The sequence below is a fragment of the Peromyscus leucopus genome, chromosome 10 (genome assembly GCF_004664715.2).
Source record: "Peromyscus leucopus breed LL Stock chromosome 10, UCI_PerLeu_2.1, whole genome shotgun sequence".
In the NCBI taxonomy this organism is placed as follows: domain Eukaryota; kingdom Metazoa; phylum Chordata; class Mammalia; order Rodentia; family Cricetidae; genus Peromyscus; species Peromyscus leucopus.
In genome coordinates, this window is record NC_051071.1 from 92,786,732 (window position 1) to 93,033,793 (window position 247,062).

Below are 247,062 nucleotides of genomic sequence, written 5' to 3' on the forward strand. Positions count from 1 at the left end.
GGCCTGAGCTTAATCTCTGGGATCTATGAGGTAGAGGGAGAGGACCAACTCCTGAAAGCTGTACACACACACACACACACACACACACACACACACACACACACACACAGGTGTATGTATGTGTGTATATATATATATATATATATATATATATATATAGAGAGAGAGAGAGAGAGAGAGAGAGAGAGAGAGAGAGAGAGAGAGAGAGAGAATAAATGTTTTTGCTTGATTTTTTTTTCCTTTTATGAAGAAACTGATTTTAATTTTGTACATTTGGAGAAACACAAGATCAAGTCATAGAATTTTTAATTTTTTTTAAAAACCAGCCATTTCATGTCTCTGCTCAGTGGCATTTGTTGTGACAGTTGGAACTCTGGTGTTTCTGTTGTACCAGAATCTTGTCCTTCCTACACTGTAAATTGTTTTCCCAATCTTATAGGTACAATTATAGGGACACAAAACATGGAAGCTCAGACAAGAGAAAGTCAGGATGAGGCTCACAGGGAAGGTGATATTTGGGATGGATCTTGATGGCTGCATAGTAATGTGCCGACTTGAGAAAGCATTGAAGGATGAAAAACAGCTCACCATACTGAATGAGAGAGCAAGGTGCATTTGATTTATGAGGACTGCTGCATAATTCCATTATCAAGCATAGGTTGAAAGAAATTAATGATAATAGATAGAACCAGAAAGCTAAGGTACACCAAAATATAAGGACCTTGTACAGTATTTGAAGTAAGCAGTTGGGGTGATGTAAATCTATTGACAGCTTTAAACAAAGATACCTCACTTTGGTAGAAAGGACTGGAATTGGAATATATCAATTCAATACCTAAATTTATATTTCTTTTTTTCTGGATTTTTGTTGTTTTGTTTTTGTTTGGTTTTGGTTTTTCAAGATAGGGTTTCTCTGTGTAGCCTTGGTTGTCCTGGGACTCTCTGTGTAGATCAGGCTGGCCTCAAACTCAGAGGTCTGCCTGCTTCTGTCTCCTAAATACTGGGATTAAAGGCATGCACCACCACTGTGGGAGGCCAGCTCCTCCATTTATTTACTCCAGGGACCTTGAGGAGTGAGGGATAAGAGATTTAGACAGAAATATAGAGGAGAGAAAAAGTTAGAGACACAGGATAACCTTGGGAGGGCCTGGGTCGAAGCCCACCAGCCCCTTCTGTCTCTTCTAAAGGGCTTTTAAAAGAATGCCAAAGGGTGGAACAAAAGACCTCCCCCAGCACAGCCAAGTGCAGACCATCCCAGACACCTGGTGACCATGCACTTGATCAAGCCATCCGCTAATGCAGCCCTGCTGTGTAAAGCAAGCTCAGATCTCAGTAGGAAGCTTTTGTGGGCTCCTACACACCACTGCCTGGCTAAATTTTTATTTCCTAAGACACGGTCTTATTATATAGTTCTGTCTGGCCTAGAATTCTCTATGTAGACCAGGCTGGCCTTGAACTCCCAGAGACCTGCCAACCTCTGTCTCTCAGTGCTGGAATTGAAGGTGTGCACCACCGAGCCTGGCTTCAAGACCTATTTTTGTTGTTTGCTATGTGATTGGGTGATCTTAGGGATTCTCATGTCCTTAGTTTTCTACATGAAAATGGTACATATTGACATGCAAAACATACAACATGAACAGAAACAAACAAACAAACAACAACAAAAAAAAAACCCAAAAAACCACAACTAAAATCAAACCACAGTTCTTATCTTAAAGGGAATAATAGATAATTTATACTGGGCATAGTGGCAATGCCTTTAATCCTAGGACTTTGGAGGCCCAGGCAGGCAGGTCTCTATGAGTTCAAGGCTATCCTGGTCTATAGAGTCATACCCTGTCTAAAAAGTCAAGAGCTAGAGAAGCAGAGAGACAAAGGCAGAAGAGAGATGCAGAGAGACCATGACCCATGAACACAATTCAATTGCTACAAATGCTATGTTCCAATATAACAACAGTTTTATGAAGTTTTTCATAATAACAGAACAAAGCATAAATCCAGACACTTTTCAGATAACTGGTGGAAATATTAGGTAAGGAGGTTGCAGCAAAGAGAGATGGAGCCTCAGATACTATCTGATGACCTTCTTAGCTTTTGGGTTGGTGGAAACAGGAGTCTGTTTGTACATTCCAGAATGCCGGGTAAAACAGAGACAGGCAATAAATCGATGTTAAGGAGGCTGAAATAGAACAAGATAATTTGTCTCTGGTCTTGTGACATTCCAACTCTGCACAGTCATTGTTTTTCATCACAATAGGTGTAGCTTTTTCCTGAAAATTTCAGTTCATGCATCCTGTCAAATCACTTCAGAGAATTGTGAGATAAGAGGTTTGTATGATTCAAATACCAGCAAACTGTATCACTGAAAGTGCATTTGGAGTATAACGCTAACCATGAATGCCAGTTACTATTAAGCTAGCATATGTATTAGTCTGCTAGGACTTTCCTCACAGACACCACTGCCCAGGTGGCTTAAGCAACAGAAATGTATTTTCTCAAAGTTCTTAGTCTGGAAGTCTGAGATTGAGATGTTAACCAGCAGATTTCATTCTTGTGGATATTCATTGTGGTGATATATTGTGTACCCTAAGAAATTTGCCTGAAGACAGAGAACAGAACAAGCCACTAGATTAAACACAGAAGCCAAGCAGTGGTGACACACACCTTTAATTTTAGCACTAGGGAAGCAGAGATATGTCTGGATCTCTGTGAGTTCAAAGACACCCTGGAATACATGAGATTGACTCAGCCTAGGAGAGAAACAGAGCCAGGCAGTGTAATCTCAGTTCTTGGGTGTCAAACACCTTTAATCCCAGCACTAGGGAAGTTGAGACAGGAAATGATATGAGTGGGTAGAGAAAGGTATATAAGGCGTGAGGAGACAGGAGCTAAAGTCTTTCCGCTGAGGAAATCTTTTCAGGCTGAGTAGTCCTAGAGGTAAGAGGTGGCTTGTTCCTTTGTCTCTCTGATCTTTCAGCATTCTCCCCAACATCAAGCTCAGAGTTTTTTATTAAAGGATCATTTAGCAGTTGGTGTTACAGTTCATCTTCTCCATCAATCTGCAAACAGTCTCTCCTATGTGCCTGTGTCTTAACCCTGTGCTTCTTAGAAAGACGGCTAGGCCATTGAGATGGCTCAGTGGGTAAGGGCACTCATCAGCAAGCCTGATGCCTGTGTCTCATATGGAGACAGGAAAGAGCCCAACTCCCAAAAGTTGTTCTCTGAGCCCCCTCCTCCAAATAAATAAATACATGTAATTTAAGAAAAGACCAAGCCCAGTGCCACTTTGAGATCTTTGGCAGCTCACACACGATTGAGCCTGTATGATAATGAGTATTCAGAGACGGGCAATTCCTGGGGGGCACTCACCAACCTAAGACAGAGCACCTGTGTGGCCTGGGCAGGCATCTCCATGACGGGTAAGGTGACCTGCTGACGACCCACGCAACCCAAGTCAGAAGCTCATTTTTTAATAAAAGGGGGACCTGCAGGGCCCTGGCCCCTGTTTTGAGTAACTGTTGCCTTGCTTGCAGACCTTGACCTTGATATCCTCCCTATGCTAATTCTCTGACAGGTTCCACCCTCCTGAATGCTTAAGGGAAGTTCCTTGTCTGTGTATCCTGAATAATGGGCATTAACAGCTTAGATGCAAGATTGTAAAACATCAGTAGCAAACTTCTGCCCTCCAGGGTCCTCCCATTGTGCTGTAAGCCTGTATTTAAGACCTCCTACCCCTTCAAGAAATGACATTCAACATTTAAAATTAATATATATATATATATATGTATATATATATTTGAATGAATACTGCGAATGTAATCTATGAATACCACAAATATAATTAATATCATGAATGTAATTAATGAATATCATGAGTGTAATTTAAAAAATAAAGAAAGAAAGAAAGAAAGAAAAGACACCTTAAGGCTGGAGAGATGGCTCAGTGGTTAAGAGCACTGACTGCTCTTCCAAAGGATCAGGGTTCAATTCCCAGCACCCACATGGCAGCTCACAACTATCTGTAACTCCAGTTCCAGAGGACCACACACCCATGGCAAAAACACCAATGCACATTACAAAAAGAAAGAAAGAAAAAACAGCTTCTATTGGATTGGAGCCTACCCACATGACTTTATTTTACCTTTATTAAGCCTTTCAAGCCCACTCTTGAAGCATAGGGGTTCTGAGGAAGTAGAAAGAAGAATTCAACATATGGATTTTGAGGAATGCAGCTTTAATAGTATATGATGTCCACATAAAACACAGCTGTCAGCTGGCGGAGAACTTCTCTAGGCGGTGGTGGCTCATGCTTTTAATCCCAGCACTCGGAAGGCAGAAGCAGCGGATCTCTGTGAGTTCGAGGCCAGCCTGGTCTACAGAGTAAGTTCCAGGACAGCCAGGACTACACAGAGAAACCCTGTTTTGAAAAAAGCAAACCAAAACAAAAGAAAACATAGCTGTCATCTCAAAGACAATATGAGAGAGTTAATTTTTGAGCCAAATATGAATACCATGGCCAAGAAACATGGATTCAGGTTGTCCCAAGCAACATGTTCCAACATAGTGATGGCTTAAGTTTTTAGTTACATAACAAGGAAGTCATAAATTTTTCAAATACTCTGGAGGGCATATCAGGTTGGAAGGTCAAACTACAATGTGGAGAGGAATCTCTATTATAGGTCTCAGATGCCATCTGTATCTGGCATTTTTAACTTTTGATTGGTGGAAGCTAGGATCTGTTACATTTAATACATTCCAGGTTTTGCGTGGTAGTCACAAGGATATTAGGTCAGACAGATGTGGGGATTGAGGGGGTTAAAGATAGTCCAAGATGGCCTGGCGGTGGTGGCGCATGCCTTTAATCCCAGCACTCAGGAGGCAGAGGCAGGTGGATCTCTGTGAGTTCGAGGCCAGCCTGGACTACCAAGTGAGTTCCAGGACAGCTAAGGCTGTTACACAGAGAAACCCTGTCTCAAAAAACAAAAATAAAAAACAAAGGTAGTCCAAGATAATGTGGCTCTGGATCTGCAGTGTTCCAATTCTCCACAATCATAAATCATGAAGCTCTAATCAATCAATTGGCTTTGTGAAATCTTTATCAAATGTGTGCCTTTTTTCTGAGAACTTTAATTTACAAGAAGAAAAACAACATGTAGAAACTCCACAATGTCTAGTTTGGCAACAGAAAATGAAAATATTCATGTTATTTTCTGACCATCCATCCAAACAGGGACAAAGTCACAGGCCATTTTCCAACCTCTGCCCTTAAGCACTGAATTGCCTGGCCAGAGGCTTGTTGGATGAGATTCAGGTTTAAGGTCAGGAAAGGCAAACCCAGTTCTGAAATGAGCATCTCTCTGTAAGGATACCTCATTAACCCTTGCAGAACAGAAGAGACCTGGCCTCCATAAAGCTCCTTATGAGACCTCAGTTTGGTCTATGTGACTGAAAATGTAACTGGCCCTGGGGATAAGGAGTCCATGCCTTGGTCCATACTTCGTCCATCTGGGCCAGGCTGTATTTGTTTTTGTTTGTTTGTTTTGTTTTTCAAGACAGCGTTTCTCTGTGTAGCTTCAGGCCTTTCCTGGAACTCACTCTGTAACCAAGCTGGCTTCGAACTCACAGAGATCCGCCTGGCTCTGCCTCCCTAGTGCTAGGATTAAAGGCGTACGCCACCACCGCCTGGCTCCAGGCTGTATTTGTATCTGTCAGGCCTCTCTTGGCACTAACATAGGCTAAGGCAGGCTAACATCAACCAGTTTAGAAATTTTGTCTACCTTGCTCAGCATTTTTATGCTTCTAGTAGCTATTAACGCATGACAAGAAAATCACCACACTTGGTGCTCACTCTCTGTGCCCCTCCATATGCTCCTGCTCTGGTGTCTCCAACTTCCCAGTCATTTCCCCTCAAGTTCCTGACAGATGCTGCTTCCAGGCATCTGCATAGGTTCTCACCTCATATCCTGTTCCTTCTACCCCCTTCTCTAGAGGAGACAAAACTACCTGATTGGCAATTAATAGATAATTGATAATAAATAAAATTATCATGATTAGTTCTCTTTACAGAGAGGGTACACATCCTGAGCTGCTCCTGGGTGGTGTGAGTCTTGAAGTTTACCCAGTAACCCCAGGATTGCCTAGGGCTGCCTGTGAGTGGCTGTATCAGTCTGTACAGCTGTCTGCTAAACTGCAACCTTCAATTAGCCTCTGCCATAAGTAAGGTGACATTTGGCTTTCTTCCTGCCATACTCTTCCATCTTTCTCCTCACTAGCTCCAAGCTGGAAATGCTATTGTTATACAACCTGACACCCTAATGAAAGGCAAAGCAAGAGGGCTGCCAAAGGCAAATGGAAACACCAGGGCCATCTGAGGCCGGCTGGGATATGTTATGTCAGGCACTATCTCAAAACAAAACAAAAAAAAAAAATGGGGGCTGGAGAGGTGGCTCAGTGGTAAAGAGTACTTGCTATTCTTCCAGAGGATCCAGGTTCGATTCTCAGCACCTACATGTCTACTCACAACTGTCTGTAACTCCAGTTCCAGAGCCATCTGGCATCCTCAGGCACTGCATGAGTGTGGTACACAGATGTGCAGACACATGCAGGCAAAACACAGATGAACAGGCACACGCAGGCAAAATACCCATATACATAAAATAAAAATAAAGGGAAAAATTAAACAAAAAACAATAACACCTGTACACATACAATCAAATAGTTTAAAATATGGCATTGTAGTTTTAGCTTACCTGGTAGAACACTTGCTTAGCATGCTAACAAGCACAAAGCCCTGGGTTCAACCTAGCACCACATTGTTGTTGGGAGTTTTTCCTCTTTTGAGGGGGCTTTTTTGGGGATCCTGCCACCCAGCTCCCACATAAATACACTGAGGCTTTTTCTTACTTATGAATGCCCGGCCTTAGCTTGGCTTAGTTTCTAGCCAGCTTTACTTAACTTAACTTATCCCATCTACCTTTTGTCCCTGAGCTTCTCCCATTTTCTTACATTTGTAAATCTTTTGTGTATGGGTTTTTCTTTTTTTCTTCTTCTTTTTTTTTTTGGTTGGTTTTTCAAGACAGGGTTTCTCTGTGTAACAGCCCTGGCACTCACTCTGTAGACCAGGCTGGCCTTGAACTCACAGAGATCCGTCTGCCTCTGCCTCTTGAGTGCTGGGATTAAAGGTGTCGCCACCACCATCCTGCCCTTGTAAATCTTACTTTTATTCCATGGCTGGCTGTGTGGCTGTGTGGCTGTGTGGCTGTGTGGCTGTGTGGCTGGGTGGCTGGCCCCTGGAGTCCTCCTCCTTCCCTGGCTAGTTCTCTCTCTTCACTCCTCCATCTTTCTTTTTCTTCATCCTCCCAGATCTCTCCTATTTATTCTCTCTGCCTGCCAGCCCCGCCTATCTCTCTCTCCTGCCTTGCTATTGGACAGTTCAGTTCTTTATTAGACCAGTCGGGTGTTTTAGACAGGCAAAGTAACACAGGTTCACAGAGTTAAACAAATGCAACATAAACAAAAATAACATACTTTAAAATAATATTCTACAACATCACATGAAAACAGGAATGGTGGCATATGCCTGTAATTCTCTCATTTGGGAGGTAGAAACAGGAAGATCAGGAGTTCAAGGGCAGCCTCAGCTACATAGTGAGTTCAAGGTAGTCTGGGCTACTGTAAGACTCTGTCAAGAAGAAGGAGGAAGAAGAAGGAGAGGAGGAAGAGGATGAGAAGAATAAGAATACATTTGATGCTCACTTTTAATTTTGTAGTACCAACTGTTGTCCGACACCTGGCATTCTGTGGCTATACACCTGGGACATCACCAAACTGAAAGAAAAAAAAATGAGTGAGAAGTAAAAGTATCTAATTCCATCAGAGAGGTGCTGGGAACATCACGGAGTAAAACTTGTGTTTTAACCACAAGGCGTCAAGTTTGATCAAAGGGCTTACTGTGAGAAGAAGCCACAGATGAGTGACTGGGAAAGGGGAGAGGTGAGTGGGAGGAAACAAGAGATGGAGACGTGTGGGGGTTGTGTAGGCTGTAGGGGTCGGTGGGTAGAGAGCAGCCCAGAGCACTTTGTCTAGGTGGGACGTCTGGGAGTCAGGCTGCTTTGCCCACCCCACTGCCCACTCCTGAATTCTCAGAGTCAGGAAACCTTAGTACTCAGGCTACCTTATTTACTGTGGCGTGATCATGAACTTTAGTTTATCTACAAAATTATGGTAATAAGGACTTCCTTCTCTCAGAAAGATGAAAGGTGTCCACCTGAGACAGGTGGCTACCTGCAGCACAGTGACCGGAGATAGTGGATGCTGAGGAAAGTCAGCCAGGCAGCAAGAACTCACTCGGCAGGTGAGGGCAGCTGCCACCCAGACTGATGACCTGAGTTACAGCCCTGAAACTCCCTCAAGTTGTCCCCGGCCCTACATATGCACTGTAGCGTGTGTGAGCCTCTCCCCACATAGACTATGCTAATAAATGTTTTTAAAAAAATCCAGTTAGCCAAAGTTATTAGCCTTGGTTGGGAGTTTCCTAATCTAGCTCTGGGAAGTCCTAGAGGCATGTACAAATCACAATCCACCACCACGCTTTTTTTTTTCACCAGAGCCCTATCCATTTTTGTTCTGTTATTTTCTTTCTTCTAAAGATTTTTAGTTACTTATTTGTGTGTGTGTGTGTGTGTGTGTGTGTGTGTGGTGTGCATTTTCTTTTCTTTTTTCTTTCTTTTTTTTTTTTTTTCTGATACAGGCTCTCATGTATCCTAGGTTGGCCTGAAACTCATAATGTGGCTGAGAATGACCTTGTACTTCTGATCTTTCCGCCTCTGTCTCTCAAATGTTAGGATTACAGTAGTGACTAGACGCCCAGCTAGGCTTAATTTTTACCAGTAAAGAATCTTAGGCACCTTCTACCTTGCTGAGGCCCAGTACTCTAGTCTTAGAAATAAGTGTCTCATGGGGGCCGGAGAGAGAGCGCAGTGGGTAACGGTGCTTGCCAGCACCGCCAGCAACTTGAGTTTAATTTCTGAACACCTATTCCCACCCACCTCAGTACACATACATGGACTCACAAATAAATACGTACATGGAATTTTTAAAATATTTAGAAGGAATCTTATGAGTAGGTTCGAATTAATAACATCTGTTACTATCATATTAATGATTACTATTACTATTAAATTAATAATAAATACTAATAATTAATAATAGTCCCTGAACACATGCTCTAATACCATGAGAATTCATACAAATCAAATAAAGGAAATAGGAAAGTAGGTGTAGGAAAACCTACAGTGTGATCCCTAGGAAGTTTATTTGAGAGGTAGATTTTAAAAAAAAATCTTAATTTTTGACATTAATCATTAAAAAATAAAAAAATCAACCATGCTGAATGCACCATCAGTTTTAAAGGCTAAGTCAATCTCATCTCTATAGTGAATGATCCTGGTGCAGAAGATCCCAGATGGGCTGATTGTTCTGTGCCTAAAGTAGTAAAAGTTGATCTGAGATCGTATTTCCCTTGCATCCACCCCTTTTGTAATCAGTAGTGTATCAACCATCTGCACAGGGATAAAATTTACACTTGTACCCTGTGGTTATCAAAAGATTAGGCTGTTCTTAGAGAGGGCTTATGACACAGGAAGACAATAAAAGTTTACTTTATAAACACAAAAGAGAAAAGGTCTAAAAAGTAAAAGTATCAGGACTCAGGATGTCTCAGCAGGTAAGGGTGCTTGCTGCCAAATGTAATGACCTGCAAGTGTTCTGTGACCTCTGTGCCACAAACATAAGTATCCAACCAGCCAACAGCAAAAACCGATACTTCTATTTATTACCTTTGTTATTGCTGTAATGATACACTTGGTAAGAAATTTAAGCGTGGAGAGGTTTATTTTGGCTGGGAGAACATGGTGGTAGGAAGGAAAGGGAATGGTTACATTGTGTCTACAGTTAGGATACAGAGAGTAGACAGGAACTGGGGCCCTGATATGAACCCTGGAGTCCTTTCTATGAACCCTGGAGTCCTTTGCATAGTGATGCACTTTGGTCAGTAAAGCTCTACCTGTAGCTGGAGTTTTCCTGCCTGGCCCACAGTCAGGACAAATCTCTGTCACCCGCCAGTCCCACAGCCGCTCAGACCCAACCAAGTAAACACAGAGACTTATATTGCTTACAAACTGTATGGCCGTGGCAGGCTTCTTGCTAACTGTTCTTATAGCTTAAATTAATCCATTTCCACAAATCTATACCTTTCCATGTGGCTCATGGCTTCACATGCTGCTTGTCATGGCAACAGCTGGCAGTGACTCCCTCCACCTTCCTGTTCTCTCAATTCTCCTCTCTGTTAGTCCCACCTATACTTCCTGCCTGGCCACTGGCCAATCAGTGTTTTATTTATTGACCAATCAGAGCAATTAGACATACAGACCATCCCATAGCACTCTACCTCCTAAAGGTTCTACAGCCTTCCAAAATTAGCAGTACCAGCTGGAGACCAAGTGTTCAGACACAGGGAACCTTTGGGAGCATTTCACATTCAAATCACAACAGTACTAGTTCTAAAACCAGTAAATATTGCATTAAACTATATCAGTTCTTTATTTAAATTATGAGGGGGAAATACACTCACACCAAGGCACACATGTGGTGGTCAGAGGGCACCTCTTAGGAGCTGATTCTCACCTCCCACCTTGTTGAGGTTTTTCTGTGCTGAGGATTCCAAGCAGGCTGGCCCACCAACTTACAGGCAACTCTCCTGTCCCAGCTCACAGTCGAAGTGACTGGATTACAGATGCAAGTCCTCATGGCCTGCTTCTGGTGGGTTTGGGGTGTTGAGTGGCAAGTGTCTCTATGCACTGAGCCGCCTCCCAAGCCTCGCAAACGCTTTTGACCTCTCTGACAGTTACAGAACGCTTGTTCTCTGCTTTATTAAATGAACCTAATGGAAGTATTTTCTAGTTAGGTAGCATTATAATGAACTTAGTACTGAGCTGGAAATGACGGCATATGTCTGTGGTCCCAGGACTTAAGAAACAGACAGCAAGTTTAAGGCAAGCCTGGTCTATGGGAGACTTTCCGGCTGGCTAGGACAAGATCCCACTAACAAAATAAAATACTATTTAAATACTTCTCTTAGATAATTGTGGAGATGATCTCTATTTATGAAGGCCATTCAATTAGATATGAGTTAAAAACACTAGCTACTTTTTAGAGACTCTGGGAATCCTGAGAGCTGCGGGAAGGGAATTCCCACATGGAGACACTAGTCTGAGACCAACCTGCCTTCAACAGCCTCATTTGGGAACGACAATGTAGGATGGTGGTGGGTCATTAAACTGCTCTGTGTTAAAACAACAACAACAAAAACAAGAACAAAAACAAACAAACAAAAAAGCCAAGCTAAAATATTTATTAAGCGCTGTGCTGTGAATCTGTCTTAAAGTTTTATTTTTATTTTTGTGTACATGTGTGGGTCTGTGTGAGTGAACGGCACATGTGTGCAGATGCCCCCTGAGATTAGAAGAGGATGTTAAATCTAGTCCTTGAATATGTGGCAATGCCATGTAAAGGAAAACTAATTCTTGGTTTCATTTACCCAAGGGTGGGTCTGAGTTATTCAGAAGAGTTTTGGTCTCTCATGTTCTAATCTAAGGGAGTCCTGATCTAAAAAGAAGTGCTGAACAAAGGCATCCTCTCTCTGTTTGAGCAGGACTGAAAATATGGTAATGAGGAGGAATGAGGAAACTTTTTCTTAATCTTTCACAGGAGTCTCGTAAGGGAGAATAATGTCTTTCTGGCCCTCCTAACTCAGAGCAGCACACAAAGCCACAATTGGATACGTGATCACTTTGTGTCTATCTACATGGGTCTTAGGCCTGGCCTCCACATTTCACACTGAGAGAAAGAGTCCCAAAGGAAAAAGAGGGGACATGGTGCAGTCAAAGCTGTGCATTTGTCTGAGCTTGTAGGGATGAACTACATGGGAAGTCCAAAAAATAGTAAGATTGATTACAATACTTCTCTTAGAACTCAATTAGTTTTTATTGTATAAGTTGAATACACAGTATGTGAGCAGAACGAGTACATAGTCATAAATGATCTCGAAGCACATTAGTAAATTGGTTACACATTGAAAGTCTGATTTGTAAAGACAAGCTTCAAACAGCATTTCTCAGAAAAACCATTCCCACAGAAACTGGTGTTGCAGGTGGTTGTGAACAGCCTGAGGCGGGTGATAGGAACTGAATTTAGGTCCTCGGCAGAACAGGTGCCCTCTTAACTGCTGTTCCATCTTAGTTTAGAAACACCCATTCTAGTCTTTAATTTTGATGTTTGCTCTGCTCTGAGGGGCTGGAAAGTGGAAATGACTTCCCATCAGATCTTTCCTTGTTCACCTGATTCAGATACCATCAAGGCAGCCACTCCGACATCGAACTGCTCAGCACCTTCCCTGTTCCCTCAGTCATCCACAATCAATCTTGGGGGTTAAGGCCTTTTCAAAAGGGCCAGCTGTCTCCAAACTAAACGAATAGAGTTAAACTACTCAGGAATTCACCGTTAAGAGAACATTCTGTTGAAATTTGTTTATTTGCTTGCTTGCTTTTCTTTTCTTTCTTTCTTTCTTTTTTTCTTTCTTCTTTGAGAAAAGATCCCATAGCAGGCAATCCTCTTGGCTTAAACTCCCTAGTGCTGGGATTACAGAACTACCCCACCACACTCTGTCACCTCATGTCTTTTTTCTTCTTTTTAAGATGTATATATGTGTGTGCCTATGTGTGGGTCTGTGCACATTAGTGCAGGTGATCAAGTCCAGGAGAGAACGTTGGGCCCCTTGGAGCTGAAGTTGCAGGTGGTCAGTGACTCCCCCTGACTCCCACATGGGTACTGGGAACCAAATTCAAGTTCTCTGCAAGAGCAGTAATTGCTTTTAAACACTAAACCATCTCTCTGGCCCCCTTCCTCACTTTTTATGTGTGTATGTATGTATGTATGTGTGTGTGCATGTATGTATGTATGTGTGTGTATGTATGTGTGTGTATGTATGTGTGTATGTATGTATGTATGTGTTTATATATGTATGTATGTGTGTATGTATGTGTGTATGTGTGTATGTGTGTATGTATTTATTGGCTTTTTGGAGATAGGTGTTTTTTTTTTCTTTTTTTGGTTTTTTGAGACAGGGTTTCTCTGTGTAGCTTTGCGGCTTTTCTGGGACTCACTTGGTGGCCCAGGCTGGCCTCTAACTCACAGAGATCCGCCTGCCTCTGCCTCCCGAGTGCTGGGATTAAAGGCGTGCGCCACCACCGCCCGGCAAGATAGGGTTTTATTATGTAGTCCTGGCTGGCCTCCAACTCACATAGATCTGCCTGCCTTTGCCTCTAGAGTGCTGGGATTAAAATTTGGACATCTCAAATCTGCTGAACTGGTAGTTGATCTCAGGAGCAGTGGTTCTGAGCCCTAAAAACTCCCCTCAATCACTTTTATCTCCTTGTTTCTCTCTTTACTGAGTCCAGTTTGATTTTATTCCAACTTCCATCACAAGGAAAGAGTGTGATTTTCCCTTAAGCGTGCTACACAGTGCCTGCCTTTCCACTTTGCTTTCACTGTGGGAATTCTTTGTCTCCTATATCTAATAGAACTTTACTTAAACTGGGCAGTGATGGCACACGCTTTTAATCTCAGCACTTGGGAGGCAGAGGCAGATAGATCTCTGAGTTTGAGGCCAGCCTGGTCTACAGAGTGAGTTCCAGGATAGCCGGAGAAACCCTGTCTCAAAAAACAAAACAAAACAAAACCATTCATCTTTGGCACACCAAGCCTGCACAATTCCCGTGGGGCCACTTTGTCACCTGCCTTATCTTCATCAAACAAATTAGCAGTCCTGCCACCTGCTGCAGCAAACAGGCCTCGAGGAGCTCCTCCCAGGAGGCTGCCTGGTCAGTTCATCCATACCTAAAAACCCCAATTCTACATTTAAAACATTCTGACTTTACAATTGCTTTAGATACAAAGGATGAAATGCTGCTTGCTGATGCTACAAATTTAAGAGCTTTAAAATGGAAGTTTAATTATCAAATTCTCTTGAAAGAAAGAGAGAAAGAAAGAAAGAAAGAAAGAAAGAAAGAAAGAAAGAAAGAAAGAAAGAAAAAGAAAGAGAGAAAAGGAAAAGAAAACTTTGAAACTGAAGCTCGCCAGGCAGTGGCGCACACCTTTAATCCCAGCACTCAGGAGGCAGAGCCAGGCGCATCTTTGTGAGTTCGAGGCCAGCCTGGGCTAGAGAGTGAGTTCTAGGACAGGCTCTAAAGCTACACAGAGAAACCCTGTCTTGAAAAACTAAAAGAAAAAAAAAAGAAGAAAAGAAAAAAGAAACTGAGGCTCAATTACAGGCCAGCCCTGATTTGGTTAATAAACACATCAAAGAAACCTCCCAACAGGCTCACAAATTCTGCCACAAGACTTAAGTAAGTAAGTAAATAAATAAAGTCCCTGATCTTGACATTCTCCAGGTGTCTGTTCCGTAACAAAACCTATGAAGAGCTTTTATGGACTTCGTTAATCTTCTACAAGCTATAAAAGACAGGCAGCAAGGAGATGGCTGCCGCCTTATTTCTTTCTCCATGACTTATGGAAACACAGATACTGACTAGGCCTCTAAACGTTTCAAATGTAAAAGTCAGGCTTTTCCTTTTCCAAGAACTAACGGCTTCCTACTGTGACAGGCAAACTCACAGTCAGGTTTCAACAGAAAAACAAACTGTCGTACCTTTGCCAACGTTTCCCAAGGACTACCTGAAGTGAGGTGATGCTGACTAGGGCTGTCCTACAGTACACCATGCCTTGACCAACTCTACCTTCATGGACATGCTTCTTTAATAAAACAAAAGAGGAGATGTTGGTTGACTGAGCCTTGCTATGTGGCTCAGACTGGCTTCAAACCCAAAGTGCCTCAACTTCCTGAGCGCTAGAATTATAGGCCCTTATTAGCACACCCATTTCTTAAAATCTTCTTTGTTTTGTTTGGGTTTTTGTTTTGTTTGTTTGTGTTCAAGATTCATTGTGCTTTGTAGCCCTGGCTGTCCTGAAACTCACTCTGTAGATCAGGCTGGCCTTGAACTCAGATATCTGCCTGCCTCTGTCTCCTGAATACTGGGATTAAAGGAATTGCCACCTCTGCCCAGCTCATCTGCATTTTCTGCTGAGAAAACTTCAGATACCACCAAGAAAGCCCAACCTGCCAATGGAGACAATGTATGCTTTCTCAAAGACATCTTGCCAAGGACAGTGAAGAAGTTGTGTGTACTTAGGGCCACAACTCTGGATGTGTAACCCTGAGTCCTGATACACCCCCTCATTCCTAAATCTAAACAACACACACCCCTGCAGTCAATCTGCTTTACAGCTTTGCTTAGGGAAGGAAAATTTTTAACTTCTAACTCTATTTTAAGTCACTCTCTGCAAAAGTACTAAATATTCTGAATATCTAGAAGCCTCTGGCTGTGAGCTGATGGACTTTGTGACCTAAAAGCAGTGGAGGATTCTACCCTTAAAAAACATTTCTCCTGTTACAGCCATTGGGGTGGGAAAATGTATAGAACTGATTGTATTTCACTCCCTTTATTTCCATGCTTGCTGAAGGCAGGTTAATACTGTGGGAAACTATTCTGTTCTGGTATTTACACATCTAGAGTTTAAGTTCATCCCTGTACATGAATAGATTTATTCAAGGAACAGTTGGCTCCAATGTATTGTTTTTGACTATATCCTTTGAAGTATAGTTGGTTCTGATAGAAGTAAACATCACAGCAGTTTGCAAACATCACAGCAGTTTGTACTCTGAAACAAAATTAGACCAATGATTTTAACATTATTGTAAAATTTAATAGTCATCACTCAGAGTTCCCTATAAAACCAAAGTGAGAATTTAGGGAAGTAAGGATGTGCTCTATGAAGAAATGTTCATTACTCATGACAAAAAGTCCTCAGTGAGGGCTGTGTCTGCATCCTGGGAGGCCCAGAGTAAAAGAGACTTCAGAATCAATACCCTCACTCCACCTTTATGGAGTCACTGCCAGCCTTTCCCCACATAAGTGCCTGTTTTTCAATGGGAGTGTCTGTCCTGTGCTGTTTTGAAATAGAGTTTGATCTGTAGAGATCAGGTTCAACTCTTTTTTTGTCTTTGTTGCCTAAAAAAAAATCTAATAGGAACTACAATGATTTTGGCAATTACAACAATGAACTTTTGGACCCATAAAGGAAAGAAACTTTGGAGGCAGAAGTTCCTCCCAATATTTGTTGTTGTTGTTGTTGTTGTTATTCAAGACAGGGTTTCTCTTGTGTGCTCCTGGATGTCCTGGAATTCACTCTGTAGACCAGGCTGGCCTCAAACCCGGAGATCCACCTGCCTCTGCCTCCCAACTGCTGGGATTAAAGGCATGGGCCACCACCTCCAGCAAAGCCAATATCTTGCCAAGCCGTGAATTCAAGGTGGCTAGGATGGTTTCAGGAGCAGAATTGGCTATGGCAATGACAGGCTTTAATTGTTTCCAGGACTAAAGCTTAGTGTGTCAGGAGAGCCAGAGAAGTTTATAACAGACTGTGAACACAGCCAGGCAGAGTAGAGCCAAGGACTAGGGCTACAAAGACAGACATGCTTTAGACAGTACTTAGGTGTGTAGGCAAAAGAAAATGTGTGTGCTAAGTAGGTTTGCTTGGCTGGAGCTTCCTGCTCACCCTTGCATGGACTGGGAAGCCCCATGGCTCCTCTCTCTCTCTTACTCTGCCAGCTCAGAGAGTCTCCAAACAAAAGGCACCAAAAGTTCCGTGTTCTTGGCAACGACTGCAGCTTCCTCCCCTGATGCCGCCAGCCACCCAAGTCCCCACCTAAGCGCTCAGCTTTTGACCATATTGGGCACAAACCCAGCTTGTGGTGGACATGTCCTCACCCCTCACCTACAATCTATAAAGTCTTCCTGCCTTAGATCAGGCAGGACTTCTCTGGCCTTGATCTCTGAGACCAGTGAACCTGCCTGGGAGTTGCTTTGCCCTCAATAAACCTGTTGTTATGCTTTTTCTGTTAAGCTTGATCTGGCTTACTACTTCAATGAAGAAACATTACTAGGACAGAAAACCTATTAAAGTACTCTCCCAACCAAGCTACACCCCCAGCCTTATTTATTTGTCTTGGTTTTCCTTGATAGGTCTTGAATAGCTTAGGTTAACTTTGAACATGCTATATAGCAGAGAATGACTTCATATTCACAATCCTCCTGCCTCTACCTCCTAAGTGTTGTGATTACAGGTGTGTGTCACCATGCCTGGCATATTTTGGTTTCTGTTCTGTTGGAAATGTAAAAGGGGATTACTTATTTTTACATGCACATTATTGTTAATTGGTCTATTTATGACAATGAACACACATATCAGAGAGATAGAGAGAGAGATTTGACATATTTCAGGTCTCTGTTTCTAGGCATCCACAAGGCAAGGTTGCTGGCTTCTACTTGTTCAGACTGCTGTTGTGATTCCTGCAATCAAAATGCTCATCAGTATGGGGTTGGAGAGATGGCTCAGTACAATTCCTGGTGGTGTGGAGCTGGTGCTTCTTTTGTGGAGCAACAGAGGAAATGACAATGATCATTTATGAGTCATGATTTGCCCATGGAAGGAGACTGAGATAGGAACTGGGACAGGATGAGTCAGCAGGTGATTGGTGACAAGCCTGAATACCTGAGTTCAATTCCTGGGATCCACATGGTGGAAAGGAGAGAAGAGACTCCTGGATATTGTCTTCTGATCTCCATTTGAGTGTGTGCCATGGCCTGTAAACATGCACACAAAACAAATAAACAATTATAATAAGAAACTGAGGAGCTGAAGAGATAATGAGGAGGTTAAGAGCACTGGATGCTATTCAAAAGGACTCAGGTTCATTTCCAGAACCCACATGAAGGCTAACAACAATCTGTAATTCCAATTCCAGGGTTGCTGATGCTCTCTTTGGGCTTCTGTGGGCACTGAATTCATGTGGTATACACACATACATGCTGACAAAACAGCCATATACATGAAAATAATTTTTTTTTCTTGGAGTGTAGGACCGAACCAAGGGCCTTGTGCTTGCTAGGCAAGCACTCTATGACTGAGCTAAATCCCCAACCCCGAAAATGAATTTTTAAAAAATATTTAAAAAAAGAAACTGAAAGTAGTGGGACAAGATGGTTCTTTGGTGCTTGTGGGGGTCCACAGAGGCTCCCTAATAAGGCCTTACTCAAGGTCAGAGAATCTGAGCTTGCTTTACCCAGCAGGGCTGCATAAAGGGATGATTTAGCTACAGGCATGGTTACCAGTTGTTTGGAAGGGTCTACACTTGGCTGTACATTGTGCTTTGATTTTGAAAGGGGGAGGTCTTTTGACTCTCCCCTTGGCACTGTATAAAAAGTCCATTAGAATAAATCTCTAGGTGGCTGGGTATTGATCCAGGGCCCTCCTGAAGCTATCCTGTGTCTCTGTCTTTCTTGACATCTCTGCCTATATTTCTATCTAATACCTCCTCATTCCTCTCTGCTCCCACCAAGAACCCTTTGACAGGTTGGAGCTGGACTCCTACAGGTGTTGTTTAAGATTAAGGAGCACACCCCATTCAATAACCTAGTGAAAGCTTATTGTGAATGACAAGGCTTGCCAAGCAGGCGGTTATAGATTTCAATCTGATGGACAGTCAGTAGATGGAACAGACTCACATGCAGAGTTGGCAATGGAGAATGAAGACACACTGATGTGTTCTGGCAGCAGACGGGAGACGTCAGTGAGAACACCCTTCGCTCACTGTTACTTCAGTCCAGAGTTCCCTGCCTACAGATCACAGATTTTTCTCAGTTGTAAAACTGTGATTTGGAGCAGGATGTGATGCCAGAGTTAGCAAAGCTGAGGCAGGAGGATAGCAATAAATTTGAGGCCACTCTCATCCACATAACCATCTCTCAAAAAAACAGGAATGAAAGTTCTTAAGCAGTTGTGGTGGATAGTTTTATGTCAACTTGACATAAGCTAAAGTCATCTGAGAAGAGGGAACCTTAATCAGGAAAATGCCTCCATAATATCAGGTCGTAGGAAAGCCTATAAAGGCATTTTCTTAATTAGTAATTGATAGAGGAAGGCCAGCCCATTGTGTATGGTGCCATCCCTGGGTTGGTGTTCCTGGGTTCCAGGCTGAGTTGGGCAATAGTGATGCATGTCTTTAATCTCAGCATGCAGGGAGGCAGAAGCAGGTGGATCTCTGTGAGTTCAAGACCAGCATGGTTTACAGAGTGAGTTCCAGGCCAACCAAGCCAACACAAAGAAATCCTGTCTCGAAAACAAAAACAAAAACAAAAACAAAAACAAAAACAAAAACAAAAACAAAAACAAACAACAATAAAAAAAGGAAGCAGTTGCCGGGCGTGGTGGCGCACGCCTTTAATCCCAGCACTCGGGAGGCAGAGGCAGGCGGATCTCTGTGAGTTCCAGGCCAGCCTGGGCTACCAAGTGAGTTCCAGGAAAGGCGCAAAGCTATACAGAGAAACCCTGTCTCGAAAAACCAAAAACCAAAAACAAAACAAAACAAAACAAAAACAACAACAACAAAAAAAAGGAAGCAGGCTGAGCAAGTCATGGAGAACAAGCCAGTAAGCAGCACCCTCCATGGCCTCTGCATCAGCTCCTGCTTCCTGTTTCCTATTTCCTGCTCTGCTTTAGTTCTTGTCCCGACTTCCTCCAATGATGAATATCAATATGGAATTGCAAGCCAAATAACCCTTTTCCTCCCCAATTTATTTTATTTTATTTATTTATTTATTTTGGTTTTTTGAGACAGGGTTTCTCTGTGTAGCTTTCCTGGAACTCACTTGGTAGCCCAGGCTGGCCTTGAACTCATAGAGATCCGCCTGCCTTTGCTGGGATTAAAGGCGTGCGCCACCACTGCCCGGCCCCCAATTTCTTTAAGTATTGGTGTTTTATCACAGCAATAGTAAACCTAACTAAGACACCAATCAACCAAAATCACACAAACAAAAACCCTAGAAACCACTACCCCCCCCCAAAAAAAAAACAAAAACCCACAGATGGGCATGGTGGTATTGCAAGTTTGAGCTTTGCCTGGCTTATATAGCAAGACCCAGGCTAGCTAGGACCTCATACTGAGACCCTTATCTTAAACAAATAAACAAACAAACCCTAAATCTCCAAAACAAAACTACAATGAAACTCTTACAAATTTGTTCCCCTGCATTTGATCACTACTTATGGTACTCTAAATGAGTAATGGCCCTATAAGTTCATATATTTTAATGCTTGGTTCTCATTTGACGGAACTGTTTGGGAAGGATTAGGAGGTATGGCTTGTGGTGGTATTGTGTTCCCCAAAATATTGTGCACCCTAATAAACTTATCTGGGGTCAGAGACAGAACAGCCACTAGATACAAAGGCTAGAAAATGGTGGCACTCACACCTTTAATCCTAGCACTCCAGAGGTAGAAATCCCTCTGGATCTCTGTGAGTTCAAGGCCACATTGGAAACAGCCAGGCATGGTGACACAGGCCTTTAATCCCCAGAAAGCGAGCCTTTAATCCCAGGGAGTGGTGGTAGAAAGCAGAAAGTTATATAAGGCGTGAGGACCAGAAACTAGCAGCATTTGGCTGGTTAAGCATGTGACTGGTTAAGCTTGAGGCTTTCAATCAGCACAGTTCAGCTGAGAGCCATTGGGATGAGGACACAGAAGCTTCCAGTCTGAGGAAACAAGACCAGCTGAGAAGTTGGCCAGGTGAGGTTAGCTGTGGCTTGTTCTGTCTCTCTGATATTTCAGTTCACCCCAATACCTGGCTCAGGTTTGATTTTATTAATAAGAACTTTTAAGATTCATGCCACAATGGCTTATTTTTTTTGGGGGGGGAGGTGTATCACTGGAGGTGGGCTTTAAGGTTTCAAAAGCCCTTGCCATTCATAGTTAGCTTTCTTTCTGCCTCCTGCCTGTTGACTGGGATGTACATTCTCAGCTACTATTCCAGCACCATGACTGCCTGCCTGTTGCCACGCTACTACCTACCAGGATGGTTATGGATTCACCCTCTGAAGCTATAAGCACCCATTAAATGTTTTCCTCTGTAAGTTACCTTGGTCATGGTGTCTTATCTCAGCCCACAGGCTCTGGGCTGGAGAGTTTGTTGTAGGGAGCCAGTATGCCAGCCACGCCCTGTATCAGGTAGGGACTGGGGAATTCTGGGAGAGCCTGCAGGCCAGGTCCAGCTTTGATGTGTTAAACCTCAACAGGTTGTCCCAGGCTTGAAACAGTAGTAACCATTGCACAATTTTAGTCTGCTTACTGTCATCATTTAGGGACCTAAAGTGACAACAATCTTCTTTTTTTTTTTTTCCAGACAGGGTTTCTCTTTGTAGCTTTGGCTGTTCTGGAAGTGACAACATTCTATGGCAACACAAATTTCCATGATTTCCACAGCAGAGATGGGAAGATGTGTTTAAGATTCTAGGTCGTTATAGATATTACCTCTCCTTCCATTTTCTAGGTCAAAGTTACAGGGCCAACTACAGGGATGCAAGAGCAGAGTTTCACTGTGTGTCTAGAAGAAAGAAGAAACAATGCTTGAGAAACAAGTAACAACATAAAGAGTACAGTTTATTCTGACTAGAGTTACTTTGTTTTATCCTTTGAGGGATTTGAAACCTATTTCTATTTCTAAGTCTGACTCTACTACGTCTTGCGTAATTAGTACAGATTTTGAAGCTCATGTTTATAGGTTTCATTACATTTTATCATGACTCCTTTAGTTCTTTGAGTACCAGTTTTCTTAAGTTAAATGTTGGTTCTAACTTTATACTCAGATGTGTACATAGGAAAAACCCCTTTCTAAGAAATGGAAACATTGGGGGCTGGAGAGATGGCTCAGTAGTTAAGAGCACTGGCTGCTCTTCCAGAGGATCTGGATTCAATTCCCAGCACCTACATGGCAGTTTCACAACTGTCTGTAACTCCAGTTCCAGGCGATCTGGCACCATCACACAAACACACATGCAGGTAAAACACCAATGCACATAAAAATAAATATATATATATTTTTAAAAAGTAGAGGTGTCATAGAGCTCTTTAATTTACAAGGTATTAGAATACTTTTCATGACCAAAGGTACCAAAAGTTAGATCAGTAAGTGAAAAGCAGATTGTGTTTCTATATAATAAATTTTAAATTATGGCACCCCACCCTGATCTGCATTTTGTCTTTCAGAGTTTTTTTTTTTTTTTAATTATTACTGTATGGTCCAGGCATGGTGGCACACGCCTTTAATCCCAGCACTTGGGAGGCAGAGGCAGGCAGATCTTTGTGTGTTCGAGGCTAGCCTGGTCTACAAAGGGAGTTCCAGGTCAGCCCCTGTTACACAGAGAAATCCTGTATCGAAAAACAAAAACAAAACAAAACAAAATTATTACTCTGTGGGGCGGGGGGGGGGGGAGGGAAAGAGAGAGAGAGACAGACAGAGACAGAAACATATCTATATAGAGAGAGACAGAGACAGAGAGTGGGTGGATACGTGCTCTTTAGACGTCAGAATACAATTTTGGGAGTTAGTTCTCTCCTTTCACCATGGTATCCAGGGATCAAACTCAGGTCATTAGTTGCAACAAGCATTTTTGGCCACTGACTCACCTTGCTGGGCTTTTATTTATTGTTATTATTATTAATACTGAGACAGGGTCTTATGAAGCCCACTGTGGCTGTGAATTCACTCTGTCACAGAAGATAATTGCAAACTTCTTATCACTTGCCTCCACTTTCTCAGTGCTGAGATTATGGGTGAGTACTACCGTGCGCCCTATATATGGTACTGAGGTTGGAACCTAGACATGCTACACAAGCATCCAGTTGAACTTCATCCCAGCCACCTAGATTTCAATTGTCTAAAGTCAACTGTGACCTGAAAATATTAAATGAAAAAATTCCAGAAATAAAAATAACTTTTGTTTTATTTTTTAATTTTCTTTTTCAAGACAGGGTTTCTTTGTATAGCCTTGTCTGTCCTAGAACTTGATCTATAGGCCAGGCTGGCCTCAAACTCATAGATCTGCCTGCCTCTGCCTCCTGAGTTCTGGGATTAAAGGTGTACACCACCACCACCTGGCTTATTTTTAAGATATTTATGGGGACACGTATCTGTGTTGGGGCATGTGCAGTGGAGAGTGTGGTTCTGGAGGTGGCCAGAGGTGTCAGATTCCCTTGGAGTTGGAGTTGCAAGTTGTTGTGAACCAACAGGATCCTCTGTAATAGTAGTATGCGTCCTTAGTTGCTGAGCCATCTCTCCAGCATCCACAGTAAGTTTTAAATTGTACACTATTCTGAGTAGCTTCACCAAGTCTCACAGTGTCCCCCTCTGCTCTGCATGCACGTCCATGCTGTTTACACTACTGCTATGCTCTAGAGTTTCAGTCATCCAGCTGTCCTGAACTGTGCTGTTAGTGTTCAAGTAACTTTAATTTACTTAGTAATGGCTCCAAAGTGCAAGTTTAATAAGGAAAAACAAAAAGGCTGAGATTGCTCAAGTCTCTAAGAAATTTTAGGAGGAGAGGAAAGATGGAGAGACTACCTTCACTTTTTTAATATCTATCTATCTATCTATCTATCTATCTATCTATCTATCTATTCTTTTGTTTTTATACTTTTATTTGTGTTTATTTATGTATGTATGTTACATCTGGTGGCCAGAGAGGACGTTGGAATTCATGGAGGTTGAATTACAGGCAGTTGTGAATGCCCTTGAAGTGGGTGCTGGGCACTGAACTCAGGTCCTCTGGAAGAGGAGCAAGTGAGTGCTTTTAACCACTGAGTCATCTGTCCAGACTTGAAACATATTTTCTTTCTTTTTTTTGATTTATTTATTTATTATGTACACAGAAGAGGGCACCAGATCTCATTACAGATGGTTGTTAGCCACCATGTGGGTGCTGGGAATTGAACTCAGGACCTCTGGAAGAGCAATTGGTGCTCTTAACCTCTGAGCCATCTCTCTAGCCTCTGAAAAAAATATTTTCTAAAAGCAAATTCAAATAGTAAAGCTGATCAACTCAGGATGCTGTATTGGTTAGCATTCTCTGGAGGAAGAGAACTGGCAGGTGTATGATTTATTAGAATGGCTTACGGCTTGTGGTCTGACCACTTCAACAATGCCTGTCCCTGGATGGAAAAGCCAAGAATCTGGTAGCTGTTCCCAGATGTTCTTCCATCTACTTTTATTTATTTTTTGACCCAGGGTTTCACTCTGGCCCAGGCTAACCTTAAGTTCATAATGTATCCCAGCCTGACAAAGAACTCCCTGTTCCTCTAATTTCAGCCAAGTGCAGGGATTATGGGTAAGAGCCACCACATCTAGCTGATTTTTTTTATTACAACATATTATAGTTTTATAATTATTGCCAATCTTTTCCTGAATTTAATATATAAATTACACTTTTTCATTATTGTGTTTGTGTAAGAAAAAGCACATGAGAGTTCATTGCTATATGAAGTCTATATGAAGTTCAGGCATGCAATGGGGTCTACCCTCTGAGGATAAGAGGGACCACAGTGTTAAAGTTTTTGAGATTGAAATGGCTGCTCAGAGGCACTGAATTACAGGAAACGATGAAGATGAGATTTAATGACTACTTAACAGGAATCTTGAGAACAATTAGACTAAATTCTATCCAAGACTGATGTTCTACAAATTAGATGTGGTTGCAAAGCAAATACATTTCTTTATGTATAATAATTTTTAACCAATTTTGAAGTGCATCTGCTTTGTTTCATTTAAAACCTTCAATCAATACAGGAAACACATTGAAGATAAATTTATAAGGAACAATGTTATAATGAGCCAAGTGTGGTAGTACATGTCTGAAATACCAGCACTTAAGAGGTGAAGGCAGAAGGATTGAGGAATTCAAGATTAACCTGGGATACATGAGAACCCTGTCCCCAAACATCAACAACAACCAAACTATGAAGTAATGGAATTGTAGTAGTGAGACTGGAAAGTTACATACAGTGAGGCTGCAATAAGAAGAAAAACCAAGCCAGGTGGTGGTGGCGTACGTCTTTAATCCCAGCACTCAAGAGGCAGAAGCAGAAGGATCTCTTCGAGTTTAAGGCCATCTTGGTCTATAGAGCGAGTTCCAGGACAGGCTCCAAAGCTACACAGAGAAATCTTGCCTCAGAAAAAACAGAAGAGTGGAAAGGAATGGTCAGCACATTTAAAAATATTTAAGCTAGGTGTGATGGTTCACACTTACAATAACAGTAATCAAGAGGCAGAAGCAGGAGGATCAGGAGCTCAGGGACAGCATTAGTTACATAGCTAATAGGAGACCAACTTGGCCTACATAAGGCCCTGTGTTGAGAGAGAGAGAGAGAGAGAGAGAGAGAGAGAGAGAGAGAGAGAGAGAGAGAGAGAGAGAGACAGAGACACAGAGAGACAAAGAGAGAGACACACAGAGAGATAAAGACTGAAATGTACTGAATAAAATATTGTATAATACAAAGCGAGGCATGGTGGCGCACACCTTTAATCCCAGCACTGAGGAGGCAGAGGCAGGCAGATCTCTGTGAGTTTGAGGTCATCCTGGTCTACAAAGTGAGAGACAGCCAGAGCTACATAATAGAGATTATGTATTGAAAAAAAAAGAAAAATATTTATAGTATAATATGAATATGCTTATTTGCCAGATTTTTCAGAATATAAGTAAAGGGGACTTTTTTTTCCTTTTGTTTTTCAAGACAGAGTTTCTCTGTGTAGCTCTGACTGTCTTGGAACTAAGTCTGTAGACCAGGTTAGTCTCGAACTCAGATCCCGAGTGCCTCCCATGTGCTGGGATTAAAGGCATGAGCCACCACTGCCCTTCAAGGGAACTCTTGAAATATGTATGAGTGAAAGGGATGTAGGTCACAAGAGGTACTTGCAGTGGTATTGTGTTCCCCAAAATACTGTGCACCCTAATAAACTTATCTGGGGTCAGAGAACAGAACAGCCACTAGATACAGAGGCCAGAAAGTGGTGGCACTCACACCTTTAATCTCTTCTGAAGGCAGAGATCCATCTGGATCTCTGAGTTCAAAGCCACACTGGAAACAGCCAGGCATGGTGACTCATGCCTTTAATCCCAGAAAGAGATGGCAAGAAGCAGAAAGCTATATAAGGTGTGAAAACCAGGAACTAGAGCTGGTTAAGCTTTTAGGCTTTTAGCAGCAGTTCAGCTGAGACCCATTCGGATAAGGACTCAGAGGCTTCCAGTCTGAGGAAACAGGATCAGCTGAGGAATTGTCAAGGTGAGGTAGCTGTGGCTTGTTCTGCTTCTCTGATCTTCCAGCATTCACCCCAATACCTGGCTCCAGGTTTGTTTTTATTAATAAGACCTTTTAAGATTTGTGCTACAGGTACTTTTTCAGAGAGAGAAAATACAGTATTGACTGTCTCTGTGACATAATCTGATTAAAAATATGACTCTGAAAATATAAAGGTATTACAGGTGTTTCTACAGGTGTCGGGTTACATCTACATATAAGTCAAAGAGATAAGCGTGTCCCCCGTTTATCAGTTGGAACTCTGGTCCACAGCTAACAATATTATGAAAGTTCTGTGTTCCTACAATCAACTGCTTTGCAGGAGAGTATGCTCAGGTCTTGTTACAATTAGGAAGGGTCATGAAGCAGGAAAACAGAAAAAAGAAGTCCCTTTCGTTGTCAGAGGAAAAAAAGAGTGAGAATCTCCTATATAGATTCCAAATAAATTTGGATTCGGAGAGTAATCATTGAACGAAATTTGACATCCAAGGTTTCCTCCCCACTTACGGGAATTCTAATAGCAGGCCTCCCGGGTGAAGGTAAAAGTACTTTTTCAGTTAATATCTCCACAGAAAGGAAATCAGCCTAGCGAGATGTACTGAGCAATATCCCATTTCTGAGGACGTAAAAAAATATGCACAGGATAGGTTGGACACGACCTCTCCTTTAAAGAAGAGGGCACAGCGAGCACCAGCGTCCAGAAGCGCTGCGCTCACTATTGTGTCTGCACTGGCAGCAGGAGAACTTAGTCCCACCGCGACATTAAAGAGTCCCTCTTTGTTCAGCGCTGGTCCGGGACGTAGGGCGCGGTGTTCTTCCGCGCTCGCCGCGCAGTCCCCGCCCCTCTGCGGCCCTGGAGAGCTGCCATTCGGCCCTGGAGTGGCTCCGCGCTCCCAGAATGCACCGGTAGTCCGCGGGAAACCAAAATGGCGAAGGGCTGTAACGAAGTGGTCTGTGTTTGAGGCCGGTGTGAGAGCGCACACTCTCCTCCCCAGCCCTCGTCCCCAAGGCGTTCGGTGTGTGTGCGTGCGTGTGCGCAGGGTTCCCGCTGGGGCGGGTGCCCAGGGAGTGCCCGGACTCGCGGGGAAGCGCCCTCGGGGACGTGATTGCTTCTATTTTCCTGTATGAAGCGGTTGGCACCACTTAAGTGACCGAATGAGGTGAGAGACCTTGGCCTGGGAACCGACTCTTTCAGAGGAGGTAGAGATGGGGGAGAGACGAAAGAAAGGAAGCGAAGGACAGGGGGAAGATGGAGGATCCGGCTCTGGGCAAGGGACTCCGGTGTGGGGGTGTTTTTGCCTAGGTGCATGTGTTGAAAGAATGGATGGATGGAGTACTCAGTGGAATGTTGGTAAAAATAGGGACCGGAGGAACGGGCAGGCGTTCGGGGAGTCGGCTGATGGAACTAGAGACGTTGAGACAGGGAAGCTGTGTTTGGAGGGCAGGAAGGAACCCGGGGGCGGGAGACGGTTGGAGGGGCAGGATGAACCTGGTGATGAGGGGGTGGGGAACTGAGGGGTGGAACCGTCAAAATGTGGGGAGTCCAGTAGAGGGGCTGCCTGGCGTTTTAGGGGGCGCTAAGGGAAGTAGCAATATGGAACCCGGCAGTGCTAGGATTGTGTTGAATTGAGGTATATAGGACTCTAGTGGACGGGCCTGATACAGTCAGTGTAAGGATGAGGGAAATAGTCTGGAAAGCAAACCTTGGAAGCTTAAAGGGAAGACGTGGGAGGTGAACTGATATAGGGGAAGAGATTTTCTTATTAGGAGGCATTTCTTCTGATCAATTTAATTTTCCTGCTCAGATATTTTTATTCATCGTCACAACCTAGGTAATTACTAAACCAGGCTGTTTTTACATATTTCCATAGTGCCAGGCAGAACTCTGTGATTTACAATCTGATATCCTTGGTTGTTAGAATTTTTCTTTGGAAGAAATTAGAACTGACGGGTTTATTGAATGATTCGATTGTTTGTGTGTGTGTGTGTGTGTTTTTTTAAAGATTTATTTATTATGTATACCAAGAGGGCACCAGATCTCATTACAGGTGGTTGTGAGCCACCATGTGGTTGCTGGGAATTGAACTCAGGACCTCTGGAAGAGCAGCTGGTGCTCCTAACCTCTGAGCCATCTCTCCAGCCTGATTTGATTGTTTGTGAACAATAGCAAGAGGTATATGGGATGCTATTGTATTTTTTAAGTAAAACATTTAACTTTGGTTGAAGATATTACCATGTAGTAATTCGAAAACCCAGACAAGCCTGTGAATAACCTAGAAAAGTACCTAATGAGATCAAAGCAGAACTAGGAAACTCTGTAAATAGTGGTTGATTTGACTCCATTTGCTCTAGCAGTGACTTTCTCCTTCAAATAGATTCTATATCACCATCTCTGCAGACTGTTTTCATTTTTCTCTTGGGAATTTCTTTTTTGGGAAGTAAACTTAAAAGTAATTGTGGGTAAAATAAGGTAAAGTTACATTATTTTTTTATGTGAGGGTGTTGGATCCCCTGGAACAGGAGTTACAGGTGTGAGCTGCCATGTGGGTGCTGGGAATTGAACCTCAGTCCTCTGGAAGAGCAGACAGTTCTCCTAACTGCTGAGCCATATCTCCAGCTCTGTATCTTAAATTCTTTTTTTTTTCTCCTTCCTTTTTTAATCTTAAATTCTTAAGTCATCTTTTAGGATGCTGGATAATGCTTTTAAATTGAACCTTTTTTTTTTTCTTTAGTTTTGAAGCAGGGTCTTATTATGCAGCTCTGGCTTTGGCTGTCCTGAACCACTTAGTGTTGAAATCAAAGGTGTGATATTCTTGATCTTGAGTTAATGTCAGCAGCTATCATTGAGTATCCAACTTAAAGTACTTTACTTACGTGTATATTATGGAGAATTATTTTCCTTATTTGTTCAAAAAGTGTATACTGGGGACTTTCTGGGTTAAATGTAGTCTTAAGTGTTAAGACATGTTCAGTGCCCATGTAGAGTATGAAATTTGATTTTGAGCAGTGAGGAATGATAGGACGGACGGACACACACACACACACACACACACACACACACACACACACACTACAGCACCTCCAAGCTGTACAATTGCTAAAACTAATGAACCTTGACCTTAGTCATGATGGAAGTGCAAATAGATTCATAATGGAGCATGGTATCAAGATAGCTGAGGGCAAAACTATCAAGTGTCAGGAAAACAAGCAACAAGACATAGCTGAGACAAAAGCATGCTGGTCCAATGAAATACACAAGTGTGATTGCATCCCGAGTTTGGGGGGAAAGTATAGAGGGCATTTAAAAATATTTTTATATGTGCTTGCGTGCAGTGTGTGTGTGTGTGTGTGTGTGTGTGTGTGTGTAAGGATATATGTGCCAGTGTGCAGAGAGGCCAGAGCCATGACATCCCCTTGAGCTGGAGTCACAGGTGGTTGTGAGCTGTCTAACATAGGTGCAGTATGTGTTCCTAATAGCTGAGCCATCTCTCCAGTCCCTATAAAGGATATTTTTCACCTGTTATAGTGGTCTAAAATTTAATCTGTGGTAATGAGTGCATTTCGCTCTTTTCTTTTTCTTTTCTTTTTTATTTTATGTGCATTGGTGTTTTTGCCATGGGTGTCAGGTCCCTTGGAACTGGAATTACAGACAGTTGTGAGCTGCCATGTGGGTTCTCTGGAAGAGCATTCAGTGCTTTTAACTGATAAACTGTGTCTCCACTCCACCCCCACCCAGTCTGTATGTCCTCTGTCTGTCTTTCTTTCTTAGATTTCTCCATGTAGCCTTGGCTGTCCTGGATCTCACTCTGTAGACCAGGCTGACCTCAAACTGTTTCTGCCTCCCATGTGTGCTGGGATTAAAGGTGTGTGCCACCACTTCCCTGCCCTTTTTCTTTTATGTGTATGGTTTTGCCTGCATGTATGTATGTGCATCACATGGGTGCAGTGCCCACGGAGGCCAGAAGAGGGTGACATATCCCTTTGGAACTGGAGTTACAGACAGTTATAAGTTGCCATGTTAATTCTGGGTATCAGAGGTGCTGGGAATGGCACCTCGTCCTCTGGAAGAACAGCCACTGCTCTTAATTACTGAGCCATCTCTCCAGCCCATGAATATATTCTTCACTGTTAGCAGGGAGGGGCAGGAGGATCAAAAAGTCAAGGCTGTTCTCTGCCAGATAGGAGTTCAAAGCTAGCTGGGACACATGAGACCCTGTTGCAAAAAAAGTGAACTTGATTTACCAAGGTCTAAATAATATGATTAAAAGTAGGCCTTATACTTAGACATATAGTGCTGGTTGATCTTCATTGTCAGTTGGATACAGTTCAGAATCACCATGGAAACACACCTCTAGATGTGCCTATGATTGTTCTCAGAAAGGTTTAACTGAGGAGGGAAGACCTACCCTGACTATGTGGGGCACCACACCCATGGGCTGGGGTCCTGGGTGGACTCAATGGAGGAAGCAAGCTGAGCATGAACATTGATCTTCCTGACTGCAGATCAGTGTGATAGCTGCACCCGGCTCCTTCTGCCATGCTTCCCCCTTCCATGATGGACTGTACTCGGAAACTGTGAGCCAAAATATACACTTTCTTATATTGCTTTTGTCATTTTTTTTTTTTTAAATTCAGCAATGAGAAAAATACTGAATGCATATATCCTTAATAAAATTTCAAGCCATGAAGGATAAAGGAAGGAGGACTGGCACTCAATAGAGTCAAATTTTTTTGCATCATAATACTGGGTATAGTAGATGAGCAGCACCAAACTTCTTGGGGAAATTATTTACAACATAAATTCTATATGTAGGAATTTAATGAGTCTGTTGTTATGTATTGCCCAGCCTGACCTGGCACTCCTGTGTTGAAGTTGTCTTCCTGCCTTTCCTAACTAGGACTGCCACCCTACCAGTGAATTGTGATGAGGACTGAGGTATTTTTAGGTATGGAAGAAGACCTTAGAAGTTTTATGCACATACATTTTATTGTATATCACTTCTGTGGCCATAGAATATGTGATCTGAAACTGTCATGATGTGAACTTCTAAGATGACAAGAATAAAGCCTAGCCATCCCAGATGGTTCAGGAACACTATCTAGAAGCAGGGGTTACTCGTGGAAAGGGAGAATTCGAAATTGTCTTTGACAATTTAAAATGAGATGGTAATAGGATATATTAAGAATTCTGGACAAAGAGCTTGTTTTGTCCTATTCTGGTTTGTTTTTATTTTATCTTTATTTTTTCCTTAGATGTGATGCCTGTATTCTAATGAGAGTGAGAAAGGGTGTGGATTTCAGTGGATGGGGAAGTGGGGAGGATCTGGGACCAGTTGTGGTGATATATTGTGTATGCTAATAAAATTTGCCAGAAGATCAGAGAACAGAACAAGTCACTATATTAAACATAGAAGCCATGCAGTGGTGGTACACACCTTTAATTCTAGCACTGGGGAGGCAGAGATCCGTCTGAATCTCTGTGAGTTCAAAGCCACCTTGCAATGAGATTGACTCAGTCTAGGAGAGAAAAGCTAGGCAGTGGAGGCACACACCTTTAATCCAGTATTTGGGAATCACATGCCATTAATCTCAGCACTAGGAAGGAAGTGATGCCTGGGTGGAGAAAGGTATATAAGGTGTGAAGCTTTTTCAGGCTGAGGAGTTCTGGAGGTGAGATGTGGCAGTGGTATGTTCCTTTTGTCTCTCTGATTTTAGGTAAATTTTATTAGGGCACAAGTATATTACCACAACCGGTTGGGGAAGGGAAACCATAATCAGATATTAAATATACTTTGCGGATGTTGTTTTTAAGACAGTCTCGCCGGGCGGTGGTGGCGCACGCCTTTAATCCCAGCACTCGGGAGGCAGAGGCAGGAGGATCTCTGTGAGTTCAAGGCCAGCTTGGTCTCCAAAGCGAGCTCCAGGAAAGGCACAAAGCTACCCAGAGAAACCCTGCCTTGAAAAACCAAAAAAAAAAAAAAAAAAAAGACAGTCTCATGTAGCCCAGGCTGGCCATGAACTCCTGACTCTTCTATCTTTACTTGCGTGCTGGGATTTGTAGAAGTAACCGTCTTATTAAATAAGAAACACAGAGACCATGTAAAAATAAAGCCCAAGAGGTCAGAGCTAAGAGCCTTACCCTTCCTGCTTCAGCGATCCTCTTCAGCCAAGAGAGACCTACTTCCTGTGTGTTTGTCTTTATATAGACTTTCTGTTCTGCCTTCTCATTGGTTGTAAACCCACCCACATGACTGCCTTGTCACTGCCTGTCTGTACAGACCTCCAGGTCTTCTATGGTTGGTATTGAGACTAAAGGCATGTGTCTCCAATGCTGGCTGTATCCTTGACCACACAGAGATCTACCTAGCTCTGCCTCCCAAGTGCTGGGACTAAAGGCGTGCACCATGAACGCCCAGCTCCAGCTATGGCTCTGACCCCCAGGCAACTTTATTTATTAACATACAAATAAAATCACATTTCAGTACAAATAAAATATCACCATAGGGATTGCTGGTCGTGTGCCAGTTAATACTACTTAATTTTCAGTGACTAATATTTATGGAGTTAAAATATATTTCCTTCATTTATTTAGATTATAATATAATTACATCATCTCCTTTTTCCTCCCTCCAAACCCTCCCATATACCTCTCCTTGCTCTCTTTCAAATTTGTGACTTATTTTTTTCATTAATTGTTGTTTTATATATATATATGTATATATATATACATAATACACATATACATATTTATTCCTAAATACATAAATATTCTCAGTCTGAATAATGTTATTGTATATGTTTTAAGGGACGATCATTGGGTATTGAATAACCAACTGGTGTGCTCTTCCCTGGGTAAGGCTATTTTTCCCACTGTTAGCATTCATTAATTGCCTGTCTTTCTTTGTGTAGGGTTGAGGTCTCTTGGGCTTTCCCCTGCCTGCCCATGCTGACATGTCTCTCCGGTTTGTTTTTTGTTTTTTTGAAACATGGTCTTACTTGGTAGTGAACTCACTGTGCAGATCAGGGTGGCCTTGAACTCATTGAGATCTGCCTGTGTCTACCTCTTTTTTAATTTTAATTTTTTTATTTATTGGTGTGTTTGCCTGCATATATGTTTGTAGGAGCATCCCCTGGAACAGGAGTTACAGACAGTTGTAAGCTGCCATGTGGGTGCTGGGAATTGAACCTGGGTTCTCAGGAAGAGCAGCCAGTGCTCTTAACCACTGAGCCGTCTCTCCAGCCCCGCATCTACCTCTTAAGAGCTACAATTAGGAGCTGGAGAGATGGCTCAGAGGTTAAGAGCACTGACTGTTCTTCCAGAGGTCCTGAGTTCAATTCCCAGCAACTACATAGTGGCTCACAACCATCTGTAATGAGATCTGGCGCCCTCTTCTGGTGTGCAGTCATACATGCTGTATACATAATAAATAAATAAATCTTTTAAAAAAAAAGCTACAACTAAAGGAGTGCATCACCTTGTTCAGTTCATGTGTAGGCAGTCATGTTGGTAAGACTTTATGGATGTGTCTTCTGACATTCTTTGCAGACACAATCTCACAGCAAACCCCCTGTTCCTCTGGCTCTTGCATCTTTCTGTCCTCCTTTTCCTCGATGTTCCCTGAGCCTTAGTCACAGGGGTGGTGTTGTAGATGTGTCTGTTGGTACTGGACTCCACATCAGTTGCAAAGGGAAGTTTCCTGGATGAGGGATGAGGACTACACTTAACCGTGGGCATAAGAAAAAGTATTTAGAATGTAGTTAGGGATTATGCTTGTTTAGACTTTACTAGTCCTGGGTAGTTGGCTAGATTTCCAGTACTAGGCAAGAGTTCCCTCTCTGTTATGAAGGTTCTAAGTACAATTAGAGAGTTGTTGGTTACTGCCTAGTTATGCATGCCACGACCGCACCCTAAAACTCACTGTGCCATGCTGACCATTGTTGTTTCATAGATGTCACAGCTTCATAGGACTGCTGCTTCCTTCCTTTGGCAGCTTGTGTGGCACCTTCTGGTACCTAACAGGCCTAGGGAGGCTTTCAGGTTATTTCTAGCTGTGGTGTCTCTGGGCCTAGCGTCTGAAGTTCATGGTGTCTTCGGCAATAGGGGCTTGCTTTCTACCCCTTGGGTGTGGGTACCCAAGGGCATTAGCAGGAGCCTGTCATGTTTTAGGGTTGTCTTGGACAACCCTGACCAACAACTCCACTGGGTTTCTCGTGTGGTATTGGCGATCTTGTTAGATGTTTTTGGCTCTTGGAGGGAGCATTGTCAGCCCAGATGAAAAATTTTTCATTTAAACTATATGTTTATATGAAGACTTATGTATATTTATGGAATTTAAAGCTATTTATTGTGTATGTGTGGTTGCCGCTGTTATGCCCAGATTGTGGGAACCCCCCAAAAGACCACTAGGGAGATGGAATCCCATATGAGGTTTGGTCTCTCTGTCTGTCTGTCTGAAGCAGTGGAGAGAGCTGAGAGCCCTGAGTTCAGGCGGGGTAGAATTCTTATCATAGCAGAGGTTGGGGCGAGGGGATTTCCAGGGTTCAGGACCTTGTTTCGTTGACATTTGTCCAGGGGTATCTATAAAACAAAAATAGATGTGTGCTAGACTCAAGGACATCTGGCCACCTTGTCTAATGGTTGGATGTCAAGTACTTCCCCTTAGATGTAGACCTTCCCTGGGTGGGGTCAGCTTATGACTTTTCCTGGGTCTGGGTGTTGCCTCAGTAAATCTGTCACAGAAGCCGTGTCTGGGCCTCAAAGCCTGTCATGGCAGCTGTGTGGTCAAGCTGTTTTGGGGCCCCTCTACAGCTACAGCACACATGTGGAAATCAGAGGGATAGAGTCTGGGGATAGAACTTAGGTCAGCAGGCTTGGTGGCAAACCTCTTTACCTGTTCAGTCACCTCACTGGCTCTTAAAATTTCATTTGTTTGGATGGACTTACTTTTGTGTGTCCGAGTGTTATGCCTGCATGTATGCATTTGCTTGGTATATCCACGGAGGTCAGAACAAGACACTGGGTCCCCTGGATCTGGAGTTAGAGAGTTGTTAGCTACCACGCGGTGATGGGGAACAGCACTGCAAGAGCAGTAAGTACCCTGAGCTGCTAAGTCGTTTCTAGTTCTTCTGTGAGATGGGGTTTCTCTGTAGCTTTGGAGCCTTTCCTAGAACTCACAGAGATCCACCTGTCTCTGCCTCCCTAGTGCTGAGATTAGAGGCTCTGCCACCACTGCCCTGCCTCCTCTATGGAGTTTTAATGAAAATTCTGACTTAAAAGACAAACACCGCCTGCTTTTGAAAACAAGACTGGGATAGGGAGGGGAACAATTGCTTTTCAGTTTATTCCTTTCTTTCTAAAAATATTTGTGGAGCTGGAGAGATTGCTCAGCAGTTAAGATCCCTGGCTGCTTTTCCAGAGGACCCTGGTCTATTCCCAGTTCCCACATGGTAGCTCACAACCATCTATAATTTCAGTTCCAGGAAAATCTAACACCTTATTCTGGTCTCCCTGGACACTGCATTAAAGTCATATACAGATATACATGCAGGCAAAACACTGAAACACATAAAACAAAATTTAAAGACGACTTATTTTTGATGCAGTGCCCAAAGAGGAGCTCCCCTGGAGCTGGAGTTACAGGTTGTTATGAGTCTCCTAACGTAGGTTCTGGGAACTGAACTCTGGTTCTCTGAAAAAGCAATGCATTTGTTTTTATTCTTTTCCTTTCTTCCTTCCTCTCCTCCCCTCTGCTCCCCTCTCCCCCAGAGAGAGTTTCTCTGTGTGGCTTTGGAGCCTGACCTGGAACTGTAGATCAGGCTGGCCTCAAACTCAGAGATCCTCCTGCCTCTGCCTCCCTAGTGCTGGGATTAAAGACGTGCCCCACCACTGCCTGGCCAGTGCATGTTCTTAACTGATAAACCATATCTCTAGCCCTCTTTTTTTTTTTTTTTATTCTTTTCAAGGCTGACCTTGAACTCACAGAGATCCTCCTGTGTCTTCTGGAGTGCTGGGATTAAACACATGAGTCATTTTGCCTGGCAATTTCTTGCTATTTAAAAAAATTTTTTTTGAGTCAGTTTCTCTGTGTAGCCCTGGATGTCCTGGAATTAGCTTTGTAGACCAGGATGGCCTCCAACTCAGAGATGTTCATAAGTTTAAGAAAGTTGTGTGCCATCACCACCTAGCTAATTTAAATTTTTTATGTATGATAATGTTAATTTTTTAAAACTAAAGCAGAAGCCATGTGGTGGTGTCACACGCCTCTAATCCCAGCACTTGGGAGGCATAGGCAGCCAAATCTTTGTGAGTTTGAGGCCGGCCTGATCTATAGAGCGAGTTCCAGGTCAGGCTCCAAAGTTATACAGAGGCTAGCCTGCAGCCTGGTCTACAGAGTGAGTTCCTGCGCTACACAGAGAAACTCTTGTCACAAACAAACAAACAAACAAAAGAAATAGAGCAGAGCTAGCTTAAAAAAATTTTTTTTTAAGAAAATATATTTTGCCTGTGTATCTTTGTATCACACATGTGCCTGATGCCCATGAAGGGTTGATGCCGATCCTCTGAGGCTAGGGTTATAAACAGTTATGACCTGTTGTGTGGTAATTGGGAATCTGGAAGAGCAGTCAGTGCTCTTAACTACTGAGCTGTCTCTCCAGTCTTAGAGTTAGTCTCAAATCTGCTTGCCTTATGCTTTCTGATCTTGGTAGAACTTTGGTTTCTTTGATGTTAGGTGTTCATATATTCCTCAGTTAAACAGAAAGCATCCAGGCTCAGATTTTATTTTACTTTATCTGCTTCAAAAGGTAAGAGAATTGCCGGGCGGTGGTGGCGCACGCCTTTAATCCCAGCACTCGGGAGGCAGAGCCAGGTGGATCTCTGTGAGTTCAAGGCCAGCCTGGTCTACAGAGCGAGATCCAGGAAAGGCGCAAAGCTACACAGAGAAACCCTGTCTCGAAAAACAAAAAAAAAAAAAAAAAAAAAAAGAAAAAAAGAAAAAAAAGGTAAGAGAATTACTTCCTCATAGGTTTGGTGCAGGATCAACCTAAGTAGATTGCTGCTTCCTTTGCATCTGGGTCCTGTTTTGGCTCATTGAGCTTTGTGAATTTGACCATATCTGAGTGAAATAGTCCACCAAAAGTGTCTTCCTCATTTGTTACGTTATATCCTTCACATCACAGGGAGTGGAAGAAATTCTGGGAAAGAATGTAGCAACCATAGCAGTTTTGTGCAGTTTAGAAGGGACTTAAGCCCTGTGTGGTGGCAAACTCCTGTAATCCCAACACTGAACAAGCAGAGGCCAGTTTGAGCTACAATGTGACATCCTGTTTCAAAACCTTAAAACTGTAAACCAAATCAAACCAAAAAACCCAAAAAGATGAGACTTCTTGTTCCTGGGTTTGGGGTAAGGATAGACTAGGTGGGTTTTGATTTGTTTGCTTTGTTGTTTTGTCCCGTAGTTCTGTTCCCCCTACTATTGCAAGACCATTTTGCTTTATAGGTTGATGAATCAAGGAGAAGTGCCTTTTTGCAAGGTGGCAGTGTGAAGTAGGATTAGATTTTCCTTCCTTTTTTCCTTAGCTGCCGAGTGGTTCACCATGGACTAGAGTAGTGGCAAGGGCACTGGAAACGTGATTGTGGTGGAGTGGAGGTGTCATGGCTGATCTGTTCCCAGAGAAGAGGAGGGAATTGGAGCAGCACAATAGAGGGATGAAAGTTCCCACTAGGGAGGTGAGTCCTGTGTTGGGGTGGTAGCGTTCAGCCTTAGATTCAACTAGATTTTAATCTAGCCTAAATTAAACAGCCAGTTTTTGCTAGTAGTTTACTGACTGCTTATTGTTTATCTGTGTGTTGTGCTAAGTACTCAGGAGGATATGGTAAGCAAGCTTGAACAGTTTTCCTACCCTTTAGAACATAGGCTGTATACAGGGTGGAGAGTAAAGACCCATTTTCTTTTTTATTGAAGAAAAAATAATTGAAATGTCAGATTTCTTTGAGAAATTATACTAGGTCCTTAAGTTGTATTTTTCACTTTCTGTTAATTCTTTGAGAACTTGATAAAATGTATTTTGTTTTTGTTTCTTCTAGACAGGTTTTCTCTGTAACCCTGACTATCTTGGAACTTGCTTTGTACTGAGTTTGAGGCTGACCTTGAACTCAGAGATCCACCTTAGTGTTAGGACTAAAGGCTGCACCACCACTGTCCAGCTGATAAAATGTATTTTGATCATCTTCATCCTCTACTCTCAGACTTCCTCACCCCTAACTACTCTCCTCCTACCCCCACTGCTAAACTATCCCACTGAGTCCAGATGGCCCCTGGGTGTGAGGGCCATATACTAAAACTTGATATTATAGCCTCAGAAAGTATTTTAAATGCAACCCCAACCTCCCCCCCACCCCCACCCACAGGGTTTCTATAACTCTGGCTGCCCTGGAACTCAATATGTAGACCAAACTGGTCTTAAACTCACAGAACTCTGCCTGCCTCCTGAGTGCTGGGATTAAAGATGTGCACCACCGCCGCCCAGTTACATTTTAAAATATGTATTGTTGGTATGTGTGCATATACCTGTGTACCATAGCATTCATGTGGAGATCAGAGAACATCTTGCTGCAATTATTTTTTTCCAGTCTGTGGGTTCTGGGGATCAAACTCAGGTTGTCAGACTTAGCAACAAGTACCCTTACTCTCTGAGCCATCTTACTGGTCCAAAGATTATTTAGATTATCTATCTAGGCTCTAACAATTAATTCAGATGATTTCCTAGTTAACTAGGGGAACAAAATAGGAAGATAGGATGAGGAAAATTATTTCTTTTTCTTTAATCTACATTATTTAAATTATTCAGCCAATTACCAAGTTGTTGAGTTGGGGCCTTATTTAATGTATGTATAGTAAACCAAAAAGGGAAGACTATTTTTTTTAGCCCTTTGTTAACCATTTTCTCTGTTGAGTGGCATTCTCTATCAAGTTAGGTATCCCAGGGGCTGGAGAGGTGGCTCACTGGTTAAAAGTGCATACTGTGTTTGTAGAGTTTGGTTCCCAACACCCATGTTGGGTGGCTTAACACTGCCTGTAACTCCAGTTATGGGAGTATCTTACACCGCTGACTTCACAGGGCACTGCACTTAATGTGCACACATCTCTATACAGATAGACACACATAAACTCAATTAAAAAGAAAGACAACAATTTAAAAAAAAACTTGAAAAACAATTTTATTACATTTATCCATTCATTTATCCATTTATTTATTTATTTATTTATTTATTTATTTATTTATTTATTTATTTATTTATTGAGACAGGGTTTCCCTGCAGCCTTGGCTGTCCTGGAACTTGCTCTGTACCCAAGGCTGGCCTTGAATTCACAGAGATCCTTTTGCCTCTGCCTCCTAGGTGGCTGGAACTAAAGGTGTGCACCACCACTCTGGCTCTACACATAAATCTTTATTGTTAACCATTGTAGATTTAACCAACCGTCTTATTAAATAAGAAACACAGAACCAATGCAAAGAAGAAAGTCAAGAGGTCAGAGATAAGAGCCTTACCCGCCTGCTGCAGCTAGCCTCTTAAGGCAAGAGACCTCTCCGAAAGAGAGCTACTTCCTGTCTGTTTGTCTTTATATAGACTTTCTGTTCTGCCTTCTCATTGGTTATGAAACCAACCACATGACTGCCTCTGTAGCTCTGCCTACCAAGTGCTGGGATTAAAGGTGTGCACCACCAACGCCCAGCTTTTGCTATGGCTCTAATAGCTCTGACCCCCAGGCAACTTTATTAACACACAGTTAAAATCACATTTCAGTACAAATAAAATATCACCATAAACCATGTGTTGGCAACCTTACTGGGTTCTTTCTTTTTTTTTTTAATCTTTATTTTTATTTGTTAATTGTGTGTATGTATGTAATGTATGTACATATATATGTGGGCATGTGTATATATACCATGTGCATGTGGAGGTCAGGAAATTGGTAGGAGTTTTTTCCTTCTACCCTATGGATCCTGAGGATTGAGCACAGGTCATCGCTTGGCAGTAGGCATCCATTCCTGCTGAGCCATCTTGCTGTGCCCTCATTTTCAGTACTTATTGAGTATGGAGGTGCATAACATCATGCATGTGGAGGTCCGAGGACAACTTGTCAGATTATGGGAGTCAGTTCTTTTCTTTTACCATGTGGGTTTGGGGGTGGGGAGCACTTCCCAGATGAGCCATCTTTTGTCCCCAGCCGCACTTTCTGAGACAGGGTCTCACTAGCTGACCTGGAACACGCTATGTAGACTGGGCCTTGAACTCAGAAACATCTGCCTGCCTTTGCTTCTTAAGTGTTGGGCTTCTTAATAGCTTTTTAGAGATTTTGCTGTGGACAGGAAGGAAAAAGTAAGGTCAAAGGGTAAGTGTAACCTATTCCTAGATTGGGTTCTTGTTACCAAACACAGCACATCAGCAATTTCAGGAGCAGGGAAGAAACACTAGGAAATGAAAAGTTACCAAGTTTGATGTTTAATCAAAGAATGTGTGCTGCATAAGAGAAGTAATAGAGTGGAGAGTAAGACAGGTGCATCGCCACCACAAAGGGGGAGGGTGTGTTGAAATCGTAGCAAAGCATATGAAGGTATCTAGGATGTTTGCCACTTTGATTGTGTAGTTTCCATTCCAGAATTAGGGGGCATTCTGCTGACTTATTTTCATACTTAATTATGCTGTTCAAGTTTGGTTAGTTAGATAAGGGGTGTTTGCTTATTTATATAGGTTAGACATAGCCCAGGCTAATCTTGCACTTCTCAAACTTCCTGTGTAGTTGAGGATGACCTTGAACTTCTGATCTTCCTGCTTGCCCAGTCCTGGGATTTTAGGTGTACCACTACACCTGCACCTGGTTTTCTTTTGTTTATTTTGTTTTACCGTGTTCGGGACATGCTAGGCCAGCACTCTGCTGACTGAACTGCATCTCCAGCTCTCTTTTGTTGGTTTGAAGATTATCATTCCATTTTTCAGTGACTGTTGGCATTTACCACACTTGTAGGTTTTGAGTTTGTTGAATACATAGATTTAACATTTTTCAGCAATTTAGAGGGAAAGTATCAGTTAATTCTTTTTGGACAACTTTAAAATGTATTTCTTTCATACCAAAACTCTGTAACTATAAACATTTAATCCTTCCTTCTACCTCCAGCTACCTCCATTCTACTTCTTTCTTGTCTATGAATTTGACTGTTTTATGTATCTCATATAACCAGAATTAAACAGTACTTGTCTGTTTTATCTGAATTGTTTTACTTAGTGTAATGTCTTCAAGATCCCATGCTGTAGCATGGGCATGAATTCCAGAATTTGTGTTATTTTTAGGCATTGAAAACAGGTTTCCTTTGTTCTTAGCTACTGAGATTTTTTCTCACTTTTACTTATTTTCTTTCCTTTTTATTTTTCTGAACTTTTATGCTCTCTTACTGTCTGTATAGTTTTACATGTCCTTGTATGTACACTGTTTTGTCCTTTAAGAAAATTGATGTTGGGGCCAGGCGGTGGTGGTGCACGCCTTTAATCCCAGCACTCGGGAGGCAGAGCCAGGTGGATCTCTGTGAGTTCGAGGCCAGCCTGGACTACCAAGTGAGTTCTAGGAAAGGCGCAAAGCTACACAGAGAAACCCTGTCTCGAAAAACAAAAACAAAAAAAAAAAAAAAGAAAAGAAAAAAAAGAAAAGAAAAAAAAAAAAAGAAAATTGATGTTGGGGCTGGAGACATGACTCAGCAGTTAAAAGAGCACTGACACTCTTCCAGAGGACTGTTTGAGTCCTGTCACCTACAAAGTGGCTCACAACCATCTTGAAACTCCAGTCCTAGGAGCTCCAACATCCTCTCCTGGTCTTCTCTGTCACCAGCCACTCACATGGTGCACAGACATAAATTCAGACAAATAAAAAATATATAAAAAATTTTTGAAAAATTGATGATGTGCTAGGCTGTTCACAGAATTACTAAAATGTAAGTTAAAATGAGTTTAGAGTGTCACTTGGAACCATTGCTTGAAAAGTAAGATCTTATACTTTTTACTTGATTATGATTTTGTGAAATCTAAAGTTTTCTATTTTAATTACATTCATTTTGTGTATGTGTGTGCCATTACATGCATGTGTAAGTCAGGACATCTTGCAAGAGTCTATTCATTTCCTTCCACGTGAGTCCTAGGGATCAAATTCAGGTGGTCAGGCTTGGTGGCTTGTGCCTTTATCTGCTGAGCTTGTCAGTGGTTCAGTTGTCAATTTTTTTTTAAGATTGATTTATTATGTATACAGTGTTCTGCCTGCACATTTGCCTATAGGCCAGAAGAGGGTACCAGATCTCATAGATGGTTGTGAGCCACCATGTGGTTGTTGGAATTGAACTCAGGACCTCTGGAAGAGCAGCCAGTGCTCTTAACCTCTGAGCCATCTCTCTAACCCACCTCAGTTGTCAATTTTTAAAAAGAATTCTTTTGGTTTTTTTGAGACAAGGTTGCTCTGTAGACCAGGCTGGCTTTGAATTCACAGAGATCTGCCTGTCTTTGCCTCCTAAGTGCTGGTATTAAAGGTGTGTGCCACCACTGCCCGATTAAAAAAGAAAAAAAGAAAAAAAAAACCCAACTTTTAAGTGTGCAAATTTAGATTGATATATTCTCCCCTCTTCCAACAAGAAAATTTCTGTAGTGAGTCTCTGTACTACTGCCTTCCCCGTGAATGTGAACATGGTCATCTATTCCAGAACTCATATATCTTACTTACATGTGGCCTAGCTAAGAGGTTAAAGCTTCAATCTTTAAACTTTATTTAAAGGCAGGGTTCTAACTGTGTAGCTCAAGTGGGGCTGGACAGCCTCAGCAGCCTGTGCTGGCCTGGACTCTCCCTGTGCTCAGCCTCCCAAATGCTGACATTGCAGACTTTGCCACCATACCAGCTGTTTTCAGCTGTTGTGCTAATATGTTTTGGTGAAATGACTGCTGAATCTTTCACTTAGGGTAGGCAATGAGAAAATATTATGAATTGTTTCTGTTTTGTTTTAAATCTATTTCGAAAGCATTTGTCATTTATTTGTTGCTTTTCTCACAAATTAAGGTTTTGTACCAAAAGTTTTGGTTAACATATGAAATATATCATTGGTGTAAAACTCTTGTAAGTCTTACATTTGGTCTTTTTGTTTCCTGAATAGAGACTCTACAGGAGCAGGTAACTCACTGGTCCACAAGCGGTCTCCTTTACGTCGAAACCAAAAGACGCCAGCATCCTTGAACAAGCTGTCTTTACAGGATGGACATAAAGCCAAAAAGCCAGCGTGTAAATTTGAAGAGGGTCAGGATGTCCTAGCTAGATGGTCAGATGGCTTGTTTTATCTTGGAACTATCAAAAAGGCAAGTTACCTTAATAGATCTCCATCTTTATAATAAACTTTGTAATAATTTAAAATTTAATCTTGTGCTTATAGTTTTAAGAGATTAGTGAATTCTCTCTGTCTTGCAGATAAACATATTGAAACAGAGCTGCTTCATCATATTTGAAGACAGTTCCAAATCCTGGGTTCTCTGGAAGGACATCCAAACAGGCAGGTGCTACTGTTTCTCTTGAACACAATGTAGACTGAAGTGAGCTTTCTTCAACATGGCATTTTCTGGTGCTAAATAAATTGAATATACTGTCTTTCTATGACTCAGTAGCATGTATGAGGAGAGGTTTAAAAATGTATTCAATATACAGAATTATCCCCTTTTCCTTGTTTTATAAACAAAGCTCTCTATAGTTTAATTGAATCTTTTTTTTGGGGTGGGGAGGACGGATGGTTCGAGACAGGGTTTCTTTGTGTAGCTTTGGAACCTGTCCTGAAACTCTTCTCTGTAGAACAGACTGGTCTTGAACTCACAGAGATTTGTCTGCCTCTGCCTCCCGAGTGCTGGGATTAAAGGTGTGCGCCACCACTGCCCTGGCTTAGAAGGGTTTTAATACCTAGTATTAATTTTTTTCTGTGAAATAATATATTCTTGCATTACTGTAGACAATGCAAATTTCTGTTTTGGCTATTTTTTCAGCAGTTGCATTGAATGAATAAAAATAAACTATATTCAGTAAACTTCTCTCTAGAAGTTTATTAATAAAATATAATTGAAAAATATTGAAAAAGAAGCTAGAGTGGCTGGAAAGATGGCTCAGGGGTTAAGAGCACTGACTACTCTTCCAGAGGATCCAGGTTCAATTCCCAGCATCTACATGGCAACTCAAAACTGTCTGTAACTCCAAGATTCAGCACTTTACGCAGATATACATGCAAGAAAACACCAATAAAATAATAAATAAAAAAATTTTTTTTTAAAAAGAAGCTAGGTAGAAATGTTTACTATAGCTTTATTCTTATGTTTTTTTAATTAAAAAATTGAATTTGGAAATAGAAAATAAAAAAAATAGAGTGTGGGGCTGGAGAAATGGCTCAGAGGTTAAGAGCATTGGCTGCTCTTCCAGAGGTCCTGAAATTCTCAGCAACCACATGGTGGCTCACAACCATCTATAATGAGATCTGGTGCCATCTTCTGGCATTCATGCATACATGCAGGCAGAACACTGTATACATAATAATAAAATAAATCTTTAAAAATAAAATAAAGTGTACAACATGTGTATGAGTGTAGATGACTGAAGAGGCCTGATGTATCAGATAGGTAGAGATGGAACTACAGGGGTTATGAGCCCATAGGTGCTGAGAACTGGTCTCTGGCCTCCTATAAGAGCAACACCTGGTTTTAGCCACTGGGCCATCCTTCTAGCCCTATTGTAGCTATTTTATTTTATTTTGGTTTTTTGAGACAGGGTTTCTCTGTGTAGCTCTGGACTAGGCTGGTATGGAACCCAGAGATTCACCTGTCCCTGCCTTCCAAGTGGGATTAAGGGTGTGCTCCACCACTGCCTAGCACTTTTTTTTTTTTTTTTTTGAGACAGAGTCTCTGTGTACCTTTGGCTGGCATGAAACTTGCTCTGTTGAACAGGTAGGTTTCGAACTCCACAAAAAGTTGAGCTGGCTCTGCTGGGATTAAAGCTATTTGCCACCATGCCCACGTTTATAGCTCTATTTGAAGCAAATATTTGATAGGTATTTTTAAGATTTATTATTTATTCATATGTGTATGTAGGGAGTTATTTATGGAGGTCAGAAGAATGTGTTGGATATTGTACTCTTATCACTTTCTACCTATTCATTTGAGGCAGGGTCTCTCCCTGAACCTGAGTCTAGTGTCTCACTGATGCTAATAGCCAGCAAACCCCAGTGATTATTCTGTCTCTGCACATACCACCCTGTGGTTGTATTGTGTTCCCCAAAATATTGTGCACCCTAATAAACTTATCTGGGGTCAGAAGCAGAACAGCCACAATATTAAACATAGAGGATAGGTAGTGGTAGCACATGCCTTTAATCCTAGCATTCCAGAGGCAGAAATCCATCTGGATCTATGTGAGTTCAAGGCCATATTGGAAACAGCCAGGCATGGTGACACACGCCTTTAATCCCACAAAGTGAGCCTTTAATCCCAGGGAGTGATGGCAGAAAGCAAAAAGATATATAAGGCGTGAGGATTAGAAACTAGAAGCATGTGACTGGTTAAGCTTTTAGGCTTTTGAGCAGCAGTTCAGCTGAGATCCATTTGGATGAGGACTCAGGCTTCCAGTCTGAAGGAAACAGGATCAGCTGAGGAATTGGCTGTGGCTTGTTCTGTTCCTCTGATCTTCTAGCATTCACCCCAATAACTAGCTTCAGGTTTGATTTTATTAGTAAGAACTTTTAACATTCCTGCTACACCACCCCCATCTGAGCTGGGTTTACAAATATTTGTAGGAATGCCTATGATTGTTGGGATCTGAACTCATACTTGTGGTTGAAGAGCAAGTGTTCTTAATCACTGAACTATCTCTTCTGCCCAGCATTTTGGTATAACTAAGACGAAAAAGCTAGGACTTTATAGATGGCTTAATCTGTTGTAAGGAAGACCATGTGCAATTAAGCTAGGCCAGTAATCTTGTAAATTTGATATTAAAAAGGTATACTTGGATTTCACAAGTAAAGCTAATTCCCAAGTTTCTTATGTTTGTTTCTTGAGGTGAATACATAGTTTATTGGATTAATAACTCCTTTTCTGCAGAATTGCCTTCTTCTTCACCAGTCCACATGGATGTAGTGGGAGTCATCTTAGGCACTTCCTCCTGGCTGGAGCTATATAGCCCTGTCTTGTGAAACAACACACTTAGCACAATGAGGCTATGCTCAGATTGACTACTCTCTAACTATGGCTATAAGCCTAGGAATTATGGAACAGGTCCCACTAAGTATATCAGGAAACAAAATTTGGAAGGGACAGAAGACCTAAATAAATAGTCAATGCTACAAGCAAAATAATAATTGGCACCTTCTACGTTACCTATATGTTATAGATAAAGATATAGTAAAGCAAATTTGTTTTCTTTCACTAGATGGAATGTTATGCAGCTATTAGGAGTTATGATTTTGAAAACTGGCTGTGTGAAAATGCTCTGGTAGAAGAAATATATTACCATGTATTGGGAGACCGAGGCTGAACTAATGTGACAAGCGTTCAAGGCAAACCCTGGGCTACATAGTGAGTTCCAGGCCAGTTTGGGATATATAGTAGGACCTTGTCTCGAGAAAGTCACCAAACAAAGTTAAGGGTTTTGTTGATGTAACCAACCGTCTTATTAAATAAGAAACACAGAAACAATGTAAAAGAGAAAGCTGAGAGGTCAGAGCTCAGAGCTAAAATCTCACCCTTCCTCCTGCGGTGTCCCAGCTTCCCGAAAGAGAGCTACTTCCTGTCTGTACGTCTTTTTTATAGTATTATTGTTCTGCCTTCTCATTGGTTGTAAACCCAAACACATGACTGCCTCGTCACTGTCTGAATGTACAGCCCCCTAGGTCTTAAAGGCATATGTCTCCAATGCTGGCTGTATCCCTGAACACACAGAGAACTATGGGATTAAAGGCGTGTGCCACCACCGCCACACTCTGTCTATGGCTCTAATAGCTCTGACCCCCAGGCAACTTTATTTATTAACATACAATCAAAATCACATTTCAGTTCAATTAGATTACCACCACAGGGTTTTCTTTTGTTTTTTGTTTTTCCCTTTTCTTTCTTTCTGTTTTTTTGAGACAGGGTTTCTCTGTGTAGCCTTGGCTATCCTGGAACTAGCTCTGTAGACCAGGCTGGCCTTGAACTCACAGAGAGCAGCCTGCCCCTGGTCTTTTGAGTGCTGAGATTAAAAGTGTGTGCCATACACCTGGCCTTGAAGTGTCCAGTTCATTCCTGCAGACAGTTTTTTCTGTGTGGCCCTGATTGTCCTGGAATTCAGTCTGTAGACCAGGCTGGCCATGAACTCTGAGATTGACCTGCCTCTGCCTCTCAAGTGCTGAGACTCAAGGCATGCACCACCACTGCCCAGAGAAGGGTTTGTTTTGTTTTGTTTTGTTTTGAGACAGGGTTTCTCTTTGTAGCCTTGGCTATTCTAGAACTACAGTCTGGTTGTAGACCAGACTGGCCTGGAACTCACAGAACTCCACCTGTCTCAGCCTCTCTGAGTGCTGGGATCAAAGGTGTGTGCCACTACCACCCACCTGAGGTTTTTTTTTGTTTTGTTTTTTTTGTTTTGTTTTGTTTTTCAAGATAGGGTTTCTCTGTGAAGCAGTCCTGTCTGTCCTGGAACTCACTCTGTAGACCAGGTAGGCTTTTTTTTTTTAAGGGTGGTAGTGGTACTTGATTCCCAGCACTGTGAAGGTACAGGCAAACAGATCTTTGAGTTTGAGGCCAGTTTGGTCTATAGATCAATTTGCAGGATAGTCAGGGATACACAGACAAAACATGTCTCAAAAAAAAAAAAAAAAAAAAAAAAGTTAAGGAAACAGTAATGTCTTACTTAGGTAATTAGCACTTCCAATTTTTGTTGCAGTAGAATTCTCTTCAGGTATATTATTAAACACTATATTTCTAGACTTCAGCCACGAAATTCTTGGTATCCAGCCTCTTTCATAATTAGTAAAAAGAACTGTTCTTAAGACCAGAAAGGGAGCACATAACTTCCTTGCCTATTTCCTGTGGTCTCGTGATACTAATGTATAAGATGAGTGAATACACAAACCTGAGTAGATGTGTATTCTACAGAGTAGTTCTAGTGTTAATAAATCTTTTCCAGTGTCTTAGTTTGGGTTTTATTGCTGTGAAGAGACACCATGACCACAACTCTTATAAAAGAATACAATAAACAGTTCTGAAGTTTATTGTCATGGTGAGAAGGCCATATGGCTACACTGAGTAATAAAAGTTCTGTGAAATTCTTCATGACTGTTTAATGTTGCTTTTCATATTTCAGGAGCCACTGGGAGTGGGGAAATGGTCTGTACAATATGTCAAGAAGAGTATTCAGAAGCTCCCAATGAAATGGTTATATGTGATAAGTGTGGTCAAGGTAAACATTCATTCTTCTTAGTTTTATAAATACCGAATGAGCCTATTGAAGATTAATGACTGTAAATACTTGTCTTGCTAATTTGAAACTTTATCGCAAGATCTATTTATCATTTATAATGTAGGGAACAACAAAACTAAAACTAAAATACCTTCTAGAAAATTTTATGTTCTGCAGTATTTGTTAATAAAATAGAATTTGCTTTATGCTTTTTTTGATATTAAGGGTATCATCAGTTGTGTCACACACCTCATATTGATTCGAGTGTGATTGATTCAGATGAAAAATGGCTCTGTCGACAGTGTGTTTTTGCAACAACAACAAAGGTATCTTTTAAAATGTTTTGGGCTAAAGCCCTAGATAGAATTTGTAAGGCATTATCATTGAAATGACTGTGTACATTGGAAGTTTGTTCTGAATGAAATTAGCAGCTAGTGCTGGTTAGAAAGAATTATTGTTTTAATAATGATCCTTAAATGGCTTGCAGTTATTTGTACTTTCTGATAGTGGTGTGGGGATTGGGACAATAAATTGAAAGAAGACAACAAAATAAATATATTACTAATAACAGATCAGACAATATGATATCAGAAATTTAGAATGGAAATTATTTCAGAAGTGTCAGGCATTTTTAAATTATAGAGTTATTAATTAGAAAATTTGGTAAAAAAATTTGACCTTCACTTTTTCAAATATTTTCCCTCTGATATATAGAGGGGTGGTGCGCTTAAGAAAGGACCAAATGCCAAAGCATTGCAAGTCATGAAGCAGACCTTGCCCTATAGTGTGGCAGACCTTGAGTGGGATGCGGGTCATAAAACCAACGTCCAGCAGTGTTACTGCTACTGTGGAGGCCCTGGCGAGTAAGTAAACACGCTTGTCTAAATGTCCTTTGAAGTGACGTTTGATAATGCACACTATCTTTTTTCTTTTTTAAAAAACGTTATGAAGACCTCTTTTTCTTGTTTGAGACATGGTCTATTGTATATACTTCCAAATTGACCTCAAATTCGGCAGGCTTTTCAAGAGCACTAGGATTGCAGGTGCTTACTACCATGCTTGGTATGACTTATTATGACTGACTGAGGTGTAAGAATGATAGTGAATTGCAAATGTATGAAAGAATCAGTTAAAATAAAAATTCTGAGGAAATACCGTCCTGTTTTTCTTCTTTCCCCCTCCTTCCCATCCTCTCTTTCCTCTTCCCTCCTCCCTCTTCTTTTTTGCTTACATCAGACATGACATTAAAATAAATTATAGAGGAAAATGTGTGATGTAGAGGCCCAGTTTGCCACTTTGGAGTGTGAAGTTTACTCGGTTCATTAGATGTTATATTTAATGTGATTATACATTTAAAAATTGGTATGCTTAAAATTAAAAATTTAAATATGCTTAATATTATTTGAATGAGTAATTAAGAGAGATTTTAGTTAAATGATAGAGTCCAGATGAGGCTTTTACTAAAGAAATATTCTATCCAGGTACTAGAGAGCCATACTTGGGATTCTTATGTTTATTTTAAAAGATTTTAAAATTTGTATATGTGGATTTGTTTGTATATGGATCATATGCATATGAGTGCAGTGCTTTCAGAGGTCAGAGAGGACATTAGATCCCATAGAGGATCTGAGTTGAGTTCTCAGCAACCACACTGGGTGACTCACAACCAGCCACCTTTAACTCTACTTCCAGAGGATCCAACACCCTTTTCTGGGCTTTGTGGGCAACTGTACTCAACATGCATATAGCCACATACAGGTACATCAATAAAAAATATAGGGACTGGAGGGGTGATGTGGCACACCTTTAATCCCGGCACTTGGGAGGCAGAGGCAGGCAGATCTCTGTGAGTTCAAGGCCAGCCTGGGCTACAGAGTGAGTTCTAGAACAGCCAAGGCTACCCAGAGAAATCCTGTCTCAACAAACAAACAAACAAACAGGGACTGCAGAGATGGCTTGGTGATTAAGAGAATTTACTGCTCTTGCAGAGGACCTGGGTTCATTCCTAGCACCCACCGGCAGCTCACAACTACTAACTCTAGTTCCCGGGGTGGGGGAATCTGGTACCTTCTCTGGCCTCTGCAAAACATTGCATGCACATGATGCATATACAGAGAAGCAGGCAACCACACATACACAAAAATTTAAAAAAAAGCCACCTAAGAGCCAGGCCCGGTGGCACATGTCTGTGGTTGTATTTACTCAGGAGGCTGAAGAAGGCTGGCTGCTTCCACATAGGACAGTGGCTCTCAACCTTCCTAATGCTGTGACCCTTTAATATAGTTTCTTATGGTGTGGTGACCCCCAACCATAAAATTAATTTGTTGCCACTTCATAACTAATTTTGTTACTCTTATGAATCATAATGTAAATGTCTGTGGTTTTTGATGGTCTTTGGTGACCTCTGTGAAAGCATCCTTTAACAACCCCTAAGGAATTGGAACCCACAGGTTGAGAATCCCTGGCCTAGAAGTTTGAAACTAGCTGTGCAGCAGTTAGAACCCAATTTTAAAAAAATATTTTAAACAACTGGGTGTGGTTGTGATCAGGAGTTCAAGGTCAACCTCAAAATGATACTCAAAGAAAAGAAAAGAGGGCCGAGGATATAGCTCAACTCTAATTGTGCCTGGTCTAGCAGGCTTGAAGTCCTGGATTTGATTCCTAGCACCTCATGAATTGGGTGAAGTGGTAATTCATCCTAGTACTAGAGAGGTGTGACGGACCCAGTTTTGAGGTCATCTTCAATTTTGAGGCTAGCCTGGGATGTGTCTCCAAAAAACAAAAAACAAAGAAAAACAACAATCAAAATAAAAAGTGCTATCTGGGTGTGCAGCTCATTGGTATAGTGTGTAACGACCTGAATTAGACCTCACTACAAAAAGCAAAAACCCCTGAATCTTGTGATTTGAGAGAGATCAAAGGCATTATTGACTTGAAATATTATTTATGCTTAAAGAGCATATACATCCCCATATAGAAGAGGAAGGATGAAATAATTGATATTACAAACCTTTTTTGGGGAAAAAGTTAATACTAAGTATATCAGAAATTATTAACTACTTTAAAAAAAGTATTATGTATGCAATATTCCATCTATGTGTATGACTGAAAGCCAGAAGAGGGCGCTAGATCTCATCGCCAGATGGTTGTGAGCCACCATGTGGCTGCTGGGAATTGAACTTAGGAACTCTGAAAGAGCAGGTAGGTGCTCTTAACCTCTGAGCCATCTCTCCAGCCGAAATGTAATACTTTTATCAGAACTCTTTTGGTTATTATATAATGCAGTATTTTTTTTTTTAAAGGAACCCTTACCTCATCAATAAGTAGTAATTTAGCCTGACAGTGGTAGTGCACGCCTGTAATCTCAGCTCTGGAGAGGTCAGGAGGGTTGTGAGTTGGAGGCCAGTCTTGAATTATATAGCGGGATATTGTTTTAAAAAGTATTAATTTGGTTGGGCGGTGGTGGCGCACACCTTTAATCCCAGCACTCAGGAGGCAGAGCCAGGTGGATCTCTGTGAGTACGAGGCAAGCCTGGTCTACAGAGTGAGATCCAGGATAGACTCCAAAACTGTTACACAGAGAAACCCTTTCTCAAAAAACAAACAAACAAACAAAAGGTATTAATTTGCGCTTTTGTTTTGGCAGCTGGTATTTAAAGATGTTGCAGTGTTGCAGATGTAAGCAGTGGTTTCATGAGGCTTGTGTACAATGCCTTCAAAAGCCAATGCTGTTTGGAGATAGGTAAGAAGAACGTTTGAATTTCAGTGATTGGTTTGTCATGGCTGCTTTGTAGTTTTGGTTAGTTCGAAGTTTCAGATTTCCAAAAATAATTTTGACAGTGATGTGTAAAGGGATCAACTCAGGGAAAATACTGAACAGTAAACATGCTTCATATATATATACTTTCCATGCTTTTGAATATTATTCAGGAAAGCTTTTAAGCATTGTCTCAGTGTGTACATTTGTCTTTATTACTCTACAGTTCTCTAAACTATTCTCATCCTTCCTTCAGGAATCTCAAAGGACATAGAAATTAAATATGAAGTTTAAAGACTCGTGAAAGCAGATAGCGTGTTCTTTTATGTCAGGATGTTAGGGTAGGACAAGTGAGCTCTAGGAGGAAAAAGACTGATCAGTAAAGCTGACTTACTGATCCCTCGTATCAATTTTTGTTTTAAATCTTAGTGTATGTAAAAATTACTGTCTTTTTGACCTTGGTGTGCTTTTGAATTTATTTTACAGGTAATTTTGAACATTGAGTGAAATAATGCTTATAGAAATAGCCATCATAGATTTTGGCACATACAAGCTATTCGTGTGAATACTGGTGAATCTGTCAACTTCAGAATTCTCTAATGGTTAAAGAAATTGTCCCTTGCCCCCAGACAGGAGTTTCAATCATTATTGTTGTTACTGTCACAACTGAAATTACATTTTGATTTGTGTATCAGTCTTTTCATTATGAAGCCTTATATCATTTGCTGAATATTGGCTGTAATTGTTAACTAGTTTATATTTACCTTTGAATACTCAAAACTTTGAGCTTTTTCCACCATCTTTCTGCGCCGTCACTATGGTGTGCATGAATGTCCTAGCTGATGCCCTCAAGAGCATCAACAATGCTGAGAACAATGCAAATGCCAGGTCCTCATCAGGCCCTGCTCCACAGTCATTGTTAGGTTCCTAACTGTGATGATGAAGCATGGTTACATTGCTGAGTTTGAAATCATTGACGACCACAGAGCTGGGAAAATCGTCGTGAACCTCACAGGCAGGTTGAACAAGTGTGGGGTGATAAGCCCTAGATTTGATGTGCAACTCAAAGACCTAGAAAAAGGGCAGAACAATCTGCTCCCATCCCGTCAGTTTGGCTTCACTGTACTGACAACCTCAGCTGGCATCATGGGCCATGAAGAAGAAAGATGAAAACACACAGGAGGGGGCTGGAGAGATGGCTCAGAGGTTAAGAGCACTGGCTGTTCTTCCATAGGTCCTGAGTTCAATTCCCAACAACCACATGGTGGCTCACAACCATCTGTAATGAGATCTGGTGCCCTCTTCTGGCCTGCAGTCATACATGCTGTATACATAATAAATAAATCTAAAAAAAAAAAAGAAAGAAAACACAGGAGGAAAAATCCTGGGATTCTTTCTATAGCAGTGTTAAACACATTAATGAAAAGCCTCCATGGACTGTGAAAAACAAAACAAAAAACAACTTTGATTTTTTTTTTTTTTTCTTTTTCTTTCTTTAGGTTTTATACATTTATTTGCTCTGTCTGCAGTTCTGGACCAGAATACCTCAAACGTCTACCATTACAGTGGTAAGCATGAACTTTTCTATTTTTTTAAGAAGTACCATATCATATGAAAAGTGTATAAAATTTTGTTCTCTGTACCTAGCTCTTATTTCTTTTTCTTTTTGTTTTCGAGACAGAGTTTCTCTGTGTAGCTTTGTGCCTTTCCTGGGTCTTGCTCTGTAGACCAGGCTGGCCTCGAACTCACAGAGATCTACCTGCCTCTGCCTCCTGAGTGCTGGGATTAAAGGTGTGTGCCACCATCCGCCTGGCAGATTTTACAAATGATTATGGAGCTTTACGTACTTAAGAACAGATGATGCCTTAAGTCATGCAGATGGCACCAGGCCCAGTAATGAACAGTCTGCTTTGTAGTGAAACACAGTGATCTTAATTATCGGTCATTTTCCCTCATAGCCAGGTTTTTTTTTTTCCTTTTTCGAGACTGGGTTTCTCTGGGTAGTCCTGGCTGTCCTGAAACTTCCTCTGTAGACCACACTATCCTTGAACTCAAAGATCTGCTTGCCTCTGCCTCTGCCTCTTGAGTGCTGGGATTAAAAGCATGCACCACTACAGCCTGGTGCTAGATATTTTTTAAATTCATTTAAGAAGTAATTTGGGTATGTTTTAGTTTATAATTATTTCAGATAAGCTAATGCTTTCCAGTTTCTTCATATGTAACAGTTTATTGTTTTGCAACTATGATTTAGGTTATTGACTGCCTATTCACCTAAGTATGTCACTTTGGTTTTATTACACTACTTTTATATACTGGTTTTATTAAAAACTGATTTCTTAACAATAATCAAAAACACTGTTTTCGTATATTTTGATTATTTTTGGATTTCAGGGTAGATATAGCACACCTATGCCTTTACAACCTAAGTGTTATTCACAAGAAGAAATACTTTGACTCTGAACTTGAGCTTATGACATACATTAATGAAAACTGGGATAGATTGCACCCTGGAGAGGTATGTGATCTTAAAGCTGCTTGATGTCTTTTTTTATTTTTTTTTAAAGACAGTGAAGATACATGAACAAGTCAGACAACTAAAGTTAACATTTTTTTTTACGTTTTCTGAAATAACTTTGGAATATCACAACTAGCTCTTTTACTGTGTTATGTTCCTTGTCTTGGGAAACTTACACATGGTGGAAATAAATTATTTAATTCTTCCGTATTCCAAAGTAAGAATCATTGTAGTTAAAGATAGAACTGTTAGGAAAATTCTTTGTATTAGGTGTCTTATGTATAATTTCTCTTCCTTTTTCAGTTTCCTATAGAAAATCTTAAACAATATATCCAATATTCTTTCTCTCTTACATATCTCTAATGTCTAGGAATGCTGGGATCCAGTCAGTAGTAGAATATTCAGTTGCAGAGTGACTTCTTCTGATGTCTCCTTTGCAAAGGGTTAGCTACCTGTGCTGGTACTACAAACAGCTTGTGGAAAAGTAATATAGAGCTGGATGTGGTGTAACAGACCTGTAGTCCTAGCTAAGGGAGACCGAAGCTAGAGGACTGCTACAAACTGACGACCGATTGACGGCCAGTCTGCTAAGAAGGGAGATCGTGTCTCAAAAAGAAAAACACAGGCTGTGCAGTGGTGGTCCCAATGAGAGCAGCACACATTCACAGCACACAGAAAGACATCCCCAGCAACTGTGCCTACTTTAAAACTTTTTGTAACTATGTCAGAAGCTTTTGAAATTTTTATTTCTTTTGGATATAGCTGCATTGTATAGCCCTAGCTTGTCCGGAACTTTCTGTGCAGACCAGCTTGGCCTGAAACTTAGACAGTGATCTCTTAGCTTCCCAAGCGCTAGCTTTCAGGTCATCATACCTGCTTAATAATTGATAGTTTTATGTTTTTTTTCCCCCCATCTTTGTGACTATCATATGTAGGTAGTATAGTTTAAATTAGTTCTATGTTTTGAAGTATTTTCTTTGGGACAATTAAAACATTTAATATAACAATATTAAATTTGACATAATAGGAAAAGTTACTTTTAATGTTTTTTAGTTGAAGTGTTTATATTAGATTACTTCGGGGTTTAACATAAGATACTAATAGATTCTGAACTCTGCCTGATATCAGTTGTTTTTTGATTCCTACTATGATTTTTAAATCTTTGAATTTTGAATAATTTAATTTCTGTGAATTGTAGTCTTTCTGTGAATTGTAGTCTTAAAACCTTAAACTACCAAGAATGACAGCAGGCTATAGGTAGCGTGGCCTTACTTTTGAGTAGAGAGAAAGGTGGAGGGAACTCAAGATACTGTGGGAGAAAGATGGCTGGTGATAATGGAGTGTAATAGATATATATTTTTAAGTAAAAAAAGTCTCTCCGGGCAGTGGTGGCTCATGCCTTTAATCCCAGCACTCGGGAGGCAGAGCCAGGTGGATTTCTGTGAGTTCGAGGCCAGCCTGGTCTACAGAGTGAGATCTACGACAGGCACCAAAACTACATAGAGAAAACCCTGTCTCGAAAAGTCTCACTAACAGCAATATTTAGGACCTTAATTGCTATATATTAATATTGTATTGGTGTCAAAAACATAAGTTGTTGTCAAAGAGTATGTTTTATTGAAGGAAGTGTTATATTTTAAATAGTAGCATTTACATTTGTATAGAAATAACACAAGCCTGCTGGGCAGTGGTGGTGCATGCCTTTAATCTTGGCACTTCGGAGGCAGAGGCAGGCAGATCTCTGAGTTCAAGGCCAGTCTGGTGTACAGAGTGAGTTCTAGCACAGTCAAGGCTACACAGAGAAACCTTGCATGGAAAATAATTAATAGTAAATAAACAAACAACAGAGAAGCCCTGCATGGAAAATAAATAAATAAATAAACAATCAAAGAAACAAATAAATAAATGCCAGAAGTGTTATCTGGGCATGTGATCACAAACCTATAATCTAAGTGCTCAGGTTGCTGATACAGGAGTATCATAATTTCACTAGGTCATCTTGGGCTTATATAAATATGGTAATATGGTATCACAGAAACCAGCCCAACAGATTTCTGAGTTCCAGGCCAGTTTGGTCTACAGAGCAAGTTCTAGGACATCCAGACCCTGTGTCCAAAAAACTAAAATTGAAAAAGAAAAAGAGAGGGGGGAAAAAAGCCGCTGATGACATAAGTAGTCCAATTCATACCACCATAGTTGTACTTTTAGTTCATAAAACACAGATCGAGGGCCTTTTACTCTCTTACATGAGTTAAAAGATATGGCCCTGTACAAAACAGAGTGTTCTATAGCAACTTACAGATAAAATTTGAGAGAAACCATGGGGAACTGAAAGAATTAACTGAAATTTTCAAAAAGTTAAAAGAAATAGGTTTCAGAAATAGGAAGTCAATTTTCTTGGTAATTCTCAGCAAAATAGGAAGTTGATATTTCTTCTTTTTCCTCTCTATATAACAGTTCTGGCTGTCTTGGAACTTGCGCTGTAGATCAGACTGGCCATGAGTCCACAGAGATCTGCCTGCCTCTGCCTCTCGAGTGATGGGATTAGAGGTGTGCACCACCACTGCCTGGCTTGTTCTGGTGGTTTTTGAGACATGGTTTCTCTGTATGGCCCTGGCTTTCCTGAAACTTGCTCTGTAGACCAGGTTGGCCTTGAACTCAGAGATCTGCTTGTTTCTGCCTCAGGAGTGCTGGGATTAAAGGCGTGCGCCACCACTGCCCACCAGAAGTTGATATTTCCTATAAGTTAATTTTGAAGTTTTATAAAGCAGTAAAAAAAAAAAAAAAACCTTAAGGGAATAAATATTCTAAATACTGTCCTTTCATATATACAACATTGCTTTATCAAATGCTATAGACATAGTATAGACAAATTATAATTGATTTCAGATAAGATACTGAAATTCGAATTAATTAAAGTAAAAGTTAAGTGGATTTGTAAGTGACTTGAAAAACAATAAGAGAATTATTTATGGAAATCCTGATGGAGCTTGTAAAAGAGGGCCAAAGTTCTGTCTTAGTCTTTGGAAAGGATGTCGGAATCAAGATAAAATATCTGGAAGTTTGAGCTGAAAAAAAAAAATTGGCACACAACTTTGATCACAGCATTTGGGAGGCAGAGGCAGGCAGAATACTTGCCTATGTGTATGGAGTTCTCACTTTAATCTTTAGTACTGTACTGCTAAGGAGGGGTAGGTATGGGGAGCATTTATAAAGATCTGCTTTTATTTTTATTTTATTTTATTTTTTTTTGAGATAGGATCTCACTATGTATCTCTGGCTGCCCTGGACCTCACTATGTAGACCACACTGGCCTCCAACTCACAGAGATCCACCTGCCTCTGCCTCTTGAGTGCTGGGATTAAAAGCATGTGCCACTATACCTTGCTTTTTGCCTTTAAATTTAAGCACAATAATATATATATATATATATATATATATATATATATATATATATATATATATACACATATAAAATGAAGATTTTTTTTTATTAGCTAAAAGGTCATCTGGTATGATTTCAGATTTGGGTGAGAAGGGGGGAAACAGGAAGGAGGTAGATGGAATTAGCCAGATGGTTTATATGAAATAATCACATGATGAGACTATTAGAAATTTGAACCTGATCTTAAACATATATGAAAACTACTTTGAGATATTTGCAGAGCTGTCTTGTAAAACAGGGCAGAAGAGTTGTAGGGAGCTTTTGCCTAACTATAATGCTTATGACATATGAGGTTCAGTAATGATTTAGCTTCTACCACTAGTAATAGTGAGTGCATACTGGGTCTCTTGTGGTCCTGATAAAAAGTTGAATTAGATCTAGGGCTTACTTATTTTCTTGAAGACTTCAAAGTCTGTTTACTTCATTCTTCCTTAAATAGAAATTCTGTGCCTGAGAGTGAACGTCAGAGGGTTGAGCTTGTGCTGTGTTTTTGTTTTGTTTTGTTATTTTGAGACAAGGTCTCTCTCTATAGACCAGACTGGCCTTGAACTTACAGACATCTACCAGCCCTTACCTCCTGATTGGCTGAGATTAAAGGTGTGCACCACCAAACCCTGTGAACATGTGTTTTTGATAATGTGAGGCCCTATGTTCAATCCTCAAAACCTTCCCAAACTGTTGTGGGTATCTCAGATGGAGAGGACAGTCTGACAGTGAAGGAGCATGTAATTTACCTATGACAGCCAGCATTGACACCAAAAGCATTGAAAGAATAACCATTTGAAGGTCAGGTTCTGGTGCTTTTTCTAGCCAGGAGAATTTGAGTCGTTCATCTTCCTATGGCCTATGAACTGTGAGATGCTTGGCAGTTAGGATGTCCACACAAGATTTATCTTGTGAATATGATTGGTTTATTCACCCAAGTATTCCTTATAATACCATACTAATATAAAAGTTAAACAGACATCTCACCTAGTGGGAAACATTCAGGCAGGCAGAAAATGCTGTGCAGAGATCCACTGGGGAATTTCCTCCGGTGAGGAGACTTTGTCCCTATGAAGTCTTTCAGGCTGTGGCTGGCCAGGAGGATGTTACTGGTGGAGGTCCAGATGGTCCATGAGAGAATTACCCAGCATCTAGTGCTGACTGGTGGGCATGTGTGAGGTCAACAACAATGCAGGAAGTTCAGTGAGCCACATCTCAGGAGCACTGCAGTGCAGTCCTCGTGGGCACTATTTAAAAGTGTTTTATCTAATGTGTGTCATGTGGGCCCCCGCCCCTGTTTCTCTCTGTAACAGTTCTGGCTGTCCTGGTGCTTGCTCTGCAGACCAGGCTGGCCTTGAACTCAGAGATTGCCTGCCTCTGCTTTCCAAGTGTTGTCATGTTTTGTTTTGTTTTTCTTTTCTTTCTTTCTTTTGGTTTTTTGAGACAAGGTTTCTCTGTGTAGTTTTGGTGCCTGTCCTGTATTTTGCTCTGTAGACCAGGCTGGCCTCAAACTCACAGAGCTCCACCTGGCTTTGCCTCTGCTTTCAGTGTGTACAGTGTGGGGTTGGTTCACTACTCTGTCAGTGCCACCTTCAAGTTAGTTTGTCAGTATATCAAGGCATGTCTTGGGCTGACTTCCTTTTGAGTTGTCTTGTGGCTGGTTCATTAATATAACAGAGATTAGGGTAGGGTGACTATCTCCAGTCTGAGGTGCCTAGTGGCAGGCTCCTATCTTAAAGGCATTACATTATTTGGAGTCACACAAAATGGTTTTACTTATGTTCCTAACAACTTTTATGTTAACTTGTCTATAACACAGAGTTGGAATAATGACTTGTGTCTTTCTAGCTCCCATATTCTTTTTGGCAGATTGAGTTTCTCTATTACTTGATGTGTCTTTGGGCTTGGAAACTTCAACTGATAAAGAACATGTTACTGTAAACTTACAAGCCAACTATGGTATTTTAAATGCTTGTGGATTTAATTTAAATTGGTTTTCTCTGTATTTCTCTGACACACACACACACGCACGCACGCACGCACGCACGCACGCACGCACGCACGCTATAAGTGGGGCCAACCTTTAGATTTTGAAGAGAGGTACAATGATGGGGAGGTGCTACTAAAACAAAATAGAACATCAGATATATAGATTTTTAAAAAGTGATTTGTGAAGTTGAAAAAGTGCTGAGATATTTGGGACCGACTAAAGTGTACAGTTGTGAAAATAACCCAGTTTCACAATGATTTTGTTGTTACTGTAGAGATTATTTAGAGATTATGTATAACATTAGAGGTATATTTCCCTAGGTCATAGAGTTATAAGAAATTGAATATAACTACTAATATATCAGTTTTGTAGTGTTTATAATGTGTAATTGCTTCACAAAAATGTTATATTTCATGTAACAAACTGTCAAAATTAGTATAAAGTTTAAACTTTTCTCTTGTAACTTAAAAAGTAAGTCTTGAGGTTAAATGGAATTAGGTAGGTCACATAGTATCAGTGAGGACACAGAATAGATGTTAGGTCTTCTGAACACAAGTCAGTATACTTTTCTTTGCATCCTTTAGCTCTGTCTAGCACTTGTATATTACTAATGAATGAAATTATAGTATATTATTTCTTAATACTTCACAGCTGGCAGACACACCCAAATCTGAAAGATATGAGCATGTTCTGGAGGCATTAAATGATTACAAGACCATGTAAGTGGATTTATTTTACATATCCCTATGAGGGAGATAGTGAGTGTAAAGAAAAAGGGCATTAAGAATTTTGGGATTGGTGTATGTAAAAAGCACGTACCATTCTAAATGTTTAATATCCTAGTCTCTTTTGGTTAAAGTAAAGCAGGGATTCTAGGAGGCTGGGAAGAAAAGAGTAATACTTCTGAGAAGGGGTGGTGGGAAGCATGTCAGTATTCGGAGGGGCTGGATTTAGTCTGTTCTCCTGAAGAAGTCATTTTTCAGTAATAACTTTGTAATGCAAAATAGTGAATATAAAGTGAAATCTTGTTAGCTGGTGGGAATACACAAAGAAATGGAGGGTCTCTTTAAGATCGGTTATTGCTATTTGTCAGTTCCTGAGGAGTAGTAGTGTTGATGAGTGATGATCCACTGATAAGATCTTATGTTCTTGTACAGACCACCCTCCTTCCTCCTTTAAAATCAGCATGTCTGCATTTCTTGAAAATATTTTCCAAATGCCAAAGAAATTTTTATAAATGTATGTATGCAACTCCCAGACAGTTTCAGTGTATTATAAAAGTTTTGTTTTTGCCAAATTGCTGTCTTGAACTTGACAGTTATTTTCTTATTAGATATGTTTTAATTATTTATAACTAGATGTTTAAATTAGCTTGAAAAAGTATAAGGTAATTGAGTAGTTAATTGTACTGATAAAATATTGTTTGAATCAATCCTTAATTCCACCTTAAAGTATCAGAAATACATCTGTTACTGGTAGAAATGAGAGCTGCACATTCTTAAATGTGCATAAAAGTGAAGAACATTTCAAACAACTGACTGATAGAGGTTTTTTGGCCAGTAAGGCTCTGGTAGAGTTAAGGTACATGGAACTGTTTGGTTACAAAAATCTTAAAGACTAAAGGTAGGCCAGGGGAGAGTGTGTTTTTTAGAGGCCTAAGCCTATACTAACACTTACAGGGTCTAAATTGCTTTCAACTTGATGTCTGGCCTTCTATATACTCATTTGATTTTCTGGGTCTTTAGAGATGGCCTCTTTTAAAAAGTTATTTCTGGTCAGATTTTGTGTGCTACAAATATACTCTGAAATAGAATTTATTGGGACTAAATACTTGCTTTATGCAGTTAGTTATTTAATTATTAATTTAGATACAGGGTATTGATGTATGATCAGGCTGGCCCAAGGTCCTGGGTTCAGAGCCAGAAGCAGGATTATAAAGTCAAGCACTGAGCAGGTTGAGTCAGGAGAATCATGCATTCAAAGCCAGTTCACCTTCATAATGAGACCCTGTTTCATAACAGGAGTAACCACAAAAACCTGAATTCAGATAGTCCTCCCAGCTTGGTTTCCCTTGTACTGGGACTGTAGGTGTCTGTTATCACACCTAATCCAGGAGCCATATTTGGAAGAAGATGACCATGAAACTTTTCTCTATTCTTGCCCTCTCCCTTCCACCTATGATAGCCTGTAGCCTGTAGATCAGAATCTGTAGCCTGCTCTGGGGTAGATAAGAATCAAGGAAATCAAGGGGAAAATACTTTTGTGGTATGGGTAGCTTTTTATTCATAAGGGCCTGTATCTGAAAGTTGTAAGTTAGGTCTTCCACGTATATGTGCAGTTTTTAAAATTTTAGTAAATTTTTTCAAATATTTAGGTTTATGTCTGGGAAAGAAATAAAGAAGAAGAAGCATTTGTTTGGGTTGCGAATTCGTGTTCCTCCTGTGCCACCAAACGTGGCTTTCAAAGCAGAGAAAGAACCTGAAGGAACATCCCATGAATTTAAAATTAAAGGCAGAAAGGCATCCAAACCTATATCTGATTCAAGGTAAAAGTTGATCTGTGGTGTAGTGTTCTCTGTGACTGCATATGTGTGTTATATGGTCTCATTAGAGCATGTGAAAGTGGCCCAGTGACCTGGACTAGTTCCCCAACTCCAAATCCACTTCATGATTTCCTTCCTAGACAAGGTAAGAAAATGTGATGTTAGATGTTTGTTTATTTTAGGCTTTTGGCATTCAAAGAATAGACAGTTGATTTAAAGAAATAAAATATTTACATTTGTTGATTTACTTTTTATTCATTCAGCACTTTCATCAGATGCCTTACTTTCTAGTGCTGAAGATATAATGACAAGACATACTTTTCCCTTTTCCTTGATGGGGTTACACTATAGTGAGGAAAATATGTAATAAACAAGTAAAATAATTGTTGATTATTCTGATGCCATTTAGAGTTCACACACTGTTTTAGACCCCACTGGGTCAGTAGAGATGGGAACAATGTACTGAAAGAGGAGGCGTAAGGAAGGACTATATAAGGTAATATTGGAGACTTAATGTAGAGTAATCTAACAGTATGAAGAATAAAGGGGCAAAATACTCCAGGGTGCAGTACAGGTGTGGAGGCCATGAGACATAGTTCAGAAATCCATAGAAAACTAGTTTGATGTGAGTGGGAACTAGAGAGTAAGGATTGGATATTTAAAAGATTGGGTTGGTCTTGATCATACAGCAACTTGTAGATGGGCATCCCCTGTTCCCACCAAACAGTGGTTGCTCTTTAAATGTAAGCAGACTTAATTGTCCTTAAAACAATTATTTGGAAGGTAGTTCAGAGGTTAGAATAGAAGTAGGAAAAGATAAAGACTTGTTTTGTCTGGATGAGATGCCTGCTTGGGCAGTGAAGTGGAGTGAATAGGTTTTGGGAGATTTGATGAGATTTGCTACTGAACTAAATTTATGAGAAAAAAGGAGGAAGGATAAGCTAACAGATTCCAAATTTCCGGCTCGATCAACTCATGGATGCTGGTTTGTTACCAGGATAAGAAAGAACATGATAGTGAGGTGGTTGGAACATTTCCTGTTTCTGTTCATTGAGTCGAGATTCTTGTGACATATATAAAATGATATGTAGGTGACTTCTGTTTCTAAGGTTAGGATAGATGATAGAAACTTAAAAGCTGATTTCTAAAGTCAGAATGAATAAAATGATCTAGGGAACAACTAGAGAAGAGAATGGGATTGCAGATGGTGTCTGGATTTAGAAATTTATAAAATTGGAAAGTATAAAATAAACAAAGGAGATGAGAACATCATGACCAGCATGGTACAAGGAAACCAGGAGCTTTGATGTGACGAAAACCAAAAGAAGCTAATTGTTTCAATAATGATGGATAAATTAAATGATACTGGAAACTAGTAAAATGCAAGAGGAAAATGTTTACTGGATATTGTAACATCATGTTATTGGTGACCTTGACAAAAGTAGTATATTTAGAGTAGTAAAGATTGGACTGAGGTGAATGAAGTGTGACTGTATCTGCACTTCCTGCTTTATGTATAAAAATATGCTTCTCCTGCATGTCAGGGACACTAACATAGGCAGAATAATAATGAAGATAATAAAGAGAAGAGGAATAGAAGGGAATTGAGAATCCTGAATTAGCCAGAAAAGAATGGAGAGGAAGCTGTCGTCAAAGCTGAGAAGCTCTACTGTAAAGTGAAGCAGACAAATGGATTGGCAGCTGAAGATGGGAATGATAGTAGAACATGACGGCTGTTTTAGTAGTTAGGAAATAATTTGAATCTATTTTTGTGTACCAAGAATGACCCAGTGGATAAGAAAAGATGAGTGTAGCACAGAGTGAACCTAGCCTCTTTGAGAAACCAAAGGGAAGGGTTCTATTGCCTCAGTCTGAGAATAGCTTTTTTTTTTTTTTTTTTTTTTTTGGTTTTTTGAGACAGGGTTTCTCTGTGTAGCTTTGCGCCTTTCCTGGAGCTCACTTGGTAGCCCAGGCTGGCCTCGAACTCACAGAGATCCGCCTGGCTCTGCCTCCCGAGTGCTGGGATTAAAGGCGTGCGCCACCAACGCCCGGCTGAGAATAGCTTTTGATAGCAGAGGAAACATCATTCTGATGAAATGGCTTGAAAAAAGCCAAAATATGGGTATAGATAGGATTGTAGAAATTAGAGAATAAAGTTATTGGCTGGGAGTCTGTTTTGTCAAGGAAATGTGAGATGTAAGGTTGCTTGAAAGTGCAATATGCAGAGGGAAGTGTGGAACAGTCATGCTGGAGAGTGAGACAATGTCTTCATAAAGCATTGGCCATGCCTTATAGCTATTTTAAGGTCTTAATAGAGTACATACTACTGTATGGTTTCATTAAAAAAGGAAATGCTTATTCCTACCATTTTCCAATTTTATCTAATCCTTTACTATCATTTGCCATTATAGATTAGAAAAAAAGAATCCCACAAATGCCACACTGCTGTGATGATGTTAGTAGGATGCTTCATCTGTGGCAGTTCTCAGGTTACCTCATGCTACTAAGAAGGGCTCAGCTTCCTTCAAAGCATCCTGCCTTCCTTCTGGGCCCTATGTGTACTCTGGTCCTCTTCAGGCTGAGTGCATTATACTTTGAGTTCAGTGGTCCTCTTCACATTGTCTTTAGATTATCTTGTAAAGGTGTGTCCCCCATCCCTCCTTGTCCTTAAGACCTTGGACTTCTGGACCTACCTGGCTTGTCTTCTTTCCAGCCTACTATAGTAGTGTTGCTTTTGTTTCACTATTGGCTTTCTTGTATTTATTTGTGAGTGTCTGTTGTGAGCCCAGGAAACGTTCTGTATCCCTCTTACGTCCCCTCTGGAGCAGCTGCTGTTGATGGAGTCTGTGTTCTGCTGGTTGTACCTTTTGTTCCCCTCTTCTTCCAGAGACACCCTTGGCTTTTGGACTCCCCCTTGGTGTTGCTTGGTACTTAGCTTTATGCTTTGAGATTGATTTTCTCGTTGCTGTTTCACCTGTCAGTGGCCCTGTCCCCAGTATGGAAGATTTTATTTCTTGTTTATGTTCTGCTACTTTTGGCTTGATCTGTTTCTGATGGTGTCACTCAAGAGTTTATATGTTTGTATATCATATGAGATATTATGTATGTGGCTATATATTTACAGATGAACTGAACTTTTGATGGATGCTGAAATTTTAATACTGGTATTTTCACAAGACTAACTAATTTTGTAGTCATTTTTAGTAGTAAAATTTTTTAAAATCTAGCCAATTATGGCTATCTGGTGATTGATTATTTTTAAAATCTTGAAGTGATAGGCATATATTAGAGTTACAGTAAAGAGAACACTTTTATGTAATTAAAGTTACTTCATTAGCTGTGTGAAGCCACTGACCTTTTTGTTTTAGCAAAGATTACATTCAAACTCTCCTTCTGTTTCAGGGACATAAGCAATGGGATAGAAAAGAAAGGAAAGAAGAAATCTGTAGGTCGTCCTCCTGGCCCATATACAAGAAAAATGATTCAGAAAACTGCTGAGCCACATTTGGTAAGAGGGTTTGTAAAAGTTCTCAGTAAAGGCCTGTGCAATTATTGAGTGTTTTATTCCAGTTACAGGAGAACTGTCCTTTTAGTATGTTTTTTTCCTTTCTTTAATTTTTTTTTTTTTTTTTTTTTTTGGTAATTTTCCAGGATAAGGAATCAGTTTCAGAGAATTCTGCGTTGGATTTACCTTGTTCTATAGGGTAAATAGTTAATTTTTTTCTTTCCTAGGAATTTTCTTTGTGAGGGAATTAGTATTTCTATTGTTATGTAATATAGTTGTTATACCGTTTAAATTCTTTTGTCTCAGGAGAACTGAGGGAATCGCACATTCGTCCAGTACCTCAGATGTGGACCTCACGGGTGCGTCCAGTGCGAAAGAAACTACCTCATCTAGCATTCCCAGGCATTACGGGTAGGCGTTTTATGGTCCTACTCTGGTTTTTTTCCTCTTTCTTTTTCTTTCTTTCTTTCTTTCTTTCTTCCTTCCTTCCTTCCTTCCTTCCTTTCTTTCTTTCCCTCCCTCCCTCCCTCCCTCCCTCCCTCCCTCCCTCCCTCTCTCTCCCTCCTCTCTCTCTCTCTTTTTTTTTTTTGGTTTTTTTGAGACAGGGTTTCTCTGTGTAGTTTTGGTGCCTGTCCTGGATCACATTTTGTAGACCAGGCTGGCCTCGAACTCACAGAGATCTACCTGGCTCTGCCTCCCGAGTGCTGGGTTTAAAGGTGTGCACCACCACCGCCAGGCCTACTCTGGTTTTTTAAATTTATTTTATTTATTTTTTTCGAGGCAGGTATAGAACTTCCTCTGTAGACCAGGCTGGCCTTAAACTCAGAGATTGGAACTGCCTGCCTCTGCCTTGAGTGCTGGGGTTAAAATTGTGTACCACCACTGCCTGGCTTAGGTTTTTGTTTTTTTTTTAATTTTTAATAAAATTATTATTTTATTATTATTATTATTTTAAGCATAGTGAGGAATTTTTCGGGGGGAGTTAGGGGGTGACTTACAGGACCATAGGTGACTTAAAGTGAAGCATAGCTGACAACTCATGAAAGCTACGTCGCCCCGAAAGTCCCTGCATAACTTGTAGATAGCTCCAAAAAGAGTTCCTTGTAGCTAGAGTTTTCCTGCCTTGCCCACACTCAGGACAAATCTCTGTCACCCGCCAGTCCCACAGCCACTCAGACCCAACCAGGTAAACACAGAGACTTATATTGCTTACAAACTGTATGGCCGTGGCAGGCTTCTTGCTAACTGTTCTTATAGATTAAATTAATCCATTTCCATAAATCTGTACCTTGCCACGTGGCTGGTGGCTTACCGGCATCTTCACATGTGGCTTGTCATGGTGGCAGTTGGCAGTCTCTCTGACTCAGCCTTCCACTTCCCAGAATTCTTCTCCTCCTTGTCCCGCCTATACTTCCTCCTGCCTGACTACTGGCCAATCAATGCTTTATTTACTAACCAATCAGAGCAACACATTTGCCGTACAGAACATCCCACAGCAGTCCCTCCCCGGTGAGTTTTCACTGTTCTTATAACTGTAGGGAGGAGGCTTATGAGTCTTGTAACTTTCCTTTTTTTCTTTTCCTTTTTTTTTTTTTTGAGAGAAGGGTTCCTCTGTAACAGTTCCTCTGGAACTTGCTTAGTAGACCAGACTGGCTTTGAACTCACAGATATCTGTCCCACTCTGCCTCCTGAGTGAGTCTTATAAACTTTATGTTTTCTCAGTCTTGTAAGTTACCTAAGAGTTTCCCTGTTTACTTTTTTTAAAAACAGTTTACTCGTTCTTTCAAAATAAAAATTACCGATGTTCCAGGCAGTGTTGGCACATGCCTTTTATCCCAGCACTCAGGAGGCAGAGGCAGGTGGATCTCTGTGAGTTTGAGGCCAGCCTGGGCTACAGAGTGAGTTCCAGGACAGACAAGGCTACACAAAGAAACCCTGTCTTGATCCCCCCCCCCAATACAAATACACACACATACACACACACCCCTCTTATTTTACTTTTCAACAAGTCCTACATTTTATCTATTTATTTATTCCCATTGCATTTAATTAGGATTGCCTGCATGAGTGGGTAGGTAATGCATTGCCTTGAGCAAGGGCGTAAGTTCTTTTTTTGTTGTTGTTGTTGTTTTTTTTGAGAATGGATTTCTGTTTGTAGCCCTGATTTCCTTTCAGATTCTTTCTTTGTATAATGATGAATGAATAACTTAGCAGTTGATATTGATTTAAGTGAACCTTGAGGTTTTTGAGGAGTAGTGTTGTTAATCATTTGAATATCTTTGCTTTTAGAATACAAGCACTACATTTTTTATTGAATTTTTCCCTCCTTTGGCCTGGAGAGATGGCTCAGTGGTTTAAAAGTGCTTAGAGCGGACCCCATTGGTTTCCAGCACCCACGTCTGCCAGCTTACAATGCCTCTTCTGGCCTTTCTGGGCATCTTTGTATATGTGGCATTCATGACAGACAGACAGACACAGACAGATACACACACACACACACACACACACACACACACACACATTAAAATTATTCTTAAAACATTTTTTTTCTTGCATGAGGTCCTAGATTCAGTCCCTAGTAATGGACAGACACACACATGAACACACATACACCCCCCCCCATTTATTTTGGATGTGGATATGCACAAGCATGTGTGGGTAGAGGTCATAAAATAGTTGGTGCTGTCCTTTCATCTTGTTGGTTCTGGGGTCAAATTCAGGTTGTCAGTTTGGTAGCAGGTGCCTTTATTTACTCAGCGATCTTGAGGACCCCTACATTAAATGCTTTGCTTTTCAACCCAGAACTTGAAACTCGTGGCAATCCTCTTGCCTCAATCTACTGTATACCAAGATTATAGGTGTGTACCAAATTTGTTAGAGAATATGTGGACTGGCCATTATGCAAAAGCTGTACACTTTTCTGTTAAAGCTAACCCCAACCCCCTACCCCTCCCTTTTTTGGAGACAGGCCTCCATGTAGCTCTGACTGTCCTGGAACTCACTGTGTAGAGCAGGCTGGCCTCACAGAGATCTGCCTGCCTCTGCCTCCAGAGTTCTGGGTCTAAAAGTGCGTGCCTTGCTTTAGGAATGTTTTTTGTATTTTAAATGTCTGAATCAATCACAGCCTTTTGCCAATGCAAAGATTTTAAACTCCAGCTAGAAAAACAGCTTAGGAGATGTGTTCTTTTCCCCACCCTAGATTATCTGACTCTAGAAAAAGAACTCGCACAGGAAGAGCTTGGCCTGCTGCAATACCACATCTGCGGAGAAGAAGAGGTCGCCTTCCAAGAAGAGCACTCCAGATTCAGAACTCAGAAGTTGTAAAAGATGATGAAGGCAAAGAAGAATACCAGTTTGAAGAACTTAACACAGAAGTCCTGAATAACTTAGCCGATCAGGAGCTGCAGCTCAACCACCTGAAAAACTCCATCACTAGTTATTTTGGTGCTGCGGGCAGAATAGCGTGTGGTGAAAAATACCGAGTTTTGGCTCGCCGGGTGACACTTGATGGGAAGGTGCAGTACCTTGTGGAGTGGGAAGGAGCGACTGCGTCCTGACTGTAGGACTGAACATTATGTTCACTGCACTCATTTTCTGTTGGTACAGTTTAAAGCCCTAAAAGAGTGTGGGTTTTATTATCTTTCTTAAAAAAACAAACAAACAGAAAACAAACAAAAAAAATCACCAAGGAGATGATACTAGCCTTAACATGTACGTGTCAATGTTGCGGATGTTGTCATAAAAAGATATCTTTTAAAAATCAGAGGAGAGACTTAATTTTTTTAAATCTTAAGATTTGTAGAATGTTTCTAGGATAGGATATTAAACCTGATTCAAACCCATGCATGGTGTTAGATACTTTTTCTAATTATTCCATTGAGTCCATTTTTGTGATTAGTGATTACCAGAGCAAACAGATCATGTAGATAGCACAAGTATTTGGAGAGACATTGTGTGTTTTGTTACCAAAATGTTGGAAAAATTTATTTCATACCCTTTAGATTTCATAAAGTGCAGTGTATATAATGTCTACTGAAAGACTGTAAAATATGAAATTTCTTTCAAGCAAAATGTAAAAAATATATTGAGCCTGTAAATTGCTCTGTGACTAGACTTCATTGTCGTTTAATATATTCTTTGCATGTACATGTATACACACATGTGTATATATGTGTGTGTGATTATGTGACCTATGCAATACAAATTATGGGAATGGGCAGCTTTGGAGTATATATCCCATAATTATTTCTTCAGGAATAGTTGCAGTATTTACACAGCAGCATTTCTTCTCAGGCTTTTATTGGGTGCTGTTGCTTGCTATGTATGAAGAGAAATGTGTCACACAAGTTTAGTGTGTGCTGAAGAAGGGTGTGAACAACAGTGTTCATGGGCTTTAGAATGCTTCTCAGTCCTTGTAACTCAGCTGTTAAATACCTAAAACAAATTCAAGTGATATCTACACTATCCTATTAGAAGTGACATTTTCAATTTATCGTGGCACATTATGATTGTAAATGTCTCAGTTTTAACAGTAAGTCTGTAGGAGCCCGGTGAAGACTCCTGAAATGTCTGTAGTAATTGTTAGTCATGTTTGAATAAGCGTAGTATGAACAAAGTATTTTATTGCACAGGGTTAACAAACAGTATGTTGCTAGCTGAGGCTAACTGCTGTTTTATTACAACATTACCTCTTGTTTTTATAAAATGTACCAAGATTTAAATTGATATTTTTATTTTACATGTTAAAAAAAGTTTCTTTTATCACATGTTAGAGTTGTCTTCTGTTTCTTTTTGTTTTGTTTTGTTTGTTTTCTTTCTTTCTTAGCCAAAGAGTAAACTGAAAAATATTATTTAGGTAGCTCTTCATTTTACTTTTTAAACCATTGGTGGATTTTAGACAAAACATGGGGAATTTCTGCCAAAATGAAAAATCTGTGAAGTGTATTGATGACAGAATGGTAAAACTGTGGGTTAGTGCTTATTTATTCCATTAATTGATTATTTGACTGTTTTTAAAGAAACATGCTTTACTTCTTTAAGCATCTTCAAAAGATGACTTTTCTTGTCACATTATAGCCAAAAGAAGCAGAGAACTTCATTGTCCTGCATTTGGTTCCTGGTTGACCCAGGTATAAATGAGCTTTACAAAGTGCAAATTACAAACTGTCACTTATGTTCACCTCCACCAAAACTTGATTTCCCCTAGCTATTAATTTAAAGTTGCCTTTCCTGCAGCTGCAATATTTTGAATAACACACAGCGATTGTGTTGATTTTTGAATGTTTGTTTATATCTAGGGGTAATGCAAAATGTAATTCCCGTGTATCCTTATTCACTCTAGCTGTATCATATTTCATTTCCCCAAAATCCTTTAATTCTAACTGAACACCAGCAGTATTTTTAGTAGTTCTTTGAGATACTCAGAAGACAATTTATCAAGCTGAACTGTCTTTAGACGTAATTATTGTGAATGTCTGTTTTCTTTTATCATGGTGGTTCACATGGCTCTGATGTTCAGTTTGTATTTTTGAAATTGCTTTACTTAGAATTAAAACAGACCAACATTAAATGTGTGTATTTTTTAAAGAGCTAATGAGTTTTTCTTCTGTATTTGCTTAAAAATACACACCGGTTCAGTAGTAAACTGCTTTTATTTATTTAGGGAGAGAAGGATTTTCTAATTCTACTTTTACTTACTTGAGCTAATCTTTAAAGACCTTTGCTTTCATTTCCTTTGCCCCTATTATAACATTAATAAATACTGTGTTTTCATCTTAAATGATCTTTTTAAAAAAGGCTATTTAGGCAGCTTGCATTGAGCTTTGTATTTGAAAGACAGTATGTCTCTGTCCTACCCTGTTCCAAATTTAAGAGAATTTCAGACCTCACAGCTGTTTCTTCCACATAGGTGTTGTGGCACATGTAAAAATATTTACCATTTTTGCTAAAATGTTTTGTCCCTAAACTACAGATTGAAATGTTGTAAAAATAATATACCTTCCTTTCTTTTTCTTTTTAAGCATTTAAGTGAAAAACAAAAGAACAAGCAAGCTGTAGATCTTGGCAGCTGGTGGAATAGGCAGACATGAAGATCGGACAAGCCATCCTTTTGAGTTAGGCTCCAGCATGTTCAGCAAGCAGCTACAAAGCAGAAGTGGAGATTTTAGAAAAAGCGTCATGAAAGTATGCCCAGATTTTTGAAGAAAGTAGAAGAAAAAGAAAAGACTGATTCAGAAGAGCAGGCAGACTTAAGCGAGACTTGGTAGCAGCTCCGGAAGAGACTGTAGTAGGCCTTATTTTTAATCTCTCTCCTTTTTAATTTAAGACATTTTGTAAGATCCTGGTACTATATGATAAACAAATTTTTATCAGAACTATAAATTCTCAATGCTTGTCTCAAACTTTTGAGCTCAGGCAGTCTTCTGTTCTCTGAAGGTGCTGAGGTTACGAGTTTGTATAACACCAAGCCAGTATGTAAGTTCTAATATAATGAAAGTCAGAACTTGCCAGGAAGATGGTATAGTGGAAGTTTAGTGTGTGTGTGTGTGTGTGTGTGTGTGTGTGTGTGTGTGTGTGTGAGTTGAGGTTGTCCCATCTTCATTTTTTGTTGACAGGCTAATGTCCACGTATTTGTATTTAGTTTGTTTTCATGGATATATTTAGATTCCTGTCTATCAGTGTTGGGGATAAAATTATGTTTTTGGTTACTTTATTGTGTTCCTGTTAGGTACTATTAAATTTTGATTGGAATATGTTCTGGCTTAAAACAGTTACTAGAGTTTGAAAGAGGTTGTTTTATGGCTAAGGAAGATACCCATGCAATAGTGGCAGTCAGCCACTCTCCCAGGCCCTCTCTATGGAGAAATTTTCTTTCTTAATTATATTTGAATACAAAACTCCAAAAGTCCCATTCAGTTTCTCTTAAGGCATTTGATGTGTTATAGTCTTTGCTCAGGAAAATAAAAACTTGACAGTTAAATGTAAAGAAGAACTTGATCTAATCATGGGTGTTTTTCTAATTGGTGTTAATTAGGGATTTGAGATGTGTGATACATTCTGACATGGGAGAAACTTTGTAAGCAAACGGTTTGAATGTCTTAAGGTAAATAGATGGGATTACATAAAAATGTTTGTCAGTTATATACCAGTGTCTCAGATTAATAGCTACATGAAATGTTAATTTTCTTTATATTTAAAATTAGAATAAGCTCAGTGTGCTGGTGAATGCCAGTATCTCTCACTATTTGAGAGGCTGAGATAGGAAGATTAAGATTTGGTACACCTTTAATCCCAGCACTTAGGAAGCAGAGGCAGGTGGATCTCTGTGAGTTCTAGGCCAGCCTGAACTACAGAGTAAGTTACAGGATAGCCAGGGCTACACAGAGAAACCCTATCTTGAAAACATAAAAAACCAAAAAAAAAAACAACAACAACAACAACAAACAAAAAAATTGGAGGCCAGCCTGGGCTACACACATAGTGAGAGTCTGTTGAAATTAATTAAAAATTTAAAATGAATAAGGATAAGATTACAAATAAACAAGATCACTGCCCGTTTGTCCCTGGCGGAATCTTCTTTGTTAGCCCACTCCCCTTGTTACATTTTCTGTTTCTGGAGATGTGTATAAAAATTGGATTCTTAGTAATTTGTTTTTGTCTTTTGTTTTTTTTTTTCTAGGAATGTAATTTGTCATTTAAATGATTTCCCATTGGAAACAACAGGCCTGTAATATTTTACTAGCACTTGAGAGACGGATGTGGAGTTTGGAGCCTGTTTGTGATCCAGAGTGGCCTTGAACTCACAGAGATCCACCTGCCTCTGCTTCCTGAGTGCTGGGATTAAAGGCTTGAACCTCTACCACCTGGCCTTGTTGTCTGAAACTGGAAAATATTTCTCTGTAGAAAATAGTAAAATGATAACATTTCCCAATAAGCCCTTTTAAGCCAAATAGTAGCTGAATTATGCATATAAATATTGATTAGATTCTGGGATACAGAAGAAACCTATCTTCATCTATTCAGAGAGCTGTGTTTTACTTAAGTTGTATAAGTGAGATTCCTTCACTATTTGATTTATGGCAGACATTTGAAAAACATTTTTTTATTCTGTAGTGTTTAGTTAGATTTTTCTCAGGCCTCATGTGAATGGCATTTTTATGGAGTTTGTAGAATGTACTCAATGTATGTAAGATCAGTGATGTGAAGCTAGCACGTTAATGTCTCTTCTGAAGGACTGAGTGCTCAGTCTTTAAAACATTTGGAAGATGTTCTTTCTGTACATGCCTGTGGCCTCCTGTGTAATGGTTTTTTAAAAAATATTTATTTATTCATTATGTGTACAGTACTTTGTCCGCATATATGCCTAGAGGGCAGAAGAGGGCAACAGATCAAACTGGATGGTTGAGAACCACCATATGGGTGCTGAGAACTGAACCCAGGACCTCTGGAAAAGAAGACAGTGCTCCTAACCACTGAGCCATCTCTCCAGCCCCCCCCCCCCCCCCAGACAAAGTTTTTCTGTGTAACTGTCCTGGCTGTCCTGGAACTCACTCACTTTGTAGACCAGGCTGGCCTGGAACTCAGAGAGACCCACCTGCCTCTGCCTCCCAGTGCTAAGCCACCACTGCCCGGCTTAGTTTGAAAATTTGTTAAACTACTTTATTACTTTTTGTCTTCAAGATTTACGTGTATGTGTGAGTGCCTGCATGTATACATGTGTACCACTTGAAAGAGGTGATCTGATTCTCTGAAAATGGTTACATGCAGTCATGAGATGTGTGTGGTGGTGAGAACTAACTGAACCCGGGTCCTGAGAGAGCAGCAAGTGCTCTTAACTTCTGAGCCATCTCTGCAACCCCAAACCTAAAATATCACTGTAGGTAAGTTCTTTGAGGAGTCTTTTGGGTCATTAAGACTCAAGTTTGATTTCTATATTTCCTTCTTGGTTACTTCCAGAGTTCAAGGTGATGTAAAAGTCTGTAGTGGGATAATGTCTGGTTTATTCCTTTATAAACTCACTGTCTCGGCCTCTCCCTGCTTCCTCTCATTAGGGTCTTAGTGTAGTTCATGTCTGCCATGAAGTTGCTTTGTAGTTGAAGATGGTCATGAACTTCTGATCCTCTTGCTTCTACCCCTTGGCTGCTAGGATTACACTGTGCTTGCCTCCCTTCCTTCCTTCCTTCCTTCCTTCCTTCCTTCCTTCCTTCCTTCCTTCCTTCCTTCCTTCCTTCCTTCCTTCCTTCTCCCTCCCTCCCTCCCTCCCTCCCTCCCTCCCTCCCTCCCTCCCTCCCTTTTTTCTTCTTTCTTTTTTTGGTCTTTTGAGACAGAGTTTCTCTGTGTAACAGTCCTAGCTGTCATGGAACCAACTCACTCTGTAAACCAGGCTGGCCTCGAACTCACAGAGATTCGACTGCCTCTTTTGTCTCCCAAATGCTGGGATCAAAGGCGTGTGCCACCATCGCCTCCCCCCCCTTTTTTTTAAAGAATAGTTTTTATTTTAAATTATATATATATGTGTGGGGGTATGTACTTATGAGTTCAAGATGCATGTGGACGCAGCCTTGCATGGGTTTTGGGAACTAAACTGGGAGCTTTAGCAAGGGCAGTGCCTACTCTTGACCTCTGAGCCACTCTTCCGTCCCACTAGTCAGTTTGGATAGTTCTTGTAATCGTAGTTTTTGTTGGTTTAGACAGTCTTTATTGTAGTCATGCTGGTCTGAGTTCCTGATCCTCCTCCTTGCTTGGATTTCTCAAGGGCTGGGATTATGTACATGCACTACTGTGCCTAGCTCATGGTTGGTTCTTAAGCAACTTCTAAACCAGCTAAAAAAAATTAAGAATGCCTTCTTATTTGATGGTTTTCTAGAATGTATTAAGCATTTCATGCTTTTTATGAAAGCATTTTTACTGGGCTTGGTGTCTTTAATCCAAGTTTAAGGAGGCAGATGCAGGCAAGGTCTCTTTGAGTTAGTTGAGTTCCAGAGTAGTCAGGCCTACACAGTGAGACACTTGTCTCAATAAATAAATAATAAAATTAAAAGTAAAAACACCTTTTGGAAGCTGTAGAGATGACTCAGTGGGCACAGTGCTTGGTGTATAAGCATTTGGACCCAAATTTGGATCTCTAACACCTACATAGAGCTAGGAAGGTTAGTGCATACCCATAATCCCAGCTCTGAGGGGTGGAGACAGATGTATTCTGTGGGTTTACTAGCCAGTCTTGCCAAAATGATGAGCTGCACGGTCAGTGAAAAAAAAAAAGTGAAATCAGTAAAGAAAGGTACCTAATGTTGATCTCTGGCCTCCACACTCCATTTTTGGCTTATTAAGTTTTCCCATCTGCTGTGAAGTTATGAACATTATTGTATTGCTGTATATAATGATCCTTACAGAGTTCTGGTTGTGGGTAGGGATTCATATACTCATAACCTAGTCTAGGTGATTGCTGCTCTTTAAAAATTATTTATTTTTCCTTTATTTACTTTTGGGTTTCAAGACAAGGTTTCTCTGTGTGGCCCGGCCTGTCCTGGAACTCACTCTGTAGACCAGTGTGACTTCAAAGTTAGCGCCTCTGACTCCCAAGTGCTGGGATTAAAGCCTGGGCCTCCTCCACCCGCCTGTGATTGCTGTTGTGTGTGCCATCTTTCCTGTCCACTGAACCTCATTTTAACAACAGTTCTGCATTAGGCTCCCAAAACTTAAGGAAGGAGATGACGTTTTCTTACTTGTTCACTAAAGATTGCTTTCACTTTGCTTTTCTTTATGAAATAGAGGTTTTTGGAAGTCTGACTAATGTAGGGGAGAGCAACTTGATTTGTTTTGTAACTCGAATCTTTCTTGAACTTTTTTCCTTTTTTTGTTTTTTGAGACAGGGTTTCTCTGTGAAGCAGTCCTAGCTGTCCTGAAATTCACTCTGTAGACCAGGTTGCCTCAAACTTAAAGGGATCCACCTTCCCCTGCCTGCTGAGTGCTGGGATTAAAGGTGTGCGCCACCGCCGCCTGGCCCCCCCCCCTTTTTTTTTTTTTTAATGTGGCAAAAGTTGCCCGGTGAACAGATTGCAGCAGCATGACTTTCTGTAACTGTCGGGTGGACTGAGACCATTGCTGGAGGTGTTTCTGCCTAATGTGGGGCTAAAGGGTTGATAGGACTTTGTAGCCCAGTGGACTAGAACACCATAATGCTTTCACAGTGATTTAGTATTAATTTTTGCTACTTTATAGTTAAAACTCCCTAATGCTGGGATGAAACTCATGTATCATCACGTACATGAAAATAATTTATAATTTTTAAATTTAAGGGCTAATATTTGAATTTCAACTTAAAACATTACATTTTAGAGAACTGTAATTAATTTAAGATAGTAGTTTATAAAAGTCATGTAATGTTTGTCAAGTAAATTCTGTTTAATGAATTTGACTAAATCAGTAAGAACACCGTATATTTAAGTTACCCATACAAACTGTCACCTTTATATATGGAAGTTATTTAATTTGACTTGCTTGGGCCAAAGTCTTGAATTTCTTGGCAGCTAGTTTTTATTTTATTTATTTTTTGTTTGTTTGTTTTTAAAGATAGTGTTAAATCATAGGATTTTAGATGAGGTGTTTGTAGTACTAAAGCTTAATATCAAAAAATTGGTTTTTATGGATAGAGTTGTTGCTGTGGAATTGGTTTGAAGGAGGAGTTTGGAAAAGCTTAGAGAACAAGCTAAAATAAAAAGGCCTAGTATGCTACAAACAAAGCTTAATGGAAACTTTTTTGGGGGACTCAAAAGATAATACTGTAAGAGTGAGGACAGAAGATGTGGCAGGAATCTTAGAAGGTCTTATTAATTAAATCAAACCTAAGGCCAGGTATTGGGGTGAACGCTGGAAGATCAGAGGAGAACAAGCCACAGCCACCTCACCTCGCCAGTTCCTCAGCTGATCCTGTTTCCTCAGACTGGAAGCCTCTGAGTCCTCATCCAAATGGATCTCAGCTAAACTGCTGCTAGAAGCCTGAAAGCTTAACCAGCCAAATGCTTAACCAGCCAAATGTTTCTAGTTCCTGGTCTTCACACCTTACGTGTCTTTCTGCTGTCTGCCATCATTCCCTGGGATTAAAGGCGTGAGTCACCATGCCTGGCTGTTTCCAATGTGGCCTTGAACTCACAGAGATCCAGAGGGATTTCAGCCTCTGGAATGCTAGGATTAAAGGTGTGTGCTACCACTGCCTATCCTCTGTGTTTAATATTGTGGCTGTTCTCTTCTCTGACCCCAGATAAGTTTATTAGCATGTATGATATTTTGGGGAACACAATACCACCACAAGAAAACCCAGTTTTGAAGTTTCAGTTGAATACAAGTGTTCTACTGGTTACTCTTGTTATACCATAGTAGAGAATTTGCTGGTGTTCTTTGTGTGTGTCCAAGTGTGTTCACTTAGAGACATTGTGGGTATGGAGGCCATAGATTGACTTTGGGTTGTTTTCTACCTTTATTGGAGTAGGGTTTACTGCTATTCTAGAGCTTACCAATTCAGCTTGTCCAGCAAGTTTTTTCTGGGACTCTTGTCTTTGTCTCCCGGGTGCTGGGATTACATGTGCGTTACCACACCTAGCCTGGCTTCTCATGTCAATCCTAGGGATCCAGACTCTGGTCCTCCTGCATTTGCAGTGAATTATGTACCCACTGGGACATTTCCTCAGACCCAAATTTGCATGCATTTTATCCATGACCTGTGACTTTGTGGAAGGCTGAGAACAAAAGTGACAAAGGGGAATTTTTTCTTCTTCTTCTCCTCCTCCTCCTCCCCCCCTCCCCCCTCCCCCTCCTCCTCTTCTTCTTCTTTTGGTTTTTTGAGACAGGGTTTCCCTGTGTAGTTTTGGTGCCTGTCCTGGATCTCCCTCTATAGACCAGGTTGGCCTTGAACTCACAGAGATCCACCTGCCTCTGCCTCCCGAGTGCTGGGATTAAAGGCGTGTGCCACCACTGCCCGGGTGAATTTCTTATTTCTTATTGGCTCCTGTTAGCCATAATTTCAAGGAAAATTGGATTAAAAGGCAAAAGAACTAGAAACTTGGAAGCCTGGAAGAAATCAAAGGAGCAGTAATAGGACCTGCTCTAGATTGTTTTGAAATCCTTTACTTAGATCATGTCAGTTGGATGAATGTCAAGGTATCCTTACGCCTCTAGCCAGTCAAGAAGCATCAAGTATGTAGACTTGTTGCATATCCACTCTTCTTAACAGATGTTCCTGTAGCAGGAATCTTAAAAGTTCTTATTAATAAAATCAAACCTCAGGCCAGTTATTGGGGTCCATGCTGGTTGATCAGAGAGACAGAACAAGCCACAACTATCTCACCTCGCCAGATCCTCAGCTGGTCTTGTCTCCTCAGACTGGATGCTTCTTAGTCCTCATCCCAATGGCTCTCAGCTGAACTGCTGCTGGAAAGCCTGAAGCTTAACCAGCCACATGCTTAACCAGCCAAAAGCTGCTAGTTTCTGGTCCTCACACCTTATATATCGTTTTGCTTTCTACCACCACTCCCTGGGATTAAAGGCTGGCTTTCTGGGATTAAAGGCGTGTGTCACCATGCTTGGCTATTTCCAATGTGGCCTTGAACTCACAGAGATCCAGAGGGATTTCTATCTCTGGAATGCTAGGATTAAAGGTGTGAGTGCCACCATTTTCTAGCCTTTGTATTTAGTGGCTGTTCTGTCTCTGACCCCAGATAAATTTATTAAGGTACACAATATTTTGGGGAACACAATACCACCACACGTTCCTACAGTGGAGGTGTTTTGTTTTGTTTTGGTGCTTTTTTGAGGTATCATGTCATTAGCAGGCTGGTCTTGAACTCTTAAAGATACATTTGCCTCTGTCTCCTGAGATTAAAGGTGTGCACCACTACACTGGCCTCTTGAATACATTTAATATAAATAATTTATGCTTTATTGTATTCAGATCTTCATAGATACTTGGATTTTAGGTATTGCAGATGCCCTTTTTTTGGTTTTTCTATTTTTGGCCCAGGGAATTTTCTCTAGGAGTGATCTGTTTTCTGAGGCTAGTTCTTATTTTATTTTAGAGGTTGCTTGGACTCAAGAATTTGACTCAACAATGGCACGATTGAGGTGAGGAATGATCTAGATTCTGGTGCACATGGCTTCTGCTAGATTAGGTATATTTTAAGGTATTAAACATCTGTAGAATGAATTAAAGAGGGAAAAGATTCTAGCTTCAAAGCCAGTTACTAGGGCAAGGCAGAAGCAGTATGATTGACAGCATGGAGTTTGAGGACTTGGTAATCTAATGTCATTAAGTAGAAGAAACAGAAAAGAAGTAGTCATTAAATCAAGGAAATGAGTAGTAATAAGAGAATGTTGAAGCATGAAGGTAGGCTTGGCTGAGGGGGAGAGGGTAGTAAGTAGTGCTTGATGGTTGTGGAAGAAATGGAGGCACACTGAATCATGAGGAGTCCTGCATACTCTACTCCATGCCTGTAGCTTCTGCCACTTTCCTCAGATGCTTACATTCTTTTATTTATTTTAAAGACCATGTTTGGAGTGTGTTTGAATGTATGCCACTTGCTTTCTGTTTGCCAAGGCTAGAAGTGGGCACTGGATCTCCTGGCGCTGTAGTTACAGGCAGCCGTGAGCAGCCCCATGATGTGGGTGCTGGGAACTGACCTCACATCCTCCAAAGAATAGCAAGCTATTTTTCCAGCTTGAATTTTATAGTTTTTATTTTTTATTTTTTTATTATTTTTTGAGACAGTTTCATGTATCCCAGGTTACTCTGGAGTTTGCTATTTAGGATGATCTTGTGCTTCTGATCCTCCTGCTTCCATCTTCTGAGTGCTGGGATTACAGGCTTGCAACTACCATGCTGCATTTTATGAGGTGTTGGGGCAAACCCAGGGCTTCACTTGTGCTAGAGAACAATGCAACAGATTAAGCTGTATTCCCCCAGCCCATATCCTTTATTTTAAAAGCATGCTCTTGGATATCTTTGTGATGGATACATGACAGGTATGTAGAAAATTTAAATGAAAGTGAGTTGTGTTTTTCCTTCATGTTTGTATGTGCACCACATATGTGTCTGGTGTCTGTGGAAGTCAAAGGGAGTGCCCCAGATTCCCTGGAACTGAAGTTAGAGATGTGTGTGAATCATCTTGTGAGTGCTGGGAACTGAACCTAGGTCCTTGTAAGAGCAACACGTGCTTTTAAGTACCAAGCCATTCTCAGCCCTGTAGATGTGTGTCTGTCTTGTTATTACAGTACACAGAAACAATTTTTAGAATAAAAATTTTGCAGAAAAAAATTTTAAAGCAATACTAATATAATTGGGAAGTCCTTATTTATTTTGTACCGGGCCCAGGACTTGACTATGAGCATGGAATAATAGTGAAAGTGGTGGTTCATGCTTCCAATTCTGACCCTGGAGAGGGAAACAGGAAGATGAGTAGTTTAGGCTTATCAGCTCTACACCTCAAGGCCAGCCTGGGCTACATGAGACCCTATCTCAAAAATCAACAATTTGGGGGCTGGAGAGATGGCTTAGTGCTTTAGAGTACCTGCTACTCTAGCAGAGGTCCAGGTTTGGTTCCCAACATTCCCATATGGTGGGTGGCTCACAACCGTCTGTAACTAGTTCAGGGGTTCTGATTTTTATGACTTCTGGAGGCATTAGGTAGACACATGGTGCACTTATAAACATCCAGGGAAAACACATAATTCTTACAAAACCTATAGCCTGGGAATGGTGGGTCAGGGAGGCAGAGGTAGGTGGATCTCAGAATTCCAGAACTGCAGTGAGACCCTGTCTCACAAAACCCAATAGTTACTTAGACAAATGCTGAGGAAAATTTATAAATAGTTTTTTTTTTTTCCCCAAAAGATTTTATTTTGCTGGGCATGGTGGCACATGCCTTCATTCCCAGGACTGGTAAGGCAGAGGCTGGTAGATCTCAATTCCAGGCCAACTTAGGATACATAGTGAAACTCTGTCTTAAGTTTACATGGCATGTATATATGTATGTATAGGTACATGCTGCAGTGCATGTGTGGAAAGTCAGAAGGCAGCTTTGTGGAGACAGTTCTGTCTGTCCACTGTTACGTGGTTCCAGGGATTGTATTTAGGCATTTAGATTACATTGCAAACATTTTATTACTGAGCCATTTCACCAGCCTGCACATACTGTTTTTGGCTGTTTGATCACGGTGCACTAAGTCTGTACTGTACTGATGAATAACTCAGTCACCAAGCTTGTTAAAGATAAGTGAGGAAAAGAATATTGGAGAGAAAAAATTAATAATGCACTTAGAAAAAATTTAAGACATTTGATTTAGGCCAGCACACTCAGGGGGTAGAGGCAGGCAGATCTCTGAGTTTAAGGCTAGCCTGGGCTACAGTGAGTTCCAGGACAGGCTCCAAAGCTACACAGAGAAACCCTGTCTTGAAAAACCAAAAAAAGAATTTGGGCTTTTGAGATGGCAAAGTGGTTAAAAGCTCTGGTTCTTGCAGAGGGTCTGGGTTCAGTTCCCACACGGTTGTTCACAATTACTCTCTCTTCTGGCCTCATGGACACTGGTACATAGAGTACAGTAATAAAAAAAAAGGAATTTACAGGGCTGCCACCCTATATTAATCATTGTTCCTTTATATAAATTTTGTGGTGGTTTTTAAATGAGGGTGTCATGTAACCCAGGCTGGTATACAATTTGAATATCCTCATTCTCTGGTGTACTCGGGTTAAAGCACTACCACATCTGTAATCAACAGTTTTTTTTTTTTTTGGTTTTTCGAGACAGGGTTTCTCTGTGTAGCTTTGCGCCTTTCCTGGGACTCACTTGGTAGCCCAGGCTGGCCTCGAACTCACAGAGATCCGCCTGGCTCTGCCTCCCGAGTGCTGGGATTAAAGGCGTGCGCCGCACCCGCCCGGCTTCAACAGTTTTAATATGTACTTAAAATTATTTTTACAAATGAAGGGGTAGGCTCAAAGGAGGTTTGACTTCCCAAGACTATCTAGATGGTAAATATTTAAGGTTAACTTCCGCATTGTTTTTAATAGATATTGTTTCCTGAGCCTAATTATAGGCCTAAAGAATGGTAACATTAAAAAATATATTTGACTATTATCTTTTGTATGTTTCATGTGGATGTATGTGCCATGATGTACACAGGAGGTCAGAAAACTCTGGAGCCCATTCTCTCTCTCAACCTTCATGTGGGTCCTGGAGATCAAACTCAGGTTGCCAGGCTTACATAGCAAGTGCTTTGTTCCTGGTACAAAAACCAGTCTCTTCTTGGGGTAGAGGGATTAACAGATCCTCTGAATGCTTGCATAGCATCACAGACTTTGGGCAGTGGCTGGTCTTTGCTTCTCTTAATCATAGAGACTTTAGGTAAAATGTGTTTGGGTGTAGATATAATTAAGTACACTGGCAGTTCCAAAACAAAGTGAAATGATAACAAAAACTCAGAACTATTGGTGTTCAAAATGGGAAAGGATAGCAAATTTAGTTAAATTTGAAAATTTAAAAGCAGGGCACCTTTAATCCCAGCACTTGGGAGGCAGAGGCAGGCGGATCTCTGAGTTTTCACCAGCCTGGTCTACAGAATGGGTTCCAGGACAGCCCGGGCTTTACACAGAGAAACCCTGTCTCAAAAAACCAAAATAAAAGAAAAAAAATAAGAAGAAGAAGAAGAAGAAGAAGAAAGAAAGTTTTAAAAAAGCTTTAAGGGCTGGAGAGATGGTTCAGAGGTTAAGAGCACTGGCTGCTCTTCCAGAAGTCCTGAGTTCAATTCCCAGCAACTACATGGTGGGAACCATCTATTGTGGGATCTGATGCCCTCTTCTGGCATAAAGTTGTACATGCAGATAGAACATTTAAACACTCATAACATTAAAAAAAAAAAAAAGCTTTGAGGAGTAGGACAATAATAATGATAGGTTGGTAAAATTTCTCTGACAGTAACTTTTATTAGCTGTAAAGAACCCCGGATACATAGTCTCTTGCTCATTTAAGATGACACAAATATAGCATAATTTAAACAACACTGCATTATTATACTCCATCAGAAAAAAAATTACATGCCAATTTAATTTGTTTTAAAAATTTGATAAAGAACTTTCACTGGAGGTACAAAGTTACAGGGACATGGTTTTTGTTAATTTTAAGATGTAAATATACCTAAGTATATTTTGATTTATAATTTATTTCAACAATGTTTCCAAACACTTACCTTTTGTTAATTGACCTTCTTGTAAAAGAGCACATAATCCAAATGCAACTCAGAATGATTATCTCTACATTTCTGTTAAACTACTGTAGTAATTTATACAATTAAGAACAAGATAAAAATCAGATCAAGTGAAGGCTTACTTGATTTTAGCAGAATTGAGAAAGTAACATCAAAAGACTCATATGAAGCAGATAATACACATTTAAAAAATAGACACTTTGTTTTTTGTTTACAGTTTTACTTTTTTATGATTAATACAGGCAACATGGTTCTTAATATCTCTTTTTACTTTTGTCTATAAAAATAAAATCTTTAACATTCCTAAGTTTTTTTTTCCAATAAAGATACTGCTACCATTTTAAATGGCAGGGGAAGTAACTGAATTATATATTTAAAAATCAGTGGCACAAATTACATACATACAAGATGATGTAACAAATACAGTGTTAGGTAAGGAATTAGGAGTACAGTACAGTATTGGCTGTATCTAAGAGGTAGAATTCTTAATCACAGTCTTACAGAAAAGATGCAGTAGACTCTTAAGTGACCTCTGCTTATCAGTTATGGTACCTATAGCTTGCTTCCCTTGTACTTAAAAGAAAGTGGAAAAGGGAGGCTTTTTTAGGTAATGATCTCAATGACCTTTGTTCTTTACGTGCTATAGGAGTTTTTCTTAGAATACTGGAGCACTTTCTTGGCCAGTTACTGATCATATATGGCATTTATCTCAAGTTTTGAAAAGCCTCTGAATAGGGAAAAATAAATTTCTAGTCTTCTCCCAAGGCCCCAAGAAGGAGAAAAATATAGTAGTAAGTGAATTTTTTCTCTGGTACCATATTTTTTTTGTGTGTATGTGAGATAGCAGGGTAGTACAAGATCATTATTGCTCAGTAAGAATTGCAGCTATAGATATATTATGTGTGTGTGTGTGTGTGTGTGTATTTATACACACACACACACACACACACACAAGGGTTCAATACCCAGGTATGACTGTTATTTCTCATTGACAATACATTTATCATAACACTATAATGGGATATAATTTAAATTCTGTTTCATGATGAAGTTAAATTACTAGTACTTGAATAAGATTGTATTACAGACTAATAAACTAGAAAGGCAGAGCGTTTTATATCCATATTAGGTGTTTATAATTGGGGATTGTTTTAATCCTTCAAAGTCAGTAGGTGATCATAGGCAATTCTGTGAAAATTATAATAAAACTATAATAAATATGTATACCCAGTGCTAAATCTCATGGTAGGATGTACATTTTATAAAATCTACCTGACCATTTGTAATTCAAAATAGTAATTAGAAAATGGAAACTATGACAAATACAATTTCTTCCAGTGAACTTAAAATTACCCTTCATTTTCTATTCGAATTGTGATTGTACGATGAACCTATCTGGTTCCAGATATTATGGTTCTATTTAGGTGAACTTTTTGTACTTGGTATTCTCAAGTTTATCTCATTTTCCTCATGTTTCTGATGATTTTTGAGAACTTAGAAAGGAGCTATTTATTTACAATAAGGTCAGATCTCTTCAGAAGTATGTCCCTCACACCTGCTGGTGACAATGTATTATCAAAACCAATAGCTATTGGCCAGCTGTGGTGGCACACGCCTTTAATCCCAGCACTTGGGAGGCAGAGGTAGGTGGATCTCTGTGAATTTGAGGCCAGCCTGGTCTACAAAGTAAGTTCCAGGACAGTCAGAGCTGTTACACAGAGAAATCCTGCTTGGAAAAAAATAAACAAAAAACAACAAACAAAATCAATAGTTGTGTAGAAACCAATACAACACTTTTGATGGGCAATATTAAAATACATTCATTTTATCTTGAATTTAATCTTAGCTAATGTCTAGACAGAATGCATTCTATTCATAAACATCAACTACCCTTTATATATCTTCACATAAGAAGACCTTTGTAATGTCATTTCAAAGAGAAAAAAAGACATCGCCTAATTTCTATGAGGAAAGAATGCCTTTCCAGTTTTAATTATCAAAATGCCAGCTTTTGGAACTGTAGACTAAGTATATTAAAAACTAATACTTCTGGATAATGTTTCACATTATATTTGGTTATAAAAATCTTAAAAAAATAGCCAGGCAGTGGTGGTGCACGCCTTTAATCCCAGCACTTGGGAGGCAGAGGCAGGTGGATCTCTGTGAATTGAAGACCCAGTCTTGTCTACAGAGCAAGTTCCAGGACAGCCAGGACTATTACATAGAGAATCCCTGTCTTGAAAAACAAAAATCAAAACAAAACAACAAAACAAAAAGAAAAATCTTAAAAATATTATTTCCATGATATACTTCTATTTACTTTTTTTGAGAGATGTAATTGAGAAAAATGATTATTCAGTCCATAATTATATAATTCTCAAGTGATTTGTAACCTAATATCAGAACGCCACATTTACAGAGAAAGTTGTGGGTAAAAGCAAACAGGTGGTGTGTTTATGAACACTGTCCATTTATTTAATTCATATATGATATTTGGGAAAGATTTTTAAACTTAGAAAAATAGTTAATATGGCTTAATTTAACTGAATTCAAATTTTGTATGATATCCTGTTGTATACATAAGTGTATAATGGGTCAATGTTATCTGGACATAAAATGAGGACTTTTCTACTAAAGTAGAAATTTTACTTATCTTACACTTAATTTCTGAAAATGTTATGGTAAAGACTACTAATGATCTTGACTGTAACAGTGTATTAGAATTTTCTACCTCTTATTTTTTCAATGTTAAGTGACACTTGTTGGAGTTTTAAGTTCTACTTTTTCTCTTATCTTCAAATAGACTTTTCAGCATATAAACCTGAACTGCTGACACCACCACCATGACCATCAAATTAACCACAGACCAAAAGTTGACTCTATCGAAGTTGCTTTCTTGTATGTTTCGATCACGAGCTTCAAATGCTCTAAGCAGAGTTTGTATGTGGCCACTTTTGCTTAGTCTGGACTTGATGCTGTTGATGGATTCCTGGAGATAAATACAGTAATTTTACTATTAAAAATACTAAGGACATGTTCCTTTAGTAATATGCTTCATGCTATTTTTAAAATCAAAACAATTTTTTAAAATATATGGGGATACAATTCAATTAAAGGGCAGGTATGACTTGTATCACCTAGAGATCCTCCATGAGGCTTTTAAAATAGTAATGATAAATTTATTTAACAGAGAGATAAAAAGATACCATGAATTGAAAAGACAAGATCAAAATATTTGAGTAGCATAGCACCAGGACTTATATATGTATTATCTCTCTTGTTCTGACAACCATAAAACAATTTTTTTAAAAAAAAATCAAAGTTCTTCAAAGACCAACTGGTTATATTTTTAGTTATCTGGCAGTTTTTACCTAATCCTTTGTGTGTCTATATTATTTTACTTTTGAATGTTTTGTCATCCAGGGAGGTCCAACACACATTATAACAGATGCAGGAGTTTGGAGTGATCTAAGAGGCATAAGCCATGGAATGCCAGCAAACCTTGCAGTGAAAAGAGTCCCAGAGCCTTCAAAAGGCTCAGCCCTGTCAACACCTGTAAGACCTTATGCCTGAGAAATTCACTTCAGATTTGTGACTTCTAGAACTATGAGAAAATAAGTTTATTTTGTTTTTCATTTTTTAAATTGAATTTTCTGCAAAGAAGTACTTTTAGGATGGGATTCATTTGAGATAAATGATTTGAAAAACTCTAATAAAAAGGTAAACATAAGCTAAAATTGAGATTTGAAATGATGTAAAAATATGGCAGAGACAATAGATTTTGAAAAATATAGCTAAGAATGCTCAGTTCAACCCGTCATGTAATAAAATCTCTGGCTGCTGAATTGTCATTACTTTCAAAAGGTCCTACTAACCAGGATGTCCTCCAGTTTCATCTCCAGCACATCTGTGTCAGTAATATATTTTTTCCAGTCTTCTTGTTCTTGAGCCTCTTCTCCCATGTTATCCAGGATCAATTCAAAAAAGATGACCTTCTCAGAAATGGTGCTGAATGTATTATCAAAGCAGAACATGTAGTCACCAACTTCAGTCTCTACACTACATTAAAAAAAAGGGCACATTTTTATTGTTCTGTACTTCCAACTGGACAATATACTCAAATACTTGCAAGTTACACATACTTGGAATTTACTTGGTCAATTATGTTAAATTATTTTATCTTTTTTTTTTTTTTTTTTGGAGACAGGATTTCTCTGTGTAGCCCTGTTTGTCCTGGAACTCACTCTGTAGACCAGACTGGTCTCAAACTCACAGAGATCTACCTGCTTCTGCCTCCAGAGTGCTGGGATTAAAGGTGTGTGCCACCAATGCCTGGCTTGTTCTAATTTTCTTTTTGGTGGGGGAAAGAATAGGATTCAAAGTTGAAATACATGATAAATCATAATATGCTTTAATATTTATAATTTAAAGAAATTCTATACTGAGACCTATTTATATACAAATATAACAACTTACCCTTTAAGATTAATCTTTAAACTGAGTTTTGTTTAGTTTTCAAAAGCAGTGACAGTTGGAACTGGGGAGACGGCTCAGTGGTTAAGAGCACTTGCTGCTCTTACAGAGGACTGGAGTTGGCCGGGGTGGTGGTTGCCTTTAATCCTAGCACTCAAGAGGCAGAGGCATTTGGATCTCTGTGAGTTTGAGGCCAGCTTGGTCTACAGAGTGAGTTCCAGGACGGCTCCAAAGCTACACAGACAAACCCTGTCTCGAAAAACAAACAAAACAAACAAAAAACAGGCCTGGAGTTAGGCTCCCATTACCCACACAGGTGACTTACACCCAACTCTAACTAGTTTCAAGGGATCTGACATCTTTTTTGACCTTCACAGGTCACATACACACAAATATAACATTTTTTTTTTTAAATCAGTAATTGTACAAAGGGTTTTCCTTCAGGTTTCTGACACACTAAATGTATTCTAAAATGTAATTTACAAAGATAAGAGATGAGGTCTATAGCCAATAGCTGGTACTCTATTCTGTGCATTTGCCTGTGTGGAATAAATGCCATTCATAGCTAAGCTGAACTTAAGTTTCTTGCTTGCTGGCCATTGTAGCTCTTGTCTATAACCCCAGAATTCAGGAGGCTGAGGTAGGAGGATTGCTGTGACTTTGAGGCCAGTCTATGATACAGTGTGAGACCCTTTCTTAAAAAATTTAGCTTTTCTGAAACAGTATTACTATGTAGCCCTGGCTGGCTTGGAATTTCTATGTAGCCCAGGCTGGCCTTGAACTCAGAGAGAACCACCTGCTTCTGCCTTCTGAGTGCTGGGATTAAAGTCTTGTGGCTATGAAGTGGTTTTCTAACAAGTTCTGTGTCCCCTTCCTTTTGGTGGATAAAAACCCTACAAAGGAAACCTCTACATGATAATGACATTTACTACAGTTGCCCCTAATTAAAACAAACACCATTTTCTTGAAAGAATGGCAAAACTACACTTTTATAATCTATCCATACAGAAACTACTCTTCAGTTAATTATTCCACAAGAGACTGTGGATAACACTTTGACAACTCTAAAACCGACTCAGACACTGGTAGGCCTATTGAGTTAAAAAATCTGTTCTGTGAGAATTCTAGATTCAGGTAAAATATCCCTCCATAGTCCTTTTTATTGAGCCAGAGAGAAATTATAAAGAGTAACGAACCTAATATGTATATTACTCAAATGGACCTTGCTCCATACAAAAGATAATTTTCTTTATTGAGAATTCTAACAAGGGCTTAGATATGTAAGAAAGTTTCTCACTTATGAACCTTTCTAGATACATTTATACTGGCTGCCACTCAACTTTCACTTTCTCAAGAGGTTTCGATTGGTATTGGAGGTATTGGTCTTTTGTTATCCAGCATTAGATTTATTTTTACATCCCTCTGATATCTTTAATTAATCTTTATTAAACTGGACATTAACTTGTACTTCCTTATATTTCAGCATATCTTGCCTATATTTTGGTTGACATTCAGTATTATATAATTATGCTTGACAAAGTCAGGATCTTCAGGATCTCAGATCTACTTAGCACCTGTTAATTTTGGGGCAAGAGTCATATATCAAAGAATGTTGAGTACTTATTATAATTTAAAAAGGCCTGAAATAGCTGGTTATGGTGGTGCATGTAGGGGAAAAAGAGTCAGCCAAAGAAATCCACTCTGGCACTGAGACCAGAGCCAGGGAAAGAAACACTTTTGCCCTGACCTCGAAACCAGAGTCAAAGAAACATACTTTGTCCCTAGAATCAGAGCCAGTGAAAGAAATATACCCTGAGCTGAAAACTGAGCCAAAAAGCTAAAATGGGCCATGAAACAGTTTGGCCCTGAAATCAGAGCCAACTTGGCCCCGACCAGAAAAACTGAGCAATCTCTGGAGAAACCCCGCCCCTAAGAAGCCTTCTATAAGTCCCTCTACCTGTTCAGTTGTGGGCTGTGCTTTCCCACTCTGGCAGAGGCAGCCACTCTCCTGGACTCCTTCCCAAATAAATTTTCTTTTTCTTTTTTTCTTTTTTTTTGGTTTTTCGAGACAGGATTTCTCTGTGTAGCTCTGTGCCTTTCCTGGGACTCACTCGGTAGCCCAGGCTGGCCTTGAACTCACAGAGATCCACCTGGCTCTGCCTCCCGAGTGCTGGGATTAAAGGCGTGCGCCACCATCGCCCGGCATAAATTTTCTTAAAAGCGTCTTGGATGAAGATCTTCATTCACTGGCACAGAATAGAAGAACCTTGCTGAGACGTCCCTTTGGGGGACTGGGCAGAAAAAAACCTTGCTGAGATGTTCTCTTGGGCTGAGCAAGTTGAGCAGAAAAAAAACAACTTTTTGCCAGAACTGGAGGAGATTGCTACATTTCTGCAAGAGTTTCCCCTTTAGCAGAGTGAAGTAGAAGAAGCAACATCTTGGGCCAGAAAGAAGCAGCAGAGTTCTGCTGGGAAGCCCACTTAAGGGGGGGGGGGGACGGCGGGCGGAGCAAAGCTCAGCTGTCATGGCTCTGTCTAGGAGAGGAGTAGGATTGCTATATTCCGTGGGGAGACCATCCCCCACCACACCCCAGCTTCAGGTATCGCCTGGCTTCCCAACAAGTCAGGATACCTCTCCCTTCAGAGCTGAGCTGTCCTATTAAGGCTCCACCCTCCAGAGCTGCCCTATTGCAGCTCTAGGTATAGCCTGACTTCTGGACAAGTCACAATACCTTTCCCTCTAGAGCCATAACACTTGAAGTACACACCTTTAAACCCAGCACTTGGGAGGCATTGACGGGCAAGTTTGATGCCAGCATGGTCTCCACAGCGAGCTCCAGGACAGCCAAGGATACACAGACCCTGTCTCAAACAAAGCCTAAAACTGCTGAGGGGATACAGCTTAGTGCTAGAGCCTTGGACCAGCAAGATTCGTGTATAATGTTCAGGTTTTACCGCTGTGCCTCTTTCTAGTCATTATTGTAAGTGAGGGTGCAGTGGAACCACTGGCCACTCAGGGGTTGGAAAGTAAGTGTACTCAGACTGTCATGGCTTTCCTGTGTTTGTGTGCAGACAGAGATGAAGTGGTAGGAGTCCTGCCAGTTACAATGGGTGTGCTGTAGTGGGACATAGTAGGTGAGTTAGCTGGAACAGCCTAGGAACTAGTGTGGGGCTTTGATCTGGTGGAAGCTTGCTTGAGTTAAAAGTGAAGTAGGTGCCCTTTCAGAGGGTAATAACATAAACCAAAATGGAACTACAACCAACAAGAACAATATCAAGCAAGAAACATGCTAAATGTCCAGACCATAGTTAAATGGCAAATTACAGAGATTACACCAATAGCCGTATTATCCTGAAGGATCTAAATCTAGTACCTGATATGCTATTAGCTAGATACAAGAGATTGTAACTATCTAGTCTTCAACCCCATCAAAGACCCGAGAAGGAAAACAATATTACCCGAGTAAACAGAAGTACAAGCAAGCAACTTCTGAAAAAAATGCAAGAAAAGACGGAGACAGCTGGCTGTTTGGACAGTCACCCAATGTTTTTCTGCAACGTTGGGGCATCCACTTTTGGCTATAGGCCTAGAATATCCAACAGACCATTTTCAGAAACAGGGTATTTGAAAGACTGTTTTACCCTGTCTTGGCAAGGTTCAGCAGTCACTTTTCCTTGTGTCCTGCTTGTCGGCAATGAACAGTGTGCTTACTGTCAGCAGCGGAGATAAGGGCAGTTCTTTGCCCAACAGGCCATTTTTTGCTAAGAAGATAAACTCCATACATAGTGTCTTTTATGCCCAACATCCTCTTGGGAGTAGCTCGGTGCTGCCAGGAGCAATGTGTCTCATGCCAACAGAATTCTAAGTTATTAAAACATTTAGCCAGGTGATGGTGGTGCACACCTTTAATCCCAGCACTCGGGAGGAAGAGCCAGGTGGATCTCTGTGAGTTCGAGGCCAGCCTGGTCTATACAGAGCGAGATCCAGGAAAGGCGCAAAGCTATACAGAGAAACCCTGTCTCAAAAAAAAAAAAACAAAAACAAAAACAAAAAACAAACAAAAATCTGTAAACAGATGTACAGTATAGGGACAATGACCTCGAGGTTGTGACCATATACAAAAATATCTTAATCAGAGGTAGAAAGGTATAGTGTAATTCTGTTGCTGGAGGGCTTCTCTCCAGGTTCCACCAAGCCCGCAGTCCCACAATCCAAGTATAAAATAATCACTCAGACACTTATATTACTTATAAACTGTATGGCTGTGGCAGGCTTCTTGCTGTTCTTATATCTTAAATTAACCCATTTCTATAAATCTTGCCACGTGGCTTGTGGCTTACTGGCGTCTTTACATGTTGCTTGTCCTGGTGGTGGCTGCAGTGTCTCCCCCTCCTTCTTCCTGTTTCCCCAATTCTCCTCTCTCCTTGTCCCGCCTATACTTCCTGTCTGGTCACTGGCCATCAGTGTTTTATTTATATAGAGTGATATCCACAGCATAATTCTATAAATAGTAAAGTTAATTCTGTTTTATCAGGAATAAATTCAGCAGTTTCAATATGTAAAACAACTCTTTCTGCATATTGAGAGTCAATAACTGTATTGAGAGGCTCTGTAAAGTCCATTAATACCATAAAAATGGCATACAATTCTGACCTTTGTACAGAGTCGTAAGTGCTTTGAACCACTTTACTTAAGCTTCCTGATTTATATCCTGCCTTTCCTTATTTATTTGCATCAGCATAGAAGGTAAGGACTCCAGAGATTGGTATTCTCTGTACAATGTGAGGAAGGACCCATCTAGTTTTTTTTTTTTTTTTTAAATGAATTTGATTCTCTCTCTTTTTGGATAACTATTGTTAATCTCTCCCCCCAAAAAATTACTGCAAGCCCTTTGCCAATATTCATTTTCTGCCTATAAAGAAGAAATTTTCTCATTAGTTAAAGGTACTACAATTTCTGCTGGGTCCTTTCCTGTCAATTGATGAAGTCTTAATTTTCCTTTGAAAATCAAATTAGAAATCTTTTCCACATATGCCTTTAATTTCTTATTCTGTTTATGTGATAGAAATATCCATTCCAATATAATATAATATAATATAATATAATATAATATAATATAATATAATATAATATAATATAATATAATATAATATAATATAATATAATATGGTGCTTCTTCATAGCAATAGAAACCCTAACTAAGACAGTTACCATCACCTGGAATCACAAAATAAACCTTTTTTTTTTTTAAGTTGGCTTTCTCAGATATTTTTGTCATAGCCTGAGCAAATACTGGTAAACAGAATGAGGAACAATTTTAAAAAGAAACAGTACCAGGCAGTGGCACATGTCTTCAATCCCAGCACTTGGGAGGCTGAGGCAGGTGGATCTCTGTGAGTTCAAGGCCTAGACTACAGAACAAGTTCCAGGATAACCGGAGCTGTTACACAAAGAAATCCTGTTTCAAAAAACCCAAAAAAGAAATAAGAAGGAGGAGAAGAAAGAAAGAAAAAAGACAGAAATGATTATTTCCCAAGAAAAACTTTCTGTCATACTCAGTGTATATCACCACATGTATCTGCTGTTATAGTAACCGTAACCAGTTGATGCTCTTCTGAAGGACACAGCACTCATTCAGGAGTGTCTAACCTGTGGCTCACAGGCTGCATGTGTCAGTGTGTCAGAGGATGGCTGTGCATGCAGCTCAACACAAAACAGTCAACTTTCTAAAACATGGGGTTTTTTTCTTCGTTTTTCAAGACATGGTTTCTCTGTGTAGCTTTGTCTGTCCTGGAACTCACTCTGTAGACCAGGCTGGCCTCACAGAGATGTCTGCCTCTGCCTTCCTGAGAAGTTTTTTTTTTTTTTTTTTTTTAAATATCTTTTTTATAACTTGATTTTGTAGTTCTTCAGTGTAAACTCTAGAGATTGTATTGTAGAGTCAAAAGGTTGGACACACCTGAATGTATTCCAAAGGGTTATGTATGATACTGTTCCAAAAAGGGCAAAACATGTCTGCCTGCCTATCTATCTATCGATCGATCGATTGATCGATCCTTCAAAGTTCAATCTTACTTGAGTTTTTATTTTATTACTGTCATTATGTTTTCCTAGTATCCCAAAAGCAGCAAGAATTCACAGGCAATATAGAAGTAGTATGTAAGAATGATGCTAAAATAAGTGGCCAATAGATACCTTTTTTTGGAGACCCGATTGCCTGATCTTTTTTCTTTTTTGGGGGGGGGCCGGGGGCCGGGGCGGTGGTATTGTTGAGACAGGGTTTCTCTGTGTAGCCCTGGCTGTCCTGGAACTCACAGTCTCAAATTCAAAGAGCTCTGCCTGCTTCTGTCTCCTGAGTGTTGGGACTAAAGGCGTGCGCCACCATGTCCAGCATTATACATATTTATGTTTAATCCTTAATGTTTTCTTAATTAAATTACATAAATTAAAAGAATTAAATAAAACTAGATTATATTTTATTAATTAACTTTAGAGAGGTTATTCAACCTGTTTAGCTGGAAGCTCCATCTCAATCCCTTCCTCCCTCTCCAGATCCTGCCCTTGGAAAGCTAGCCAAGCTGCTGCTCTTCCCAACTCCTCAAGACCGAGCCTACAGGGTGTTTATAAGGTACGGTCCATAGACCTGCCATGCGATTCCTAATCATTAATTCATTAATCATGCTACATGCTGAAAAAAATTCAATACTATCTGATTAACTAAGTAGTTAATATGACTTTATGTTTTACCCTTGTGTACACATGTACACCCCGTGTGTTTGGTGCCTGTGGAGGTCAGAAGAGAGTGCTGGACACCTTGGAAATGGAGTTACAAAGACAGCTGTGAGGCACCATGTGGGTGCCTGGAGCTACTTCTGGGGATCTGATACTGAGTTCTGGCCTCTGCAGGCAGGTACCAATTACACATGTGGACCACATACTTGTATGCAAGCAAAACACTCATACAAAATTAAAAAAAAAATGTGTGGGCGGTGGTGGCTCATGACTTTAATCTCAGACCTGGGGTGGGGGGGCAGAGGCAGGCTGATCTCTCAGTTTGAGGCTAGTCTGGTCTACAGATGGAGTTCCAGGATAGCCAAGGCTACACAGAAATCCTGTCTCAAAACCGAAGGGGGAAAAAAAAGCCAGATACAGTGTTGAATGCCTTTACTCTTAGCATTCAGGAGACAGAGATAAGCAGCAGTCTGAGTTCCAGTCCAGTCAGTTACCTGATTGAACTACTGTCTTGAAAACAAAAACAATAACAAAATAACAACAATTTTTTTTAACCCAAAAAGGCACATATAAATGTCTCAATAGATTAACCAAAGCAAAAAGTTAGCTGAGTGTGGTGCCCTTGGTGGTAGACACTTATGATCACAGCCACTGGGGAGAGTAAGGCAGGAGGATCCCCTGATTCCATGAAATTGAGGTCGGCTTGGGTAATAGAGAACCTAGTTTCAAAAGAAACAAAAAATGAGGAGTAGGATAAGTGGAAGACATTTTCATTGAAATGTCCCACTATCAACGACTGTTTAAAAAAATCATTGTTATATAATATTGATAAATAGTAATAAATGTACCAATGTACTGACCTTCTCCACCATTTACTAGATTCAACCAAAAGAACTCAAGAGACATTTCCTGGGCATGGTGGCATGCATCTGTAATTCCAGCACTCAAGAGGCTAAGGTAAAAGGATTGTTCCAAGTTCTAAGCCAGCCAGAGATTTATGTAAATATATTGTGTCTCAAACAAACAGTCAACTTACGTGTGAACACCATCTGATTTTCTTTGCTCAAAAACTAAGGTTCTGCCCTCTGGAGAGGCAAGATGGAAATCAATATCTAATCCTGCTCCATCTAAAACCTATAGAAGAGAAAAAAAATACATATTACAAACTGAAAATAGAAACTTCTATAAAGTAAACCATGTGATGTAAAGGCTTTTAAAAGATTTTATCTATTTATTTACTTATTTATTAGACATAGTCTCTTTATGTGGCCCTGGCTGTCTTGGAACTCACTATGTAAACCACGTGTTTGGCCAGGTCTGCCTCTGCCTCCCTTGGAGTTCTAGGATTAAAGGCATATGCCACCATGTCCTGTCTTTAAAAAATGTGCAAGTGGAGGCCAGCGGTTGACATCCTCCATTGTGCTCCAACTTGTTTTGAGACAGGATCTCATTACATAGCCCAGGCTGGCTTTGAACTTGTCATCCTTCTCCCTCAGCTTCCTGAGTGTTTAGAATTACCAGCATATTGCACCATTCTTGGCTTTCAAGAAAACTTTTGGTTAATAAAAATTATTTTCCCATCCAGACTTTTTCACTAACTTCATAGTTGTTTTCCCTGTGTTTCATTTTGCTTCCTTTAAATCTGCTCTTCACACTCCACCCAGCAATCTGCTTAAATCTTATGTGTCTGTCTTACATGTGGTGGCGTGTTGTAGGATATCTGTACACTGTGAAGATGTGTTGCTGTGATTGGTGTAATAAAAAGTTGATTGGCCAATAGTGAGGCAGGAGAGATAGGTGGGACTTCCAGGTAGAGAGAGAACTCTGGGAAGAAGAATGGTGGTCACTGGCCAGATTCGGAGGAAGCAGGATGGGCAGTAAGGAGATGAGGTGACGCCACGTAGATTAGTATAAATGGGTTAATTTAAGTTATAAGAGCTAGTGGGACAAGCCTATGCTAAGTAAGGCCCAGCTTTTATAATTAATAAGTCTCTGTGTCGCTATTTGTGACCTTGTTTGGCTACAGTAGCTCACGCCTTTAATTCCAGCACTCAGGAGGCAGAGGCAGGTGTAGCTCTGTGTGTCTGAGGCCAGGCTAGCTTACACATCTAGTTCCATGACAGCCACGGGTGTTACACAGTGAAACACTGTCTCTGAAAACCAAAAAGAAAAAAAAATCTTATGTGTCATTGTAAAAAATAAGGGACAAGCTATTTCTCCTGAAGCACATTCATGACCCCCTCTCTGTTCCCTAGCTGTGTGGTCTGTTTCCTATTTTCCTACTTCTACCCTCAGACTTGACAGTTTTCAAACCTAATAAAGACTCAGTGCTTACAGTGTACTTCTGAACACTCAAGCCATATTTCCCAGAGTCAGTCTATTCAGTTTTTCACTTTTCTGAAACTGGCCTCATTTCTTGCACTCTTATCTCATTTTCAGATTTAGTTTTACTTTTTCCAACAACCCTATTCTCTGAAAACCAAGAAAGGACTATGACAGTTTGTAATCCTTCCTTATTCACATGACCTGTGTCAGTAGGGTGTGGTGGCTCATGCTGTAGTACCAGTACTTGGGAGACTGAGGAGGAAGAGGACTACTGTGAAGTTCTGAGGCTAGCCTGGGCTACATACTGAATTCAATGCCATGGGGTACACAGTGAAACCCTGTTACAAAATACAGACCAACCAACCAACCAGCAAAACACAACCAATCAAAACCAAACCAAAACAAAAAAAAAACTAAAAAAACCAAACCAAAACAAAAATCCTAGGACTTGAACAAAGCTTGCCTATGAACCCTAGAACTCCTGAGAACAAGGGTTCTCATTCCTCCTCCCTGCACAGTTTCTTGCACACATTAACTTTAGAAAATGCTGAACTTATGCTCACATGTAGAAATTGAGCAATATTAAGCTGTAATCTCAGTTTTAGATTTCCAGATACTTCCTATAAACTATAGATAATCCTAATGTTTCTTTATATAAAAATTCTACATTAAGATTTTAAAAAGCGGATGTGTCCGCCTGTGTGCGACACATGCATGCAGCAATTTCGAGTTTCTACTCTTGCCTACCACAAAAATTTCTTCTGCTCTAACACCTAATAGCATTCAGAACTTAATTTGAAAAAAAAAAAAAAAAGCCTCAAAGACAAAACACATGCATTGCTATCTGGATACACAGAAATTTGCCGGAACGACTACATAAATTAAGACACTTCTTTCTACTGCCATGTTCTGCAGATACTAAAAAGAACAAAAGACATGAGGAGAATGCTGACAAATTCAATGAAAAAAAAAAAACGGTCATAAAGTTGTTATACACTATTACCTTCTTTGATTTGAAAGTAATGGATACACAACAGGGACGGAAATGTACCAGTAAACATGGCAACAGCTCCTTTCAACATATTTCAAAATTTGACTTGGAGATATTCACGTGGTCACAATTCAAAATTCCTTAACTGAAGTAAACACCGTGACAATTTTATAATTTTGGAATTTGGTGAAAGTGGTGAGGGCGATTCAAACAAGTGTCATCATTTCGTCCAATAATTAAAAAACAACAAAACCACAAAAAACGTGTATCACAGCCCCATACTGTGAAACTCAGAATTGTAGTGTATACTAGCTAGGAAAGCTATGGGTGAATTAAACAAAGACTGACGCCACCGACGTCACCAGTGCTGGCCTCTTTCCGACCAGAGGAAAGGGAAGAGAGAGGGTGTCAATTTTCGCACTGGACAAACTTGTGAGTTCCAGGTACCCAAGAGCCTTGCCTAGTGCGCCTGCGCTGAGCAGGCCAGCTTCCCAGGCGACCCTCCAGATTTCACCTCGCCCGCGGTCCTAAGTTTTCCAAGCGAAGATGCAGCGCAGCCGGGCCCGGGGAAGGCCAGCTCGCCCCCGCACTTACTTGGTACTCGATCTCCAACGAGGCCTTCAGGGGCATGGGCTGGTAGAAGCACTCCTTCTGGCCCGCCGGGAGCGTGAAGGTGAAGTCGCTGTCCAAAGAGGGCTTGAAGCCGGCCGCCCCCCGCAGCAGCGCTGGCGGCACAACGACCAGGAAGAGCACTGGGAATGGCAGCCAGATCCTGCCGCCCATCCCGGTCGGAGCGATCTCGGACTGGAAGAGTTTAGGGAGGTGTGGGATGCTGGCGTCTCCGCTCTGAGATCCCGAGTTGGAGCGAACTTCAGGCGGCTGCGGCTCACCCTGCCTTCGAAGGGGAAGCGCTGTCCTCCACTGGGCTGGGTGAGGGCGGGGCGACTCTTCCCGTTCTGCACCCCCCTGGGTTTCGGAGCCTTGCTTCACGCTGGACTTGGAGGTTTTGGCTTCCCGCACACACACCAATGAGCATGGCGGCCGTCATGATGGGAAATGTAGTCCAAGATGAACTCGGCGCGTAGTCCGTCCACGCGTCCAGCCTCATTTTCCCGGCATGCTCTGCGCGCCGGCGTCGCATTTGCGGAGCCTGCGTGGGGGCGGGGCTTGTGGCCCGGGAGGCGCGTCCCAACGGCTCCCGCGGCGGTTCGAACTCGGAGCCTCCGAGGTTCGCTGGTTCTCCTCTTCGTGTGTTAGAGGCTTCCATGTCGTGGCCTGCGCGAGTGTCCTAAGCTTCCGAGCGCAGGGGAGCAGCGCGGTGCGCCGTGGTCTGGGGTCGCTAACTCCAGCTGCGACCTGGGTGGTGAGCGGACGCCTGCTGCTTGGAAACGGGAGGGACTGGTTTCTCCGGGGAAACTCGGCTTGCGCTCGGCCTGGTCCTGGCGCCGAGTCTGCTCCTCTGAGGTGGTGTGTTTGGTTTGAGGCAGAATCGGAGAGGAGGATGCCAAATGCTCTGCTCCCTCCAGGCAGATGGAGCTCCTCCTATAGCAGACTGAGCGTTCTTGAGATAAAGCACAGTATAAAACCTTGTCGTCTTTCCCAAGACGACTCATTCTGTCACATTCGGGGAGTGTAGAGTGCTTGTCCTTCGTTTGATGAGTGTCCGGGTGTACAGCTGGAACGCATCTTTTAAAAATTTATTTTTTATTTTTCAGTAGGCTTGAAGATACCGTTGTCAGGGCCCTAGGTAAGATGCTGAGCCTTTCTACGTACGTAAGACGGGTAAATGGCCCTCAGGAAAATGAGAATGTGTCAATACTAGACGTATTCATTGCTGCTTCAGAACGGTTAGAAAATTCTTACACGAAAATGCAGAAATTGTTGAACATAAAAGCTTGACTTAGATGGTGTTATATAGTATTAAGCAGCATTTTTTGGTCTAAATTTTCTTTTTTTTTTCTCCATGATTATCTTATAGGAAGTTCGTGATGTTGTTGAATAGATGTGAGGCAGAATGGGGACCTGAGTTACTCGCTGACTGGGGAAGTCTTCGAACTTAAGCAGAAGCAAATTTGTGAAAACAAAACCAGAAAGAGGGTAGAAACATTTTATTTACAAAACATCTCATTTAATTTTAATCATCAACTTTTTCGAATAAGGTGAGAGGTTTTATTAATCCACCCTACTTCTGCGAAATTTTGAGTAGGGAATAAATGTACTAAACTATTTTACCTGAATAGGGGAGGGAGAAGGCAATTTATCCATTCAAAATATTGAGCTTTCCTAAATATATTATCATTATTATTATTTTCTTTTTTTGTAATTTATTTGTTTTTATTTTATGTGCATTGGTGTCTGTCCCGCCTGTGTGTCTGTGTGAGGGTGTCAGATCCCCTGAAACAGGAGTTACAGATAGTTGATTAGCTGCCATGAGGCTACTGGGAATTGAACCTGCTTCCTCTTGAAGAGCAGCCAGTGCTCTTAACCGCTGAATCATCTCTCCAGCCCCTATTATTATTATTTTTTACATTATACTTTTGAACGTAATACATGGGAATTAACATTTGTAGTCCAAATTTTAAGAAGGGCAGTGAAAGAGGAACTACCATGAAAACATTGAATGAAATATGAGAGAGGTGAAACTGTAAGACTATGCAGGTAGAGCTGTAGCAGGAATAGAAAGCCTGCAGCTTTGAGTTTAATTTAATAATTAGAAAATATCCCTTGCTGTGATTTTAAAAATATTAATTTTACTTTATGTGTGTGTGTTTTTGGGATCCTGTGGAACTGGAGTTACAGACTGATGTGAGTCACCCATGTGGGTGCTGAGGACAGCCATAGCAAGCCTTTGAAAGAGCAATCAATAGCCTTAAATTCTGAGCTGTAGCTAGAGTTTTCCTTCCTTGCCCACAGTCAGGACAAATCTCTGTCACCCACCAGTCCCATAGCCGCTCAGACTTAACCAAGTAAACACAGAGACTTAAATTGCTTACAAACTGTATGGCCGTGGCAGGCTTCTTGCTAATTGTTCTTATAGCTTAAGTTAATCCATTTTCACAAATCTATACCCTGCCACGTGGCTTTTGGCTTACCGGCATCTATTCATGCTGCTTGTCAGGGTGGTGGCTGGCAGTGACTCCTTCTGCCTTCCTGTTCTTTTATTTCTCCTCTCTGTTAGTCCCGCCTATACTTCCTGCCTAGCCACAGGCCAATCAGTGTTTTATTTATTGACCAATCAGAGCAACTTGAAATACAGACCATTCCACAGCACAGCCAAGTGCAGACCATCTCAGACACCTGCACTCAGGCCCGTGGTCCTAATCATCCTCTCTGTGGACCTGCTGGATAAAGCCACGAGGAACCCGAGAACGGGCTCCCACAGGACATACAGACCATCCCACAGCACTGAGCCATCTCTTCAGCTGCATCATGATTTTTCTCTTTTAGTTAACCGTAGAGCTGCTTGCTCACCAGTTGATGCAACAAAAGGTTCACCCCACGTAGTACCATGAGTTGAATTGCTAAATGTCTTTTTTGTTTTCTATTTTTTTGAGAGAATGTCTTACTATGTAGACCAGGCTGGCCTTGAGCTCATCTGCCTCTACTTCCCAAGTGCTAGGATTAAAGGAATAGTAACCATATTCAGCCTCTAAATGTCACTTTGAGCTGTGATTATGACTTGTGAATGTGAGTATATTTAAATTTTATAACCACTGTGAATGGGAGGAAGATAACTTATCTGATAATACTACCTTATAAGAAAACATGGAAGATTTTAGTGGTAATATCTTATCAGATGCCCAGTGCTTGTAAGGTGATTATTAAATTCTAACACTTCATACTGATATTAATTAGACAAGTATACTTTGATTCATATCTTGGTTTGACCCTCTAAAATTTGCATGACTTTGAACAAATTTTTAAAAAATTACATCAATTCATTTGTGTGTGCACATTAATGTGGCGGCCAAAGGACGAATCATGGGAGTCTGTTCTCTCCTTTAATCTGTGGGTCCTGAGGAACAAACTCAGGCTGTCTGTCTTGGTGCCAACCACTTTTACAGTTTCTTCTTAAATTTTATTGCTCTGGGAATATTTTGACTGACCATAAAATCTTCAGGCAAAATATAAGAAGTTTCTTTCTTTTTTTGTTAAGGAAATGGAATCCAGTTCATCAGACAACTATAATAAAGACAACGACAATGAGGAAGAAAGCTTGCTTGCAAATGTTGCTTCGTTAAGACATGAACTGAAAATAACAGAATGGAGTTTGCAGAATTTAGGGGAAGAGTTATCCAGGCAAGGAAATAAAATCACATGTATAAATTAAAGTATTAGTTTATAAACGTAAATGACTAGATTTCATTATATGTTATGTTTAATATGCCTCTGGACTAAGGTATAATTTTCTATACTTTTTAATACAATTCAGTTTGTGAAAATGGAATTTTTTTTTTTTTGGTTTTTCAAGACCGAGTTTCTCTGTGTAGCTTTGTGCCTTTCCTGGAACTCACTGTGTATGTACCTGTCTGCTTCCCGAGTGCTGGGATTAAAGGTGTGTGCCACCACCGCCTGGCAAAAATGGAAATATTAATGATCATTTACATATTTAAAAAAAATCTTGCTGGGCAGTGGTTGTGAATGCCTTTACTCCCAGCACTTGGGAGGCAGAAGCAAGTGGATCTCTGCATTCGAGACCAGCCTGGTCCACAGAGTGAGTTCCTGGACAGCCAAAGATACGCAGAGAAACCCTGTCTCGAAAAATAAACCAAAAAAAAAAAATCAAGCATCTTTAATATATCAGGAATCAGTATAAAATGTGTATTCAGAATTTTATTAATCTTTCATTATTGTAGCTGCTTTTTTTTTCTTTTACTCCTGAAGTAAAGATATTCAGGAAATACATAGATTGCTAATATAAACTAATTGTGATTTATGAAAAATGTATTGGAAACACCATCTTATGTTCATAGCTATGGATCTAATTTCTAATTGTTATATGTGGAAATTTGTGGTAAAAACTTTGTCAGACTGAGCCTGGCGGTGGTGGCGCATGCCTTTAATCCCAGCACTCGGGAGGCAGAGCCAGGCGGATCTCTGTGAGTTCGAGGCCAGCCTGGGCTACCAAGTGAGTCCCAGGAAAGGCGCAAAGCTACACAGAGAAACCCTGTCTCAAAAAAACAAAAACAAAAACAAAAACAAAAAAAAAAAACTTTGTCAGACTGAAATGTAATTTTTCTTTGTTCTATAGTGTTAGTCCAAGTGAAAATTCTGATTGTGTCTGCAATTCTTCAAGATCTGAAAGGCTTATTTTGGAAGAGCTTACTCAACCTAGCCGCCTGGGACATTTAAACTACCCACTTTATAAGAAAGTTTGTAAAACATCTGGTAGTAATGATTTTCAAAAGAAACCAAGAGATAAGGTTATTATTTTTATACCTGATTATTTAAAATAGTTTTTCTTTACATGCCGTATTCATGTTTTCTGTAGTCTTTTACTACAGTGTTTGAGATTGGAATATAATTGTTCTTGTTAAATATGGTTATATGTGTATGAGTGCTTGACCTGCAATTACGTTGTAGAGGTAAGAAGTAGGTGTTGGATTCTTTGAAACCAGAATTATAGATGGTAACTTCCAGTTGTGAGCTTCTATATGGATGCTAGGATTGAACCCAGGTCCTTGAGAAGAGCAACCAGTGTTTTTAATTGCTGAGCCATTTCCCTGCTCCATAATTGTTCCTTCTATATCCTAACTTTTCATGCAATGAAAACTCCACAGTTAAGAGGAAAACTTATGAATTTTTCATTGTATTTATTATGGAGAAATTGCCAGTTTATATTATTTAAATAAAAAAAATAAAATGTTAGCTTTGTATAAAGAGAAAAGGCAAGTGAGTAATTATATACATCTGGAATCACTAGAAAACTAAATTATAAATTTGCTGTAAAAAGCCAGGCATGGTTGTGTGTAGTGATATTTTGTTGTACTCTAATAAAGCTTGCCTGAAGATCAGAGGACAGAACTAGCCACAGATTTAGCCACAGGTCAGGCAGTGGTGGCACACACCTTTAATCCTAGTCCTTAGGAGGCAGAGGCAAAGATCCCTCTGGATCTCTGTGAGTTCAAGGCCACCCTAGACTGCACAAGAAACAGCCAGGCAGTGGTGGCACACACCTTTACTCCAGCACTAGGAAAGTTGAGATGGGGGGTGAAATGTCTGTGTGAGAAAAGCACATAAGGCATGAAGGGACAGGAACTCAAGAGGCCCTTTCAGCTGAGGACTCAGGGGCATCCAGTCAGAGGATTCGTGGAGTTGGCGAGGTGAGAAGTGGCTGTGGCTTGTTCTTTTGTCTCTCTGATCTTTCAGCATTTACCCTAATATCTGGCTCCGGGTTTTTATTAAAAGACCATTTAGGTTTCCGCAACAGTCATGGCTCATGACTGTCATCCTAGCACTTGGAAGACCAAGGTAGGAGAATTGCTGTGAGTTTCAGGACAGCGTTGCCTGAAACCTTATTCCAAATAAAGAAACCAACAAAAAGGCTGAAGATAAGCGCTGTTGGTAGAATGTTGCTTAGTTAGCATGGGCCTTGTGTTTGATTTTGAGCACCTCATAAATTGGGCATGGTGAGTTTGTCCAATAACCCTAGCACTCAAGAGGTAGAGGCAGGGGGATTAGAAGTTCAGTCATCCTTGTATATGTAGGGAATTTAAGATCAACCTGGGTAAGCAAACCTATCTAAAAAAAAAATTAATGTGTAAAACAATTGGCTACTAAAGATGGCAGGGTGTGTTTTTGTATGCCTTTTCTTTTATGTAGCTTGACTTTATAATCTGTACATATGTTTCTCAAAATTTTGAAAATAATAAAATGTATTATAAGATATTTAACAGCATAGTAAAAATACACACATAAGTTAAAGAATGTTTTGTTTCATTGTTGGTTGTCATATGTATTCCTTCCATATCCTCTTTTATACACAGGGTGGCTGTGAATATCTTCAGGTGCAGAAGTCGGAAGATTACTGTCATATTTACACTCAGGAGTGATATTGTTGACTTACCAAATAATACCCCAGTTTAATAAAGTGTACCAGTCATTCACAGTTTACACTTAATTGGGATACACAAGTGGGTTAGAATGTTGTCTCACCTTTGTTTTATCAGTACCCCCAAATCTTATTGTCCTGAGTTGTTTAATAATTTTAATGGCAATTATTGCCATTTTCTACTAATTATGTATAAGCATCAAAAAATTTCATGAACATTTTTCTTTTCTTTATTTTCAGGTGTCTTTTTCATCTACTTCTGTGGATCAAGAGATTAAAAGCCTTCGAGAGAAACTTAATAGACTTAGGCAACAGAATGCTTGTTTGGTCACACAGAATCATTCTTTAATGTCTAAAATAGAATCTGTCCACTTTGAATTGACACAGTCAAAAGCAAAAGTATGTCTCTTGACGTGTTAAGAGAATATTTATAATATTTTATGATTTATAATTGGAAAATTTTATATTGCTTATCTAGCAGGTAGAAAATTTTACATGCTACTTGAATATTGACAAGGGATGAAATGATTATTATATCTGAAGATAATTTAGGAGAACTTTTAATTATTTTTTCATTTAGGTAAATCACGTTTTTTAAAAATTTAAGTTATGAGTGTTCTGTCTTCACATATGCCTACACCCCAGAAAAGGGCATTAGATCCTATTATAAATGGTTGTGAGCCACCATGTGTTTGCTCTTAACACCTGAGCCATTTCTTCAGCCAGAATCAACTTCTTAAAATTGTTAGAAACTTAGAAAGTAGAAAAAAAAGGGACTGGAGAGATGACTTAGTGGTTAAAAAGCATCTGTTCAGTTCCCAGCACTCACATAATGGCTCACAACCATCTGCAACTACAGTTCAGAGGATCTCATGCTCTCTCTGCCCTCCGAGGACACTAGGCATACACATGGTGGACAGACAGGCAAGTCACCTACACACATAAAATAAAAATAAATCTTAAAAAAATGAAAAGTCATCTTGAAATTCTGTCATTTAGAAACCCCCTTATTGTTTTATTACATAGTTGTATTCATACTATTTTGAATAGTTTTTTTTTATTTAAAATTTTATTTTATTTTGTGTGGGGATATTTTTCCTGCATGTATGTTTCTATATATGTGCAGGCAGTACCTGTGGAGGCCAGAAAAGGGTGCTGGATTTCTGGGACTGGAGTGGTGGTCATGAGCAACCATATGGGTGCTGGGAATTGAATGTGGCTCCTCTGGAAGAGCAGCCAGTGCTCTTAGCTGCTGAGCCAATTTCCAGCCTGTAGTTTTTACTTCATATATACTCTTAGGCATTTTTTGGTTCTTTTACATGGCTTTTCCATGTTATTTCTTGTTAGCAGTATATTCCATTATGTGATACCATTACTCAATTTTCTTATCTAAATTATTTTATTGCATCTTTTACTGTATTATTGGTATCATAAAATATGAATAACCAGCTGATTGTGGTGACACATACAAATAGCACCTCTCCTTTTAGTAAAATACCCCAAATGGAAGAACTCAAGATGTCCAGTCACAGAGAGATGATAATGTAAACTGATATGCCCATAAAAATATATTGCAACAAAGCCTTTCTTTTTTTAAAGAATAAAGTATTGGGACTGGAGAGATGGCTTAGTGGTTAAGAATACTTGTTGCTCTTATAGAGAATCTATGCTTAGTTCTCAGCATCTTCATGGTATCTAACAACAATCTGTAATTCCACTTCCAGAGAACCTGATGCCCTCTTCTGGCCTTCATGGGCACTCTACACATGTGCACAGACATATATATGCAAGCAAAACACTCATACACATAAATTTTTTTTTTTTTTTTGAAGAAAAGGTAAGCAGCGTAGTGGTGGTGCATGCCTTTAATCCCAGCACTCAGGAGGCAGAGGCAGGTGGATCTCAGAGTTTGAGGCCAGCCTGGTTTACATAATGAGTTCCAGGACAGCCAGGGCTACACAGAGAAACCCTGTTTCAAGAAAAAAAAACAAAACAAAAACAGAAAACAAAAACCCAAAAAAGAAGAAAAGGTAAATATATCAGGACTAAGACTAAGGTACAGAGTTGCTTGATTTACATGAAAGACTATGAGGTTAAATGATACATTATGTTTATAGTACATGTGAGTTGAAGGAAAAGAAATCAGATGTTCAAGGTCATTCTTGGTACTTGTCAATCTCAAACATGCTGTCTGATATTTCTAGTGATAGAAAAGAACTGTATATCTGGTTATGAAAGCTCACATCTGTGTTGCCAGCACTGAGACACGAGGATCCACCATTAGTCTCAAGGTCATTTGGTCTATTGAGGATGTTCCAGATCAGCCATGGCCAGTTTCAAAAACCCAAAACAACCAACAAAAATCATGAAGCTATACACATGTAAAGGTCTCACTTGAAAAAAAAAAAAAAAAAAAAAAAAGCAAAAAAAAACCCAAACAAAAAAACTGGTTTTTGTTTTGTTTTCTGTATGTTTGTTTTTCGAGAAAGGGTTTCTCTGCAGCTTTTGGAGCCTGTCCTGGAACTTGCTTTGTAGACCAGGCTAGCCTCGAACTCACAGAGATTTGTCTGTCTCTGCCTCCCCAGTGCTGGGATTAAGGGCATGTACCACCACTGCTCTGCTAAACTTTGGTTTTTGTGGGAGGGTCTTATATATCCCAGTCTGTTCTTAACTCACTATAGTTAAAATGAACCTCCTTCCTTCTTTTCCCAAGGGCTAGGATTATAGACAAGTAATACTATATCCTGTTTTCAATGTGCTCAAGATAGAATTCAGAGTCTCCAGCATACTAGACAAGAACTCTCCAAACTTAACTAAATCCTTTGCCATTGTTTTTTGTTTGTTTTTGTCTTGTTTTTTTGATCTTGAACTCATCATAGCTGAGAATGACCTTGAACTCCTGATTCTCCTGCCTTTATTTCTCAAGTAGTAGGATTACAGGGATATGCCATTATGCCAGCCCCTCAGTTTTCCTGTTTGTAAAATCTACTCCTGTGTGTGCCTCTGTGTGTGCCCGTGTGTGTGGTGTGTTAACATATCTTTAAATAGCCCTTTATTACTTACGTTGAGTACATGAAGGGTACCTTACACCAGCAGCGTGGTGTCCTGCTAGTTTTTCTTACACCTTTTGTATGATAGAGTAACTATCTTCCCTTTTTGTCTCTTATTTTGCCTATGAAATGTGAAGTCACTTACGTTTGTCTTCCAGATCTTCAGGATTTGTTGTTCTGTGTAAGTCAAAGTGATTTTTTCATGTTACTTGATTTTTTTCCAGGATATGTTTTCAGTATTATTTTTTATTGAGTCTTTTGGCTGTCACTTTATTTCTTCCTTTGGTGAAGCTCTTGGTTCTGCTTGTTTTGTGTTTTATAATATCCAGATGCAGTATAAAATGTAATTTTTTTTTTGTATTGCACAGAAATTGGAAATTGTCCATGTGGTAGCAAAGTCTGTTCATTTGTGAGTGATGATTTATAGAAGTAGTCATTTTCTAGGAAAGTATTCACAGACCCCAGAGGAGGACTAGTTGTAATGGTCTTTATTTGGAGCCAATTTCTTCAGTAAACAATATTTGGATCTGGGTGTAGTGGTGCATGCATCACTTGGGAGGCAGAGGCAGGAGCTGGGCAGTGGTGGCACAAGGCTTTAATCACAGCACTTCTGGAGGCAGAGGCAGGTGGATCTTTGTGAGTTTGAGGCCAGCCTGGTCTACAGAGAGAGCAGCCAGAGCTATGTAGAGAGGCCCTATCTCAAAATCAAACAAAACAAGACCAACAAAAAACTCCCCAACAACAATAAAAATTTTTGGCTTTTGCTTGTGGGATAGCCCCAAATGAGATGGGAGTAGAAACTTGGGCGTGATGATTTTATATTTATCCCATTATTTGTATCTCTAATTCATCTCAGAGGCCTTTCCTGCTCAATATCTTACATATTTTCTACTTTTAGCTGCTGTTGATGTTCTGGGAGTGGGAGAAGGGTTGGTGATGACTTTGTAGAGACTCTGGACTATCTTTTTGTATTCAGGATGTCTTCCCTGTCCCCAACTTCACGTTCTAAACTTACTTCATAAGTATAAGCAGTTCTCATTGATATTTTGATTATTGACTAATTCAAGAAAAATCAAATGTCCACCATATATTGTGTATTTCTCTCCTGCTTTAGTAGTTTTACTATATCTTTCTGACTGTAGGGTTACTGTACTTTTCTGAATTATCTAGGTTTTCTCTATTACACGTCCTACTTAAAATCAGTTTTGTTTTATTTATTTATTTATTTGTTTGTTTATTTATTTATTTATTTATTTATTTATTTATTTATTTATTTTTTGAGACAGGGTTTCTCTGTGTAGTCCTGGAAGTCCTGGAACTCATTTGTAAATAGGTTGCCCTTGAACTCACCAAAATCTGCCTGCCCTTGCCTCCTGAGTGCTGGGATTAAAGACATGAGCTCCCAAAATTAGTTTTTTTTTTTTTTTTTTTTTTTTTTTTTTTTTTTTTTTTTTTTTTTTTTTGTTTTTCGAGACAGGGTTTCTCTGTGTAGCTTTGCGCCTTTCCTGGAATTCACTTGGTAGCCCAGGCTGGCCTCGAACTCACAGAGATCCGCCTGGCTCTGCCTCCCGAGTGCTGGGATTAAAGGCGTGCACCACCACCGCCCGGCCCAAAATTAGTTTTTAAGTTATAAAAATTCAATATATATTTCTTACCTAATTTTTCACTTTGATCAGATAAATATAGTCTTTTAACTTATGTAAAATTAATCTTCCTAGATTGTGTCAGGAGTTATTGTATGTAGTTTCCCCCAAGTATACTAATATACTTGAGGATAGTGGCAGGTCCTATGCTGAGTCTGTTTTAGGATCATTGTGTACATATGAAAGGTGAGGAAAGGAACAGGAAAGACTGGCTTTGTGTTTAGCCAGTGATTGAAGAGTCTTATTGAACCTTCTCATCTGACAAAGAAAGACTAAAATCTAAATAAATTGGTTTATTTCCTGAAACATAGTACCGAAAAAAATTGTTTTTATGTTTTAGATGTCTATGTTTGAGTCTGTGCAAGAGCAGGCAGCCAACATCCCAATCTTAGAAGAACAGATTATAAATTTGGAAGCAGAAGTTTCAGCTCAAGACAAAGTTTTAAGGTAAATGCACTGTGTAGCTTGGAAATTTTTATTTTTTATTTCTATTTGTTTTATCTTATTAAGTACCATCTCTTACCTCCATTCCATTAGATCTTTAGTAATTTAATAAGATCTTAGCACATGATTAAATTCATTTCAGTTAGTTATAGCTTCTCACAGCTGTAACTTACCTTCAGGGTATGAGAACTAAAGATGGATTATTTTAAGCTGAGGTGCTTATTTGCAGAATTTTATTTAATATGAATTACTTCATTTCTTGCCCTATAATGCAACACAAACTCTTTGCTTCAATATAGTGTAAGGACAAGAAATAGGGTATTTTATAATTTATTCTTATCTTTTGCTTTGAATATAATGTATAATGAGCATCATGCTATATTTGAGTTATTCTTGTAGCGGGAGATCCCACAGAGCATTGTATCTGGCTTGAATTCCAGAGTGTTAGCACCAAGGCCTTGAAATACCTTTTGTGATTCTACCTTTTGTTACTGTTACCTTTTGTTTGAAGTGTTTGATTCTTAACTGAGTTCTTCCTGAAGGTTCAAAGCCTTTGCAAAACTTGGTTATGAGATTACTTTGAAAACCAGGAGGTCTGGTGCTTGAGAATTATGTGGGCATTTGGTTCCTTCAAACAAATTGTCGAAATTGACTTGCTAAGAGGTATGAATTGAATAATATTTAAAAAGACCTTTTGAGAAGCAAAGGCAGTCAGTTCACCAGAAGGTGATTTCCCTGCTGCTCCTAAGCTAAAATTCATCCTGTGGTGACCCTAATTCTTCCACGGACCGTTGAAAGACAGAACACTGACAATTCTAACTTCAGTTCTGGGACTAGCAGTATTAGCATTATCTGGGAACTTGGTTGAGTCCTATCTCAAGCTTACTCAACCACAAACCTTGAAATGTGAAGCTCAGGTGCACACAGGCACACACACACACACACACACACACACACGCACGCACGCACGCATGCACGCACACACATACGCGCACATGCATATGCACACACGCACATGCACACGCATATTTTGTAAGATGAAGCTCAGGGGTGTGTGTGTATTTAATATATTTGTTTTGTTTTGTTTTTTGTTTTTCGAGACAGCGTTTAACTGTGTAGTCCTGGCTGTCCTGGAACTAGCTTTGTAGACCAGGCTGGCCTCTAACTCACCAAGATCCACCTGCCTCTGAGTGCTGGGATTAAAGGAATGTGTGCCACCACCACCTGGTTATATATGTATATTTTTTGATACAAGCATTTTTTTCTCTTTAGCTCTGGCTGTCCTGGAACTCTCTCTGTAAACCAGGCTGGCCTTGAAATCAGAGATCCTCCTACCTGCTTCCAGAGTTCTAGGATTAAAGGCATGTACCACAATGCCCAGCTATGTTTTAATAAGTATCATAGGTGATTCTGATGTATATTAAAAATGTCTTTTACCAGTTTTAGAACTTTCCTTATGCTACATTAAATTTAATGTATTTTTGGTTTTGTGAATTTTTTTCTGATCAATTTTTTTAATTCTTTGGGAATTTCATACAGTATAGTTTGATCATATCCTCCCACTCTACCAACTCTCCTCAGATTCACCCTTATCTCACTATGCATGCGACTTTGTGTGTGTGTGCAGGAGCTCTCTCACTCACTTGCTCACCCTCTCCCCCAACTTTGGGTCTTTTTTGTGTTGGAGTGTGATTGATATACCAGAGTTTACACCATTAAAGAAAAATGGCTCTCCTTTCAGAATCTATCAAATGCTAATGGCTTCTCAGTTATGGGTAGGATTTTCCTACCTTCCTTTTTCCATTCTGGAATTTCATCTGGCTTGATCTTATAGAGGTCTTGTGCATGCTCTCATAATTGTGATATATGTATCTTCCCTGTTTTTTCTATACACTTGTTTTCCCTAAAATCACACATTCTTTTTTCTTTTTCTTTTTGGTTTTTTGAGACAGGGTTTCTCTGTGTAGTTTTGGTGCCTGTCCTGGATCTTGCTCTGTAGACCAGGCTGGCCTCGAACTCACAGAGATCTGCCAGGCTCTGCCTCCTGAGTGCTGGGATTAAAGGCGTGTGCCAATACTGCCCAGCAAGTCACACACTCTTAAAATCTTAAAATCTTTCTGTTCTCTCTTCCATGAAGATATCTGAGCCTAGATGTCCCATTTAAGGCTGAACACTCCACAGCCTTTTATTCTCTACATATTGACCAGTTGTGGATCTCTGTGTTAATTACCATCTACTATCAGAAGAAGCTTCTCTGATAAGGGTTGATCCATGCACTGTTGAGTATAATAACTAATTAGGAATTGTTTTCATGCTAATAGCAGAATAATATTAGTAGATTGTCCCCTAGGGCTTATGACCAGTTTAGCCACAAGTTCTTAGTCTTGTTGACAGTGCCAGGTATGGGTTCTGTCTCATGGAGCAGGTCTTAAATCCAAGGACATGGGAGATGGAAGGGCAGGGTAGAAAGAATATGGGGAGGGAGGGATAACTAACACTAGAGACCTTTTGAAAAAACATATGAAACCTACTACTATAGAAGCTTCCTAAAATATATACATATACAAAAGTTTAAACGGAGTTATCCACACTCTACTAAAAAGGAAAAAAGTGGTTGGTCACTTCCATAACATTTGTGCCACTGTTGCCTCAGTGGGCATATCTTGATAGGCAGGTCATTATTGTAGCTGGAAGTGTTCAGCTTGATGAGATTCATGATAACTTCTTTTCCAGTAGCTTGCATAGAACCTTGGAGCCCTGTGAAAGCTATCCAGTAGGGATAAACCTCCAGTTGAGTACTAGCTAGATTTCTCCATGTTCTATGACTCAAGTATATAGTGTCTTCAGCAGTAGGATCTTACCATCAAATTCTGGAAGGTAACTAAGAGCAGTGGCAGTAGTCTGTAATGTTGGGGTTCCATGGGCCCATTGGTCAATAATTCAAAAAGGGGTAACCTGTTACGGGTATGGGGAGCTGGTACCTTTTTTTTTTTTTCATTTTTAGTAGAGTGTGGATAACTCCGTTTAAACTTTTGTATATGTATATATTTTAGGAAGCTTCTATAGTAGTAGGTTTCATATGTTTTTTCAAAAGGTCTCTAGTGTTAGTTATCCCTCCCTCCCCATATTCTTTCTACCCTGCCCTTCCATCTCCCATACCATTTACTCCTCCTTGTCTCATTTTTCCAACTTTCCCTATCATTGTATTTCCCTTTTCTTTTCTGTGTACCCTTTCTACTTAACCTAGCCTCTGTGGGTTTAGGAGACAAGGTCTTGCTGTGTTGTCCAGGTTGGACCTGAATCTCTGGGCTCAAGTTGTCATGCCTTAATGTCCTAGGTGATTGGACTAAAGGCATAACTCATTGTATCTGGTGTGATTTTTATATCACACGTAATAGTTATTTGTAATTGGGTATTTCTTTTTAAAAAATGTTTTTATTACATTTATTTCTTCAATGGGTGTGGGTGGTGGTGTGAGCATGCCATGGAACACATGTGAAGGTTAGGAAAACCTGTTGTAGTTACTTTACTTATACCATGTGGGTTCCAGGGCTTGAACTCAAGTCATCAACCTTAATGGCAATCATCTTTGCCTTACCAATCTTGCTGGCATTTGTTTGCATGTTAAGGTAGAGTTTTATTGTGTAGACCAGGCTTGCCTCTAATTTACAGAGATCTGCCTGCCTCTGCCTCCTAGGTGCTGGTATTAAAGGTGTTCCTGGACTATTTCTTGTACTCTTATTTCTTCTAATTATTTTATGTGTATGTGTATTTTGTCTGTATGTAAATCTATGCACCATGTACATGCCTGCTGCTCATGGAGGCCAGAAGAGGGTGTCAGATTCTTTGGACCTGGAGTTATAGGTGCTGGGATTCGAACCTTGGTCCCATTGAAAAGCAGCAAGTATTCTTAACCACTAAGCCATCTCTCTATCCCTTGTTATTGTAGTAATTTTTCATTTTTACTGTTTTCAATATTTTGGGTAACTAAATGATAATTATCAATAAATAACAAAAAATTTCCAGCACAGAATTTGTACTTCATGCTACTTAACCATTTTTGTGTTTTTTTATTGGGTAGAACAGTTTTTCAAAGATATCTTTGGTTACAGAATGATAACAATTATATTTGCTTTGTTTCTGAAGTATATAGAGGTGCTTCTAGTTAGTAGGAAATATGTTTGTTTTTGTAGAGACTAACTAAGGATGACTTTGAACTCCTGATCCTTTTCCTCTTGAATGTTGTGAATATAAGTGTGTGCCACCATGCTCAGTTGTTGAATGTGAAATATGATGTGAGCTTTTACTGTAGATGGGCTTTTCATTTGATGAAAGTTATCTTTTATGCCATATAAATAGTCTCCCATTAATAACTTATGAATATGCCTTTCTCATTGTATATTTGTCTTTTTAACTCAATGATTTAAAGTAATTGAATTTCTATTGTTGCATTATTCTTATATTTCTCCAGTAATCATTTTTATAGTTCTCAAAATTTATTCTCTATTTATAGGGAAGCAGAAGATAAATTAGAGCAGAGTCAGAAAATGGTGATTGAGAAGGAACACAGTTTACAAGAGGCCAAAGAGGAATGTATAAAGTTGAAGGTGGACTTACTGGAACAAAGTAAACAAGGAAAAAGGTCTGTGAGACTTCCTTCTTTGTCTTATAGCACTGAGAGTTGAACCTGTGCATGCTATACAACAACTATATCACTGAGCCATGTCTCTTTTAAAGTAAATAACTTATTTTTGAGATGGGCCGTTGCCATGTAATCTTGCCTGGCCTAGAACTTATAGGGCAGCCCAGGCTGATATCCAATTTGCTGTCGTCTTTCTGCCTCATTTTCTTTCTTTCTTCTTTTTTTTTTTTTTTTTTTTTTGTTTTTTTTTTTTTGGTTTTTTTGAGACAGAGTTTCTCTGTGTAGCTTTGCGCCTTTCCTGAAGCACACTCTGTAGCCTAGGCTGGCCTCGAACTCACAGAGATCCGCCTGCCTTTGCCTCCCAAGTGCTGGGATTAAAGGTGTGCACCACAACTGCCTGGTGTCTGCTATTTTCTTAATTGACACACACATTATTTTTCTTATTTGCCTATGCCCTCCACTATTGATGTAACTAACCGTCTTATTAAATAAGAAACACAGAAACAATGTAAAAGAGAAAGCCGAGAGGTCAGAGCTCAGAGCTAAAATCTCACCCTTCCGCCTGCGGTGTCCCAGCTTCCCGAAAGAGGGCTACTTCCTGTCTGTACGTCTTTTTTATAGTATTATTGTTCTGCCTTCTCATTGGTTGTAAACCCAAACACATGACTGCCTCGTCACTGTCTGAATGTACAGCCCCCTAGGTCTTAAAGGCATGTGTCTCCAATGCTGGCTGTATCCCTGAACACACAGAGATCTATGGGATTAAAGGCGTGTGCCACCACCGCCACACTCTGTCTATGGCTCTAATAGCTCTGACCCCCGGGCAACTTTATTTATTAACATACAATCAAAATCACATTTCAGTACAATTAGAATACCACCACACTCCACCTCTTCCATTACTCACAGATCATGTTGTTTTATTTATTTATTTTTGGTTTTGTTTTATTTTCAAAAATACATTCCCAGGATTCCATTTGCCATTATTTTTAGAATCATGTCTTCTAACAATTGCATTACATGTCATCATGTGGCTTGATCATGTTTCATTAATTTCTCTCGTATTGAACATTTTCTGTTTTCCTGATATTAAGACATGATGTCACATGACTGTATTTGCATGTAATTCATTCTGTATGTCTATCATTTCCTTTAGGTTAACTTCTAAGAAATAGAATCTCTGAATCAAAGGCTAATGTTTTAAGACTTTTATGAAAATAAATTTACCAAATTGCCCTTCAGAAAATTGTATTTTTTGTCTTTTACTTTTTTTTTTTTTTTTGGTTTTTCGAGACAGGGTTTCTCCGTGTAGCTTTGCGCCTTTCCTGGAACTCACTTGGTAGCCCAGGCTGGCTTCGAACTCACAGAGATCCGCCTGGCTCTGCCTCCCGAGTGCTGGTATTAAAGGCGTGCGCCACCACCGCCTGGCTTTGTCTTTTACTTTTTTTAATTGATTAATTTATTTATTTTGCATCCCAGCTGCAGCCTCCCCTTCCTCCTCTTCATCCACTCCCTCTTTCCACCTCCCTTCTGCTCTCCACTCAACCCACCTGTCCTCCATATTTGCTCAGAATGGGGCACACCTCTCATGGGCATTAGCAAAGCATAGCATATCAAGCTGCCAACACTAAGACCTTCTCCTGTATTCAGCTGGACGAGGCAATCCAGCATGAGGGATAGGTTCCCAAGAGCCAGCCAAAGCACCAGGGACAGCCCTGCTCCCCTTGCATAAACAGACCAAGCTACGCAACTGTCACATATATCTAGAGAGTCTAGGTCGGTCCCATGCAGGTTCCTTGGTTGTTGGTTCAGAATCTGTGAGTCCCCATGAGCCAGGATAGCCATTTCTGTGAGTTTTCTTCCAGTGTCTCTGACTCCACTCTTGGCTCCTATAATCCCTCCTCCTTCTCCTCAGCAGGATTTCCCAAGCTTGGCCCAATGTCTGGCTGTGGGTCTCTGAACCTGCCTCCATCAGTCACTTTATGAAGGCTCTCTACTGTAGTCACCAATTCAATCACAGGGGATGGCCATTCAGGCTGTGCATCCACTGCCGCCAGGAGTCTTAGCTGGGGTCATCCTTGTAAACTTGTGGAAGTTTCCCTTACATCAGGCTTCTAACCATCTCTGTAAAGCCCCCCTTTACAGTCATCTCTCTCAGCACTCTCCCCCTCTTGCCACCCTCCCAACCCTATCCTTCAAGTTCTCATGTCCACCCACTCCCAGTCCAACCAGATCTCCTCTTTTTTTTTTTTTCCCCAGGGAGATGCATGCATTGCCCACCCCTCTTGAGCCTGCTTTGTTACTTAGCTTCTTTGGGTCTGTGGATTGTAGCATGAATCCTTTACTTTACAGTTAATATCCACTTAAGACTGAGTACATACCATGTTTGTCTTTCTGAATTTGAGTTACCTCACTCAGGATGATTTTTTTCCTATCCTTTTGTCTTCCATCCTTTTGTGTTCAAATTTCTTGATGGGATTATGGGTCTATGGTACTAGGCCTTGCTGGAATGATCAACTTTAAGTACTAATAAATTGTTACATTAATAAATATTTGATACTTTTGAGTTTAAATTAATGAAATTTTATAGCAAATATTATTAGGGAGTTTTTGTTTGATTTTGTTTTCTCTTTTGGGTTCAGACTCAGTGCTTTGTGCATATTAAGCAAGCACTGTACCAACTGAGTTGCATCTGTAGCCTACTGCAACTTTTATATAGGATTAAATCATAATCTAAATATAAAAATGTTTTAAAAGGTTTGTTTATTTAATGTGTATGAGCATTATGCCTGCCTATGTGTCTGTGCACTACATGTGTGCCTGGTGCCTATGGAAGTCAAAATAGGACATCAGATCTCCTGGAACTGGAGTTATAGATGGTTGTGAGCTGCCACGTGGGTGCTGGTTACTGAAACTGTGACCTCTGAAGAGCAGAAAGTGCTCTTAACTGCTGATCTATTGCTCTAGCCTCGTAATCTACATTTTTGTGTTTTACAATAAAACAAGTTTTATAGATTTATATTATGATATTATATTAGATTATAAAGAAAGTAATCTTAGCTCTTAAGGAGCTTGAGGAAGTCCACGAGTTTAAGGCTTAGCTAAGCTACAGAGTGAATTCACCTTCAGCCATTGCAGCTTAGACCATATTTTAAAATAAAGTAATTTAAAGAGTGCTGGTGATATACCTCAGAACATCACCACCATGTACAGCTAGGTTCAATCCTCAGTGCCACAAACAGAGAAACAAACAAATAAATAAATAGGAAACATTGTCTTCAATAGCTAAATATTTGTTTCCATATGCACTTACACTCCTAAAGACTACTACAAACATATATAGAAGTCATTTTTTCATGTAAATAGGTTTGGAGGAACATTTTTACAGCAATATTTGTTATTTGTGAGGCAGTATTTTGTAGTGAAAAATGTTTAGATTTGGGAGTCAGTTAATCTTATCTCTTATTGTCTTTGTTATTTTGGAAAATCATTTAATTTTTAAAACTTCAACTTTTTATATATGTAGTTGGACTTTGACTTTCTTTGGATTGCCAGCCCCCAAATAATGACATGGGGACATTATCAAGTATGAAAAATTGGCCTTTAGCTTAGGCTTTGTCTCATTAACTCTTACAACTTAAACTAACCTGTTTCTATTAATCTATATTCTGCCATGTGGCTCTTTACCTCTCTTCCATTCTGTACATCTGACTCCCTCTGTATCATGCTGGCTTCTCCTGCTGCACCATATTCTAACCCTGAGTTCCTCAGCCCTACCCATTCTTTCCTGCCTAGCTATTGACAATTTAGCACTTTATTAAACCAATCAGGTGCCTTAGGCAGGCAAGGTAAAACAGTGACACATCTTTACACAGTTTTCTCAAATATCCCACCACACATCTATTAAGTTGATACTTCCTTGGTATACATGAGAAAAAAAAACATGTAAAATACCTATTATATAATTAAGTACTAACAAATATTACTAGGTGGCTTAATATCTGTCTTAGTTAGGGTTTCTATTGCTGTGAAGAGACATATGACCACAGCTACTCTTATAAAGTAAAACATTTAATTCAGTGGCTTATAGTTCAGAGGTTTAGTCCATTACCATCATGGTGGGACATGGTGATGTGCAGGCAGAAATGGAGAGTTTTACATCTTGTACGGACAACAGGAAGCGAACTGTCTCACTGGGCATGGCTTTGAGCATGTATGAGACCTCAAAGCCTACCTCCACAGTGACACACTTCCTCTAACAAGACCACACCTACTCCAACAAGGCCATACCTCCTAATAGTGCCACTTTCTTTGGGGGCCATTTTCTTTCCAGCAACCACAGGTATGATTTTAAGTATAAAAAAAAACTTTGTTATACAGGGATGATATTAATTAATGAACTTAGTGCGCTCAGCTAACTGTGAGAAGTGAGAAAAAAGTCAGGCTCACCCAGGAGGTAAGGAGTAAGGTCTGGCTTAAATATTGCATGGTTTTGGTTGTGTTTTTTGTTGTTCAGTTTTATGTTAGTAAAAATTGCTGGTTTTGTTTTTGTTTTTAGACAGGGTCTCACTATGTAACTCTGGATGACCTAGAATTTATTATGTAGACTAGACTGGCTTCAAACTGAAAGAAATCTGCCTGCTTCTGTCTCCTGAGAGTTAGTGGTTTTTGTTGTTGTTGTTGTTTGTTTTTGTTTTTTAAGTACCTTTAAAAAATTAACTTAATTTTTTCATGGGTTATAGAACTGAATATCTAACATTCTATGCTGTAGATTGATTATATAAGACAACTTTAAGAAATGTATTTTTCAGTGCCATGGTGCTCCTCTAGTCTGTTTTCTAGATTAGGTGATAGAATTGCCTATGCATAGGAATTTATATATGTTTCTGAGTTGATAACCATTTCATGGTATATTTCATTTATTTTGCTCTAGTGAAAAAGTTATTGTAGTAAAACTATCATTTCACAGTAAAGCCTACTACTCTGTTTTAGTTTTAGTTTTAAAAAAAATCTACTTCTGGGTCTGGAAAGATGATTCAGTTGGTAAAACCTGCAATGTAAACATGAGGACCTGAGTTTGGATCTCCAGTACCTACTAGGCATCTATAATACAGATACATCTGTAATCTCAGCACTGGGGAGATGGAGACAGGTAGAGTCTTGGAACTCATTGGCTAGCCAGTCTAGTCAAAACAATGATCCCCAGGTTCAATGAAGGGACCTTGTCTCAAAAAATGAAGTGGAAAACCATTGAGGAAGAAACTTGATGTTGACATTTGTCCTCCAACTTCATGTTCAAACATATTGATATGTAGCCACATACACATGTGTACACATACACAATAACACATACACCACATATGTCCATACACATATACAACACCCACATGGTATGCACATACATACATGCACACAAATTTGCTTAAAGATTAACTTCTCAAGCAGAGAATTCCTTACTTTTATTATTTCTTTTTAAACTTTAGAGCTGAACAACAAAGGAATGAAGCACTATACAATGCTGAAGAGCTGAGTAAAGCCTTCCAGCAATATAAACAAAAAGTGGCTGAAAAACTGGAAAAGGTGAGAGAAGTTTGTTCAAACTCTGTGTCTTGTGTTATATAATACGTAGATTGTTTTTACCTATGGAATAATAATTTTTTTTAAATGTTCATTTTAACTCATATGTATGGGTTTTTGTCTGCATACCACATGCGTGCTTTCCAGAAGAGGGTGTCAAAGCCTCTGGCACTGGAGTTACAGATGGTTGTGAGCCATCTTGTGGGAGATTGCAAGAACAGCAAGTGTTCTTAACCCCTGAACCATCTCTCCAGCCCTGGTATAATAATTTTAAAGATTTTATTTATAATAAAATAATTGAAGCAAAACTTTATTTCAAATATATTTTAATTTTGTGTTTTTTAAATCATTATAATTTTTAATGATTACATATATATTTGGAAGGGAAGCTATATGCACATGAGTGTAGGTGCCCATGGAGGCCGGAAGAAAGTGTCGGATCACCTGGTGCTCAAGTTACAGGAAGCTGTAAGCCTGTTGTTGATGCTGGGAACTGAACTTGGATCCTCTACAGTATATGTTTTTAATCACTGAGCCGTCTTTCCAGTCCTACTTATTTTTTGAGATTGGTTTTATGATGTTGTCCAGGATTGTCCCAAATTCAAATTCAAGGTCCTTCTGTCTTAGCCTCCAAAGTAGCTGGGATAAACTAATATTTAAATATTAGTTAAGGAAGATGTTCACCAGTATTTTTATTACCAGGAGAAACCTTTATTGAAGAAATAGAAGAATAGGTATAACAAATTAAAAAAAAATAGAGAAAGGAGTAAATGAGTAGAAGTTGGAACTAGAGAAGCAGAAGCAGGAAATTTATTTCTATTTTCACTGAAAATGAAGACAGAGATCATTGTACAACCTTTCACTGCCCACTTGACCTACTGTCCTCTCAGAAGGAACATCTTCTCATCTGATCCGATACAGAAATGCAATGATTTTATTACCAATTTAATATTTTTGTAATAAAACCTATATCAAAGAAGACCACAAGTTGGACATTCAGATATTGAGCTCAAAACAGAGGTCTGATCAAGTGTATTGATAGGAGAGACTTCCATTTTGAGATTATAATTTAAGAAAAGGAATTTAATGGCTTTGTTAAAAGAAAGAAGGTCAGAGAACAAATTCTTTAAGGAAAGTGTTATAATAAGAAGTTAGTAGTAGTGGCACAAACCTTTAATCCCAGTATTTTGGAGGTAGAGACAGGCAAATCTCTGAGTGAGGCCAGCCTGGTCTACACAGAGTTTCAAGAAGACAAAGAGAAAGAGGAGGAGGAGGAGGAGGAGGAAGAAGAAGAAAAGTTATTACTGATTATGGTTAAATAAATGTATTCACATATTGAACTTTTATTAGTTGTTGAATTGTAATTACAATTAACACTTATTTTATATATGGAGCTAAAGCTGGCGTTCAGTGGTAGAAGAACACTTGCCTATTATGCATCAGAGTCTAAGTTCAATCACTAGTAATTCAGAAAAGAAAAAAGACAGTTATTTGGAGTTGGAGAGATGGTTCAATGGTTAAGAGCACTGACTGCTCTTCAAGAGAACCAGGGTTCAATTTCCAGCACTCACATGGCAGCTCCAGTTCCAGTACCCTAACACAGACATACATGCAGGCAAAACACCGATGCATATAAAGTAAAAGTAAATAAATTTTTAAAAAAATGGTCATTTTACATACCAGGCTAAGTGCTAGTCTTTGGAAGATTTAGTGATGTATAATACATAATGCTTACTATGAAAAGCTCACAGTCTAGTAAGACTGGCAATATTGTAGAAAAATGATGTCAGTATTTTGGAATAACATAATGTAAAATTTAGGTGTAGTTGGAGTCATGAAAAGGAGTCTCTGGGGGGACTCAGGAAGCTTTATGAAGTGGGCAATGCCAGTATGTTTGAGCTGCTACTGTATCTCAAAGATAATTGTGTATCGTGCACTAGTGTAAAGCTGAGGAGAAAGTAAAATACATGTTCTGAATGCACATTTATATCTGAAACTGTATGGAAGTGGAGAGATTCAAGTCAAACATACTGTGAGAGACCAAGCAAGAGGCATTGAAGATCATAGATCTGGGTTGGTGGGATGGCTCAGTGGATAAAGGCACTTGGCGTACAAGCCTGATAGCCCGAGTTTGATCTCAGGGGCCCGCATAAAGATGAAAGGAGAGAACCCAGTCCACAAAGTTGTCCTCTGGCTAAACATGAACATGCCTACATGCATTCATCGTGTGTACACATTTAATAATGTTATTTTAAAAAACTAGAAAGATGATTCGTCTGAGTAGAAAGTAATGAGACGTGAAAGCTGGAGAATAGATGGGGCCTAGTGAAGAACAGTAAAGGTGTCAACGAGAGAGAAGTACAGTGTTTCTGCGATGTTGGTGTAAGTGACTTGTGGGTGATTTTATCTTGAATCAAAATAGATAATTTGTGGGGAAATGAGTTATATTTTGGAAATCACTGCAGGATATTCAGTTGTGGATTTCTAATGAGGATTCATACTCCCAGGTATAGTCTACAGTATTTAAATGGTAGAAATCTTGGGCATTAAAAATTGTACAGAGTAAGAGGAGGATGAAAGGTATAACTATGAAAGATATTAAATTAAACAGCTTTTAAAATATATTGACAAATAAATCAGGGAACTAGGTAATATAGAAAAGCTGAGATAATTAAGCATAAAACCCCCAGTTATCCAAAATATATGGATATATGACATTATTATAATGGAACAGATTATTCTATATAATATGTGCTTTTTTTTTTTTTTTTTTTTTTTTTTTTGGCTTTTCAAAACAGGGTTTCTCTGTGTAGTTTTGGTGCCTATCCTGGATCTCGCTCTGTAGACTAGGCTGGCCTCACAGAGATCCGCCTGGCTCTCCCTCTGGAGTGCTGGGATTAAAGGTGTGTGCCACCATCCACCATTTTTAAAAGCCTTTGAGAGGGTTCTCATGGGAATATATATCTTAGAAGGGACTTTCAGTAAGGTGACATGTGAGAGGAAAAAAACCTTTTAGGAAGAATGTCTTCAGGGAAAAAGGAAAATGTAATAATTTTTAAAATTTTCTTAGGGTTAATAGTTTCTAATTTTGCTCAGCAAAACCCTGTAGTTGATTAATATAACAAAGGATAACACAGGAAATGGAATAGGTTAATTCAGTCCTCCACTCTTCTTGCTACAACCTGAGTGCTATTATAATTTGTTATTATCATTGTGTGTGTGTGTGTGTGTGTATGTGTGCACACAACAGCAGACAACTGTGGAATTGTTTTCCTCTTTCCACCTTTACATGGTGTCTTAGTACTTTTTCAGTTGCTGTGACAGAACACTATGACCAAGGTACTTTATAACAGAAAGCTTTTAATTTGGGGCTCATGACTCCAGATAGTTTAGAGTCCATGACTCTAGGTACAACAGCTGAGAGCTCACATATGGATGCTCAAGCAGGAGAACACGTTGGAAATGGCGACAGTTTTTTGAAACTCCAAAGCCTGCCCCTAGTGACACACCTCTTCTAATAAGGCCATACCTTCCCATCCTTCCCAAACAGTTCCACCAACTGGGGGCCAGCTATTCAAAATGAGCCTATGGGGGCCATTCAAATTTAAACCAGTGCACATGGGTTCCAGGAAACAAACTTAGGTCGTCAGGCTTGCATTGTTAAACAGCAAGTACCCTTACCCACTGAACTTTCTTTTTGGCCCCTTGGGTTGTTATTTCATTAAATATTACATTTCATTAAACATAAACATTATTTCATTTGGGTTAAAATTTCAAATATTAGATTTCTGAAACACTTGTTCCCTCACCCCCACCCCATCCCCACCTGCGACACGGTTTCTCTGTGTAGCCCTGCTGCCCTGCAATTAGCTCTGCACATCAGGCTGTCCTCAAACTCACAGAGATCTGCCTGCCTGGCGTGTGCACCACCACCTGGCCTTAAGGGCAGTTGTTAATGTATAGTTGGATGTATACTGCCTGTTTTAAATTGCTTGCTTTGGTCATGCCTACAGGTGACATTGTTCTTGCCAGTGTTACCGGCCCATAAGGATTTCTGAATAGGTAGTGACGTCCTCCTCCTTTTGTGTTACGGTGTTTCTTTTCACTACAGTACCAGGGACTTCAGTAGATGAAATGTTTATCTTATTCCTATTTCTTTCCAAAATCTCATAGTTTTAATTTGAAACAATATAAAACTTGTGATTATATTAGTATATTCACTTAAAACAAATTTTTGTTTTAGGTTCAAGCTGAAGAAGAATTATTAGAGAAAAATCTTAATAACTGTGAAAAAGAAAACAAAAGGCTTCAGGAAAAGTGTAATCTGTATAAAAGTGAACTTGAAATTTTGAAAGAGAAATTCAGGTACCTTATTATGTAAAAAAAGAATTTTTTTAAATATGCAAATGGGAAAAGGGAAACATTTAAAACCCCTTTTTAATATATATATATATATATATATATATATATATATATATATATAGTTTTTAATGTGATTTAGAAGGCTAAGATTCATGACTAAAACTTCTCTAGGTATAGAGCCAGCATTTTAAATATAGTAAGACATCTTTTTTTTTTGTTTGTTTGTTTTTTGTTTTTGAGACAGGGTTTCTCTGTAGCTTTGGAGCCTGTCCTGGACTAGCTCTGTAGACCAGGCTGGCCTCGAACTCACAGAGATCCACCTGCCTCTGCCTCCTGAGTGCTGGGATCAAAGGCGTACGCCACCACTGCCCGGCAAGACATCTTAATTCTAACACATTTGTAAATATAGAATAATGCAAATCAACACAGACAAAATGTTCTTAGAATGTAATCACATTAGCTAGCTAGTAAACAAATAGGAAGAAAATCATCTAGTGCAATTTTCTTTCTTCTTTTCTTTCTTCTCTCTCTCTCTCTCTTTCTTTTTTAAATAAAAGAAGAAACAAAGACTCAGAAAGTAGCCATTTTTTTCCCACAGTCCAGAAGACTATGGACTGGCAATTTGCCTTAAAGGGTAAAGGCTCTTTCTGTGTAAGTCTGGTGATCTGAGTTTGACTGCTGGCACCCATATAAAGGTGGAAGGAGAGAACCAACTCCACATAGTTGTCTTCCCACCTTTACATGAGTGCTGTGGTGTAGCTAGAGTTTTCCTGCCTTGCCCACAGTCAGGACAAATCTCTGTCACCCGCCAGTCCCACAGCTGCTCAGACCCAACCAGGTAAACACATAGAGGCTTATATTGCTTACTAACGGTATGGCCATGTCAGATTTTAGGCTATCTAGTTCTTATATATTAAATTAACCCATTTCTATTAATCTATAAGTTGTCACATGGCTTGTGGCTTACCGGTATCTTTACATGTTCCTTGTCATGGCGACGGCTGGCAGTGTCTTTCTGCCTCAGCCTTCCACTTCCCAGGATTCTCATCTCTCCTTGTCCTGCCTATACTTACTGCCTGGCTACTGGGCAATCAGTGTTTTATTTATTAACCAATCAGAGCAACACATTTAACATACAGAACATCCCACAGCACTGTGGCACATGCTGCCCTCCTAATCTCTCCTTCTTTCTCACACACACACTAATAATAATGATGAACAAATTTAAAAAATTAGGTTAAACATATTAACTGGATTGTCTGACTCTGATACTCTATACAATACAATTATTAGGATAATAACTAATAATCCTGGTCAACTTTCAGAAGTTAATATTAAACCATTTCCATAACCTTAGGCTATTAAGGTGGAAAGAGCATTAAAATAATTTTTTTTGCCTAATTGTATAATTGTAGCACATTTTCCTTAAGGTTGGTACATTTACTATTTTTGCTTTGGAAGATGAGATAAAATTACTTGAGTAAGTCGTAGAATCGGATGTTATCAATTATAATGTAAACTTCCAGAAGTGAAATGTGGCTAATTATATTCTGATAAAATGTTTGATCACTAAAATTTTCGTTTTATATTTTATAAAGTAACTTTTAAAACAAGACTTTGTTTTTGTTTTAAATTATATATATATATGTGTATGTGTCCAGGTTGGGGAGGTGTTGTGCTTATAAGTACAGTGTCCTTGGAGGTTAGAAGAGGGCATTGAATTTCTATAGCTAGAGTTACAGATAGTTGTGAGCCACCTAATATTAGTACTGCGAACTGAACTTGGGTCCTTTGTAAGAACAACACTCTGAACCATTGAGCCTTTTCTCCAGGACCTGTAAAATAATTTTTATACTTATTTTTCTTTTATGACACTTACCCCACCTACCAATATTGGAGATCAAATCCATGACCTTGCAGATGTCATGCAAATAATGTACTACTAATCTATGTCCCTCATCTAGTAATTAGATTTACATGTTTACATTTCTATTAAATTAATTATTCTTTGACAATTTCATATTCGTGTGTGTGTATATCTACACAATATAGTCTGATAACTCTCTTCCTCCAATCTCCCTCCTACTTCTTTTAGCATCACCCCCCAAGTCCCATTCTCACGTTCATGTCTTCTTGTTTTGTGTACAACTGAGTTTAACCAGGGCTGTCTCTGTGTCCATGTGTTTGGACTAAGAGAACTTGGTGGGCTCACCACTGAGTATACAGCTGAAGACAGTGACTCCCTTCTTTCCAAATCCATCACTAGCTTATAGTTCATCAGGGAAGGGTAGGGTCCCAAGTGTCCCCCCTATTCCTGTCTTTTTTTTTTTTTTTTTAAATTTATTTTTTTGGTTTTTTCAAGACAGGGTTTCTCTGTGTAGCTTTGTGCCTTTCCTGGATCTCACTCTGTAGGCCAGGCTGGCCTCGAACTCACAGAGATCCACCTGCCTCTGCCTCCCAGTGCTGGGATTAAAGGCTGCGCCACGGCCGCCCGGCCCTATCCCTGTCTTTAACAGATCCAGTCTTACACAGGTGTAGTGAGGCAGTGGCAAGTGCCATGAGCTCATGATTGCAGTGGATGTTTCATGTCCAGAAGATGACATGTTAAAGCCCTTCTTTTCTATTTCAAATAATGGTGGCTATGAGTTTGTCATGGATAGCCTTTACTGTGTTGAGGTATGTTTCCTCCATCCCTGTTCTCTCCTGGGATTTCAGTGTGAAGAGATGTTGGATTTTGTTAAAGGTGTTTTCTGTATCTGTTGAGATGATCAAGTGATTTCTGTTTCTTTATCCATTTGTATGATTTATTACATCTGTATATATTAAACCCCCTCTGCATGTCTGGAATAAAGCCAACCTGATCATTTCTAATTTTATTCATTTGGGTCTTTTCTTTCTTTTGGTTGATTTGTCTTACAGTTTTCCAATCTTTTTGTCTTGTTCTTTTTAAAAAATTTTATTTTTATTATTTGTGTGTCTTTTAAGTGTGTGTGCAGGTGCATGTAGTGGCCCTCAGAAACCAGAAGATGGCGTTGGATCCCCTGGAGCTGGAGTTATAGGCAGTTGTGAGCCACTTGACATGGGTGCTGGGCTCTGAACTTCAGTTCCCTTGTTAGGAGCAGCAAGTACTTTAATTGCTAAGCTATCTCCCCAGCCTTTATCCTTTCAAAGAACCAGCTCTTTGATTCTTTGTATTTGTTTTCATTTCATTAATTTCTACCTCTTTTTTATTTGTTTTGTTTTTTCAAGATTAGGTTCCTTTGTATAACAGCCTTGGCTCTCTGTCCTAGAACTCACTCTGTAGCCCAGGCTGGACTCAACCTCATAGAAATCCCCCTGCCTCTGCCTCTTGAGTGCTGGGATTAAAGGCATGCATCACCTTTCCCAGCAGTTTCTGCCTGATTTTAATTATTTCTTCCTATCTTTTTTGAGTTTGGTTTGTTTTTTTCAGATTCTCTTTGTTGTTTTTGTTTTGTTTTTTGTTTTTCAAGACAGGGTTTCTCGTGTAGCCCTGGCTATACTGGAACTCATTTTGTAGATCAGGCTGGTCTTAGATCCACCTGCTTCTGCTTCCTGGGATTAAGGCATGTGCCACCATGCCCAGCAACATACCTTTTTTTGTAATCTATTCTCAGAGGAAATTCAGCCAAAGACATACAGTTTAACCAGAAGTTTACTTAGCAAAGCAAATTAAAACACACCAGAGATTGGAGTGGGTTGTGCTGAGGGAGCAGAATAAGAGCCATTGGTTCTATGTTTGGATACTTAAAAATATTTATGAAGTAGATGGCGTATTCATTGGGGTATGGTAATGTTTTTTCCCCACCTCACAGATCATAGTGAACCAGATCTTCCCACAATCCTCTTGAAAGTCCATAAAGATGAGAAGGGCGGGTGTCAAAACAATAATGTAAATAGTATAATGGTATCAGATCCTTTTAGTGCATAGCGTTTTGTTAGTGTGCATGTGTGGCAGTTAGGAAAGTGCCCTGGTACCTCAGTTTCTCCTCTTGTGGGGAGAATATACTGCACTTTAAGCAATTTTAGCCATAACAAGGCATTCTTACAATCAGGACACAGCTCCCAACATTTCCTGCTTACCTCAGAGCTCACTCTCGACTACCAGTTCTGTAACCATCCCTTTCTTGTTTCCTTTCTTCAAAAGATAGATTCACACACTGTAACTCAGGCTGGTCTGGAGGCACTGTCACTCAGGCTGGTCTGGAGGCACTGTCACTCAGGCTGGTCTGGAGGCACTGTCACCCAGGCTGGTCTGGAGGCACTGTCACTCAGGCTGGTCTGGAGGCACTGTCACCCAGGCTGGTCTGGAGGCACTGTCACCCAGGCTGGTCTGGAGGCACTGTCACCCAGGCTGGTCTGGAGGCACTGTCACCCAGGCTGGTCTGGAGGCACTGTCACTCAGGCTGGCCCCAAACTTCAGCAGTTCTTTTGCCTTCACCTTTTAATTGCTTGTAATACTTGTGAGCACCATGCCTGGCTTACATTCCTTGTCACTAAGACAGATGTGACTAATTCCCAGTAAAGTCTTGTATTCAGTGTACTGGCATTTTGTTGAGGATTTTTGCTATTTTCATATAGAATATTGGCTTCTACTTTTCCCTTTATTTTGTTGTTGTTGTGTCCTCGGTGAGAGAATGTAAATGTGATTATTAAAAATGTATGCTCATTTTATTTTCATTTTAATGCTGTTTTTCTTATAGGCAGTTAAAAGAAGAGCATAACAGTGGAAAAGAAAAATTAAGAATTATGGCAATGAAAAATTCAGAAGTCATGTCACAGTTAACTGAATCTAGACAAAGTGTCCTGAAGCTAGAGAGTGAGTTAGAGGACAAAGATGAAATATTGCGAGAAAAATTTTCTTTAATAAATGAAAACCGAGAATTGAAGGTTCGTGTTGCAACACAGAATGAACGACTGGATTTGTGTCAGCAGGAAATTGATAGTTCAAGGTTGGAACTGAGGAGCTTAGAAAAACTGATGTCCCAGATGTCAGTAAGTATGTGTGAAAAGAAGTGTAGTGCACTTGCCTGTGCAGTGGAAAAGGACACTTGCTGTTTTATAGAGCATCATTTTGTGGATGGTTTACTAGCTTATGTTCTTCTACTTGTTTGTTCAGCCAGTTCTTGAGTACCTAGTTTCTCCTCATACTTACCTTCTACTCTTTCACTTTTCTTAGTCTCTGAGATGCCATATATAAGAACTGCACAGAAAGCCGGGCGGCGATAGCACACGCCTTTAATCCCAGCACTGGGAGGCAGAGCCAGGAGGATCTCTGTGAGTTCAGGGCCAGCCTGGTCTACAGAGTGAGTTCCAGGACAGGCTCCAAAGCTATACAGAGAAACCCTGTCATGAGAAACAAAACAACAACAAAAAAAGCACAGATTTTTATTGAAGTATTATTTATGTATTGAAAATTCATTTCTTTATGGTATACTATTAAGCGAGTTTTAGTAAAGTTACAATTTTTTTTCTTTTTTCTTTTCTTTCTTTCTTTTTTTTTTTTTTGGTTTTTCGAGACAGGGTTTCTCTGTGTTCCTTTGCACCTTTTCTAGAACTCACTCTGTAGACCAGTCTGGCCTCGAACTCACAGAGATCCGCTTACCTCAGCCTCCTGAGTGCTGGGATTAAAGGCATGTGCCACCACTGCCCCGCTAAAGTTACAAATTTGTAACGGTCACAATCCAGTTTTACACATTTCTATCATCCCTAAATGATCCCTTGTGCCTCTTTATAATTAGTGTACCCCATTTTGGGAAACCAGTAATAGTTCAATTTTATAGATTTGTTTTTTCTGGACATTTCATATGAATACAGTCAAAACATCATGTTGGGTTTTTTGCGTGTCATTTTGCATTTTTCATATTTTGAGAGTCATTCATGTTGAGATATCAGTATTTTGTTGCACGAATCCTAAATGGTCTTATAACAAAAACCCAGAGCCAGATATTGGGGTAAATACTGAAAGATCATAGAAACAAAGGAACAAGCCACAGCCACTTTTCACCTCACCAACTCCACAAATCCTCTGAATGCTTTTGAGTCCTCAGCCGAAAATGCCTAATTCCTGTCTCCTCCTGCCTTATATTCCTTTCTCTGCCCAGCCATATCACTTCCTGTCTCAATCTTCCTAGTGCTGGGATTAAAAGTGTGTGACTCCCAAGTACTGGGATTAAAGGTGTGTGATCCCAAGTGTTGGAATTAAAGGTGTGTGCCACCACTGCCTGGCTGTTTCTCTTTTAAACTGGATTAATGTATAGTCCAGGGTGGCTTTGAACTCACAGAGATCCAGACAGATCTCTGCCTCAGGAGTGCTAGGATTAAAGATGTGTGCCCCCTCTACTTGACCCCTGTGGCTAACTCTGTGGCTGGCTCTGTCCTCTGATCTTCAGGCAAGTTTTATTAGAGTACAACAAAATATCACCACAGTATTTCATTTATTTTTAGCGTTGAATAGTGTCTTAGTTAAGGTTCCTATTGCTATGAAAAGACACCATGACCACGAAACCCTTATGAAGGAAAATATTTAATTGAGGTGGGGGCTTACAAGTTTAGTCCATTATTGTGGCAGGAAGCATGGTGGCCTGCAGAAAGACATGGTGCTGGAGAAGGAGCTGCTACATGTTGATATGCAGGCAACAGGAAGTAGACTGAGACACTAGGTGGTATCTTTAGCATGAATGAGACCTTAAATCCACCTCCACAGTGACATACTTCCTCCAACAAAGCCACACCTCTTAATAGTGCCACTCCCTTTGGGTACCATTTTCTTTCAACCACCAGAAATAGTATTCAGTTGTGTGCATATATCTTATTTAAGCACCAATTGAACATTTGGGCTATTTCTGCTTTTAGTCTATATGAATAGTGCTTCTGTGAATATTGGCATAGAAGTCTTTTTGTTGACATGTTTCATTTTTTTCTTGGATAGATACCTTAGAGTAAAATTTCTGGGAAATATAGTAAATTTATGTCAAAATATTTTCTAAGACTCCTCCACATTTGGAACTCTCCTACCACTGTTTCTTGTTTCTCTGCATCCTTGTTGACATTTGTCCTGTCTCTCCATATCCACCTTAGTCTGTGAGAACTAGTGTTTCACTATAGTTTTAATTTTAATTTTTCTGATGGCTAATGTTGAGCAACATTACATAGTCTGTGGTGATATTATGTTCCCCAAAATATTGTACACCCTAATAAACTTATCTGGGGTCAGAGAACAGAACAGCCACTAGATATAGAGGCCAGAAAATGGTGGCACACACGCCTTTAATCCTAGCACTCCAGAGGTAGAGATCCACTTGGATCTCTGTGAGTTCAAAGCCACACTGGAAACAGCCAGGTGTGGTAACAAGAGCCTTTAATCCCAGGAAGTGATGACAGAAAGCAGAAAGCTATATAAGGTGTGAAAACCAGGAACTAGCCTGGTTAAGCTTTCAGGCTTTGAGCAGCACAGTTCAGCTGAGATCCATTTGGATGAGGACTCAGAGGCTTCCAGTCTGAGGAAACAGGATCAGCTGAGGAACTGGCAAGGTGAAGTGGCTGTGGCTTGTTCTGCTTCTCAGATCTTCCAGCATTCACCCCAATACCCGGCTTCAGGTTTGTTTTTATTAATAAGACTCTTTAAGATTCATGCTGCAATAGTCTATCATGGAATTAAAAATATTCATGTGCCAGGCAGTGGTGGGGCACACCTTTAATCCCAGTCATTATTACAACTCTGTGTTATAGACGAGTTAACATAAAAATTGTTAGGAACATAAGTAACACCATTTCATGTGACTCCAAATAATGTAATGCCTTTAAGATAGGAGCTTGCCACTAGGCACCTCAGACTGGAGATAGTCACCCTACCCCTGAGCTGTTATATTAATGAACCAGCCACAAGACAACTCAAAAGGGAGTCAGTCCAAGACATGCCTTGATATACTTAACTTGAATGTGGCACTGATAGAGTAGTGAACCAACCCTACACTGTGCACACTGAAAGCACAAAGCTAAGTCCAATGAACAATAAAAAACATGACAGCGCGCTGGGCGGTGGTGGCACATGCCTTTAATCCCAGCACTTGGGAGGCAGAGCCAGGCGGATCTCTGTGAGTTCGAGGCCAGCCTGGGCTACAGAGTGAGTTCCAGGAAAGGCTCCAAAACTACACAGAGAAACCCTGCCTCAAAAAAAAAAAAAAAAAAAAAAGAGAAATAAATTCATGTGTTTCAATGAGATTAGAAAGGTAAATATGCATGTACCAGAAATTTGACATTGACAGGTGTGAAATAAAGGTAAGCATGAGAAAATTACATATGTCATGGTTTGTTTCACTTAAGAATGGATGGTAGACTGCATGGCAGATTCTTAACAGTTTTAAAATACTGTCAGTCATGAAACTGTGAAGCTGAAAGTAACTTGGAAATCATCCGATTTGATATTTCACTGTTAAGAATATGTGTTTGCAGAGAAATACTAGCCTAATGATCAGTTAACAGGAACAGGTTCCAAGCTCCTTGCCTGTGCTTTATCTGCTTTTCTTAGAAGTTATTTACCAAGATTTTAGTATACAACTTGTTGCCTTTTAAGATTGAAACATAATATACAGGTATGTATTCATTTTAATATACTCATTTTAAATTGAAATCCGTATCTGTGCTTAGTGTGATTTCACATATGATTCTAAAGGTGACTATAATACATGTTTAATCCTTTGTTTCACAAAGTGCTAAGTTTGACTTGAAAAAATGAATTTTTTTTTTAGAAAGCATGACTTGGTTATAGTTTGAAATTTTTAGTCATTGAGTGCTTTGCTCTTTGTCATAGCTACTTTTTAACGTCCTGTGTTATTTTGAAATTCATGTATATCCTTCCTATCCATATTTCAAATATTGCTACATATAAATGCCTCCAGAAAGACTTTGCTTAGTTTTTGAAAACACTAGATGTAAGTACTATAATTTGTTTTAATTAAGTGTTATGTTTTGAAATTATTCATATTGATTTACATAAGTCAAACAAGCTTAGATATTCTATTGATAGATACCAGATTGTTTCCATGAAATTCATAGTTTTTAACCTGAGTGTTCTAAAAAAAGTAGTATCTTATATATATTATAAGTTTATAAATGTTTGTTTTTACACTTGCAGTTAAAAAGAGAAATAGTTGGCTTTAAGTCATCTCTTTCTAAGCACCAGATGAATAGTTTTTCTAACAAGGAGGACAATTGCATTGGCTGCTGTGAGGCAAATAAATTGATGATTTCAGAATTGAGGTATATTTTTGAGTTTTTAAAGTTACACTAAATAAAATGTTTTGTTGGTCTTTAAATTAAGATGTTTAGTTGAGTAGTTTAAAAATATAGGAAATTCCAGAGAATCTTATAAAAGTACTTACTTCCCAAGTTATAATTAATTCTTAACACTTTTTTGTGTTTGTTTCAAATCTGTTCTTCTAAATAAAAAAATTAAACATTACAAGATGGACATCTTTGACCCTTTGCCAGTCCCATTGTCCTTTCCCACCCCTAGATAACTATCATTATCAATTAGAATGTTTGTATTCTCACACAGACATAAATATGTATGCTAATGTTTACATTTGCTTCTTTTCTGTAACACTCAACATCATTTAAAAAATCTATTCCTCAGGGTTAGAGACAGATGGCTCAGTGAGTAAAAGCTTGTACTGCTGTTCAGAGGACGGCAGAGTCCCAGGAAGCGCAACTCCAACTCTAGGATAGCCAACACTTCTGACCTCTGCCAGCACCTGCAACTCATGTTCACATACCTCATCCTACAATACATACATATACACATAATTAAAAATCAATTAAATCTTTAAAAAAAATCCATCCTTGTGGAGGTAATCTATTGGTCAAAGGATAAGTGTGTTGATATTTTTTGTGTGCTCCAACAAAAAATAAATAAAGCTTTCCTGAAGATCAGAAGAGCAAAGCCAGCCACTTGTTAGCCATACAGGCCAGGCAATGGTGGCACACACCTTTAATCCCAGCACTAGGGAGGTTGAAACAGGAAGTGATATGGCTGGGCAGAGAGGAGGAATATAAAGTGGAAGGAGACAGGAGTTTAGTTTCCTTTTGGCTGAGGACTTGGTGAGGTGAGAGGTGGCTGTGGCTTGTTCCTTTGTCTCTCTGATCTTTCAGAATGTACTCCTGATATCTGGCTTTGAGTTTTTATTAAGACTAATTAGGATTCATGCTACAGATAAGTTTGTTTGTTTGGTTACTTTAATAGTTGTATGAATTCCAAAGAATTAATAAAGAATTTGTTTAAAAAAATTGTTGTAGGACTCTTTTAGAACTGTGTCACAATTAATTTATCCATTCTCTCTGATAGTTACCTATAGGTTGTAGAGTATTTATATTTTCAATTTTTTTTTTAATCATGTTTGAAAAGTGGCTGAAGCAGTTTGCATTTCCTAGCTAGGTGTGTGCATGTCTTTGAATCCAATACATAGGAGGCAGAGGCTGGTGGATCTCAAAGTTTGAGGCCAGTGTGGTCTACATAGTGAGTTTCAGGACAGGCAGAACTATGTAGAGAAGCCTTGTTTAAAAAAACAAAACCAAAAATACCAAACAAAGAATTTCTGTGTCCTGCATAAGAATTAACTGTTACAAGATTTTAAAAGTTTTTACTCATTTTATTATTTTATTACACACATACACACACACACTCTCTCTCTCTCTCTCTCTCTCTCTCTCTCTCTCTCTCTCTCTCTCTCCCCATGGCAGTTATATAGAAACCAGAGCCCAACTTTCAGGAGTCATTTCATTTCTCTCCTACTGTAGGGTCCAGGGACCAAACTCAGGTTCTCAAGCTAGTGAGGCAGGCACTTTTTCTCACTAATCATCTTATTGACCCAGTATTTACAACTTTAAAGGTGAAAAATACTAATTTAAAAATAATATCAGAGTAATAATTTCTGACTTTTCTTTTGTGCTAGGATTAAGCTTGCAATCAAAGAGGCTGAAATTCAGAAGCTACATGCGAACCTGACTGTCAACCAGTTGTCTCAGAAAACTGCTCCTTGTGATGATGTTCAAGAATGTGGCAAAGTAAACACTTTAGAAACAGAACCTGTAAAGCTAGGTGGTAGTCAAGGTGGTGAGTATATTACATTGAATTACTTTAATAATGATAATCAGTTTTTGCTGATAGTATTCTAAAAAACAGATTATTGATAATATTAAAAAACATTTAGTCTCCTATTAATCCTATGGTTTGAAAAGATAGCAAGAATTATTATGTAATTGTTAGACTTTGCATCATTTAAAAAATACATTGCTGAAACAAAATTTCATCCAATAACATCTACCTATTTCATATATGAAATCAAGGTGCCAATCAGGAAGGCATACACCTTTAATCCCAGTATTTGGGAGGTAGAGGCAGGTGTGTTATTTTAACTTTGACACAGTGGCTATGCCTTAATCTACTGCTATCTCAGTCAGCATTTGCAACTCCGCAGTTACTGGCCTGCTTCTCTAACAGCAGTGAATTGAAAACCTGTAGGGAAACAGACTCATGGGTATAGGACAATAAGACTTGAGATTCATAGGCTAGGGTGAAAATCTGAGAACTCAGAGAGGCTGAGCAGCAAGTACCTAACCCTCCCTCCCTCCTGCCAGTGCCTACAGGAGCAGAATTCTTCCCAGGCTGCGGCCTGAGCAGCAACACCTCTGCTAGAGAAGCAGGCCAGTAACTATGGAGTTGCAGTTGCTAGCTGAGGTTGTAGCTAGAGTTTTCCTGCCTTGCCCAAAGTCAGGAGAAATCTCTCTCACCCGGCTCCGCTCAGACCCAACCAAGTAAACACAGAGACTTATATTGCTTACAAACTGTATGGCCTTGGCAGGCTTCTCGTTAACTGTTCTTATAGCTTAAATTAACCCATTTCCATAAATCTATACCTTGCCACATGGCTTACCGGCATCTTTACATGCTGCTTTTTCTGGCGGTGGTTGGCAGTGTCTCCTTCCGCCTTCCTGTTCTGTGCCTCATGCACTTGTGCACACACATTTTTAAAGAAAATGTCTATATATTGATGTCCATAATGACTGAATGTTGTCATTTGTTTTTCTTGATATTAGCTATTCTTACTGGTGTGGAATGGAATGTAGTGCGATTCTAATTAGTCTTAATAATAAAAACCTAGGGGTAGGGGTATATAGGGGTAAATGTTTAAAGATTAGAGAAATAAAGGAGCAGTCAAAGTCACATCTTACATCCGCGACTCCTCAGACTAAAAAGGGGGTATGCTCCTGTCTCCACTCACCTTATATTTTTCCCTCCACCCAGCCATATCACTTCCTGTCTCCTGTCTGTACAGACCTCCAGATCTCTATGGTTAACTAATGGTTAACTCTACCCTCTGATCTTCAGGCAAGCTTTATTTGTTAGAGCATGAACAAAATATCACCACATTTCCCCCTTTTTGTCTAAAATAAAAAAAAAAGATTATAACTAATATAAGAAAAAATATATACAATAAGTACAATAACTATATAATGTATATAATATAATACATGCAGGCAGTAAATACATCAACAGTGTCTAGTGCATAAACATTTGAAAAATTCAGAGAAAACGCTCCATTATCTATCCTTTCTTGGTTAGTCCAAAAGGTTGTACCTAAGTCACTCTCTGTTTCAACTTGCATTACCAAAACTATCTTTTATTGTCTCTCAACCCTAAACACATTACAGCTCTTTAGTGAATTTCTTTTCTGAATCTGGTAACAAGGAAAACTATAACTATAAAGTCTTCAACTCCATCATAGACCCCAGAAGTAAATAATATTACCTGAGTAAGCAAGAAGTGCAGCAATCGACTGCCAAAAAATGTGAGAAATGACAGAGACAGCTGGCTGCCTGGGCAGTCACCCTAGGCATCCATCTTTGGCTACAGGCCTGGAATATCTGATAGACTTTTCTGTGAAGCAGGATGTTCTGAGGGCTGTCCTACCTTGTCTTGGCAAAGTTTGGTCATCAGTCCTGCTTGCCCAATTTGGACAGCATACTGTCAGCAGTTGAGGCAAGGGCACTTTCTTACCCAGGGGCTAACTTTTGTCACAAAGAAAGTAAACTCCATATGAAGTTTCTTTGATACCCATCATTTCCGAAGTAGATTGGTGCGGACAGGAGCAGACATGTCTCATTTTCTTTTTTCTTTTTTTTAAATTATTATTATTTTTTCTTTTAATTTATTTTTTAAATTACACTCATGATATTCATTAATTACACTCATGATATTAATCACATTTGTGGTATCCATAGATTACATTCGCAGTATTCATTCAATTTTATATATATATATATATATATATATATATATATATATATATATAATTGAGTTTTTTTTTTAAATTTAAATGCGAATGTCATTTTTTGAAGCGGGGAGGAGGTCTTAAATACAGGCTTACAGCACAATGGGAGGGCAGAAGTTTGCTACTGATGTTTTAAAATCTTGCATCTAACCTGTTAACGCCTATTATTCAGGATACACAGACAAGGAACTTCCCTTAAGCATTCAGGAGGGTGGAACCTGTCAGGGAATTAGCATAGAGTGGATATCAAGGTCAAGGTCCACAAGCAAGGCAACAGTTACCCAAAACAGGGGCCAGGGCCCTACAGGTCCCCCTTTTATTAAAAAATGAACTTCTGACTTGGTTTGCATGGGATGTCAGCAGGTCACCTTACCCGTCCTGGAGACGCCTGCCCAGGCCACAGGTGCTCTGTCTTAGGTTGGTGAGTGCCCCCCAGGCATTACCAGTCTCTGAATACTCATTATCATACAGGCTCCATCATGTGTGAGCTGCATAGTTAATTCTTGCCAAGGATCTCAAAGTGGCACTGGGCTTGCAATCTGTGTGTTTGATACAGAAAAGACCAACAGAGGTCCTATCTTACTCATAGCCAGTAGGCTAAAGGCAACTGAGCCATTCCCTTCCTTAACGAGCCATACTGTATGTTGGAGTCCTTGTAAGATAGTATCCCAAAAGCAAAACTTTCTTTTGTCACAAAGAAAAACTTTCTTTTGTCACAAAGAAAGTAAACTCCATATGAAGTTTCTTTGATACCTATCATTTCCGAAGTAGATTTGGTGCGGCCAGGAGCAGACATGTCTCATTTTCATTTAAAAAAAAATGAACCTGTGTTATTACAATATCTTAAATGCCATATTCTGTAGATCTTTGAAGTGTTTGAAGACCACCTGTTTACCTAAAATATATATCTCTGTTAAATTTTGAAAACATACCTAACATGACTACAAGTTCAATCATAATAGGTGACTCACTACTAACCTGTATTTCCTTATTATCCTAAATAGTTGGTAATAATAACTTTCAAGGACTACAAATTTGCATTATAGTGTTAAATGAGTTGTATAGGTATAATACCTTGAACAAGAGTAGAAATGTATGTACAAGTATGTTCTAACAAAAATAATCTTAACTTTGTATTATTATACAAAGATCCATATCAATGTAAAATATTTAAAACAAGTAGTTGCTTTTTAAAGTAGATTTGGTAATCTATTCTTTTATCCTATCATATCTATATTCCTGTTTTTTTCTTTTCAGAGTAGATTCATATATCTACCCATTTATCTTATCACTTCTGTATCCCCTTTTTTTTCTTGTCAGAGTAAATTCAATAATCTACCCTAATATCCAATCATATCTATATCCTCTTTTTTTCTTTTTCTATTTTTTTAACCATTACCAATAACAACTTATAACCAACCATCCTAAACAATGACAAATATCCATAACCCATTGAACAACCAAAACTACCCACTCCACCTCTTGGGAATGTGGGCATCATTTTTTAAAAATTATTTCCTGCTGTCTGGGTGTGTCAGCATCTTTAGGAGAATCTGAAAAGAAAAATTTGGGTTAATTGTCAGGTTCTGGGAGAGGTAGCTGTATGATTTGTTATCCAGTCTCTATGTAATGGGAAAGTGCAGGGCTTGTCTCAAGTCCTGGATAGAGTAGTCTGTGAGGCTGGATCATCTCAGCTAGCCATCTCAAAATTGTCCTGATTTGTTTGTAGTTCAAAGCCAATTTTTAGGTGGTGTTTTTCAGCTTAGTGGTGTTATCATAGTGCAGTTGGAATTATTGTGGGGTCCCTTCATCTTTTTGGAGACTTTAGAGATTGCATTAGGCCAGATTATTTCTTTTCTTGGTAATTTATTCCGGGTAGTTCTCCTTTCTTCTTTGGATGCTTATTTGTCCAAAAATCTTTCAATTCTTCAAGATGGTTGTTTTTATTTTCCTGGAAAGACAAAAACAAAACCCTGCCCAAACCCTTACTTTGGGGAAGTTCCCTTTTGGCAAGTTATATCTGATCAAATGAGAAGCATTTGTTAGTTGTATAAGTTAGTTTAAATTGAATGGTCATGCTGGTTGATCAACTCTTCTAATTAAGAGCTCTCTCTCTTGTTCAAATCTAACCTTTATCAATTTTGATGGTATCCATAACAGTGCACAAAAAGATTATTTGAAAACAGTCTTTTGCCACCCTAGGTTATTTCTATTTACTTTAAAAATTGCAGACCATATTTCTGCAAATTGGGATGATTTAACTTATTTTGTTTCTTTCTGAATCCTCTCCCACTTTTTTTTTTCTTTTCTTATTTCTCTAGCTAAGGCTTCAAGCACTTTTTTAAATTAGAGACAAGACAATGTGCCCCCTTGTCTTGTTCCACGTTTTGGAGGAAATATTCTTCATTTTCTCCCATTTAATATAATGTTGGCCAAAGGTTTTGTTGTATATAGCTTTTATTATGCTGACATACATTCCTTCCCTGCCTAGGTTCTTCAAGTCATTTATTATGAAAGAATACTGAACTTTGTTGAAGGCCTTTTGTGCATCAATTGAGTTTTTGTCCTTAGTCTTTTTATGTGCCGTATATACCTAATAATTTGCATATCCTTCAATTGCTTAAATAAGAAACTAAACTTTATTAATAAATCTTTCAACCATTTAAGTTAATTTTTTATTCTTGAACTTTTATGTAGAGAAATTTTTGTTTTGTGTTTTATTTCAGAAAATATAAAAGATCAAAATCATCATACTATGAATAAGCAGTATGAAAGAGAGAAGGAAAGACTTGCTACGGGAATAGAAGAACTACGCGCTAAGCTGATACAAATAGAAGCTGAGAATTCTGATTTGAAGGTTAACATGGCACACAGAACTAGTCAGTTTCAGCTAATTCAAGAAGAACTGCTAGAGAAAGCTTCCAATGCTAGCAAACTGGAAAATGAAGTAAGTTTGAATTTATCTGCGTATAAGTGCTAAACTTTGAGGTAGAAAAAAGTATTGCTATGGGGTTTTGTAACTATTGAAATCTAGATTTACAAGGATTTGGAAAGTGATACCATATCAGTTATAAGTTCTTTTAAAACTATATTGGAAATGTATGTTTAATTTTTAATGAAAGTAGGAAAATACTACCTAGTACCTAAAAGTTCTCAAATTTGATGGAACTAATAACATATGTTTATATAATAATAGTACATGTTTATAGATCTTAGATTATACATGAATATTTCTATGGGCTGCCAACTCACAAATAAACAATACAGAGATTTATTAATTATAAAATGTTGGCTTAGAGGTTAGGCTTGTCCCACCAGCTCTTATAACTTAAATTAATCCATTTTTATTCATCTGCGTGTTGCCACGTGACTTGTGGCTTTTATCTCTCCTCCTATACATACATCTTGCTCTCTCTGTGTCTAGCTGGTGACTCCGCCTTTCTTCCCAGAGCTCTCTCTGTCCAGAAGTCCCGGCTATACCTCCTGCCTAGCTATTGGCTGTTTATTTTTTTTTATTAAACCAGTCACAGTAATGTATCTTTACACAGTGTAAATAAATAGCTTGCAACATTTACCCCTTTTTGTCTAAATAAAAAGGAACCCCCCCCCAAAAAAAAAACAAAAGCAAAAACAAAAAAACACAAAGATACACCCTGTCTTGAAAAACCAAAAAAACAAAACAAAAACAAAAAGGAAAGGGTTTTAACTCCAACATAGTAAAACTATATACAATAAAAACAATTATCAAGTAAGATATGCATTCACAATGTCCAGTTCATTAGTATTTGGCAAATTCAGAGAAAATATTCTATTATCTATCTTATCTTGGTGAGTCCAAAGCTTTGTACCTAATTTACTATTTATCATGACTAAAGGAAACTATAACAATAACTGTCTTCAAGCCCATCAAAGACACGAGGATATAATATTACCTGAATAAACAGGAAGTGCAGAGCAAGCAACTTCCAAAACTAAGAAACAGCAGAGACATCTTGCTGCCTAGACACTCACCCCAAGGTTCCTCTGCAACGTTGGGGCACCCATCTACAGCCTAGTGTCCTAGAATATCTGACAGACTTTTCTGTGAAGCTAGAATTTTGAAGGACTATTTTGCCCTGTCTTGGCAATGTTCGGCAGTTGTCTTCTTTTGTGTCCTACTTTTCCAGTTTGGCCAGCTTCTGTCAGCAGTTGATGGAAGGCAGTTTCTTGCCCAAATGGCTAGCTTTTGCCACAAAGAAAGCAAACTCCATATGGAGGTTCTTTAATGCACATCATCCTTTTGTGAAGTAAATTGGTGCTGTCAGGAGCAGATGTGTCTCACTGTTATGAAAAATCCTTATGTTATTAAAACATTTTAAATGCCATATTTTGTAATCTTTGAAGTTTTTGAAGATCACTTATCTATCGAAAATACATCTCTATAACCTTGAAATCTTACCTAACATGACTATAAGTTTGATTGTTATAAATGACTATTAACCTGTATTTCTTTATTATCCAAACTAGCCTTCAGAGACTAAAAATTTGCATTACATTTTTAAATGAGTGGCATAGCTACAATACCTTAAACAAGAACAGGAACATATATACAGTATAACAAAAATAACCTCAAATTTGTATCAGTATACAAAATCTATACCAATGTGAAATATTTGAGAATACTGGTTATTCAAAAGTAGACTCAAGCCAGGTAGTGGTGGTGCACGCCTTTAATCCCAGCACTTGGGAGGCAGAGTCGGGTGGATTTCTGTGAGTTCGAGTCCAGCCTTGTCTATAGAGCGAGATCTAGGATAGGCACCAAAACTACACAGAGAAACCTTGTCTCGAAAAACCCCCCTCAAAAAAAAGTAGACTCAACAATCCACTCCTTTAATCCCATCATTTCTATACTCTATCTCCCCTTTTTTCCTTAAAAAAGAGATCCTTGAATCAAATCTCCTTTGTTTGTCTTTCTCCCTGACCATGATCACGAACAACTTGTGACCAACCCCCCTAAAAAATGACAACATCCATAACCCCTGAATGACCAAAAATCACCCACCCCACCTCTTGGGAATGTGGGCACTGTGTTTTCTAGACTGCTGCCTGTTGTCTGGGGGTGATGAAATCTTTTGGACGACACAGAGGAAACTGAGATAATGGTCAAGTCCTGGAAAAACTAGCCATAACCTTTGTTGTCCTGTCTCTATGCAATGGGAAACATCAAGGCTTATCTGCAGTCCTGGCTAGAATACTTTGTGAGACTGGACATCTCAGCCAGCAGCCTTGAAGCTGTTCTAGATGTAGAACTGAGGAAATTGCAGTAGAGTCACTCTGAGAGGCTGGATCACCTGGGTCATCCATTTCCATTTGTGTCCCCTTTTTCTGAGCACATACAGACTTTCAAAGGTACATACATATCTGTATTAACACAAGTATGGACTGTGCATTGTACATGAGCCAGCAAAAGATGATTTGTTTTATGTGTGAGCAAGTAAAATATATGTCACCTGTCTTGTAGTTTTTCTAGGTTTATTTATTTATGTCTGTAGCCAAGATTTTCAAGGGGTCTGTTATGCCTGCAACATGAGCCCCCCAGAGACTCCACCAGGAGTCCAAGTTCATCTGCAAAAACAAAGAGCCTTTATTGCAAACCCGAGCTTGAGCTCTCTGTCCATTTCAACACGGTGGTTGGATCAGGGAGAGCCTCGAGCTCGGTTGAGGCATGGTTTTTAAGGAATAAAAGGATGGGGAGGTAGGGGAGTTCTGGATTCAGATGGGGGTTGAACTCCTGATTGGGCAGGAGTAGGGCAACAGAAGCCTTGTTATACAGGGATTGTTACTGGCGTTGCTGCAAGGAAATTGGCAGCCAATATACAAGTGATGTATGCTATCCTTAATTTTCTGGAGCATGTAGTACTTGCTTGTCTCAATTCTGATTGGTTCCCTGCAGGGTACAATTTGTGACTTTTCCTAGTTATTGCAAAGGTGAGGCCTAGTCTCAGTATTGTTAGTTTACAACCTGTCATGGCTGCACTAATGTTAATTTAGGCCTCTTCAGTCCCTCCCTCCCCATCAAATCTGATTTCTATCAACCTTGAATGAATCCACAGCCTTTCGTTATCTATAGGACAAAAAAGCACAACCTCTTCCCCAAAGCAATACATTTTTTGACTTCCATTGTAAAGTTTTAGGTTGGTTTAATTCAGCATTCCCTTTCACAATCCAGTGTCTCTCAGCAGCTGTTGTTCTCTGTTCATTAGCACTAAAAATTCAAATAAAGCACTATATAAGATCCAAGCTCCCTGTGTTATATTTTCCATCTTTACTCTCTTTTTGAAGACTTTATTATTATTGTTATTATCCCCCCCCCCAGCAGAGGACCGAATCCAGGGCCTTGCGCTTGCTGGGCAACCGCTCTACCACTGAGATAAATCCCCAAACCCGACTTTATTAATGTCTTGACCTGGCTTTACTAAGCATCTACAGTGTTTTGTGATCACATGAGACAAATCTTAAACTGACATGTCAGTTTTTGCATGTCTCAGCCTAGTGCATAGTGCTGGCTCCAGCCTGCAGTCAGTAGCTGTTAGCTGCACCTTTATATGCCACTGAACACCAGCCTTCCTGAGAGACTACAAGACTAGGAAGCTGCATCCAGCTCCTTGTCCAGAACTTTTCTTAGCTTTCTCAGGCATTATGTTCGGATATTTGAGCCACCATATTGGATGCCATATGTATATGTATAATTAATAATAAGTCTCCATATTGTTTTTTGGGCTGCTAGCTCACAAAAAACAATATGGAGACTTATTATTAATTATAAAAGCTCAGCCTACAGCTTAGGCTTGTCCAAGTAGCTCTTATAGCTTAAATTTTATTCATCTACATGTTGCCACATGACTCATGGCTTTTATCGCTCATCCTGTATGTCTTGCTCCCTCTGTGTCTGGCTGGCGACTTCGCCTTTCTTCCCAGAGCTTTTTGTGTTCCAGAAGTTCCAACTATACCTCCTGCCTAGCTATTGGCTGTTTAGTTTTTTATTAGACCAATCACAGTGTAATCAAATATCTTGCAACAACTAGCAATTGTGATTCAGTAGGTATAACTCATGACTTACCATTTTAAAACATTACATGTGAATTTGATACTATGGGTTATATTCTGAAAGGTAACAATGCATGTTTTTCAATTAGCTAATCTTTTAAGAGAAATTATATATTTAGTTTATTCATTTCTGTGTGGTATATTTCTTCTGCCTGTACAACTCCTAAAAGTTTTCAAGTGCAAATCTACCAGTAATGAAGTTCTTTTTTTTTTTTTTTTTTTTTTTTTTTTTTGGTTTTTTTGAGACAGGGTTTCTCTGTGTAGCTTTGCGCCTTTCCTGGGACTCACTTGGTAGCCCAGGCTGCCAGGCTGGCCTCGAACTCACAGAGATCTACCTGGCTCTGCCTCCTGAGTGCTGGGATTAAAGGCATGTGCCACCACTGCCCGGCAGTAATGAAGTTCTTAATAGTTTTTGTCTGATAAAACTTTCTTCTTCATATTGTGAAGGATTTTTATGCATAGACTAGAGAATTTTCCATAAGCCCCTTAAATAAATCTTTAAATTGGAATTTTTTTCTTAAAATATATTCTGGTCATATTTTTCCTTTCCCCCAAATTCCTCTCAGATTCTACACATCTCCCCCTCCCCCAACTCCATGCTGTCTCTTTCTCTTTAGAAAAAAACAAAACAAAAACAGGAAACAAAAGTTAAAACACCCAAACACACAACTCCCCCCAAGTCCCACAAGAAACATATACATACCAAGAAAAAACAAAACAAAACAAAAGAACCCTAGTCTTTGTGTTTCCATTTATAGCGTGAATAAGCTTCTCTGATAATGGATGTATGAGGCACTGATCATGAGTATAGCAGAATGTCTTTAGGAGTCATTTTATTAATCTGTTCCTGGGATTAAAGGTGTGTGCCAGCTAACTTTTTAATAGCTGAATAATATTCCATTATGTAAATGTACCATATTTGCATTATCCACTCACCAGATGATGGGCATCTAGCCATTTCCAGGTTCTAACTATTATGAATAGAGCAGCAATGAATATGAATGAACAAGTATTTTGGTAGTAGGCTGTAGAGTCCTTTCGGTATATGCCCTAAATTGGTTTAGCTGCCACATTGATTTGTATAGTGGCTGTATCAGTTTGTACCCCCACCAGCAATAAATAACTGTTTCCTTTACCCTATATGTTTGCCAACATGAACTATTAATTGTTTTATTGATCTTGACCATTCTGACTGGTGTAAGATGAAATCTAAAGGTAGTTTTATGCTGCGGGCCACAGGAATATATCATAAGAACTCAGCTGCTTATGGCAAAGTCACTACCTGGAGGGATCAAGGGTTTCCTCCAGAGGAAGCCAAATTCCAAGGAGTTTTTGGTGTTACTTCGCTTGTTATCTATCAGCTGTCTTCTGTTATGAAAATCATGTGTGCCTTCATAGTTTCCCAGTTGATTTTTCCCTAAGAAGGGCTAACAGTGTGGACTGATCACCCTCTGGACATACACATTCCAGGTATTTGGAGAACTGCCTTAGGAAATGCTTTCTCTGGAATCAGATTCTCCCTTGGCCACTTTCAAGAACTAGCAGTAATGACTGTCTACAATGCAAGTCTCCTGATTTAAGATAAATTCCACAAGGAGACACCGCCTAGGTCAGGTGGACGTTAAGTAATAGCTTTACACAATTTAGCTTAGACCCTCCTTTCTTACAGCCTTACTAACTTTATAGACCTTTAACTCCTTACCTAACCACTTCTAGGAATATTTAGATAACCTGTGCGCTAACAGCTATGCTCAGCCAGAACCCCAGTTCAAGCCTCTCTGTAATTATCATCATTGGCAGCATTGGACCAGGTCCATCCCCAGATAGAGGAAAGTACCTTATCAGAGATACCTCTGTACTCTCTAAGAACAGACTTAAGCATCCAGACTACCTGTTTGAGAAGGCCTGGTGGATGTGCCAATTAAGCTTTACTTACTCCTTTCCCAAACCTTACCTTTAGTTCCAGATCTCCCTTTAACTATCACCAGAGGTATCTAGCTATACACAGGTTGCCTAGAGACTGAGCACACCTTCCCCCACTCTGCAGAAAAATGTCAGATAGCTTGGACAGATATGAGCCACAGGAAAAAAGAAGACAGTTTTATTTTCTCCCATTAACCTAGGAACTTATAGATTCTTAACATTTTCTACTAATCATGTTTAAGACTATAGTTGAGCACATAAGATCCCTCTTCTTAGATATTACCCATTTAGCCTTTTGTTAATTCATTTCCCCATTGGTCACTTCCCTTTGGGGTTGCAAATGATAATTAACAGTTATTGCCTCTCTATGTGATTCTTATCACCCCTCCGTTTGACCCTGGAAGCCTGGCTTTGCACTGCCAAGGGAATACTGCTTGTAAGTGTGTATATACCAGGATTTCCAGGGCACTGGAGGAGGGAGAGGAGAAAAGAGAATGGAAGAACTAGATGGGTAAGAACTTGAGAGGAACAAACTGAGATGGGGAAGAACTAGATTGAAGGGCTAGAAGAGAGGACTAGAGGAACGAGATGGAAGATGGGGAAGAGCCAGATGAGAGAGAAGGAGACGGGAGAGGAAATGATATGGGAAAGAACTAGATGGATGAGAACCTAGAGGGGGCAGAACTAAAATGAATGCATTTAGATAGAACCTGGAGGGGGCATAACTAAAATGAATGAATTTAGATGGAATCTAGAGGGGACAACAGATAAATGTAAAGAGAAATTGGGCAAGAAAGGAGCTTAAAATGAGAGCAGAGTATAAGCTTGTAGAGAGAGAACTGACAGAATAGTAAAGTATATGGACTAAGGAATTTCGTGTACATAGATTCATTTCTTTTCTTCAAAGATTAATTATCAGCTGGTTGTAGATTCTTCCTGGACCCTGGGAGGGGACTACCGAGGGGCTAGACCTCCATAGTTTAATTTATATTTCCCTAATTACTAAGGATGGTGAACAGTTAAGTGAGTCTCAGCCATTTGTGTGTCCTTTTTTGAGAACTCTCTGCTTATTTCTTTACTCTCTTTTTAAATTGGATTATTTGTTTTCTTAATGATACTTAGCTCAAAGTGCTTTTCACCTGTAGAGTTTCCTGGTGGTGTTTTTAGGTGGTTGTTTTTGTTGTTGTTGTTGTTTTGTTTTGTTTTTTGTTTTCAAGACAAGGTTTCTCTGTGTAGCTCTGGCTGGCCTGGCCTGGAACTCACAGAGATTGCCTTTCTCTACCTCCCTGAGTGCTGGGACTATAGGCATGTGCCACCATGCCCAGGGGGGTTATAAGTATTTTATTCAAAATTTTTGCATCTATGTTCATAAGGGATATTGGTCTACAATTTTCTTTCCTTGCTGGGTGTAAGGATCTGTCTTTAATTACATCATCAGCCTGGGACAGTGTCCCAATCTAAAAAGTGGGTGGGCCCTCTGTGCGTTCCTCTCTTTCCTTTCTGCTCCTTCCTTCCATCTGTCTTCTTTTCTCCCTCTCTCTCTTCCCCCTTCCCACCCCCCCCCACCTCCCAATAAAGCTCTAAAAAGGTAAACATGGCTGTGATTCTTCCGATCAGCACTCTCTTCCACTGGCATGGCCCCCATGGGCGGTGGCCAGCCAGGAGCAGCGCCGTTTAACCAACACTGGGTCTTTATGTAATTTAGTTATCAAGGTAATTGTGGCCTTGAACAAAGAATTAGGCAATATTTCTCCAGTTTCTATTTTGTGTAATCTGACCCTGGACTTCTTTGTTTGTTTGTTTGTTTTTTTTCGAGACAGGGTTTCTCTGTGTAGCTTTGCGCCTTTCCTGGCGCTCACTTGGTAGCCTAGGCTGGCCTCGAACTCACAGAGATCCGCCTGGCTCTGCCTCCCGAGTGCTGGGATTAAAGGCGTGCGCCACCAACGCCCGGCTTGTTTGTTTGTTTTTTGAGACAGGGTTTCTTTGTGTGTCAATCCTGGCTGTCCTGGAACTTGTACTGTAGACCAAGCTGGCCTGGAACTCATAGATCCACCTACCTTTGTCTTCTGAGTGCTGGGATTAAAGGCATGTGCCACCACTACCTGGCTTTCCCCCTCTTTTGATTTATTGTTCTGGGATTATTTATTCTTTGTGTTTTCTTGGGTGCGGTAAACTTTCAGACTGAAATTTTCCTTCTAGTTCCTTTTGTATAGCTGGATGGATAGAAGGATACTACTTAAATTAGATTTTATTTTAGTGATATTTTGTTTGTACTCTAACAAATAAAGCTTGCCGGGAGATCACAGGGCAGAGTTAGCCACTAGATAACCATAGAGGCCACCTTTAAAGGCACATACCTTTAATCCCAGCACTTGGGAGGAGGAAGCAGGAAGATCAGGAGTTCAAGACCACCTTGGGCTACACAAGATTGATCCAGTCTAAAAGAGAAACAGCCAGGCAGTGGTGGCACATACTTTTGATCCCTGCACTTGGGATCTCAAGCCTTTGCACTTGGGATCTCAAGCCTTTAATCCCAGCACTATAGAGGTGGAAACAGGAAGTGATATGGCTGGCTGGAGCCTTGTTCCCTTTCAGGCTGAAGATTCCATAAAGGTAAGAAGTCTTTCTGGTGCCTGGCTGCTCTCCCTCTCTGATCTATCAGTTTTCACCCCTATATCTGGCTCTGGGTTTTTATTATTAAGACGAGTTAGGATTTGTGCTACATTTTATCATCAATGATTTTCTTTCTCATGAATTGTGGTTGATAATTTTGCTGGCAATAGTAATTTGGGTTGTCAGCGCATTTTAGGAAAGTACTCTACTGCTGAGTTGTATCACCAGCCTAGTTCTAGTTCTTAAGTATGTACAGTAATGTAAATAAACTAAGAGATTATTTGCCAGGCAGTGGTGGCACACACCTTTAATTCCAACACTCATGAGACAGAGGCAGGTGTGAACTCAAGGCCAGCCTGGTCTACAGAGTGAGCTCCAGGATAGCCACAGAGCTGTTACACCCTCTCTTGAAAAACAACAGCAAAACTAACTAAATAAAAAAGATTATTCAATGTATATTCTGTCTATTACCATAAATTTCTCCAGTTAATTAGTTATAGTGTATTTAGGGTTTGGAATAAGGAGCAGGTATTTGATTTTAAAATGCATGTCATTACTTTTAAAGCTGTATTGTTTTTGTTTCTTCAGATGACGAAGAAATGTTCTCAACTTTTAACTCTAGAGAAACAGCTGGAAGAAAAAATTATTGCGTATTCTTCTATTGCTGCAAAAAATGCAGAACTTGAACAGGAGCTCATGGTAAAATTTATCATTTTATTTTCCTTTTAATTGTTATTATGTCAATTTGATCTATTATGTAGTTTGACTTTGAAGTTTTTTTGTTGGTTCCTAATTGATATTACTAATTTAAAGATGATAGTAAACTGTTGAAGTCACTCACTGTTATTTTGTGAGGACCTATCTAACCTTTTATTCCTTTTAGTGTTTGAAATTGCAACCTGAACATTCAGTGTATGTATATTTCCAGTTGTTATATCTTCTTTGTGTATGCAGGCACATTCATCCATGTGTGCATATGTAGAGACCAGACATCAACACTGGGTGTCTTTTTTTTAGTTTGTTTTGAGATGTGATCTCACTATGTAGCCCTAGCTGGCCATGAACTCATAGAGCTCTCTTGTATAATATTAGAGGGACCAGCCTTAATATTATATATCCCAGGAGCTCAGGAGAGAGAACTACTACGAGAACTATTTTCAGGAAATAGAATCTCAGTATACCTAGCTCTATAGTCCACTTGCTTTAATTCCTCTGGCATAACATCCTATATACACAGCTTCAGTTCTGTTCTCGTGCCTAGCTCCTTTCTTGCCTGATTTCTCTCTATATTTATCTACTGTCCCCTCTAGATTCTATCTTAATTCCTTCATCTAGTTCTGTCCTTTCTAGGTTCTCATCCATCTAGTTCTTTCCCATATCAGCTCTTCTCCCATCTCCTCTCTCATCTTGTTCTTCCTCATCTTGTTCTTTTCCATCTGGCTTTTGCTCATCTTCCAACTCGTTCCTCTAGTACTCTCTTTACCCTTTGAACAATCTTACTGGCCTGTCTTTGCTTTGTATTTTTGAATATTGGCTAGAATATGTTGTAGAGAGTCTCTTGTTTGGTCATTTGTGGTTTTGGTTCTAAAAGTCTCTTGCATTTGAGTGTCTAGCTTTTTAAAATTTGTTAAGCTTTCTGCTGTAACTTCAGAGACTAGATGATTCTCAGTGCCTTAGTTTTTATCTCAACTCCTTCTTCTACTTAGTACATTCTTAGGTTTGGTATCCTCATAGTATCCCAGTGTTTCTGGAAGTTGTGACTCTACTGTTACTGCTGTTTCCTTTCTTCTTCCTTCTTCTTCTCCTCCTTCCTTCTTTTTCTTCCTTCTCTTCCTTCTGGGCTCCCCACCCCCAACTGATGTGTGAAGGTACTATTTCCTCATTTTGGTCCTTTATCCCTGGTATCTCTGTTCTACTTGGCCAACTCTATATGTGATGCTTTCCACTGAAGTTTTTATTTGACTCAGTTGTGCTTTTCATTTCTCACATTTATGTTTGCATCTCCAGATCACTCTCTGTTTCTTTGCTGAATTTTTATTTCATAATGTCAATTTTGCCCATATTGATGATTTTTTCATCTATTTTTCTGATTTTCTTTGTTATGTGGGTTGCTTTCCTTGACAAGTCCTGAATTGATTTCTTTAATTTCTTTATTTGTTTGTTTGTATCCTCTTCAAGGTTATTGATTTATTTTTAAGTGTTTTTTTTCTTTCGTTGAAAACAGATTTTTACCCAGGCCTTTAATCCCAGCACTAAGGAGGCAGAAGCAGGAGGATCTGCCTTGTCTATAGAGTGTGTTCCAGGACAGCCAGGGATACCCAGAGAAACTCTGCCTAAAAAAAAAGAAGTTTTTTTCCTACAATATATTTTGATTAAAGTTTCACCTCCCCACCTCCCATCCAGATCCATACCCATAATAATAAAATAAGATAAATAAAAAATAAATAAATTGGAATATGACAAAACAGCCAAACATGAAAAAGAGCCAAAGAAATCCATATAGATGTAGAAACATACACATTGGCAAACACAGGAATCCCATAAAAACTCAAAACCAGAAATCATAATATATGCACAAAGCACCTATACGGGTAAATTTAAAAAATGCCCTGAGTTAACATTATGATACCAGGAAGTTCCAAAGATGTCATTGAGTACATTTTGTGTTGGCCACCTATTTCTGGCAAGGAGCTGATCATTAAGATTCCCCAGTGAGACTTCCTTGAAGAAAAATAATTTCTCATTTCCAAGAGGCTATCAGTTGGAGATAGCTTCTGGGCTAGGGATGGGGGTGAGTGTCCACTTTTCCTCTCAGCTCTAGGATCCCATCTAGTGCAGACTAGCGCAGGCCCTGTGCCTGCTGCCACAGTCTGTGAGTTCATAGGTGTTGCCAGCAATGTTACGTCAGAAGGCCTTGATTTCTTGGTGTCCTCTATCCTTTCTTGCTTTTATATTCTTCCCACCTCCTCTTCCTCAGAGTTTCTTGAGCCCTGAGGGGAGGGATTTTGATGGAAACATTCTTTTAGAGCTGAGTGTTTTCTTTCCCTCTGCATAATGTCTGGCAGTGGGTCTCCATGTTTATTCCCATCTGCTGCAGGAAGCTTTCTGATGGTGGCTGAGTAAGGCACTGATATATGAGGATTGCATAATGTTGCTAGGAGTCATTTTATTGCTGTATTCCTTTAGCAGAACAGTAGTATTTCCCAAGTTTTCCCCTTGGTCCCTGGCCTATCTAGTTTCAGGTTCTTGGCTACCTAAGCAGTTTTAGGTATGGGTTCCATCTTGTGGAGTGGGCATTTGTTCCCTGGGTCCGAACGGCCCCCTCCGGGGAAGGGGTGAGGAGACACTTCGGTGACACAGAAGCCAGGAGTCAGGTCGCAAACAAGAAGCTCAATATATTCTGGAAGGGGCAAGCCTTATATACCTTCCTGCCCAGGGAGGGGGTCTGTTGCATAGGCATCTGTTGATGTGACATGGCTTCCCCTCATTGGTCCAGGTCATCTCAAGCCACCTCTGGACACTGTTGTCAAAGCCCTCAGGCAGACCCTCAGGTTGGCTCTCAGGAAGTATGTTATTCACATTGTCCTCAGGCCTCAAGTCAGATCAGTTCTTGGTTGGTCACTCCCACAAGCTTGTGCCGCTGCTGCACCAGAGTATCTTGTATGCAGGCCACTCTTGTAGACTTGTGGCTGGGTTGTTGTTTATCTTTCTCCTTTGGTGGTTTGCAGAGGACCTTCCAGTACCATGAGTACCAGTCTGTAGGAGTAAGGACTCTAGGTAGGAACCAGTTTAACTTCTCCATTTTCAATGAGTTGTGTAGGTGTTGTCTTTAGCAATAAAGCCTTAACTTTGTGGAGCGCCACCATTAGTTTTGGAAATAGCCGTGGTTGTTTGGGTTCCCATAGGACCCCTTTGGCCAACAAGTCAATTAGATATAACCCATTCCTGGCACTGGCAACTTCATTTGGTGATGACAGATGTCCAGCTGGGGCTCTATCTCCACATTATTTGATGCTTCTGTTACATTAGGTTTCCGTATGACCCATCAAATGGTCCTGATTTTGAGCTGCCACTCCTCCCATGTTTTATCCTCCCATTCCAGTTAATCACCCACTCATTCATGACTGTCTATTCCATTTTCCCATACCTCCCCTCTAGTCCCTTACTCTATACCTAGCCTCTGTGGTTATTACAGAATGTAATTTGTTTGTCAATGACTTAACAGTTAACACACTGTATTTGTTTTTCTTGATCTAAGTTACTCGTGATGATTTTTCTAGTTCCATCTATAGACCTGTAAATTTCATATTTTCATTTATTTAACAGCTGAGTTATTCCATTGTGTAAGTGTACCACCTTTTTTTTTTTTAATTCATTCGTCCATTTGTGGACATCTAGACTGTTTTCACTTTTTGGCTATTATCAGCAGCAATGAACATGGTTGAGCAAGTGTCTCTGCAGTATGATGAAGTGTCCTTTGGTTATAAGCACAAGAGTGGTATAGTTAGATCTTGAGGTAGATCAGTTCCCATCTTCCTTTGGATCTGCCACCCTGATTTCCATAGTGGTTGTACAAGTTTGCACTCACACCAGCAATGGATGAGTGTTCCCTGTACTTCACATCTTCACCAACATGAGCTGTCATTTTTATGTTCTTGGCCATTCTGAAGGGTATAAGATGAAATCTTAAAGTAGTTTTGATTTGCATTTTCCTCATGACTAAGTATATTGAACATTTCTTAAATGCTTCTCAGCCATTTGTGTTTCATCTTGTGAGAACTCTGTTTAGATCTCTACCCTATTTTTTAATTGGGTTATTTGTTTTCTTGATATCCGTTTTTTTTAAAGTTTTTTATATATTTTGGATATTAACACTCTATCGGATATATAGTTAATACAAATCTTTTCCCATTTTGTAGCCTTTCACAATGTCCAAATGATGATGTCCTTTGCTGTACAGAAGTTTTTCAGTTTTATGAGATACCATTTACTAATTGTTGCTTTTAGTGCCTGTACTATCAGTGTTCTGTTCAGAAAGCCTTTTCCTGTACTATGAAATTCAAGGCTATTCCCCACATTGTCTTTTTTCAGGTTCCATGTATTTGGCTGGGTGTTGAGGTCTTTGATCTGTTTCGGGTTGAGTTTTGTGTAGGTGATAAGTATGGATCTCTTTGTATTCCTTTTCATGTAGTCGTCCACTCAATCCACCAGCACCTTTTGTTGAAGATGCTGCCTTTTTTCCAGAGTGCATTTTTGTCATCTTTGTAAAAACAAACAAACAGGTATCCAAAAGTGTGTGAACCTATTTCTGAGTTTTCAATTCTATTCCATTGATCAATGTGTCTTTTTGGGCCAATACCATGCTGTTTTTCTTACTATAGCTCTGTATTACAAATCAAAGTCAGGGGTGGTGATACTTCCAGCAATTAAAAAAAAATTTTTCAGGATAGTTTTAGCTACTCTTGTGTGTGTGTGTGTGTGTGTGTGTGTGTGTGTGTGTGTGTGTGTGTGTGTGTTTATATGAAGCTGAAAATTGTCGGGTCAAGTTCTTTGAAGAATTGTGTTAGAATTTTGATGGGAATTTCATTTAATCTGTAGATTGCTTTGGGTAGAATGTCCATTTTTATTATATTAATCCTACTGATCCACGTGCATGGGTGATCTTTCCATCATCTGATATCTTCCTCAATTTCTTTCTTCACTGTTTTTTCATACAATTCTTACACTTACTTGGTTAGAGTTATCCCATGAGATATATATATATAGTGTGTGTGTGTTTTTCTAGACAGTGTTTCTCTGTGTAGCTTTGGAGCATCTCCTGGAACTTGATCTGTAGACAAGGCTGGCCTCAAACTCACGGGGATCAGCCTACTTCTGCCTAGGATTAAAGGGGTATGCCACCACCTCCCTGCTTATTTTATATATTTTTTCAGGCTATTGTGAAATGTATTGCTTCCCCAAAATTGTTAATTTTGTATCCTGTTACTTTGCTGAACATTGTGTATTCAAGTCACCCACTGTCAGTGTGTGAAGGTTGATACATGATTTAAGATATAATGATGATTCTTGTATGATTTTGGGTGCCCTGTGCTTGTTGCATGGATGTTAAGAATTGTAATATCCTCTTGGTATATTTTCCCTTTGATGAGTATGTAGTGTCCTCTATCTCTTCTTGATACATGATTTAAGATATAATGATGATTCTTGTATGATTTTGGGTGCCCTGTGCTTGTTGCATGGATGTTAAGAATTGTAATATCCTCTTGGTATATTTTCCCTTTGATGAGTATGTAGTGTCCTCTATCTCTTCTGAATAGTTTTGGTTTGAAAAACTAATTTTCTATTTTGTCAGATTTGAAAATGGCTACACCAGCTTTCTTCTTAGGTCTGTTTTCTTGGATTATTTTTTTTCCATCCTTTTACTCTGAGGTGATGTCTATCCTTGATGTTAAAGTGTTTCTCTTGGATGCAGCACAAGTGTGGATCCTGTTTTTTAATCTGTTCTATTTTTCTGGTTTTTTGGAAGAATTGAGACCACTAATATTGAGAGTTATCAGTGAGCATTGTTTGCTGATTCCTGTTTTTTGGCTATATTGTGTGTGTGTGCACACATGTGTTTTCCCTCTTTTGATTTGCTGGTCTATGATTATTTATTCCCTGTGTTTTCTTGGGTATGATTAACCTCTTGTATTAATAAGAGTTCTTTAGAGTAACAGGCATTATAGAATCTCTATCTATCTATCTATCTAAATAAAAAGGAAATTATTAAAATGACTTACAGGCTATGGTCCAGCTAATTGAGCATTGGCTGCCTATGAATGGAAGGTTCAAGAATCCAGTAGTTGTTAAGTTTACAAGGCTGAATGTCTCAGCTGATCTTCAGTATATGCTGGAATCCTGAAGTAACGCCAATGAGGAAATGGACTTGCTAGCAAGGGGGGGGAGAGAGAGAGAGAGAGAGAGAGAGAGAGAGAGAGAGAGAGAGAGAGAGAGCGAGCTTCCTTCTTAGAGAGAGAGAGAGCGAGAGAGCTTCCTTCTTACATGTCCTGTATATAGGCTGCCAGCAGATGGTGTGGTCCAGATTAAAGGTGGATCTTTCATTTTCAAATGATTTAATTTAGAAAAAAGATCCACCAGGTGGTGGTGGTGGTGGTGGTGGTGGTGGTGGTGGTGGTGGTGGTGGTGGTGGTGGTGCACTCCTTAATCCCAGTACTCGGGAGGCAGAGTCAGGTGGATCCCTATGAGTTCTAGGACAGCCTGGTCTACAGAGTGAGTTCCAGGACAGGCTCCAAAGCTACACAGAGAAACCCTGTCTCAAAAAACCAAAAAGAAAAAAAAGGGGGGGGGAATCCCTCTGTCATTTGGCTTTTAGTTAATTTCAGATGTTGTCAAATTGGCAACCAAGAGTAGCCATCATACCTCTTTTAGGCTGGAATTTTCTTCTAATACCTTCTGTAGGGATAGATTTGTAGATTAATACCACTTAAATTTGTCATGTAATGTCTTTCTTCATCTGTTGTGATTGAAAGTTTTACCGGGTGTAGTAATCTGGGCTGGCATCTGTGGTATCTTAGTAGTAGTAGTAGTAGTAGTAGTAGTAGTAGTAGTAGTAGTAGTAGTAGTAATAATAATAATAATAATAATGTGGTGTTCTCCACTGATGCAGTAAGCCAGATTAAGCGGAATTGAAAAAGTAAAAGGACAGATTTATTTGAGCACAGCCATTCACGGGTGGCTTCTCCAGCCCCAGAGATCAAGGTAGGAGAAGTCACCCGCCCAATCTAAAGCAGGGAGCTTATATAGCTTGTAGCTGAGGGGTGATAGCATGTCCACCACAAGCCTGGTTTGTGCCCAAGTGTGGTTAAAAGCTGGAATGCTTGGGTGTGGATTTGGGCTCCTGGCAACTTCAGGGGAGGAGCTGCCATAGCCGCTAAGAAGGTGGAACTGGGCTTTTTGGTGTGTTTTGGAGAGAGAGAGGGAGAGGGAGAAAGGAATGGGGCTTTCTGGATCAAGCAGGAGTGAGCTGGAAGTTCCAACAGAACACTTAGAGTCTGCAGACCATATGTACAGGCCCTCTGGCTTTTAGAGTCTCTTTGAGAAGTCAGGTATCATTTTTATAGGTCTGCCTTTATATGCTACTTGGTATCTTTTCCTTGAAGCTTTTAATATGCTTCCTTTACTTGGTACATTTCGTGGTTTAATTATTGTATGCCAAGGGAATTTTCTTTTCTGATCTTGTCTACTTGGTGTTCTGTATGCTTCTTGTACCTTGATACACACCTCCTTCTTTAAATTAGGGAAGTTTTCTTCCATGATTTTGTTGAAAATATTTTCTTTGCCTCAGACCTGTGTTTTTTCTTCTTCCTTTATTCTTATTAATCTTAGATTTGGTCTTCATAGTGTCCCAGACTGACTGGACATTTTGTGCCAGGAGCTTGTTTAGATTTAACATTTTCTTTGACAATGTATCCATTCCTTCTGTTGTATTCAATGCCTGAGATTATCTCTTGCATTTTGTTGGTAAGGTTTTCCTTTTATCTGTTCAAGATTCCTGTTCAAGTTCCTAAAATTTTCACTTCCGGATTTCCCTCAGTTTGGGTTTTCTTTAATAATCCTATTTTCACGTTCTGGTCTTGAACTTTTTTTTTTCTTCCACTGTTTGCTTATGTTTTCGTAGACTTCTTTAAGGGATTTATTCATTTCTCCTTTAAGAATCTCCATCATATTTATAAAGGCGATTTTAAGGCGATTTTTCTTATGCTTCAGCTATGTTTCAGTAGTTAGGGCTTGCTGTTGTGGTGATATTTTGTTTGTGTTCTAAAACATAAAGCTTGCCTTGAGATCAGAGTGTGGAGCTAACCACTAGAGGCCAGGCAGTGGTGGCACACACCTTTAATCTCAGCACTTGGGAGGAGGATACAGGAAGTGATATGGCTGTGCAGAAAGAAGAAGTGATAAGGCAGGGCGGAGACAGGAGCTCAGCCCTTTTGGTCTGAGGATTCAGTAGAGTTTAGAAGTGGCTGTGGCTTGCTCCTTTCTCTCTCTGATCTTTCAGCATTTACCCTTAAATCTGACTCCGTGTTTTTATTATTAAGACCAATTAGGATTCACGCCGCATGCTGTGTGTGGTTGCTGAGCTCTAGTGGGGACATACTGTCTTTGCTGTTATTGATTGTGTTTTTATGCTAATATCTAGGCATCTGGGTTTGGGAAGATTGCAATTCTATGACTTTATTTTTTCAAGATTGTAATTCTAGATGCTGATATCTGGTCTTGTCTTTGTTGGATGTATGTTTTGTTCTTTGGTTTCTGTTGCCCTCTGGTTCTTAGGAGATTGTGGTGGCTGTGTGTTACCTGGTATGAAATTCCTATGTGTTTCTGGGTATTGGAAGCTGACATGTAGGAATGGGCCTGGGTGGGGGTTAGTTGGGGTCAGGAATCACAGAAGGAAAATAATCAGGATGTTTCAACAGAATTTTCTTGGTCCCCTAAGAATAGGAACAGATAGTGAAGAGCGTCCACAGCAGGTAATCTACAAAGCTGGGATGAGATTGGAGGAACAGAGGGAGAGGTGAAGATCTGCAGTTAGCCTTCCTGCTTCCCTAGCCAGAGTAGTTTGTGGGGTTCCCAGGAAATACCTGCTGGGGTTCAGGGCTGGGATAAAACAGTGAGTGGGAGGAGGGAAGATTGGAGGGGAAGGTCTGTACTATCCATTGGAGATGTGTTGTAGACAATGGATGAGACTGGAGGATTGGATTTGGAAGAGAGGAGAAAATGGAGAACTATAGATTACCTACCTCCTTTACTGGACAGCTAGGCTGGTAGCCTCCAGGTAATCTTTTTTTTTTTTTTTTTTTTAATATTTTTAGATTAGTAGGTCCCCAGAGAATCCCAGAGGTGGTGCTGACAGGCAGAGAGAATATATAGGAGAAATCTGCGAGGAGGGGGAGGAAGGAACAAGAGAGGAGGAGGAGCCAGCCACCCAGCTACACAAGTCACTTGTGTTTCCTGTGACTCTGTTTTGTCTGGTGTCCAGCCAGAGCTGTTGTCACTTAATAGCTTTCATTCTTACACAGTAAGAGTGTCTACTGCCCACTCTGCTCTGCAGGCTGTGAGTGGGACAGGTTTTCTCACCTTCTGGAGACTCCCTGGTTTGTACTCGTTGGAGTGGTTAATGATGTAGCTGTACGGTTTCTCCTAAATACCCTGGAAGTTGGGGAAAGCAGTCTGAGTACTGAGATGTGTAAGAGTAGAACTGCTTTTTACCTTTATATTTTTAAATTTGCTAAGTATTAATCACCCTGCTGGATGGATGTAGCTGTGGGTTTCGAGTAGTCCATTGGAATTTCAGAGTTCTCTGCCCCTACATCAGTGAGTGTCAGTACAGAAACTTAGCTCCAAAGATTTGTCAATTCCCACACTCCCCCAATCTCAGGCTCACAGTGCTCATTCTTCAGAATTATTCTCAGCTGATGAAACCTGTTCCTGGCTGCTAATGGCAAAGCTCCCTTTCCCAGCACAGTTCACTGCCTAAGAGGCCTCCTCCTTCCTACCCTTCAGCTTGTTAGTGGCCTGCCCTTCTGTTCTTACAACTGCATCATCCCAAGTCTCTCTCTCAGCTGGGGTTGTGGCAGGTCGAATTTAATCTTCCTGAGTTGTGATTGTTCCATTTGTGCAGACCCCCAGAGTATTTTAGTTTTAAATAATAGGTTCCCTGGAGATAGTGTCCAGCCACAGCCCTCTGACCCAGGGCAACTCCTCTACTCCTGATCTGTCCCGTCTAAGAAGTCATTGTTCTAGCAAGACCAGCAGCTGGATTTGAGGCTTGTGAGAGCTATGGATTTGTCCTGTTAGTGGGAAGGTTTATTGGTAGATTCATGTATTTTTATCTAAAACAGGCTTTTAGTTATATTCTTCCCAATATTTTTATTTCTAGGAGAAGAATGAAAAAATAAGAAGCCTTGAATCCAATATCAATACAGAACATGAGAAAATTTGTTTTGCTTTTGAAAAAGCAAAGAAAATTCACTTTGAACAGCATAAAGAAATGGAAAAACAGATTGAACGCGTAAGTTATATATTTTTTAGTACTAAAAAGAACCTTAAACACTCTAACCCAAAATTCTTTAAGTGCAAATAAAGAAACAAAGGCATAGAGAAATAAATGGCAAAACCTATAATAAGAATCTCATTCTTTCTAAACAATGTCCTGATGTTTGTTTTGTGTGTGTGTGTGTGTGTGTGTGTGCGCGCGCCTCACTATGAATTGCTGTCTGTCTTGGAAATCACTGTGTAGACCAGGCTGGCCTTGAGCTCACAGACATCTGTCTTCTTCTGCCTCCTAAGTCCTGGGCTTAAAGACTGTACCATCACTATACTCGGCTCCAATGTTTGTTTATTTTTTTTTATTTTTTGTTTTCTGGGATGGAATCCAGGGCATTGTACATACTAACCAGGTACTCTACTACTGAGAAGGTTCAGCAGATACATCTGCCTACTGCCAAGCCTGATTATTGGGTTTAAATTCCAGGACCCCACATAGTGGAAGGAGAGACTGACTCTTGAAAGTTGTCTTCCAACCTTCATGCACTTAAACACATGTACACAAAAAGAAATACAATGTAATGCCCCCTCCTGCCTTTTTAAAAAAAGAAAGAATACTTCAATAAAGAGAATCTTTAAAAGTGTTCATGAAAATTTATAAACTGGTAATCAGTTAGACCTAGAGGTTTAAAAGAGTTAGGAATAAAAGAGGTATATCATGTGGGCCACAGTCATCACACACCATTAATCCTAGCACTTGGGAGGCAGAGGCAGGTGGATCTCTCTGAGTTCAAGGCCAGCCTGGTCTGCAGAGTGAGTTCCAGGAAAGCTAGAACTTAAAAAAAAGAGGTATGTAGTCGAATTTCTAAATAGTCTTATTAAATGAGAAACACAGAGCCAAATACAGGGGTGCCTTTATTGCCTTCCTGTTCTGCCTTCTCACTGGCTCTGCCCAGCCACATCACTTCCTCGTCACTGCCTGTCATACAGACCTCCAGGTCTCTATGGTTGGTACTGAGATTAAAGGCTTGTGTCACCATGCTTGGCTGTGTCCTTGAACACATAGAGACTCTGCCTGCCATGTGATTGGATTAAAGGCGTGTGCTACCACAGCCTGACTTTTGTTTATGGCTGACTATGATCTCTGATCTCCAGGCAAACTTTATTTAAAATATCACATTTCAGCACCAATAAAATATCACCACAGAGGTATATTATTGTAGACCATAAAACACAAAGTGATAAAAACAAACTGAAGAATGCACTTGGTAGTCTGAAGAAGGTGGATCTCCATGATCTCAAGGTCAGTGTGGTCTATATAGCAAGTTTCAGACTAGCCAGGAATATATAATGAGATCTGGTTTTTCAAAACAAAATAAAAGAAACATAGTTTCACATTTTTCCAAAAGAAATTTCAAGTCTATGTGGTTTCACTGGTAAATTCTTCTTTATGTGTATGGAATACACTGATACTATATAGTCTACTAGAAGAAGATGAACTACTTTCAAACTCATTTGACAAAGAAGGCAAGTACCTTAAATTCAAAAAAACGAGACAAAGACAATAAAATACCATTTAATTCTTATTAGAATGTAAAGGTAGAGAGTGAGAGGAAAGAGTGATAATGGCAAACACTGACACGAAGTGTAATCTTCATTTGTTGTTAGTATGATAGGGTGGCACCCAGTCTTAAAAACCCATAGTAATAAAAGGTGAAGGGAGAGAGAGAAAAATTTTGATGTACGTGGAAGAGAATACCTACTGAAATGAAAATGTGCCTATCCTAACAATAGGAAGTCCATTTCTAGGTGATTTGTTCTAGGGGAACTCTTACACATGTGAATAAACAGACTTGTATAAAGGGTGTTATTACAACATTGTTGCAGAAATTAAAGCAAGATATCAAAGTAAACCATAATTCCTTATGTAGAGTATAGTACTTCCTAAAGTAAATGAACTAGACCGGTATATGTCAACACAGATAAACATCTGAAACTATATTGAGTAAAAGAAAAAGCAAATTGTTAAAACTTAAAGGTATTGTTATAGTAAATGTAAAATTTCAAGACAAAATTGTACTCCATATTGTTCATGACTGTACATATTTAATAAAAGCACAAAAACAGACTAGTCAATAATAAGAACGGTGGAAGAAAGGGAAACGAGATAGGTATATGATTTATTTTTTTTAAATAAGAGAAATTGAAGGAAATTTCTAAAATGCAGAAATCTACTTACTTTCAAATATATTTATGTTTAAAGTGTTCCCAGTGTTTTAAATCTATAACATGAAAATCCCGTTTTTATATTTAGCTTGAAACTCAACTAGAGAAAAGAGATCAACAATTCAAAGAGCAAGAAAAGACTATGTCCATTTTGCAGCAAGATATACTATGTAAACAACATCACCTTGAATCACTAGATAGACTCTTGACAGAAAATAAAGTGGTAATGTCATGTTTTTAAAAGCACTATTTAAAAGCTAACATTTTTGTTTATGTTTCTGTAACATAAATTTAATATACTCTCAATATTTATTTGCAAACACATTTTTCTTACCAAAATTTGTTTACAGGAAATGGAAAAAGAAAATATGAAGAAAGATGAAGCTTTGAAATCATTGCAGATTCATGTATCTGAAGAAACAATCAAGGCTAGTATAGTATACTTTTTGTGTGTTTGTGCCTGTGTGTATGAATGCATACACATGCCATACCATGAGTGTGAAGTCAGAGGATAATATGCAAGAGTTAGCTTTCTCCTTCTATCATATGAGTCTTAAGAATAGAATTCAGGCCGGGCGGTGGTGGCCCACGCCTTTAATCCCAGCACTTGGGAGGCAGAGACAGGCCCATCTCTGTGAGTTCGAGGCCAGCCTGGTCTCCAAAGCGAGTTCCAGGAAAGGCGCAAAGCTACACAGAGAAACCCTGTCTTGAAAAAACCAAAAAAAAAAAAAAAAATTAATAGAATCCAGGTAATCAAGTTTGGAGACAAGAATCTTTACCTGCTGAGCCATCTTATCAGGCCTCTATTTTACTATTACAGACATTTTTATGGTTTTCTTCCCAATAAATTATTAAAATTATAATATATAAATGTCAATTAAACAGCTGAGGAAATGGCTCAGTACTTAAGAGTGTGTACTGCTCTTGCGTAGGACCTGAGTTCAGTTCTAGCAGCCTGTGGGGCAGTTACAGCTACCTGTAACTCTGATCCCATACCCTCCTTTTCTGGCCTCTGAGAGTACCTGCATGCACACACATACACACACACACACACACACACACACACACACACACACACACACACATCTGCACAAAGGTCCCCCCCCCCCCCCCGAGACAGGGTCTCTCTGTGTAGCTTTGGTACCTGTCCTGGATCTCACTGGCCTTGAACTCACAGAGATCCACCTGGCTCTGCCTCCCGAGTGCTGGGATTAAAGGCATGCGCCACCACCGCCTGGCATGGTTTTACTTTTGTACCTCATACTATAAAAGCTGGAGCCACAGAGCATGATAAGTACTTAATTAAGATAGAAAAGGCATTAAATTTGTACATTTGTGTCTGTTTGAAAAAGCAGTATATTTATTATTTTATAATCTTTGAAATGTTTCCCTTGTGAATATGGAAGAACTACTATATATTCATTATGTTTTTATTAGCGTTAATAAGTCTAAATATACTGCCATCTTGTACCATAAATAGTTTGAATATAAAGATACCTACTTTTTGCCTAGAATTCTGTTTATAACCCATTTTGTGATTGTGTATACCTATGCAAACAATTATGTCTTCAGGGTTGGGGGTGTGGGAGAGAGAAAGAAAGAGAATATTTGTGTATGTGTATAGTACATGTGCATATGAGTGTATGGAGGTTAGAAGTTGAAATCAGGTCTCTTCCTCAATCTTATTTTTTTGGGATTGGATACGTCATCAAACCTGAAGCAGCTATTTAGTCTGGCCTGTGAGCTTCAGTGATCTGCCTGTCTCTGCCTTCCTAATGCTAGAATTATATACACATGCATGCTGCCATACCTGGCTTTTTATATGTGTACTGGAAATCTGAACTCTGATCCCCATGCTTATTGTGAGCTATCTTCCCCAGCCCAACAATTACATCTTTGTTTATTGTTATGGGTCTGAGGTCACTTAGAGATTCACCAAGACCATAAATATATTTTAATAAAAGGCTTTATATTTTAGATACTGACATCCAGTGTGGGGCCAGGACTGTACCTGAGAGTGCTCCCAAGATTCATGAAGGCTTATGAAGGAAAAGCCACAAGATTGTATATATTTTGTCTATGTGTAGGCAGGGTCTAATTATATTTCTTACAGTTGTTCTAGTCATCTTTTTGATCAGAGTAAGCACGTTTGATTACAAAAGCAGAGATAACAGTTAGTCTTATGACCTACTATTTAGTAGAACAGCAAATTTTACAAGAGCAGACAATTTAAGAATAGTTTTCAACATTTGAGAGAAAAAGGAAATGGGCTGCTAGGGTATTGCCTCTAAGCTAGGGGCTATAGCTGGACTTTCTTTGGACTGCCAGCTCCCAAATAATGATATGGCGAATTTTTATTAAGTGTGAAAGCTTGGCCTTTCCTTAGGCTTGTTTCCAACTAGCTCAATTAACCCGTTTATATTAATCTATGTTCTGCCATGTGGTTTATTATCTCTCCTCTATACTGCACATCTGACTTCCCCTATGTCTCACTGGCTAATCCTCACCTCTCAGATTCTCCCCAGAGTTCCTATATCTGACCAGAAGTCCTGCCTATCCTCTCCTTCTAGCTATTGGCTGTTCAGGTCTTTATTAAACCTATCAGAAGGTGCCTTATGCAGATGAGGTAAAGCAGCCATCTTCACAGTGTATAAAAAGGTTATCCCACAACAAGGGGCTTTCATGTTAGAGGTGCTTTTTGGTCTCTCAAGCATACTAAGTCTAAACCTTAAATGTAATGTTAGCCATCACTTTATAGTTCTTCCTATAGAATTCAACAATTCTTTAACATTTAGTGTCTTGTCAGTTCATTTACATATGTAAGGGTAAACTTAATTTTAAAAAGTTAGTATGCAGGTCAAGCATAGTAGCCCTTGCCTGTAATCCTAGCACTTGGGTGAAGAGTTTTCCAAAAGTTTGAGGTCAACCTGATCTATACAGTGAGTTCTAGGCCAGCTAAGGACCTTGTTTCAAAAAGCAAGAAAGAAATAAAAAAAGTAAATAAATTTTTTTGTTAAGGTTGTAGGCATGAAACTTTCATTAAATAATATACAATAGCTATTAAACTTCTAGTTCTTATTAAGTCACCTAGAACATCTAAGCAGTAATTTAATAAGGAATTTCCATATATTAATGGCCAGATAAGACATAAGAAATCAGAAAATGAATGAATCGTACATTGAATGTTTTTTCCCTTGATGCTTTTAATGAGTTTTCCATTTGGGAAAAAAAATAAATATGAGAAACAAATATAGAAACAAAATTCCTTTGTTCAAATATAAGTAAGTTTTTGTTGTTGTTGTTTGTTTTTTTGAGGCAGGGTTTCTTTGTGTAGCCCTAGCTGTCCTGGAACTCACTCTGTAGACTAGGCTGGCCTCGAACTCACAGAAATCTGCCTGCATCTGCCTCCCAAGTGCTAGGATTAAAGTCATGCACCACCACACCTGGCTAAATATAAAAAATTTTGACATGGAATATCTGTAGCAGTAAGATAAATGTCTGGGATCCTCTGTTTCTGATTATGTCATTATCTTTCATAACTTTTGACTAAGTTCCTTTGCATGATTCAATTTGTTAATTGCAAGACCAATAGTTAGATGAACTGTGTGTAGGAAAGTTAAAACTATCAGTTTAAAGTTGTATTTTACAAGTGTGATCAGTGAGAACTAAAAGGTTGAGTCTATGGTGTTGCTCATTGTCAGGTCCCTTTCTAAGTATGAGCAAAGCCCTGCATTCGATTCCTAGCACCAACATAATTAAAATAAATTCTGAGTAGGTAACAAAATCTGTTAAATAAAATGTTGAAAGAATGTGCCTCTGGGCAATGGTGGCGCATGCCTTTAATCCCAGCACTCGGGAGGCAGAGCCAGGTGGATCTCTGTGAGTTCAAGGCCAGCCTGGTCTACAGAGCGAGATTCAGGACAGGCACCAAAACTACACAGGGAAACCCTGTCTCGAAAATCAAAAAAAAAAAAAAAAAAAAAAAAAAAAAAAAAGAATGTGCCTTAGGTTTAGAGGTCATCCTTGTTTATTTTCTATAATTTTTGTCTATTTTCTCTTCTGGATTATCTGTCTCCCCAATAAAGAAAATGGACAAATAATCAAGCATTTACTGAAGCTAAGTAGCCTTAGATCATCAGTTGGTTATTCCCCCCACTGTGTACCTGAGGAGGTTATTTCATTCAGCAGAGCAGTTAATTTTTGTGCTTATTTTATTCATGTACAAGAAGTTTATATATAGTATATGTTAATTATTTACATATAATTAAGACAAAAATTCTTTAAAGAAAGAAATTTTTTTATTATTCATTGGTTTTGCTTGATTTGTTAATTTTTACCTAACTGTGTTTTTAAATGTCAAACCCACAAAAGAATTCAAAGTATAGCCCAAGGAGCACCTGTGTACCTCTCGCCTAGATGCACTGTCCTTAAGGCTATAGCTATACTTACATCACACTTCTTCCCTCACCACATACACATATGTGCTTATATATGCACCACATCTGCCATAAACATTCTTCCCTTTTTGGCAGCCACCTGAGAGGTGTTGTTTCCCAATTATCTAAAAATACTCTTTATAGTCTTGGTTACAGCGTCAGTATTATCTGGGAACTTGTTAGACTTGCAGGATATCTAGCCATATTCTGTGTGGGTCTGGTGACTAATGTATCTTAGATTTTTTTTTTTTTTAAAGATCAAACCCAGGGCCTTGTGTATGCTGTTTTTTAATTTTCTGAGACAGAGTTCCTCTGTGTATCCCTGGCTGTCCTGGAACTCATTCTTTAGACCAGGCTGGGCTCAAACTCACAGAGATCCACCTGCCTCTGCCTCCGAGATGCTGGGATTAAAGGCATGTACTACCACTGCCCAGCATTTATGCTGTCCTTATGTATGCTGTGTTCTACCATTGAGCCACAACCCAGCCGTCAGATGTCACCAATTTACGAGGAAAATTTATTGGACCATCTTTGGAGTGATTTATCCCATGTGAATGTCTGATTCCTCAGTAACCTCATAACAATGGTTTTACCATCTTTTAATGTACTAATGATCATTCTCTTGCTTAAGAGAGAGAACATACAAGGATTTTTACTTTTCTTTTTATTTATTTGTTTGTTTGTTTATTTATTTATTGAGACGGGGTTTCTCTGAGTAGCTCAGGTTGTCCTAGATCTCTCTCTGTTGACCAGGCTGGCCTTAAACTCAGAGATCTGTCTGCTTCTGCCTCCTGGGTGCTGGGATTAAAGGTGTGTGCCACTATGCTTGGGTGGGTTTTTGTTTTTTATAATACAACTGTTACTTTAAAAATTTAAAACTAGAGGCTGGAGACAAAGGACTCAGGTTTGGTTCCTAATATCCACATTGGGTAGCTTTGCAACTGCCTCTTAACTCAGCTCCAGGGAGATCTCACACCCTCTCCTGGACTCTGTGGACACCTTCATTCACATGTGCACAATTCCACATGCACACATACACATAATTTAAAAAAATTTTAAACTTTAAAAATTGTTACTAGGACAACAGTTTTTTTTTTTTTTTTTTAACAAAGATAGTCCTTCATAATGGCAGACTTCTTGGCTGTCAGTAGCTATATAAACAAGCTGAGATGGCTAGTCTTTCATAATGATGGCTCCAGAATTCCCTTTTAGAAAGAATTACAGGGGTGATTTCATGATGACATTTCATAATGTCAGTGGTGTCTGAGAAGAAAATTTCTCTTTTTTTCCCAATCTTGCTGAAATTTCTTTCACAATTTCAAATGTGATGTTTTTATTCAGAGACAAGGAATCTCCCCCTGCAACATTAAAGCTCAAAATTATAAGGGGAAAGAAAAAAGCAAGATAAGGACCTAGTAATAGATGAGTATGGACATGGATACAAATTAAGGACATTGAACTAATTTTTAAAAAGTTATTAAATTTGATTTGCTCTTTAATATTCGATAACAAAGCATTTATACACACTTGAGTCAAGTTGTATTGCTGTTTTTTAAAAATATTTTCACAGATTCTATGCAAAGAAGATTTTTTTCCTCTGTGATAAATTTATCTTCTTAATAAACCAGCATTTCCAAATGTTCTTATCTTAGCAACATTCATAGGATATTTGTACTTACTTTCCTATTTTTAGTGTTCAAGGAGGCTTAAGAAATAAGTAATATGCTTACCTTTTTAAGAGAGTGTTTTTTGGGTGTCTGCTTTACATTCTTTCAAATGACTGTTTGTACTCTTGATCTGTCCAGTGTCCACTGTTGTCTTTCATAGTGCCTTGCCCCTGAACATACTTTCTCCTTTTAGAATGTGCTTCTATACTTACTTTGTTCTGGACTCTATTCTGTGGTTCTTCTTTAGTTCCCTGATTTGCCATGATTAATAAGTTTTTTCAGTCAATCTTTACTACCATATCATTTTATATCCTAAGTAGAGCTACTTTAGAGGTTTAAATTTTATTTATTACTTTGTGTTGGGATTGTACATGTGCATGTTACAGTGTGTGGTTGGAGGTTAGCATAACTTTGCTGAGTTGATTGTTTCTTTCCACCATAGGTTCTGGGAATCCAACTCAGATCATTAGGCTTGCACAGCTAGTGCTTTTTCTGCTTAGCCATCTTACTGGCTCGATTTTAGTGTTTCAAGCAGTAAAGTAACATTAGGAGATAAGTCTGTAAAATATTGTATAAATAATAAGTATTCATTAATTAATAAGTCATTTTTTTTGAGACAGGATCTCTCTCTGTAGCCCTGGATGTCCTTGAACTCACTTTGTAGATCAGGCTGCCCTGGAACTCACAGAGATTTGCCTGTCTCTCTCCTCCGAGTGCTGGAATAAAGGCATGTGCCACCACACCCAGCCTTGATTTTTCTTTTCTTTCTTTCTTTCTTTCTTTCTTTCTTTCTCTCTCTCTCTCTCTCTCTCCCTCCCTCCCTCCCTCCCTCCCTCCTCCCTCCCTCCCTCCCTTCCTTCCTTCCTTTCTTTCTTTTTTTTTAAATGTTATATTTTGCTTTTTTTGCTTTAGGTCAGACAACTGGATTCAGCATTAGAAATCTGTAAGGAAGAACTTGCTTTGCATTTGAATCAATTGGAAGGAAATAAGGAAAAATTTGAAAAACAGCTGAAGAAGAAGTCTGAAGAAGTAAATTATTCTTTTATTTAGGAAAATTTTCAAGTGTTTGTTGTTACTGTTGTTTTAATCTTGTGATAGTATTTTCAATATACTTTATTTTGTTTGGGTTTTTTAAAGACAAGAATGGTCTAGGGTATCCAAGGCTAATTTCAGACTCGCTATATAAGTAATGGTATAGAACTTATGATCTTCCTGCTTCTCCTTACCAAGTGCTAAGATTACAGGTGTGTACAAACATACCTGGTTTACATGGTTCTGGGATGGACCCAGGGCATGCTAGGTGTCAGGTTTTCTGCTACTATACTAAGACGCCATGACCAAGGCAACTTAGAGAAGAAAGAATTTATTTGGGGCTTCCAGTTTGAGAGGGTGAATCCTTGACCAGCATGACAGGGAGCACAGCAGCAGGCAGGCACTGGAGCACCAGCTCAGAGCTTACATCTCCAGACACAGCCATGAGGCAGAGAGTAAACTGGGAATGACTGAGTCTTTTTTTTTTTTTTGGTTCTTAAACCACGTTTATTGAAAAGTCAATTGACCATAAATCTGTGAATTTATTTCTGAGATACAATTAGGTCCCATTATGCACACATCTTTAATTTTCAGTGACCATACCTGTTATATGAACTATTTTAACTTTTTTTCATTTTTCTTTATTAAGAAATTTTCTACTCACTCGACATACCACCCACAGTTCTCACCTCCTCCCTCTTCCCACCCCCCAACCCTCCCTCCCAAGCCACCCCACATCCCCACATCCCTCAAATCAAGATCTCCCATGGGGAGTCAGCAGAGCTTGGCACACTGAGCCTAGGCAGGTGAATGGCTGAGTCTTTTGCAGCTTCAAAGTTACCCCCAGTGAGATACCTCTAACAATGCCACACCTCTTAATCTTTCCCAAACAGTTCCATCCACTGGGGACAAAGTGTCCAAATATATGAGCCTGTGGGAGCCATTCTCATTGAAACCACCACATTAGGCAGACTCTGTCAACTGAGTTTCATCCTCCTCTCCTTAATATGCTTTGACTGTTTATATACATTACATTAAATGTAATTTTTGTTTGTTTTTTGAGATGGAATTTCTGTCTTAACAGTATAGGCTGTACCATAACTCACTTTGTAGACCAGTTTAACTTCTATATATATGACATTAAAAACAAATTCTAAATTATATATTCCTTAAAGAACAGACTTTCTTTTAGTATAGCATAAAATATAATACCTTAAAATTCAAATTCACTTATTTTTAGGGAATCAGAATAGTGAGTTAGAGTTTTACAATTATTACATAGTAATTTTAATATAAAATGAATAATATTTAAAGCACTGTTTTAGACATAGGAGTATAAAATTCTTTAAAACTTTTAACTTTTTTGGTGTTGTTGGTTTTTTTGAAACAGATTTCTCTGTGTCATCCTGGCTGTCCTGAAACATTCTGTAGACCAGGCTGGCCTCAAACTCAGAGATCCACCTGCCTCTACCTCCCTGGTACTGACAAAAACTTAAAAATTTTGTTTTTGTTTGTTCTTACTTGAAGGATTAAGAATTAGCTTTGTAGGGGGACATGGTGGTACTTATTTATAATTCCAGTCCTTGCTTGGGTGGCTGACTTAGAAGGAGCATGAATTTTAGTCATTCCTGAGCTACTTAGTTTTAAGCCATTCATGGCTACATAGTGGGATACTATTTTTTTTTTTTAAAAAAAAAATAGGTTTAGCAATCAAACTTTATTGAGATAAATTTTTCAGTTACTAGATTAAAGACCTTTCTTGAAGGGCTGAAGAGATGACTTAGCAGGTAAAGATACTTGCCCCAAAACTGATGATGACTTGTGTGCTATCCCCAGAACACACATGGTAGAAGGAGAAAACTGATTCCTCCAAGTTGTCCTCTTACCTCTACATGTATACACACACATGAAACAAAAATTATACTTTCATTAAGAGTTGTCTCATTATCTCTATAACCTCAGCATCCACCCACATAGACAGGTAAGGCCTTGCTATGTAGCTCTAGCCAGCTTCTAATTCATAATTCTCCTGCCTCAGCCTCCTAAGGGCTGGGGTTTTAGGTGTACAGCATCATACCTACCTTAAAGACATCTTTTAAAGGAATTTTGGAGACCAGCGTACTGAGATCTTAAATATTTGTAGTGAAGTTTCGTAGTTGATATTGTTATTCTTATATGTATTAGAATATGAATAGTCTGGATCAACTTGCTGCAATATTATTTTATAAACTACTATAATATTAACACTATATAGTATGATAAATATCACCTGATTTTATTATGTAGTGATTTTGGTTTTATATCTGTAAAGGGGAAAGTTCATCTATATCGATTCAGGGCTGCCTCTGTCTTTTCCTTTCTGGGATGGGTTGCATAGAGCATTCTCCTTCCTGTAACGTGAAATGTGAGATGGTGTGTTGTAGTCTTGGTACCTAGAAGAAGCTGTTTGTGACTGGAGAGTAAAAGGTCACATAAGAACAGTTGACCAGCTGTCTTAGGGTTTCTACTGCTGTGAAGAGACGCCATGACCACAGCAACTCTTATAAAGAAAACATTTAATTGGGGTGGTTTGCTTATTTCAGAGGTTCCATCTATTATCATCATGGCGGGACATGGTGGAGTACAGACAGACATGGTGCTGTAGCTGTAGCTGAGAGTCCTATATTTTGCAGGCAACAGGAAGTGGTCTGTGACACTGACTGATGTTTAAGCAAAAGAATCCTCAAAGCCTGCCCCCACAGTGACACGCTTCCTTCAACAAGGCCACACTTTCCAATAGTGCCACTCTCTATGAGCTTATAGGGGCCAATTACATTCAAAGTACGATACCAGCCCATAAGTATAAAAATGCTTTCCTTCTCAGAAAGGAAAATATTTCAGAATCCTAGCCTGCCAAAACAATGTATTGCATAGGAGCATTTAAAAATCATGCCAAACAAGAGCAAACCCTATTAACATCTCCTGTATTCATAACCCTTTATAGGAATAACCCTATATTCATCACCCCAGTCAGAATAATGAACCATGCTGTTCTTCATGACCAACTATGCTACATGAAAAGTGGGATAATTAAGAAAGACAGCTTTTACATTTGTTGTTTTTTATTTGAAACATTTCATTGTAACAAGGAATATATATCTTTGCTAGATATATTGTTTGCAGAAAGAGCTAAAGATAAAGAATCATAGTCTTCAAGAGACTAGTGAGCAAAATGCTATTCTACAGCATACTCTTCAGCAACAGCAACAGATGTTACAGCAAGAGACAATTAGAAATGGAGAGCTAGAAGATATTCAGACTAAACTTGAAAAACAGGTATATATTATTGACTAAAAATAGTTTAATTTTTATGAAATAGAATTTAAAAGTCATTTGCAGATTTTTGATTAAGAAAATGTAATCCAGGATTGGGGATTTAGTGCAAGGCCCTGGGTTTGGTCCTCAGCTCCGAGGGGGGAAAAAAGACAAAATAACAGAAAATGTAATCAGACCTAGATCCCCTACTAAGATGGCAATATTTCTCATGCCATAAAATTTTATTATAATTTAGACTTCTTGACTGAATTTTTCTTGAATCTAAATTTAATCCTATCCAAATTATTGCATTTTCTGATGTCTCCATTTTGAATAACACATGTGGTATAACATTCTTTAATGAACTGGAAAAACAGTACAATAAAAGAACCCCTTTACCCCCAAAATAGAACTGCTACTGAACTAAACAGTTAAGTTATGGGATTGTAGCCCATGGTACGGTTCCTCTATAGCACACACAAGAGTGTGGGTTCAATCTCTAAGACCACAGCAAAGATTTGTTTAAATAAAATAAATATGTTATCATTTCACTGAAAGAATCCTAGACAATATGGTAATAGAGACGAGAGACTAATTTTTTTTTTTTTGAATTATAAGACAGGGTTTCTCTGTGTAACAGCCCTGGCTTCCTGGAACTTGCTTTGTAGACCAGGCTGGCCTTGAACTCACAGAGAACTACCTGCCTCTTCCTCCTGAATGCTGGCACTAAAAGTGACTAATCTTTTTTATTTCTTGTACACTTTGTCTCAATCTCTTTCATATATGTTCGATTTTTTTTCTTTCAAAAGAAATACAATTTATAAAAAAATATGAACTATTTTATTTTATTTAGTATACTCTTTTATCATATCTATATGTCTGAATTTGTCCTCAGCCCCCCCCACTCCCTTTTTTTTGACATGAGAAGTAAGAACTTTTCAAACTGGGATAATAAAAAGGGAAAATTTTACTATTTTGTTCATTTTTTAACCTTCTTTCCTGTTTCCTTTTTTTCCTTTTTCTTCATTGTTGTGCTGATGATTGAGTTTAGGGTCTCACCTTTAGCAGGCAAGCACCCAGTCTCACCTGGACTTGTTCAATTCTTATTACTCTCACTTAACTGTTAGACGTGCTCCCTTCTATAAAAATAGTAAGTCATATACAAATAACTTATTTCTATTATTAAGAAGTTAGTTATGCTTTATGGTTTCAAAGCAATCTGGTTTATATTTTGATTATACTGTTAATACTAAGTTTAAGTTTTGAGATGGGGTCTTTTTATATTGCCTAAACTGGTCTGGAGCTCCTAGACTCGGGCTGTCTTCCTGCTTTAGCCTTTCCAATGTCTAAGGCTATAGTTAAAATTCTACTACACCAGCTTACTTTGATTTTTAGAGTACATCTTGAAACTGAATGATATATTTATGAAAGCATTTTTCTTCTGTAAAATGTTGGAGTGTAATTGAATTTAAGCACTTAACTGAAAGCTGCCTTACCAGGTATCCAAGCAAGAACAAGAGCTTCAGAAGCAAAGGGAAAGCTCAGCAGAGAAGTTGAGAAAAATGGAAGAGAAATATGAGACAGCCATACATGACGCAGATTTGAAAAGACAGAAAGTTATTGAGCTTACTGCTACAGCCAGGTAAAATTTGAATATAGTAAGTTTTTTTTTTTGTTTTTGTTTTTGGTTTTTTTTGGCCTTCTCAGTTTTGTATCAGTAATGTCTGAGTTTCAGAGTTTAATAATATCCAGTGAGATATTTGTGTGAGGAATTAATTTCTTCATAACCTATGTTCCTGCAGCATTTTGTTGATCTCCCTCATAACCTTCATTATATCCTTTTTTTGTATTATAGTACAGTACTTTTACTTTCTTACATTGAAATATGAACCCTATTTAGCTTATTTTGGGGTTCCCCACAACATCTGGGACAACTAGCACAAATCCTTATACTTTATAGGCACTCAGCAACTGCTGTATTAAATTACAAATAACACTGAAAGTTGTAGGCAAAGATCTCACTCACACTGGGGAAACTCTCATGGGACCTAATTGGTTTTTTGTTTGTTTGTTTAAAGATTTATTTATTTATTATATATACGAAAGAGGGTGCCAGATCTCATTACAGATGGTTGTGAGCCACCATGTGGATGTTGGGAATTGAACTCAGGACCTCTGGAAGAGCAGTTGGTGCTCTTAACCTCTGAGCCATCTCTCCAGCCCTGTTTTTGTTTTTTTTAAGACAGGGTTTTTCTGTGTAGCTCTGGTTGGTCTGCACCTAGCTCTATAGACCAGGCTCGCCTCAAACTTAGACCTGCCCCTGAGTGCTGGGATTAGAGGTGTGTTTTGCCACCGCCTGTATGTGGGATAAATAAAATAGTTGTCAGCTTTGACTGGATATTCAAAATCATCTCAGTGAATCTGTGAGCTGAAATATAGTTATCTAGATTCCACTTTGTCAATAAGAATTGACATAATTCTAACCTTTTTTTATACCAGTAGCAGTCAAGTGTGAACTTACATTCAGAAACTAAAACCTTATGTCCCCAGATTTCCTTTCTCATTGATAGCGACTGAATATTAAGATAGGGCCCTTGGGCTTGGAGTAGTACTTAACTTTACCAGACATACTCCTTGATAAGTCTTTTGCACCCTGAAGGCCAATCCGCTGACGCATCAAACTGAATCAGACCAAATTGGAAAAGCTCAGGTTTAATGGGTAAAGCATTCCCAGGTGATTCCTGGCCCCTCAGAGAGGAGACAGGGCCCAGAGACTGGAAGAACCACATGTCTGTTTTCTGGGATGCAGATTAAATACCCTGTGGGAGTGGTCTTGAGCCTCTCTGGGGGAGGAGCTGTGTTTGGCCGGCTTTGAAGGGGCGGGTTTGGGGAAAGAGATGGGGGAGGGGAGTTGAGGTGGATCTTCCACCAGAACATTCCAGATTCTTTGGGTACAGGGATGCCAGGGTGCCAGGGGCTGAGGTGGAGCTCCCGCCCAAACACTCCTCTCAACAGTGCCAGTGAAATAGTGCTCCATCAAGATTTCTCTTTTGTGTTGACAGGTATCTATCCACTAATTACAGCCTTTCCACTAACTCTGTGAGGGAAGGTATCCTGACTGTTTGGGGAGTCAGGCTATACCTGGAGTTGGGGTGTGGTGGGGGATGGTCTCTGCAGGATATAGCAATCCACTCCTCTCTTCTGGAGAGACATACAGCTGAGCTTTGCTCAGCCCCCACATAGGGGGGCTTCCCAGCAGAGCTCTGCTTCTTCTCCAGCCCAAGATGGTGCTTCTTTTGCTTCACTCTGCTAAAGGGGAAACCTTTGCAAAAATGTAGCAGTCTCTTCTGGCTCCTGCAAAAAGTTACTTTTTCTGCTTCAGCCTTGCTCATTCCCCTAAGAGGTGTCCTAGCCAAGTTCTTCTATTCTGCTCCACCTTGCTCAGCCCCCTAAGGGACATCATAGCTGATGAAGATCTTCATACCAAACACTCTTTTGAGAAAGAGATTTATCTGGGAAGGAGGAGTCCAGGAGAGTGGCTGCCTCTACCAAGATGGGAATAGCACAGCCCACAACTGAACAGGCAGGGTGGTTTATACAGGGTTTCTTAGGGGTGGGGTTTCTCCAGGGAGAAGAATTTCTGTTCAGCGTTTGGTTAGTTTTTCCTGCCCAGGGATTGGTTACTTTGGTTGGTCAGAGGCCAAGATGGCCCTGATTTCAGAGCCAAACTGTTTCTTTCACTGGCTTTTTTTTTCTTTGCTCTAATATAATACCAGGGCATATTTTCGTTCACTGGCTCTGATTCTAGGGAAAAAGTACGTTTCTTGGCACTGGTTTCAGAGTCAGGGCCTGTTTCTTTGGTTCTGGGTTCAGGGATAAAGTGTTTCTTTCACTGGCTCGGGTCCCAGATCCAGGCTGTGTTTCTCTTACTGGTTCTAGGTTCCAGGGTCGGGGTGGGTTTCTTTAGCTGGCCCCTTTTCCCTGCAGTGAGGCCATGAAGCCTATTCACATTCTAACTTTATCCTTATTTATGCCAAACACAAGAAATGCTAAATTTCCAAACCAGGGCCCATTGCTGTTTTCTCCCATCCTATGCCAACTTCTGAAAGCTTCCATTGTACCTTCTAGAATTCATAGACATCCTCTGTATTCTGTCTTTTCTTTTCTCTTACTATAATAAACCTCTTACATTATCCTGAGGACATTACTTGTTCTCTTGTGGGCTTCTAAACTAAAAAAACCTTCTCCAAGTTCTTGTACCAGAGAGTCAAATGTGTACTCTGAACTAATATCATCGGATAATATTCTTTATTACTGATATTTATAGGCCACCTGGCTTATTGTTCTCTCCAATAACCAGCTCTGGTTAGTTAGTATTCATTTAACTGAGTCAGTTATGACTTGAGTTTTTGTTTTTTAAAAGCTTTCTTGTCTGATTATTATATTTCTGTCATGTTTCAGACATCCCCAAAGTTTACCCTAGAGCTGACCATTTCTAATATTACTACTGTGTTATTCTCTGATAACTTTGCTTGCTTTTGTTTGTTTTGTTTTGTAACAAGGCCTCAATATGTAGTTTGGGCTACCTTCAAACTTAGCAACTTTGTGCCTTAGCTTCCCCAGAACTGAGATTATAGCTATATGACACCATATTTGACTCACTATACTTTACTAACCTTAAAATCAAGTTAGTCATTAAAATCACTTTGTTAGCCTTCTCTTTGGCTTACGTATCACAGAGTTAAAATCTAGTTTGGGGCTGGGGAGATGGTTCAGTTGGTAAAGTACTTTCTACATAAACATGAGGACCTGACTTCATATTCCCAACATCCATGTCAAGAGCTGGGCATGGTAGCCTGCTCCTGTAATCACACCATTGAGAGGCACAGACAGGAGGATCCCTGACCAAGCTGAAGTGCTGAGTCTGTAAAAATCTCTTACATATTCAGTAAGAGACTATATATCAAAAATAAATAAGTAAGTAAGTAAAGTTAAGAGAGACTGGGGAGACCTTTGACTTTGATCTCTGGCCTCCACATGCATGTGCATATACATTCACGTACATCTGTATATGTATATACACACAAGAACACATAAGCATGCATATACCCAAAATCCAACTCACACTACTTGATGCCAGCATCTTTAAAGAAGTTATAGTCTTGTGTTCCCTAATATTGTGTGGCAAGCTAAGCTTCATAGAAGATTGATTTTGCACCTTTGCCTCTTCTTTCAAAACTCTACCAACTCTTTGATACCAACTGGACATTTTTCTCCTTCGCTGGAACAAATGAAACATTTACTTCTTCCTCTTTTTTTTTTTTTTTTTTTTTTTTTTTTTTTTTGTTGTTGTTGTTGTTGAGACAGGGTTTCTTTGTGCAATAGTCCTGGTTGTCCTGGAACTTGGTTTGTAGACCAGGCTGGCCTCAAACTCAGAGATCCACCTACCTCTGCCTTCCGAGTGCTGGGATTAAGCTTCTTCCTTTTTTAATCCCTATTTTAAAGGTGTTTTATTTGCATGTATTAATTGTATATAACAGTGGGTTTCATTATGACATTTTCATGCATGTACATAATGTATTTTGATCACATTCACCATCTGTTGTTCTCCTGTCCCTTCCTATTCCCTACTAGCCCTTATCTGTTTTCATGTCCTTTTGTGCCTCAGTGATTTTCACTAGTCAACTCCTACTTTTTTGACTTTTGAACAATCGTACTTTAGCATGAGGAGTTTTCTCTGCTCCCACTATTAGTATTTCTTTCTTTTTAATTTCTGAAACTACAATTTAGAAAACTTATTTCTCTCAGAATAGTAAAGTTAAACATATATCTCTATATGTCTCCTTTGATCTGCTTTTGAAGTGTTTTTCAGATGGAAAAGAAAGCAATTTATTGAACATCTACCTTCTTTGTTCTAGATGTACACATTAACTCATTTTATCTTAAACCTATGACGTGTTTATTATAGTTTTTTCCATTTTTTAAATTTATTTATTAAATTTAATTTTATATATCAGCCACGGAGTTATTATAGTTTTTTATCATATTTTTTTTATTTATTTTACAATACTATTCAGTTCTTCATAATAGCCACAGATTCCCTTGTTCTCTCCTTTCCTGCCCCCCTCCCCTTCCCCCCAGCCCACCCCCCATTCCCACCTCCTCCAGATCAAGGTCTCCCCCGAGGACTGGGTTCGACCTGATAGACTCAGTCCAGGCAGGTCCAGTCAAAGAGGAGGGTGTATATGAGCGAGAATTGTTGAAACGAAGGTTGGATAAAGCACAGGGACAAATAACCAAATGAATGGAAACACATGAACTATGAACCAAAGGCTGAGGGGCCCCTAACTGGATCAGGCCCTCTGAATAGGTGAGATAGTCGATTGACTTGATCTGTTTGGGAGGCATCTAGGCAGTGGTACCAGGTCCTGGGCTCGTTGCATGAGTTAGCTGTTTGAAACCTGGGACTTATGCAGGGACACTTGGCTCAATCTGGGAGGAGTTATTATAGTTTTTAAAATGAGGAAGCTGAAACTCAAAGAAATTAGACTACAGAAGTACACAGGTTAGACATGCTCTGAAACCATAAGGTTTTTGGTTTTTATTCTTCAGTTATATAACTATCAAGTTTCTAAAGTCTAGTATTTAGTATTAATAATTTCTTTGGTCCTATTACTTATCTCAATCTTGATTCTTTTAAATAACACTGAGGCCACAAAGTTGTGGGAGCCCGTTCTTGGGTTCCTCGTGGCTTTACCCAGCAGGTCCGAATAGAGGATTATTAGGACCACGGGCCTGAGTGCAGGTGTCTGAGATGGTCTGCACTTGGCTGTGCTGGGGGAGGAGGTCTTTTGCTCCACCCCTTGGTGTCTCTATAAAAACCCTGGGGCAGAGACGGCCTGTTGGAAAAGGTTCCAGGCCCTCTCGAGGCTATCCTTTATTTTCTGTTTATCTCCGCAAGATTCTCCGCAATAAATCCTTCTATCTAATATTTCCTGCTGCTCACACTCAGGAAAACTCTGGGGAGCTGTGGGATTGGTGGGTAAACACCCCCCACAAAGTGAAGTGTTTCTAAAAGATTAATGGGTTTAAAATCAGCCATAAAAAATTTTAAGATTATAATTAAAATTGGGGTATTATTGATTATATAGATAATACTTTTAAGTTCTTAAATATTTATTAATGCTTTATTTACTCAACTTTATCAAGAAAGGAGTACTTGCTCAGAAGTGAAATGAAGGTGTTTATGTCTAGACAATACTAAGACTTTAAAACAAAGAATATTTTTTAGTGGAAAGTTTCCAAACTAAGTATTTTCTTGGCATTTCTACTACCTCTGAATAATTATTATGTATATTGCTTAGTATATTATGCTAAAATATATTGCTACCCTAACTAAAACTTGAGGCATAAAGAACTGTGATTGTTCATTTACTAAATGATTAAGTTTTTGAGTTTTTTTTTTTTTTTTTTTTAAAGATTTACTTATTTATTTACTATGTATACAGTATTCTGCCTTCAGGCCAAAAGAGGGCACCAGATATCATTACAGATGGTTGTGAGCCACCATGTGGTTGCTGGGAATTGAACTCAGGACCTCTGGAAGAGTAGCCAGTACTCTTAACCTCTGAGCCATCTCTCCAGCCCAAGTTTTTGAGTTTTTAATATGTGGTTTTTTATAAAATTTCCACAATATCTTTGTTATTCAGATTTAGTGCTGACAAGGTATCAGCTCTTATCATTGTATGTCAGTCTCTTTTGATTATTCTCTTCTAATTATCCATTTTATATCAATTCTCTTGGTAGAGAATTGTTTACCTTGGATTTTAGAAATGTAATAGTCAGTATGCTAGGTACAGGTAGAGTGATGGCCTAGCATGCACAAAGGCCCCTCTATCCATCCATCCATCTATCCATCCATCCATCTATCCATCCATCCATCCATCCATCCATCCATCCATCCATCCATCCATCCATCATCCACAAGGATATCTAATTTTGTGTGCTGTTTCAAAGATTCAATACTTAAATGAATATGCTTTTGGAGTTTAAATTTCTAACAGAGGGACTTGAAATTGCCTCTCAGTATATTGTTTTGTCTGGAGTGTCTGTGCTGGAACAAGTTCTGAATGAAGGTTAGAAAACCTGACCCATTCACTTTTACTGTTATTGTCTGCTTGTGTTGCCTCATAGTCTTTTAGTTCCCACATTTGTGTAACAGGGAAAGCTGTTCAACCTAGGAATTTCTAGTCACTTTTAAAACTGAAAAAGACATCCTAAAAAATAAAAATTACTGGTTCCATAGGAGTAATATGGTCTTTATGGTAATTTGATTGCTTAGCCTTTTTATTATTGTTTCAGATAATATCCCGAACGTTCTCAATGTTATATATGAAACTTTGTAAAGTTGTATGTAGTTAGACTGAAAAGAATGCTAGCCTTGGTTTTCAATGGTATATCGGTGTAAAGAATAATAATACTTTGGTTGGAGAAGTTTTAAAGTTATAATAGGTGACGTAAGATCCTGAGTAGAGATTTTGCTGATATTTAACCTAATAAAAGTTACAGACTTAAAGTCAGAGACAAGTCTTTTGGTTTAAAGTTTCCAAACTGCCTGTTCTATTGTTTGTTTTTAATTAGGCAAGCCAGACTTGAGATGGATCAGTACAAAGAAGAGCTGTCTAAAATGGAAAAAGAAATAATACATCTTAAACGAGATGGGGAAAATAAATCCATACATCTCTCTCAGTTAGATATGATTTTAGATCAGACAAAGACAGAACTAGAAAAGAAAACAAATGCAGGTAAGCAACTAGTTTGCTGAATTTAACTTAAATACAAATACCTGTGTATTTATATGTGATGGTTTGAATAAGAATGGCCTCTATAACGCTCAGATATTTGAATGCTTAGTCATCTTGGAATGGCACTATTTGAGAACGATTAGGAGGTGTGCCTTTTTGTAGGAACTATGTTACTAGGGGTGGGCTACTGCTCCATTGTCTGCTTGAATGCCACCATGTTCTCTGCCGTGATGATAACAAACTAAACTTCTAAAACTGTAAGCAAGCCCCCATTTAAATGTTTTCTTTCCTAATTGTTGCCTTGGTCACGGTGGAATAAAGTGAGCAATTGGAGTGGGAGGCTAAAAAGGATAGTGTTCAGTGTTTTGCCTCGTATAAATGAATAAAAGTATATATCCTTATTTATTTACAAAGTTCTATCAGATTTTTATTTTTTATTTATTTTTTGGATAGAGTCCCATGTATCCTAGGTTGGCACCAGAACTCCCTATGTAGCAGAAGAGGACAATGAATTTCAGATCCTCCTGCTTCTACCTCTCTAGTGCTAAGATTATAGACAGGGACCAGCATGCCCTGTTTATGCAGTGCTGGGGATTAAATCCAGGGCCTTGTGCATTCTATAAACTGAGAGTATTGTAGATTACAGCTCTCAGATTCAATAGTCTTGAGCGTGTGTGTGTGTGTGTGTGTGTGTGTGTGTGTGTGTGTGTGTGTGTGTGTATTTACATGTTCATGTGATGGTGAACTTTTGTGTATGTGAATGTGGAGGCCGGAGTTTGAGGTTAAAAATCTTCCTAAATTGCTGTTCATCTTATTTTTTGAGACAAGGACTCTGACTGATTGGCAAGGCTAGATGGCCCGTGAGCTCCAGCTAAATGTCTGTCTCCACTACACTAGCACTTCATAGAGTTGAAAATACAGTCTTCTGTATGGGTGTTTGGCATCTAAACTCAGGTCCTCATGATTGCAGGGCTGGCATTGTACTAGCTGAACCATCTTCCTAGCCCTTTGAATATTCTTAATTATGTTTATTCATAAAGTTCTCAATAAAAAATGGTTTACGTATAGTTCTTAATGATTCTACACTCTAACAGTGAAGGAGCTAGAAAGGTTACAGCACCACACTGAAGCTGAACTAACAGAAACCATGCAGAAACGGGAAACACTTGAAACTGAACTACAAAATGCTCATGGAGAATTGAAAAGTACCTTAAGACAACTACAGGAATTGAGAGATGTACTACAAAAGGCTCAGTTATCATTAGAGGAAAAATACACTACAATAAAGGATCTCACTGCTGAACTTAGGTGAGTTAAATAATAAGAAATGATACCATAATTATAGGTATCTCTTTGATCATTTTGAGTCATTGGACCATATCACAAAAATTGTCATTGAACTCTAAACGACCCAACTTCTCAAATGCTTTTGTTTCATTCTGTTTTGGATTTTTTTGTGTGTGTGTGTAATTTTTTTTTATTTTTTAAATTACACTCATGATATTCATTAATTACACTCATGATATTAATCACCTTTGTGGTATTCATAGATTACATTCGCAGTATTCATTCAATTATATATATATGTATATATATATATTATTTATTTATATTTTAAATTTTAAATGTCGAATATCCTTTCTTGAAGGGGGTAGGAGGTCTTAAATACAGGCTTACAGCACAATGGGAGGACCTCGGAGGGCAGAAGTTCGATACTGATGTTTTACAATCTTGCATCTAACCTGTTAATGCCCATTATTCAGCATACACAGACAAGGAACTTCCTTAAGCTCTCAGGAGGGTGCTGTTTTGGAGTTTTGTTTTGTTTTGTTTGACCATCACATGATCGATCTAACCAAGTGAGAGAAGTTGCTTTTAGCTGCTAATACTTCTGCCCTCATTCTGTGATCGGTTTTACACCATCCAAGTAGTTTTTTAAGAAAAAAGGGGAAAAAAAGGGAGTAATCAAGCATATAGCAGTGATTAAAAGCAATATATTGTCAATAGTTACTCTGTATGTGTGTGTACACCCTTTTTCTTTCTTCTTTTAGGAGACAGGGTCTCACTTTGTAGACCAGACTGGCCTTAATCTCATAGATTCACTACCTCTGCTTACCAAGTGCTGTGTTTAAAAGTGTGTCTCACCATTCCCAGCCCAAAATACTATTCATGTTAAGCCATTATTTTAATCTAGAGTTATGCCAGGAATGTAATATATGGTCTCATTTCCTTAAAATAAACTTACATGTATTTTCTTTTTTTATAGTTAAGACCAAGACTTAAATGAAATAAAATGCCCAAAAAGCTCATTTTTACAAAGTAATGTTCAAGCTGGGCAGTAGTGGCCCATACCTTTAATCCCAGCTCTCAGGAGGTGGAGGCAGGTGGATCTCTGTGATTTTGAGGCCTTCCTGGTCTACGGAGTGAGTTCTAGGACAGCCAGAGCTACACAGAGAAGCCTTGTCTGGAAAAACAAAAAAACAAACAAAAAACAGAAGTAATGTTTCAAAGAAGGAAGTTAAACATATGTCTGCCCAGCACTGCAGTCCAAATTCTTAAGAGGAGCAGTGATAGCATAACATGCTGTGTCAGTTCACGTCTGTAGAAAGTAAACATGGAAAGCCAAAGCTTTCCTACAGAACTCGAAAAGGAAAATAGAGTTACACGCAGATCTGAAATATAGGATACCAAACAGGATCAAGAGCTGCAAGATGACCCAGAAAATCAGAAACGATACCCCAGAATTCAGTATAGGCTCCCATGTTCTGTCTATAAACTCATCCTTAGTAGAGTTCATGTACTTTTAAATTCTATCAAAAATACTTTCCAGATCAATTTTTCCAGTTTTCACTTCCTCCTTAACTCTATATTAATACCCAACTATTTATCCTTTATCTTCATGTGGATTTAAAAACAGTTATTTGTTTTTTTGTTTGTTTTTTAAGACAAGATTTCTCTGTGTAGCTCTGGCTGTCCTAGAACTCACTCTGTAGACCAGTCTGGCCTCTAACTCAAAGAGATCATACAGATCTGCCTCCCAAATGTTGTAATTAAAGGTATGCACCACCACCACCACTGGCTACATTTTTATTTTATTTTTTTTATTGAAAATAATTTTTTTCTTTGTACAATATATTTGATCATGGTTTCCCCTTCTCCAAACTTCTCCCAGATCCTTTTCACCTACCCACCCCTATCCATTCAACTCCATGCCCTTTCTTTCTTTCTGTCTTTAGAAAACAAACAGGTAAAAGAACCAACCAATGAACAAACAAGCAAAACCCACAAGAAATAAACCAAGGAAACATGCAAGACCCATAAGACATTCACATAAACAAAACCCCAAAATCAGAAACCCTAATATGCAAGCAAAAAACCAGTAAGTCAAAAGCTAACCAAATGAGACAAAAGTTTACAAAACTATCATCAAATTCATTTGCATTGGCCACCTGCTGCTGGACATGGGCCTCACCCTTAGGGTGTTTAACATGCTCAGTAAGAGTCCACTGGAGGAATTCACATCTCCTGTGTTAGCGGGCATCAGCTGCAGATTGCTTCTTGATTAGGGTGGGAGCTCATGTCTACCTACTCTTCTCTGCACCGAGACCTGTATGTCTTAACCTGTATGGGCCCTGTGTGTGCTGCCATAAGCTCTGTCAGTTCTGTGTGCATCAGTCCTGTTGTGTCTGGAGTCATCCAACTCCTCAGGATGTTACGAACCTTCCCCCTCTTTTGCATACTACCTGAGCTCTGAGGGAAGGGGTTTGATAAAGACATTTGTTTAGGACTCAGAGTTGTAAAATCTCTCAGTCTCTACCCATTGTCCATTTGTGGGTCTCTGTGTTAGTTTCTATCTACTGCAAGAAGAAGCTTCTCTGATAACGGGTGAGTAAGGGTATAGGGTATCTATGGGTATAGCAGAATGTCTTTAGGAGTCATTTTATTGATCTTCCTTTAGCAGAACCAATAATATTTGGTTTTCCCCTAGGTTCATGGCCCATCTAGTCCCACTCAGGTTCTTGGCCTCCCAAGCAGTGTCAGGCATGGGTTCCATCTTGTGGAGTAGGCCTTAAATCCAATCAGAGAGGGCTTGGCTACTCTCACATTTGTACCATGATTGCACCAGCATATCTTGCCAACAGCTCACCATTTTAGATTGCACGGTTAATAACTAGATTGATGGTTACTCTTCTTCTGTAGTAGCAGAGGAGTGCCTTCCAGTTGTATGAACTCCATTCAGTAGGGGTGAAGGCTCTAGTTAGGCACCAGCTCGACTTTTTCATGTTCAATGCAATATGTGGGTGTTTTCTTCAGTAATAGGGCCTTTCTATCAGTTTGTGTAGAGCAACTAATAGCCTTGGCAACAGCCTGAGATGTTTGGGGGCTTCCATGGGACCCCTTTGGTGAATGACCCAGCTAGCTTTAACCTATTCCTGACACTGAGGGTTTCACTTGGTGGCAAAAGATGTCTAGTTGAGGCATTGTCTCCCTGTTATTTGGAGACTCCATTTTTATTTCTTTCATATATGTACATATTTTAGGAAGATTCTTAAAACTAAGCAGGTTTTTATTTGGCCCCTCAAATGGCCTTTGGTGTTAGTTATCTCTCCCAGTTTTGCCTCCCTTATGCCTCTTCCAACCCTTCCCCCTTAATCCTTCTAGTCTCCTCCTCCCCTTTATAACTTTATATTCTATTTTCTCTTTCTTGGGAGATCCTCCCCTATCCCCAAGTCCCTTACAAGATACCTAACCTCTATTGTTACATGGATTGTAGCATGCCTTTTGAAGGCTTAAAACTTAATGTCCACCTATAAGAGAAAACATCTATTTTTCTTTTAGAGTCTGTGTTTCCTCACTCAGGATAATTTTTTTTCTAGCTCCATCTATTAACTACAAAGTTCTTTTTTTTTTTTTTTTTTTTTTTTTTTTTTGGTTTTTCGAGACAGGGTTTCTCTGTGTAGCTTTGCGCCTTTCCTGGAGCTCACTTGGTAGCCGAGTCTGGCCTCGAACTCACAGAGATCAGCCTGGCGCTGTCTCCCGAGTGCTGGGATTAAAGGCGTGCACCACCGCCCGGCATAACTACAAAGTTCTTAATACTGATTTTTTTTAAACGGCTGAATAATATCCCATTGTGTAAATATATCACATTACCCATTCATCTAGGCTGTTTCGATGAACAAGTATTTCAGTAATATGATGTAGAGTCCTTTGGATATATGCCCAAGAGAGGTATAGCTAGATCTTAGGGCATAGATCTATTCCCAGTTTCCTGAGGAACCGCCACACTGATTTGCTTAGTGGCTGTACAAGTTTGCACCCCAGCCAATGAGTAAGTGTTCCCCTTTCTGCTCATGCTCACCAGTATGAGCTGTCATTTGCTTTATTGATCTTGGCCATTCTGGCTGGTAGGAGATAAAATCTCAAAAGTACTTTTGGTTTACGTTTCCCAGATGACTGAGGATATTGAACATTTCTCAGCCTAGTATGTTTCATCTTTTGAGAACTCTCTGCCTAGTTCCATACTCTATTTTTCAATTGGGTTATTTGTTTTCTTGATGTCCAGTTTTTTTTTTTTTTTTTAGTTCTTTGTATATTTTTAGATATATTCCTTTATTGGGAGTGTAGTAGGTAAAAATCTTTTTGAATTCTGCAGCTTGCTGCTTTGCTCCAGTGATATATCCTTCGTCATGCAGAAGTTTACACTTTCATGAGGTCCTATTAATTAATTGTTGTTCTTAGTGACTGTGCTATCTGTGTCCTGTTCAGAAAGTCTTTTTCTGTGCCAGTGAGTTCAAGCCTACTCCCCACTTCCTCTTCTGTCAGATTCAGAGTGTTTGGTCTTATGTTGAGATTTTTGATTCATTTGGTGTTGAGTTTTGTATGGGGTAATAAATATGGATCTGTTCGCATTCTTTTATGCACAGCCATCTAGACTACCAGCACCCTTTGTTGAAGAAGCTACCTTTTTTCTAGTGTGTATTTCTGGCTTCTTTATCAAAAATCAGGTGTCCACAGGTGTGTGGCTTTATGTCTGGATGGCTAGGAGGGGCAAGCAGGCTGCTCCAGGGCTGAGGGTGAGAATGGACAGGTGGCAATGGAGGACTGGAAGGATAATAAGTGTTGCCTGAGTCCCTACCAAAAATGGCCACCATTGGTGGCTTGCAGAGAGTGTTGCTGGGTATCAGCATCTGACACAAAGAGTGGAGGTGGGCTGGAAGGGAAGGTTGGGATGGTCCACAGGGGAAAAACTATGCTGGATCTTACTTAATTTTCATTCATTTATTTTGTGTGCACATAGGTGGATGTGTGACATGTATCATGATGCCCATGTAGAGGTTAAAGGGCAAATTGTGATAATCAGTTCTTTTCTTCCACCATGTTGGTCTCAGGGATTAAACTCAAGTTTGTCAGGCTTGGCAGTAAGGGTGTTTACCTGTTGAACCATTTTCCAGTCCTGCATAATGGATATTTTAAAAGGCATCTCAAACTCAGCCAAACACATTCATATATTTTCTTATAACTCTGCCCCTCCTGTCTTTCTAATATTATTGCTCAAACCAGAAGTCTGTAGAATTATTCTCCTCTCTTTTATTCAGTTTATTAGCAGGTCTTGTCAACCTTATTTCTAATACATATTTTTAAAATCCATTGACTTCCTGTTACCACTGTGCATAGTCAGTCCATCATTGTTTCTTTTATGGTATGTCGCTGGGTCTTCGTAATGGGCTCCTTATGTTCTTGATTTCATTGCTAATCCATTTTTCACAGTATTCTGATTTCAAACATAAATAATATCATATTGATTTCTATTTAGACTTCTAATAGCTTCCTAAAACATTCTCAGTAAAATCTTAATTCCTTTGGAAATGAAAAAAACTGATGTATAGAGATACAACTTCATTACTTAGTATATCAGTCCTTGAAAAAAACCAAAACAACAAAAAAAAAAAAGAAAGAAAGAAAAAACAGACAATACCAAGTGTTGGAAGTATGTAGAAAAATGAAATTCTCATTCATTGCTGGTAGGAAACAAAAGTGGTGATAGCCACTGTGTGAAAATAATTGCAATTTTTCAGTAAGTTAAACATGAAATTATAATAATTTACAACATAAAATATAATAATTTCCTAGTTATATAACTAAAAGCATTGAAAATGGTCATTTAAACAAAATTATACACAAATGTTTATAGCACCTCTGTTCACAATAGTCAAAAAAGTGGCAAGAAACCAATTGGCCACTAATAATTAATGGATAAAGAAAATATGGTATATTCATAAAAGGAGTATTATTTAATCAGAAAAAATAATAAAATAGTGATAATCCTTGCTACAAAGTAGATGAACCCTAAGAATGTTATGCTGTCAGAGAAGCTAGAGATATGTAGCATAATTCTATTTATATGAAATTCCTAGAATTGATAAGTCCACAGAGAAAGTAAAGATTGGTGGTTGCCAGGAGCTAGAGGAATGGATAACAGAGAAAAAATGATCCCTGAAGGATATGGGATTTCCTTTTGTTGTAATAAAAAAAAAATTACTGCCAACAGATAATGGTGATGGCTACATAACACCGTGAAAGTAGTGAATTCAGTTGAATTATGCACTTTAAAATGACTAATAGGATATTTTATGCATGTTTTACCACAGACCATGGTTTTGAAAAACTCTAGACTGCAAAGCCCCATATGATCAGGTTCTTATTTTCCTGGCCTCATTTCATACTGTTTTTGCTCTGTTTTGTTTTGGTGTGCATGTGTGATGAGTATGTATGCATATTCTTATATGTGGGAGCGTGTGTGTGTGTGTGTGTGTGTGTGTGTGTGTGTGTGTGTGTGTGTGTGTGTGTGTATGGATGTAGGAAGAGGTCAGAGTGATGTTGTGTGTCTTCCTCCGTTCCTCTGTGCCTTATGTATTAAGATAAGACCTCACCATAATTACCTAATGAACTAGCCAAATTGTTCCAGGGAACCCATTTCTGTGTGAGTTAGCTTTTGTTTTCAGTTTTTTTTTTATACATTATTCCTTTGATTTAAGTCATTTCAATCTGAATTAACTACAAACATTCTGTTGCTTTTAACTTATGGGAAACAATAACTCAATTTAGCTAACTTTAAAAATTATAGTATTCATATTATCTGCTTTGATGTTTTTCTTTTGACAAATTTTAGAGACTGTAAGATGGAGATTGAAGACAAAAAGCAAGAACTCGTTGAAATGGATCAGGCGCTTAAGGAGAGAAATTGGGAGCTAAAGCAAAGAGCAGCTCAGGTTGTTTTTTCCTAATTATATTTGAATAAAAATTTCTACCATGGGACAATTATGAAGGGTTTTATAAGTCATTACTTTTTTCTTTATATAATTTTTGTTTGTTTCTTTTTGTTTTGTTTTGTTTTTCAAGACAGGGTTTCTCTGTGTAGCTTTGGAGCCTGTCCTGGAACTCACTCTGTAGACCAGGCTGGCCTCAAACTCACAGAGATCCACCTGGCTCTGCCTCCTGAGTGCTGGGATTAAAGGTGTGTGCCACCACCACCTGGCCTATAAATATTTTTTAAAGTTAGAAATAAATCTTTTCTTTTTTTAAGACAAACTTGCTGTTTGACCAGGTTGGCCATGAGTTTATAATCATCTTGCCTCAGACTCCCAAATGCTGGCAATATATGACTGGCTGGAAGACTTGTTTCTGGGAACTGAATAGGGAGATAAGTTCTTTACCACTAAACTATAGCTCAGTCTGACCAGTAAGTTTTGAGCATAAGGAATCGCTTGCCACCCTTTAGGTTTTTATTGTGTATCAAAGAACATGTGGTTGAACATGTTACTGTGAGCTAAATGTTGGGGGAACAAGACATTATTTAGCAGTTTTTATTCCAATATAAATTGGAAGCCGGGGCTGGGGATTTAGCTCAGTGGTAGAGCGCTTGCCTAGCAAGGGCAAGGCCCTGGGTTCAGTCCTCAGCTCTGAAAAAAAAAAAAAAAGAAAGAAAGAAAATATATATATAAAAATTGGAAGCTTGCATCATTTTTTCTTATTTTATATTTTAAGTTTCTATAACATATAATACTATGGGCTTCAAGTCCCTACTCAAAAAAATACTTTATTTGGGATAGGCTTATCATTCATTGATAAAAGAACCTGTTGTAAAAGTACATTCCAACCACACAAGTTTTTGCATTATAATAAAATTGAGCAACCAGCTTAATATTACTTGTATTTAGGTTACACATTTGGATATGACCATTCGTGAACACAGAGGAGAAATGGAGCAAAAAATAATTAAATTAGAGGGTACTCTTGAGAAATCAGAATTAGAACTTAAAGAATGCAACAAACAGGTAATTATCTTAAAATTTCATATTTTAAATTGTTTAAAAATTGACACTATGAGTGTATACTGAATTCACACAGTGTTTTTGGTGTTGTTTGTGATGATGCATGTTGTTGTGCTGCCCAAATTGGCCTGGAATTCCTGTGCCCTGGGATCCCACACACACCACTGCACATGGCTATTTTTATAGAATATCAATGTATCTATATACTTACCACAATATATACATGTTTAATAGGTATAGGACATTTCTGGTAGGAATTACAAGTAATTCTAGACCCTAACTGAAAATAGCATGTGGGTAGGAAACTTTGTGTTCTCTATATTTTTTATATTACATATATATTACCTTTAAAATTATAAAGCCATGTTACATTTGTTTAATGTACTTGTATAAATAGTGTTTGAAACATTTGCCTGTGGAAAGAGGTGTCAGACTCATTAGGACAAGCTCATTATTTTCATAAGCCTTAAATGAAGTTGGAGTGTTTGGCTCCTCATGTATGACAAGTCATCGTTGGAAAAGGAACTGAGGGCTATAGCTAGATGCCATCTTCAGAGGAGGACATTTGAGACTGAGCTGCTCTGGGCACCTGAAAACAGTGAACAACGACTAGCCAGGGATCCTTGTGGCCACAGTCTCTGGCTGGGAAACAGTTGTATTTAGGCAAGATGAACAGGATAAGTCATGGACATGCTGAGAACTCAGTTATGTGGTGGGGGTCTTAGATTATGAGTATAGTACTTTTGCCCTGCTCTCGGGTGAGGAGCAGACTCCAACATCTTGGGTAACTGAAGAGTGATAACCCCAGGCCTGTAGTCATCCAAGGATTGCCTTTCTTCCATGTAGTTTTCCACTGGTAGGACTTTAAACTGAAGCACTCAGTTTCCAGAGGATCCTTCCTCCTGTGGGATATTTAATGTTGAACAGGGTTTGAAACTTGAACTAGCCAAATGTACTCGGGAGAATTAGTAGCAACTCCAGGGACTACAAACAGGGAAGTCTTTGGAGTTTGTGAAACTGCCTGGTTTACAAGCTACAAAACGAAGTGCAGCCAGAAGTGGCTTTTGGTGTACACACACACACACACACACACACACACACACACACACTCTCTCTCTCTCTCTCTCTCTCTCTCTCTCTCACACACTCACACTCACACACGCATGTGTGCGCACAGACACACACACACACAGACACACACACACACACACACACACACACACACACACGCAGAAATCCTAGAGTAAATGCAGCCTTGTACAACTGACTCTTCACTGGTCCCAAGCATCTGCTTAAATAGTACAAAGCATAAGAGATTCAAACTTCAACTGAATACTTATTCTCGCCTATTAAACTTCAATACGAGAGGACCCAGAAAGAAACTACTCCAACACTGTCATTTTATTAAGTGCCTTTCTATACCCCCCTTTTTGCATCTCTTTTCCCTTCTTTTTATTATACTTTATTTAGTTGTAAAAAAAACAGCAAATACAGTTTTTACATCCTCTAATTTTGTTTACACATTTTTGCTGTAGGATCAGAATTTTTATCTCTTGCTCTTCTTATTCTATGTTTCTAATATTTTTCTTTTTTTCCCCTTTAAGATAGCTTCTTTCTTTTTCCCCTTTTGCTGTCTCCTTCCTTTATTTTATTTATTATTCCTATATTTACTCAAATTTTTCTTTTCTTTTTAATTGGTTTTTCAAGATAAAGTTTCTCTGTATAATAATCCTGGCTGTCCTCTATGGACCAGGCTGGTCACAAACTCACAGAGGTCTGCCTGCCTTTGTCTCCCAAGTGCTGGGATTAAAGGTGTGTGTCACCACCAGCCCTTACTCAAATTTTTAACTTTATAACATACTCTACACGATTTTTTGTGGGGCTTTTTTGTTTGTTTGTTTGTTCCATGGTCATCAGTAGGAATATGGATGGAAATGGAAATTGTTACATAAAGGGAAATAGGCCATAAAATAAAAGCAAGTATTGTTGTTCACTCTTATGAATAGAATCATTTCAAAGGGGAATTATGGGGCTGGAGAAATGTCTCAGTGGATGATTGCACTTGCTGCTCTTGCAGAAGACCCAGGTTTGGTTCTTAACACCCACAGGGTAGTTCACAACCATTCTTAGTAACATTTTCAGAGGCTCTGATCCCTCTTCTAACCTCCGTTGATACCTGACATGTTTGTGGTGCACATATAAAGTAAATCTAATGTTAAATTTTACAAGAGGAAGTAGCCAAACTAGATGACCAGGGATGTTAAGAGAAGGTAATTCAGGGTGAATATGAATTTCAAGAATGTCTCTCTTGAAATGACATATGGACCCATTTTTTTTGTTAACTAAAGGGAAAATTATGATTTAGGTTTTCATCTTTTAGTGGATTTTAAATGTTCATAGAATATATAATTATCTTATTATGTATAATTCTTATACTTACAAATTATGTTCATCTTAAGAAAAGTGGATTTTTTTTTTGTTTGTTTGTTTGGTTTTTGTGTTTTGAGACAGGATTTCTCTGTGCAGCCCTAGCTGTCCTGGAACTCACTTTGTAGACCAGGCTTTCCTCAATCTCGTGTAGATCTGCCTGCTTCTGCTTCCTGAGTGTTGGTACTAAAGGCATGCATCACCATACCCTGCTAGGAAAAGTATATTTTAGAGATTTAGTTTTATTTTATGTGAGTGGGTGTTTTGCCTGCATGTATGTTTATGAGTCGTGCATACAGTACCCTCAGGCCAGAAGAGGGCACTAGATTCCTTCGAACTAGAATTAAATATGGTTGTGCAGTGCCACATGGGTGCTGGGAACTGAACCCAGGTCCTCTGCAAAAGCAGTAAGTGCACTTAACCACTGTGACATCTCTTTAGTCCCAGAAAAATAATTTTTAAAATTTGATTTTAGTTATTTTTGTTGTTCTTATTTTTGTGACAGGGTCTTACTGTGTAGTCTAGTCTGGCTTTGAACTCATTATCCTTCTGCCTCAACCTCCAAAATGCTGCATTGTTAGTTTGTACCTCCATGTTCTGCCTACTTTTAGATATTTTATACATAAGTGGTTGATGTTTGACTTAGAACACAGTTATGAGTAAATTATATTTTCTTAGTTGTATTAATAATGGTCATCTGTTTGAAATTCAGGTAGAAAGTTTAAATGAAAAGTTGCAAAATGCCAAAGAACAGCTTCGAGAAAAGGAGTTTATAATGCTCCAGAATGAACAGGAGATAAGTCAACTGAAAAAGGAAACTGAAAGAACACAACAGAGGATGAAAGAAATGGAAAGTGTAAGCAAGTTATTTTATACATAAGGGAAAAGTAATGAAATGAATATGCTTGTTTAAGGTGTTTACCCTGGTATAGCCCTATGTTTCTTGGGTCCTTTGCTGCCCTGCCCCCTGCCCCCAAGTAAACACACAGAGAGACTTATATTATTTACAAACTGTATGGCCTATGACAGGCTTCTTGCTAGCTAGCTCTTATTACTTGTTTCTATTCATCTATAAGTTGCCACATGGCTGTGGCTTACTGGTACTTTTACATCTTGCTTCTCCTGGTGGTGCTGGCGTCTCTTCACACTCCTCCTTTCTCTTTCTTGTCTCTCTCCTTTCCTGCCTGCATCCAATCTGCCTTGCCATAGGCCAGAGCAGCTTATTTATTAACTAATGGGAACAACATATATTCACAGCATACAGAATGACATCCCCCAGCACCCTGGTTCTATTTATTTTAACACCTTGGTTTTAAAATACAGAAACTGAGCCGGGCGGTGGTGGCGCACGCCTTTAATCTCAGCACTCGGGAGGCAGAGCCAGGCGGATCTCTGTGAGTTCGAGGCCAGCCTGGGCTACCAAGTGAGTCCCAGGAAAGGTGCAAAGCTACACAGAGAAACCCTGTCTCGAAAAACCAAAAAAAAAAAAAAAAAAACAGAAACTGTGCTCTCAGTTTTTAAAAAATAATTATTTGTGCCAGATACTGTTAGTTCTTTTGACCTTTAAAAGTATTATGCTGGTTTTGGTGTAGACAAGGACACTCACTGTCTTATATTGCTTTGTGTTCCCTAACTTTGCTATGTTATATTTTACATAGTAAATCCATAGTATATGCTTTTTATCAAAAAATGTTTAATATGTAAATATACTGTGCATTAGAATTGAAGATATAGATACTAATAAGTTACAGGGACTTGAGGAATTTCACCCAGAAACTGACAAATGAAAACTGAGTATTATTTCAGCCAAGAGCACTATGTTACCAGAGGAACATAGTTAAATTGATGACTTGTTATCAGTTTAATGTGTATTGTGGTTGAATCTATTCAACATCCTTGTCTTTTTAAAAAGTGAATTTGTTTCTGTGAGCTGTAATGGACATAACTTTCTCATTGTCAAAAACTTTGGAATTTCAGCAATAACTATTGTGTTTGGTTGCTTATATCTCTCCCTATAGAATATAAACTGTGTTAGAGAAGGCACTTTGTCTCCTTTTTCATTCCTGTTTCCTGACCACCCCTAGCTGTATATTATCATGTACTAAGCATGAGTTATTATTTATTGAGTTAATTATAAACATAAGTGAAGCAGAGTCTCTAAGAGCAAGTTTGGGCAACAGTGTGGTAGAAATGATTAATGGCCCAGTCATGTTGGTTTTCTAACAGTGAATGACTAAAATTATTTGCATAGCTAATTATATTCATTTATACCCTGGGCCTAAATGCCAGATACTAGGACCCTAGTAATTAGTACTGGCTTTTTTCCATTTTCTTCCTTGAAGTCAAGTGTCATTACCTCTGTCAAACCTGCCTCATTGTGCTGAATTAGAACTGACTTTGCTTCCCTGATCCAAAAGATTTTTAGTTAGAATTGTTTTTTAGTTTGAGTTTCTTTGGATTTTGGAGTATTTACATCTTCAAAATTGCTCAAATCTGAATGCATACATGTTTCATATTTACCATATATATCTCATATTTAAAAAATTTATAGATTATTTTAATAAGCTTGTTTATCAAAAAGTTTCATAGTGTGGAATTTTCTATCTCAGTCAAATTAATACAAAGTTTTTTTGGGGGGGTCGTGGGGAATATTTTAGATTTTGGGTTTCCAGATAAAAACTTAACCTGTTGTTTACTAGGAATTTAAATGATTAATAACATTTCAGAAGGAATAATAGCTGCAGTGACAACGTTCACCTTCATAGAGAATCTACAGCCAGCTGTGTAGATTAATTGTGAATTTTAATTCTATATTCCATGCCAATATCTATCTATCTATCTATCTATCTATCTATCTATCTATCTATCTATCTATCTATCATCTACCTATCTATTCATCTATCATATCTATCTATCCATCTATCATATCTATCTGTCTATCTATCTGTCTATCTATCTATCTATCTATCCGTCTATCTATCCATCTATCTATTATAGGAGTATGCACTCATGTTTGTGTAGGCTTGAAGATGATCTTAGGTAGTATTCCTCAAGAGGTCATTTTTCAGGAGCCATCTACTTGTTTTTGTTTTGATTTTTAAGACAGGGTCTTATGTAGCTCAGACTAGTTTTGAACTCCCTGTGTAGCAGATGACTTTAAACTCTCTTCTGATTTCCTCCTCTTCCCACAAGTCCTGGGATTACATTGTGTGCTACCATACTTGGTTTTATATGGTGCTGAGGTGAGAACCCAAGAGTTTTGGGAATGTTAGTCAAGCTCTACTAAATGAGCTACAAACTCCCCTCCTCTCACCTTGTTTTGTGAGACAGGGACTCACTGTATAGCCTAATTAATTTAGATCATCAGATGTTACGGTTGTTTGTTTGTTTGTTTGTTTCTGGTCTTAGTATTTGATACTGTTTCGTAAATGGTACATGCATTATGATAAAAGGTTATAAAACTTGTGTGCATTAAAGTCGTGTAGAATATTTCAGTTAGAGTGGTGGTATATATCTCTAATCTCAGCATTCTGGAGGTTCAGGAAGGAGGATCTCAAGTTGAAGGTTAGCCGAGACTACTCAGTGTCTTTCTAGGCAAACCTGGGCAAGGTAGCAAGGCCCCCAACTAAGATAGATAAGTAAATAAAGTTCTTGCTGTCAAAGTACATGCCCATTATTCTAGCCACCCAGAATGGTGAGACGGAAGACCAGAAGTCTGAGACCAGTCTGAGAAACCTTTCAAAATGCAGTTTTTAAATGTGGCTGGAGGCCAGGCGTGGTGGCGCACCCCTTTAATCCTAGAACTCTGGAGGAGGCTGGTGGATCTCTGAGTTTGAGTCTAGCCTGGTCTACAGAGTGAGTTCCAGGACAGCCAGGGCTGTTACTTAAAGAAACTCTGTCTCGAAAAACAAATAAAATTAAAAAATAAAAGGGGCTGAGGATGTGTGGGTGTCAGAGCACTTGGTCAGCATGTTGAGGCTCTGGGTTTAATCCCTAGGGTGAGAAACATTCCCAGTTTGTTATAGTTTTGTCATTTTATTATCATTAAGGCTTTAAAAAATACTATAGTGGGAGATGCTGGTTTTATTGTATCTTTTATAAAGATATAATTGTAGGGAAATTCTCCTATGAAAACAAGGAAGCAAATTGTACCTATATACTTTATAACTATATATTCATTTTGAAACACACAAATATCTTATGCTTTTCAGGTTATAAAAGAACAGGAAGAGTACATTGCTACCCAGTACAAGGAGGTCATTGATTTGGGGCAAGAATTAAGGCTAACCCAGGAGCAAATGCAGAACTCTCGTTCTGAACTGGTGGAGGCTCGTCGCCAAGAAGTCCAAGCACAGAGAGAGGTAGAGAGACTCTCTAGTGAACTGGAGGATATAAAGCAACTCTCTAAAGAAAAGGTAATCCTATTTTAAATAATTTCATATTACTGAAGAATTTTTAATTTTATGTTATGTACATATTACCACAGTTTTTTAAAGAAAAAATTTAACTTATTATACTTAGGTTTTAAATTCTTTGTAATATAATATTTTATAATAAAAACCCTTCATAAATGAAATCTGGCTATACTAGTTCTCAATAAGTTGAGTTATTTAGCGCTTTTAGATTTTCAAGTGTTTGAGTCATCTTCTAAGTAAAAACTGTCAAAATTGTTAAGTGTTACAAAAACCTCAGTTCAGATGCTCTGCGATGGTAAAGTATATTAAAAATCAAGAGTACTAACAAAAATTTTATTTCTTTAAAAGTTAGCAACTCATTTAAAGAGTATTTAGATTGATAGACTTGGTTGAATAATTAGACCTTGAGTTAAATGTTTATTTTTATTCTGGAAATTCTTGTAAGATTTCTGCTTTCTCTTAATGCTTAGTAATTCATCATAGGAATATATTTAAAACATTTTTACCTTTAGTTTTTGTTAGGCTTAGTTATATTTTTATTCACATTTCTGGATTATTAGAGCAACTAAGAATATATAGGAAATTTTATTAGTGATATAACAGGTATCTGAGTGTTTACATAAAAATGGGAAGGTGTCAGCCGGCGGTGGTGGTGCACGCCTTTAATCCCAGTACTCGGGAGGCAGAGCCAGGCGGATCTCTGCGAGTTCGAGGCTAGCCTGGGCTACCAAGTGAGCTCCAGGAAAGGCGCAAAAGCTACGCAGAGAAACCCTGTCTCGAAAAACCAAAAAAAAAAAAAAAAAAGGGAAGATGTCTACTTGTATCTAATTTCTATTCTTTGTTGGTAATTTCTGAGTTTAGTATAATTTGTTTTATTTGATAAGCTAAACGCACTTCTCAAAATAAGTTTAAATGAGAGGTTACTTAAATTGAAAGTTTTATAATATTATAATTTAATCCTAAGCTAAATATAGATTCATATTTATCTTTTGGTTTGGGTCAAACATTGATTCTTTTTATGAATAATCTGATTTGAATTTTATTTAGTCTGTTTACATAAGCCATATTCATATTCCATTCTCTGTAGTTATTTTAGTTTCTTTCAAGTAGAGGGAGACTTAAAAGTATAGAATATCTGTTCTTGTTGTTGGGGGAATGTGTGTGTTGCTTCCAAGTAGTTGGTAACAGTTTTGACTGGTTCTAAATGGGTAGCAGATGTTTGTAACTCTTGTTGAGTTGTTTCAAACTTTTAACTTAGCTCTTACTTTAAAATATTTCCATACATATTTCATCAATGTTTCCCCTTATTCATGATGGATGTACATTTCAAAGACCCTTAGTAGATGTATGAAACTACAGATGTTACTGAAACCTACTGAAATACTGTACTATTTGAGATAGGCACTTCTGGGCCAGTACTAAATCAAATGAGGGCTCCTGGAACACAGGTATTATGATAACATGATAACCAGTAAACGAGCAGGTAGAAAACAGTGTAGCTATGCTGGACAAGCAGATGGTTCATGGTCATCAGGTTGTTTAGAACAGTTCACAATTTTCAACCTATAAATTATTTATTTCTGTAATTTCATATTTATTATCTTTGGACTGTTGTTGACTTCAGGTTGCTGAAACTGCAGAGAATAAAACAACAAAAAACAAAACCTCTTTCACTCCACGGGGCACTACTACATGTAATAAAATTTTGTTACTAAAGTCACAAACACAACTTGCACTAATTAACACAAGTAGGTTTGGATAAAAATGCATATCAGGGCTGGAGAGATGGCTCAGCAGTCCAGAGCACTCGCTGCCTGGTTGCTCTTCAGAGGACCCAGCTTCAATTCCCAGCATCTACATGGTGGCTAACACCTATCTGTCTAACAACGATCTGTAGCTCCAGCTCCAGGGGATAGCTCTTCTTCTGCCCCCATGGGTACCAGGCACACAAGCTGTGCATATACAGGCCAAAACATGTCTAGAGATTTAAAGAAGAGTGCAGATTATTCTTTTTTTTTTCTTTTCTATTAAAAAAAAAAGCCGGCTGGGCGGTGGTGGCTCATGCCTTTAATTCCAGCACTCGGGAGGCAGAGGCAGGCGGATCTCTGTGAGTTCGAGGCCAGCCTGGTCTCCAAAGTGAGTTCCAGGAAAGGTGCAAAGCTACACAGAGAAACCCTGTCTCGGAAAACAAAAAAACAAAAAACCAATATTTGTTTATTGTAGAAAACAATTTAAAGATAGCTTAAAATGTTAAAATGATCATTATCCCAATACCTAGAGATCATTGTCATTAAATATTTTGTATATTCTGTACATAGTAATTCATAATCTAAAAATTTTTTACTAAATATAATAGTAATACAACACATTATATTATATTATATTCTACTCACATGACGCTAAGCATTTTTGCTATAATTCATGCTGGTATTAAATACATGTTCTGTTGTTCAGTCCTGCCATAACTTACTTAACAGTAGTCAAGAAACATCATATTTGCACATTTGAGGCAAATGCTATACTAACCTTTAAATTTTTAAAACATTAAAAAATGTAAGTTATTTTACCCCATGCCCATCTGCCTGAGACCCCAGCCACTTCCTGAGACTTAGATTATTCTTATAAAAAGCAGATAATCCATATGGTGAAAAAAATGCACAGGAACACCTGAGAGCAGACTGTTATCTGCCAAATGGAGATAGTTATTTGCTGAAGTTATTATTTTTGGGGTCTTTGTTTCATAGAAAGTATTGGCTAGTGAACTCATGTAGCAAATAATATACTAATGGCTTCTTTTGGTCTTCTCTAAAATGTCTATATTTTAAAGTTTGGTTGGTGGGCTGGAGAGACGGCTCAGAGAGATGGCTGCTCTTCCAGAGGTCCTGAGTTCAGTTCCTAGCAACCACATGGTGGCTCACAGCCATCTATAAGTGAGATCTCGTGCCCTCTTCTGGCATAAAGTCCATAGAGCACTCATACATTAAATAAAATCTTTTTCTTAAAAAAGCTAGCTTGGCACATGTATTTACATAAAGACTAGCTTGTTTCCACTAAGGCACTGAATTCATTTAGTTATAATAAACCAAATCAGCTACCTATATAACTTTGATTCAACATGTCATTTTTAAGGAAGCTCATGGAAATCGTTTGGCTGAAGAACTAGGGGCTTCTCAAGTACGCGAAGCCCATTTAGAAGCAAGAATGCAAGCGGAGATAAAGAAATTATCCTCAGAAGTGCAGTCTCTCAAAGAGGCTTATCATATGGAGGTAAAGAGAAATATAATCCGTGTCAGTAGCCCTACTAAAGTGAACTGACCTACTAGGATGGAACTATGAGGCTAGTTCTTGAAATGCTCATTGTGAATTAATATATTGTGATCTTCATTTTAGGCTAAATACATACCTTGCACTTACTATCCTTTCACTTAAAAAGCTATTGTGCTCTAGATGTAAGAGGTCTAGTTCTTGAGGCAGACATCCTGAATCTAAGTCCTGTTTGATAGCTGTATGACCATGGATAACCTCTCCTTATTTAACCTCTGCAAGATGTGTATAATGACAAGAGCTATCTCATAGGACTGTCATAAGGAATAAATTAATTACTATATGTGAAGTTCTTATATTAGAGTCTGACTTATCATTATTGACTGTAGAACTTGTGGAAAACAAACGAAATAATTATAGACATAAACTATTTTATGTGATGTGAAAATACTCTAAAGTACTTTGTAATTTCTAACCTCTGGTCTGATAGTAAGTTAGAGAAGCAGTACTAGAATCATTTTATCAATATGTTCTGAACCTTTATAAAAATGAACAGTATTATTAATTAAAATATTTTTTTTTAAGATTTATGTATTTATTATGTATACAGCATGTATGACTGCAGGCCAGAAGAGGGCACCAGATTTCATTACAGATGGTTGTGAGCCACCATGTGGTTGCTGGGAATTGAACTCAGGATCTCTGGAAGAGTAGTCAGTGCTCTTAACCTCTGAGCCATCTCTCCAGCCCTTATATTTTTTATTTTTTAAAACATTTGTAAATATTACCCAAAATCTTTCATTTCTTAATATTTATTGAGTTTGGTGCTTAGAAAGCATTTTTCTGTAAAACAAAGACTACAAATGCATTTGTATTAAACTTTTCTTTTTTCCTTGAAACAGTGTCTCATTATGTAGCGCTGGCTATCCTGGAACTCACTATGTAGAACAGGCTGGCCTTGAACTGACAGATTTGCCTGCCTCTGCCTCCTGGGTGCTAGATTAAAGATGTGCGCCACCATACCCAGCTTTTGTGAGGCTTTGGGGTAGGGACAGGGGCACTTGTAACTTATGTCTTATTAAGTACATTTAGATTCAGATCTCTATAAAAACTTAGTGCCTGCAAAATGATACACAGTTTCAAGCTGTTTAAGAATACACTTCTTATACTATTTGTAACCCTTTATCATCAGAGGCAACATTAGTCCATTTCAGGTATTTGCCACTTACTGCTCAGATGCTATAATCTGTTGTCTGTAGTTATCCACTTTAAGCCATTAATTTTATAAATTACCTAAAGTTAATTATAAGCAGATAATTCATAAAAATTATTTAAAAAAATAGTTCCAGGGGCTGGAGCTATGACTCAGCTAGAAATGCTTCTCTTGCAGAGGATCCAGGTTCGTTTCCCAGCACTCAAATAGCAGCTCACCAATGTCTACAACTCTAGTTCCAAGGTGATGTGACACCATCTTCTGACCCACGGGCAGGCATACATGTAGCAAAATACTCGTACACATAAAAATAAAAAATAAAATGAAATTCAGGGTTGGAGATATGACTCAGCAATTAAGAACCTAATTGACCTTTGATTCTCAGTACCTGTATCATTGGCTCACACCCACCAGTAACTCTGGTGCCTCCAGATCTGATGCCTCTAGCTTTTGCAAGCATTTGCTAACCTATTTACCTACACACACACACACACACACACACGAGTTAAAAATAAAATTTAGTGTTTTTTAGTCTGTGGGGATAATAATTTTAAGTATGACAAATATATATAATTTGTATAAAATATTTTTTCTATTTGATTGTTAACAAAGATTTAGTTTTAAGGTGTATGTGTTGTTTCTATATAAAATGAGAGGGCCAGACCAGGCACACTTATACATTCCTGTAGTCCCAGCATTTGAGAGAAACAGAAGTTCAAGGTCATCCTTGGCTACATAACAAGGGCTTGAGGCCAGTTTGGGCTACATGAGATCATGTCTCAAGAAACCCTAATAAATAAGTAAATATGTATAAAATGAGAAGATATGCTATTATTGACTTATTTATTTTACATCCTGGCTGCAGTTTCTACTCCCTCTTTTTCTCCCAGTCCCACCCCCCACCTCTCTGTTCCCACCTCCAATCCCCCAATCCACCCCATTCTTCATTTCTGTTCAGGAAAGGGTAGATATACTATTGCAGTAATCGTTTTAAAAGGAATTGCCAGTTTTATTTTTAATTTTATGTGTATGAGTCTTTTGCCTGAATGTATTTATGGGTGTGAAGTCTCTGAGGGGGCCAGAAGAGGATGTTGCTTACCCTGAAACTGGTGTTAGAAATGAACCCTAGTCCTCTGGAAGAGCCAGTGCTCTTAACTACTGAGGCATCTCACCAGCTCTAGGAATTACTAATTTTAACAATTTTTTTCCTTTCTTTAAAAAAATGTTTGGCCAACCCAAAATTTAGGTTTCAGATTCATCAGAAAAATCATTTAATAATTGCAAAATTATTGTGGAGTGAGAATGATTTTTGTTATTTTATATTAAGTACTTAATTAAGTATATTACAGAAAAAATTTAAACATTAAAATGGATGGAATAATAGAAATAGAATAAATCTCCATATATGTTACTCATTTATCAACTGTGACAAATCACTTACTGTTTCTTTTATTTAAAGGGAGTACTTTGGGGTATGAAAAAGAACGTTGGTAGTAATCATACCAGGACACTAGACATAAAACTCAGATAATTTTAGGCATTTTTGGAAGTATGGTCAATATGTCTCTACCCTCACTCACTTTCCTACCATCCTCCCAATCATATACTATTTTGATAACTAAATCCATGTATCAATAGTTTATCAATTGAACTATTATTTCTTTTTTTTAAATTTTTTTATTTTTGAGACAGGGTTTCTCTGTGGAACAGTCCTGGCTGTCCTGGAACTCGCTTTGTAGACCAGGCTGGCCTCAAATTCGCAGAGATTCACCTGCCTCTGCCTCCTGAGTGCTGAGATTACAGACGTGTGCCACCAGCTCCCAGTTTATTAATTACTTCTAATTGAAGGGCTATTTGAAAAAAAAAAGTTCTAATAAACTGCAGTGGTATTTTCACATCACAAAATTGAGAACGCTTTTTTTTTTGTTAAGTGTTAAATACTCTTTATGTAATATTATACATAAACCACTGCTTTCAGTCCATAGGAAATTCCAATTGGCGTTTTTCAAAAGCAGATAGTTGTTTCCTGATGTTCAGCCATATTGCCTGTACCAGGCCAGAGAAGACTGTGAGTGTTCTGCTTGGTTCTGAGGCAGTAAAGAGATGTTCCCAGTGTTTAAATATATTTATGTAACCAGTTATATAAACTTAAGTGTAATATAAATTAAGTATGGACTTTGAGGTGACATCCCCCATCTTTGGATAAAAGCGAAGATTAATAAAGTCCAATCCTATCTTAAGAAATAGAAAGCAGTGATCATGAAGTATAATAAGGTAAAAAAGATGAATTATTAGATACTGATTTATTTAGTGATTTACTTAAATCACTGCTTATATTACCTATTTGCCAAGCATGATTTACTTGTTACCTGGAACATAATTACCTGGAGAAGTAGCTGAAACAATGAGTCATTGCCCTTAACAACCTGCTGACTGCCATGAATGTTTCTGTAAACTCCTACTTGCTTGTCCACCCCACCTTCTGGTGTCAGATATAAAATGAGATGCAACCCTAGGCCCAGAGCCAAGGCACTTCAGGAGCTGTCCTGCCTTGTCCACCAGTGTCATCTCCTCCCTTCCACTCTCACTAGAATCAGAGTGCTTATTCCAGAAAGATTCCTGCAACAATAGCATTTATGGAGCAGAAGCTGTTTTGTTTTTTTAAAAGATCATATGCACTTTACTACAAGCCTATTTTACTTATATCAGGACTGTCCAACAAAAATATGTTGTTTTTTAACAAGTTTTCATTTGTTTGATTTTTACCAATAAAGACTCAGGAGCCAGGTGCTGGGGTGAGAGCCTGCTAGCTCAGTGAGGCAGGGAAAGCACCCAGCTGACCTTCCTCCTCCACTGGTGTTCCATAAGCCCTCTCCTTCCCTGCCATCTCCAACCACCCCTTTAAACTAAATGTCCTCCCTTCTACTTCCTGTGCGTCTCTCTATCTGTCCTCTTGATTCCTTCTTACTCTTTATGGTTTTTTCTTAATAATCCTATGTTCACTTTCTGCCAGCTGGTTACTTGCTCCTCCTCTTGACCTACGGTTGACTTTATTTAATCCTGTTTACAGTATTCAAGCAGAAAGCTCTTGGATTAAAGATGTGTGCTAGGGCTGAGCCACACCACAACAAGAAAAAGGTTTTTCCAGTAAATAATGCTATCTCAGGGTTCACAGTGTGACCAAATATCCTATAACAAAAATACTCTGTTAGTATTCATGATTTAATTTTGGTTTATGAATTAAATATGCTACATATTAAAAGCCATGAGAAATTTGTTTTGTAATGCATAGGGCAGTGGCAATTACTCATTAGTAGCCTTTTAAGACAAACGTTAGGTCTGCCCTTTCTCCCTTTCTTAGTGAGGGTTACTATTGCCATGATGAAACACGATGAACAAAAGCAAGATGGAGGGAAAAGCATTTATTTGGCTTACACTTCCACATCACTGTTCATCATCAAAGGAAGTCAGGACAGGAACTCAAACAGTGCAGGAGCCTAGGGGCAGGAGCTGATGCAGAGGACATGGAGGGGTGTAGCTTACTGACTTGTTCCCAGAGCTTGTCTGAACCCAGGGGTGGCCCCACCCACAATGGGCTGGACCCTCCCATATCAACTGCTAATTAAAATACCCTACAAGCCTGGCAGTGGTGATGCAAGCCTTTAATCCCAGCACTCTGGAGGCAGAGGCTGGTGGATCTCTGAGTTTGAGGCCAGCCTGGTCTACAGAGTGAGTTCCAGGACAGCCAGGGCTACACTGAAAAACCTTGTCTCTAAAAACCAAAAAAAAAAAAAAAGAAAGAAAAGAAAAAAAAGAAAGAAAGAAAAGAAAATACAGACTTTTCTATATATAGCCCAATCATATGAAGGCATTTTCTTAATTGAGGCTCCCTCTTCTGCAGTGAGTCTAGCTTGGGTCAAGTTGGCATAAAACTAGCCAGCACACTCTTCTTGATTCTGGAGAAAGTCACTTTGTTCCACAGATAAACTTTTTGGGTTTTTCCAAATCCTTCTCCAGTATCCTTTCCTCGGGCAATACCTTGTTGGCACTAGATGGCCTGACCCACCTTTTTCTCAAGCAGCTCATGGAGATTTGGTCCAGTCCTATTCTTGCCTTCCTTTTCCACAGTATAGCCCTGGACACACTTCTGAACAAAAATCTTCTTGCTGTTCTCAACCTCATCCATTTTTAATTTGCTCCCTGCTGGTCAACACCACCAACATTATGATCTGAAGCCACAGATGTCCCACTCTCTCGAGTATTTTCTTTCTCCTTCCTTCCTTCCTTCCTTCCTTCCTTCCTTCCTTCCTTCCTTCCTTCCTTCCCTTCCTCCCTCCCTCCCTCCCTCCCTCCCTCCCTCCCTCCCTCTCTCCCTCCCTCGATTTGTGTTGGGTTGGTTTGGTTTGGTTTTAGTTGTTTTTTTTTTTTAATAATTTATTTACTTTTATTTCATTTGCATTGTTATTTCACCTGCATGTATGTCTGTGTGAGGGTGCCAGATCTTGGAGTTAGAGGCAGTTGTGAGCTGCCATGTGGGCGCTGGGAATTGAACCCGAGTCCTCTGGAAGAGCAGTCAGTGCTTTTAACTGCTGAGCCATCTCTCCAGCCCCGGTTTTAGTTGTTTTTTGAGACAGAGTCTCTCTCTATAATCCCTGGATTTCCTGAAACTCAACTATGTAGTTCTGGCTATCCTAGAACTCAAAGAAATCCAACTGCCTCTGCCTCTGGAGTGCTGGGATTAAAGACATGTGCCACCACACCCAACTATGGGAGTATTTTCTTTATATCAAATGTCCAGTAATTATTCAGATTTCTCCAGTTGTCTAAAAAAAATCTTTATAGTTTATTTATATAAATCAGAATCCAATTATGGTATATGGTTAATGGTTAAGTGAATGTAAGACTATGTTCTTTTTTTCCTTGAATATTGTATTTAGTGTGAAATCAGATGTTTATAGCTATAAATTTGATCTCTTAAGGAAAAATAATAGTAGCAAGTATTAAAATGTTGAAAACAACTCCACCCTGCTTTCTTTTTACAATTTTGGGACTGTAAAGATGATTTCACATCAAGAAAACCATACAAAGTGGAAAATTTCTGCTGACTCTCAGAAGACTTCTGTTCAACAACTAAATGAACAACTAGAGAAAGCAAAACTTGAATTAGAAGAAGCTCAGGATACTGTAAGCAATTTGCATCAACAAGTTCAAGACAGAAATGAAGTCATTGAAGCTGCAAATGAAGCATTACTTATTAAAGTAAGTAAACATATAAAAGTAATGAAATAATATTTGTGAAATAAATGATTTATTTTTCTTGTTCCCATTTATAGAGGGTCTGCATGATCAATTATTGACTTGAAACAAAGTACATCTTGTTTAGAAGACAAATACAAGATATTAATACGATATAAATGATATTACCACAGAATAATTTACATGTTTAAATATAAATGCTTCCATTTATAACATTTACTATAGTGGGTTTTATACCTGATGTGCCTTAAAAAAAAGTTGAAGCATTTTTCAAAATCAGTTCAGTAAAGTTCCTTTGAAAATTATAAGTAAAAATATAAGAATATATTCAGAATTTTTTAAAACTGGGTTTAAATATAGATGCTTTTAAAATAGCTTAGGCTGTCTGTTCATCTGTTTTGATTATGGCAATTTGTGTGGAGTTTGAAATTAACATTATGGATGCTTAAATATTCATTGAAGCCCTTTACAAAAGAAAAATAGAGCGGTAGCAAAATAGGTTATTGAAAAGAAATAAAATCAACTAATACCATATATATATATATATTTCTAGTTTTGTACTTAGCTAAGTAACTCATCCTTCTTTTATAATACAGTTTATATTTATAGTACTAGGTACATATGATAGACATAATCTAAAATTATACTTAGGACCTGGCAATACAGCTTAGTGGAAAAATCTCTGCTTACCATGCAGGATGCTCTGGAGTCAGTCCTCTGCATTAATAAAATGTTTAGGCTAAACACTGTGTATGCATGCGTTTGTTAAGAATGAACACACTGGCCAGACAGTGGTGGTGCCTGCCTTTAATCCCAGCATTCAGGAGGCAATCAGGTGAATCTCTTGAGTTCAAGGCCAGCCTACTGTACAGATCGAGTTTCAGGACAGCCCAGGCTACCCAGAGAAACCCTGTCTTGAAAAACAGACGGACAGAAAAAAGAATGAGCATAGTATTAGTGCTTTTACTAAGATGATATTCCTACTGCTGCGGGTTGCTGCTCAGTGATAGAACACTTGACCGGCATGTATGAAGTCCTAGGTTGGACCCCTCCCTGGTCAAGGCACTTTTTTTTTCTCAAGTGTTCTGGGAGTTTATAAAATTTACACAAAATTACAGATCTTCATTGTTAAAAAAAAAATCCTTCAAAAATTAAAATATTTGGGGCTAGAGAGATGACTCAGCAATTAGAGCACTGGCTTCTCTTTCAAAGGTCCTGAGTTCAATTCCCAGCAAACACATGGTGGCTCATAACCATCTGTTGTGGGATCTGGTGCCCTCTTCTGGTGTGCAGGCATACATGCATATATATGGCATAAAGGCAGAACACTGTATATATAATAAATAAATCTTTTTTTAAATCAAAATATTCTACATTGTATCCCTAGTTATAGTAATTATTTTGCTTATTCACTGGAGATTGTCCATGAGAACAGTACAATTTGATCACTTGTGGCAATCATTCACATTTTAAGTTTGGCTATTTATGGAATTGTCAAAATATTGATTAAATGGTAGCATTTGTGTGTGTGTGTGTGTGTGTGTGTGTGTGTGTGTGTGTGTATGTGTGTCTACGTGTCTACGTGTCTACAGAGTGTGTGTGTGTGTGTGTGTGTGTGTGTGTGTGTGTGTGTGTGTGTATGTGTGTCTACGTGTCTACGTGTCTACAGAGTGTGTTCCAGGACAGCCAGGGCTACACAGAGAAACACTGTCTCGAAAAACAAACCAAAAATTATTGTTATCTTTTGTATATGAGTGTTTTGCCTGCATATCTGTATGTGCACCATGTGCATGTAGTGCTTACAGAGGCCTGAAGACAGAAACAGATTCCCTAGAACTGGAGTTAAGAATTGTTGTTAGCCTTCATGTGGGTACTACAAACCAAAGCCAGTTCCTTTGCAAGAACAGCAAGTGTTCTTATCTGCTGAGCCATCTTTCCAGCCATCTAAATAGTAGCAGTTCTTAAATAAGCCATGGATAAAGAAATCTTAGGAGGTGTATTGTGATTAATGAATGTAGCTAATGTAGAGTGATACTAGTTTTAAAACAGAATTTCTTTCACTATTGACACACCTCTCAAAGTCAACCTTAGCTAGCTCTAATGTCTTAACTAACAAGAACAAAAAGAATAAAGGCTAATAATCTAAGAGCTTAGAAGATGTAACATAGCAATTAGAAGTAGGTGTAAATAGTTCTGGGAATGCATCTCAGTTGGTAGAGTGTGTGTCCAGCATGCACAAAGCCCTGATTTCGATCCCGAGCACTGCATAAAACCAGATGAACTAGTATATACCTATAATCCCAGCACTTGGAAGGTGGAGACATGAGGCTCAGGAATTCAAGGTCATGGTTGGTGGCTACATAGTGAGTTTAAAGCTAACATCTCAAAGGCTAAAAACAAACAAAAGCAAAAATCCCAGTAGCTGCAGAGTAGAAAGCAGTTCCATTGAGAACATCAGGCAGTGACAGAGAACAAAATTAGAAGTGAGGGAAATGACTCACTTTGAGGCAAGTTGATTTTTCCATTCCAGTTGTTATAGTGCTTGAATTAGTATTCTAGTATTTGAGGGCAACTGGAACAAGTACAAAGCTAAGATAACTTTCTTAGAGCCCTAAAGATATAAGTATATTATAGCACACTATAATGTTTACACTGACATTTGATCCTAAGAAAAAATTCAATTATGCTTAATGTTATTCCGCATAGTGCATTTCATTGTGAACAGTTATCCTTATCAGTTATCCAAAAAGAAGAGGAAAATACATGCAAATAAGAGACTACTTTACTTATATTATTTCTCTTTCAAAATTGAAATTACAACCAGGTATAATGGTGCATGTCTATAATCCCATCATACTAAGGGCTGAGGAGGAGAGTCAAACCAAAGTTTGAGGCCAGATTGGGTTAGGTACCATAACACACACACACTGTCTCTCTCTCTTAAAAAAAAAAATTCTTTATGTTTTTAAGTCTTATGGGTTTTTAGTGCTTATCTTAGTTTCTTTTCTAAAATCTAGTTTAGGAAAGCTTTCTTGTAATAGGAACATAAACACATATTAACTGTGGTAGTTTGAATGAGGATGGCCCCCTTAGGTTCATATTTAAATACTTGGTCCCCAGTTTATGGAACTGTTTGGGAAGGATTAGAGAGTGTGGCCCTGGTGGAGGTGTATCACTGGTGGTAGCTTTGAGGTTTCAAAATCCCAGGCCATTCCCAGGTAGATTTTTCTCTCTGCCTGCTCCTTGTTGATCGGGATGTACATTTTCAGCAGTATGTCTATCTGCTGCCATGCTCTCCACCATAATTGTCATAGACTCACCCTCTGAAACTGTAAGCTCCAACTAAAGGCTTTCTTTTATAATTGCCTTGGTCATGGGATTTTGCCACAACAGAAGAAAGGTAAATAAAGCAGAAGATGATGCCAGAGAGTGTGCTATTGCTGTGACAGGTCTAACAACGCTGTTTTTAATTTTGGTTTGTTTTTGAGGAATGTTGAAGGTTTTGGGACTTTGAACTAGAAAAGTGGTTGAGCATTATAAGCAGAGTTTAATGAACCACCCTAGTATGAACTTGAAAGACAGTAGTGCTGAGTGCAGTGTGGACAGACTATGGAGGTCCAGCTTAAGAGATTTCAAAGGAAAACAACATTAGCAATTGGACTAGTGTCTTAGTTATGGTTTCTATTGCTGTGAAGATACACTACAACCATGGCAACTCTTAAAAAGGAAAACATTTCATTGGGGTTAGCTTACTGTTCAGAGGTTTAGTGTAGCTAGAGTTTTCCTGCCTTGCCCACAATCAGGACAAATCTTTGTCACCCGCCAGTCCCACAGCCGCTCAGACCCAACCAAGTAAACACAGAGACTTTATTTTGCTTACAAACTGTATGGCTGTGGCAGGCTTCTTGCTAACTGTTCTTATATCTTAAATTAATCCATTTCCATAAATCTATACCTTGCCACGTGGCTTGTGGCTTACCGGTACTTTACATCTTCCTTGTCCTGGCAGCGGCTCCAAGCAGTCTCCTTCTGCCTTCCTGTTCTTTTATTTCTCCTCTCTGTTAGTCCCGCCTATACTTCCTGCCTAGCCACAGGCCAATCAGTGTTTTATTTATTGACCAATCAGAGCAATTTAACATACAGACCATCCCCCAGCACAGCCAAGTGCAGACCATCTCAGACACCTGCACTCAGACCCGTGGTCCTAATCATCCTCTATGTGGATCTGCTAGATAAAGCCACGAGGAACCGAGAACGGGCTCCCACAGGACATACAGAACATCCCACAGCAGTTTAGTTCATTATCATAATGGCAGCATGCAGGCAGACATGGTCTGGAGAAGGAGCTGAGGGTTCTACATCTTGATCTGCAGGCAGCAGAAGCAACTATGTGTCATACTGGGCATAGCTTGAGCATAGGTAACCTCAAAGCCTGCCCCACAGTCACACATTTCCTCCAACAAAGCCACACCTCCTAATAGTGCCATTCCTCATGAGTGATGGTTATGATAAACGGCGCTGGTTACCCGCAGAAAAGTCACGGGCCATGGCAAGTCACAGGCCATGGCAGAACCCAGTGGTACTTTTTAGAGCTTTATTAGAAGGGAAAGGGGGGGGGGAGAAAGAGGGGAGCCAGGCCTGGGGGGAGGGAGCAGAGCAGAGAGAGAGAACACACAGACAGAGGGTGAGGGACTGAGTCCAGCTTTTTTAAGGGGCAGATTGCATGACCCTAGTTGCCAGCGCCTGCTGATGTAAGACACAAGACCCCAAGCTGTGCATGTACAGGGTCCTAACAATAAGGGCCATTTTCTTTCAAACCACCACAGCTAGAGACAGTTCTTGTGATATTTTGGCAAAGGATGTGGCTCCTTTTTACCCTTCTTTTAAAAACCCACCTGGAGCTAAATTGAAGAGTTTGGCATTAATTTTGTTGGCAGAGATTTCAAGATAGTCAAATGTTGACTCTGGCTATTAGTGATCACTCTCATGCAGATCTACAATGACAAGAACAAGTGGTGCAATAAATAAAATGTAGTTTGAAAAGAAGAACAGGAAATTTAATGTTGGAACCAAAGTTTGTACTGAAAGAATCATGAAATGAAATAAAGGGAGTGGTGCCCTGAGGTGAGACCCCCACCCAACTAACCCTGCAACTTATAAAAAGGGCTAAGGAATTATCTGTTCCAAAAAAGCAATAACAAATCAAAGCTTATGCAAATATAATTCAAGGAAGGAGCCAGGTTACATCCCAAGCAAGCAGTCAAACTTGACAGCTTCAGCCACATGGTTCTGGCTTTAGAGTCATGAAGAATACAGGAATAAAGGGGTTAAGGAAAGCCTCTATGGTTAAGGAAAGTCTCAGAGGCTAGGCATGTGGCAGGGGAGTCCTTGAATGGAGGCTGGGAAAGGCCATTGCTTAAAGCTGTGAAAGTGAAGCCTGGATTGTGTTGGAGACCAAGATGTTGGAGATAATAGAGCAGTAGGAATGATTGCCAGGGAGAGCTGTTGACAGAGAGTTGAACCAGCCCACAAGAGGGAATCATGTTGCACTCAGCAAAGTTGGAAGAATATAGAACTTTCTAAGCCTTTTGACAGGATTTAGAGTTTGCCCTGTTGAGTTGGTCTTCCTTTGGTCCAATACTTCCTCACTGTGCCCTCATTCCTTCCTTTTGGAATGGTTATGTATATTCTATGTCATTGTATGTTAGAAGTATAATTTGCTTTTTGATTTTATAGGAAATGCAGTTAAGAGATTGCCTTTAGTTTCAGAAGAGACTTTCAACTTTGAAACAGTGTTGAGATTGTGGAAGACTGTGAGGACTTTGAAGTTGGACTTTTGCATTTTGATAAGGCCACAAGCCTTTGGGCGCCAGAAAGTGGAATGTAGTGGTTTGAATGAGAATGGACGCCATAGGCTCATATGTTTGAACACTTGGTCCCTAGTTGGTGGAACTGTTTGGGAAGGATTAGGAGATGTGGCCATTTTGGAGGAAATATGTCAGTGGAGTTGGACTCTGAGGTTTCAAAAGTCCTCACCATTCCCTTTTAGCTCTCTTTCTTTGCCTCATGCTTGTGGGTGAGATGTAAGCTCTCAACTACTGCTTCAATACCATACCTACCTGCCTGCTGTCTGACTCCCCACCATGATGCTGATGGACTCACCTTTTGAAATTTAAGCCCCCATTGAATGCTTTCTTCTATAAATTGCCTTGTCACAGCAGTAGAAAAGTGACCAAGACAATAACCAATATGTATTTACTTCCCACTAGAAATTCTATAAGTAGTCCTAAAAGTAGTCAGGTTTTAAAAAAAAAGTTCACCTCTGTACTTTCACAGATAAACTTATAAGTGTAAGATTGAAATCTTTAACATTAAAATGGTCTCTATGGAAAATATAGTTTTCATGAAATTCATTAGAATATTGGAAGCAATTTTCAAATGAAAATACATAATCTCAAAATGCAGCTATCTTTAGTAGTAGAAGGTTTGAAAAACACTTGTAAAATTCTCAAGAACTTTTATTTTAAAAGTTTCCATACTGAGACAAAAACTGACAAAGATGACTTCTAAGAGTCTATGATTTTATAAGTAGTTTATTAAACAGAAATATATTGAGCTTGTACTATATACAATTTTTCTACAGGAATCAGAATTAACCAGATTGCAAGCCAAAATTTCTGGACATGAAAAGACAGAAGACCTCAAGTTTCTACCAGCTTCCTTTACAACGCTAACAGAAATTATGCCTGATATTCAAGATCCAAAGTTTGCCAAACATTCTCAGATATCATTTTTCAAATGCAGAAAACTACGTCGCTCTGTTAGTGCCACTGACCTTAGTTTCAAGAGTCATACCAATGAAGATCTCTCTGAAGAATTGCTACAGGACTTAAAGAAAATGCAATTAGAACAGCCTTTGGCATTAGAAGGTGGTCATAAAGACCTAGCTTTCAAGCATCCAGATTCATTTAAACCTCTCCCATATAACCTGGAAGATGATAGTTCTGAGAGTAATGACTTTAGTACTCTTAGTGGAATGCTGAGATATATAAACAAAGAAGTGAGACTGTTAAAAAAGTCTTCTCTGAAAACAGCTACTGGTTTAACTCAGGTATGTATTTCACACATTACCACATAAAGCAGTCATTCCTAAAGTATTTTGCTTAAAGTGTTCAAGAAATTGAAGATTCTAGGATGGGAAATGTAATTCAGTTGGTAGGGTATCTGCCTAGTGTGCCTGAAGTCACTTTCAGCTCTGCATACACTGGGCATATACACCTTTATAGGATTATTATATAGTATTATATAATAATATTATACATTATTATTATAGGATTATTCCTAGCACCTGGGGATACTAGGATCAGAAGTTTAAGGTTGTCCTAGGTTACTGAATAAGATCCAGGCCATCCTGAGCTGCATGAGATACTGTCTCAAAACAAACAAACAAACAAACAAACAAAAAACGAACAACAAACCAACCAACCAAAAACAACTTGGGAGGCAGAAGCAAGTTCTAGGCCAGCCAGGACTATGTAGTGAGACCCCAATCTGAGGGAGAGAGAGAGATAGAGAGAAATTGAGATTGAAGATTCAATACAGTTAACTGGAAAATAAACTCTTTATGAAACAGAAGAAAAAAATAAGAGTCAGTAATAGTTTGCAAGAGGCAATTATAGAGAAGTAGAGGAGTTGGTGTGATGTGAAAGACACCGGGACACAGTGAGACGAAGACAGGTTGTGTGGATATAAAAACAAACGGGGCAGAAGGTCTGTGGTGGGAGAGAAATTTCTTTACTGATTGTCTCTTTATTATCCAAGTCAGGGTAAGGTGATGGAAGTTTCTTGTTTTTTATTTATTTTTTTTTTTTAGTTTTTTGTTTTTTGTTTTTCTTTTTTACTATCTTACTAGGCAGCCCTAGCTGGCCTCCAACTAACAGAAATCCACCTACTTTGCCTCTTAAATGCTGAGATATGGCATGCACCATCACTCCAGACAAAGGTATTGGAGGTTTAAGAGCAGGAAAACTAGCAAGCCTTTAGTCCCAACAGGGAAGTAGAGGCAGGTAGATCTCTGTGAGTTCAAGGTCAGCCTGGTCTACAGAAGGAGTTCCAGAACAGCCAGGGCTACAAAGAGAAATCCTGTCTCCCCTCCCTCCCCCTCCAAAAGGAAAACTATATGAAGCAGTAGTTAACTTACAGAGTAAAAAAAGTACACATTTACCATCATACCTGGAAGTTTAGTAGACTTACTAGCCAGACAGCCATGTAAAATAAGATCAGCTGCTATCAACCTCCCCCATTGTATCTTAGAAACAGGGTTATCTTTTTTCCCATTATAAGGACAACCAAAAAGTACTCTTAAAAGTGTTCTCAGAGGGACAGTTCTACCTCTTTTTCTAACCCCTCCTCTATTCTAATGGTAATCAGTGCTACAGATAATATAAGACTGGTTTTGGCAAAAATAGAACCAAATTTTGTGTTGTTTTGTTTTGTTTGAGACATAGTTTCTTTGTGTATCCCTGGCTGTCCTAGAACTCACTCTTTACATTAGGATGGCCTTGAACTCAGAGATCCGCCTGCCTCTGCCTCCTGAGTGCTGTGATTAAAGGCGTGCACCACCACCAGCCAGCATAGAACCTATTTTATACAGGATAAATTTGACCCCAAAATGACAAATTTGTAATCATAACGTATAGTATTTACTATAAAGCAAGGAACTATTCTAAATTTTTTATATAAACTCAATCCCTGAAACAACCCTGTGATACATACTATTCTATTAGTAATAATAACTAATAGTGCTTAGTGTTTCTTCTATTGTAGTGATATTATTATCCCCATTATATCAGTGAAAAATCTGAGTCCCTGCTCTTAACCACTATGCTATGTTGTAAACATTCAGATTGTTCATAGACTTCATGTTCTAGGTACCCACATTTGTTTCACAGCACCTACGTCAGGCACCTCCAACTTCAGGGAATCCGATGGCCTTCTGCCTCTGCAGGCACTGCACTCACATGCAGTAACCCACAGTCAGACACATACTTGCACAGGTAATTATAACTAAAGCAACAACAACAAAACAAAAAACTCTCCTATTCTGGCTGGGCATGGTTACACAATCTTATAATCCCATTAGTTGAGCAGACCGAAGCAAGAAGAAGACAGATTGGAAGCTAGCTTGAGCTACTCTGCCAGCAAAAAAACAAATTTAAAACAAACAAAAACAAAAGAAAAAACAAGCTTTCCATTATAATTTTGTTTTGGACTAGAGTAAGGCAAATTTATTAAGAACTCTATTAGGAACTTATAAAATATTACTTATATCCATCCTGTTTCCAAAAAGGGCAGTAAATAGTTCACAAAATGTGATTATGAGAAATGCCAAAATCAGCCTAAAGAAAAATCAAGATAGGAAAAAAAGATGAAGCAAGAGAATAAGGAAATATATAGGAACATGATAATATTTTCCAATTCAAGGTATGATAAGATTTGACCTATTTTTTAAAAATCTCTCTTGTCTTCCTCTGTCTTTCTCCTTTTCTATGCTGTATTGCTTTACCTGCAAATATTTCTCTCCTTTTGCTTCTTTTTTCCATATTCATATAACCAGTTTGCTCTCCTTTACTGTGTATGTTAGTCTAAGCCATAATGAGATGTTGATGTCTGTATGTTACTTTAAGATTTATTTTAATTTTGATTATGTGTGTGTATGTCTTCATATGTGCCTTCAGAGTCTAGAAGAAAGCATAGGATCTCCTGTAGGTGGGGTTACAGGCACTTGGGACATGGGTGCTGGGAATCAAACCTGGGTCTCCTAAAATAGCAAGGGTTCCATCTCTCCAGTCCCTGCATCTAATTTTTATGTCCTCTAGTTGGAGTGTAAAACCTGGTTTAAGTGAATGCTCCTATATTAGCATTACCAGAATTACTTGCTTTTTTATAACCATGTGATATTTTATTGACATTTTCTGATTTTTTTTCAATTGGTTAACATTTCCCACTTTATCTTTAAATTATGTGCCTGAATGTTATGGTAGATTTTAATGCTATATCAATATCATTTTAATTTCATAATATTAATCTACTTTGCATTCTAGGGAGGAAAATTGTAATTAAAAGAAGATGTCTATGTCATGAAAAATGGAATTGTTGGTACTGTGCTGTTTATTATATGTAGTGCATATTTCATAGAAGCTGTTATTTTATTGTTTTTGAATAAATTTTATTTTAATATTTTAAAGAAACCTTTCTAAAATGTAATTATATTTTTAGTGAAAATTAATTAATTAACTATTTTTTGGTGAAAATTGCTGGTTTCCTTGTCTTGTCTTTTACATAAAGATAATGGCTAAAATACCTAATAGGTAAATTTAGCATTTGTGTTTTCAGTCATGCTACCGTATTATCTGCTGTCTTGTAATATTTACTTTTTAAATTAGGAATATGAATTTATAAGTCATTCTGTGATAAGTTTTTAAGATTTGTTGGGTGTTCGATGTTTATCAGAAACTTTATATTTAATCATCAAAACAGCCCTATGAAGCAGATATGTTCCTATTTCTGTTTTTATTTTTATTTTTTTATTTTATTTTATTTTATTTTTTGGTTTTTCGAGACAGGGTTTCTCTGTGTAGCTTTGCGCCTTTCCTGGAACTCACTTGGTAGTCCAGGCTGGCCTCGAACTCACAGAGATCCGCCTGGCTCTGCCTCCCGAGTGCTGGGATTAAAGGCGTGCGCCAACACCGCCCGGCCCTATTTCTGTTTTTAAATGTTAAATGTTAACATGGTAGAATTATATGTTCTCAAGAAAGTTAATCATTGCAAGTATTTAGAATTAGTTTTGTGTTAGTGATTCCATTTATACATGGTTAGCACTAAGAATTAAACACTGAAGTCCTTAATATATCATTAGTCACCCTGTGGGTGCTGCGAGTCAAACCCAGATTCTCTGGAAGAGGAGCTAGTGCTTTTAATCATGGAGCACTCTCTCCGCCCTGTCCATCAGTATGCCAGTAGTATAATATGAAAAACACCAAGTTAGAAAGTCTGGAGCCATAAGTGTATTTGAAAGTTTACAATACCCAGTATGAGCATTACAGAAGTGATGATAATTGGCAATGACAGAAAGATCAGTTTTCCTAAAGACAGTTGAATAGCAAATATCCATTCTGTAGAAAAAAAAAATGATAAGTATGAAAAGAAGATACAGGATGTAGAGAGCATTAAGGGGGGTAGAAAAAGTATTTAGAGTTATAACTGAAAATACCTCAAATTTAATGAAAATAAATTAGAACCTGTAGACCTAAATTCAGTAAAGCCTAAGTAGGACACATACACACACAATCTCACTTAGTCATAGTAGTGAAATTCTGAAAACCAAAAATATAAAGAATGTCTTAAAAGCAGATTTCAAAAGTCATATTTAGGAAGATAGCAATCCAAAAGAAGGCTGATTTCTAACTATTAATTATAAACAATTTGACTCCCCCCCCCCTTTGACAGAGTCTTATTATGTTTTATTATGTAGCCCTGGATGGCCTGGGACTTCCCTTGTAGACCAGGTTGGACTTGAACTCACAGAAATTCACCTGCCACTCCTATGGAGTGCTAGGATTAAAGGCATGTTCCACTATGCCCAGCAATTTGACATATTTTAAATATTAAAAACACTAATATGCTGACAGTAAATGGAATTTTTATTTTAAAATATTATATCAAACAGTAGACATAAGAAAACTTCAGTGCTATATTAATATCAAAGTGGGCATCAAAATGAAGATATACTCTTAAATGTATATAACTCAAATGTCAGACTTCAAACTAATAGAATTAAAAGAAAGAAAAAGAAGAGAAAGAAGGAGTCCACACTCAGTAGGAAGTCTATCTTCTGCTTTTTAGTAATTGAAAGAATAAAAGAACAAGAATGTGAGTAAATATATAGCAAATTTGAACTGCAACTTGACTTAACATTTAAAGAACACTTACTCTAACTGGAGAATGCACACTTGAGTACAACAGCAAATTCTGAGAAATCAAGTGCTGGGCTACAATTTGAATCATAATAATATTTTAAAAAATGGAATCATCTTACAATGATTTATTTTGAGACAAGGACTCAAACTATTGCCTAGGCTGCTCTGGGACTCACTCTACAAACCAGCATGCTGGCCTTGAACTTATGACATTCCTTCTGCCTCAGCCCCCAAGTAGTGAGATTACAGACATATACCATTATGCTTGGCTATTTGATTTTCTTTTGAGATTTTATGTGTATGAGTGTTTGCCTGAATGTATGTCTGTACCACATGCCTCATACATGCTAAGCAAGTACCTTGTAATAATGAATTACAAGATACTGAACTCATTCTGTGTTGAATGTCTTCAACAAATACTGGGGGGGGGAAAGCATCAGTATTCACATCATATATTTTTAAACTAGGTCAAGGGCTGGGGAGGTGGCTCAGAAGTATGAGGACTTAACTATAAATCCCCAGCACTTAATATAAACTGGACATTTGGCACAGATGTTATAATCTCAGCATATCTATCTATAGGGAGGTAGTTGGCATAAATGAGAGAGTTCTTGGAAGTTCATAGATTAGCCAGCCTAATACATGTAGCAGGAAACCAGCAGAGACCCTGTCTCAAAACAGATTGAAGGCTAGGACCAACAGCTACACCCAAGACTGTCCTCAGACTTCCATGCACATGCTGTGGCATATATGCACCTACATTCACTTACATATATACACACATGCAGCGGGGTCCTAATTAGTCTTAATAATAAAGAGCCAGAGTCAGATATTGAGGGTAAAAGCTGAAAGATCAGAGGAACAGAGTAGCAGCCACTTCTTACCTCTATGAATCCTCAGACTGAATGGGGCTGTATCATGTCTTTAACCATTTCATATTCCTGTCTTCACCTCCTGATTGTGCTGGGATTAAAGGCATGTGCCACCACCACCCAGCTCTTTCTCTTTTACATTTAATCTTATATAGCCTGGGGTGGCCTTGTGTGGTGATACTTTTGTTTGTGCCCTAACAAATAAAGCTTGCCTGGAGATCTGAGTGTGGAGCTAGCCACTTAGAGGCTGGGCAGCGGTGGCACACACCTTTAATCCCAGCACTTGGTGTCTCATGCCTTTGATCCCAGTACTTGGGAGGAGGAAACATGAAGTGATATGGCTGGGCAGAGAGAGGAAGTGATAAGGCAGGGTGGAGACCGGAGCTCAGCCCTTTCAGTCTGAGGATTCCTAGAGGTAGGAAGTCTTTCTAGTGGCTAGATGCTCTGCTTCTCTGATCTTTCAGCTTTCACCCTGATATCTGACTTTGTGTTTTCATTATTAAGACCAGTTAGAATTCACACTACATTTGGTGCCCAATGAGGGGTGCCATTTGTAAACAGGTTTTTCTGTTCTGCTTGGTTCCACAGCTGCTTTTAAAATAATCACTCAGAGCTGGGCGGTAGTGGCACATGCCTTTAATCCCAGCACTTGGGAGGCAGAGGCAGGTGGATCTCTGTGAGTTCGAGGCCAGCCTGGTCTACAGAGTATGTTCCAGGAAAGACGCAAAGCTACACGGAGAAACCCTGTCTTGGAAAACCAAAAAAAAAAAAAAAAAAAATCACCCAGAGGATTAATATTAATTACAAACTGTTTAGCCTATGGCTCAGGCTTAATATTTAATACTAACTAGCTCTCACAACTTAAATTAACCCATTTTGATTCATCTGTGTTTTGCCATGTGTCTCATGGCCTTAACTGTGTCCTAATACATCTTGCTCCTTCAGTGGCTGGCTGGCATCTGCCAGACTCCACCCTTCTTTTTCCTGTATCTCTGCTTGGATTTCATGCCTGGCTCTATTCTGTCTTGCTACAGACCAAAGCAACTTCTTTATTAACAGTGGTAATAAAACACATCCCACATCAGCCTTGAACTCCTGATCTTCCTGCTTCCTCCTCCAAGTGCTGGGATTAAAGGTGTGTGCCACTGCTGCCTGGCATCTATGGTTAACTAGTGGCTAGCTCCATCCTCTGATCTCTAGGCAAACTTTGTCAGAACAGAAAAATAATATCATACAACACACACCACACAGTCATTGTACACTTGTGCACACATGTACACCAAACTAAGAATGGATCATGGACATTAATATAAACATTAAAACCACAAAGCTTCTAGAAGAGATAGAATAACTTCATGACCTTGTGTTGGGCAAATTTCACAGGACCAAGAAAGCACTAATTATGAAAGAAAAAGTTAATGAGCTGTACTTTATCATTTCCCACCATTAAGAAAATGAAAAAGGCAAATGGCAAAATGAATGCTATCAGTTTATATAACATAGGAGTTGCTTTTAAAAATTAAGAATTCTCTATAACTCAATACAAGACAGTTATCCCCCAAAAAAGACAAACATCCAAATTTAAAATAGGCATAAACACTTGAATAGATATGTTCTGCAAAGTATGTATGAATGACTATGTGCCCTAGTAAAAATGTTCAACATCTTTGGTCACTAGAGAAATGAAAATTTTGAAAATAAAAGCAGGGCTGGAGAAATAACTCAGTCATTAAGACCTCTTGTTTCTTTTGCAGAGGACCCAAATTCATTTTCCAGCACCCACATGGAGGCTCCCAAATGCCTGTATTTCCAGTTTAAGGAATCCAATACCCTCTTCTGGTCTTGGAGGACACATTTTACCTACATACACTCCAACACACATAAAATAAAGTAAAATCTTAAAGAATAAAAAGCACGTGTGATATAATACTAAAAGGCAGGCCTGGAAGACCTGGAGTATCTAGAATCACATAAAAACCTGTTGACTTCTTTTAATGTTGTACATGGTCTACTCAATATCATTTTTTGTGTTTAACCAGAGAAAGGAAAACATATATCCACCAGAAATCTTGTACATTCATGTTCATACCTTCTCCATCTAAGCCAAAAAATGGAAACAAATTCAGACATTATTGGTACTTGATATATTTAAGCAACTAACTACTGTAAATAAGAGTAAACTTTTATACTGGATAATAGCATGTATAAATCTCAAATTATACTGAAAGAAAAAACTATATGTAAAGTAAACCATACATTATTTTATTGGTAGGGATATAAAAGTAGACAAAACATTTATGATATTAAAAACCCCAAACAGTGATTGCTACTGGTTGAGAATTGAATAGGAAGAATTTGAAGTAAACTTTTTAGGTTCGCAGAAATGTTCTATTCCTTGATTAATTTGTTGGCTACACAGGCTAAGTATTTGTCAGGAGTCTTTGATTTTCTTAAATATATAAATTTCATTTTTCATTAATTCTACTTCAATTAAAAGTTTTATACATTTAAAAATACAAAGTAGCCGGGTGGTGGTGGCGCACACCTTTAATCCCAGCACTCGGGAGGCAGAGCCAGGCGAATCTCTGTGAGTTCGAGGCCAGCCTGGGCTACCAAGTGAGTTCCAGGAAAGGCGCAAAGCTACACAGAGAAACCCTGTCTCGAAAAGCCAAAAAAAGAACAATAAATAAATAAATAAATAAATAAATAAATAAATAAATAAATAAATAAAAATACAAAGTAGCCTTAGAAATTACGCAGATAGGGATTTACTTCTGGTTTCTTACTTACGTTACATGACCTTGCTTCTGGTTATGTTTTATAACGAAGCTTTGGTTTCTTTAGATGTAAAAGAAAATCAATATCTACTTTAGATTTATCTGGTGCGGACTAAATAAAGTGACATGTATGAAATACTAGTATGCTAGTACTATGGAGCAAGGTCTTAATAGACACTACATGTCATCACTGAGGCAGTGTAATCCTGTGTCACGAGTAGGGATTCTGGAACCAGATTAATTCTTACCAGTTTGGAGTCTGGCTCTGCCATTAAGTTTCTATGTCACTTTTGATAAGTTACATAATTCTTCTATGCTTATCTACCCCACAACTATGTAATATAATAATGGTACCTACCTTAAATGGTTGTTATGAGTATTAAGTAAATCATTATACTTATAACAGTGGCTTTCAACCTGTAGGTCGCAAATCCTTTGGGGATTGAATGACCTTTTCACAGGGGTTGCCTAAGACCATTGGAAAACACAAGTATTTACATTATGACTCATAACAGTAGCAAAATTACAGTTATGAAGTAGCAATGAAAATAATTTTATGGCTGGGGGTCACCACAACATGAGGAACTGTATTAAAAGGTCACAGCATTAGGAAAGTTGAGAGCCACTGACTTAGAATAATAGCTGACATTTAATAAATAATAGGAAATCTCCCCCCCCCCGCTTTTTTTCCTTTTACTGTTACTCTAAGATTTCTTGTTCTTTAGTTATGTGAAGAAACTACTGATCTTATCAACTGCACTGGTTTTTCTCCCCTTTAATACTGAAGCTGTTGCTTTTTTGTAAAGAAAACATTAGGTATGTTAACATGTACCCGTAATCCCATTATTGAAGAGCTTAGGCAAAAAGATAATGAGTTCTAGACCAGCCCAGGCTACACAGTGAAACCGTTTCAGAAAGAAAAAAAAAATAAGTAAATAATGTGAGTAAATAAGAGCATTACAACCACACTATGTACTAACTAACGACTACTAATGACTCACTAAAATCAGCTCTCTACTCTTTTCATAATTTTTAGTTGGGCCAATCATCAGGTTTTACATTTCTCTGCTCCTCCATTAAATTCTTGCCATCAGAACAAGAACAGAAATGATATTACCACTTCAGGCCAGGGCATCTGAATGTTAATTGCCTGTACTAAACTCCAACCTTAAAGATACAGAAAACATCATAGATGGCAAACGAAAGGAACCTGGGTGCCCAAGTGAACTAGAGCATTCTTGGATAGCTACATCAGTGAGAAATAAATTTCTGTTTTCTTAAAGCCACTGAATCTTGAGGATCTCTTTAAAATAGTATAAACTCACTTAACATAAGCATTATTCATTGTTACCTTAAAGTTCTTTTGGTCTGCATATTTTACAGCTCTGCAAACCTAAGTCTGTTTTGACACACCCTCACAGATATATACATATTTTGCAGATGACTAAGCTTCCTGCTTTAAAGAGAGAAGGACAACTAAAGAAGAGAACTCCCATGGTTTCCTGACCCAGTAATTATAAACATAATATGAATTCATTTTATCTACTTGTCACCTAATTGAAAGCTAGGTTTACTTTACTTCTAAGTAACCTGGTTCTTCTTTTTTTTTTTAATTTTTTTTATTTATTTATTTATTTATTTATTTATTTATTTATTTATTTATTTATTTTTGGTTTATCAAGACAGGGTTTCTCTGGCAGCTTTGGAGTCTGTCCTGGAACTCACTCTGTAGACTAGGCTGGCCTTGAACTCACAGAGATCCGCCTGGCTCTGCCTCCTGAGTGCTGGATTTAAAGGTGTGTGTCTCACCATCAGGCTTCTGGTTTGCTTTTTTTTTTTTTAACTTAAAAATTTTAAAAGAGTTTCATACATGATTTACATGCATACTATATTTACATTATTTCTGTCCATCCTTTTTCTGTCTCCAGTTTCTGCCACATCCCTACTTCCCCACCACAAATTCATGACTTCTTCTTTATTACAGTTATCTATTATTGGGGAAATTTATAAAGGCCACTCCACATAGTTAAAAGGAAGATTTATTTAGTGGATGACTTACAAATGAAGGAATGGATAGGTTGCAGGGATCTGGGGAAGGTGTATCGCAATCCAGCGGTGTTCTCTGGAGCTCTGCACAGTCAATCTCCACCGTCCAGGGTCCAGGCACAGAGAGCGCTCGCCCATCCAGCTCTCGGGTTTCCAGCACCTCCCCTCGTCCCGCCTCGTAGGCGTGACAGTTGCCAGAGTCTCAATGGGGGTTGGAACTTACAGATCGCCCCGCCTCGTAGGCGTGACAGTTGCCAGAGTCTCAATGGGGGTTGGAACTTACAGATCCAAGCTGGAATGGCTACCCACTACATCTCCCCCTTTTTGTCTAAATAAGAAGGTTCTAAACTAATACAAGACTATATACAAAGGAATGGTTATCAAATATTGTCCAGAAATAATGAGGGATAATGACCTAGATAAGATGTAACTACAACCAATGTAAACAATATCAAGCAAGAAACACATTCTAAAATCCAGAGAAGTATAGAGCATAGGTAAACGGCATGTTATAAAGATCATTCAAAGGTGTCCTATCCTAAAGAACCTGAATCTAATACTTAATATGTTTTATCTAAGATATTATATATACTAAGTTGTAACTATAACTGCTAGTCTTCAATCCCATCAAAGACCTGAGAAGGAACATAATGGTACCTGAGAAATGGTAGACGGATGCAAGCAACTTTCGGGAATCTTGCAAGAGTAGACCAAGACAGCTGGCAGCCTGGACAGTCACCTAATGTTTCTCAGCATTGTTGGTGCATCTGTGTATCTACGTATATATGCTTATACATAAATACATCAACCTACTGAATATATTTAGTGTTGCTCATAATTACATATGTTTAGGGCTGACCATACCCACAGATAAATGTGGCTCTCACCACTCATCAAGGGTATTTCTTTTTGCACCGGATAGAGACTATTATAGAGATCCACAGCTGGTAACATACAAAGAACAAGTGACTATGGGGTGTCCAATTCCAACTGGTGTATCTACAGTGCAACTCCTACACCTAAAGCTCAGGGAACATCATGGAAGAGGGGATGGGAAGCTTGTAAGAGCCAGAGAACCAAGAAACCTGCTGTGAGGTAGTGCCTTCTAGATATGTCAAGGAAGTAACACCTATGAAATCTCAACAATACGGTTGCCTAAACAATGTTTGCATAATGACAATACCAGCCAGTATACTGACATGGATAGAGAAAATTTCACAAGGCTCCATCTCTAGATGAAGGGCCAAAGTCAATCATTGGATGCTCAGAAAGGGAGAATCAGTTCTTTGGGGATGACCTCCCTGATAGGTAACCTGTGTCCTTAATCCCTCTTTGCTTCCTCTAAGGATAAGAAACTCAAGGAACACCCGTTGCCTTTTTTACTATGTAAGGACACAGCAAGAAGTTATGGTCTCTGAACCAGAAAGTACTTTCAACCTGTCAGTGCCTTAGTCTTAAACTTTCCAACCTCCAGTACTGTGGGGAAAACATTCCTATTGTTTATAAGCCTTCCAGTTTGTGGTATTTTATTATCATAGTCAGAATGGACTAAAACATCTATATTAAACGTCTAAATCTTTCCAAAACAAAAAGAACAACAAAAATATCTTTTCCTTAGTCTTCTGTCTAGTCTAGCTACCCATCTTGTCATCTACTTTTCATGGCCTAGGTTCTTCAACATTAATTGAGTTTGCTATTCCTACTCTGTTTAACACCCTTTTCAATATCATCTTAGATTGTCCTCATTAGAATCTTTTACTGACAGCAAAAAATACTTAGCAAACATCGAAAGGGCAGCATAATGCTGAGCACTAAAAGTAAAATGTAGACCAAGATGGAAGCATTTTTCTTTACAAGCCTTATATATTTTTTTACAGGGTACTCTTTATTTTTATTTTTTTATTATGTGCATTGGTGTTTTGCCATAGAACTGGAGTTACAGACAGTCATGAGCTGCCATGTGGGTGCTGGGAATTGAACTAGGGTCCTCTGGAAGAGCATTCAGTGCTCTTAATCACTGAGCCATCTCTCCAGCCCACAAGCCTTAATTCTAATGATGAAAAGAGACTGTCTGTTGATATTCAGTGTGGATTTAGTGCCATGAAGGGAATTTCAAGGTGCTATAAAGCACTTGAATCTGAGATGTCAGAAAATGATTCCTAGAAAAAATTACTTTCATGTTAACAAAAACTAAATAAATTTGGGCAAAGGACATGGGATCTGGAGTGGGGGGGGGGAGTGGACCAAAGGTGAGGAAAGAGGCTAAGTGCTGTGCAAGAATCAGGAGGCAAGAAGAATAATATAAGGAATACATAACAAAGATTTAGATGAAGGAAGGTAACTGGGACACATGGCTATTTTTCACAATTTAGCCTCCCTCCCTCCCTCCCTCCCTCCCTCTCTCCCTTCCCTTTCTCTCTCTCTCTCTCTCCCTCCCCCCCCCCCCCCTCTCTCTCTCTCTCTCTCTCTCTCTCCTTTTTGAAACAGGATCTGTCTGTAGCCCTGGCTATCCTAGAACTTACTCTGTAGACCAGGCTGGCCTCGAACTTAGCCAAGTGCTGACATTAAAGACGCACAGTTTAACCTGCCTCCCCCAAAACCCCAGGCCTTTCCCTTTAATAACAAAAACAGTTCTAGCCACCATTCTCTTATGCCTAAAAAATTCCAGTTCTCTGGATGGTTGTTTTTCCCAGAAGTCCTTAGAAGAACTTTATGATTCCCAAATCAGTCTTGTTTCACTTACCACCTTAATTGATGAGGCAGATTTGGCATCATTCAATCCAAACGTTTTATTTTATAGCTAAAAGTTATACATGGAATACATATATAATAGGTGAGATTATATTCCTGTGATTTTCAGTAAATGTTTAACTATTCCACCTTGTTACCATGATTCTGTGATTACCATAATCATAGAATGCACTTGTGTGTAGGATGCAACTTTTATGTTAGTGACATGAGTATGCAAACATTGTGGTTTGAATGAAATGTTCCCAGTCTTGGCAGTTGGTGGCACTGGTTTGTAGGTTTAGGATGTGTGACCTTGCGGGAATAAGTATATCACTGGGGCAGGCTTTGATGTTTCAATAGCCACATGCTCTTCACAGTTTGCTCTCTCTGCTTTGTGTTTGTGGTTCAAGATGTGAGCTGTCAGGTGTTCCTGCCATCATGTCTACTGCTTGCTTCTGTAATTCTCTGCCATGATGAACTCTTATCCCTTTGGAACTGTAAGCCCAAATAAACTTTTCTATTCTTTTTTTCTTTTTTTTTTTTTTTTTTTTTTTTGGTTTTTCGAGACAGGGTTTCTCTGTGTAGCTTTGCGCCTTTCCTGGAACTCACTTGGTAGCCCAGGCTGGCCTCAAACTCACAGAGATTCGCCTAGCTCTGCCTCCCGAGTGCTGGGATTAAAGGCGTGCGCCACCACTGCCCGGCTCCAAATAAACTTTTCTATAAGTTGCCTTTGTTTCTGTGTTTTATCACAGCAGTTAGAAGAGTAATTAATATATTAGTGATGAGACAATATGAATTTTTTTATAAAACAATTTTTAAATTGACACCTCTCATCAGAAAGAGATGATATAATTTTAAGTCCTTTACCTATTACTATTCAGTAATGTGTGGTAGTATTGTGTTCCCCAAAATATTGTGTACCTTAATAAACTTATCTGGGGTCAGAGAACAGAAAAGCCGCTAGATACTTAAGATAGGCAGTGATAGCACACCCCTTTAATCCTAGCATTCCAGAGGCAGAAATCCATGTGTTCAAGGATATAGACAGGCCTGCTGACTCATCACGCCTTTAATCCCAGAAAGCGAGCCTTTAATCCCAGGGAGTGGTGGTAGAAAGCAGATATATAAGGCGTGAGGACCAGGAACTAGAAGCATTTGGCTGGTTAAGTATTTGGCTGGTTAAGCATTTGGCTGGTTAAGCATTTGGCTGGTTAAGCATTTGGCTGGTTAAGCTTTCAGGCTTCTAGCAGCACAGTTCAGCTGAGAGCCATTTGGATATGAGGACACAGAAGCCTCCAGTCTGAGGAAACAAGACCAGCTGAGAAGTTGGCCAGGTGAGGTTAGCTGTGGCTTGTTCCAGTTCTCTGATCTTCCAGTTCACCCCAATATCTGGCTCAGGTTTGATTTCATTAATAAGAACTTTTAAGATTCATGCTATAGTAATGGAAAACAGAATGGGTTTATAAGCTCAAATCTATAGGAAATTAAGTGACATTTGAAAGAAAACAAACCAGAAATAAGGGAAATACTTAAAGTAAAAGCATAGATGCTGTAATGGAAATAGAAAAATCTCATTTTACTCTGTCATACAAAAGACATGTGGCTGGGGAATTGTTCAGTGATTTCAAATCCCTAATACCCATTTCAAAAAGCTTGGCATGGCTACATTTGCCTGTAACTTCCACCAGGGGTGGGATAAGGACAAACAGATTCCAGTAGCTGTCTGGACATCGAGACTAGCTGAAACAGCAAGCATGGTAGTAATGAACCAATATGAATTTTTATTTATAAAACATGCCCTTAAGAGAAATTGTGGTATCCCTGTCCTCCTTTCTCTTGCTTCCTAGTTTAAGATGTGTAAGTTTGCTATTACATGTACTCATAAAGTGCTATCCTCACTAGAAGCCCAAACAAGTGGGGTTATCTAAACTTATACCTAAACTTAGAATACTGTAAGTCGAAACCAACCTTTGTTTCCATAAGGAAACTTTGGAAAGTACAGAGGAATACCAGAAATAAATAGGAAGAGAAACAACAGAACATACACAAATTTATGGGAACCTAATATGCACTATTAAGTTGGCCATCAAATCTAGAAAAAATTTCAAAAATGTCTAGAATCAAATGAAGATGACAACACATCATTTTAGAACCTGTTGAGTATAATGGAAGAAGTGATAACAGTTTAGCTACAAATGACAATATTTAAAAATCCAGAGAAATTCTAAATGATGATTTACCTCAAGGTCTTAGAAAAACCTGACCCTTGTTTTTCCTTCTAGGTGTTTTAAGACCATGAAGGTAGCCAGTATTAATCACTGTGTACTGTCAAGGCCAGTTAAGGGTCTGATCCTTGGCCTTGGGAGGAGCCCTTGGCTCTGTTAGCCTTTCTTTTACCAGTTGTGCCATCTGTTTTGGGATGAGTCAGAGACCTCACTTAACTGTGGCTTTGCATGGAATTACTGAGGACATTTTCCTCTGTGTTGACTCTCCTCTTCAAAGAGTCTAACACTCTTTAGAGTCCACCTAGTGTTACCTTCATGACTTGCTAGAACTGTAGGACCTTTTTAAGAGATAATCTTATATTCTCTGAGACCTAGTTGGCCTTGGAGGGAATGGGTCAAATTATTTTAGGTCCCTGATCACATTGATAAAAGATTCCAAGTATGATTATTGAATTCTCAGATTGAAAAACCATGCTTTAACATTTAGTTGTTGTATAACATTTAGATAAAGCTTAGCAGAGACATATTTTTAAATATACTTGTGTTGTTCGAACATTAGATGATCTTTTAATAAAAAAACCCAGATATCAGATGAAAACTGAAAGATAGAGAAGCTGAACAGCCAACCACTAGTTCTTAACTCTATGAAATCCTCAGCCTAAAGAGAGTGAGTTCCTGTTTCCTCATACCTTGTATACCTTTTTCTGCCCTGCCATATTACTTCCTGGATTAAAGGTGTGTGTGCTTCCCAAGCAAAGGCATGAGATCTCAAGTGCTGGGATTAAAGGTGTGTGCCACCACTGCTTGGCCTCTATGTCTAATCTAGTGGCTGGCACTGTCTTCTTATCCTCAGGCAAGTTACTAGGGTACACAGACTATCACCATATACTTGACTTGTTTTTTGTTGTTGTTGCTTTTTTTTTCTTTATTAAGAAAGTTTTTAATTCATTTTACATACCAATTACAAGTCTTCTTCTCATCCCTCCTCCCAATCAACCCCCAGCCTTCCCCTCCCCACCTCATCCCCCATCCCCTTTTCTGAAAACATGTCCTCCCATGGGGAGTAAGCAAAGCCTTGTATATTCAGGTCCAAGCCCCTTCCCCCTGCATAAAGGATGAATAAGGTGTCCCACCATAGGTAATGGGCTCCAAAACGCCCACTCTTGCATCAGGGATAGATCCCTTAAACAGACCAAGCTACACAACTCTCTCACTTATGCAGAGGGCCTAGTCCACTCCCATGAAGGCTCCACAACTGTTGGTCTAAAGTTCATGATGAGTTCCCACTAGTTTGGTTCAGTTGTCTCTGTAGATTTCCCCATCATGGTCTTGATCCCCTTGCTCATAGAATCCCTGTGAGGTATCTTTCTCTCACCACAGAGACAATCTGACTGCCATGGTTGTCATCTGAGGTCCATGATGGTTTGGATGTAGTGAGAGCATCAACATCTTGGTCATCATAGCTATTTTTCCACCTATTCAGAGGGCCTGATCCATCTGGGGGCCCCTCAGCCTTTGGTTCATAGTTCATGTGTTTCTATTCATTTGGCTATTTTTTTTCAATAATTGAGTAAAACTGAAATTTATTATAAGCCACAGTCGTCCTAGGGACCTCCATGCTATATATATAGCCTCTATGGTTCTATGGGTTGTGGTCTGATTGTTCTTTATTTTATATCTAGAATCCACCTATGAGTGAGTACATACCATGACTGTCTTTCTGGGTTTGGGTTACCTCACTCAGGATGATTTTTTCTAGTTCCATCCATTTGCCTGCAAATTTCATGCTTTCATTGCTTTTCTCTGCTGAGTAGTACTCCATTGTGTATATGTACCACATTTTTTTCATCCATTCTTCCGTTGATGGGCATCTAGGTTGTTTCCAGGCTCTGGCTATTATAAATAGTGCTGCTATGAACATAGCTGAGCATGTATCTTTATGGTATGAATCAGCATTCCTTGGGTATATGCCCAAGAGTGGGATGGCTGGGTCTTGAGGCAGTTCGATTCCTAATTTTCTGAGAAACCGCCATAGTGATTTCCACAGTGGTTGTATAAGTTTACATTCCCACCAACAGTGGAGGAGTGTTCCCTTTGCTCCACATCCTCTCCAACACTGGTTGTCATTGGTGTTTTTGATCGTAGCCATTCTAACAGGTGTAAGGTGGTATCTCAGAGTCGTTTTGATTTGCATTTCTCTGATGATTAAGGATGTTGAGCATTTCTTTAAATGTCTTTCAGCCATTTGTAGTTCTTGTTTTGTGAATTCTCTGTTTAGCTCTTTAGCCCATTTTTTAATTGGACTGTTCAGTACTTTGATGTCTAGTTTCTTGAGTTCTTTATATATTGTGGAGATCAATCCTCTGTCAGATGTGGGGTTGGTGAAGATCTTTTTCCATTTTGTTGGCTGTCTTTTTGTCTTATTGACTGTGTCTTTTGCCCTGCGAAAGCTTCTCAGTTTCGAGAGGTCCCATTTATTAATTGTTGTGCTCAGGGTCTATGCTGTTGGTGTTTTATTTAGGAAATGGTCTCCGGTGACAATGCATTCAAGAGTGCTTCCTATTTTCTTTTCTATTAAGTTTAGTGTAACTGGATTTATATTTAGGTCTTTGATCCACTTGGACTTGAGTTTTGTGCATGGTGACAGATATGGATCTATTTGTAATCTTTTACATATTGACATCCAGTTATGCCAGCACCATTTGTTGAAGATACTTTCTTTTTTCCATTGTATAGTTTTGGCTCCTTTGTCAAAAACCAGGTGTTCATATGTGCATGGATTAATGTCAGGGTCTTCAATTTGATTCCATTGGTCCGTATGTCGGTTTTTATACCAGTACCAAGCTGTTTTTTTTTTTTTTTTTTTTTGGTTTTTCGAGACAGGGTTTCTCTGTGTAGCTTTGCGTCTTTCCTGGAACTCTCTTTGGAGACCAGGCTGGCCTCGAACTCACAGAGATCTGCCTGCCTCTGCCTCCCGAGTGCTGGGATTAAAGGCGTGCGCCACCACCGCCCGGCTACCAAGCTGTTTTTATTACTATAGCTCTATTGTCGAGTTTGAGGTCAGGGATGGTGATGCCTCCAAGGGTTGCTTTATCATATAGGATTCTTTTAGCTATCCTGGGTCTTTTGTTTTTCCATATAAAGTTGAGTATTTTTCTTTCCAAGTCTGTGAAGAATTGTGTTGGGATTTTGGTGGGGATTGCATTGAATCTGTAGATTGCTTTTGGTAAGATTGCCATTTTTACTATGTTAATCCTACCTATCCATGAGCATGGAAGATCCTTCCATTTTCTGATATCTTCTTCAATTTCTTTCTTTAGAGATTTAAAGTTCTTATCAAAAAGGTCCTACACTTGTTTAGTTAGTGTTATCCCAAGGTATTTTATATTATTTGTGGCTATTGTAAAGGGTGATGTTTCTCTGACTTCTTTCTCAGCCCTTTTATCATTTGTGTATAGGAGGGCTACTGATTTTTTTGAGTTGATCTTGTATCCTGCCACTTTACTGAAGGAGTTTATCAGCTGTAGGAGTTCCCTGGTAGAGTTTTTGGGGTCACTTATGTATACTATCATATACATACTGCATATAGTGAAAGTTTGACTTCTTCCTTGCCAATTTGTATCCCTTTGATCTCCTTTTGTTGTCTTATTGCTCTAGCTAGAACTTCTAGTACTATATTGAATAAATATGGGGAGAGTGGACAGCCTTGTCTTGTTCCTGAATTTAGTGGTATCGCTTTGAGTTTCTCTCCATTTAATTTGATGTTTGCTGTTGGCTTGCTATAAATTGCTTTTATTATGTTTAGAAATGTTCCTTGTATTCCTGATCTTTCTAAGACCTTTATCATGAAGGGGTGTTGGATTTTGTCAAAGGCTTTTTCAGCATCTAGGGAGATGATCATGTGGTTTTTTTCTTTCAGTTTGTTTATATGGTGTATTACATTGACTGATTTTTGCATGTTGAACCATCTTTGCATCCCTGGGATGAATTCTACTTGGTCGTGATGGATGATTGTTTTGATGTATTCTTGGATTCTGTTTGCCAATATTTTGTTGAGTATTTTTGCATCAATGTTCATGAGGGAGATTGGTCTGTAGTTCTCTTTCTTTGTTGCATCTTTGTGTGGTTTGGGTATCAGGGTAATTGTAGCCTCATAAAAAGAGTTTGGTAGTGTTCTTTCTGTGCATTTAGAGCTATGAATTTTCCTCTTAGCACTGCTTTCATAGTGTCCCATAAGTTTGGGTATGTTGTACTTTCATTTTCATTGAATTCTAGGAAATCTTTAATTTCTTTCTTTATTTCTTCCTTGACCCATTGATATTTCAGGTGGGCATTATTCAGTTTCCATGAGTTTGTGGGTTTTCTATAATTTTTGTTGTTGTTGAGGTCTAACTTTAAAGCATGGTGGTCTGATAAGATACAGGACGTTATTCCAATTTTTTTGTATCTGTTGAGATTTGTTTTGTGGTCAATTTTTGAGAAGGTTCCATGGGGTGCTGAGAAGAAGGTATATTCTTTTGTGTTAGGATGGAATTTTCTGTAGATATCTATTAGGTCCATTTGAGTCATAACATCTGTTAGGTCCTTTATTTCTTTGTTAAGTTTCAGTCTGGTAGATCTGTCTTTTGGTGAGAGTGGTGTGTTAAAATCTCCCACTACTAATGTGTGGGATTTGATGTGCGTTTTAAACTTTAGTAGTGTTTCTTTTATGAATGTGGGTGCTTTTGTATTTGGAGCATAAATGCTTAGAATCGAGACTTCATCTTGGTGGATTTTTCCCGTGATAAATATGTAATGTCCATCCTGGTCTCTTTTGATTGATTTTAGTTTGAAGTCTATTTTATTAGATATTAGGATAGCTACACCAGCTTGTTTCTTAGGTCCATTTGCTTGGAAAGCCTTTTCCCAGTCCTTTACTCGGAGGTAGTGTCTGTCTTTGAATTTAAGGTGTGTTTCTTGTATGCAGCAGATGGATGGGTCCTGTTTTCTTATCCATTCTGTTAGCCTGTGTCTTTTTATAGGTGAGTTGAGACCATTGATATTGATGGATATTAATGACCAGTGATTGTTAATTCCTGTTATTTTTTGTGGTTGTGTTGTGTTGTCCTTCTGTGGTGTATGTTGGTGTGGGATTATCTATTGCTTGATTTTTCATGGATGTGTTTAGCTTCTTTGGGTTGAATTTTCCCTTCTAGTGCTTTCTGTAGGGCTGAGTTTGTGGACAGGTATTGATTAAATCTGGTTTTATCCTGGAATATTTTGTTTACTCCGCCTATGGTGATTGAGAGTTTTGCTGGGTATAATTGTCTGGGTTGGCATCCGTGGTCTCTTAGTGTCTGCATGAGATTTGTCCATGATCTTCTAGCTTTCAAGCTTTCATAGTCTCTATTGAGTAGTCTGGTGTTATTCTGATTTTTTTTTTTAAGCTAGAAGCCTGATATATTTAGTAGAACAATTATTTTAAAAGAAAGCTAAAAGCACATAGCTAAGTCATTTTTCCCCCTTTAGGTTACAGAAATAGTAGAGTTTAGAGGATCATCCTAAATGCAGGCATTTGTCCATAGGGGTGAAGGTGGAGCAGAAGCTGTCATGTCCTGAGATCCACTTTATTTTCAAGTCTCTCTGGCTTAGGCAGACTAAGCCCTGGACCCCTGTTGAGTGTAGTAATGACCCACTAAATGGCCTGGTCCTCCTTGAGCCCAGGGAATGCCCACAACTGCAGGCAGCAGTGACATTTTCCTTCCCTTCTCTCATACATGGGAACAGTGTATTCCATACCCTCTCATTCCCTCTTGGGCTGCCTCTTAGAAAACCTCCAGCCTCTACACCTGGCATCCTACCCAAAGGGCCCTAAGCTTGTTTGTCATTGCAATAAAATTTGGCCTCAATACCCATTAGATAATCAATCCAAATGGCTACATGATGGCACCCTGGATCCCAATATTATTTGGTACTTTAACAATGATTGTGAGTGATCTGGGAAAATGGAAAGAGATTCTTTATGCCCAAGTTTTCTCTTAGCTTCACTCTAAGCCTTCTCTCTGTTCTTCCTGTTACTCCACTCAGTTCCTTCTAGCTATGAAGTCAGAACAAGATGACTACTTTCAATCTCTAACTTTTTTGGTCCTGACAAAGTTTTGGGGACCCATCCCTTCTCATTCCTCTATGGTTGGAGTAGAAGGACAGCCTTTCCAGCCTTACCAAACCCCACCACTTAGCTGTATCCCCTTACTCACTCATTCCTGTTGGTACTATCCTGTCCTATCCCCTTGCTGGTAAGGGGCCAAAATGGGAGCCTCTATTTCTTTTGCTCCCCCCCCCCGTCTGCTTGACCCAAGGCTAACTGTTCCCCCCCCTCTTCCAACCACACAATCTGACACACCTTTTCCAAGCCTCTTAGGTAGATTCCCCAAGTATGAGACACCCAAAACCCCTCTATAGGCAAACATCATCCACCTCTCATTCAATTACAAAACCTTACCAAATATATCACCCAGGCTTAGTACCCACTCTCTTTCCAAAGCCTTAGGGGACTTAAGCCTCTCATCTCTGACCTCTTAAGAAATTATCTCCTGTGCCTGCTTCTTCCCCGTTTAATATCCCTATATTCAAGGTTAAAAAACCCAATAGAGGCTAGGCAGTGGTGGCGCACACCTTTAATCTCAGCACTTGGGAGGCAGAGGCAGGTGGATCTCTGTGAGTTCGAGGCCAGCCTGGTCTACACAGTGAGTTCCAGGACATCGAGGACTGTTACACAGAGAAACCCTGTCTTGAAAAATTAAAAAAAAAAAAAAAATGGGACCTACCACTTGGTTCAAGATCTCTGATTTATCAACTCAGCAGTGGTTCCTCTTCACCCTGGAGTACCTAGCCCCTATACTTTCCCCTCTACCCTCTCCTCATAGACCTCCCATTTCTTTGTCCTAGACCTCAAGGATGCCTTCTTTTCTATTCCTCTGGAAACCCAGTCACAAAATGTTACTTGGACAGACCCAGATACTCAGCTGTCTTCCCAACTTACTTGAACTATCCTACCTCAGGGTTTCTGGGGCAGCCCACATCTATTTGGCCAGGCTCTGGCCTCTGACTTACTCTTTTTGGCTCTTCCTAAATACAAGCTCATAGATTATGTTCTCCTTTGTAGTCTGTTCTTGCAAATTAGCTGGGCAGACACCTCTACTTTATTAAACATTGTGCCCAGCCAGGGATATAGGGTCTCACCCTCTAAGGTCCAGCTGTCTACCCCTCTGGTTACTTATCTGGGAGTAGATATTACTCTGACTCACTAAGCAATTACCCTAGATAGAAAACACTTAATTCAATTACTCACGGTCTCCACCGCCAAGGATGAAATTTATCCTTCCTAGGGATGGCTGGTTTCTTACACTCTTGGATTCTTTCTTTGGATTCCTTCTCTATTCTCATCCACTCCCCTATATGAGGCAGCACTTGGCCCCTCACACAAACCCCTTCTTGCACCTATTACCAAGCCAGTTAATAAGCTTCAACAAGCCCTCCTACAGGCCCCAGCCTTACATCTTCTGGACTTAACTCACCCTTCTCTATATATAAAGGAGGGATATGCCCTTGGGATCCTGGGTCACCAACTGGAATCTTCTTTATGCCCATTGTATACTTATCAAAAAAAAAAATTAGACCATACTATCCAAGGAAGGGCAATCTTGTCTGTGCACTCTGGCCACAGGTGAATTTCTTACATGTGAATCAAAGAAGTTAACCTTTGGGTCTCCTATTACTGTCTTCTCTCCACCTGTCCCACCTTCTAACATACAAGGGTCTCCAAACATACCACAGTCCCGAGTTCTCTCCCTTCAGGTATCATTGGTAGAAGGCACCACACTTACTTTTCAGCTACACCCACCTCTGAACATTTCTAACCTCCCCAACCAAACCTAGAATTTTCCCTATCTCACTCTTGCATTGAGACCCTAAAGAAGTTACTACCTCAACCTACACATATACACAAGGGAGCACTACCTCAGGCCACCTATACTTAGTACCCAAATGGCAGTTCCTTCCTGCATGAAGGAGTATAAAAAGAAAGATATGCTATTGTTTCAGACACCATACTGATTGAAGCACAGGCCCTTCCAGCCCAAACCACAAACCAACAGGCTGAAGTAATAGTTCTTATTTGTGCCTTTCAACTAGCAAAGGGACAATCCCTAAGCCTTTATACAGACTCCAAGTATGCTTTTTCACATTCTCTTATCACATGCAGCTATTTGAAAGAAGCATGAGCTACTATCAACAAGAGGAGGGTCCATAACCAATTCAGACCAAATTATGACCCTGCTGGAGACCTCTCATCTTCTCACAGCCAAAGGAATTTTCTACTGCAGATTGTACCAAGCAAACAATTCCATCATCTCCAAGGGAAATAATGGACTTGATGAGGCAGCTAGAGCTGTAGCTCTCAGAGACTTGGGTCCATCTCACATGCCACAGGGCACTCTCATTTTACAATCCACATTTTCATTATCATCCCCAGATACTCAACATTTTTTTGTTTTAGATAGGGTTTCTATGTGAGCCCTGGTTGTCCTGGAACTTGCTTTGTAGACCAGTCTGGCCTTAAACTCAGAGATCTGCCTGCCTCTGCTTCCTGAGTGCTGGGATACCAGTGCCCTGCTCATGACAACTTTTTTTTTAAGTGACTTAGTTTATTTTCATTCGGCCCATTCCGATCGTTGTTCTCCCAATCTGGGTATTAGGAGGTCCCTCGAGTTTTCTTGCTTCCACCTAGGCAGGGGTGGGGGTAGTGTCCAACTGTGGGTTCTCCCTCCACTGGGCGGGGGTCTTTGCCTGGATGGCCAGCGCGTGTAGTGGTCCAGCCAGCTCCTCCGACAGCGCCGAGTGAACCAACCGGTGCCGTTGCAGGGGGCTCATCCCCTCAAACCCAGAGCTCACCAGGGCCACACAGTGCCTGCTGGGACGGTGTGGCCGCCGCTCTCTTTGCACAGTTCCAGGACCTCCGGGCTCAGGGCTTGCTCTAACTTGGCACGGATAGCGACCTCCACTGGCCCGCCAATCCCGCGCTGGCCCGTGACACACGTGCGCATGGCCATGGGGACCAGGCACCAGGCCAACTGCGCCCTCAGCATCCGCTTTGGGAGATCTTTCATCTTCTGATATCTTCTTCTCTAATTTCTTTCTTCAAAAGCTTGAAGTTCTTGTCATTCAGGTCTTTCAATTGCTTGGTAAGAGTTACAACAAGATACATTATTTGTGGCTTTGTGAAGTGTGTTGTTTCCTTAATTTCTTTCTCAGGCTGTTTATCATTTGTATATAGGAGTGCTACTAACTTGTTCTTTTTTTTTTTTTTTTTCTCTTTTCTTTCTAGTTAATTTTGTAACCAGCTACTTCACCGAAGGTGTTTATCTGCTGTAGGAGTTCCCTGGTAGAATTTTTTGCGTTGCTTATGTATACAATCATAACATCTGCAAATAATGGTACTTTGGTACTTTGACTTCTTCCTTTCCAATTTGTATCCCTTTGATCTCCTTTAGTAGTCTTATTGTTCTAGCTGAAACTTAAATTACTATATTAGATAGATATGGACAGAGTGGACACCTTTGTCTTATCTCTGATTTTAGTGGAATTGCTTTTTCTTTCCATTTAATTTGATGTTGGCTTTGGTTTGCTGTACATTACCTTTATTATGTTTAGGTATGTCTCTTGTATCCCTGATCTCTCCAAGTCTTTTATCATGAAGGGGTATTGGATTTTTTTCAAAGTTTTTTTCAGCATCTAATGAGATGATCATGTGGCATTTTTCTTTCAGTTTTTTTATATAGTAGATTACAGTGACAGATTTTCATATGCTAAACCATCCCTGCATCTCTGGGATGAAGCCCACTTGACTATGCTGGATGATCTTTTGATGTGTTCTTGGATTCAATTTGTATTTTATTGAGTATTTTTGCATCAATGTTCATGAGGGAAATTGGTCTATAATTCTTTCTTTATTGTGTCTTTCTGTGGTTCAAGTATCAGGATAACTGACCTCATAAAATGAATCTGGCAGTATTCCTTCTGTTTCTATTTTGTGGAATAATTGAGGAGTATTGGTGTTAGCTTTTCTTTAAGACTGGTAGAATTCTGTGCTAAAATCATCTGGCCCTAGGCTTTTTTGGTTGGGAGACTTATTAATGACTGCTTCTATTTTGTTAGGGATAAAGGTCTATTTAAATTGTTTATCTGATCTTGATTTAATTTTGGTAAGTTGTACAATCAAGAAAATTGTCCATTTCTTTTAGATTTTTTCCAATCTAAAAATCATTTGTGAAGTACAGGATTTTGAAGTATGACCTAATAATTCTTTGGATATCTTGGTATCTGTTGTTATGTCCCCACCTCCTTGTTTCTTATTTTGTAAATTTGGATATTCTCTTTTAGTTAGTTTGGATAAGGGTTTTTCTATCTTGTTGATTTTCTCAAACATCAAATTCTTTGTTACATTGATTCTTTGTGTTGTTCTCTTTGTATTTTATTGATTTCAGCCCTGAGTTTGATTATTTACTGCTGTTTACTCCTCTTGGATATGTTTGCTTCTTTTGTTCTAGAGCTTTCAGGCATGCTGTTAATTTGCTTGTATGAGATATCTCTAATTTCTTTATAGTACTTAGTGTTATGAACTTTCCTCTTAGCACTGTTTTCATTGTGTCCCATAGTTTGGGTATGTTGTGCATTCATTTTCATTGAATTCTAGGAAGTCTTTTCTTTCTCCCTTGACCCAGTGGTAATTCAGTAGAGTTGTTCAGTTTCCATGACTTGTAGGCTTCCTTTTGTTTCTGTTATTAAAATCCAGCTTTAATCCATGGTGGTCCAATATAGGGGTTTATTTCAAATTTCTTATGTCTGTTGAGAGTTGCTTTGTGACCTAGTATATGGTCAATTTTAAAAAGAACCCTGAGGAGGTGTTGAGAAGAAAGTTTATTCTTTTGTGGTCAGATGAAATGTTCTGTAGATATGTTAGGTCTGTTTGAGTCATAATGTCTGTTAATTCCAATATTTCTCTATTTAGTTTCTGTCTGGGTGACCTATCCATTGGCGAGAGTATGGTGTTGAAGTCCTCCACTATTAATGTGTGGGGTTTGATATGTGAGTTCAGCTTTAGTAATGTTTCTTTTACAAATGTGGGTACCCTTGCATTTGGGGCATAGATGTTCAGAATTGAGACATCAATTTGGTGTTTTTCCTTTAATGAGTATGAAACTTCCTCTATCTCTTTTGACTAATTTTGGTTTAAAGTCTATTTTGTTAGATATTAGGATAGCTATACCAGCTTGCTTCCTAGGTTCATTTGATTCCAAAATCTTTTCCTAACCCTTTACTCTGAGGTAATGTCTATCTTTGATATTGAGGTGTTTCTAGTATTCACCAAATAGGATGGACCCTGCTTTTGTATCTATTCTGTTAGCCTGTGTCTTTTTATTGGTGAATTGAGTCCATTGATATTGAGAGATATTAATGACCAGTGATTGTTAATTCCTGTCATTTTGTTGTTGTTGGTGGTGGTGGTATGTGTGTGTTTCCCTTTTTTTGGATTTTGCTGGTGTGAGATTATCTAATGCCTGTGTTTTCAAGGGTGTAATTAACCTCCTTAGGTTGGAGTTTTCCTTCTAGTACCTTCTTTAGGGCTGGATTTGTGGATAGAAATTTTAAATTTGACTTTGTCATGAAATATCTTGTTTTCTCCATCTAGGGTGATTGAAAGTTTTGCTGGGTATAATAGTCTGATCTGGCACCTACGGTCTCGTAAGAGTCTGCAAGACATCTGTCTGGGCCCTTCTGGACTGTTGAGAAGTCAGGTGTAATTCTAATAGGTCTGCCTTTATATCTTGGCCCTTTTCCCTTGCAGCATTTAATATTCTTTCTTTGTTCTTCTGTATGTTTAGTGTTTTGATTATTATGTGACATGGGGACTTTCTTTTCTGATCCAATCTATTTGGTGTTCTATAAGTTTCTTCTACCATTATTAGTATGTCCTTCTTTAGGTCAGAAAAATTTTCTTCTATGATTTTGTTCAATATATTTTTTTGGGTTTTTGAGCTGGGATTTTTCTCCTTCTTTTATTCCTATTATTCTTAGGTTTGGTCTTTTCATGGTGTCCCAGATTTCCTGGGTGTTTTGTGTTAGTAGTTTTTTAGATTTAACATTTTCTTTGACCAATGAATCTCTTTCTTCTGTAGTATCTTCAACATCTGAGCTTCTCTCTTTTATTTTTTGTATTCTGTTGTTGAAGCTTGCATCTGTAGTTCCTGGTCACTTACCCAGATTTTCCATTTCTAGAACTCCCTCGGTTCATGTTTTCTTTGTTGCTTCTACTTCGATTTTTCAAGTCTTGACTAGTTTCTTTCACCTGTTTTTTTTTTTTTTTTTTTTTTTTTTTCCTTTAAGGGATTTAATGATTTCCTCTAATTTTTGGTTGTCTTTTCTTTTATTTCTTTAAGGGAGTTTTTCATTTCCTCTTTAAGGCCCTCTATCATCTTCATAAAGTTGATTTAATGTTTCTTTTTTTTTCTTGTGCTTTGGCTTCATTGGAATATTCAGGTCTTGCTGTTGTAGGATAGCTGGCTCCTGGTGATGTTATAGTGCCCTGGCTGTTGTGGACTGTATTCTCACACTGGCATTTAGGCATCTGGGGTTTGGGATGATTAGGTCTAGGTCTTGATTTCTGAGCTTGTCCTTGTTGCAGGGGTGTTTTGTTCCTTGGTTTCTGTTTCTTCTTTAGTCTTCTAGTCTTTGTGGCCTGGATTTCTGGCAGCCGATGTGACTTCTGATCTAGTAGGGAGTCTCTGTCCAAGTTGGGAGCTGGCCTTCTGGAGGTTAGCTTGGCCTTTGGTACAGCAGTGGGGGTCTTTGTTCTTTTGACTGTCTTGGTCTTTGTTCTTGTGGCCTGCACCTGAGCAACAGGAGTCCCCCAGGGTTTGGGGCAGGGCCTGGTCTCAGGACTGGCAATGAGGTGGGAGGGGTGGGAAGTGGAATGGGTTTGGGGGAACAGAATCTAGGGAGGGGGCAGTTCAGCTGGCAGGCAAGTCACTCACCTGTTCTTCTGACTGGTGTGGCCTGTACCTGAGGTCTTAGAGAATAGAATCTGGAGAGTGGGCAGTTTCTGACAGGTGGGTCACTCACCTGTTTTTCTGACTCAAAGAAAAATTGGGGCATTGCTGAATAGGCATAGGATATCACATAGTTGTAATTAGAGCCACAGGGTAGGTGCATGCACCATAGCCAGAATCCAGGTGGTATGTCTATGTCACTCCAGGAGTGACTGGTCTTGGCTTTACCCTGATGTGACCACTAACGTTGACTTTCAGAAACAGCTGTTATTGAGCATATTGATTGTACAGAAGGATGCATCTTTATTAATTTTTTTCTCTGTGATTCTCAAAGCAAACTGAAATACTTTGGATTATGTTAATTTTTGAGGCCATTTCTTTCTAAAGGTGGGTGGTATCTGTGTATGGGTTCCTGTTTAAGTTACTCTTCCAGTTGCTTCTCAGTGAGCATGGTTCATTTATTTTTGCCAAAGCTTTCTGAGAACTTGATATCAGATATGCTCCTGTGCTCAGTTCCAGCAACAATCTTGATCTAGAATCTTGATTAGAGAGCTTATTTTTAGAGTTGTCCATATTTGGTCAATAACCACATGCATGAAAGGCAATAGTGCACTGTTATGTCTTTGATCATTTTGTCTTAAAAGCATTTGAATGCTGGAAATTTCCCTTATTTTGTTTCCTTAACTCACAGCAGATCTAGATGTAAATGTTTCCTGAACTAAATTTTAGTTAGTTTTTATGACTCCATAACAATTCATAGCTTGCTTGGGGATGTGGCAATTATTACTCCAGGCCACCAAATGAAGCTCTGATTTTTTTCAAGCCATACTTGGTGCTTTCAAGCCTGTGAATGACAAGATTAGTGGTGAAAGCCAAAATTTGGCTTAAAGCCAAGTGAACTTGGCTCCTTTTTTGAGAACATCCAGCTTCCAAGGTTTTTCCACTTAACAGGTCTTAAGTAGCAGGAGCAGCATCCTTCCAGGACTCCAAGATTCTGTATCACTTCTGCTCAAAGTTCAAGGAGATAGTATGGGGTCAGGTGGTGTGGTATTCCCTTCCTTTTGGTAATAATGACAACAACCTTAGATGTACGCCTTTAGTGGAAGCCTCCAAGAGACAGCCTTTCCTTTTTAACACTGTTCATTTGGTCAAGAGCTTAAATTTCCTCATAGAGTAGCCATTAAAATATTAGAAATCAGAGCAATTAGTTTGGCTCCAGTCTCTACCCAGAGAACTAAGCACGCTGGGTAGAAAAAAAACCTGGCACTCTCCCTTTGTAAGTAAAATAATATGTCTGAGAGGAGTCTACTCCCTTGGTCTCCCAAGTCTGCACAGCTGAATACACCTGCAAGGCATGTGTCACTCAGTTATGCTTGTTAGATATTACTTAAATGTCGGAATCATTTTTTCTTTCATTCCACAAATCATCAAATACTTGTAATAAAGCCAGGCAGAGGTGATGTAGACTTTAATCCCAGCACTCAGGAGGCAGAGGCAGGTGAATCTTTGTGAGTTCAAGGCCAGCCTGATCTACAGAGAGAGTTCCAGGATAGCCAGGGCTACATGGAGAAACCCTGTCTCAAAAAACAAAACAAAAATACCTATTATATGCCCAGCATTATGACAAGTCCCAGAGATGCAAATATAAGCCAGATAGAAATAGTCCCTGTCCCAGCAGAGCTTATGGCCTTTTTGTTGCAGTAGGCATTTGTATTTTGTTGGTTGGTTGGTTGGTTAGTTGGTTAGTTGGTTTGTATCCCCTGATATGTAACCCAGGCTATTTTATTTTTTTTTAAAGATTTATTTATTTATTACATATACAGAAGAGGGCACCAGATCTCATTA

The 247,062-nt window shown here is 39.1% G+C and overlaps 3 protein-coding genes and 2 pseudogenes across 17 annotated transcripts; 3 read left to right on the top strand and 2 right to left on the bottom strand.

The window, feature by feature from the left end:
- Nucleotides 1–27,229: 27,229 nt before the first annotated feature.
- Nucleotides 27,230–72,175, top strand: Mtf2 (metal response element binding transcription factor 2). 4 transcript variants are annotated; one of them, XM_037209285.1, is made up of 17 exons: nt 27,230–27,518; nt 37,937–38,086; nt 43,546–43,562; nt 43,643–43,744; nt 43,854–43,935; nt 48,753–48,848; nt 49,074–49,174; nt 49,563–49,711; nt 52,495–52,590; nt 54,105–54,173; nt 54,997–55,120; nt 61,192–61,259; nt 62,915–63,085; nt 66,485–66,590; nt 66,734–66,786; nt 66,894–66,998; nt 69,787–72,175. In XM_037209285.1, the coding sequence occupies exons 6-17, from the start codon at nt 48,773–48,775 to the stop codon at nt 70,142–70,144; spliced, it is 1,476 nt and encodes a 491-aa protein (XP_037065180.1). In that variant the 5' UTR covers nt 27,230–27,518; nt 37,937–38,086; nt 43,546–43,562; nt 43,643–43,744; nt 43,854–43,935; nt 48,753–48,772; the 3' UTR covers nt 70,145–72,175. The 4 variants fall into 4 exon arrangements, with proteins under 4 accessions (XP_037065180.1, XP_028723228.1, XP_028723229.1 ...); XM_028867396.2 differs by having other exon boundaries at nt 27,238–27,518; nt 43,546–43,744; XM_037209284.1 differs by lacking the exon at nt 37,937–38,086 and having other exon boundaries at nt 27,238–27,518.
- Nucleotides 52,597–53,829, top strand: LOC114691828 (annotated as a pseudogene).
- A 12,353-nt stretch (nt 72,176–84,528) lies between the features above and the next one.
- Tmed5 (transmembrane p24 trafficking protein 5) lies at nt 84,529–100,394 on the bottom strand. 2 transcript variants are annotated; one of them, XM_028867399.2, is made up of 4 exons: nt 99,950–100,387; nt 97,076–97,173; nt 88,710–88,893; nt 84,529–87,823 (listed from the first exon to the last, which is right to left on the bottom strand). In XM_028867399.2, the coding sequence occupies exons 1-4, from the start codon at nt 100,136–100,138 to the stop codon at nt 87,605–87,607; spliced, it is 690 nt and encodes a 229-aa protein (XP_028723232.1). In that variant the 5' UTR covers nt 100,139–100,387; the 3' UTR covers nt 84,529–87,604. The 2 variants fall into 2 exon arrangements, with proteins under 2 accessions (XP_028723232.1, XP_028723233.1); XM_028867400.2 differs by having other exon boundaries at nt 87,762–87,847; nt 88,706–88,893; nt 99,950–100,394.
- Nucleotides 100,395–100,488: 94 nt separating this feature from the next.
- Nucleotides 100,489–219,865, top strand: Ccdc18 (coiled-coil domain containing 18). 11 transcript variants are annotated; one of them, XM_028867405.2, is made up of 31 exons: nt 100,489–100,718; nt 101,071–101,102; nt 101,334–101,514; nt 103,512–103,654; nt 104,607–104,778; nt 106,647–106,805; nt 111,440–111,546; nt 116,057–116,185; nt 121,669–121,765; nt 126,006–126,127; nt 130,846–131,137; nt 135,279–135,403; nt 137,095–137,255; nt 142,200–142,420; nt 151,684–151,794; nt 162,032–162,163; nt 164,453–164,587; nt 164,715–164,792; nt 171,380–171,496; nt 174,647–174,814; nt 176,293–176,435; nt 183,434–183,597; nt 184,692–184,905; nt 191,768–191,867; nt 192,816–192,932; nt 196,069–196,212; nt 199,568–199,771; nt 202,901–203,038; nt 209,307–209,507; nt 216,148–216,615; nt 219,608–219,865. In XM_028867405.2, exons 4-31 carry the CDS (start codon nt 103,515–103,517, stop codon nt 219,620–219,622), a joined length of 4,374 nt encoding a protein of 1,457 aa, XP_028723238.1. In that variant the 5' UTR covers nt 100,489–100,718; nt 101,071–101,102; nt 101,334–101,514; nt 103,512–103,514; the 3' UTR covers nt 219,623–219,865. The 11 variants fall into 11 exon arrangements, with proteins under 11 accessions (XP_028723238.1, XP_028723234.1, XP_028723235.1 ...); XM_028867401.2 differs by lacking the exon at nt 219,608–219,865 and having other exon boundaries at nt 216,148–216,990; XM_028867402.2 differs by lacking the exon at nt 219,608–219,865 and having other exon boundaries at nt 101,074–101,102; nt 216,148–216,990.
- A 20,875-nt stretch (nt 219,866–240,740) lies between these two features.
- LOC114691864 lies at nt 240,741–241,448 on the bottom strand (annotated as a pseudogene).
- Between the last annotated feature and the right edge of the window lie 5,614 nt (nt 241,449–247,062).

Coding starts and splice junctions, on each gene's coding strand:
- Mtf2 (XM_028867395.2), top strand. Junction 49,712..52,494: donor TACTGTGGAGGCCCTGGCGA/GTAAGTAAACAC, acceptor TTGTTTTGGCAG/CTGGTATTTAAAGATGTTGC. Junction 61,260..62,914: donor TTAAATGATTACAAGACCAT/GTAAGTGGATTT, acceptor TCAAATATTTAG/GTTTATGTCTGGGAAAGAAA.
- Tmed5 (XM_028867399.2), bottom strand. CDS start 100,138: ATGGGCGGCAGGATCTGGCTGCCATTCCCAGTGCTCTTCCTGGTCGTT. Junction 88,894..97,075: donor AAATCAGATGGTGTTCACAC/GTAAGTTGACTG, acceptor TTTTTAATGTAG/TGTAGAGACTGAAGTTGGTG. Junction 87,824..88,709: donor TGAAACTGGAGGACATCCTG/GTTAGTAGGACC, acceptor ATTTATCTCCAG/GAATCCATCAACAGCATCAA.
- Ccdc18 (XM_028867401.2), top strand. CDS start 103,515: ATGGAATCCAGTTCATCAGACAACTATAATAAAGACAACGACAATGAG. Junction 142,421..151,683: donor CTAGCAAACTGGAAAATGAA/GTAAGTTTGAAT, acceptor TTGTTTCTTCAG/ATGACGAAGAAATGTTCTCA. Junction 164,588..164,714: donor TCTTGACAGAAAATAAAGTG/GTAATGTCATGT, acceptor ATTTGTTTACAG/GAAATGGAAAAAGAAAATAT.